The 288,358-nt window shown below is 42.8% G+C and overlaps 6 protein-coding genes and 1 non-coding gene across 16 annotated transcripts; 5 read left to right on the top strand and 2 right to left on the bottom strand.

Annotated features, from left to right (window-relative positions):
- Positions 1-4,316: 4,316 nt before the first annotated feature.
- LMOD3 (leiomodin 3) lies at positions 4,317-19,115 on the top strand. Its single transcript, XM_054033610.1, has 3 exons — positions 4,317-4,743; positions 7,214-8,632; positions 13,806-19,115. The coding sequence occupies exons 1-3, from the start codon at positions 4,453-4,455 to the stop codon at positions 13,830-13,832; spliced, it is 1,737 nt and encodes a 578-aa protein (XP_053889585.1). The 5' UTR covers positions 4,317-4,452; the 3' UTR covers positions 13,833-19,115.
- Positions 18,278-36,147, bottom strand: ARL6IP5 (ADP ribosylation factor like GTPase 6 interacting protein 5). Its single transcript, XM_054033611.1, has 3 exons — positions 35,927-36,147; positions 20,522-20,739; positions 18,278-20,119 (listed from the first exon to the last, which is right to left on the bottom strand). Exons 1-3 carry the CDS (start codon positions 36,100-36,102, stop codon positions 19,947-19,949), a joined length of 567 nt encoding a protein of 188 aa, XP_053889586.1. The 5' UTR covers positions 36,103-36,147; the 3' UTR covers positions 18,278-19,946.
- Positions 36,148-37,999: 1,852 nt separating this feature from the next.
- UBA3 (ubiquitin like modifier activating enzyme 3) lies at positions 38,000-63,701 on the top strand. Of its 2 annotated transcripts, XM_054034896.1 has the most exons (18): positions 38,025-38,083; positions 38,198-38,239; positions 41,918-42,038; positions 43,894-43,974; positions 46,443-46,525; positions 48,224-48,304; positions 50,261-50,304; positions 50,587-50,651; positions 56,932-57,087; positions 57,205-57,307; positions 59,089-59,202; positions 59,483-59,536; positions 60,024-60,060; positions 60,135-60,216; positions 61,472-61,572; positions 61,707-61,770; positions 61,861-61,915; positions 62,851-63,701. In XM_054034896.1, the coding sequence occupies exons 1-18, from the start codon at positions 38,064-38,066 to the stop codon at positions 62,937-62,939; spliced, it is 1,392 nt and encodes a 463-aa protein (XP_053890871.1). In that variant the 5' UTR covers positions 38,025-38,063; the 3' UTR covers positions 62,940-63,701. The 2 variants fall into 2 exon arrangements, with proteins under 2 accessions (XP_053890872.1, XP_053890871.1); XM_054034897.1 differs by lacking the exon at positions 38,198-38,239 and having other exon boundaries at positions 38,000-38,083.
- A 1,331-nt stretch (positions 63,702-65,032) lies between these two features.
- Positions 65,033-96,521, top strand: TMF1 (TATA element modulatory factor 1). Its single transcript, XM_054033508.1, has 17 exons — positions 65,033-65,333; positions 69,747-70,990; positions 72,458-72,561; positions 73,655-73,781; positions 75,133-75,238; positions 77,434-77,576; positions 79,842-80,008; positions 80,215-80,371; positions 81,014-81,106; positions 83,757-83,913; positions 84,897-85,089; positions 86,961-87,030; positions 87,115-87,207; positions 88,616-88,735; positions 89,435-89,581; positions 90,762-90,887; positions 92,713-96,521. The coding sequence occupies exons 1-17, from the start codon at positions 65,192-65,194 to the stop codon at positions 92,854-92,856; spliced, it is 3,333 nt and encodes a 1,110-aa protein (XP_053889483.1). The 5' UTR covers positions 65,033-65,191; the 3' UTR covers positions 92,857-96,521.
- Positions 96,522-100,985: 4,464 nt separating this feature from the next.
- On the top strand, positions 100,986-133,928 carry EOGT (EGF domain specific O-linked N-acetylglucosamine transferase). Of its 8 annotated transcripts, none has more exons than XM_054035284.1 (16): positions 100,986-101,034; positions 104,511-104,735; positions 107,588-107,688; positions 109,075-109,183; positions 109,976-110,070; positions 112,127-112,231; positions 113,809-113,915; positions 115,235-115,338; positions 119,737-119,829; positions 121,076-121,147; positions 121,324-121,410; positions 122,872-122,940; positions 126,190-126,251; positions 127,408-127,527; positions 128,384-128,486; positions 128,861-133,928. In XM_054035284.1, exons 2-16 carry the CDS (start codon positions 104,526-104,528, stop codon positions 129,005-129,007), a joined length of 1,584 nt encoding a protein of 527 aa, XP_053891259.1. In that variant the 5' UTR covers positions 100,986-101,034; positions 104,511-104,525; the 3' UTR covers positions 129,008-133,928. The 8 variants fall into 8 exon arrangements, 6 of the variants coding, with proteins under 6 accessions (XP_053891259.1, XP_053891258.1, XP_053891264.1 ...); XM_054035283.1 differs by lacking the exon at positions 100,986-101,034 and adding an exon at positions 101,224-101,309; XM_054035287.1 differs by lacking the exon at positions 100,986-101,034 and adding an exon at positions 101,924-102,071.
- Positions 133,929-162,211: 28,283 nt separating this feature from the next.
- Positions 162,212-275,757, top strand: TAFA4 (TAFA chemokine like family member 4). 2 transcript variants are annotated; one of them, XM_054035355.1, is made up of 6 exons: positions 162,212-162,519; positions 198,879-199,014; positions 203,593-203,708; positions 257,376-257,531; positions 267,208-267,291; positions 274,101-275,757. In XM_054035355.1, exons 2-6 carry the CDS (start codon positions 198,935-198,937, stop codon positions 274,268-274,270), a joined length of 606 nt encoding a protein of 201 aa, XP_053891330.1. In that variant the 5' UTR covers positions 162,212-162,519; positions 198,879-198,934; the 3' UTR covers positions 274,271-275,757. The 2 variants fall into 2 exon arrangements, with proteins under 2 accessions (XP_053891330.1, XP_053891331.1); XM_054035356.1 differs by having other exon boundaries at positions 267,208-267,332; positions 274,101-274,197.
- On the bottom strand, positions 270,330-270,402 carry TRNAR-UCG (transfer RNA arginine (anticodon UCG)). Its single transcript has one exon. It is a non-coding gene; the product is annotated as a tRNA-Arg (tRNA).
- Positions 275,758-288,358: the final 12,601 nt, after the last annotated feature.

Below are 288,358 nucleotides of genomic sequence, written 5' to 3'. Positions count from 1 at the left end.
GGGGGGGGGGGTGCACAGCGGGTGGCTTTTTTGCTTAGGGCGGCAAAAAAGCCAGAGCCGGCCCTGGCGATCAGCACTGTTGCCTTGCTAAGAAAGCAAGGTCTGGATCATGGGAGAAGGCCATGTTCCCAAGGAGCACACTGCCCAAAGTAGCCCAGGACTGTCCAGCCATTTTTCACCAGTGAAATACAATCACTCACCCGCCTCTTGGAGTGCCCCAGAGAGGCAGGATGGATGGGTGCAGGGGAAGTAGCTGCCTTGCACTCTGCACAAGTTGGGGGCGCGGAGACAGGGACCACGGGGAAGACTGGAGAAGCCAGCAGGGATAAGAGAAGTGGAGGGAGCAGAGGAACTTGTTTGGGGAGTGGCACAGTGGCAGGTCAGTCCGAGCAGGAACTTCTCCATCCGGCCCTTACTTCCTGTTACCCTTTCTGCTCCCATCCCCCAGCCTGCTCCCTTCAGTTCCTCACTCTCCCGGTTTGCGTGTGTCTCCCTTCTGCTCCTCACCCTCCTGCCAGAGTCACAGGGGCAGCCGGCTGGCAGCGGGGGCACTGAGAGCAGAGGAGATGCAGTCTCCCTGCCCTCTGTGTTGCTGCCCTGTGCACAATGGCTGGGAAGAGTATTACAGGAAAAGTCCTCTCCACTCCCCGCATCACATCCCTGCTCTGGGCTGGAGAATCCCAAACGGCTGCAGGAATGTGTGCAGGGAGGGGCAAATGCAGTGAGTGTCAAAACTTGCCCAGTGCCTGGCACTTGGCAGCCTGGCCAGAGATCACTCTGCCAACAGGGTCCAGGACTGAAGTCGAACGTGAGAGCACTCAGTCCGGCTTTAGGACTTGGATTGTTGTTGAGTTTCCAGGAGAACCAGGAACATTGTGAAGTGAGAGAACCCCTAGAATAAAACCATGGGAAAGTTAGGGTATGTCTACACTGGCACTTCGTCGGCAAAACTTTTGTCGTTCAGGGGTGTTAAAAAAACCGCACACCCCGAACGACAAAAGTTTTACCGACGAAAAGCACCAGGTGTGAACAGCGCTTTGTCAGCAGGAGTGCTCTGCTGCTCATGGGGGGTGGAAGTTTTTTGTCGGCAGGAGAGCTCTTTCCTGCCGACAAACAGTAGCTACGCTGTGTGCCTTTTAGCGAGCGGCACATCTGTAGGGGCACAGCTGTGTCGCTAAAAGCCTCATAGTGTAGCCAGAGCCTTAAAGTAGTGCTGTGCCTTGGAGCTTCAACTCTGGAGTCAACTGAAGCTGTTGGGGCTGCCCTGGCCTCCTCTTTACCTCATAAATGAGTAAATGCCACTCATTAAATTTTTTTATTAAAGCTAATGTTAAAAAAAATTATATAATACATAGGTTAAGAAAAGAGTGTCTGTACATCTGGGTATAGTGCTTAGATTATCCCTAAATACAAAGTCAGTTTTTTAAAAGTCATATGATACATAGAGTACATAATCAGCAATAACCCAAATTTAGGTGAATAGATTTAACAATACAGTTTAGATATTAGAATCCGAATACTGGGGTACATCACTCATGAAAAGTTGTGCAGAGAGTTGGTTGTGGAAAGCAAAATATATCAATGAGTGGAGATTGTCCCTCAGTAATTGAGAATTCGGTTGGTTGTCCATTTAGAAAATATAATCCATGAGGAAAGTATTTCAGTTACTTTCCTGACTGCGCTTCTCATCGGCACTCCAGCTCTTCCCTCCTGATACTGCTGATGTCCAGTGATGTGTTCTATGTAGATGTCCCTCGACCACCTGATGGCATCTGACGCCATGAGTTGCCGCATCAGCCGAGTGTAGCGTTGACCAATTCCGCATTCTCTCAGCACGCGCTCGTTACTGGGATCCCATGTGCCCAAGGCTCCGACGATCAGCGCGTGTGTCTGAACCTGGTAACCCTTTGCTCTCAAGGTTTCAGCCAGAGGGGCGTATTTCTCCACCTTTCGAGCTCAGGCATCATGGAAGGCCGGAGTCCTGTTCTCGAAGGGCACTGTGACGTCCACCATGATGATCTTCTTCCGGTCTTCGTCGGTGATGACGATGTCCGGTTGCAGTTGGCTGTCAGTTCCGGAGATGGCAGAGTTAACGGCAACCTTCCCCATGGGTGGCGGGATGGTTCTGGCCAGGGGATCTTGGATGGCGTTGTGTCATAGCTGCCAAGCTCTCGAATGGGGCTTGCAGCTACATAGGACGTGGGGTAGCATATCGTTGGCGTAGCCACACTTCTTGCATCGCTTGTCCCAATTCCCGTGCCAGACAGCTCTTCTACACTCACTAAATGCCAAATTAGTCTAAGTCACACGACTTACTCCCATTGTCTGTCTTACGCTATTGTGTACGTCACTGCCAAATTTATCCCAGAGATTCCCAAGGAGGTTTCACCCACTTATTCCAGGCTGCCAGTGGCCCACCCTAATCATATGATGGAAAAAAATAAAACTTTTCAAGATAGACAGTTAGTTGAAAATAATTCCTAACCAGGTTCCCATGTCCAGAGGCAGAGCTCAGATTCTGACCTGACATATCTTGTGTGAGCACACTGCAGTCCAGAAGGCTGGCAGAGATTCTGATCTAAGATGGTTTGATAGTGAATTGGAAGGAGACAGGAAATGGTGGTAATAATTGAGGATTCCCAGTCATTCACGGATACTTGGTAACAAGGAAATTCAGTGGAATGTTGTTGTTTTCTTTTGGCGCACTATTGCCTAGACGGATGCAAATACAGTACTTATTAGGTCTCAGAAAACTAATTATAGTCATAGATATGCCGCAGATTAGTGCACTGCTTCTTAGCTGTGAACCTCTTGTGAGACAGGTTAACTTCTACCAATATATTGTGTATTACAGACCCAGCTAGCTCCTAACGCATGCACAGTAGGATGTTAAATAGGGTCTTATTTTTGGATCTGTAATCTCAGTGCATTGTAAAATACCTATAATCACAAGTAATGCTCTATATTTAATAAGCAGGAACAGTATACACAAGATACGCTTTCTGGGGGGAAATAAATTGAGAACACTTGTCTACTGGGATACAAACCCAAAAAGACAAAAGTCTCTTTAGCTTTCTTCAACACACAAGGTGTAGGGGAAATCTAAATCAAGACTAAAGCTTCATGATGGTGTTCAGTATATATGGCAAATAGGCCCAACAGTTTGTTTTAAACTTGCACGACATCCCTAGATGTAAACAATAACCACAATATCCCAACATTAGCCGATGGGTGTGAAAATGATATGGTAACCTCAAGGAGAAACACTACTGGTGAATTTCACCCATGACTACACAAGGACTTATGTCCCACTCCTAGGATGAGACCTATTATGTGGTAAAGAGGCCTTATGAATAAAGAATTTACAGAGGTAACATTCACTGCACACCTGGTTCTTTAGATTCAGGTTGTTATTAGCACCTAGGACCCCTTGTCATGGCCCAGGACCCTGGTAGTAGTAATCAGTGCACCTTATTATGATATAGGGACCATGGTCCATCTCATCCAGTTTGCTGTCTCCAGCAGTGGCCTGTACCAGAGTTTCAAAGGAAGTGTACAGAACAAGGCATTTATGGAGTGATCCATCCCTGTCTTCTACTCCTGCCATCTGGTAGTCAGAGGTTCAGTGCTGCCCTAAGCATGGGGTTGACCTTGATGAACCGATCCTCCGTGAAATTATCCAGTTTTTTTTTTAACCCAATTATATTTTTGGCCATCACGATATCCCACGGCAATGAGTTCCACTGGTTAGTTGTGCGTTCTGTGAAAAAATACTTCCTCTCGTTTGTATTAAACTTGCTGCCTATTCATTTCATTGGGACGCTTGATTTTTGTATTGTGTCAAAAGATAAATAATACTTCTCTATTCACTTTCTCCACACTACACGATTTTATAGACTTCTATCATATCCCCTCTTCGTTGTCTCTTTTCTAAACTGAACACCCCTAATCTTTTTAGTTTCTTGTCACATGGGAGCACTTCCATACCTTTGGTTGTCTTTGTTGCCCTTCTCTGAACCTTTTCCAGTTCCAAGAAAACTTGTGTGTTGGTTCTCTGCACAAATGTGAATTTCATCCTGTGTATATATAGCAGATTTATCAATATGATGAGATTTAAAAGTCATCCTCTGAAGGGAATCCTCTAGAAAACTATCATCTTCTCTATTACTGAATGAGAGACATACCGGCTGTACTGAAATGTCAGAAGGGTTTGCACAGCTGACAAGTTGCTGAAAACGGAGCATGGCAGCATCTCCATAAATTCTCTTTATCCAGCCAAGTGCAGCAGCTTAATATAGACTTAGTAAAAGCTTTAGTCCCACTGTCTCTCTCACACACTGAGATCCAGCACTGCCACGGGCCACGACAAAAACATGAATGTGGGGATTTAACAGCGTGTAATACCATTAGTAGCACAGCGTTTTATAAATTATTTTCTGCGGGTTTAAAGAAATGTCTGAATTCAGCCAAAATTCTGACCAGGAAGTCAGAATCGAGGACATTGATGAAGATGAAATCTTAGGAAACTTATCCCCTGAAGAGCTGAGGGAGCTCCAATGTGAAATGGAAGTCATGGCTCCAGATCCAAGAGTCCCAGTTGGAATGATACAGAAAGATCAGACTGAAAAACCTCCAACGGGAAACTTTGACCACAGATCTCTTGTTGATTACCTGTATTGGCAGAAGGCATCAAGACGCATGCTAGAGGATGAGAGAGTTCCCGTCAACCTCTTGCCATCTGAGGTAATAAGCGAGAATCACAACTGTTTATTATGCATCTGCTATAAGACTTATTGTAAGAGTATATTGCCAAAGATCAGGGCCTTCATAACAATAGCTTTGATGCTTTTGTCTTCCTCTCTGTCAGTTCCTTCTACAAATTAAAGCACAGTATAGTGTATGAATTTAAACTCAGTCAAATCTTGTTTCAAAATTCTCTATAACTATAGGATGTAACTTGAAAGATTACCCCAGGGTTTTTATTTTTACTTTTTGCCCTAAATTGTTAACTACATTTTCAAATGTAAGAAAATGACGTTTTTATTTCATCAAAACCTCTGACTGAAAAAACACCATATGAAAGCAAATCACAAAATAGAAGTCAAACTTTTTATTTCTCCATAATATATATAAGAATATATATATTGGCTAGTGTGATTTTCCCTTATAACCTTAATATAATTAGAAGGGCTTAATAAACTCTAAAATTGGATGATAATAATAATAGTAATAATTAATATAACAATGTAACATTGAAAATGTCTGTCTTTTTGACTATGAGTTACAGTCACTAGAGACTATGAGCCCAAACTTCATGGACCAAATACTCAGCAGATGTAAATCAGCCAAGTTAATGGAACTGGGGATCCAGTTGTATGTCTTATGGTGGGCTCTGATTCAAGAGTCCAATCCTATTCAGCAATGCACTTAAGCACATTCCTAAGTCCCATTGACTTAAAGTTAAGCACGTACTTAAATATTTTGCTGAATTGGGGCCATAGTCTTTATGCAGGCCAAACTCCCACTGAATACAAGGGGAGATGTGCCTGCGTAAATACATCTGTATTAGGACCTGTAGGAATTTTAAAGGACTCAAGGGAGAAACAGTGTGCGACTTTTTACCATCAGTCCAACCTTATATAATATGGTTGTATTCTAGTACGTCAGTACTGTATATCCCTGAATTCCAGTAAAATTTGTAGTGTCCCAGTAAGTGTTTACAAAGAAGATAAGTTGTCGCTTGATCGTTGTTGGCCTTTAACAGGTTCATATATAAATGTGCTTCCTTTTATACTTTGGGATGTTGAAAGTTGTTGGGGTTTCTTTAACCTCTATTGTACAAAATATAGATGGGCCTGGATATAGTTTGGATCCAGATTTGAACTATTCCAAAGTTGGGAGTTGTGTGGTTCATTCCCAGTTCTGTGTCAAGTTAAATCCATACAAAAACTCCGAGGGCTTCATTAATACAGCAAACAGATATGATTTATTTATATTTCAGCATCCCCTCCTTTGTCACTTCAGAACTTGACAAATAGCAACCTCCACTGGTACAAAGGAGAAGTGCAGTTAAGTGTTACTGTGGTTCCAATCCTGATCTCAATGGGGCAGGACCACCACCACCATCTGCATCCCTTACTCTTGTACATACAAAGGGCCTGATCCTGCACTCCTTATTTATAGATAAACTCTCACTGGAGTCCATGGGAGTTTTTGCTTGCTAATAGCAAGCTGCAGACAAAGTAAAATGGGTCCTAAGTAGTAAAATCCAGTTCTTACCCATCATGAGGAAGGGACAAGAAAATTAAATTGTACATGAAATAGACCTTCAGGGAAAGTGGCTAACCTTCCTGGCAGGAACAGAGCAGATGCTAATATGATGTCATTACTGATGCTAAAAGCACAGCCCTTGAATCAAGCAGTGTTCAGAAACCACTTTCCCATGGCAGAACACAAAAGCAATTGAACTAATATTCACCTACATCCTCAGTGATGCCCCCTTAATGCTAATGCTCTACACAAAAGCCCAGACTCCTAAGGCTTGAACACTAATACAGGGCCGCCCGGGGGGGCGAGGGGGAGCAAGTAGGGCAATTTGCCCCAGGCCCCTCAGGGGCCCCCACGAGAATATAGCATTCTATAATATCGCAACTTTTTTTTATAGAAGGGGCCCCCAAAATTGCTTTGCCCCAGGCCCCCTGAATCCTCTGGGTGACCTGCACTAAGAGTTCTACCCGTTACTATGATGTTCTCCTCTTTGATCTTCATTAGACTGAGCCACAGAGCCAATAGCTAGAAATGTATCTCCATTTTTTTGCTACATGAAAAACAAAGGTTTCCTAGAAATGCGATAGACAACCCATTGTTATATCAGAGACAATTAGGGCTGATCTACCATTGATGTCAATAGAAAGATTTCTCATGACATCAATAGACTTTAGATCAGGAATGTGAAAGAAGTTATTGGCATTCTTGGAAAGTTTATATGAGAGATTGCTGTATAACAGTATTTAAGTAAGGAATTATTGTTCATTCACATTTATGCCAGAAATACAATGAACATTGTTTCTTTTTTCTAAAAGCATTCTCTTATATATGATGTGAGGAAAAACAGATATGTTAAATCCATTTGCTATATTTTTATTTCAGCGCATAATTAATGTCACAAAACCATTTTAAATTATTTCAGCTATTAGCATTTTGTCTTCTTTAGAGAAACGTTGCAGAGAAGTTTGAAGAAAATGCTGGGGATATGGACAATATTGCTAAGCAAAAAGTGGCAGAAGATACTACAGAAGCAGACCGAAAAGAAACATATTACAAAAACGAACATGTCGAACAGGCCAAGCCTGGTTCAGCTCAACAATCGGGAGAAACAAATGAAGAGAGAAGCTATAAAGAGACAGAAGATGAAGAAGAGGAGGAGGAGGAAGATGATGATGACGAGGAGGAAGATGACGATGATGAAGAGGAGGAGGAGGAAGATGACGAAGAAGAATCAAGAATGAAGAAGCCATATGGAGACAAAAACAGCAACAGTGATCAGGTAACTAAGAAGCCATGTACAAAATCAGGGGAAAATCCAGAAAACCAAGAAAACCATGAGAAGAAAGTATCAAAACTACAAATTCCAAAGAAATTAGCTGTAGATACTAGTTTTATTAAGTTAAGTGCAAGACCTTCAGGAAACCAAACCAATTTAGATGAGAGCTTGCAGAAGGTCCGGAAAAACGATCCAGATGTGAAGGAACTCAACCTGAACAACATTGAAAACATCCCAAAGGAAATGCTGGTGGACTTTGTGAATGCCATGAAAAAAAACAAGCATGTAAAAACATTTAGTTTAGCCAATGTGGGAGCTGATGATAACGTCGCTTTTGCTGTGGCCAACATGTTACGTGAAAACAGGAGCATCACTACTCTAAACATTGATTCAAATTTTATTTCAGGCAAGGGAATCGTTGCTATCATGAGATGTCTGCAGTATAATGAGACGTTAACTGAACTGCGTTTTCACAATCAGAGGAACATGTTGGGCCATCAAGCTGAAATGGAAATTGCCAGGCTTCTGAAAGCCAACCCTAAGCTGCTGAAGATGGGCTATCACTTTGAACTTCCAGGCCCCAGGATGGTTGTTACCAACCTGCTCAGCAGAAATCTTGACAGACAAAGGCAAAAAAGGCAGGATGAGCAAAAACAGCAGCAATTAAAACAGCAGAGAGAGTTAATAGCCATGTTAGAAAATGGACTAGGGTTGCCTCCTGGGATGTGGGAAATGCTAGGGGGACCAATGCCTGATTCAAGGATGTATAGCTCAATACAAGCCCCCAAGCCGCCACCTGTCCCTAAAACTATGCCCATGAGCAGGAAAAATGAACATGCAAGAAAGCCAGCCCCTGAAGAACAGAGCAGTGAGGAACCTGCCTCCTTCAAAATGGTCAAACTCAAGAGAACTCAGCGCAAGCCCACTATACCAGAATACGTGGAACCAGCTGAAAAAACAAGTATCAAAGATGTGATCAAGACTCTTAAACCAGTTCCAAAAAAACGACCACCTCCGCTGGTTGAGATAACCCCAAGAGAAAAGCTCTTAAATGACATTCGTCAGAGTAACGTCGCTTATCTTAAACCGGTAAGTGTTCATGAAACAGAATGGTAGCAACAGGGAAATATTTCCATCTCTGTAATTTAATGCAAATCAAATCTAATAGTCTATTTTAAGGGCTTCCACAAAAGCATCTACAAAAATTGTGGGCCTATTCATTTTCAGGCATAGAAACATGGTTATTGTATGCAAGTTGGCATTTTTGTGAACAGCTTTTGAGCATTAGTTATGTGTTTCTATATGCACAAATGCAGACTTTTGCACAGGCAAATTAATACAACCGCAAAGTTTGCAGGTGCAATTATTAATGCCTGGTGAAGATTTGGCTCCTATGCTTTCTGGGTAGATTCATCATCATTTTAAAATTAAGTACATTTATGTTCTGGAATTTTGATAAAGGGTTTGTTAGTTGCCTCCTGGGCCGTTGTGAGCTGTTAGATTAATTCATACTTTAATTCACACGTTACATCGCAGTAATGACCAACCACAGTTTTACTTCAAATGTGGTCAATATTAAGCCCAACTTACAGTCCTTATATAGGAAAAGCTCCCACTGAGTGTTCTTTGAGCAAGGATGGCAAGACCCACACCATTATCTGCCCATAGAGTGAGATTTCATGCCTAATTTCAGCTCATAACTAGACAAATCATAAGCTCCTCTAAATAGTAGTCAGTGAAATGGTACCACTGACACAAAGTCCTAAAGGGAGATTTCAAACCTCTGTATGCCCACAATCATAAAGGTACAAGAAAAGGATTCAACTCAATAGATAAGCAAAAAAATTAGAAGTGTAAGTGTGTGTGTAAATCTGTTTCTTTTAGGGTGCAAATAGTTGCAGGAATGATTTATTACTAATCCTCCAAACATTATACAGGGTCCTTAACAATTTATGGTCAATCCTATGAGGTTCTGAGCCCCATAATAATACCTATCTAGCACTTTTCATCCATAGATCTCAAAGCCCCTTACAAGGTGAGTATCATTATCCCCATTTCACAGATGGGGAAAGTGAGGCACAGGGAGATGAAGTGACTTGCCCAAAGATTACCCAGCAAACCAGTGGAAAGGCCAGGAACTGAACCTAGGTCTACTTAGTCACCTGTTCAGTGCCCTAGCCTTAACATAAGAACATAATAATGGCCATACTGGGTCAGACGAAAGGTCCATCTAGCCCAGTATCCTATCTTCTGACATGGCCAATACCAGGTGCCCCAAAGGGAATGAACAGAACAGGTAGTCATCAAGTGATCCGTCTCCTGTCGCCCATTCCCAACTTCTGGCAAACAGAGGCTAGGGACACCATCCCTGGCCATCCTGGCTAATAGCTATTGATGGACCTATCCTCCATGAATTTATCTTGTTCTTTTTTGAACCCTGTTATAGTCTTGGCCTTCACAACATCCTCTGGCAAGGAGTTCCACAGGTTGACTGTGCATTGTGTGAAGAAATACTTCCTTTTAAACCTGCTGCCTATTAATTTCATTTGGTGGCCCCTAGTTCTTGTGTTATGAGAAGGAGTAAATAACACTTCCTTATTTACTTTCTCCACACCAGTCATGATTTTATAGCGCTCTCTCATATCCTCCCTTAGTCGTCTCTTTTCCAAGCTGAAAAGTTCCAGTCTTATTAATCTCTCCTCATACAGCAGCCGTTCCATACCCCTAATCATTTTTGTTGCCCTTTTCTGAACCTTTTCCAAGTCCAATATATCGTTTTTGAGATGTGGCGAACACATCTGCATGCAGTATTCAAGATGTGGGCGTACCATGGATTTATATAGAGGCAATATGATATTTTCTATCTTACTATCTATCCCTTTCTTAATGATTCCCAATATTCTGTTAGCTTATTTTGACTGCCGCTGCACCTTGAGTGGATGTTTTCAGAGAACTATCCCCAATGACTCCAAGATCTTTTTCTTGAGTGGTCACAGCTGATTGAGACCCCATCATTTGATATGTATAGTTGAGATTATGTTTTCCAACGTGCATTACTTTGCATTTATCAACACTGAATTTCATCTTCTATTTTGTTGCCCTGTCACCCAGTTTTGAGAGATCCTTCTGTAGCTCTTTGCAGTCTGCCTGGGACTTAACTACCTTGAGTAGTTTTGTATCATCTGCAAATTTTGCCACCTCACTGTTTACCTCTTTTTCCAGATCATTTATGAATACGTTGACTAGAACTGGGCCCAGTACAGACCCCTGCGGGACACCACTATTTACCTCTCTCCATTCTGAAAACTGACCATTTATTCCTAGCCTTAGGCCTGGTCCACACTAACTCCCCACTTCGAACTAAGATAGGCAACTTCAGCTACGTTATTCATGTAGCTGAAGTCGAACTATCTTAGTTCGAACTTACCACGGGTCCAGATGCGGCAGGCAGGCTCCCCCGTCGACTCCGCGTACTCCTCTCGCAGAGCAGGAGTATCGGCGTCGACGGCGAGCACTTCCGGGATTGATCCGGGATCGATTTATCGCGTCTAGACAAGACGCGATAAATAGATCCCAGAAGATCGGTTGCTTACCGCCGGACCCGGCGGTAAGTATAGACGTACTTTAGTCCCCTGCCTTCCCATAACTCCATCTCCAAATGACACAGAGAACGGGCTCAGTAACTTACAAGACGAGACATAAATGAACTCCCATCAATATGATTTGGAGTTACGGAGGCTCAGCATCTCACTCACTGAAGCCTTTAATGCACTCCTGTAGGGAAAGTTCTTAGGGGGCTTTTACCACTCAGAAGATCTCATGAGAGACTGTGCTCTTGTTTTAGTGGGGAGAGGAGTAAATTTGTTTGTTTGTTTTACTGCAACTCTTCCTTACTTTGTTTGAGATTATCATGATATTACAAATGGCGACACTGCCAATGCCCCTTAATCTATGTCTGTATATTCAACCATTTCTAAGGTATATTTCGTGCATATGCCATGACTTTTGAATTGATAATTTGCTAGACAGGCCGAAGTGGCTCCTCCGAGCTGCTTTGGTCTATCTGGTCCAGGACACATTTTTAAAATTGCCCGAGTCCATATCAGATAGAATCAAATGGCCTCTAACGTATTATTTTGGTCTGTAGAGCACATATAATGCCTTCAATAATATCTTAATTAAAAATAACGTTTTTAATAAATAGATAAAACCAAACAAAAAAGACCATGGGCTAAATTCACTTCTGGCATGAGCAAGTGTAACTGGAATGAAATCAATGGAGATATGCCCGTTTACAGCAATGGTGAATTAGGTTTTGCATGTATGAAATGTTAACAGTGAGCATGTATTTAACAAAATAATATATCGGCCCCGGATCTGTGTCTATCACACAGTGGTTCTTAACCTTTACTGCAGCCTGCACCCCTTTGGTTCTCAAAATATGTTCTCGCACCCCTTAAACCTAGATATATTTTGTTTGTATATTACAGTAATCATTAAAAAATGTATAATGTTAATAAATACATAGGTTTGAGGAAACAAAGTAGTTGTACTTACCTGCCTGTGCTTAATTTGTGTTTTCGATTATTTACCTTCTAAAAAAATCTGGCATGTCTCGCACCCCCAGAAAGGGCATCTCGCACCCCCAGGGGGTGCGTGTACCCCACGTTAGGAACCACTGTGTGACTATAGTGACTGGACTTGGTCCTGTTCCCATTTAAGTCAATGGCAAAATTCTTGGCAACAGTAGGAGTAGGATCTGGGTCTGTTATGTATTTTTACAAAATATGGGGCAAAATTATGAAAAGGACTAATGATTTTGGATGCTTCCATTTTTGTGTGTCCAACTTGAAATACTTTAAGGGGGCTGATTTTCAGAAAGTGGTGAGCCCTCAACCTCGGAAAACCAGGCCTCTTTCAGAAGACTCAGATTGGCCACTCAAAATCATGGCCATAGTGTTTAACATTCTGTTCTTCTAGGATCTAATACTGACCCCGTAGTTCTTACGAAAGTGATCAGGCCCATTAAATTCTGTGAAAATCATCATCCACATGGAATTGCTTGTGTGATTAAGGAATAGTCCCATGAGCAAGAGTGTAGAGGATCCAGTCTAAAAAGTAAATTGCCAAAAGGTGCCATTCCAATTTCTCAAGTAATTGACACCTGCTTCATAACTTCCTCTGAATTTTTTTCAATGTATTAATTTTTTTTAAATTACAGGCCATATTTTGGTCCCATTTACATTTGTACAAACTCACGATATTCAGTGGAATTACACAGGCATAACTGAGACAAGAATTTGGCCTGACATATAAAAGAAGATGAGCGGTCTTAAAATGACACCTGCCTGTAAATTCAAAGTTAATGCTGCCACTATGTCCCTAACTCACATCACTGGGGTATTTTTATTATTACTACTACTACTACAGTGGCAAGGATTATTTAAAGACTAATTTAGCTGCAAAGAAAGGCAGTCTTCAGGACTTCTGACCTTTTACATTGGTGTAGAAGTGTTGTATCTTGGATCTGGTCAAGCTGTCTAGAATGGCTCACAATGGATTAGAAGTAAAATATCCGCAGTGGACAGGTTACTGGACTTGCATTCAAGGCACATAGACGCTGCCACTGACTCACTCTGTGATCTTGGCACATCACTTAAACCCTCCCCAGGGTCTCTCTTTCCCCATCTGTCATATGCGGGATAAGAATGCCTCCTCACCTTGTAGAGCACTCTGAGATCTATGGGATCTCTATCTGGGCTAAGTGGTGTTATTGATGGCTACTTGATTTATCAAGCAATAACCAACAGCTCTGTGAATTCTAAGAGACAACAATGTGCCAAGAATTTCTTAACCATTATAGCCACAGAATTTCCTGTTACATTTTCAGTACTTTGATGTTACTGTCTAATTATAGGTTTCAGAGTAGCAGCCGTGTTAGTCTGTATCCGCAAAAAGAAGAACAGGAGTACTTGTGGCACCTTAGAGACTAACAAATTTATTAGAGCATAAGCTTTCGTGGACTACAGCCCACTTCTTCGGATGCATATAGAATGCATAGAACTTCTTCTATATGCATCCGAAGAAGTGGGCTGTAGTCCACGAAAGCTTATGCTCTAATAAATTTGTTAGTCTCTAAGATGCCACAAGTACTCCTGTTCTTCTTTTTGTCTAATTATAATAAGCACACTTATTTTTGAAGAAAAGAGGGCGAAGCCAGTTTTTCCTGCTATTAACATGTCTTCTTCTTGGTCTTGTACAGGTGCCGGTGCCAAAAGAGCTAGAGTGAAACACCAGATTCCCCTGAAGGAAACAACTTGAAATAAAGACTATTCAAGTTTCACTTACAATTGTTTCAAAGGATGCTTTCTTCAGAAGCCAAGTGGTAGATACGAACATGTGGGAACAATGCTTGTAATATGCATCTGTTTATACCATGATGAAAAAGGGTGGAATGGAACAAGTCAATGCTAAAAGGATTTCCATCAGTATCAAGTAACAATGATGCCCCGGTATAATCTCTGTCTGCCAGTTGGATTCTAGTCTCCAGTTTGTCCAGAGGTATTTGCCCAGCAGCTGCAACAACTTAACAGGTTTTACAGATTCAGTCAGTGAACTCTATTGCTTACATGGTACTTTCTGCTGTTAAATTCTCCTTCAACACATAGTGCCCTATTGTGACTTTCCTTCTTTACACACACAACTTTCTTTTTTCCACACTGCTGTATGCCACTGCTTTTTTTATTAAGTACATATGTGATTTCTATCTACACAATTTATATTTTCAGTCCAGAATTATTTTCGTTTTTAGACTGAGGAAACAAACAAACAAAAGAGCAAAAATGCCCTGTCTAGGAGAGAGCACAGTGTGCATTTCTTCCAAAACGAACTGCAGTAGTTCTGAGAACAAAATGGCTGCCATCTCTGCAAACAGGCAGAGTTCTTAGAAACTTAAAGGCACAGTACACAGGGAAAAAAAAAGAAAGTCATAACAGTTTCAAACTTCATACTCCATAGAATGTGTTCTGGCAAGTATTCTATCTGGTTAGCATTTAAAACATGAAGCCATGAGCTGTTTTGGGAGCTGTGCGATCATTATTCCCCTGGCAGATTCTCTCTGTCCTTGCTATAACCCTGAACTGTTTCGCCACCCGCATGCTTCAGACCACACATTGCAGTCACCTTCTGAGAATAGAACTGGACTGTTTCAGATGTCCCTCAATACTACTGATGAACTGGCCAGAGTTGCTGCTACTGAGTATTGTTGGGCCCTTGCCCTTTTCCCTCTGCTTGGGTCTCAAACTGCCTGCCAGTTTGAGGAAGGAACTGAATGTCTCGCTTGTATGGCAATGGCAGTGCAGAGCTCTAGCTGGAGGTAACGGCACTTGCCCATCCTTGCACCAGTTAATGGTTTTGAAATAGTCTGATGGGGAAAAATGCTTTAAAGGTCAAAGTGACAAGCCTTGATTCTGTACCATCCAAACCCAGCCCAAGCACCCACAGAATGTGCCCAGGAAAGGAGAGGTCATTTCTGGTGTTGGGGAAAGTCTCTATCCCAAAGCATGTGAAATCCTCCTCAGTTCCTCTTATCTTTAATTAATCTCTTTTCTGGATGCTTTCCCTTTGCTATCAGGCATGCTGTTGTATTCCCCTACTTCAGTCTGTTCATACCAGTCTATCCCCTCACTCTGCTTGCTTCCTATCTGCCAACTCTCCTTTAGCTCCCCACAAAACTTCACTCCACACAAACCAGCCTCACCAAGTCCATTAATGGCCTACTCTGCCTCTAGTCGCTAAGACACAAGGCTGTGTCTTGCTCTTTTTTCCCTTCTTGGTCTGCCTATTACTGCTGCTCAGTTCCTTCTCTTCCTGTCTGAATGTCCTTGGCCATCCCAATATTCTGACCTCTGCTTTCCGCAGCTCCTTTGGTTGCTCCTCATCCTTCCCTTCTCGCTCAATATGATCACCAAGGCTCTAAAAAATCTTCTGCCAGACAGCTTGCATTCTCTTTGCATTTCTCTTACACGATCCATGCTTCCTTCCCAAATCTCTTTTCTCCCACTCACAGCTTCATATCCTCCTGCTCCCACATAGGGAACAGTTGCCTTCTTCATGCCAATCAACCCTCTCCTTTCAAATCCACCCTTCCACCTTTGTTCACGTCCCCTCCCTGTACCTTAACTGAGCTGCTGTCTGATTCTCTTTGAGGGTGGGGGATATGCATGCAGGCAGGGAACTTGATTTACTGTTTGTAGGGTACTGTATGAATTTACAGCACTCTAAGGAATTTTTTAAACTATGATGCAACCTTGCTTGTGCACATGTTGAGAGGAAAACACAGTTTTACTGTATTTCTCATTTACAGCTGTCAAATGAAGAGATTAACTTAGGTGGGATGTGCCAGTGTTGTTGTCGCTCTCTTTCGCAGAAAAAGGAGCATGGTCAGGCAGAGGTGGGAAGAGCCAAAGCAGCTTTGACCCACTCTTATTCAGCCCTGTTCCCAGAGGCGATAAAGAATTCACCCGAAACTGAGCAGCTTTTCAAGGGTCCGTCTGGAGGGAAGCGTGTGGCCTTGACCATAACTCCTAGTGCTTCGGTATCGTTGCCAGCCAGAGAGGGGGGGAGGGATGGCAGAGCTAGTGCAGTGACCCTATGCCATCAGCTGATCCCTACATGAAGGGAATGCTCCCAGGGCCGGTTAAGCTGATTTTATGGCTGATCGTTCTAGTGAATCAGACCCATAATGTTCATGTAAAATTTTCAGTGTGCCCCTACTGTCTACTCTGTGTAGTAACAAAGAGGGGGAAGCAAATGAGCGATAGGAGCCACTCTGCACTCACACAACCGGGAAGGGTGTCTAAGTGTTTGGAAGAAAATATGGCAACCCCATCCCTTCTCTGAGGGAAGGCAAAGCAAGCAAAAGCCCATCACTACCTTATGTGTAATCATAGGTAGGACCATATGCTAATATGGCACACACAGCACACTCAGGCAGGAACTGGCAGCATAGATGAAAGATGCAGAAGGGAACTATATGGAGAAGAGACTTGAACATGCTATTCTCAGTGGCATCAGCACAACCCTTGCCTATGATTGCAAGACAGTTCAGAGGGGGTGTGGCTAAAGGAAAGGTAGGTGGAGTCTAGGAAAGTGCCACACAAAAATGGTGCCTTCTGGAAAGGCACAAAGGCTGTTCAGAGCCATCAGATCCTACTGTAAGAGAGGAATGTGCAGCAGGAAAAGATCCCATCTCTCACCCCATCAGAAAGAATGCAAAAGCAAACACCAGGAGGCATACAGCACTACCTCCATTCAAGCCCTGCTCCACTGGAGGACTGGTGTGTTTCAGAGTAGAGACTCACTTACCATTAAAGTTTATCCAGATTGGACTGAGCCTCATGGTATGAAGATCATCTATTAGGGCCTTGTAGGTTTTTGTAGTTAGTATGGTCACATCTGGTGTCATGCCAGTCACAGGGTTCAGCTCTGAATGGTGGTTTTGGGTATGTGTATCACATCACCATCCTTTTTCTTCAATGAGTTACATACATTACCACATCTACTACTTGTCTCCTACCTCAACCCTAATGAGATTGAGCTACTTTTTCCACCACTTATACCTCTGCGGACTCATTTTCAATAGGGTTGGAAAAAGGTAACTGAGCCCATCTCCCACACTTTTCTGATAGCCACTTATAGCTCCTGCCAACCATATTTGGGTGGGGCATAGCTTCTTCTAAAAATCCAACAATGCATGCCCCACTCTTGCCTTGTGTCCTCCTTTAAGGGCCCAATGGCTTCTGCCAAGGCCAGAAATAGAATCAAAGTTTGATAAGGGGTTGCTCTAGGCTTTGTGCCCCACCCCCTACAAAACCCAGTAGCAGAGACTAACTGGAATTATTGTTATTGTAAAGGTACAGCCTGTTATCTTGTATAGGAAGGTGTCCCCATTTGCTTCAATTTCCTTTGAGGACATAGCAGTTTACCTCTTTCTCTATTGCAGAAGCTTTTGTTCAGACTACAAAAAACAAAACAAAAACAAACAAACAGAAATCAGGCTCCCCTCCTCCCCCCCGACACAGAGTACTGATTTACTCCCACTTGGTTTGGAGTTTTGCAGAGGGTTTTTTGTTGTTTAGTTGGGAGGTGAAGGCAGGAATCTTCTACTTTAGATGTGGCTTGAAGGAAGAAATTTAGTTTGGTGGGGCTGGATACTGAAAATTATTCACATAAGGTAGCTGTGTTCTGGTAACTGGTCTGTACATGCACTTTGGAGTTTTTGTGCCGTTTGGCACGCTACAAAGCGTGTTTTTTTTTTTTTTTTTTTTGGTCTGTTTTTAAAGTCAGACATCTGAACACTGGAAAATTTGGTTTAACAAACAACAAAAAAACCCAAACCCTACCCCGCCCAGTTTGGTAAGCATACCATTTTTTAAATTAGTTCAAGAGGCAGCCCTCCCATCTCTCCTCCACCCAGAAAACCACTCACCCAAACGGATACAGATATCCAATGACTCACTGTGGCATGTTCCAAATCCATTCCCTTTCTAAAAGGAAAGAAGACCCACAGTGCATTGTGTTGTGCTTTTGTTATATGTAAAGTAGTGACCATAGTTCAAAAACCAAAAAAGTTTGTCACTTAAACTGCATCGTGTTATTGTAGAGTAGTGTGATCTTGATTAAAGCTCACTTTTCTGCATTAGGATTAGTTTAAAAAGAAATAAATGCACTCAGTTTTATCAATTGTTAAAGTTTATTCTTCACAACTCGTTTTTAAAATTCTACAATGGAACCATATATTCATGAAGTCATAGGCTAGTATCTCTTCTGTAAGTGTAGCAAGAACTACTCATCAAAAGCTAAGACAAGGTACTATAATAAAGGAGCAGGGCATTGCTTCTTACCCTGGAATATACACGTAAAGACAAACTTCCAGTAAATACTGATCACTCTGGAACATTTGCATGGAATGAGGTGTTCAGACTCCTAAACAATTCATTTTGAAGAGACACCGTATGTGTGCGCACGCACATGTCTATATACATGAACTCTGAAGAGGTTTTTGGATATCTGCTATACCTGCCATGTAAATCAAGTCAGTTACAGATAAATACTTCATAAAAAGGAGGAGAAATGCAAGATTGCTAGTTACACACTATGTTAATCTGCATACGTTTTTCCATGCATATGATTTAGGTAGCACAGACTGCAGTCAAGCTGAAGTTTACTGAAGAAATTTGTAACAAGAGCTCTTGAAAGTAATTGCTTATATGAATTTGAAAATGGTTCTAAGAATATGCAATTTATTGTTTTTATTTATAAGTCTGAAATCTAGTCTTATTTTCCCTGAACAGAGCCACAAGTGGAATAAGTTAGCAAAAATCTATGTTTTAGCCAGTGTCATCTTTAAACTGGAAGAGAGTCAGAGCACAATTTGGACAATGAGGCAAGTCCTAAAATCTCAAGTGACAGTTCTGGTTTTTAAAACCAGAACTCCAAATAAGAGAGTGTCCTAGCTATTCTTACAGTCCAGTTTTGTTTTTTTAAGCATAAAAAAAAAAAAAAAAAGAAATCAACCACAAAACCCCACACCTTACAAGTGTGAAGTCGTGGCTCTCTTGAAGTCAATGGCAACAAAAAAAAACTTCCATGGACTTCAAGAGAGCCAAGATTTCACAGAGACATTTAAGGCTAATAATAACCTTCAGAGACACATGCGCCTCTCCTATGGAATTCAGTCGAATTTGCATAGGTGTATTGCGGGCAGAACTGGACAAGGGTGCTATATAGTTTACATATGTTGCCCATTTAGACTTTGATCTCCTGCTATAAGAAAATATTACATTTTGTGAACAGACTAGGAGTGTGAGGTGACTTGTGCGCTCTAGTCAATTTATTCTTTCCATTTGCTACTTCAGATAAGATGGCGTGAATATAACCCACTTGAAAAGTGTATTGGCAGAGCATTCAGCCAATCCTGACTGACAGATTTTTGTCTGGTGACAGTGTTAGCCAACCGGTAGAGCACTAAACAGTCCTCCCACCCCATACCATCCCTCTAATGAAGTGCATTATAAATACTTAGACATGACACTGGCTACCAAGAACAGGTTCAGAGACTGCAATTCAGGTTTGTTTCTCCCCCACCTCCCCTGCCAGAAAACAAGTGCTTTAAACCATTACACACATATGCACTAACAGGAAGACATTTTACCATATTATAGAAAGGGGACTCTCTCCTCCCCAGTCTTAGAGGAGTCCTGAATAACTTTGTATACCTTTATCTTGCCATTGTCAATCTGTACAGTACGTGCATCTCACAGACAAATTGAAAGCAAGCTTTGACAAGAGTAAATAGCAACTAAATTCCTGCAACAGATAAGAAAGCCATATTATGTGCCCCTTATTCCTTCACTTTAGCGATGTAATCAGCCAGTTTGTTGATGTTCTCTTCCTGCTGATCAAGGGCATCAAGTACTATGCCCATAGGAGTCTTCTTCAAACCTATTCCTTCCATTTTATTTTCCAGCTTGTTCTTTATGCTCCGAAGCCTCAGAGACGCATGGATAAATATCACTAAGAACAGAAATACATGTTTGTTAACTGACATGCCCCCATTTAATATCTAGCTCTTTAGCGCCCCTCATCTGGCACTTTGAAGGACTCTGTAAATGAGCTGACATCCAAAAGTAGGAAGCTGGAAGTCTAACACATATGTACTGATATGGTCTGCTTAAGAAATCATGTAAGTATATGTCCTACCTCCAATATAGTTTACTGTTCTGAAAAGGAAAACTATAGATTCCTTCAAGTTTCACTTGCTAGCAGCCTTGAAAGTCAGTTGTAGAAGATTTGTTTTGGGACAATTTTTAAAACCTCAAATTTCATATATTAAGTGAAGCCAAACGTTAATTCAGAGTGAATAGACTTGAGCTTTTAGTTCTAGCCATGGGAAGTGGAGAGAAAAGCTATACTTACACAGTAGAGGAAATGTTATCCCAAATATGAACACCATGACACCTCCAAAATAGGATATCAAGAAGTAACTAGACAGCAGGATGGCTACCACAAACGCAGTTGGGTACTGCTTCTTGAACTTGCGAAGGATGTCTTTGTTGTGTGATGCCCACACAAAACCTGTGAACACCAGCACTACTACGGTGCCACCAAGGATCATGTTCAGTGGGCTCAGAAATCTAGGGAGAAAGTGAGGGAAAAGTGTTTGAGCAACATCTTCATTTTAGAACATAGGAGTTACACATTCAATTTGAGTGTCTCACTATTACACGAGTAGGAAGATAGTTGACAAGGCTTATGCTTCAGTGTTTCAAAACCCTTATCAGCCAGCTTCTGACATTCACATGTCGTGCTTTGTTAGCCACAATGTTGTCATGTAGAGACTGTAAGCCACTGGTAAGTGATGCACTGAATTAGCATTGTTCTAGTGTGTATTTACACACACTATTCTCCCCTGCCCTGGTTTTTGGAGGAGTTCAGTACTTATGAAAGCAAGGAACTCACATCTGGTTAAAGAGTCCTGACAGGAATCATCCTCAGCACATCTAAACGCAACCACCCATTTCACTCCTGGGCCTTTCCTGAGCAGCATCTGACAGTCATGCCAGATTGTATGATGGCCTGGTGCTTGCTGGGACTGGTCTTCTCCATTTGTGGCTTAAAATTGGATCTAACCTAGTCTTCAGGAGGTGAGAACGCTAGTGATTTCCCACTGTACTGCCTTGAGCTTCAGATAAGGTTCAGGCCAGGATGTTTCATTTACATTTCCCCCCCCACACTATATTATGCAAAATGGTACTTTAGAATACAAATAGAAATCAAATCTTCAAAGGTTGTAAATGTAAGAGAGAAGAGATGCAAAGATATCACATGAGTCAAAAATCAGGACAGTCTGTATCCCTATGTAGGGCACTCACTTTCATCAGCGTGACAGGTGCAAACTGCAGGTAGAAGGTACTAGGATCTTGGACCGAGTTGATGGACCTATCCTCCATGAGCATTTATACTTTTGGCCTTCACCACATCCCCTGGGAATGAGTTCCACAGGTTGGCTGTGCATTGTGTGAAGAAGAAGTAGTACTTCTTTGTGTTTGTTTTAAGCCCATAGTTAAGGAAAGTTCTGTTTGTATGACCAAGATGATCCTGATTTGCCACTGTCAAAGGGGGTTCATCCCTACTATAGCAATTCCAGTATTTCAGGCTATAGTTCATCTCAGACATAACCAGATGCAACACTAAAGCTAAGTGACCTGCCCACACTTACATCAGCAGTAAATTTGGCTCATCCCCTTGGACAACTGCTGTAGCATATGGTAGCATTTATAATCTGTCCTTAACATCCAACAAAAACGAAGAGCCGTTTCATACACATTATCTAGTTACACTGGCAGCATTTGTAGCCACTCCTCTGACAAAGGGTTCTGTAGGAAAGGGGAAAACTAATCACTTGTTTGAAACAACTCGTTTCCAGTTTCCTCTGTTGGGACAGCTGATCTCCAAGGATGGGACAACTGGATTGAAAATAAAAACCCAAGTTAGCTACCCACCTGCTCCTGTTATTCATGTCTGAGCTCCAGCATGGCACACAGGAACTCTGATAGGGCAGGCCTGTTTGCTGTGTTTGAGTCATTTGTCTTGCAGTCAGCCACAGACTATATTTAGTTTAGAACAGTCTCTTAAGCTTCCAGGCTGGAAAAAGTGACCAGCGTTACTCCAGGTAGAAGTTATTTTAAATTTGTGTTCTGCTGCAGCAGGATTTCTGATCAGACTACACTAGTAATGCTAATATACCTTTCAGAACCACAGTGCTTGAATTTTTTTATTTTAAAGTCTAAATACACTTCCTTTCCCCCTCCACCAGGGGAATTAACCTTGTTAACTTCTATTAAAAAGAGCAGGTCATTTCTCATAGTTCGCCAGTAGCCTGTCACTAGATTTGGGTGCAGAAGGTAGAACCTTGTCCCCAGTTAAACATTTGTAGCAAAGTTGATATATTCCACTTCAACATTCACAGGCTTTTATTTATTTTTCCACTTTAGGAGTTGGGGGTTTGTATAAATCACTTCTGCCCAAACATTAAATGGAAGAATATTTTTCTCCCTATTGACAGGTAGTTCATACCAAATCTCTACTTTAAAAAAACATGTCAAGTTGTATTCTAGGGCGTTTGTACAGTTGAACTCCCTCAGCTGCAGAGGCATAGCTGCAAGTGATCCCACAAGACCGCTTTCCCAAGGAAAGAGTTAATCTGAAGTACATGCTTTCTGAAGTGGGATGAATTGCAAAGAGTACAAAGAAGCAGTGAGTGCAAGTATCAAATGAGATCATTCAGAGCCACATAAAGGCAGATTAGTAGTAACGCTGTCCAAAGCACATGAATATTCATGTTGTGAGCCATGTGGTTCAGATTCCCCAACACTATTGAATTCAATCTGGATGTTCTGTTTTATGCCATTTCCCCCCAATAACATCACTGAAAGCCATTTGCATTATGCAGTACTGCTTCCTGCTCCCAAGTGCTACCACAGGATCATGCTCACAAGAAATAAATGCCACCAGAGAGGAGGAGTCAAACGGTGGCATATTTCACGAAGGCTGCATTCTGCTACCTGACAGCGTAAATCAGACTTGTGGTCACTTTCTAAATATCTGCTATATTTAATGCACCCCCTGATTTAAGCAAGGGTGGAACAAATGATCAGGAAAATCCTAGTTTTCCAGGTAGAATATTTTGCCTCTGAACTTGTGAACAGTTAGGTTTTCACCTTAGTCCAAAATATCAGAGTAAGTGACAGGAGGGTCCTGTTACAGATAGTGTATGCAAACAGAGTGCAGTTGAACTGCAGTTCAACCTAGGTATTGAGTTTTGGAGCATAGGTTTGAGTTCTTTGCAGCATTTATCCAATACCAGTGATTGGTTAATATGTATTCTTTGAGATAACTAGTTATTCTACTTTGGGTTGGGAGGAAGTAAAGTAGATTGTGAACTTCAGAATTGCTTTCCGAAGGGCCAGATTTTTCTCTTTTACAGCATTGTAAATCTGAAGCATCTCCTCTGATGTCAGGGCTAGCTAAGAAAATCATCAGAATCTGTCTCCGGGATGAGCTACACCTGTTTGTCTGTAAATGGCAGCAGCATGCTAGAGGAGTATCACACTCTAACACTCAGCAGCGCATGGGCTGCGCAAGTGAATGATGGGGAGTGAATTAGGGCCCAGTCCAGCAGTTCATTGTTAAGGTAACGAGAGACAGACAGGACAGACACTAGAGCACCAGGTACTGCATGCTTTTGTGCTTGTATCTAAGAATAGGAGTTATATTGACCCACATGCAATCTCTTAAAACTGTGTCCTAGAAGTTCCCCTTCAACAGCACAGTAAGTACTGTTGTGGCCTTGCTTATATCTGAGCACAGTCTGATAGTACTTCCCAGCCCTCATGTTTGAAGCCTAGATTGAAGTCTTTCAAAACTTGCAGAGACTAGATAAGTATCTCCTTACATCTCATCACTTTCTAAATACCTTTCTCCTTCAGAGGTTTATTAGGCATCTCAAACTTAAAACATTTTAAAAGGCATCTAATAGGACAGCAGCACTGTGGCAATGAGTTTTAGGTTGCTCAGACAACTTGAAAAGCAGAAGCTTGGGAAGAAGGCAACAACTGATTTCTCTGTGGGAAACAAGAACTAAGTCAGGAATAATAGTGTCAAAAGGAAGCATAAAGAGCCCAGAACCAACAGCATGCCAAGTGAGATGAAGGAGGAGTGAGCGAGAGGTCTGGGTCCGGCAGAGAAGGGAACAAATCAGTAGGGAAAAGCCAGCCATCTAGAGATGGAATTTCTCTGTAGTTTCATGATTATAGCAAGTACCCCTCTGCCTCCTTTCTGAGACACCATTTGCTTTCATACAAAGGTACAGTAAGACAATGCAAGAAAAAGTCCATTCCCAGATTGGTTAACATTTGTGTTGTCAGGCTGGTAGGCCTGATTGGGTGAAGGGCAAGGAAGGAAGTCAAGCACTATTCCGAGGGAGCACCGTGGGGGCTCTGTCTGCCTCTCAGAACTTGCTGGATTACTATGAAGCATGGCCTTATTGAATCCAGACTAGGGTGACCAGACAGCAAGTGTGAAAAATCGGGATGGGGTGGGGGTAATAGGAGCCTATATAAGAAAAAGACCCAAAAAACAGGACTGTCCCTCTAAAATCGGGACATCTGGTCCCCCTAATCCAGACCTATAAGCGGAAAGTTTGTAGTTACAGTGGTGTTGGAGGAACTGCAAGTACCTGGACAGAAGACACATCTGACCAGTGAGAGGATGTTAAGAGGAGGTACTGAGTTGTTGAAATCTGAATTCTAAGACAGATGGCTTGCAGTTACCATCGCAGGCTTCAGGTTAGGTTTTCCTAAGGCTACACATATAATCCAAGGTCTGTTTATATTTGAGAGACATACCATGCTGCCTCTCATCTTGGTAGCATATTTTCCATAATGGCCTGGTCGAGGGTGTGAATCAACACACAAAAAAGTGAAGGTGATCAGTTGCACGGAGAGGGCATAGCCCAGCTGGCTAGTTTTTCAGCAGCTAAGAATTCAAATAGTCCTTTTGTACGAAGAGCTGGCACTAGGCAAAAGCAGATTAAGCAATTGCTTACCCCCCCCCCCATTAATTAGTATGTGTTGGGGGGCAAAAATATTCCTGCTGACAGCCCCCAATGGGCTAGCACCAGCACGGTTTGTAAATGAAGGGTGGCAGACAGTGCTCCAGTGAGTTCTCTTTTACATGACTCTAGGCAGAGGACAGTTCAAGAGGTGGCACTCTGTCAAGCTATTAAAGTAGGGATGCTTTAAGAACAGAGCTAGATTGAGCCTGTGCTTTATTTAGCAGCTGTCACATCTGTCAGCTTGTTTTGCTTTGCATGTGACCTTACTTCAGGAAAGTCTCTATTAAAACACTGGCAGAACCTTTGTTTCTTATTGTGTAGTCGAGCTTTTTGCTAACTGCCTCGTGACTGACTAGGTTCGCCCTCAACACAATATACTCATTTAGAGGGAATACATATAAAAATATATGCACCCTTTCGCTAGAGGCCCAAGAAAGTTATGCCGGAGTTCCCCCCCCCCACGCCCACATTCCAGTAAATGAGCAGGCATAGTGTTGCTGTACTCACTTATAAGTTATTTCAAGAGAGCACAGATCAAATTCTGCCCTCAGTTACATCTATGCAATCTCACTGAAGCCAGTACAGTTTGCATAGGTTTAACTGATGGCAGAATTTAGTCCTGTACATTTAAGCAAGTGGGATTGCCAGGTGTCCGACTGGAACGCCCGGTCAAAAAGGGACCCTGGCAGCTCGTCCTTAAAAGTCCAGTCGACAGTGCAGCAGGGCTGGCAGGCTCCCTACCTGCCTTGGCTCCATGCGGCTCCCAGAAGCAGTGGCATGTACCCCCTCTGGCAGCTAGGGGTCTCCATGCGCTGCCCCTGCCCCAAGCACCGGCTCTGCAGCTCCCATTGGCAGGAACCACAGCTAATGGGAACTGCAGGGGTGGCACCTGAGGCTGGGGCAGCATGCGGCTGCTTGAGGTAAGTGCTGCCTAGAGCCCCCCCCGTGTAGACCAGCCCTAAGGCATAGAAACCTATTAGGCAAGATTTCATTCTCCTGCCAGAGTGGGAGTCCCCCACTAGGATGCAGGGATGGTCTAAGTCAGGGGTCAGCAACCTTTCAGAAGTGGTGTGTAGAGTCTTCATTTATTCACTCAAATTTAAGGTTTCGAGTGCCAGTAATACATTTTAATGTTTTTAAGAGTCTTTCTACAAGTTTATAATAGATTACATACAACAATAGTTTATGCAAGTAAATAGGGTTTTAAAATGTTTAAGAAGCTTCATTTAAAAATTAAATTAAAATGCAAAGCTCCCCGGACTGGTGGCCAGGACCCGGGCAGTGAGAGTGCCACTGAAAATCAGCTTGCGTGCTGCCTTTGGCATGCGTGCCATAGGTTGCCTACCCCGGTCTAGGTATATTTGGTTCTCCCTCAGCGCACAGGGATGGAAGAAATGACCTCTTGGAGGTCCCTTCCCAGCCCTATATTTCTATGACTCTGATCAGAATAAAACTAACACCGTACAATCTTCATGATAGGACAGATCTATAGTTGAATAGATAAGATATTTTTTGATCTTTGGGGGTGGGGGGAGGGGGAAGTTTTGGTCTGTTTGTACAGCACCTAAAACAATGGGGCCCTGTAGCTCCTGCTGAAATACAAATTAATAACAAAGGCACAAAGGACAGTTAAGCACCCAATTCCTATTGATTTTGGAGCCCTAAATCAGATATTAAATATTTTAGAATAGCTACAAGGCTTCAGTGGGAGAGAGATTCTTATTATGGAGCTATATTGGTGTGTAAGTCCAGCCTTGAAAAAAAAAATCAAGTTACTGTATGCAATGTGTTTTAACACAAAGCAGCACAGCACTGTGATTCATTCCCACTGGCACTTTTATTGTATGCGTAAGCAACTACAATAGCCAAGAAATGTTAGCTTCTAGTTTCTGGATTCACAGTTTTCTACTTAGTCCGAGGGAGGCTCACACATGAAGGATTCCCCCCCATGCAGTGTTGTTGTAGCCATGTTGGTCCCAGGGTTTTTCTTTTTAAAAGTCACACAGGAAGTGTGCACATAATAGGCTGATTACTTAGTGGCCTTTATACTTTGCCATCTGGGACCACTACACACAGTGATAGCTTTTATGGGATGAGATTAGTGTTCAGATGGTATAGTACCATATGAAGGTTCTCTATTAAACTAGGGGGAAGCTATACAGAGGTAATATTGCAATTTTACACAGTGTGCTCAGCATAAGGGATACAATAGATGCAGCTCCTTATCCCAGGCAGAGGTATCCTGTACTCACTTGCGGTTTCAGAGTGGCAGCCGTGTTAGTCTGTATCAGCAAAAACACTGAGGAGTCCTTGTGGCACCTTAGAGACTAACAAATTTATTTGGGCATAAGCTTTCATGGGCTATAACCCACTTCATCAGATGCATGGAGTGAAAAATAAAGTAGGAAGGTATAAATATACAGCACATGAAAAGATGGGAGTTGCCATGGTACCATGAGTTACCACGTGGTAACGAGAGGCCAATTCAATCAGGGGGAATGTGGACCATTCCCAACAGTTGACAAGTTGGAGTGTAAAAAGCAACAGAGTCCTGTGGCACCTTTAAGACTAACAGATGTATTGGAGCATAAGCTCCAATAGAAGGAGTGAATATCAACAGGGGGAAAATTACTTTTTGTAGGGACCCAGCCACTCCCAGTCTTTATTTAGGCCTAATTTGATGGTGTCAAGTTTGCAAATTAATTCCAGTTCTGCAGTTTCTTGTTGAAGTCTGTGTTTGAAGTTTTTTTTTGTTGAAGAATGGCCACTTAAGTCTGTAATTGAGTGTCCAGGGAGATTGAAGTGCTCTCCTACTGGTTTTTGAATGTTACAATTCTTGATGTCTGATTTGTGTCCATTTAGTCTTTTGCGTAGAGACTATCCAGTTTGGCCAATGTACATGGCAGAGGGGCATTGCTGGCACATGACATATATAACATTAGTAGATGTGCAGGTGAACGAGCCCCTTATGGTGTGGCTGATGTGGTTAGTTCCTATGATGGTGTTCTTTGAATAGATATGTGGGCAGAGTTGGCAACAGGGTTTGTTTCAGGGATTGGTTCCTTGGTTAGTGTTTCTGTTGTGTGGTGTGTAGTTGCTGGGGAGTATTTGCTTCAGGTAGTGGGGGTGTCTGTAAGCAAGGACTGGCCTGTCTCCCAAGGTCTGACAGTGAGGGATCGTCCTCTAGGATAGGTTGTAGATCCCTGATGATGTGCTGGAGAAGTTTTAGTAGGAGGCTGTAGGTGAGGGCTAGTGGCATTCTGTTACTTTCTTGTTGGGCCTGTCCTGTAGTAGGTGGCTTCTGGGTACTCTTCTGGCTCTGTCAATTGGTTTCTTCACTTGCCCAGATGGGTATTGTAGTTTTAAGAATGCTTGATAGAGATCCTGTAGGTGTTTGTCTCTGTCAGAGGGATTGGAGCAAATGCCGTTGTATCTTAGGGCTTGGCTTGTATGCCCAAATAAATTTGTTAGTCTCTAAGGTGCCACAAGGACTCCTCACTGTTTTCACTTCAGGTTGGAAATCCACTGAGTTTCCATCTTATTGTCAGATTCAATTTACAACCATAAAAAGAGAAAGAGAGGGTTTTTATGGTTTTACTAGCAATGTGTAAGATATCAGGAATTGCGTAATGCTGATCATGTTGCCCAACGCCATCACCACCACAACTGTCAAACTATTCCAGTATAGAGTGTAGAAATCATACAGCCCAGGGTTACAGACACACCCAGCTTGAATGAGATTAGGTAGGCTACTCTAAAACAGAGTTGACCATGGGGCAAATTGAGCCCTGTTGAGAGTAAGAATCTGGCACACTGCAAGGGACTTTTTGCAGAATCCTGTTACTGCGGCCTTATAAAAGCTCTTGTGCAAGTTAAACCTCATCTTCAGCAGGGTTTTCTAGAAGATGTAGAGCCATGATACAGCACTGGATTGCTGCCCAGTGAACAGTTAAGCATGGAGAATTTAGACAAATGACTAAGTCTATGATTTATCAGCAGAGCTTTCTTTAGTTTTCCCACTCAGTATTTGAATTGAATTGGTGAAGTCAGCCACAATATGTCCCACATTAAAAAGGGCTGCTTTATGTAATGCACACCCGGAAGTATGGACTTTTGTTTTCCCATTAGGACTTGTTCTTTGCTAAAATAAATGAGAGTTTTGCTATTCCATTCAATGGTGGCAGGATCAGCACTCCTAGAATGCAAAGTCTTCACACAGTATGACACATAACTCAGGAGCAAGAAGATCTCAGACTCCAGATGTGCCTTATCCTGGTGTTTTCACTTCAGGAATTATTTCTGAAAACTAAAACATCAGAACAGTTAATGTTATGGATCTGTGCACCATGCCTGCTGGGGTTTTTATTGGCAGATTCAACACATACACACAGCTGGAAGAAGTGGGTAATATTTTTCCCGCCCTCAGTTACAAGTAGATAATCCTTATTCTAGAACAGGGATTCTCAAACTGGGGATTGGGACCCCTCCCGGGGGGTCATAAGGTTATTACATGGGGGGGCCCACAAGCCATCAATCTCCACCCCAAACCCCGCTTTGACTCCAGCATTTATAATGGTGTTAAATATATTTAAAAAAAGTGTTTTTAATTTATAAGGGGGTGGGGGAGGCGAGAGAAACGCATTCAGAGACTTGCTATGTGAAAGGGGTCACCAGTACAAAAGTTTGAGAGCCACTGTTCTAGATTGAGGATTTGAGTATTGTATATCTGGTAAGGAAATGATTGAGGAGGTTCAAGTTGTGGTGGCAACAACAGTTTATAGTAAAAAGAAGAACAGGAGTACTTGTGGCACCTTAGAGACTAACAAATTTATTAGAGCATAAGCTTTCGTGGACTACAGCCCACTTCTTCGGATGCATATAGAATGGAACATATAATGAGGAGATATATATACACACATACAGAGAGCATAAACAGGTGGGAGTTGTCTTACTAACTCTGAGAGGCCAATTAATTAAGAGAAAAAAAAAAAAAAAAACAACTTTTGAAGTGATAATCAAGCTAGCCGAGTACAGACAGTGTGATAAGAAGTGTGAGAGTACTTACAAGGGGAGATAGTCAACGTTTGTAATGGCTCAGCCATTCCCAGTCCTTATTCAAACCGGAGTTAATTGTGTCTAGTTTGCATATCAATTCTAGCTCTGCAGTCTCTCTTTGGAGTCTGTTTTTGAAGTTTTTCTGTTGTAATATAGCCACCCGCAGGTCTGTCACTGAATGACCAGACAGGTTAAAGTGTTCTCCCACTGGTTTTTGAGTATTTTGATTCCTGATGTCAGATTTGTGTCCATTAATTCTTTTGCGTAGAGACTGTCCGGTTTGGCCAATGTACATGGCAGAGGGGCATTGCTGGCACATGATGGCATAGATCACATTGGTAGATGTGCAGGTGAACGAGCCCCTGATGGTATGGCTGATGTGATTAGGTCCTATGATGATGTCACTTGAATAGATATGTGGACAGAGTTGGCATCGGGGTTTGTTACAAGGATAGGTTCCTGGGTTAGTGGTTTTGTTCAGTGATGTGTGGTTGCTGGTGAGTATTTGCTTTCGGTTGGGGGGTTGTCTGTAAGCGAGGACAGGTCTGTCTCCCAAGATCTGTGAGAGTAAAGGATCATCTTTCAGGATAGGTTGTAGATCTCTGATGATGCGCTGGAGAGGTTTTAGTTGGGGGCTGAAGGTGACAGCTAGTGGTGTTCTGTTATTTTCTTTGTTGGGCCTGTCTTGTAGGAGGTGACTTCTGGGTACTCGTCTGGCTCTGTCAATCTGTTTTTTCACTTCAGCAGGTGGGTATTGTAGTTTTAAGAATGCTTGATAGAGATCTTGTAGGTGCTTGTCTCTATCCGAGGGATTGGAGCAAATGCGGTTATATCTTAGAGCTTGGCTGTAGACAATGGATCGTGTGGTGTGTCCTGGATGGAAGCTGGAGGCATGTAGGTAAGTGTAGCGGTCAGTAGGTTTCCGGTATAGGGTGGTATTGATGTGACCATCGCTTATTAGCACAGTAGTGTCCAGGAAATGGACCGCTTGTGTGGATTGATCTAGGCTGAGGTTGATGGTGGGATGGAAACTATTGAAATCATGGTGAAATTCCTCAAGGGCTTCTTTTCCATGGGTCCAGATGATGAAGATGTCATCAATGTAGCGCAAGTAGAGTAGGGGCGTTAGGGGACGAGAGCTAAGGAAGCGTTGTTCTAAGTCAGCCATAAAAATGTTGGCATATTGTGGGGCCATGCGGGTACCCATAGCAGTGCCGCTGACTTGAAGGTATATATTGTCCCCAAATGTGAAATAGTTGTGGGAAAAGAAGCCCTTGAGGAATTTCACCATGATTTCAATAATTTCCATCCCACCATCAACCTCAGCCTAGATCAATCCACACAAGCGGTCCATTTCCTGGACACTACTGTGCTAATAAGCGATGGTCACATCAATACCACCCTATACCGGAAACCTACTGACCGCTACACTTACCTACATGCCTCCAGCTTCCATCCAGGACACACCACACGATCCATTGTCTACAGCCAAGCTCTAAGATATAACCGCATTTGCTCCAATCCCTCGGATAGAGACAAGCACCTACAAGATCTCTATCAAGCATTCTTAAAACTACAATACCCACCTGCTGAAGTGAAAAAACAGATTGACAGAGCCAGACGAGTACCCAGAAGTCACCTCCTACAAGACAGGCCCAACAAAGAAAATAACAGAACACCACTAGCTGTCACCTTCAGCCCCCAACTAAAACCTCTCCAGCGCATCATCAGAGATCTACAACCTATCCTGAAAGATGATCCTTTACTCTCACAGATCTTGGGAGACAGACCTGTCCTCGCTTACAGACAACCCCCCAACCTAAAGCAAATACTCACCAGCAACCACACATCACTGAACAAAACCACTAACCCAGGAACCTATCCTTGTAACAAACCCCGATGCCAACTCTGTCCACATATCTATTCAAGTGACATCATCATAGGACCTAATCACATCAGCCATACCATCAGGGGCTCGTTCACCTGCACATCTACCAATGTGATCTATGCCATCATGTGCCAGCAATGCCCCTCTGCCATGTACATTGGCCAAACCGGACAGTCTCTACGCAAAAGAATTAATGGACACAAATCTGACATCAGGAATCAAAATACTCAAAAACCAGTGGGAGAACACTTTAACCTGTCTGGTCATTCAGTGACAGACCTGCGGGTGGCTATATTACAACAGAAAAACTTCAAAAACAGACTCCAAAGAGAGACTGCAGAGCTAGAATTGATATGCAAACTAGACACAATTAACTCCGGTTTGAATAAGGACTGGGAATGGCTGAGCCATTACAAACGTTGACTATCTCCCCTTGTAAGTACTCTCACACTTCTTATCACACTGTCTGTACTCGGCTAGCTTGATTATCACTTCAAAAGTTGTTTTTTTTTTTTTTTTCTCTTAATTAATTGGCCTCTCAGAGTTAGTAAGACAACTCCCACCTGTTTATGCTCTCTGTATGTGTGTATATATATCTCCTCATTATATGTTCCATTCTATATGCATCCGAAGAAGTGGGCTGTAGTCCACGAAAGCTTATGCTCTAATAAATTTGTTAGTCTCTAAGGTGCCACAAGTACTCCTGTTCTTCTTTTTGCGGATACAGACTAACACGGCTGTTACTCTGAAACAGTTTATAGTGCTTTTGAGATCCTTGGCTGAAAAGTACATTATGACTAATGGGTTATCTGCCTTTCAGAACTGAACATTAGCTAGCAACCTGAGGTAGAGAAGAACTAACCCCTGGCCAAGACACAAAGTTGCACTGATTTACCCAACAGTGAGACATCGCACTAGTCTAAACTAGAACTACTTGTCTATTCTAGACATGTAAGAATGCTGACAGTTAAGGGCAGACTAAAGTGACGTAAGCCAGTGCAACTTGTGTGTTTAAAACAGCACCAAGTAGCCTGCTCAAGGTGACAGAGTTGGGAAAACAACCCAGGAGTCCTGCCTACCAGTTCCATGTTCTAATCACTTGGCCATACAACACCCCTATACTCCCAGTTACCAGCAGCTTTCAAGCTTAGAGCAGGTAGAAGAAAAAGATACTTTATTCCATGCTGCCAGTCCCATAGCTAGTATGCAAAGTAAAAATATCACCCACTTATGAAGACTACTTCACCTCTCGAAGTTCATTGATGCCAATTGAAAAAGCATGTTGTCGACTTTCAGGGGGCTTCAGATTAGGCCATATGTGTTAATGGCCTCAAGAAGTCTGACTGGATGTAGGTTCTTTGCTTTAGAAAGTTTTCATACTGGTTTAATGTTTTAAACGAACTATCTGGCATCTTTACAACATGCTATATAAACAAGATGGTGCCCTGGCTCACAGGCTTAAAGACAGACCTGATTCAGACAAAACACAATTCACTATTTATTTAAGTGCTCTGGATTCAGATAAGTGTTGCTACTTTACCTGCCTGGACATAATTGCAAATGGTTTGGTTGGTAGATTAAGAGGCGCCCACCCCCATTATCACTACTTTCTGCATCTGCTTCTAAAACACCTTAACTCAAATCTTACAGCAATACTCTAGAGCAGTGGTTCCCAAACTTTAACCACCTGTGAACCCCTTTCACTAAAATGTCAAGTCTCATGAACTCACTCCTAAAAATGAATATTTCCATGGATTTTCTCCTTTACTTGAGTATAAATTATAAAAGCAGTGATCTTGGAAATATAAAATTTGTTTTATGACATTTACATTAATTATTATTATTAATCATCGCAGTATTTTTATTACATTATGAAAATGGCAACACTTCCAAGATCTCACTTTCGTAACTTGTATCACTTTGAATAAGCCTGTTATAAGACAAGGCTCCTATGTTTCATCAGAGTATCAGATTTAAGAAGCCAACTCAAAAAGTTCCCCCTACACAAGCATTCAGGTCTTGAGGGGTCCAGGCAAACAACACATATTATAACAAAGCCTAAACTTGTTCTTCATAATAATTTTAAAAATACTAGCTGCCCATTTAATTTTAAAAACAGCAAAAAAGATCCACCTCCCTTTCCATTTCTTATAATGAGTCTTGAAGTTTTAATCTCCTCAGTATGATAGATATGCTTGCTTTGATCTGCTTAGCTCTTGGAAGTCCAGGGGCTCTGGGCTGCTGGCCCTGTGGTGCCTGGAGTCCCCAAGGGCAGCTATATCCACCATTAGGGAATTTTTTCCTGAGAACCCTCTAACATTTCACAAACCCCAGTTTGGGAATCACTGCTCTAGAGGGAGCCACACCAGATCCCCATTAGAAAGGGGTTAAAGTTTTAGTCTCCATACTTTCTCCAGGAGCAGAAGGGCTCTATGGTGCAGTTGTGCTCAGAGAGTACACCAATATCCAAATGAGACCCCATGTGCAAAACAATCCTGCTCTTATCATTGGACTTCCAGCATTGACTGCTTCAGGGACTGATCCTGCTCCCCCTCAACAGACCTGGAGCCCTAGCCTGACCTCAGACGCAATACCATGACTGAACAAAATTGGTCCCCTGCAGTTTATGAAAAAAACACACACAAAACCGATCAATAGCCAACCACGCACCCCTTTCACTTTCTAAATTCCAACTTGCCGGATTCTGCCCTATGGCTGGTAAACCTTTAAGCAGAAAGCACATCACTGCCGAGGAAGTGGTTTTATTTTTAACAAGAAAAGCAGAGTTATGAAGAGAGCAACACATCCAGTTCATAAAGTCAGTGTTGTTTTTTAAGACTGAGCAAGACGTTACATTTTTTGATGGGATGTTCAGCTTTAAACTATGGTTCTCCAAAACAAGCACACACACAAACATATACACACATGCATGCAAACAACAGCCAACAGAGAAAGAGGGAGATTTGCAGGGGGAGGAGCTGTTTTAGGACTCCTACTACACAACTGAGGGTCCTGTGGCACCTTTAAGGCTAACAGACGTATTGGGTGCATAAGCTTTCGTGGGTAAGAACCTCACTTCTTCAGATGCAAGTGAAGAAGTGAGGTTCTTGCATCTGAAGAAGTGAGGTTCTTACCCACGAAAGCTTATGCTCCCAATACTTCTGTTAGTCTTAAAGGTGCCACAGGACCCTCTGTTGCTTTTTACAGATTCAGCCTACCACGGCTACCCCTCTGATACTACACAACTGTGCTTTCAAAAGGAAGCCACACCAGCAAACCTTCCACGGAGTCACACCCTTTTTTTTGGCCAACTATCCCAGATGAAGAGAACCAACTCTTCTGGTTTAAATTCAGAAACCAAGTAATGTTTGCTGCCTCCCTTAAGACAGCGTATGCAGCTGTAGGCCTACCGGATACTAAACAACAACAACTGCTATCACTTGGGCTGCGGCCTGATAACCGGGCGGCCTCCCCCGTACAAGAGCAGAGCTGGAAGCGCTGCGTGGGCGACACATTGACACGGCCATCAATGCCCTGATCCTAAATCCCACTTTATCACCGCGTCTGCGCCACGCCACAGCCCAGGGAAAAGTTGCCTCGCTAGTCTCGGGGACCCTGCAAGCGGCCTGCGGAGCTGAACCCCAGCCCGTGCAAGGTGCAGGAGCCCAAACCCTGAGCGCCCCTCCTGGCAGCGCAGACAGGCCAAGGAGGGGGCGCCCCTTTTGCTACCGACCCCTCCTGCGCAGGAGAGAGGCGGACTCACCCCACGATGGAGATGACCACGGCCGCCAGCAGCAGGTAGTTGGTCTGGTAATAGAGCAGGTTGCTGACCACCCGGTTGTTCCATTTGGACACGTCTTTGAAGTCCGGCCAGGCGAAGCGCTCGAAGCCGGGGAAGAAGTCGTTCCAGGCTCTGCGGGGTGCGAGCTGCACCTCCATCGCTCTCCCCGCCGGCTCCGTGCGCGGCGCCGCGGCGCGTCGGCTGGGCCGGCTTCAAGAGCGCCCGGCAGCGAATCAGCGCGGCTGGCTGGCTCAGCTGTGCGGGGAGCCAAAGCAGCGGCAGGAGGGGTTTATTGTGGTACACAGCGGCTGGGGCAATGGGACCGAGACGCCATGTGGCAAGCCCGCCAGAGCGGTATTTTAAATGCCACATGTTCAACAAGGATTCTTCCCCTCGGGGGTCTTTTTCTTGTTGTTGTTGCAACACTGCCTTTCAACACTGCCTTGCATCTGAAGAAGTGAGGTCCTTACCCACGAAAGCTTATGCTCCCCATACGTCTGTTAGTCTCAAAAAGAAGAACAGGAGTACTTGTGGCACCTTAGAGACTAACAAATTTATTAGAGCATAAGCTTTCGTGGACTACAGCCCACTTCTTCGGATGCATAGCTTATGCTCTAATAAATTTGTCTCTAAGGTGCCACAAGTACTCCTGTTCTTCTTTTTGCGGATACAGACTAACACGGCTGCTACTCTGAAACCTGTTAGTCTCAAAGGTGCCACAGGACCCTCTGTTGCTTTTTACTGCCTTTCAGGTGAATCCCCACGAGCCTGCTGTTCGTATTGGTGAGATTGCAGCGGCTGGGCGGATCTCGTCAGGGGCAGAGAAGCTCAATAGTTTGATAAAATTACATTAATGAGCCTATTGGAGAATTGTGGCAGGCCTTTCACGGCTCATCAAACCCAGGAGAAATCTACAATCCAGTCAGATGATTAAGAGTCTAGGGATTTATTAAAACAACCCTGGACTAAATTGCCCAGGGAGGTTGTGGCATCTCCATCTCTGGAGATATTTAAGAGTAGGTTAGATAAATGTCTATCAGGGATGGTCTAGACAGTATTTGGTCCTGCCATGCGGGCAGGGGACTGGACTCGATGACCTCTCGAGGTCCCTTCCAGTCCTAGAATCTATGAATCTATGAACAAGGAGTCTGGTGGCACTTTAAAGACTAACAGATTTATTTGGGCATAAGCTTTCGTGAGTAAAAACCTCACTTCTTCGGATGCATATAGGGATTTATTGTGTACATTATTGTACTTACTGAAAACGGGGAGGGAGGAGCATTAGTTTAAAAGAATGTCAATTGACATGACATTTTTACAAAGGATCAGATGAATACATATAAAGCAAACGTGGACTCAAATTAGCGTGAAGATGTGAAATGCTTCTTATTTTTCATGAAATATTTTACACCAATGCATTTGATGGTTTATAGCCCATACAGGCCACTGCCACAGGCTTGTTCCCATTGTTCCATAAACTGTAACCATCAACACTGAAATTAACATGCTGTTTTAATGGAAACAACAAGGAGTCCGGTGGCACCTTAAAGACTAACAGATTTATTTGGGCATAAGCGTTCGTGGGTAAAAACCTCACTTCGTGAATTCTAAACTATTCATGTTGCAGAAATGTGCTTGAATTCAAGGTGACTCAGAGCATGATGATGGCTAGTGCCTATACCCTTCACTTTGGCAAGGGGGGATGGTTTTTGGAGGCCTAGGCCCTACTGTTTGGCAATGAAGTGAGACGTGCTGGCACGTTGGCTCTGTGGTGAGCTATAGGGGACTAGACCCTGCACTGTGGCTAGAGGGATGAGTTCTAGGGGGCAGAGTAAGGTTGTGGGGTCCATTCCCTATGTTATTGCTATGGAGATTAGTGCTACACTGTCCTGTATTGGAGCCACGTGTCATGCGCACTCCCTCCCTCCACCCCTCCCTCCAGCACGTAGCCTGTCCGGAGCACGCCGGCTGGGACGCTCTATCCTCCCACCCGCTCTCTATGGCCTTCCCCCGTCCTGGCGCTCTAGCTGAGCTGCGCCCATAGAGGCGCTGCGGTGCCGTTGGCCGGCTTGGCCGGCGGCGGTTTGGCAGCGGAGCATTGTGGGAAGCAGAGGGAAATATGGCGGATGGCGAGGAGCCGTAAGTAGCTGGGTGTGTGGTTCCCCCTCCCCTCGGGGCTCGGTGGGCCCCGGGCTCCCTCCCCCCGGGCTCGGTAGCGCGAGACTGACCCTTCTTTTATTCTCTCTCTTTTAGGGAGAAGAAAAGAAGGAGGATAGAGGAGCTGCTGGCGGATGGGTTAGTGTGGGGCCGGGCTGCGGGGCCTAGTGCGGTGGCGGGGCCTCGGGGCTGGGGGGTAGCGTAGGGCCGGGCTGCTGGGTTAGCGTCAGGCCTGCCTGGGGGGGGCTAGTGCGGGGCCCCCCGGGCGGGGTAGGGCAGCTGCCGGCGGGTGGTTAGTGCGAGGCTGGGGAAAGTGGGGGCTGGAGGAAGTTGGTTTAGTTTGGAAAAGAGAAGACTGAGAGGGGACATGATAGCAGTTTTCAGGTATCTAAAAGGGTGTCATAAGGAGGAGGGAGAAAACTTGTTCACCTTAGCCTCTAAGGATAGAACCAGAAACAATGGGCTTAAACTGCAGCAAGGGAGGTCTAGGTTGGACATTAGGAAAAAGTTCCTAACTGTCAGGGTGGTTAAACACTGGAATAAATTGCCTAGGGAGGTTGTGGAATCTCCGTCTCTGGAGATATTTAAGAGTAGGTTAGATAAATGTCTATTAGGGATGGTCTAGGCAGTATTTGGTCCTGCCATGCGGGCAGGGGACTGGACTCGATGACCTCTCGAGGTCCCTTCCAGTCCTAGAATCTATGAAGTTGCTGTGGGATGAGTTAGTGCGAGGTCAGGTAAGGTGGAGCTGGCGAGTGCGGTACCTGGGGGGCAGGAGGGTTAGTGTGGGGCAGTTACTGGCAGGTGAGTTATTGGAAGGGGTCGGGATCTGGATACTGGGGCTTTGGGAGCCTGCTGGGCCTGGTGTAGTGAACTAGAGTTGTGGGGACTGCAGGCCCAAGTTAGCTTCTGTGGGATGGGCTGGTGTGGGGTTGGGGGAACTGGAGCTGTGGGGTGGGAGGAAGCTGCTGTGGGGTGGGGCAGTGTGAGGCAGGCTGGCAGGAGGTGGAGCTATGAGATGGGTTAGTGTGGGCTCCTGGGTGTTAAGGGACTTGGGAAATGGATTGGAGAAGAGGAATGTCCTGTGGAGAGGGGGCTGGTGCTTGGGGTGCTGGAAGCTTGGCATGAGTATGGCCTGGCAGTGCTGGGAGATGCTATGCTGCTGGGTAGAGGCAGTGGCTGTTTTGGCTGCTGAGAATTAAAGATCCAGGCTACAGAAGAGCTGCCTTTGCTTATTAAAACTCCAGACTCTATGCACCTCCCCTCACTCCCCAGAAAGTAACATGTGGGAACCCTCAAGCTATAGCCTTCCCTCTGCTTGCAACCCTCTCCCTAAAGATCACAAAACAGACCTAGCTACTTAGCCTGGGAGGTATGCTCACAGGCATTGCATGTTTATGTTTGGGATGGGGTCACAGAGGTTCTTGGGCATATTGGATGCATGCTGATGACAGGGCCCCTCAGAAGCATGGAGCTTTGGGAACTGGGAGGGAGAAGGAAAGAGTGTGGGACCTGGGACACCATAAGGACTGTGATACAGTGACAATTAAAATTACATTGAAAACTAAAAATGAGAAATTGAAACAGTTCACTGAAATACACTGTAAGATCCTTAATACAAATTTAAGTACACAGAGCTAATACCATGGTGCTGTAAAAATGAATAAAAAACATCTCACTTCAAACAACAGATTTGGCAGGTCTCCAAAATGTCTAACTCAAAACCAAATCTTACTGCCTACAGTTAACTGTAAATTAAGAAAAATGTAGTCCTCTTTTCCCCACCCCCCAAAAAAAAGTACAGTTGGATAATGGATACATTTACACTCTATGTAAAATGCACAGAAAATCAGTTCTTAATGCCACCAAGCACCGCTCTACGCTTATTTCCAGCAGAACTTTTAAATTACAGTACATAGGATACAGATTATTGTTTGTGGTGCAAATAAAATAAGTTAAAAACATCTATGAGATTTGCATTTCTTTAGTAACCATGCATGCTAAGAACCAGTGTACAACAGGAGGATCCATAGATCTAAGAGTCAGAGAGGGGCGTGTGAATTGTACATATTGCAGAAGAAAGTGAAACAAGTTTCAATTACAAAAGAGATTTTTGTGCTGTAGTACTTTTTATTAAGCCCTTCATAAATTAGTAACTGGTGTAACTTCATAGAATTAGATGATTTCAGCCCACTGTCTAAAAATAGTCAAAATATTGACAGCTTATGAAATATTCAAACAAATCCAGTTTTAGGGTGGTTTTTTTTTTTTTTTAAACACTTTATGTACTACAAGTTTTTGTACCCAAATTATAGAAAGTCTTTTGCAGAGTTATAGCTTAATTTTAAAAAATGCATCAAATAAAATTACAATGGAGTTAACCCTATTTTCCATGTTTTGAATTTTGAAAAAAGGCTATGCAGTGTCTTGCCGCTATAGCTAGGGTTCCCTCTTTTTTGGCAAGTGAGGAGGAGGGAGACAAATAAATCCTAGCAATTACTGAATTAATCTTATATTGCATGAGAAATATAAACTAGAAAACAAACGACATCTAAGGTGCCACAAGTACTCCTGTTCTTTTTACATTTCTTGCATATTCAAAGTTGGGTGTGCATGGTCAAGACTGCAAAACTATTTTTTAATTTACACAGCTCTTGCTAACACTGAACAGTAATTGTAGAGGCTGAGTTGAACTAAATTTTTAAATAGGAAATGTGTTCTTTCAGGGCAAGATTATTTGTTCCGTGTATAGATTAATTTAAAAGAGACAAGTGATCTTAAATTAAAAGCAATATTGAAGTGAGTATGCCGGTTCTGAAGTATTCCAACAAGATATTTTGAGATGTAAAATTAATTTAATTATGAACTACTAAAAGTGACCTGCAAAGGGAGGAAAAATGGGTTATGGTCTTTTTTTACTTTATGATGTAAAAGTATTCCTTAAAGCGTAAAAGAAAATTAAAACACCTCTACCTCGATATAACGCTGTCCTTGGGAGCCAAAAAATCTTACCGCGTTATAGGCGAAACCGCGTTATATCGAACTTGCTTTGATCCTCCACAGTGCGCAGCCCCGCCCCTCCGGAGCACTGCTTTACCACGTTATATCCGAATTCGTGTTGTATCGGGTCACGTTATATCGGGGTAGAGGTGTACAAATAACTTTAAAAATACTTATATTAGAATTTCAGATTGTCTGCCCTGGAATACCCTATGCTTAACTGTCAAATAGGTGCAATGAAAATGGCACCTCGTTAATTGAGAAGAAATTACTTTTAGTCTGACAGTTGGCATTTTTGTTAATGCCTTTTTAAAATGCATGGAAGGAAAACTATTAACACTCCACCCCTGCTAAGAGCTAACAGTGCCTAATATGCCTATCTGACTTATCTAAGAATGACAAAGAAAAGGAATACAGGAATTGACTTTCCTGATATTTGTAAGGAAAAAAACTCCTTCGGGCATTCTTTGTACATCAGACAACAAAAGAGCACACTCACTTTTTCTTTCCAGGTCACCTTTAGCTGATTGTAGGTAATTAGCCAGATTATTTTCAAGTGTCTATTTGTCTTTGACTTTGGTGTGTAGTTAATGGTATTACTCTGTTGTTTCAAAATTACTATCTAGCTGCCACAGTCCTGCAGATGTTTACACATGTGCTTAATCAGAACTGGATTAAAGTTAACAGATGTGGACATGTTTTCAGGATTAGACCATAGTTTGGTTTTCTTTTAGCACAAGTCATGGAAAACAAGCTGTAGAGGTGTGGCATTTTCCTTACTGATTTTTGCAGCTGAATTTACTATGTTCTGTGCAGAATGGCTGTTGATGGTGGGTGTGGGGACACTGGAGACTGGGAAGGTCGCTGGAACCATGTAAAGAAGTTCCTCGAGCGATCTGGACCATTCACACACCCTGATTTCGAGCCAGGCACTCAAGTGAGAAACATTTATTTTAAATAAAAATGTTTGTAGTGTTGTGTTGCAAACTAATGTGAACACATTTATTGGTGTACCATCCAGCAATGCAAGATAACTAAAAATGCATGTGTGTGTTTAAAGTGAATCAATTGAATCGTATGATTTTGGAATAAAGTACCGTGTTATAAATAGACTTCTATATTTTTACACTTCATTATCAGCTACAAGCTTTCTCAGTAATATGTACATAAATTGTATAGTGCATGTGGGCTATTTCCTGAAGTTCCAACTGGAAAATAGTAACTTTCTACTGGTTTTAAATAATTTTGGGTGCAGTAAGGAATTATCTCCCAGATAAACAAGGAATTAAGCTAAACATAAGTAGTCACAGTACAGTAGAACCTCAGAGTTACGAACACCCCGGGAATGAAGGTTGTTTATAACTCTGACATGTTCGTAACTCTGAACAAAATGTTATGGTTCTTTCAAAAGTTTACAACTGAACATTGACTTAATACAGCTTTGAAACTTTAAAATTCAGAAGAAAAAGGCTGCTTTTAGCCATCTTAATTTAAATGAAACAAGCACAGAAACAGTTTCATTACCTTGTCAAATCCTTTTTTAGTTTCCCTTTATTTTTTAGTAGTTTGTTTAACGCAGTACTGTACTGTATTTATGGTTTTTTTGTTTGTTTTGTTTTTTGTCATCTCTGCTGCTGCCTGATTGTGTACTTCCAGTTCCAAATGAGATGTATGGTTCTGGTCAGTTCGTAACTCTGGTGTTCGGAATTCCTGAGGTTCTACTGTATTGGGAAGGGAGGATGTTTTTAATGGGAATGAGCAAAACTCCATAATATTTGAAGGTGGGATAACTATTTGAACTGTTGCTATGAGTTCACGTGTCACACTCATGTCAATTCTGATATGTATAAAGTAGCCTTGGCAATTACAAAAAATTAAAAAGTAAATAGCAAAATAAGTGAGTCCTTTGATTTATTTTGCTTTTTGCCCACTACTTTTTGTTCCCTCCTCTCTGTATCCCTCCTACTTTTTTCTTGATGAACAGTTTCCTAGTTCCTTTTCACCTGATCATTTCTCGTTGTTTTTCCTACATTGATTTTTCACTCTTTAAAAATTCTTATTTCTTACCCTTTTTCTTCCTTTTCCTACTTTCCATTTTTTATTCTGGATTCTTAGCCTGTGCTTTTGTCATCTATATTTTAAATGCACTCTAGCTTTATGTTAAAAAACAAAACAAAAACTTTTCTCTAGGTTTTTTTTTAAGTGGTTTTTTGTTTTTCATTTATTTTTGTTTTTCTCTCTCCTTTTTTCAGTGCATTTCATTTATTGATTCTTGTTTGTTATCAAGAATATTTGTTTTATTCCTTTTTATCTTTAGTGTACTGTTCCATCAGTTTCCAGTTCAAGCTAAATATCTGGTAGAATAGTCCACAGAGAGCAATTATCCAATGCTGCAAGTATTTCACTACTCTTTAGGCCAGCAATATTTTCTGTGTCTGGGTTTACTTTCATTTTGTATTGTGTGGCAGCAAACTTTTCAGTGGGAGAAAGGCACCATAATATCTTCAAATAAATTATTTTGTTTCTGAAAGGGAAGATGGTGGGCACATTGCTTATTTCACAAGCAAAATAAAATAGGAAAAATGAAGGAAATATTGAAATCAGCAGACATCTTTTAATAAAGTTAGTCAAGGTATAAGAATTGTGTGGACCGAACAACTGGTAAAGTCCAAGATCAAAGAAAAGTTTGTTACGTGCTTAGAAGTTGTTGTAATCATACGTTTTGTAATGCAATGAGGAAATCTTAGTTTTCTCCTATTCAACATATTAATATCCTTTTTCATTCTTTACAGCCTCTCGACTTTTTGTTAAACACATGTAAAGTTCTAGTTATTGGAGCAGGAGGATTAGGATGTGAACTCCTGAAAAATCTGGTAATTACTTTGATTTTCCTCTTTTTCTTGGAATCCTACTCCTTTCCTCAGGAGATTATTCATTCAGTTGATTGTTTTTGTTCTCTGTCATCTCATCTTTGTGTGCAAGTGTTTGCAAGATGGTAGCTTACGTGTTGTCCTGCCAGTGTCTTTGTTCTGAAAAGCCTATTTCAGGGATCAGAAGAGGAGCTGTAGTTTCAAGTTAATCTCAAATCAAATTCACTATAGCAAGTGAAATAGTCAACTGATATAAAACACAGTTTAAGTATGTTAAATAAATACTGATGGTTCAATTTAAAATCTAACTTAATTTTCTTTAGACTTTTGGATGAACTTAAAGTGACAACTGAGCATCATCCAGTGAAACAAGATGAACATGCAGCACTCAGATATCCACTGTTAAATTCTCACTTGCTACTGCTGCCTAAGAACACATGCTTTTACTTTAAAAAAATAGATTTTGATTTCTGTTTAATTAGTACTTTGAATACAGCATTATTAGAGTTAATACATATAATATGGTGTTCATTTTTGGATATCAAATAATAAATGTTTCATATGTGTGCGAATATTGAATATTATTCCTATAAGAAATTGGAGGACAGGATTCTTTGTCAGATTCTTCAGATTTTACCTATTCTGCTTGATAGTTGCTCATTTTTGAGAGGCCATGTTGCAGCCAGTATCCTTTCTGGTTTATGGAACTGAACTGAAATCTTCTTGGAACCCATAATTATGGCAGGAGGGTCACTGTTCAGTAACACAAGGCATTTTCTTGCTCTGAGGCAGTGTGCTTGTCTCCATAGCATTTCAATTCTTTTTACTGCAGTTCAGACAAGTCTTCTGTGTGATAGTGTCAGGGCACTATCATTAAACTATTGGATCAGCCCCACAATAATTTTGTAGATATTATTGCGCTTTAATACCATTTGTCATTACTGAGGATGGGCTGGCCTTGCAACAGGATTGGGCAGATACTCAGTGGCAGAGAGATTAAGCCTGCTGAGTTGTCACATAATGTGGTGATTTTGCACTGCTGGTTGTACTTCAGTGTTGACTATAAGTTCTTCATGGTTATTGTCAGCTGTGATTTGAGCACAGACATGGAAAGCCCCCATCTGCATTTATCTTAACTCAGAAATGGTTGTTAACTCCATTGAAATTGTAAATACTTTTCTGCCTGAACATTTTAGAACCATGTAGGTGAGGGATAAAGTAGATTAAGATAGTTCTGCAGAGTTTACTCTTTTGGAAAGTCTGACCTTATTTAAAAGAATTCTGTCCCCTGTGGTTGTGCAGGTACCATTCACACTGTAAATCGGCATATTACCATCTTCCTTGTGCTGCAGTCAGATGGGCTAAAACAAAACAACACTAACTAAGTGTGAATGTCTCCTTCATCTTAATAGTGTTTTAAATTCAAAAAGTTTTTTGACCATTTCTAATGTATTTAACCCAGTTTTTCCAAATACCAGTTTTTGTAGTAAGTATTTTAACCAGAAAATGACTGCACTTAAATTCAAATTTATTACTTACATTAAATGTATGTAATATGCATTATAATGTCCTGTGACTTATCACATAAGCATTACAACATTAATATTTTAGATACTTTCTCATCGTACTCTTCCAAAACCAATTTTAAAGTGAACTGTCCCTAAAGCATGAAGTGTTAGGCTATGTCTACACTAGAGACCTTACAGCGGCCCAGTTGTACTGCTGCAGCTGTAAGGTCTCCCATGTAATGCTCTATGCTGATGGGAGACAGCTCTCCCGTCAGCATCATTAAACCCGAGTGGCAGTAGCTATGTTGGTGCTTCTGTCAGTAAAACTTACATTGGTCAGGGGTAGGTTTTTTCACCCTAGACTGACAAAAGTGCTAGTGTAGACATAGCCAGGGTATTCTGTAGTACTAAGGCTATCTCTGTGACATCTTGCACTTTTTTTATTAGTCTAACACAGGGGTAGGCAACATGTGCTGAAGGCGACATGTAAGTTGATTTTCAGTGGCACTCACACTGCCCGGGTCCTGGCCACCGGTCCATGGGGCTCTGCATTTTAATTTAATTTTAAATGAGTGTTCTTAAACATTTTAAAAACCTTATTTACTTTACATACAACAATAGGTTCGTTATATATTATAAACTTACAGAAAGAGACCTTCTAAAAACATTAAAATGTATGACTGGCACACGAAACCTTAAATTAGAGTGAATAAATGAAGACTCGGCACACCACTTCTGAAAGGTTGCCGACCCCTGGTCTAACACTAGAATTTTTATTGCAGGGAAAAAAGTCAACAGGTTCCATGTTATTTATGGCCATTTGCCAATCTGTGTATGGAGTTGAACACATTTATAGATTCCTTCAGATGCTGGCTTTTTATGAACCCGTTATTACTTGGAATGTTTTATTGACGAGCTATAAATATCTCACTTCCTCTTATAAGCTTTACTTTATTTCCACAGGCATTGTCTGGTTTTAGACAAATCCATGTTATTGACATGGATACTATAGATGTTTCTAATCTGAATAGGCAATTTTTGTTTCGGTAAGTGATATTTTCATAATTTAAATATTCTTAGATTTCTAAGCAAAAGGCATATGTATTAGATTGTGTGTCTGTTTAGTCCAGTAGAATGTCATCAACGTTGCTAACTAACTTTTCATATCAAGGGAATGCTCATTCTTAACTAAACCGGGAGCCCGATTCTGTACTGCCTTGCACCTTTTGTAGTGTCTTGCACCTATGCAAAGTGAATCTAAAATTCTTACTGTTCTGATTTGATAGTGTTTTACAACCAGATTGAACTCAGTTTTCACAGGTTTCAATGGCTACAAAAGATGCAAGACAGTGAGTGGAGATTAGAGTCCCTCATCTCTTAAAATATATTGGTTTATATATGCCAGATGATAATTATTGTAAATATTAGCCTCTATAGCAAACATCTTAATCTTGCCAATTGACAATATTGAATGCTTTCTTAAATACCTTTTTGCAGGCATAGATAAATGTTGAATACTATTTTAAAAAGTATAAAAGTTATTGTTTGGAAGTGTGCCGTCAAGAAAATCCCAACATCCTCTATACATAAAAATAAATTACTAGAACATGTCCTGTAGAAAACAGTCTTGAATTGGTTGAGGGAGAGACTGGAGCACCTAGGTAGGGAAGTCTTCCATCTCTAATTTCTATGAGGAAATCTGGTGGCTTTCCAAGATTAAAAAATAAAATCTAATCAATTATGGCCATAGCTGGCATGGTAGAAAATATAGAAAACGTTAATGAGTATAGTGCCTAGAGACTTGCAGTGAGATTCTCAAATTAATTGTACAATTTGCTGAACAAAGTTCTGGTTGAAATATTGTTGTAGTCTTGATCAATGTCTACAGCAAATTAAATGTAACAAATTAAGTTAGCTTATCTCAGAACCAAGATCTATCCTCGTGTTTTGTCAGTTCTAGAGAGAGAGAGAGAAGCTTTCAAGCTTACACAGATGTCTTCTTCAGGTCAAGAAAATGTACTCAGGCTGCCATAGCTAAATACCAGGTGGAACAGATTGTTTAGCATAAGTAGTGAACACTTCAAGGGACCATTCAAGGTCAAGTGGCCCATTTAAGACCCCTCCAGTCATGGGGGGAAATACATTTTGTTAGTTCTGTCCTCAGTTGCTTTTGGTGGGCGTTGCATATGATGAATTGAGAGTAAACTTTGACCCCAGACTTCTGGTTTAATACCTTCTTAATTTGATTTCAATTTAAAATTTATGTATTGTTAAACAGCATACAAAAAGGAGTTTCCTATTGGTTACAAGTATGGTGCTTTTCTTTTTTTAATTTAACAGAATAAAGCTGTTAACAAGTAATACATAAGTATCAATTAATTCACTGATGCCTAAGGTAATGGAATAAGTATTACTATAGAAGAATTTATACATATTAAAGTATCAGCTTCACAAGTAACACTTTCCTTCCTAATAAAATAAAATATCCACCAGTTTTTCAAATATTTTGTATCAGCAGCTGTTATGAAGATCTTTAAATGTGTTTAGTCTCATATCTGAAGCTTATAAGTAAAAACCATTTAACGAATGACAGGAATACGCCATAATAGTATCTGTTGTTAGATTCTCCTACAGTAACATTTCTCATGTGTAAATCATTTGTAAGACGTGAATTCTCAAAGGTTAATGATTTGCTGTTAGAATAAGAATTTTAAAAGCTCCCCCCCCCCCTTTTTTTTTTGCAGTCCCAAAGATGTTGGACGACCTAAAGCAGAGGTTGCAGCAGAATTTCTAAACAACCGAATTCCTAGTTGTGCTGTTGTACCGTATCCTTTTAGAGAAATAATAGCCATTGAAGTTAATTGTGTTTTTAAGATTGCTGTAGGTGGTCAGGCTATTTAATTTTAAAGAATCTAACTTCACTTCTTTTCATTTGTTCAAAAAGTAACTTACTAATTGGACTGATGGCTTAGGTTCTTTCCCACTGTGGCATTGTCTTGTAGAACAGCAGAAGTGTGCATAGGCACAGAATTAGTTTTTGGTGTATGTATTATGTTCTTCCTTGCAGTACGTAGTAAGAATCTGTGATACATATAAACCTATTCATCAGCTAGAATGAAATATGTTTGAAAAATTTAAAAGGCGCATTACCAGCATGGAACCTCCTGGGCCCACCAGTTATAGAGAGAGAGCCATATGTGTTGTGTTACACCCGCACCTAACTATATCCTTGTGCACTGTGGTCAGGGTGTGTAAAGGGACACACCTCTACCCACCACTCAGTTTCTTCTGATCTAAATAGGCAGCAAGCTGAAACTTGGCAGAATCAATTGTTACTCTCACCGGCCCCCTTTTTGGAAAGCTTAATGTTTTCTCCAATATTTTCATATTCAAGTTAAGGTAGTTGAGTCTTTTCTGTGTTGCCGTGGACCTTTTTAGACTACGGCTGCTCTTGGCACTGTGACCAGCACTGCACCAGCGTTGACTCTTGGACCTAAAGTGATGTCATCTCTAGCATCCAGCCTGTCTCTGTGTGCCACAGTTTTATTCACAGTCTGATTTGTCTTGTACAGATTCTTGTCTCCTCTTTTTATCTATCTTCTTTGGTTTTCAACAGGGAATTCTCCCCTGCTCCCTTTTTCATGTATCCCTTACTGTGGTAGGACTCCCAATTCAACCTCATTGCTGTCTGAGGTCTGCTCCAGGTTCCCTTCCTTTCACAGCTCTCCTATGCACTTAAGCTCAGATCATGCTCCTCATCACCTTGAGGAATATGAGGGTGAAGAGACTAGACAGCACTCTCCAGAGGGGCTACTATTGTCTTCATAGCCGATGATTTTATGGTCCTAATTTCAGTCCAAAAATTTCCAGGAATTGTGAGGCTTCTGATCACTACTTTAATATCAATATGAATAGGGTACTATATAAAGCAGGGGTGGGCAAACTTTTTGGCCCGAGGGCCACATCGGGGTTATGCAACTGTATGGAGGGCCCAGTAGGGAAGGCTGTGCCTCCCCAAACAGCCTCCCCCTCCCACTTCCCGCCCCCTGCCTGCCCCCCTCAGAACTTCCAACCCCCCCCCCCGCTCCTTATCCCCTGACTGTCCCCTCCCGGGACCCCCGCCCCTCCCTGACAGCTCCCCCCCTCCCCCCCAGGACTCCTGCCCCCTATCCAACCGCCCTCTCTTCCTTGTCAGCTGACCACCACCACCACCCCACCCGAGACCACGCGCCCCTAACTGCCCCCCGGGATCCCCCCCGCTCCCTGTCCCCTGACTGCCCTCCCGACCCCTATCCACATCCCTGCCCCCAACAGGCCCCCCGGGACTCTCACTCCCAGCCCTCCCTGTTCCCCATCCCTTGACCGCCCCCCCAGAACCTCCACCCCATCCAACCGCCCCCTCCTCCCTGACTGCCCCCAGGATCCCCCACTCCCTTACCCAACCCGTTCCCCGCCCCCTTACCAGCAGCAGGAGCTTGCAGCCGCGACACCTTGCCAGAACCAGCTGCGCTCCCCATGCTGCCCAGCGGGAGCGGCGGGCCAAAGCATAGCCTGCATGGCTGCCGGGGAGGGGCCGGGGACTAGGCTCCGTGGCCAGGAGCTCAGGGGCCAGGCGGCCGGCCCACGGGCCGTAGTTTGCCCACATCTGATATAAAGTGATAATGATACATCATTAAAAGAGTTTACTGATTTACTGATTTTGTGTTTAACCTATATTTGGTTATAATACTATAAAAGTACTAATTACCATAATATAATTCCTTTACTGCATATACATTCAGACATTTTAAAAAAATTCAGGATATGGATGAAACTTTCTATCGACGTAAGTAGCATGTGCAAATATACAAATTCTCCACTTGTGCTTTGGGAAAGCACCGTAGTTGTTGATGGTTGCCATTTTTTGGTTAAGTCAGTGTTCGCTTTTTATTGTTTGTTTCGAGTGAGCAGAAAATACTATTCACTTAAAGCCAGAACTTTTAAAGTGAAACTTTCTTATAAACTACATAGCATAGCTGAGTTAACTTCATTCCTGTTGTGTGAATAAAAGGTATTGATTATTTAAAGGAAAATACACTGAAATTTTAAATAACATTTTTTCTTCTAGAATTTCATATTATTGTATGTGGTCTGGACTCTATAATTGCAAGAAGATGGATAAATGGCATGCTGGTAAAGACTTTATTTTAATCTTTCTAAAGTTAATCATTATCATTTGAGTATAGATAGCTAAATTTAAATAGCTTTATGCAAAATAGCATTAGTATGGAACAAAGGGTGTTAAAATAGAATTGTGAAACTGGTTAAGATAATTGTAAAGACATGTTTTCCATTATATTTCATATTTGAGTATATTTTCATTTTGATGTATGACGTTAAACCTCTAACTCCTTGTGAATCATGATGAAATGTATACCACTCTATTACATTTTGGGAAAAATGTCAGTTTACATGTAAACTATAAATGGATTTTAATGCCACTGAAGCCAGCTCATCCTTTTTTCTTGAATGGCTTACATGTAACGAGTTCCAGTTCCTGTTGGACAGCTATCTGTATCACAAAACCAACCAGTATAATTGGCACTAGTTTGGCCCATTTTTTGCATTCTGAAAGGCCAAGGGTTAAATAAGCATGGAGACTTAACTCTCTCTTTTCACACCTAGAACTGGTCCCTGTAGGCCAGAGTTGAGATACAGTGACAGGCAGCATGGAGAAGTTTGCCTTGCTGCTGCCTGTGCTAATGTGTTCTGTGAATAAACAGAGTTCTGACTTCCAGGCTGTCAATCCAATGCTTTTAGTGAGCATTACATTCACTTCAAAACAAATAAAAGCAGGATCTAATTTTAAACTGATATAAATAAGGGAATTCAGGTTAAACTGTTTTTCCGTTACTACTCACCAATTTATTCCTTGATGTTGGTGTTTATTCATTGACTCAGTGGGATGAGTTAAAGATAGAGCTGCCTCTATTTCTTTGAATTTTCTTGCTCCTGTGAGTTTTTTATATTTATCTTGTATTACTTTGGATCTTCTTCTTAAATTCTTTCAAAAAACAGCAAAACCTTCTGACACTTTATTTTGGGGACTATGCACTTAATAGTACATGAGTGAGACAACTGTGATTTTTCCAATGGCATTTTAGTGGTACCAGGTAAAAATAATACACTAAGGGCACATCCTGCTCTTTGTAAACATAACTTATCACAGTTGTGTAAAGCAAGCAGGATTTGGTCCCAAAAAAGCTAATTATTTTTTAGTATGGGACTTTCTTGAGTTAAGATAATACTCTGACAGGAGGCAGCAAGGTCTAGTGGACTTGAGCATGGGACTGGGAACCAAGGTTTCCTAAATTTCAGTCCTGCCTCTACAACTGACTTGCTGTGTAACATTTTGATAACTCACTTAATCTCTCCAGGCCTCAGAACAAATTATGGCACTTGGCAAATGTATAAGAGTGTGTCTTCAGCCACACCCCTTAGAATTTAGCAAGCTATCCCAGTACGAGTCTAATAGCACCATCTCCAGTACATTATATGAGTCTTTAACCGCACCATTTCATTGCATGTGTAAATCTGAGATGTTTACACCTGCACTAGTTAATCGGTCCTCCTAACACAATTCCACAGTGCTCTTGCTCATCCTTCAGTGATCTCTCTAGACAAGGACTCCTTGGCATTTGTGTCCCATGCTCAGTGCATACCGTGGCAATCCTACATGAAGTTTTACACCTGTATATAATGTTCTACATTCACCTGCCATAACAAAACATGAACTTTGTAATCATTCACTTCTGTGCAATCACTGTGTTCTTGTGCTAGCTTCTGCATTTGGTTCGGAAATACCTTCAGCAACAGTTGTCTATGATTGTGCAGCTGAGCCAAATGTGTTAGGGCTGTTCTCAATATCTGGAGTGATGAGGGGATCCATTCTGAGCTGATTCTCATTCCAGGGCACTTTTGTTTATGCCACATGTCACAGCATCTGGTCAAGCTTGGAATAAGGCATAATGCAAAGCAGTACTGGGATAAAATTAAGAGCGTGAAAGAGTAGTTCATTTGGATCCAGAACAACACATGAATGTCTATGGAAGGAAGGCAAACCTTTCCCCATCTACAACATGTTAAAACATAGTCTTGGGCCAAGACATTCACTGAGCCTCCCATGTCATTGGACAATAGAGAGGCATCCTGGTGGGGCAGGAGAAGTGAATTGATCAGCAGAAATTGGACTGGCAGGTCATGAACCTGGACTTTATGGATCTGCTGTTGTAGATCCCAGCTAACAGTGTTGGAATAGGGGAAGGAGCAGACTCTCCAGGTAAGGTGTAGTGTTTGTTTATAACTTAACTGTATGCTTGAGTTGAGAGAAATGAGGTCCATATGTTAGTGATTCATTGCTGTTGTGTGGACAGATGCTGCGGCCATTGAGGCTGGAAGTCTTCACTCTTTCCACATCCATGGAGAGTAAGTGAGCAGAGTATTGAGCCCCTCCTATGAGTGCTGTTTGGCCAAAAGATCGATATTTTTCTCCCCTCCCCAAAATGTGATGGCGCATGCTGCCCTTCACAATCCCCTCCCCCACCATCATTCTCGTAGCCAGATCCTGCCTTTCTGTTCTTTCTGCTGGTAGAGAGACAAGTTGGTTGAGGTAATATCTTTTATTGGACCAAGTATTTGGGTTAATAAGATATTACCTCACCTACCTTGTCTCTCTAATATCCTGGGACCAACATGGCTACAACAACTCCATCTTATGTTGTCAGATTGGCGACCTTTAAGCATAGAAATTCCAGTGACCCCATGCTTCCCGTTGAGTGCTGTGCCCCATATAATAGCACTAAAGCAGCATGAAAAAAATATTAAAATGTAAAAGTTTCAAATACCCATTGATGGTATTAAAGCCAAATCCACTTACTGTACTTTGTAGCTAGTAGACATCAGTGACCTGAGTGGATCAGTCGAATCTCTGTCCAATAGGACCAAATCATGTAACTAGTGCTGATAACGTTTATTTTAGCTACAGTCTTTCTCCAATCTCTGGGTGTTAGAGTAGTGAAATGCTTGGTTGTTCACTCCTGTAGCTCAGCAATGAGGTTGTTAGCAAACTAGCCTTTCATGACCCCTCCCTAAACCAGGGTCTCGGCACTGATAACGTGAAAAACTAATCCAAATTGTATTGAGGTAACCTAGGGCCTTTGATTTCAGGATATACAGAACCACAGTATTCACCAGTGTATTTAACAGTAAGTGTGTGTAAGACCTTGTGCTAAACTGAACACCCCCTTATTCTCCTCACAAAAGTGGCAAAAGTTACCTCTATTCTCGCAAAAAGGACACTTATTTCAAATTTTAGTTCTCCCTATTTTAGTGGTGGGCAGCTGCCAGTGAGACAGATTAAGATTAAGAGAAATTAAATATCCCTGTTAACCCTGCTGCTTTTCATTCCTCTCCCCCCCCCACCCCCAAGTTGCTATTAGAAGGGGGAGGAGACAGCATATGTTAGCAGGAACAAAGGAATCTAATGTTAAGATCAGCTCAACAACCTTCATAAGAAGAGATCAAAGATTGATAGCTTCCCTGCGTTACAGAGGGAAGCTTGATTGCTGGAGCCCAAGAAGAGGAGATGACAGAAGAAGTGAGCTTGACAAATTTAGCTGTTTATTGAGAACAGCTTAGAGTGTGGAAATCTGACAGTGTAGGAGCTGAAGGATCAGAGACTACAAAACTATATTGAACATGAAAAGGAAATAAGCTGGCTGGAGATAGCATTCCATGGCAGTGCAGCAGATGATGGGGAATAGGGTGAGCCTTTTTAAAAAATGAATGCCTGACATTCTCAGCCTGACTGTGTCTACCACCAGGCTTGTTCCAGCAGAGACCCCTCTAGCAGTGATGCCTTCATGAGTGTTCCCCTTGCCCTGGAATACCTACTCTTTCTCACTTCCTGGCTTGCCTTCCAACAGGACAGCTGTGACAGCCTAGTCCTCAGCCAATCTCCAGCATCACCGTCTGTAGTTCTATTACCTGCCCACTTCCTTCTTCCCACCCCCTATTTGTTGTTGTGATGTCTGACCTTGGGCACTGTGAAGACACATGATTGTTGTGTTTCCCCTTGCACATGTTCAGTTTTTTATAGTTGAATAAAACTTGTTTTAAAATATATATTGTGTGAGATGATTTTGTTTCATGTACAAGTGATTTAGTGGAGTTGTATCCCCTCTCAAGCTCACCATCAAAAAGTATTGATTAACTGTTACTAGTGTAAGAAGTAAATTGACTGTGATTATAACGATCAGCATTGTCATTCCCATTTGCTTCACTTGCAAAATACTAGCGGAGGGCATCCCTAATATTAGCATGTTGCTTACTGGCAGCGTTTGTGATATCCTTAATCAAAGCATCTGGATCTGGCTGGTGAAATGCCAAATCTGCATCTGCCTGCTCTATCCACTCACTAGTGAACATTTCCCTTTTGCTTTCATAAATGCAAAATAAGTGAGCAGATGACCTTATCAGTAGCAGTGTAATTTCTCTTCAGAAGGTGTCTCCATCTTGCCTTAAGGCTGCAGCCGTTGTGGCTTTGCTGAACCAACTAGTTGAAGTAACACCTGTCACTATGTAGTAATCATGGGGCAGACACAATTACGGTATATGGTTTAGGGCAAAAAGAGTGCATTTTTGTACATTCCAGAGCAGTCTAGAATTCTTGAAAATTAGCTCAATCACGTATTTTGTCAGGCCAGCTTAACGCTGAACAGTATGTTTGTATGATCCACCAGGGCTTGTGTTCCCATGAGGCCAGTAGCTTTTTTCAGTCAATATCTACATTGCTTGAGTGAGCACAGAATGGTGCCATCTACAGCTCTAATGCAGTTAGTGAAAGCTAGCTCAAGAAATAATTTTGGGGGACATTTATGTTGATCACATTCCTCTGTAAAACTGATCTTCTGTGATACACGCCTCCAGCACACAGGCCCCCTTTTGTGGACTTGCCAAATCTCACGTGTCCCAGTGAGCAATGGTTGCCCACAGTTTTCGGCTTCCACAAGGAAAGTGGATTTCTCTTTGAGTGGATTGGAACTTGTGTGTTGTTATGAGTTCTTGTGTGAGAGAGAAACACACACACAAGTCTCCTTCATTAGAGGTGTTCTAGCCGCTGTTCCTCATCGCTGGTTTCTTGCACAACCCTGTTTCACAAGTGATTGGACATGTCATGGTCCAAAAATATTTCTCGGTCAATAAAAGATGGCAGCCACCTGAGCTAGGCATGAATGTGGATGCAATGTCCTGAGAAAGCCAAGCATTCTTGCTCAAATGTCTGAAACTGATTTTGCCACTACGAATACCACTCCTGAAAATGTCCATGTCGTCTGAGAGGATACCGAGTTTACATATGTGATTCTTGCATGTATTTAACGGCTTCAGCAGGATTCTTGAATAGATGCGGACATTGTACTGTTGATGGATGTTTGGCTTGTGAGGAGTTGGAAAATAGGGAGCTGAGCAACAACTAGTCAACTGATAAAATTGAATTATGTGAATTTGCAGTGTGTTCTTCGATGTCTGCAGTATAGACTTCTAAGCAGAGTGTGGTTCCTTGTAAACAAAGGTGACAAAACTGGAACTGTTGTAGGTGAAAGCCTGTTTGTGTCCATAGTTGTAGCCATTTTCTTTATTAAACACCAGTTGCTTAAAAAGGCCTGTGATTCTATGGATCTTGACAGTAACGGCGAGAATTCAGTGTGTGGGCATATTATACTTACTTAATCAAATCAGATTGAATTGTGAACACACACTGAACTCTTTCAGAAACAAACCATACTGGAAATGCTTAGCTGTTATGTTTCATCTTGAAATGGCTCAGTCACCTACCATATGTAAGCGTTCTGTGTCTGTTTCCTCATCTGTACAATAGGGTGATAAGTTATGTACCTACCTCCGCATATGTTTTGGGAGGTTGGGCTGGCTAATGTTTTATTGCGCTTTGCAGATGTAAAGTGCTAAGTATTTAGGCATAATACAGTTTATGGGACTTATAAGGAAGGAATCTTGGTCTGCATATTCCCTTGACGTCTGTACAATATACAGTACATACTGTGAAATATTTATATCTAAGCATAAATAACAGGCTAGTTTGTATTTTGGTCATATATAATGGTGGGTGAATTACTTTTTTTATTATTTTTTTTTATTTCTGCAGGTTTAATAACATTGCTGTTCTACTTGACTGTAGGAACAACATTCCATGAGAAATGAATTTGAGGTTTAAGTCTTGTGTATCTAATAACAAATATGAAAGTGGGAGGATGTATAGATTATTATAATTACAATACCGAATATTTTTTAGCATGCCATGTTGTATTATATCTTTAAGTAATAGATGATTTCAAAGGAACTTTTTGGATCTGGTATAATTTTTTATGCAACTTGTACAAACTTGTAATTTTAACAGATGTCATTTTTAAACTATGAAGATGGCATGTTAGATCCAAGTTCCATCATACCTTTGATAGATGGAGGAACAGAAGGCTTTAAAGGAAATGCTCGTGTGATTATTCCTGGAATGACAGCTTGTATTGAATGCACACTTGAACTTTATCCACCTCAGGTAACTAAAATCATTGATTTTTTTTTTCCTCTGTGTGTTCCATTTCTGCCACTTCTCCATTCTCTCCTGTCCCTTACAGAATATATGTTAAATCATTTTATGATCTTTCCTCATCAGATCAATTTCCCCATGTGTACTATTGCATCTATGCCCAGGCTGCCAGAACATTGTATTGAATATGTCAGGATATTGCAGTGGCCCAAGGAACATCCTTTTGGAGGTAATCAATGCACTGCATTTTATTTTATTTTTTTTTAAATCAATGATCTGATGTGACTTTTAAATAATCAAAACACTTGCTGCAAAGTAAGAGGTGTAAAATCATACTTTAATTCAGTAAACAGTTTGTTTTAATTTTGCACTTTATTTTACCAACAACCACTGGCCAAACTTCACTCTTGGATTAAAATCCTGTGTGTCAGTTTTCAGCCTGAAGCAAATATTTTACATCTGCATTAGAAAGAAAACAATAGACTGATCATGTTGAATAAACAGTTATTGATCTCTTGTTCATCACATGTTGCTTATTCTCTTTTTTACTAATCCACAACTGCCATCAGCAGAAAAAAGAACAGACATGATTGTTAGAAGCCAGTAATGAAACTGTCTATTGCTAATGTAGAAATACACAGATGTATAATTTCGGACTGAATGTCTGTTGTGTGAATGGTTCCATTGAGAAAGGCCCTTTTATTATGCTGAATAATTGATATGTACTGATTCATGTTATGGTAGCTTGTTATGGTTTTCACTGCTTATTACAGTAATAATAAACTTAGTTTGTGACAGTGGTTTACTGACTTTGAATGGTTATTTAGATTATTTTAATGAGTTTAATACTATATCACTGTCAAAGTATCTCATAATTTTTAAAACTGGCTTCTATTTTCCATTCATAATAAACCCTTGAAAGCTTAAATATTTTTTCTGAACTTTTGTTTCCCTTGTGTAGACCTATAACTTTGCTGCTATGTTTGATTATGATTGCTGATATTTGCATACTTCTTGAGGGGAAAAAAAAAGTATTGAGACTTTCAGGGGGTGTGAAGAGAGATGCAAATCTTGCAAAGTCCATGTAATTATTTAAGAAAAAAAGTAGTTCTAATATTTGGTCTAATAATCTTAACATCGCCCTTAAAAATATATGGTCTCAACTCTTAAGAACGTGCAGGGTTTTTTTCCCCCCCAGCAGCAAAACTGTACATTTAAAGTTAGTTATACTTAAAAATTAATATTGGGGAGTATGAAAATGCACACTTAAGGTTAGTTAACATTAACTCTGCCCCTTGGCCGCTATCCCCAAAATAAACAAAAATCAGATAATCTTATCTTCATGTAATGCCCATCATTGAGAAGCAATCTAATGTAACTACCCGACGTTTATTAATAGACTGATTATTATACCTTTTCTCTTGTAAGCTAAATGATAGATATTTCTAGCTTAATAACGTTTTAATCCTGGAAGTTCCCTTTAGGAGTTTAAAAAGGCATTGAGCAAATCTCAAATATTAAACTCTCCAGAACTTGTTCGCTTTGGAGGGATCTTCCTTTTTTTCCCTGGCGGGAATTGGCCATATAGAATGGACTGTATTGGAGAGATTTCTCTCCAGGCCAGTAAATGGATTCCTTATCCTCCCCAGACCAGCTCCCTCTTCCCACATAGGTTTTTTTCCCCTTTCTGTTCACTCCAGCCTTCCCTGTTCTATTCTTCCCCCACCCCACAATATAGTTCCCTGCCCATGACTCCCCTATGCTCCCTGTCATGGCCTCCATGTCATGACCTTGCAGATTCTATAAATTATGCATCAGGGCTCATAAAATGTATGGAAATCAGTTTTAACAACTAAATTGTTTTGCCAACACCATCTCCAAAACCGTGCTAATTCTCACCAAGACTAGTGGATTAAAACAAATATAGAATTTGTAGGCAAAAAAAGTAGATGTTGAAGAGCCATTATAAATTTAGATAAATGTGTCTGTATATCTTTAATTTTCCTGTAGAGAGTGTTCCTTTGGATGGAGATGACCCTGATCATATACAATGGATTTACCAACAATCTTTAGAAAGAGCATCACAGTTCAATATTAAGGGTGTTACATACAGACTTACTCAAGGTAAGAGAGAGCAGTAGTTGGCATTTCGTTGAGTGTGTGTGGACAGTAACCTCTTGCAAATGGCAACAATAAATACCAAGAAAAATACCAAGGTACTTCAACAGCATTTAGATACAACAGTGATAGACGCTATAGAAATGCGCAATATAGGAAAGTGTGTAAAGTGATTTAGGGTATAAAGTGCTGCAGTCAAAACAACCACAAATTTTGGCTAACATAGTCCTTTATATGGGGAAACTATTTTGGAAAAGGCTTAATGCTGTATGTTTTGTCTTTGTAGGGGTTGTTAAGCGGATCATTCCAGCTGTAGCTTCTACAAATGCAGTCATTGCAGGTACAGTAATGCCGAAAGGAAAATCTTTGGCTTTCATTAGAAGGTTCCCAGGCATCTGAGTACAAGTTTCCCTTACTTTGCCCATCCATTTGGGGTAGTGAGCTTTTTCATGAGGTAGCAGTTAAGGACTACAGGGTGAGAGTGGGTAGCGTAGGGGTTTTCTAGTTAGCTAACTTTTCCTTTTATTATCCCATTTTCTCTACATGGCAGCTACACATGATCTTGCATAATTCTGAGTACTTTCTGTGACTTGAGAGGAAGCAAAAGTTTTGGAGGTTGCACTGACACCTCAAAAATGTAGAGATAAAAAGTACAGTGCAGATCTCCAAGACTGTCTCAGATGACTACCAAGTCCACCACATATTAGTGTGTAGTACTACCAGCTAAGTCTCTGAGAAACCTTTCAATCTGTTCAATCAATTTCGATTGTGTGGTTGTGTATATTTTGAGACTGAGAACAAAGCAACTGTTTTTTTTCCTTTTCCAGCTGTATGCGCCACTGAAGTTTTTAAAATAGCAACAAGGTAATTTGTTGTTTTTAATATAAATATTTTCAACAAACTTATTTGTATAAACACTAACACATTTCTCATTGCAGTGCATACATTCCTCTTAATAACTACTTGGTGTTCAATGATGTAGATGGATTATACACATATACATTTGAAGCTGAAAGAAAGGTTAGTCCTGTTACAGAAGAACCTCTTGGGCTGGCTGGGTTGTTTCCTGATTTTTATAGCACCTGTTGCAATAGCCGCTACTTACTTATTTGCTGAACTTAAAATTCAATTCTGGTCCCCACCATGTAGTATCTAAATATCTCCCAAGTTCTGTATAAAAATAGAAGTAACAGTATGTCTGACTTCTTTTCCATGGAGGAGTAGCCTGATGAGTATACAGGATATTTTTGGGGGGAGGGTTGGCCTTGTAGGCAGTGATGTGCTAGATCCACAGAGCAGCTAGACTATTCAGATTTCAAGGGGAATAAATTAAGGTCAGTTGTTGCTGTCTGGGGGTACATCAGATGTCTGGGATATGGCAAGTGTACTAGACAACCCTGGGCACTGTGCTGTTACTGTGGGAAGAAATCTTTCCGTTGGTCCTCCAGATGTTACTGTGCTGGTGCCAAGCAGCCAGGCAACAACTGCATTAGAAAGAGGAGCATTTGATAGTTGGGGTAGGCCTAGGATCCACCTATCACACACCAAATTACCAATGCCCATCATAAAATAAATACAAAATACTGATGCTTTATTTAAGAAATATTTATATCTGTTGGGCCAAAATTTCTCACTGACTGGGGGAAGAAGTTCCACATGCAGGAAGTATTCTCCGCCAGCTATTTGTGTTAGCGTTGTTGCTGCATCCAGTGTTTAAAGTAGCAATCCCTGTCTAGAAAGGTGAGCCAGGTGACTAAATCCCTAACTCTGGCAATTGCTTTTGCTAATATAGCTGGAGGAAAACAGTTGCTGAACCTGGAAAGCAGGATCAAGGAAATATTAACCCTCTGACATCAAGAATCATAATTCACAGAACAAAGTACATAGCCTTAAGGACACAACAGCAACTGTTGGCATTAAGAGGTTAGGACAACATAGTTAATTCAGTAACATACAGGATTAACCCTAAACTTTAAACCAAACAGAATACAGATTGACTGTACCTTTTTATATGTATTGTTGTATGTTAGTGACTAACAACCTGATTCAAAGCCCTTTGAAGTTAATGAAAAGGTTCCCATTGACTTCACAGAGTATTGGATTGGGTACTTAATCTTCACAGAAGTATTAATTTTGCTAGATCCACGCGTTTATAAATTTTGCAAATAATTGTAATAGCGAAGATCTACATTTTACATCATTACTGGTACTGATATAAGTATATTTGAAAAAGTCTATTAGTATAAGCTTTATTACTACACTTTTTTTTTGGTAGGAGAATTGTCCCGCCTGCAGCCAACTCCCTCAAAATATAGAGTTCCCTCCATCAGCAAAACTGCAGGAGGTCTTGGATTATTTGACAAATAATGCTTCATTGTAAGTGTGCAACTATTCTGATTTCTTTGATTAGTTTTTAGAAATTTGAAGTTTGCAGCATGTTAAAATTTGATTTTTCAAACTGCATTTTATCCTGATAGCTCTCATATTTTACTTTCATGTTTTTCATACAGGCAAATGAAATCTCCAGCAATCACAGCAACTGTGTATGGGGGGAATAAAACACTCTATTTACAGGTGATCAGTACCTGCTTGCTTTTGCTTAGTTAACTCATTTTCATTTAAGTTTGGCTTGGTTTAATTTAAAAAAAATGTTTTATTTTACAGACGGTAGCTTCAATTGAAGAACGAACAAGGCCAAATCTTTCTAAGACACTGAAAGGTATTGCCTAATTGAGTCACGCAGAATATCAAGACATACATATAAATCAGAGATATGATTACTCAGTTTTAGTGCTGTTTTGTTTAATGCCTCTGTAGAACATATTGCACATTTTGCAATAATAGGAGCACTTTAAGCAACAAATCTTTAAAATTACATATAAATTAAATAAAATTAGTATCTGATGAAGTCATTTTAAGATATGTGCAAATATGCAGATTGTTGGATTGTCATAAAACGAATGGATTTGATTTATTTGTATCTGGGATTATTATTCCCCATTCCTCTCTCCTAATTGGGATTTTTTTGGAGGAGGAACTGTAAGGATTACCTACTACAGAACAGGATTTTCAATGCAGTTAGCTGTCTGCTTCTATGGAAAGAAAAACTAAATTGCAGAAGACGGAGGAAGTAGAGAATTTTTCTCGGTTACCCCCTCTCCTTACATTCCCTCCACTCTTCCTGTTCTGCTGCTCTTCATTTTCTATTCTCTTCTAATTCACAAATATGGATACTATAAACCTATACGAGGGTAATAACCCACCTCCTCACTCACTAATTCCTGCAGTAGAATATGGTTAACTCCTTTTCATACAGTCAGCCTTGTCGTTAAAATTATTTTGGAGATGAGCACTAACTCCTTTAATAGCATTCATTATTTGGGCAGATGTCATTAGAAAAAAATATTTGAGTCAGCAAAGGATGCTGTGAAACTTACATTTTCCTTGTTGTTGACAAATATCTTCTGCTAGTCATCTTCTTGGTTGAATTAACACTGAGGTTGTTATAGCTAATGAATTACATATAACTGAATTCTGATAGTGTTGTTTAAGCCTTTGTAGAACTGTAACTCAATTTTGTTTTTTGTTTTTTATTAAGCATAGATCTATTGCATACAACTTACTTTTTTTTTTTTTTTTTCCCCCCTATTTCAGAGCTGGGGCTCGTGGATGGTCAGGAACTTGCAGTTGCTGATGTAACTACACCACAGACGATGTTGTTCAAGCTTCATTTTACTACTTAATTTAAGCCTCATTAATCTTCACATACAGTGAGAGAATTCTGCACACCATGTAAAACACGTTGTGCTCTATGTGGATGTTCAGAGTAACCTAAAATGTCCCTTTTAAGTACTAGCCTTGCTGGAAGTTAGATTATCCCAGGTGAATCACTCTTATTTTAGAACTGTCCTTAGAAGCCAATATTTGGTGGATGGTATTTGTATAAATACTCATTAATGTACAGAACTTGATGTATAGTGATAATTTTTTTCGGTTTATGTGTTGATGTTAAAATAATGCCAACACTCCTTCCTACACTTGGACATTTTATGGTGGTCAAAGGAGTTGTTCTCTGCTTGCACTTGAACACCCATATCTACAAAAGAATATCCTTTAAGGAGAACCATGATGATTTTAAATTAAATTTTAGAACCCATATACATTTGCTGAATCTTATATTAAAACCTGTGGGCAGTAGAGTAAAATAAGCATTGTATGTTTCCTCCTTTATTTAATATTCATTTTTATTGACCTGGTAAACAGATATTAAGTATTGCAGAGGGTTAAATCACTTTGTTTACAAAATATGGAAAGACAATGTAATTAAATTAAATGAACATCTGTGCATGAAAACAAAGTATTTTTCATGTTTATATTTGCAGTGAATTAGCGGTTACTATGCACAATAGTTCAGTCAAAAGCCCACTGATGTTCAGGATTGGTGAGTTATGTTTGGTTATCATTGATACTCTCAAGGTATTTATTAATAAAAATATAAAGATAAATTGTTCTGCAGTATGTCAATGGGAATTCGGGACAATATGTGACCATAAGAAAGACAAAAACATAAGATTATGTGGTATCACTTTGTCAGTTAAAAGAGCTGTTTCTGTTACCATAACAGGTACAAAAGGTGAGAGAGTGAGTGTGTCATTTGTGCACAAATTAACTCAAATGGATCTGAAATCTGTTGTTTTATATGATACATACCTCCCTTTCTCTTCTTAAAACATTTTCTCCCATCCCAGCTTTTAGAGATGTATAAGTAGAAAGAATTTGAAGACCATACACACCGAAAACAGTTGACATGGCTGAAATATTTTTAAATATGGCACTTAGATGAAAAAAAATTCATAAATCTTTACCAGTTTTGACAAGGTGTAGTCAAAAGAGAGAAAAAACTATTTTTAGCCATTTGAGCCATAGTAGGTGTCATTCTTAGAACTGACACTTTCTAAAAATTGACACACCTTTCTAAATAAGGAGTAGGCCCAGCTTCCCTGCTTTTATGATTCTTGTAGTGAATAGACAAAGGCTGATTGCCCTCATATTAAAAAATATCCTTTCTGTACTCCTGATCAAAACAATCAAATGTCCCGTCTCAATTTTCCTGGCCCTTTGGAGCTGTATTGCCAATTCCAAGCATTCAAAAATCAGCAGTCAGGCTGCAAAAAACATGCTTTTTTTTTTTTAATTGCCTTTTGGCATTTTGTACCTGTAGCATACACTGGGTTCAGGTATTTCTCTCTCTCTCTCTGTTCCCCTCCACCCCCAAGAATCTGTGCTAGAAATTTGCCCTTTTTAAAAAATGAAAGGGAAAGTAATCACGCCTGTAGGAAGGCGGCTGGAAGAAATACACCTAAGGGTGTATCTTGGGATCCTTACTGCTACCCGACTCTCCTTGCATCTGCAATTGCCCAGTCATTGCATGGGGCCAGGTCCTGGAAGATAGGGTGACCAGACAGCCAGTGTGAAAAATCAGGCCACTTTTTATTTCCCAATGCGGTAGATGGAGGGAGTAAGTGTATCTATAAGGCAAAGCCCATCATAGCGGGCGCTGTTGGTGGTTCGTCCTGCCAGGGACCAAGGCGGCACTGAGCCAAAACTCAGGAGTGGAGAAGTCTCGCGTGAGAGCGAGGCCGCGACCTTGCCGTCCGCCATGACACATACCCAGGCGGAAGTCACGCGAGCTGCGGGAGGTAGGGTTGTGCCGCGGTAACTATGGCGGCGGGGACGGCAAGACTAGCAGTCACATGACCACCCGCAGGCTGACGCGCCGAGTGAGCCTGCGCTGGGTTTATTGACAAGTGTGCGACGTGGAGGCGCGCGACGTGCGGGGCCCTCCCTCGGGCTGGGGGTGGGGGAGGCGGTGGTGCGGGGCCTTACTGCCGTGGCTGCTGCTCCCCGCGCCCTCCCGCGGATCCAGGGGCCCGCGCGCTGCGTTCCCCGCCTGGCCGCGGAGGCCCCGGGCTCCGGGACCGAGCCGGGCGGGGGCATGAGCTGGTTCAACGCCTCCCAGCTCTCGAGCTTCGCCAAGCAGGCGCTGTCGCAGGCCCAGAAATCCATCGACCGGGTGCTGGACATCCAGGCCGAGGAGAGCCCCTGGGCCGAGGCCGTCCTCCCCGACCGCGGCGACGGTAGGTGTGCGAGCGGCCGCGCCCCTCACCGGGGTGTCTGAACTGCGCCCTGGGGCCGCCCCCTGTGCCGCGCCCCTCACCGGGGTGTCTGAACTGCGCCCTGGGGCCGCCCCGCTGTCCCCTGGTCCCCCGCCCCGCTGTGCCGAGCCCCTCACCGGGGTGTCTGAACTGCGCCCTGGGGCCGCCCCGCTGTCCCCTGGTCCCCCGCCCCGCTGTGCCGCGCCCCTCACCGGGGTGTCTGAACTGCGCCCTGGGGCCGCCCCGCTGTCCCCTGGTCCCCCGCCCCGCTGTGCCGCGCCCCTCACCGGGGTGTCTGAACTGCGCCCTGGGGTCCCCCGCTGTCCCCTGGTCCCCCGCTCTGCTGTGCCGAGCCCCTCACCGGGGTGTCTGAACTGCGCCCTGGGGTCCCCCCGCTGTCCCCTGGTCCCCCGCTCTGCTGTGCTGTGCCCCTCACCGGGGTGTCTGAACTGCGCCCTGGGGCCGCCCCGCTGTCCCCTGGTCCCTCGCTGTGCCGAGCCCCTCACCGGGGTGTCTGAACTGCGCCCTGGGGCCGCCCCGCTGTCCCCTGGTCCCTCGCTGTGCCGAGCTCCTCTCTGGGGTGTCTGAACTGCACCCTGGGGTCCCCCCGCTGTCCCCTGGTCCCCCACTGTGCTGTGCCCATCACCGGGGTGTCTGAACCTCGCCCTCGGGTCACCCCCCTGTGCTGTGCCCATCACCGGGGTGTCTGAACTGCGCCCTGGGGCCGCCCCGCTGTCCCCTGGTCCCTCGCTGTGCCGAGCCCCTCACTGGGGTGTCTGAACTGCGCCCTGGGGCTGCCCCGCTGTCCCCTGGTTCCCCCTGGTGCTGTAGGAGACAGAAAATGAGGTGGTCTCTGCTCTGAGGTGCTTGTAGTCTAGGCCAGTGGTTTTCAACCTGTGGTCCGTGGACCCCTGGGGGTCTGCAAACTATGTCTAAGGGGTCTGTCATTACCATAGAACAGTGGTTTTCAATCTTAGACTATGTCTAAGATTTCCAAAAGGTTCTGCACTTCCATTCAAAATTTTTTGGGAATGGGGAAAAAAAAAAGGTTGAAAACCACTGATCTACGCAGCAGCACAGAGGCCGGTGCTGTGTGGAGGCCAGGTTCTGCCCACCAATGTTACACACGTAGTGAGTGATGTTTGAGGATAGAATGTGATCCTCTGGCAGAACCATCTGCTGTCATATTTATTGTAGAGGTGCTGAGGAGGCTGCCTTGAAAACAAGTTTTTTTCTGCCTCTTTCACAACTTATTCTGTATTTTTTAACTTTACAATTATATAGCCCCATTGGAGGTATTCAAAGCTCTTTGCAAACAATTACTTAAGTTTCCTAATATGTTTACCATATTACAGGTGAAGGAAAATGAGGCACAAAGAAGCCTAGCGCTTTCCGCAAGGTGTAAAATGAGGAATTGCTGGAACTGATATTGGTTCTTTTTCCTCTGCTCTAGTTGACGACTGACAGTAATATTCCCAATTTTGAATAATGTTAATATGCTTATGCCTTGAGGATAAACTTTTAATTCATCTACTCAAGAAACTTGTTAATTCATTGTTGCTCAATGAGGATGACAGGTGTGAAGAGAGAAATGTCTAAGTAATATGATTTCTCCACCACTCGTTTGTCTAATTCTGATACAGGCATCTCTGCCTCTACTATCAGTGTCTACTGCATCCATCCCTCTCCAAGTTCATAGAAATTCAGTGCCGTTTCATGCGGAAGTTAATGTACTTTGTGGCAGAATAAACTACTGCAACTTCCTGCTTGCAAATGTTTATTAAACAAATTAGATTGTAGAAAGTTTGCCATAGTCTAAATGATGAGGTGATGTCTGTTATTTATATAAGGCACAGCATTAATACAGAACTTGAAAGAAAACTTGATCTTAAATTATAGTATTGAGTTTCTTTCTAGGCTATACTGCCAAGGTGAAGAAGTCCTGATATGTGATTTTAAAATTAGGTATGCAGGATAAAGAGACTCAGGAAGCTGAAATGATAGCCAATCAATGTCCTTAGTACAAATGTTGTGTATATCTTGAGCATAATATAGCAGTAAAATGGAGATAACAGTGTGTTTACCAGGCAGAGTAAACTTGAATCTCTAATAAAGGACAGTTGGAGAACATTTTCCAGGGTGATAGTGAAGTATAAACAAAGTTTAATATATAAGCGTTTCTAGTAAAAAGCAGTAGCCACCTGTCAGATGGCTTCAGTGTCATATAAGTTAAATATTGGGGGTTTTGTGTGAACAACGGTTATACAAAACTCAATCCCTGCTTCTTTTAGTATTATACCAAATCATATTAAAATGTCAGTTGTATTTAAGTTTTTGTGATAATAATATGAAATTCATAAGGACATCAGTAAAGGTAATTCAGAGGTCATGAGCAAACTGTGTGTGGACCAGATAAAAATACATTTTAGTGATTTCAGCTTATTTTTAAAAATAAGTATATGTATTGTCAAACTGTTGCCAGACTTTCAGATGTGCTGAATCACATGCATTTCACCCGAAAGGCAGTATGAGTTTTTAGTGCTCAGCACTTATGGCAATGAAGCCATTAGTGTCTTACCCAAACTTTAAATATTAATGTTACTAAGTATGATGTAATCAATAATGTACTAGTGCATCAATTGCTATTGCGTGTTATAACTTAGAGATTTGGTATTAGTTTACTAATGCATGCCTTAACGAAATATTTGTTGGGACAAATCTCTTTTTACATAAGTCTGAAATAAGTAGTGAGATATCCAGTGCTTTGACTACATGCGGGAAATATCTTGGAAATTATTCTTGAACCTCAAATGTTTTCTGTTCCATATTGTCCTGTCAGTTACTGCATTTACGACACTACTAAAATTTGACAATGAAATTCTTCACATCCTACCCAACATATACGGACATATACCTATCTCATAGAACTGGAAGGGACCCCGAAAGGTCATTGAGACCAGCCCCTGCCTTCACTAGCAGGACCATGTACTGATTGTGCCCCAGATCCCTAAGTGGCCCCCTCAAGGATTGAACTCACAACCCTGGGTTTAGCAGGCCAATGCTCAAACCACTGAGCTATCCTCCCCCCTACCCAGAGAACAAAACCGTCCAGAGGTTAATATGAGAGATGAGGCTGGGAGGGATGCCACCAAAGTCCAAGGCAAACAGATGCAGTACCCTGTTTGCTGCTGTGGGACAGGACTGAGGAGCAGAGTGAAGCTAACTGGATTATTGTTAGTTTTACTGTTGCTCCACAAGGCTGGGCATAGCAACCGTGGAAAACAAAGGAATGTCTTGGTTTTAGCCTGTTTGAGAAGATTAGGGACAGCCCCCAAGGCACTGAAGTTGTTTGTCAGCTGCCTCAAAAAGTTTGTTCCACTGGTTTGTGTTTGGAAGTTTATTGTCAAGCCATAAAGGCTAGAACCTTTTAGCCTTAATTCTTCAAAAATTGAAAGCTGAGACTGTCTCAGTTGTTAGAATTAGTTTTCCACTTGTCAGTGACAGGTAATTTTTTTAAAACCCTGATAATTGCAATTTGCTCTTTTCTGATCTGCCTAATACTCTGAACTTCAGAGTGTCCAGATCACTGTAACTAGCATACTCTCACTACAGTAAGCCGGTTATATTCCCTGTCCACTGTCCCCTTCACTAGTTTCCTTTCCATCTTGGAAATTGTCCTTTATGATTTTCAAAACTCTGTATGGACCTATTTCACTCTCTCTAGAAACTGGGCATGATGGGGCTGAGCCGTCGGGGACATTGCCTGGGGCAGGCTCCTGGGGACAGGTCATCTCTGATTCCCAGCTCACCGCCTGTGGGGGAGGGATAGCTCAGTGGTTTGAGCATTGGCCTGCTAAACCCAGGGTTGTGAGTTCAGTCCTTGAGGGGGCCACTTGGGGATCTGGGGCAAAATCAGTACTTGGTCCTGCTAGTGAAGGCAGGGGGCTGGACTCGACGACCTTTCAAGGTCCCTTCCAGTTGTTCTAGGAGATGGGATATCTCCATTAATTAATATGCACCTTTTTCAGCTGCTTCTCAGATCTTGGTATAACTCCTCTCTGCCTTCCTATCCCCCACTGACGTTCCACAGTTGCTGGGAAGAAGAAAAGTCATTTTCATCTGTGTTGCTCTACCTTTCTGGAGTTCCTTCTGTACGTTGAATCATTATGGCTCCTTTAAACTTTGACAATTACTTGTAAAATGTAAGGTTGCAATAACAATAAAAGGTACTATGGCTAGCTATATATCTTCTTTCATGCTGTATGTTCAACATCATATAACTTTCTTTTTTAATTTTCTGTATTGTTGCATCTTGCAATGCCAGTACTGCAAAACCGTAACTTTTATATTTTAGATGTTTTTCATATGGATGATTTTCTTTACTTCTTATTTTAGGAACAAATTCCCTTACAAGTGGAGGATGGGATACTTCTACCTGGGGATTAAACTCAAATATAGAACCTCAAAGTCAGCCAATATCCTCACCAACAGCAATCACCAAACCAGTTAGGAGGACAGTGGTGGATGAATCTGAGAATTTCTTCAGTGCCTTTCTCTCTCCACCAGATATTCAGAGTATACAGCAGAATCCAGTGGTGTCTAAACCTCCAACCAAATCACAGCGACCCAAAGAAGAAGTGAAAAGCACTTTAAAGGAATCTCTATGCAGCAATCAGCCAGAAATGCTAGTAGAAACTGAGACAGAAGCAAAAGATTCCTCTGCATCTGTGCTAGTGGACTTGAAAAACCTTGATGTTCCCCAGGAAAATCTAGAAGAAAGTTCTGCACTTGAAACTGATGCTAAGCATGAAGAGAATACAGACAAAGGCACTGATGATAAGGTGGCCACTCTAGATCTCAAAGTACCTGAAGTTGTTGTTAATGTGAAATCTAATGCAGGAAATGATGTATCAGGAAGTGCTCCTGACAGCCCTGCACAATCTCTTACTGCAGAGACAAAGGACATAGGTTTGGAAAGTAAGGAACAAAAAAATGAGGACAGACAAAGCAACACACCTTCACCTCCTATTAGCGCTTTCTCCTCGGGGACATCCACAACTAGTGATATTGAAGTTTTGGACCATGAAAGTGTAATAAGTGAGAGCTCGGTAAGTTCAAGACAAGAGGCTACAGATTCAAAATCCAGTCTTCATCTGATGCAAACTTCCTTTCAGCTCTTATCAACATCTGCCTGTGCTGAGTATAATCGTTTAGATGACTTTCAGAAACTGACTGAGAGTTGCAGCTCCTCTGATGCTTTTGAAAGAATTGACTCATTTAGTGTGCAGTCGTTAGATAGCCGAAGTGTGAGTGAAATCAATTCAGATGATGAATTATCCGGCAGAGGTTGTGCTTCAGCATCTCTCACAGTCAGCCCTTTAACACCAAAGACTGAGATGGTTGACCTCATGAAAAATAAATCTAAAGAAGAATTGAATGAGACACTTGTACACGCAGAGGAAACTGAAATGGAGGAAAGTGGGAGAAGTGCGACCCCTGTTAACTCTGAGCAACCAGATATTCTGGTTGCTGCTGTACAAACAGATGAAGGACAAACTGTCAAAGTGGAGGTTGTGATGCAGCAGCAAGGTGCTGAAAAGTTGCCTAAAGTGAATTGTGAAAAGGAAGAGCTTTGCAAGGTAACTCTAGAATATGTTACGCAAACACACAACATGCATTCTGTGGGCTGAATTCATCCCAGTTGTAAGGGAGTGAAGCTGCATTGATCTTGACCCCTAGTCATTGACTTATACCTGGACCAAATAAGTCCATACTGCATCATTCTGTACTAATGGAAAATTCTTTGATCCTGCAATGTAAGGCTCCATCTGTTCAGAATCTCAGTGAAATCATTAGAGCTCCGCATGGGTGCAAGCATCAGTCTGTGTGGACCTGGCTGCAAGACTGGGGCCTTAATGGGTATGTCTACACCGCAGCTGGGAGCGAGCCTCCCAGCCTAGGTAGACGTTCATGCTAGTGGGGCTTGAGTTGGCGTGCTAAAAACAATAGCATGGACATTGTGGCTTGGGTTCTCAAACCCATCTGTCCCCTAGGCTTGAGAGCCTGAGATACAGTGTCCATACTACTATTTTCAGTGCATTGTCTTGAGGCCTACTAACAAGAATCTGGCTCAGGCTAGGTCTACACTACAGACTTATCAGTATAACTACAGTCATGGGCTGTTACATAATTATGTTTAATTAGATAATTGTATAATTATTGAATAGCGAAGACTTTTTTTGGTTTAGAAACCTGTGATTGTTCATGAAATATAGCAGATTTTTCAGTTATATGCCCTAATTAGATTGTGATACATGTTTGATGCACATACTTTATCTGTTATTGGAGATTGACTTATATTTGTTACATGTAGTTTGTAGACTCCATTTGCATTTTATCATGCCTCTTCTGTGGTAAAGTGCCACAAAACAGTGGAATGAGAAGTATAAAGGAGTTTTTAATCATGCACATTTATTTATTAAAAATCTAGAAAGTAAAGAGCCTTGTTTTTCTTGTTTCTTAACTTCATCTGATAAACTTTTTGAGTCTCTGTTTAGTACTTATGGCCAGTAGTTGTAAACGAAACTTCTGCTCCCTAGTGTAAAAACTTAAAACAGCTGTTACAAATGAAGCATTTTGGAAGCAATTACTCTTGCACTTACATAACATCTTTATCTCTTAAAAACATGAAAAAGATTCAAAATTAAGTTGTCAGATGCCACAATTGTAATCTCTGTCATCTGCAAGTGTATCTGACAAAATAAGCAAATAGGAAGATAGTGGAGACTATGGGCCCTATTTAGCACTCTTTACTCAGACAGAACTACCATTGAACTACTACTGAATTTAATGGGAATTTTAGCTGAGCCAGGAATTCCCTTTGTTAAAAGTTTAGAAAACTAAATAGATTCAAAACATCCAGATTCTGTTTCTGATATAATTAGATGTAAAAGCTTACCATGAGGCTTGCCATTCTTCATTGACTTTAAAATAAAAGTTCCTAAAAGTATCAAAAGAATTCCAACCTCAAAACCCAGCTAAAGAAAAAAAAAATGCTATTTCCATCATTTAACTGTTTTTGATCTTAATGTCTAAAATTTATTCAGATGATTGATTTGTTGACTGAGAAGCTGGAGAAGAGGGAAACACAATTATTAAGTGTTAGTAAAGAGAAGGCAGGCCTGGAAGAAGCTTTCGATAACCTGAAAGAGTAAGTATCAAAATAGCGACAGTTCTGAATGTAAGCGTTCTGCTTATAAGTGCTAAATTGTGACTTATTGCAACAAAAATGGGGGCTACTTAGGTGTGTGATACAGTAAAACAAATATTTTTTATTAGTGTTCAAACAACTGTTTTATTTGTGAAATCAGCCTGCTATTAGTGTGAAGTAGTCATGATTTTTTGTTTGTTTATTAAATAACTTAATAAACAATCAGTTGTCTTTTACACAGTAAAAAGAACGGGAGTACTTGTGGCACCTTAGAGACTAACAAATGTATTTGAGCATAAGCTTTCGTGGGCTACAGCCTACTTCATCGGATGCATGTAGTGGAAAATACAGTAGGAAGATAGATATATATATATACACACACACACACAACATGAAACAATGGGTGTTACTATACACACTATAAGGAGAGTGATCAGTTAAGGTGAGCTTTCCTCAGCAGGAGAGGAAAAAAAACAAAAAAACTGTTTGTAGTGGTAATGAAAATGGCCCATTTCCAGCAATTGACAAGGAGATGTGGGGGAGGGGGGAGAATAAGCATGGGGAAATAGTTTTACTTTGTGTAATGGCCCATCCACTGCGTCTTTGTTCAAGCCTAATTTAATGGTGTCCAATTTGCAAATTAATTCCAATTCAGCAGTCTCTCCTTGGAATCTGTTTTTGAAGTTTTTTTGTTGTAATATTGCGACTTTTAGGTCTGTAATCGAGTGGCCTTGGAGACTGAAGTGTTCTCCAACTGGTTTTTGAATTTTATAATTCTTGACGTCTGATTTGTGTTCATTTATTCTTTTACGTAGAGTTACATAGTGTAACTCTTGTTGTACCGATGCTGTATGTTTACCCATTCATTAGCAGAGCTTGATTAGTGGATAATGTGTTTTAGATGAAATCATTGAAGTGCCAACCTTATTTTACACTATTTAACTAAATCGGTGAAGATCTTCTAAAGACCTGTGTTTCTGATGAGTTTCAATGTTTTGAGTCTTGCTAGTTAAAGTTTATTATAAGAGCTTGTTGAATGCAGTTTGAAATGTCAACATAACCATTGGACTATTCTAAAATGTCTTAAATCTAGTGAAATGTTTAGAGTGAAAGAAGAGAGCAGTAGCATTTCATCTCTTAAAGAGGAGTTTACTCAGCGAATAGCAGATGCTGAAAAGAAGGTCCAGCTAGCATGCAAAGAGAGGGATGCAGCTAAAAAGGTAATCAGCTTCCTAGCTGAATTAGTATTTATAACACTAAATAGTCTCAGCTTCCCTTAGGAGCAAATCATAGAAATTGAGGTTGGGAAAACATGATATTTACAGGAGCCACTGTGAAGTAACTTAGATATCAATAAAAAGAAGAACAGGAGTACTTGTGGCACCTTAGAGACTAACAAATTTATTAGAGCATAAGCTTTCGTGGACTACAGCCCACTTCATCGGATGCATAAGTGGGCTGTAGTCCACGAAAGCTTATGCTCTAATAAATTTGTTAGTCTCTAAGGTGCCACAAGTACTCCTGTTCTTCTTTTTGCGGATACAGACTAACACAGCTGTTACTCTGAAACCTGTTAGATATCAATATAAAGGTTTTGGGTTTTTTGTGTGTGGTGTTTTGGGGGGATGGGCTCCACAAGACCTGATAGAGATGTTTTCATGATTTTATTAAAAAAAAAAAGGGGGGGGGAGGGGTTTGGGATTTAAACATTCACTGTTCAAACACTAAAGCATTTTGCTTAGGGTGGTCTGTTCATAGTCATTCTGCAAAAAGTAAATTAAACAGCATAATTAAAAAATATTCTTAAATTCAGATTTTAAAAAATGCTTTATTATTAAACACAGTTGTTTTGTCAATGCCCCTCTAAATGTGTGTTGGAGCAGTTGGGGTTGTACTTTTTAGGAGGAAGTAGAATCCCACGTTATCTGATATTCACTTGCATGAATTAAATAGTTCTGGGTTTTTTTGCTACATCACAGAGGTTTAAAATGGGATGAGGTAAAGGCAAAAGAAAATTCTGATTGAAAAGAGAAAATGGGGGTATTCATAGATTCCAAGTCCAGAAGGGACCACTGTGATCATCTAGTCTAACCTCCTGCTTAATACAGTCTATAGAATTCCCCCAAAATAATAGGGGTGTTAGTGAACTTAAAAAATATACACTTAAGGCTAGTTATCACCTTCTGCATCTTTGAGTTCACACAATTATTGATTGCCTAGTTCTTAGAATAATTTGTTTTCATTCTTTTAACTGCTGGTTTATTCTAAAATACAAAATCTAAAGCAGTAGTTCTCAATCTGAGATCCACAGACCCCTGGGAGTCTGCAAACTATGTCTAAGTTTTCGAAAGGGGTCTGCACTTCCATTTGCAATTTTTTAGGGGTTTGCAAACAAAAAAAGGTTGAAAACCACTGGTCTAAAGTCTTTTTAGGAATCTGAGAAACTATGCTATATTTGGGGCCATATCTATTTTTCCAGTGGATAAAAGCTCAATGTAACTTAACATATGTATTTTAAAAAAAGGCTAACATTATTTATAAATAGTACTAAGAATATTTCCTCCTTTTTAGGAAGTAAAGAATGTTAAAGAAGAATTGGCAACTAGACTAAATTGTAATGAAACAGCTGAACTATTGAAGGAGAAGGATGAACAAATCAATGAACTAATGCAAGAAGGTAAAGTTGGTAAAAGTGTTATAGTAAAGATATTTTAAAAGTGTCTTCTAATGCATTCTGTCTTATTTTAGATACATGAAAATGTCATGTTATTTCAAATATATTCTACATGTGGAAAATGTTTAAGCTATGAATCTCACTCCTATCCATACTTTTTTAAACATCAAAGTGTGGGTATAGTGAACCCCAAATTTGATGGAAGAACTTAGGAATTTCCATCCCCTGTCTCCACTTTCTGATTTGACAGAGAACTCTGGGTGTAGAAGCCTTGTACAGGTAGATATCGTAAATATTTTGCTCTGTCACAAACAAAATTAGATCAGCAGCACGGGCACATTCATCTACATTAGGAAAATGATGTGTAGCTTGTATATCAGTGAATTTATTTTATGTATCCATAACATGGCGAAACAGTGATAATTCATATCAAAGTGTGGCCTAGCAGATAGAATATAGGACTGCGACTTGGGACTCTTTGCGTTCAAATCCTGGCTGTGTTGACTTTGGGCGTCAAATGACTTGCTTGCATGCCTCAGTTATTAACCTATCTGTTCAATGGGAGTTCCTGCTTACCACATAGAGGGTATATTAATGATTATGAAATACTATTAGGTGTTAAGTATTCGTTCACATGAATTGTATGCTGACTTCTTGTAAAAAAACCAACAACCCACTAAACTAAAAAAATTGTATTTTATAGAGTTAGGGACTAAGGCCTGGTCTACACTACTGAGTTGATGTAAGGCAACTTAACGTCAATCTAACTCTCCAAGGGCAGGTCTTCACTACCCGCTGGATCGGCGGGTAGTGATAGATCTATCGGGGATCAATTTATTGCGTCTAGTGTAGACGGGATAAAATTGATCCCCGATCGCGCTCCCCGTCAACTCCGGAACTCCAGCTCGTGAGAGGCGGAAGCGAAGTCGACGGGGGAGCGGCAGCGGTCAACTCGCCGCCGTCCTTATGGCCAGGTATGTTGACCTAAGATACGCTGACTTCAGCTACGCTATTTGCGTAGCTGAAGTTGCGTATCTTAGGTCGACCCCCCCGCTAGTGTAGACCTGGGCTAAGTGTCTACGCTAAAATGTTGCTCCTGCTGATATAACTCGCCCACTACACCAACTTAACTCCACTTCCACAAGAGGGGTAGAGTCAATGTAGATGTAGTTAGGTCAACACATTGTCAGTGTAGACACTGTTGCTGCCTTTTAGAAGCTGTCCCACCCTGACAGTTAAATCGGTGCAAGTGCTCCTGGTGAGTATGTGCACCGCTGATGGAGGGAGGGTAGTATGGACATGCAAAAGCGATTTAATTACTGTGGTGGCTGTATGTCGTTATAACTTAGGTCAGCATAATTTTGCACTGTAGACATACCTTAAGAGGGAAGTTTTCAGGCATTGTGACATCACTATGCTTGTTCCAATGGGATTGGAGGAATGACGGCTATACATTTAAGATGACCAGAACCCACTGACAATAGAAAATGTTATAAGGCTGCCATGTCAGTAGCAGTGTAAAAATACTATAGGTTGAAGTGATTGGGAGAGAAGAAAATAAGCAGCTTTAGCACTGATTCACTGTTAGCTTAATATTGGAATAATTGATGACTTATGTTGATTCCAGTGTCGTCTTACAGTAGATAATATAGTCTGGCGGCAGTTGCATTAATTATCCTTAATATAGCACAGTGTAAGCATGTAGATACTATGGCAATAGGTGCTATACAGTGCCCTAATGTTTGAAATTAAGCACTATAGAGGAGTCAATGTAAAATCATATTTCTTGGTGATACTGCTACTCCTTAGAGCAGGGGTCTGCAACCTTTCAGAAGTGCTGTGCTGAGTCTTCATTTATTCACTCTAAGGTTTCGTGTGCCAGTAATACATTTTAACATTTTTAGAAAGTCTTTTTCTATAAGTCTATAATATAAATAAACTATTGTTGTATGTGAAGTAAACAAGGTTTTTAAATTATTTAAGAAGCTTCATTTAAAATTAAATTAAAATGCAGAGCCCCCCGGACCGGTGGCCAGGACCCAGGCATGTGAGTGCCACTGAAAATCAGCTCGCGTGCTGCCTTCGGCACCTGTGCCATAGGTTGCCTACTCCTGCCTCGGAGAAAACAAATCTTGCACTACATTGGATGATGGAAGGACATGCTAATATTTAACTTCATACACGTTTTTCTTTTAAAGGAGAAAAGCTTTCAAAACAGCAGCTACACAATTCCAACATCATTAAGAAGTTAAGAATGAAGGAGAAGGAAAATGAAAATACTAATACAAAACAGAGCAAAAAGATTAAGGAGTTAGAAGAGGAGTTGCAGCATTTAAAACAGGTTAGATATATTTACAGTCACATTCTGTAAATCACATTATTCTGATATTGGTTCCTTTAACTCTGACTATACAAGATAGTCTTTTTGAGGGGTTTCATAATAGCTTTTGTTCCTTTGTACTTCATTGTGGTTTGGAGATTGCGGTCCCTCTTCTGATTCTCAGTAGTTTGGGGCATGTGGTTTCTGGATGCTTTCACTCAGTCCATTAACTATTCTTCATCATTTGTTTCTAATTCTGTAGTTCCTCATTGTTTGCACTCTTTCTCCATCTTCCTTTGGGGGTAACTTTATGTAGCTGTAGTTAGGTTTTTTTATACAGTCAATTATGGATATCTTTCTAGAAAAATTTTACTTAAAATAACTATATTTTTTATTAGTGTTTCACTATTGCATTAGTTGAAGTGTTGAAATACCTCAGTGGTTGCAGATGTTGTCCTGAATGAACAATGCCCATCTGAAATACCGGCTTACTAGGGTCAGACTTAGTTTATTTTATTGTGATTTTCTGTGAAAGTTCAGGACACAAATGTCACTTCATGCTTTCAGAGGCTTAATAGCCTCTTGGCTGCCATAACAGTAGCTAGTTTAGCCTTGGTGATCAGATGTGGAATTCCCAGTTTAGCTTTCCAGACCTAGGTTTATGGCACTCCTGTGAAGGGCTCTTTTTAGTATGTCATGTGCGTTACAGACATTATTGATTCTCATACCTTGGAGTGGAGATATATTAGAGCAACCAGAGAAGTTTTGATGATATTATTTTAGTTCTTTGTCGATGTTGCTGTCAAGCATTCCTGCGGTGGCTCAAAAGCATGATTACCAACCTCAGGGCTGACTGTCAGGAAACAGGGCACAAACCCCAAACTGGCTGAGAGCTGTAAACTTAGATTTAATTAACCAAGTATAAAGTGTAAACTCCTCAGGCAGTGTAACAGCCTAATCATGGAGTCACAGACATTCCCCTGGGATACTCTGATCTATCTTGTCACTTAGTCAAGCTTGTCTTAGTGATCGATGGTCCCTTACATCAAGAATTATAAGAATGTTCAGGTAACTCCAAGTCCCAAAGGGCCAGTCACTTACCCCACCTCAGTTGCACCTTAGAGCTCACATCAATCCTTTAATAAACTGTCTAAAGATTTATTAACTAGGAAAAGGAAATAACAGTTATTTACAAGGTTAAAGCAGGTAAACAAATGGTTCGTCTAAAATTTCAAATGGTAATAGAAGCATCTATAATAAGCAAGCTCTGTATGTCCTTTATGGCTAACCCAACCCAAGCACTTAGGATCTTTTGCTTATGCTTAGTAATCCTTGCTCTTCAAAGTCCAAGCAGCATAAAAGATACAGTTCCCCCTTCTTAGGGCTTTTTATTCCTATACTAACGCACTGGTGAGCCAGACTGGTTCCAACTATGTATTTATCAGTGTTCAGCTGAGACCTGGGAGCCTTGGCATGTGCTGGCACCTGGTCTGCCAGTGTCACAGTTGCCACCTAAACAACGGTGGTCGTCATGGGCGGTGGGTGGGGGAGGCTGAGCTCCGCCCCTAGGGCCCTGCTTTGGCAGTGCCACTTGGCTCCAGGGGCTGGGGAGGCTGCAGCGGCACCACCGTGTGCTCTCCCTCCTGGTGCTCCAGGGCTAGGGTGGGCTGCGGGCACTAGCCAGCCTGGGGTGGAGGCTGGTGGTGGGGGAGCTCTGGGTTCTGAGGCGCACGGAAGGGGTGGAGCATCTGGCGGAAGGGGTGGGGCTGGAGGATGGCCTCCCCCAGCCAGAGGTTCACGAGCCGCCCATGGCGGTAGTTTCCTTATCTCAGTAGGTATCCCATACACCTCTCCCTTTTTTCTTCAACTTTAGTTAAAGCTCCTTTCCAGGAATCTTACATTCTAGGCTTTCACTCACCAAAGGTAATTTTAAGACTATTCGGTGGTCTTAGTAAGTCTTATTCAGGCTCTTGATATTTCACTCTCACTAAAACTTACATTAGTGCTCAGCAGGGCTTTCTGTTGGCCCTGAGCTTGATTGCCACAAGTTGCCTATGCCTATGCCTAGAAGTAGATGTCACTATAGTTTTATTGGTCTATGTTTTATTGACTCATAGGTATGCTGTAACCATTCAAGTGCAAAATGTTGTAGTCTTAATTGGAGCTGGCGTTTCACGTTTTAATGGAATTTAACTCAGGAAGACTTTATAAAATGCTCCATCTTAAATTTGGAAGGGGTTTTTCAGTTATTTTGATAGACCTGTAATTTTTTTTTCACTCTAATAGGTTCTTGATGGCAAGGAGGAGGTTGAAAAGCAGCATCGAGAGAACATTAAACAACTGAACAGTGTGGTAGAGCGACAAGAGAAGGATCTCAGCAGACTTCAGGTCGACATGGAAGAGCTTGAAGAACGGAACCGAAGTGTTCAAGCAGCACTTGATAGCTCATACAAGTAAGCAGATACTTGCATGCAAAAATCAAGACATTTACATTTAAAACTCCTGTGTGTGGTGGCTGAGAAATGTTTATAATATGTAGTAAAAAATTACTTGGTAAGTCATCTTGACATGGTATAAACTGTGAGGATCACTGTAGTTTTTCTACTTAATTTGAATTTTATGATATAAAATTCCAGTGCCTTTCATTCTTGGTTTGTAGGGAACTTGCTGATCTTCACAAAGCGAATGCTACAAAGGATAGTGAAGCACAAGAAGCAGCATTAAGTCGTGAAATGAAAGCTAAGGAAGAACTTGGATTAGCTCTGGAGAAGGCCCAAGACGAGGCCCGCCAGCAGCAAGAGGCTTTAGCAATTCAGGTGAGCTTTAAGCATGGGGATTAAAACTTTCTTTTCTAATTTGTGTGTGTACTTTGGGCTAGTGGATGGTGTGCTCTATTGAAGGCTTTGTGCAAGCTGGATGTCAAAATTCTCCTCCATTCTTCCAAAAAAAATAATCTTTTGACAGAAACAGCTTGGAAAAAATACTTAACAAATCTAGCATGACTGTTCTGTAAGCTAGTAAATAGAAAATAGCGTGAACACCAGATAAGTCATAAATTCAATTAAAAATGGATCAAAACATAGGAGGAGAAAAGTCATGTCGCACTAAACCGCTTGTCCAAAGTCATAATTCTAAATGTGTTTATCTTGTCTAAAGTCGTAATTATAATTTTGGTGGTAAGCCATGGTTCATGCTTGTGCCATTCTTATTGTGATGCTAAGTGTTACCTCCTTGAACTGGACACTGTATAACTAGTCAGTGTGTGGGTAAGCTAGTGACACTATTATGCACATGCTGTGTGGGGGTATGCATAGCTGACTTGTAAAACTCATAAATTGGAGGCCCTGTACAACATTCACTGATGCAAGTACGCGTGGCTGTAGCAGTGACAAGTGGAAACTAAAATTCTTCATTAGGAATTATGAAATATAGTAATTGTCTGATTCCTGCTAATACAGGTGGCAGACTTGAGACTGGCACTTCAACGAGCCGAGCAGCAAGCAGCAAGAAAGGAGGACTATTTGCGCCAAGAAATCCATGAACTACAACAGGTACAGTAACAATTGTTTCATTGATATTTCTAGCTGCTTCATGTTTATTTGGTTCAAAATAAAAAAGGCAAGGATTATACTGAGATAGAAAAGGTGGGTGAGACCATATCTTTTATTGGACCAACTTTGGTTGGCAGTGGCGGTGCTAACCCATTGGGGGCCCTAAGAAGGAATGTCTCCCTCCCTCTCCCCACACAATGCATACTAAAAAAAGCAAATAGAGGGCCCCTTTGAGCTGTTCAGGGCCCTAAGCAAGTGCTTAATCTTCTTGTGCCTGTTTTTTGGTGAGAAAGACAAGCTTTCGAGTCACACAGAGCTCTTCTTCAGGTCTGGGAAAGGAACTCCCAATGTCTCAGCAAAATGTACGGTGGAACAAATTGTTTAGCATATGTAGTTAGCATATATTGTAAGGGACCATTCAAGGTAGGGCGGCCCCTTTCCACCTCTGTTGTCATAGGACAAAAAGAGAGGATTAGTGGGTAATAGATTGTTGTAACAAGCCATAAATCCAGTGTCTCTTCTGAACCCCCACTTCTGGCCTTCAAACAACCCCCCCATCCTCTCCAAGCTCCTCATCAGAAGCAAGCGCCCTACAGACCAAGACACAACAACTCAAAGTGGTACCAGACCCTGCCAGACCAACAGATGGAAAACCTGCAGACGTCTCTCCACTGCTACAATGATCAATATCCCCCATAACACACCTTTCAAGATCCATGGATCCTACACATGCCTATCACGAGTGGTATACCTTGTTCAGTGCAGTAAGTGCCCCAATAATAACTATGTGGGTGAAACCAGACCATCACTGCACTCTCAAATAAACTCACAAAGGAAAGTGATACAAGACAAAACTACTTTATCACCTGTGGGATGTACACTTTTCACAAATCGATCACTCTGTATCTGACCTATCAGACCTCATCCCTCGAAGGAAACCCGCACAACACTTTCAAAAGATGAGCCTGGGAGCTTAAATTCTTTACTCTGTGAGACACTAAATGTGAGCCAAGACACTGGATATATGGTTTATTAAAAGAATCTGTAACCCACTAACCCCTCTGTCCTATGGCTGCAGAGGTGTTAACGAGCCACTCTACCTTGAATGGTCCCTTAGGATATGTGCTAACTACATATGCTAAACAAACCATTCCAGCTTACATTTTGTTGTGACCCTGGGAGTGACTTTCCCACAACCTGAAGAAGGGCTCTGTGTGGCTCGAAAACTTGTCTCTCACCAACAGAAATTGATCCAGTAAAAGATATTAATCTCCCTTCAACTTGTGTCTTTAACATCCTGGGACCGATACGGCTACAACTACACTACATACATAGGATTATGCTAAATCGTTTGGGGAGGGACTTCTAAAAGCAGAATACAAAATGCTAAAATGACTTCAAAGTTCATAGGCCACAAGATAGTTGTTTGGGTTGATACTTTTTAGGCCACGTCTAGTGCAGAAGAACATTAGGAACAAATGTTAGGAAAAACCTTTGGTTGTTCTTTGATTTTCAGACAATATATTTCTTTGAAAACCATTATGCCAGCTTTTTAAGCATGATGGGATCTTTTTAGTATGAAGCAAAATTTAGCCATTAAGATTGTGATTATGCTGTAAAACTTCCAGTAAATGGACACTTAAATCCCTTCTTACCTTCCTTGGAAGAGTGGATTACTTCTTCATCCTTTCCTTTTAGGAATAGCCCAGAGCAGGGGTCGGCAACATTCGGCACGCGGCTCGCCAGGGTAAGCACCCTGGCGGGCTGGGCCAGTTTTATTTACCTGCTGATGCGGCAGGTTCGGCCGATCGCGGCCCCCACTGGCCGCGGTTCGCCGTCCCGGGCCAATGGGGGCTGCGAGAAGTGGCGCGGGCAAGCGATGTGCTGGCTGCGGCTTCTCGCCGCCCCCATTGGCCCGGGACGGCGAACCGCGGCCAGTGGGGGCCACGATCGGCCGAACCTGCCGCGTCAGCAGGTAAATAAAACTGGCCCGGCCCGCCAGGGTGCTTACCCTGGCGAGCCGCGTGCCGAACGTTGCTGACCCCTGGCACAGAGATTAGTCTAAATGTGACATCTTCCTGGGGCCTGTGGAGAGAGTATTGCCAAATGAATATGTTAGCATCAGGAGGGAAATGTGGGCTTGATAGCAGATCCTGTTGAGGTGTGAAGTGGTTAGTAGAGGCAAAACTCAAAACTTGAACTTTTGAGCCCCAGAATGGAGTCCTCTTCTTTCTTCTCAAGTAATGGCATTTTTAAAATTGAAACCATAATATGCTGTCAGCTAAGAATTAGGGTCTGCTAGATGAGATTTGTCTTCTGCTTAATACTGGAAACTCCAGTTATATACTAACACAACACTACCATCAGAAAACGGCCCCTTGACAATTAAATCATCTTCTACTGTTTGAATTTAAACACCAGACCTGTTTCCTAATGACTTGTCTAAAAATGTCACTCCAGCTCTTGATGATGTATTATTCTCCTCTAACTTTACTAAAACCAAAAAAAAAAAAAAAAAGTGTAGTTTAAAAAGTAGTTATTGTAGAACATATAAGGATTGCAGTTACATTTTTAGCTGAATTTTGTGGTAAAATTTAAACTGGTCATGCCGTGTTAAGGTTTAATGGCATTTAACTAATTCATAATTCAGAGACTCCAAGAAGCAGAGAATCGGAACCAAGAACTGAGTCAAAGTGTTACATCTGCTACCAGGCCACTTCTTCGGCAGATCGAAAATCTGCAAGCAACACTGGGAGCACAAACCTCCTCCTGGGAAAAGTTAGAGAAGAACCTTTCTGACAGACTTGGTAAGTCTAGCTTGTAGACTTCAATGTACAGTGTGAATGTGGGGGAGACACTAGATGGCGGTAATGTAATGAGAAGGGCATAAACTTGCGTCTAAAGCATAAGATTGTGAGTTGGGAAATCTGGGTTCAAATGTGTATCTGTAATATAGGATGATACTTAGGTGTGTTGCCAGGGTGCTGTGCGGCGTGATTTACTGAATTTGTAAAAGACTTGAGATTGTATGGTGGTAGTGATTTATATACATGAAAAGCACTGTATGTGTATATATAGCATTTTAAAAAGGGAGTGGGCCTGGGAGAGGGGCGGGAATGGAAATGAATCAACATCTTGAATTGTCAGATGTGGTTTTTGGATTCCATGACCTGAGGCTCAGGTAGTATAATTTACTGTGACACTATCCAAGGCTGTAAAACAAATACATTTCAGCTGGGTTGAGGGTTGTAATGAAAAACTATTGCCCCTTGGATGAACAAAATGACAATGGAATAAAATGTCCAAAGCCACAGATAGAGTATATAAATGTTTCCTGGAGCTTACTGTTTCAGTCCTTTAATTGTTTACTCCTTAAGACTAGAATCTCAAATCCTCCTTGCCTGGCATCCTCCCTACCTCCAATTGCATGTTCTTGTTTGAGGGCAGGCATACTGCCACCAACCAGTTCTCAAACAGTGCTGTATCTACTAGTCCTGCTATTATGTGCTTCTGATGGCTAATGCCAAGATGTAATTGCTTACCACATTTTGAATGCTGTTGAAAAGACTACATTTCTCTTGAAGCCTGGAAATCGTACAAGAATAAACCTTTACAATGTTAGATGCAATTCAGATATTTTTCAAAATGTTTGGCAAATTTGCCAACATTTCAGTTAGACACATAAATAATTGTCTTAAGTTATGGATGACGGACTCTTTTGGCATAAAAGCTAATGGTTGGTTTTTTTTTTTTATAATGGATTGTGTATTTACTCTTTCTTGTGAATTAGGTGAATCTCAAGCCCTCCTGGCAGCAGCAGCTGAGAGAGAACGTGCTGCTACAGAAGAACTTCTTTCCAATAAAATCCAAGTGTCTTCCACTGAATCACAGAATAGCCTCTTGAGACAGGAAAACAGTCGCCTTCAGGCTCAGCTAGAAGCAGAGAGAGCCAGACTCAAGAAACTGGAAAATGAAAACAATAGGTGAATTGGGTCAAGTTCTTGGCTTATATGTTTCTTTAGTATGTTCCTTTCATTTCCATAGGAATCTATCAGGTTTTTGTGTTTGAATAGGAAGACTTGCTCATTTGTATTAATTTGATAACTACCATATAAAATACTGATGGGTGTTGCTGGACAAATTTTATGAAGAAAGACAAATACAGAGATACTTTTTGTTTATCTGATACCTACTACTTTCAGGTCACTTCAGCTCTTCTGGGCTGTCCTTGTACCCTTAGGGTTCCTAATGGCACGTCTTATGCATTGAGCCTTAAATCTCTCACCTCACCCATGACCAGTCACTCTCACCTACTTTATTTGCTTTTGACAAGAATATTAGATAATGTTCATGGGTGACAGGTACCATAGGCTTGGGGAGGCTATGCTTCCCAAACAGTCAGATGTGGCTTTGCCTCCAGCCCCCCCTCCCGGCCCTCCTGCTTCCCACGCTCTGCATGTGGAGCTCCAGTCCCCTAGCCAGTACTGGCCATAGCTGGGGCTGCGTTCACGCATGCTGCCCACCCTCCCGGTGCTCTGGGCGTGGGGCCGGTGGCTGCGGTTGGGGGGAGGGGTGCAGAAGGGGCGGGGCTGAGGACTAGCCTCCCCTAGCTGGCAGTTCATGTGCCACTCATGATGATGATCTCTTTGGCCCTACTCTTGTAAGCTGCTTTGTGCAGTTGCAGTCTGTGAGCCTGCATGCTGGCATAAGCGTCCATCTGCACAGAGCAGCTTGCAGGATTGGGACATTAGAAAGCATCCAACATCTTCTTCCAAAAGAAATTAAATCAAATAATTATCAAGTGCTAAGAAGTTGAACTGTGGCAACGACTATTTTCTTAAACAAATTCCCGCTTTTAATAATAGAAAAACAAGAAAACCTGTTCCTTGAAGACTAATGCTTTCTGGTGGCTCCCTGCCACCACCTTCTGAATGTCTGCCCTGATGCATTTCTACCAACATCCAATCCAGGTCTCCCACCTCTGCCTCAGCACAGAAACTATTGTAGAAGCAAACCTGAAGTCAGTAGCAGAAACATTAACTATGAATTACCCTTGTGAAATTCTTCCTCTTAACTATGTCTCTGACAAACTGTGTGTTTGTTTCCTTTTTAATCCCCTGGGTTATTCCTGGGGGGAGGTGTGCTTTCTTGCATTGGGATTCCAGTTCATATCAGGAAATTCCTTTTTCAGCATCCTGGTGGTACATTGGGAGGATCAAAATACGTTGTTGATCTTTCTGTAGACTTCATCCTGTCTAGTCAACTGCAGTTTCTTCTCAGGCAATCTACCAGTCCTAAGAAATTCTGATACCTGGGATAGTTTTGTCTTCCGGGTTTCATTGTGTTAATTTGAGAAGTCATATGCCCACTTCTGTAGTATGCTTACACTATTTTTGTATGAGAAATAGATAAGTTATTGAAAGTTGCTTTAATTTTAATGTAAGAGTTATTGGTTCATGCAATGATAGACCAAGTATCCAGAATATTAAAGCAGCATGAACACAACTAACGACGCTTAAGAAGATATTACATGGAAATATAAGTAGTAGTTCAACAGGGGTTCTTAAGATTAGCAAACATTCAAGTAGCCACATACTGCTTACAAGTCAGTGTGAGGGTATTTTTCTAACACCATAGAGAAATAGTTGTAGTTCTCCATTTGGTAATACAGATCAATTCTGTTCCTGACGCTGCTAGATATTACGCTTAGATATATATTTGTATAGAAAACAAATATTGTGCATTATGTTTTTCTCAGTTTCAGTACTTTATTTTTCTTTGTGTGAACCTTAAATAGAAACATGAAGAGTAGATTGTCTTTAATAAAATTACATTACCTTTCTTTTCAATATAGGTATGAGGTTGAATTAGAAAACCTGAAAGAGGAGTATGTGAAAACTCTTGATGAAGCAAAGAAAGAAAAGGTATTGGTTAATTTGATATTGTATTGCTTCATCATAAAATTCTGAGTTTGCAAGGGATTAAAAATCCACATTTCCTCCTTCTAGACACTGTTAGCTACTCAGTTAGAAATGGAGAAAATGAAAGTTGAACAAGAAAAAAAGAAAGCAATTTTTGTACAAGAAACAGCAAAGGAAAAGGTATTGAAATTTGCTTTAATGTTAATTCATGTATTTTCAAAATCGTATTGGGTCACAGGGTGACCGAGCAAGTCTCGAACGCTAAAATGTCTCATAAACAACAAACAAGAATTACAAGGCTCTAGCATTGTACTACCATGAAACTAAGTATCTGGAACTTCTCCACATCTTTCTTTTCCTGTGAATTCAATGCTGGTGTAAAAGGCACTGTATTGACAGTCCTAAATAATTCCTGTACTTAGCCACAGAATAAATGAAACATGGACAGTGGCAGCATAGGTTGATCCACACTGTTGCACCAGTGTGCCTTTGTCCTTACCTTGAGGGGCATGACATTGTGTCTGGGGACACTGAAAAACTGTTCCCTCTGCTGAGACTACCAGAAAGGTGTTGGTTAATTCCAGTTGTGATGTGTCTGTGTGGTATGGATACTGGTCTATAGGCTCGGACTGCACTTTGTTTAGCATAGGTTACCAAATCCCCATCAGTTGGCAACAGCTTTCAGTCACTACCAGTCAGCAGTTGATATTCTAACACAGCTCTGTCCTCACTGTTAATCTCCTAGTTACTGCAGTTCTGAAATCAAAGTCCTGTTCAAAGCTATTTACTTCAGCCTTATGAAGTCAGCATGTCTTCAGTTGCTGACTCAGAGGAAATCAGCTTATTTAGAAAAACTCATCAGTAACAGAATTTAGCCTCAGAGATCTAGAATTTGGGCATTGTAACACTTTTTAAAACATCTCTTCACTGTCCTTCATCCAGGGAAGAACCTACTTTTTTGTTCAGGGTGTCATTCCTGTGAGGCACATGAGCTCAACAAAACACTTAATTGTCTCTAGTGCTCACATACTTTTGTGGTCTTAGGTCAGCATTATGCAGTGTGGCTACTGAAAGAACACTTCCCTTTGCAGTAGGTAGTAACTTCTGTTTCTGCATACCCAGGAAAGCCTAAGGCAATGGTGGCAAACCTGCGGCCTGTCAGGGTAATCTGCTGGTGGGCCGCCAGACAGTTCGTTTACATTGACCATCTGCAGGCACGGCTGCCCGCAGCTCCCAGTGGCCGTGATTCGCCGTTTCTGGCCAATGGGAGCTGCGGGCTGGTCAATGTAAACAAACTGTCCTGCGGCCCGCCAGCGGATTATCTTGACGGGCCGCAGGTTTCCCACCATTGACTTAGGCTTTTCTAAGGAGTTGAACTTGGGATAGATGTACTAGTGACACTTTTAAATCCACTTCACTGTTTAAACTTCAGTTAATATACGGAAAAAATGAATTTGTGCTCTACATTTGGGAGTGAAAAAAGAGACCCCCTTATATGCGAAAAGGTCTGTTTATCATCGTCCTCTGCCTCAACAATCTTTGTTCCTTGTATTCACTTTCTCTTAACTAGCTGTTGTATTTTTCAAAGGAGCGTAAGTCATTTACCTTACCAGCAATGGAAACTGTTTCGAGTACTCCAACACTGTCACGCTCAAGCTCTATAAGTGGAGTTGATATGGCAGGGCTTCAGGCATCCTTCCTCTCTCAGGTAATGTATCATTTATCAATTGATCAACCATTTTGCTACCTTGTGTGTGTTTGTAATGAATCGTGTTGGTGTCTTCAAATAGTTTTATTGGCATGTTAATTTTATCTAGCTAATAACTGCATTGAAAAAAGTGATTTCAGCTATTCTCATTTCTTGAACATACCTACGAAATGTCTAGGTTTGCATAGCATTTGAAGGAGGGTGCCTGAGAGTACGTTAAAAAAAATGTAGTACAGTAATGTGGAGAATATAAACTTCAAGTGCTATTCATGTAATTCATTCCAAGGTGCTTTATAAAATAAGTGGACACTATATCTAAAGTTGACTTGACTGACTGTTAATCCAGTGATTCTAGTTTTAGTGCACCGCTCACTCATGAGACACTGTCACTGTCTTGATGCAATCTGTGCAAAGGCTGTTGCTTCTGATAATGTATCTGGGAGAATAAAGAGGTCTATGCTAGCCAGATGGAAGTGGTAAAGGTGACATGACAGCAAGCAAATAAGGAGTTATCTTAAACTTTGTTTAGCTATTCAAAATGAGCTTTTGTTTGGAAGGAATACATTTGAAGCATTGAAACGTTTGATTCTAATGATGGCGGTCTTCCTTTGCTGTTCATATTGAATCAGTAGGCTCTTGCTTCTAGTGCTAAAGTCTCTCCGTGTCTGATCTTACAGTTGGTTAACTTTTTATTTGTAGGATGAGCCTCATGATCATTCATTTGGGTCAATGTCTACAAGTGGGAGCAACCTTTATGATGCTGTAAGGATGGGAGCAGGGTCAAGTATAATTGAAAACCTGCAGTCGCAGTTAAAACTGAAGGAAGGAGAGATTTCTCACCTACAGGTACTGTGAGAATCACTTTAAAGTTTATTGTGTGTGTCATAAGTAGAAAGATGAACGTGATTTTACTTTACTGGCTTTGTTTTACAAAGTTTATTTTACTGATAGCTGTGTAGGGTGTGGATGTGCAAACAATGGTTTTGTCTTGCACTGATGTAGGGATACTCCTCCCTACCCATCCCCCGCGCAGTTCTGTTAAAGTCATGATGGGCCATCACAAGAGATGTTTGAGTAGCAGCCGTGTTAGCCTGTATCCGCAAAAAGAACAGGAGTACTTGTGGCACCTTAGAGACTAACAAATTTAAATTTGTTAGTCTCTAAGGTGCCACAAGTACTCCTGTTCTCATCACAAGAGATGTAAGCATTCATTACCTAGGTTTTGGATAAGGTGGATCAAGTAGACTGTACCTGGCTATCTCAACATTGATCAGGGTTCCAGGGAAAGGTGAAGAAAAAGGTGAGGCGTTTGTGTTGAATGCTGTTTCATAGGGTACTTAATTGAAGATGCTTTAAAGGCAGTATATCAAAATTCCTCCCCCATCTATCTCTGTTTACCTGATTTGATTGCTTCTAATTTCTACTGATCTGGGAGTGAAAATCCCCAAGACTTAACTGTAGTTTAAGCGTAAGGAATACTAATGTGAACGTATGTGACATGCAGGTTGGAAAATAAAGAAACCACTTAAACATGTAGTTGTGTGTCATTGTAAACCTGTCTTAAACTTGAATAACGTGTTTTTCCATGTTTAAGGTGTATGCACTCAGTTTAGCAAATTAACCTTGAGCTTCAATTTTTATGTATGAAAGAGCTCTTTAAATTGACACCTTACCCCACAGCAAATACTGTCTTACCTATACTATAGTATTTTCTTACTTTATAAATCTGACATTCACTTGGTACTGTCTATATCAGTGATACTCAGACTGAGGCTTGCAAGCTGCAAGTGGATCTTTAATGTGTCTCCTGTGGCTCTTTGCAGCACTGCCTCTCTTTTGGGTAATGTTGATTGCTATATTGATTCCTGAACCATTGAGGTTTGAGTATCACTGGTCTGTATAATAAATTGACTTCCAAGATCAATCATTCTAATTTTTTTTTTTTTTTTAAATGAAAAACAAAGTTAGTAACTCAATAGGTCACTCTCAGCACAAAGCTCTAACTGTTAAATGCCTGTTACCTTAGCTGGAAATTGGAAACCTTGAAAGAACTCGATCAATAATGGCAGAAGAGCTAGTTAAATTAACAAATCAAAATGATGAATTTGAAGAAAAGGTGAAGGAGATACCAAAACTACGTGCACAGCTAAGGGTAGGTGGCTTTCATTTATATAAATCAGGTGAGAGATTGACAAGTGATTTATGAAAACTCTTTTTACTAAGTTAATCATTCATATATAGATCTGTAACTCTGTAGGTGCCCATAGTGATACTTAATTCAAAATCTCTTTTCCTTAAAGTTGAAAATGTGGTAAGAATCACACAAAGTGTACATTGAATTATTAAAAGTTAGGCAGTGGAAAAATAACTCAGGAATACAATTTGACTTGAAAATTAAGTGCTCTTTTTACAGTAAAACTAATAAATTGTTTCCGAACTTTATAGGATGCAGTTTAGAGACGGATGGATTTTGTCAGCAGGCTTTGCTGTATTGCATGGCAATTATCAGTTACTTCACAAATTGATTTTCAAATTGTTATACTATTAAACATACAGTTCAGTGAGTGTGCATACCTATAAAAGAATCCATGTTCAGAGTCAGGAATTGTGATATGCGGAAATACACAGCCATATTTTCAGAATTATGCCCACTGTCAGGAATACTAAAATATGCCACATCATCAGTGTAACTGCATGTGTAAATGACCACTTCATAGGCATATAGTCACTTGCACATACAGTTGTCATAATTGTATATACAAATTAGGTGTGCATATTTTTGTGCTCGGAGCATTCCGAACATCTGGCCTGGAGCTCATAATTTTTGAATGAATTGGAAGCCTTGAGAGTCAGCATATGGAATACTCCAATTCTTCTGAGTTTAGCAAAACATAACCTATCACAGAAAAAGTTTATGATCCCATCTGATCATGATACTGGTGGAATTAATAAAATAAATATTGCAGATTTTAATCCACTCTTATTACTTAACTTCTTGGGTCTTTTTTTTTTCTCTTTTTTTTTTTAAAAGAGAAATAACACATGCAAATCTTTTGAATTGCAATTATCTCATTCTGGAAAAGTATTCATTCTTTTTTTATATGTGCAGCATGTTAAATTTTCAAACCAGAAAGTTTTTGACGCTGAGCTTCTTCCTACAACAAAATCTAGTGATGGTTTGCTGAATGTTCTCTCCTTGACTCATCTTAAGTTATGAACATTAACAATTGCACAACTTTCAGACTGCTTTGTACTACGCAAAAATGAAGGAAAAATGCTTCTGAAACTGTTTTAAGCTTTCATGTGTACAAGGGCTTGTAAAATCTGGGGTGTGAGAGAGAGAGAGTTAAAATAGAATATTATAATTTAAAGTGACCTGAGTCATGAAGTAGATGCCCTTTCATTAAATGATGATTTGTGGATCTTTCCAGATTATTTTACTTTAAAATTCATATAGAAACTACAGCTGCCAACTGCTGAATGGAATGCTATGAGCAGCCAACCTCTGTGTTTTTAAGCCTTCAGTTATATTTCAAGATCTTAGTGGTCTTCTGTAAAACCCATAGCGGTCTGGGGCCTGTTATCTGATATATCAGGGAAAACTTGCAAAAAGTGCCTATTTTCTATAGAGACTTCGGCATTAAAGCCAGAGTCATTTATGAAAATTTTACCCCCTCACCCTATACCCTACCACAGCAGCTGAAACTGACTTGAAGATTTATGCTATTGCTCTTTGTAGTTAAAAATCCTGCCTTTGGAATTTGCTTCCTTTCACGGTTCCCAAGAGCACACATTTAGCAATATTCAGGACACGATGCAGTATGTGTTCATATGGGGTTAGCATTAGTTTAGTTTTCAGTTTTTTTAATACTTAAAGCACTAAAGGCAATGTGTTAGACAAAGAATGAAAACAGATATGTGGCATTGCTTTTAAACTGGGGAAACGGCCAAATAACCAAAAGCCCATGTTATTCTAGGATTTGGATCAAAGATACAATACTATTCTTCAGATGTATGGTGAGAAAGCAGAAGAGGCCGAAGAACTTCGACTGGATCTTGAAGATGTGAAAAATATGTACAAGACTCAAATAGATGAACTTTTAAAACAAAGACATAACTAATTCCTGCTGAAACTGTAACTTTCCAACAATGACTTTAAACTGTAAAGAGTGGTGTTTATGTAAATGCAGAATTCAAATGCCTTGTAAAAAAATGTACTATAAAAATGGGATTATATTGTAGAGTTCTTATGTGGGGAAAAAAATCATTATGCTTTAACAGTGTCTAGTACTGTTGGCAGTTAAATTATTTGTGCATTATTTAAAATGTGTTTAAATAAAATCATCCTTCTCTTTATTTAAGTTTAACCAAAAGGTGGACCATTATGTACAGACAGTAGCACAGAGATTATTTGACTCATGTAATATTACCTAACCGTACAGCACTGGAAGGTGTAAGGATACTGTAGCATGAGGCTTTATTAGAACAGCCCCTGATAATTTTCAGATTACTGTTTTACACACTTTCATGGGTACAGATCAGAGTTTGTTGGATGATTTTTTTTTAATATCCTGAACATTTTTTCTATAATTTGATAGTACAAATAATATTTTTTTTAACATGACTATAAATAGCAGTGACTTGCTGTGTGAAACTAAAGGGGGTAGATATTTCAGGCTTAGCTTTTTTTAAGTGAAAATTTCTGATTTGTACTTTGGAGATCTTGAACATACAAGAGTAACAATTTCATGTTCGTAGACAAAATTTTATCTTCATATAACATCTTTTATCTTCGCTCCCCAAAGCAAAGGAGATTGACTCAATACTTACTCTTGTTCTTTAACCTGCTGCTCCATCTTGAATACTCCTTGTGCTGCATTCCTGAAGCATAATGGGGCCATTTAGAGACAGTTTTGCCTGTAACTCTAAATGGAACTAACTTCAACTGCAATAAGCAAGACAATTCTTTTGGTTCTTGTAGTTTTGGGTGCTGCTTTTTAACAGTACTATTTAACAAAAAAAAACAACAAAAAAAAACAAAAACAGATATATAAAATTCTCTTGACACAAAATAATTGCTGCTGCTCTTCTGAAGCCATTCTTGGTCTGTCTATCTTTATACATTTTTAAAAGTGGATTCTGATGTAGTATTTTTAAGATAGCCTGCAATGGTTAGAAAAGATTTCCCATTTAGGCAAGGCATTAGCTAGGAATCAGATAACATCCACATAGCTTAGTGTACAAAGAGCTACATTTGGGGTCATGTGTCAGAGGGAACTTCTGAATCAGACCCTTGGGAGTGCTGAGAATTAGCTTGCCTTCTTCCTCTTTGCATTCCAGACAGCAAATAGTTGATTACATCTCAGATTTGTAGCAGTGATGGATACTTATAGTGTGAACTATGCTACATATGAAATTCACTGCTTATCATACCACTGCCTGCAATCTGAGAGATTTCTCTCTCTTCCTGTTAAGTTACAAATGCATTTTAAGTGTCAGAGAATAGTCCTTAATGTGTTACAGCTCAGCATTAGTTGGACTTAATGGGACATCGAGACTTGACTGAGGCTTGGTTTACACTAGAAACTTATTGATTATAACTACGTCGCTTAGGGGTGTGGAAAATCCACACCTCTGAGCAACACAGTTATACTGACCTACCTCCCTGGGAGGGCTTTTCCCGTTGACCTAGCTACTGCCTCTTGGGGAGGTGGATTACCTACGTGACGGGAAAAGCCCTCCTGTTGGCATAGGTCGCGTCTTCACTGAAGTTTTACAGTGGTGCAGCTTTTTAAGTGTAGACAGCCCTTAGGAATCAGCCTCTTCTAGAGAGATACTTCTGTAGTAGGGCTTTCCTTCTCAGGGTCTGCCTGCATTAGGTATTTCTGCATTGATGTAGCTACACACGTATAAAACGACGTTTGCGCTGGTGCAATTTACACTTTCAAATGGATAACACCTCTAGATTGGAAATTTGCACTGCAACAAAAAATCTCCAATGTTAGCAGCAAGGTTTAGAATGACATATTCAGAGGATTCTAATAAAGCAATAGAGAATTGTAAGGACGCTAAAAGTTATAAAGGCCTGCATCTGTTACAGTAACTTTTAAACAATTTAGCTGTTTTGGTAAAATAAAGGAACTTGTATTCTTGTGGGTAGTGAATCCTTATAGTTTGTTTATTTCATCTTGGAAACTAATATAGTTCTTATATTAAAAGACAAACTAAGATTTTGCTTTCTTAAAAATGACATTAAATTGCTGGTAAATACAAAATATAGACTAAAATGTTATCTAGGCTTATTTTGCAGAAGGTGAATCATCTACAGGTTGGTTAAATCATTTTAAATTCTGAGGTGTAAATATTTAAAAATTGAGCCATTTGTAATGGAGCCAATGTTCTAGTAGAGTTAAACTTAGTTTAGGGCAACAATTAAGAATTGTTTTCATATAGCAGTTTCCCATTACAAATGAGACAACACTCCTCTAGTAAAAAGAATGAATAAGTATCTAAAAATGAAGATAAACTAATAGTGATTTATTCTTAGTAGACAAGTCAAGGACTACTCCCGAGAGAGATGCATCTAGCTTGGCATTTTTATTTCACATATGATTGCAGGTGCTTTTCTAAGAGAACATTCCATGCTTAAAATATGAGAGGGTAATTTTCAGTCAAAAGAGCTGATATAGCATCTGCTCTATTCACTAATAACTGCAAGTATTTTTCAGATGTTCTTTTCAGTATTGAAGAGCTTGAATAAATGGGAAAAAGTAGTGTTCGCTCTACACTCACTGTTTCTTCATTGGTTTTAGCTATAAAGTGATATGTCACGTACTTCAGGCCCAGAATTTAAGTTTTACAAAACTTGACAGAGATTTTATAAATACTTAGAATTCAGTGAAAAGATGGCTTTTTGCTTGGATTCAGCCATTCTCCTGCAGTGAAACCATTTACTATAATAGTGCAGTAAAATCAGAAAATGAAACAGTCTAATATACTTTAATCATCGAAGCCTTGTGAAACAAAAAAAGTAAATAACATACATGGTGAAAAGAGAAATTTTCACCACTACATTTTAAAAATTCTTTGTTTTAATCATCTTGCGTGAAACATTGATACAGTTGTTTCTTTAAAACATTTTAATATGCCAGTGTCCCTTAGATGCAATGCTGTTGTTGAGATTGTCTGTCTAAGAGAAATATTTTTTGGGGAAAGGGGATTATAAAAAGATTTTGGAAAGGTCTTACTTCTATTCAAATTAATAGATCAAAATATTACCCAAAGAATAACTATTTTGTCTGTATCTGTTAGTCTCCAGTAATAAATACTATATGAGTGTGAAGAATTACCATTTCAAGACTTGCTCAAAGTAAATTTTTCAAATGGGGCCTGTTCTGTAGCCCACTGAAGACAATGGAAAGACTCCTATTGGCTTCGGATTAGCCCCATGGTTGTATAACAGGGAGAAATTAAGGTTTAGTCCAACACTCATTTACTTTAATGAGCATTGCATTGCATCCTTAATAAACAACCAGAGTAGATGTCCCAAATGCTATCTACCTGTATGTGTGTAATAATTTTTATTTTCACTACAGAAAAGTTAATTTGTCCTGTTATGAGACTGTTTTATGGTTATGTATGTTTTGTAAAGGGCTACAACTATCTTGAATATAAGACAGAAAATGGATTAATATACTATGAAAATTGAATATTTGAATTCTGATTGTAAAATAATGTAAATAACCTGTATAAAAAAAGGGCTGGGTAAAATAAAAATTGAAGCTAATAGTGTGTTCCTAGTTTTTTGTAATGAAGACTGAAAACTAATTGAAGGTAGGTGATTCTTTGCAAATATCAACATGGCAGCCTGCAAAGAAAATATCTTACATAATTTAAATAAGCAGCCCTCAAAAAATGAACATTGAATTGAACCAGGGTTTCTAACACTGGTAGATCTTGCAATTTTTGTTTGTGCACCAATATCTAGGCACAATAGGATGGCTTACCAAATGTAATTCTGAATTTTAATGCTGTTATAGGATTAAGACAATGCAGGATTTGGACTAACTTCCCTTCAGGCTGTAAATGTAAAATATCTATCGAATAGCCTATTAAAATTAATGGGACTTAAATTTGTGCTTAAGTGCTTTGCTGAATAGAGATGGGAAGACAGGTGGTCTTGGGGGAGCTGGATTCAGTTCCCTGCAGTGCCACAGATTTCTCTTGTGACCCTGAACAAATCACATAATGGTTTTGCCTCGGTATCTCATCTGTAAAATGGGGATATTAGCACTTTCCTACCTCGCAGGGGTCTTGCAATGATGTATTAAAAAGATTTGAGGTGCTCAGCTCCTATGGGAATTTTGTTTCCTCTAAACTTATAGAAACTTTTTAATTTTAAGAATAACTGAAATGTACTAACATCAATAAATTGAACTGTGCACCAACACTGGTTGGGTCAGTATTAAATAATGTTACTGTAGGTGACAGTCTTAGGCTAGGTCTACACTACCCATCTGAATTGGTGGGTAGAAATCGATCTCTCGGGGATCGAATTATCGCGTCTCGTCGGGACGCGACAATCGATCCCCGAATCGACGCTCTTACTCCACCAGCGGAGGTGGGAGTAAGCACCGTCGACGGGGAGCCGCGGAGGTAGATTTTGCCGCTGTCCTCACAGCGGGGTAAGTCGGCTCCGATAGGTCGAATTCAGCTACGCTATTTGCGTAGTTGAATTTGCGTATCTTAAATTGACCCCCTCTCCCCCCCCCCCGTAGTGAAGGCCTGCCCTTAGAATGTTAACCGTAGTCCTTTCGTTCCAAAAGTCCCTTTTCTCGCCTTTGTCCTTCCAAACTGAAGGACGGCATCAGAGAGATCCAAAGACTGGCCAATGGCATTTTCAAGCAATAAAATAGCAAGTGATATCATTCTCTCGTCAGCCATTGTCAATCAAAGCTATGTTTTAATTAGCCTGAGCTTTGAAAAGCTGTGCTCACCACTCACTAGTGTGAACGGCAGCGTGAGCAGAATCCCCAGAACTATCCACACATTAGGAAAAGTGTCCTTCAGCTCTGCATTGTGAATGAATGGGAGAACTTGGAGTGGAGAGTGCTTCCCATATTGCAAAATGTAACGGATGTTGTCCAATTCAACATGGAGGTCTTTATCATTGACATCCGAACATTCCCCATGCGTCAGCCTCCGGTGAAGATCCACACAATTGTTAGTGTTTTCCTGTCTGCCGGCAGCTTACTAAGGTCATACAAAAAAACCTAGGTCTTTTCGTGGTGCTTTATTTGTCCAAACCTTTCTTTGATGGACACTTGAACAGTGGCAAGCAAGCAAAAAACCTCTCTCTTGAATTTTTCTTCTCAGCTTCCCATCACTTCATCTCTGCCCTCCTAACCAACTGGTCTCCTCTTCTGATGAATACAAGTTTCCTTGAAGACAGGCTCAACTTCTAAGTTTTCCGCCATTTCTTTGGTAGCAACATTCTATTTTCCCTTTTGTTGCTAACAACAAAAACAGCACCCCAAACCGGGTGCCCCCGAAGCCCAGCACCCCAGGCCGTTGCATGCTCCAAAATCCAGTCCTACCCTGCATTAATTAGAATGGCTTTTGAAAATAAAAAGGCTGCATTTTGGCCACTGAGATGCTGTGCATATTAAAGTTAATGGGAGTTTGCCCTTTGACTAAAGCAGAAGCTGTAGCTAAGGAGGGAAATAAGTTCAAGATTGAAGGAAATAAAACAATGGTGTTTTAAATGGCTATGTTTCCTGTTGGGCCATGATAGGAAGGGCCCTTTTCCGGTACATACTGAAAAGACCACCCTTATCCTAAGTACACTAAGAGGATAGTTCTGTTATAGTTCTTCATTTATGTTCTGCGTTGTACATAGGTAACAGGGAGATAATTGGAAGGTCTGAAATATAAACAGATTTTTAAAAGCATTTAACATTTATATTGCAGTAGCACCTAGCTGTCAAGGAGGTCAGGACCCCAGTGGACTAGATGCTATGCAAACATGGTAAAGAGCTAAAAAAGAAGACATAATGGGTAGATGAGACAAATGAGAAGGTGTATAGTTACTTGACATTTATCAAAAATAACAAAGTAAACCTTAAGCACGGGTGCAGATACCTCCCTTCAAAATGTAGTGATTGCATTAATAAATAAGACACAGTCTGGTACAGAAGCTTATTTATCTCACTTTATTTAAAGGTGCACAAATTTAGTCATGGAACAAAAGTATTCATTAAAGTGCTATTCAATAAATATTTTTAACTCTAGGCTCTCCCCTCTTCCCCCCACCGCCCCCCAAAAAGTTGCTTATGCTCCTATTCTCCAGTGCATCAGTCTGATCATTACAACTGAAAACAAGATCCAAGAGCGGATAAAGTGTACAGAAAAAGCCTGCTTTATGTACTGCACTTTGTATTGGTACAGCTATGCTGGTTAGGATTGTGGATTTATACTGACAGTTATACCTGCACAACTACTAATGTTCAACAGAGGGTCCTGTGGCACCTTTAAGACTAACAGAAGTATTGGGAGCATAAGCTTTTGTGGGTAAGAACCTCACTTCTTCAGATGCAAGTACAAGTGAGGTTCTTACCCACGAAAGCTTATGCTCCCAATACTTCTGTTAGTCTTAAAGGTGCCACAGGACCCTCTGTTGCTTTTTACAGATTCAGACTAACATAGCTACCCCTCTGATACTTAACTACTAACGGGGCTGCAGTTAGAGCAGAGGTGGGCAAACTACGGCCCGCGGGACCGGCCTGCCCCGCCCCTGAGCTCCCGGCCGGGGAGGCTAGTCCTGGTTTCTCCTCCAGTGTCCCCCCGCAGCTGCAGCGCTCTTGCCAGGCAGCGCGGGCGGCTGGCTGGCTTCGGCGGGGCTGCGAGCTCCTGCTGCTCCGGGCAGTATGGTAAGGGGTGGGGTGGGGAGCTGGATAAGGGGCAGGGGGTCCCAGGGAGCAGGGGGTGGTTGGATGGGGTGGAGGTTCGCAGGGGGGGGGCAGTCAGGAGACTGGGAATGGGTGGTTGGTAGGTGTGGGAGTCCAGGGGTGTGGGGGTGGGGGTGTGGATAGGGGTCAGGGCAGTCAGGGGATGGGGAACAGGGGGGAGGGTTGGATAGGGGGTGTGGTCCTGGGGGGCAGTTAGGAGCGGGGGTGTGGATAGGGGTCAGGGCAGTCGGGATGGGGGAGTGGGAATCCTGGGGGAGGCCTGTCTGGGGGTGGGGATGTGGATAGAGGTCAGGGCAGTCGGGACAGGGAGCAGGGGGGGTTGGATACGGGGTGGGGACCTGGGGGGGGGGTGGTCGGGGGACAAGGAGCGGGGGGGGGGGTGGATGGGTCGGGGGTGGGAAGTATGAGGGAGCGGATAGGGGGAGGGGGCCAGGCTGTTTGGGGAGGCACAGCCTTCCCTACCCGGCCCTCCATACAGTTTCGCAATGCCAGTGTGGCTCTCGGGCCAAAAAGTTTGCCCACCCCTGAGTTAGAGTGATATTAAGGTACCTTATTCAAGTACAGTTTATTCCCTTTCTCATAAGTAGTAATAGGCATCCTTCAGTCTCAAGTAGGGTGACCAGATGTCCTGATTTTATAGGGACAGTCCTGATTTTTGGGTCTTTTTCTTATATAGGTTCCTATTACTCCCCACCCCCGTCCCAATTTTTCACATTTGCTATCTGGTCACCCTAGTCTCTAGAGACCATGGGTATGCGTCCTGAGAGGTAAAGAATTTACTCCGTTGATTTTAAGGCAGATGCGAACGAAAGAGACAATCTCTGCCACATCCGTCACATTTGGAGGTGATGTTCCAACCCTTCGGGCTCTGCCTTCTGCCAGCTCTTTTCTCCTCTGTTACACTGGACTGCTTCCTCTCCTAACTCCCCGAACCTTTTTAAAACTCTTGTTTCCAAAGGCTGCTGGCTTGAGAGCGATGTAGAACTGCATGCCCATGGGAGCGTGTGAGTGATTTAATGCTGCAGAGGGTATAGTTAGTGGTCCCATTTAGGGTTTGGACAAGGCCTTGCTAACCGCAACCCAGGCCCAGGGGGTGTCCCAGGACACTCAAGCATCAACATTAACAAGTGAAGTGGCCATGTCCTTCAAAAGCATAAGCCCTGCCCGTGCCTAGTCAATAGAAGGGCGGCCAAGCTGCGGGTGACAGCAGCTGGAGCCCATCTCGGCAGTGTCTCAGACACACACACGCCGCAGGTACAGGATTCGGAGTCACTCCGATTTGCTAGGCGAGACTCGGGCTCCCCGGGAGCGGCCGCCTGGAACGTGCGGCAGGTAAGGCCGCGTCGGGCTTAGCCTCAATCCACGGGGGCCCCGATCCTGCAGGCTGCCCCGCGGGCAGGGCCTGGCTTGGGGGGGATGCCAGGCGGGTAGAGGCCCGGGTGAGGGGCGGCTCCACCTCGGGCCCGTCCGGCCTCCTCGCCGCCCCTCCCCGGGGCTGGTTTCCGGTGAGCGGAGCCGAGCCAGCCGGGCAGGGCTCCGCCCTCCGGTTCCCGAGCGGCGCCGGCTGCGGCAGGGAGCCCAGGGGGAGCGGCACCATCCAGCTCCAGGTGGAGAGCCGGGGGAGGGCTTGGGGGCGTCCCGCTGCCCCGGGGGCTGCTCGGTGCTCCCCCCGGGGGCCTGCTGCTGGGGGGGGAGGCTGCTCGGTACTTCCCCCCCCCGGGGGGGGCCTGCTGCTGGGGGGGGAGGCTGCTCGGTACTCCCCCCCTGGGGCCTGCTGCTGGGGGGGGAGGCTGCTCGGTGCTCCCCCCCTGGGGCCTGCTGCTGGGGAGGGGGGCTGCTCGGTGCTCCCCCCCCCGGGGGCCTGCTGCTGGGGGGGGGCTGCTCGGTACTTCCCCCCCCCGGGGGGGGCCTGCTGCTGGGGGGGGAGGCTGCTCGGTGCTCCCCCCCGGGGGCCTGCTGCTGGGGGGGGAGGCTGCTCGGTACTCCCCCCCTGGGGCCTGCTGCTGGGGGGGGAGGCTGCTCGGTGCTCCCCCCCTGGGGCCTGCTGCTGGGGGGGGAGGCTGCTCGGTGCTCCCCCCCTGGGGCCTGCTGCTGGGGAGGGGGGCTGCTCGGTGCTCCCCCCCCCGGGGGCCTGCTGCTGGGGGGAGCTGCTCGGTGCACCTCCGGGGCTGGTGCCTGCTGGGGGGGGGGGCTGCTCGGTGCTCCCTCCCGGGGACCTGCTGCTGGGGGGAGCTGCTCGGTGCACCTCCGGGGCTGGTGCCTGTTGGCGGGGAGGCTGCTCGGTGCTCCGCCCCGGGGCCTGCTGCTGCTGCAGGGAGCTGCTTGGTGCACCCCTGGGCTGGTACCTGCTGCTGGGGGCAGGCTGCTTGGTGTGTACCCCCCGGAGTTGGTGTCTGCTGGGAGAGGGCTGCTCGGTGTACCCTGGTGCCTGTCTCCCGGGATGGGCGGGAGGCACAAGGTGGCTGATTTGGGGCATTGCTTCACGTCTCTTTCACTGGGTGCTGCCTGTTGCACGGACTGGCTGGGTGCTGCTCTCCCACCTTCGCTCCTCCCCGGCTGCAGGCTGGATGTACGCACAGGCTCTATACCTTCCCCTCCCCGGGCCCCTTACTGGAAGTGTGTGTGTGTGTAAAAGGAACTGGCTCAACTTGGGGGTCTGGCACTTGGTATCTCCCTCTCAGAGATTGGGGAGGATGTTATTGAACTTGTATTGGCTATTGTATATTTGTAGGGTCTCTGCAGAGCATTAACCCCCATAGCTAGTCCCCCCTTCAGAGGCGAAGCTGGAGAATCCTCTTCCATTCTCCCTGTCCCACACTGGCCTGGACCTGCCCTGGTGTCAAAGAAAGGGCTGTAAGTGGCCTTCCAGGTCATTGTTCCTCCAGCTCTAGGGGGAGGAGGGATTAAAGCAGTTTGAGGGTCTAAACCTTGACTCAGTTAAAGCATCAACTAGTGTGACAGGCTACTTGAATTTCCTCCACCTCTGGGTGCCTCTGGGTTTGTGGCGGTTGAGAGGAAGTACTATTTTTGCACACACTAGCTTCCCATTACTTTCCCGGATGTCAAATTTGTCCTAAAGGCAGTCGGGTTCTATGAATGTCTAAGGCACTTGGCACTTTGCAAAACTGCCCATTGGTGCCTTAGCTCAGGACATGTAACCTGTACTCTGTGAAAGGCTCCATGAATTTATATTCCCTAGGCATTTATCTGCCTGAAAGGACTCACTGAGTTTGCATGGAGCCCTGCTACCCACATTTTCCACTTCTGATATCTTGAATTTAGCAACGGGTAACTTCAAAATTCTATTCCTTGTGTCTTGTCTGGTTACAGAGTCCCAAACCCCTCTGTGCTGAAAGACCGGCCTCATTTTTAAGAGCAGCATTTAATTTTGCCTCACAGTTAACTAATGTGCTTGTTACAGAATGTCGCCGTTCAACTGCAAGCAGTTGCAATCTACATTTTGTCATTCATTCGTGAGCATGAGTTCCTGTAATCACAAATTATGATTGTAGGAGCAAATTCCAGGCTCAGAATTGAATGTCCCTCAAAATGTAGTTGTATTGATCCATTGGAGACTTGTAACTATAGAAGAGGGAGCTGTAGTTAGAGAGTTCATCTCCGATGTAGAGAGTAGGGAGCTGGTTTTGTGTTTGAAGATCTCTGAGGAGGAAAAGGGTGCTCGTACTAACGCTGACTGTTGGTTTTCTGAAGACCCTTAGATAACTATGGTAATGAATTCTGTAGGAAAGGCGAAGATTGCCTAACTGAAAGCTTGTCAGCAATAGGAGTACGACTCGGAGAGGCTGGGGAAGGCAATGTTTAAAGCTATAGATTGGGCTGTGTGCACAGTTTGAAGAGCTACAGGTGTATGACTAAAAATGTACTGACAATTCTGCTTATTGAATAGTCTCAAGGTCCGTGATTTTGTATGTGAGATCTTCTATGCAAAATGTATTTAATTCTTCCCTGTAGCCAGAAAATCTAGAGCAGTTCTCCTTGAATAGCTAGGTAAGGGTGACTGCATCATAGGAATATTGCTAATAGCTTTAGTGGTTTACAGATGCATTTATTTTAAGACCAGAAGGGACCATTATATCATCTAGTCTGACCTTCTGTGTAGCATAGGCCACAGGATTTCCTCCAGTTACTCCTGTATTGAGCCTAATAACTTGTTTGTCCATTAAAGTGTATCTTCTAGAAATGCATCCACTCTTGAGCTGAAGACTGGATATATGTATATTACATTGTTATAATATACTCCTTGAAAAAAAACAAACGTGCAGTGTTAATAAAGCATAACCAGACTGATGCATTCAGAAACTTAGATGCCATATTGCGATTGCTTGTAATGTTTCAGAGATTTTATATATTGCCATTCAACTGGCTGATGCATTCCCACTTTGTGCAAGGAAACCATTAGTATTTTCCAACGTCCCTATTCTTTTAAAAGTTTATTTTTTATAATCTCAAAAAATGTAGGCAGTTTTGTAAAACAAGTTCTTCCTACAGTCCAGATACCATATAGTCTATATATAGTTTCCTGATTTGGACACTCAGGATTCCTTGGGACTCGGTGAAAGGCAATACACCCATTTCACATTGAATTTGAGTTGGCAATGCTTAATAACCCCTCGTGACTAATGATTCATTTTTCAGACAATTCAGAGACTGTACGAATTAATCTCAGTGCAAGTTTGCCCTGCCTGGGAAAAAGCTGCATGGTCCAAGACAAAATACTGAAAGTGTATTAATTTGACAGAATATTGACCAATAGATGTTACATTACTGTCTTTCCTTCTTAACTGCAGGACTAGTTGGCTGCCATGCTAATGTTGCTTGCGTTTGGAGTGCTGCTTCAAGAAATCCTAGCTAATGCCCAAGATGAAAATCTTACTGAAATCAAAAACATTCCAGAAGTGCCATTATATAGCTACAAAAGTATCAATGTACCAGAAGAGCATATTCCATACTTTCTGCACAACAATCGGCATATTGCCACAGTCTGTAAGCAGGACTCTCATTGCCCATATAAAGTAGGTATTTCTGTGTTTACTCAAATGTAATTTTGGGGTTGCTTATTCTTAGAATCATAGAAGTTAAAGATGGTAATAAGTTGGTCTATTTGTCAATGTGTTGGTCATCTCTGGGGTTAGAGCTCTTCCTTAAAACTACTAAGCAGTGCTCGTTCTTGACTCCCATACTGTCACAAGAATGGGGAGGGGGGAAGGGATTTGATATATAAAGAGTTTTTTGTTAATTACTGTGATGGTCTGTATTCACCCCTTGCACACTATTATAATAATCTTTGTACAACTATGCCTTGTGAGGTATCATTTGAAAACTCATAACTCGCTGGTCAATATTGTCCTGAGAAAATGTGTGTGGCAACATTGTATGTAAAGTTATAGGATTCCACAGTATGGTGTTACTAAGACCGGTTCCAAATCTGGGAAGCAGCCAAACCAGTTTCTCAGAGACAAAAAGACAAGATGACACCTCAGCCCAGATGTCAGCAAGGTCAAATGAGCCATCACCTGCTTAAGTGGCTATTCATTGGCAGGAAAAGGGACCTGGGCGAGAAATCTACCTCTTAAAAAGAAACAGCTTGGGGTTCCCATCCTCACAGGCGTTGTGTCTCCTGAACTTCAGCTGGAGATGCTTCTCGAAGAAGGGAAAGAACTATGTGAAGGGAGGGCAGATGCCCCAAATCATTCCTCCCTTTCTCTGCCCATGGAATCTGTGACACCTGAAGAACAAAGGAAGCAACATTGGATTGGGGGAGGGATCCTGTCTGAAAGTTCAGCCAGTAGGCCTGCTTTGAATTCATTCTAGTTAGGTATTAGTTGCGTTTTACATTTATTTTCCTTGTAACTAATTCTGACTTTTATGCCTCATTAGTTATGTTCACTTAAAATCTATCCTTTTGTGGTTAATAAACTTGTTTTTATCTAAACCAGTGTGTTTGCATTGAAGTGTTTGGGAAACCTCATTTGGGATAACCAGATTTGTGCATATCGTTTTCTGTTCATAAAATGATGGACTATTTATGAGCTTGTGTTACCCAGGAGAGAGCTGGGCAGTACAAGATGTACGTTTCTGGGGAAAGACTGGGAGTTCGCTAGTGTAGCTCTGCAGTGTAATTCAGGAGTGGCTGGCTTCAGCACTCAGTAAAACTGGGAGTAACTTACAGGCTGTGTGTGAGCAGGAGTGGTAGCTCTCACAGCGATGCAGTATTAAAGGCACTTCAGCTTAGAGAGCAGAGGTGACACAGCTGTTTATCAGTCCAGATTGTACCCTGGGTATGTCACAGTGGCGCAGCAAGCAGGGTGTGTGCATAGCTCATTATTTCAAATGAGGTTTACACTTTAAGCGCTGGTATAGCGATTTTAAGTGAGTCTCAGGTCTGGCTGGGAACAGTCAAAGAAAGTTAGTTTGTTATTTTCTGTTCGCTTATTTCGGGTAATTGAAATAGAAACAATAAAGCATAAAAATGAGCATCACTGAAACAACTGCAAAGCTACAATTAGCCAAATTGGAGGCAGAAGAAAGGGAGCAAGGCAGCGAATACCAGAAATGGCAGGCAGAAATGAGACTGGAAGCTGCCCACAGGCGAGCCATGGAGTTGAGACTACAAGAACCTGAAGCCCATAAAAGAGCCGTGGAGCTAAAAGACAAAGAAGCTGAAGAAGAAGGAGGAGAGGAAATATAATCGGGATCTGATAGAAAAACATGGAAAGATCCCAGAGTTACCGACATCTCTCTCCACTCAAGGAGCCCTCAGCTTGGACAAGTCGTGTCCTGCAGTTGTGTCCTGTGAGACTGCATTGAGGAATACCTTACCACTTTTCAAAAGCTATATGAGGTTCATATATTCCCGAGGACAAGAAAGTCTGATTACAAAACTGTGTGGTAAAGCTTTAAATGTATTTAATGAAATGCCAATTCGGGAAGCTTTGAAATATTTTGAATGTAAGAAAGCCGTTTTACAAACGTTTCAAATTACTCCAGAAGTGTATAGTTTGAAATTTAGAAATCTTAAAAAGAGTGCTGGCATGAATCATAGTGAATATGCTTATAAGATGTGTGACCTCACGACAAAATGGGTAAAAGGGCAGAGGGCTGAGGAGTATGACTAACTGCTTGATCTCTTTGCTCAGGAACATTCCTTGAGTATGAATGAAAGATGTACTGAGTGGCATGTGGGATAAACCTTTAAAATTTGTATTAGAAATGGCCTCTCTGGCTGATCCCTTTTGAGCAAGCCCAGATGTCCAGTGAGCACAAGCCACAGAAGAAGGGGCAGAAACCCAGTGTAAAGGGGGAATCACTTTTTGCCCCTGGGAAAAAGGAGGGTGGTTGGGAGCCTAAGTACTCACCCCCACCCCAAATCGTTCCCCTCCCCTGTCACAATTACCATATAGCCAAAAGAGAAACCGGCTTGTTTACACTGAATAGCACGTTCAGACATGTGAAAGAAGCTCTGTATACTAAATACAGTTATTAGAAAGTTTCTAGACTTGCTACCAGGCTGGTGTAGTCTGCTTGTCACCTCCAAACTTATGTCAGGTGTATTGAAATTTCAAGTGCTAAAGCTTTAATCTTACAAGCACTATATACGTGTCCAACTCATGCATAAAGTCCTATTGAAGTCCATGGAAATAATACTTGTGCATAAAAGTGTGTGTGTGTTTGCAAGACTGGGGCGCAAGATATAAATAGGTAATCTAAACAGTTCCTTGTGATAATTTAGTGTGAGAAAACGTAAAATTGAAAGCTTTTTATGCAAGACTGGTGTTAGCTAACTGTTATTTGGAAGTCAGCTGAAATTTGCTGAAATATAACCTAATAATCCAACAGTTCTCAATGGGGATCTCCTGTGTTACAGAAATACTTGAAGAATCTAAAATCCTGCTGGGGCTATGAGCGATCCTGCAAGCCAGAATTCAGGTTTGGTTACCCGGTGTGTGATTATGTTGAAACGGGATGGTAAGTTTCCATTTTAAATGTATAGAAGTACGGCATGTCCCTAACATACCACACTGATGTTTATTTTGGATATTGAGTTAACTTAGTTGTTTCAAGGTATAGTGCAGTGTTTATTTCTTCATGGAGATGTGCATAACATTGAACTTTTTCAGGAAAAAAAAGTGTTATTTGAAGTACTTCATGTCATGATATTTATGCAGACTGGCTAGTTCAGGGGTCGTCAAGCTTTGGCATGCAGCCCATCACGGTAATCCGCTGGTGGGCCGCAAGACATTTTGTTTACATTGACAGTCCGCAGGCATGCCCCCCCCGCCCGCAGCTCCTAGTGACCAAGGTTCGCCTTTCCCAGCCAACGGGAGCTGCGTAAACAAAACGTCTCGCGGCCCGCCAGTGGATTACCATGATGGGCTGTGTGCCAAAGGTTGCAACCCCTGAGCTAGCTTGTTATCATACAGCCTTAAATTCAAGTACCTTTTTCATAGCTTAAAAAAAGAAAAGAGAACTTGATGTTTTTGTCTGTGTCCAGCTGATATGATTCCTGTTTTGAAACTGAATGGAGATGAAAACAATACACTGGCTGGCTCTTCTCTTCTGGTTTATGTATTAATAACTTCAGCTTGTGAGGGGAGAGAGCCTACTCTATAAGATGGTTGTCAGACTCCTTCCGTGGTTAGGGGAATGGTATTTTCAGTTATGGACCATGTTCTCCACCCAGTCTCTATGATGCACAGTCTAAGGACAAAACCTTCAGTTTTGATATCTGTTGAAATTTGGCCTGAGGACGTTGTTTGTCCTTCTCATAGCCCCAGTGCTGGATCCATACAGCGGGGATCATTTTGCAGGATCTGTGCCGTCATAACTAATATACTTTCCATTTACTTTGTGTCCTTTTTGTGTATCTCTCATTTTTAATGTCCTATTTTTATTCTGTCTAGTCTGAGATTGTCTATTATAGGAATTAAAAACATAAAATAACCTTCCATTAACCACCAAATGCATTGGTTACAAGAGGCATAGATATTGCTTTTTGTAGCTCTGCTTTCATAAATTGATAGACTCAAAGGCCCTGTTGTGATCACCATAACGCAGGCCATAGAAATCCCCCAAAATAATTCCTTGAGCATATCATTTAGAAAAACATCCAATCTTGATTTAAAGATGGTCAGTGATGGAGAATCCACCATGACCTTTGGTAAATTGTGCCAATGGCTAATTACTGTCACCTTATTTCCAGTCTAATTTGACTGGCTAGTTTTGAGATCTCTCAGAAGATGAGGATAAATAAAACTAATTTCTCAGGCATCCTCCTGCCGTTTGAATTAAAGAGCCACTTCAAAAAGCTAAAATGTATTAAATGAAGGTCCTTGAATTTTTTTCATGCATCAGGGCCAATGACATTGAGACAGCTCAGCAGATATTCTGGAAACAAGCTGACTTTGGTTATGTTAAAGAGAGGCTGGATGAAATGAAAACCCACTGCAAGCCTATAGCAAAGGTAGGTGTTTTTATATACTTATAAGATAAACAATGCAGTCTTCATAAGTTTTTAAAAATAATGCCACTACATAACCCCATGGCACACCCACACCTGGAATACTGTGTGCAATTCTGGTCGCCCCAACTCAAAAAGATCTTTTAGAATTGGAAAAAGTACAGAGAAGGGCAATAAAAATGTTAGGGGTATGGAACAGCCTCTGTATGATGAGAGATTAAAAAGACTGAGATTGTTCAGCTTGGAAGAGAGATGACTAAGGCAGGGATAAGATAAAGGTCTATAAAATCATGAATAGGGTGGATACAGTGAATAGGGAAGTGTTATTTACCCCTTTACATAACACAAGAACCAGAGGTCACCTGATGAAATTAATAGGTAGCACATTTAAAACAAAAAAAGGGAAGTAATTCTTCACACAGTGCAGAGTCAACCTGTGGAACTCATTGTCGGGGGATGTTGTGAAGGCCAAAAGTATAACTGGGTTCAAAAAAGAATTAGATAAGTTAATGGAAGATAGGTCCATTAATGGCTATTAGCCAAGAGGGTCAAGGACACATCTCCATGCCGTGGGTGTCCCTAAACCTCTGACTGCCAGAAGTTGAGAGAGGAGGGTAACAAATGCATCACTCGTAATTGCCCTGTTCTGTTCGTTCCCTCTGAATCATCTGGCACCAGCCACTGTTGGAATACAGGATACTGGGCGAGATGGACTACTGGTGTGGCTATTCTTATGTTCTTCTGCTCCTAGTATTATTTTATTTTAATCAATCCCTATTTATTCTTTTTGCACAGGGTGATTCATCTCTGGCCTGCTCACAGTACCTCCAGCATTGTAGAGCGACAAACTTGTACATTGATTTAAGAACCACAAAGCGAAACCATGACAGGTCTGTGAATTGCTTATGTTCCAGCAATACCAGGAAACACCAGGGAAAGTACACTTCAAAATGCATATTTCACAAATCTCCCTCTCTGCAGTTATCTAGTGCATTGGTACCTGGGTTTCAAAACCTATAGAACCAAAGACTAATTGTGCTAGGTTCTTCCCACATTTACACTGGTGCAAACCAGACAGCTTACTGGTGAGACTTGGGACCTGATCCTGCAGAGACTTAAGCATGTGCTTTATGCATGGTGAGTAGTCCCCACTGAAGTCAGTGGGATGACTTGTAAAATAATGCAAGTCTTTGCAGGATCTGGACATTGAATATCAATCACAAGGGTAGATTTCAGGAAGGGAAGTTTTGGAGTGTTGCATTTACCATGTATGGCACCACCACTCATTGAAGTTCTCAAGGGAAGAAACGGTAGGACCACCCACTAGGGTGACCAGACGTATCGGGACCATCCCGATTTTTAGGTGTTTGTCCCACATCCCGACTGATCTCTGGTCAGGACGCAATTTGTCCCGATATTTCGCTCCACCAGCAGTTTTTTGTTTTTTGCTCCGCCGGCGGACACGCGCCCCCCCCCCCCCCCCCACTCCCCCGTGTCCAAATATTTTCTTCCTCTCATCTGGTCACCCTACCACCCACATCTGTTTTTTTCTCTTGGAAGCAATTTGATTTTGGGGAATATGTAGATCTCCTTTTTTAAATAACACATCTGACCATTGGCAAAAGCAATGTAACCAATTAAGCATGTTTAGAGTGCACATAATTTTAAAGGATGCAGTTAACTTAAAATCTAGACAAATTTAAAAAAATGAGTTCAAGATAGTTTGTTGCTACACCTGCCCTGAGCCCCTGTAATATTTCTTGGGTTCACAATCACATTTTCCTATTTAAAAATGTATATATCTTTCTTGCCTCTATTGCTGTATGAAGTGCTTGGTCACACTTACTAGTAAGGCTACATTTATAAATAGTTTTTAAAAGGGTTAATTTATGATTAATATGTATTTTAATAAATCAATAGAATCCGACAGATCACTAGATTGCTTTTAACAGTTCCTTACAGCTCCTACCGGCATGCTTATAACAAGATTACACATGCTACTCATGTCTGTAATATGCTTTTATCATCTGTTAGTCATTTCTTGGTAAACTGTTTAGTGTCACTTCTTTGTGTAATTACAGTAACACTTAATTTCCATCTCCTGTACTGAGCTCCATGTTGGTGCAGCAATCCACCTACATGGCACTCACTACAGAATTGAGGACTAACTGATTGCACAAGAGGAAACTCTAACTGAATAGGCAGTGTCATTACATGCACAAATTAAAGACATTTAAAAAATTGAGAAGAATTTGGGGATCTTTTCTGTTAATCTTAGATGTTACTTGTTATCATAGAAAACATTTCCACTCTGACTTTAAAAAATGACTTTAAAAAAAAGTTACTGATGTCCCTTTAACTAGCACAGACATTTAAACCTAATTAAAAGATGTAATGTTAGTAGTTGGAATATCTCCCTATTGATAATCAAGGTACAGTATTGCTATATTTTTGAATGTTATTTTTAATACTGTGCAATCTGAATTCTTGTAATAGTATGAAATGTATCAATTGGCTCAAAGATATTCTGTGTTGGAAGAATCACCAGTGGTTTTTCTGTAGTCTGTGCTATCACTTCCTGGTAAATTTCAACCCTCTTGTACTATATGAAAATAGATGATAATTTGTATTAAGTGATTTTTGTGAGTGAATATAATGCTCAGAAAGTGAAACGAAGGCCCCAGTTCTGCAAGGTACTTAAGTACGTGCTTAACATTAAGCATGTGTGTAGCCTTATTTAAGTCAGTGGGGCTACTTGTGCCGAAACTTTAGCACATGGTTAAGTACTTTGCTGAATTGACCTAGCACCTGCATTGGCCTGAACTGGCTGCTGGGCAGGCTTACCTGTGTACCTCAATACTGATCTGTCTTGGGCTGGGCTCCTCTTGAACTGCTACGCTGGGGCCAGGTACTTTATGTTAATATGTTTTTATTCCTTTGCATCAGATTCAAGGAAGACTTTCTCCAGAAAGGAGAGATCGGAGGTCATTGTAACTTTGACAGTCAAGCCTTCTTGGCTGAAGGTCAGCGCAAGAGCCCTCTGCAGTCTTGGTATGATTTGGAATTGTAGCGGTGTCCAAGTTAGAGTCGGTTTTTACTCTTCTTTCTCGGTCTGACTTTCTTTGGCACCAACAGTTCTCAGTGAGGCATTTCGTGCTAATGCGTTTCATACTGAGAAATACTGACTCTCGGAAATAAGAAATGAATCCAAATTGAATCCCACACTCAAGTAGGCATAGCAGAACCCGAAGTGGTCATACATTTGCTGCTGCTGTTTTCAACAGTGACATGGGCAAAAGACTGTAAATGTCTCACAGTGTTAAGTTTGAGTAACTATTGATCCAACAGTTAGTTGGAGAAAAGGATATTGTCCCGTCTTGACTCAAAAGCAGCACTGTCATTTTGTTCGGGATCCACTTGAAACAGTCTCTGACACAAACCAAAAATGTGAAAAAGTAATAACGGACTGAGCACGGTGCTGGGAGCCAGAAACCTGGCTTCTGATCTTTGCCTTGCCTTTGCCTAGCTGTGTGTCTGAGTACTGTCACTTAACCTGTCTGCACCTCCGCTATCCCGTCTGTAGAATGAGGCAGTAATGATAATTCTTTGTGTACAGTGGTTTGAGATTTAGGGATGAAAAGCACCATTTCCCGGGTCAGCCAGGTGCTTAAACTTTGAGCATCAGTGCTTTGCTGAATTGGGGCCTACTTGATGTCTGTGCTTTACACTCCTGTACCTGCAAAAGGGAGTTTGTGCTTGAAATTATGGGCTGGGCTCAGGGACTGTTGCAGGGCAGTGTTTTGTGAGGACACTCCATCCTTGAATGAGATAGTGTGGGATACTAAGTACTGCTGTCACATAGGGTTTGTCTGCACTGCAATTAAAAACCTGTGGCTGGCCAAATGGCCACCTTAATTGCGTGGTAGACATACCCACAGTTGCAGGTTAATCTCTAGGGCAGGTGGAACTGGAGGCATCAAGTAGGATCTAAGGATTCAGTTTGCCTCCTTGTCCGCTTCCATTTGTTCTTTCTCTGACCTCACTGGAGTTCCCTTGGGTTCCTCTCTCTGGCCATGTTTAACCTCATTGTCCCCACTGTGATCAGTAATCTCAATGCCATCTGAAACTCTGATCCATTTTCAAAAGATGACTGTCAATATGCAGACTGGTGGTTACCAGCAAAATGAATCCTCCTAATTGGCTTCAGACTTAATCACCCTTGCACCTGCGGGCGTTAATCTCGCCAAAGCATTGCGGTCTGTAGTGAAATGCCTTTTAAATGGAGATCAATAAGTTGGACAGAAATGCATTCAAATTAACTGCACCCTGGAAATATGGATGGAAGGAAAGACTCTTTTCACAGTTCTCTGCTGGGTTGATTTGTAGATCAAAGATGCTGCTTGCTCCTGAGATCAAAGGCAGAATTTTTAACCTTTTGAAGCTAATGACCTAAAACCCTTCAGTTACAATTAAAAATAATTTTCAATTGTCAAACCTTATCAAACTTTGGCAGCATTATTAGATGAAATTTACATGGTGAACTGTCACTAAATTCTGAATGTGTAATAGGTACTTGTATTCAGGCACATTATCTTAAAAACGCATTACATGTCATTGAATAATTTCAGGTTTGCCGAACTCCAGACATATACTCCACTAAGCTTCAGACCCATAGAAGATGGCAAATGTGACATTATTATTGAAAAGCCAACTTACTTCATGAAATTAGATGCAGGTAACAGATATTATTTTTCTGCTTCATACAGTGTGATAATGTAGTGTCCATTTACATTACGTTTTTAGGGTGTGTGTATGAAATTAACTCTGAACGTGTATGTGGTGTTTATAGATCTTTGAAGTAGAATGAGATTATAAGACTTTGTTTTCACTCGCTTTTCATAGTTCAACCAAATCTGTGAGATTGTGACAAAGTGCAAGTTTTGTACTATTAATAGATGCTTAAAACAAACAAAAAACCAGAAAAGTTTCACACCACTTCCATTACACTTTGACTGATGACTATTTTCATATCTCACTTGCACATTATGGGAATAAACATAGTTTATTACTGGCTATGTCACTTCAATAATTGCAGCTTCTGCCTACATAGGTATGTAACGGTTATGGGGTGGTGGGTGGAAGTCATGTACTTCAAGAAAAGAACCCAAGCAAATAACTTTTTATGTAGGTTTGTCACTTTAAAAGTAAAAAGACTTCTTTAAAAGCTATTTTTAAAGACTTTGAACTATGTGAAAATCAGCTGGAAAGTATGTAATATCTTATCTACTTCATTATGGGAGAGCCCTAGTGATTTCTGTCCTGCACCATATCTACTTCATGAGAGGCTTGAAGTATCTTATGAAGGTCTTTCCATCGTGAATATTTTAGCATTTCTTCAATTTATTGATCTTCGCTTTAATGTTCTTCATTTTAGAGATTTAACATTAATAGGGGAGAATACTTAGTCTGGTATTTAGACAAATGGATTAGGCTTTTTAAAAAAAAAAAAAAATAGGAGTGGGTAAAACACTGCTCAAGAGTCTGTTTGAAGCATGCTTTGGAGCAGGTGCTAAATGAATAACATCGCGAGAATAGCATCTTATCCCAAGGTGAAGTTTATGTACCTTTTTTAAAAAGCCTGAAAACATTTTGTTGAAGTCCTAATATTAGTGTTTGCTATGTGCAGCTAGACATTGCAGTACCGTTAATGTGGTAGTGGTTTTAGTATACAACAGGAAATCACAATAGCAAGTGTAACTTCAAAGAAGTTTAATTTCTTATTGCTTTTGGCTGCCCTACCTATTCCTTGGATTTTTCTTAAAATATCTGGTTAATTCATAGTTTTCTCATGTGATTCCATCCCTTCTGAAACTCTGCATCGCTAAGGCGTATAATAAATTCTCAGTCACATAAAGAGTAAAACTAATTTAAAACCCAGACCTTTTCTGTATTTAGTAATTTCCCTGTGAATAATAAACACGAGTGTTTGCAAAAATGGGAATGAATAATGTAGTACCCTGCTTTATAGTAAAGAGCTTTTCTTTCTCCTGCCAGGTGTTAATATGTATCATCACTTCTGTGACTTTGTCAATCTTTATATCACTCAGCATATTAACAATTCATTCAGCACAGATGTCAACATTGTCATGTGGGACACTGTAAGTAGGACTTCCTTTTAAAATCTTTGTAGCAGTTTATATCACGCAATGTATTGTGTTCACCCCATGCTTATCTTCTAACAAAGCAGCAATTCTGCCCTAGAATGAGCCTTTGCTTATTTATTATACAAATCACTTGCTGAGACCTGCTAAATGACACATGTGAGTCTTTGCATCTTTAAAATATGGAGTCCTAGGGCCTGAAAATCCCACCTGTCCTGCAGAGACGTCTTGCCCGGCAGGGTGAATTCCACTAAGTGACACACGCCCTACCTGACTGCAGGAAGGAGTATCAGGCTCCAGCGCTGAAGGACTGTTTTGTTGAAAAACACCTCGTGAGCATGGTGGAATTTTGACCAGGGCCGCCCAGAGGAATCAGGGGGCCTGGGGAAAAGCAATTTCGGGGGAGCGGACATAAAAAAAGGCGCCACCCGCTGCGGCGCTTGTACTCACTGGGCGGTGCTCCGGGTCTTCGGCGGCAGTTCGGCGGCAGGTCCTTCACTTGCTCTGGGTCTTCGGTGGCACTGGAGGACCCGCCGCCGAAGTGCCGCCAAAGACCTGGAGTGCCGCCGGGTGAGTAAAAATCCCAGGGGAGGGATTCTCAGCCAGGGCTCGCGGGGCCCCTGTGGGGCCCGGGGCCTGGGGCAAATTGCCCCACTTGCCCCATCCCCCCCCAGTCCCCTCCCCGGGCGGCCATGATTTTGACCCACCTCTTGTTCATACCAGTAAAACTGAGACGAAGGACTTGTCTTCACTGCAAGAGTTAGCTCAAGTTTCTCCACTGGAGCTAGCCTCGCTCCTGCAAGAGCGACCACGCTGCGAAACACCACTCCAGCTAGGGAGGGCTGAATTAACCCGTCCCTGGATCCTGAGCGCGCACACTTCTGGGCCTGTCTGCTGGCCAATTCAAGAAGATGCTCCCGCACAGCACGGCACAGTGTTTAACCCTGTCCTGGCCAGCACAGCTGTACTAGTGATCTGTTAACCAAACCACATCCAACGCCTGCACAGATGTTGCTTAATTAAGATCCTGTTTTGAAATACTGTCCTTAGTGCTTACCATATAGAATGCTACACTGCTACAGCACTGAGAGAACGGTAATCTTAGTCATGCTGGAATTTTAGTAAGTACTTTGAGTGTTGCCACTGTATTCCAGCTGTATTGCAAAGTGTTTAGTTTCTCATTGTATATAACAAAATCTTTCTAATTATCTCTACCTTTCACCGTCTGATATTATTTCTTCAGATAGATTTCAAAGTAGAATTTCCCCTAAGAACTTTGGGTTAGATTTAGTCTTATGGAATTTGTAGGTATGAGACAGGGAAACACAGCTGCTTGTATTGTTTCCCCCACAAAAGATATGTGCAACCTGTATTTAAAAAACTCCCAAGCAAACACCCTAAATATTGCTGTTTAATGGCTAGCTCATGAACAGTCTTTTTGCAGTCCGTGCTCTTGATCGCCTTCAAATGTGCTACTATGACATTAAAAAATAAATTAATCCCACCTAACTACACTACTTCTAATTGAACATTTTCAGTGGCCCTTGCTGAATTGAAACGGACAATTTGTGTCTGTTAAGCATGGGGAAATTAGTTTATTAACCAGTATTGAGTGATGTAGGACCAGTTTTTTTTAATCACTTGGTTGAAAAATTAGCAATAACATTGCAGTCCAGAAATTCCACCTCTCTAGAACATTGTCTCAAACTAATGCAGGATTTAATTTTTAACAACTATTTTCTGCATTCTCTGTATGTTCTAACTCATCTGAATGTTAACCTTCCTAGAATTGCCAAGTCTCAGCAGGGTATAACTCCTTGCTCTTCAACATGAATCCTCCTGGACAAATCAGACAAAAAAACCTGTTTCTAGGTTCTCTAATATATTAGAAGCCAATACATATAAAATATAAGCATCAGTCTTCCTTCACATGTAGCCTCTGTAAGTTTAATAGGGACATGAAAACATATAATTTGTGGTTTTTCTAAGAGATCAAATATATCAAAGCATCATGATGATTTCCTTTTAAAAACAGCTGGGATACGTTTCCTATTGTTCCTATATTACTAGGGTCTTAACATTTTATTACTTCTTACAAATGCATAACACAAAATAAGTGCAATTTTTTTATGTCCTGGAACAGATCACTTTTGTTGACACCGATTTTATTACTTCTTGCCACCAGATGATGGCACCAAGAAACGTCTTGATTTGCTGAGAGGTGTCTGTGGTTACTAAAAGACAGACTCCAGCTGAGCATTGATTCCCTTTTTTTCTTAACGCAATTAGATATGCATGTACTTTTTGGCTACTGTAGAATTGCTGCACTGTCCTTATTAAACAGAAATGCCATTAGATGTAGGGGAAGCAAAGCAGAAAATGAACAGGAAATACATGGGGCATCTAATCGGGCATCTATCTGCAGACACCCCACCTTCAGCCATATAAAAAAGTACCGTTTATAAATTCCTCTACAATCAGTTCTTTTATGGCGAATAGGCAGCGATAGGAGTAGAGCTTTCAGCTTTGAAGATCAGTGCTTTGCTACTGATCTGGAAGTGCAGTTCTTATAACACAAGCTGCTGGAGAATAATATCGAACCTGAAATTCATTAAAACTTCATTGCAGCAGTGAGGGTGAAAAGCAAAGCTGCAAGCTAATGAAATATGCCATCCTTTAGATTCTGTTACATTTCACTGGCTGCCTGCTCTGTCTTGCAATCTTTATTAGTCTCTTTTAAAACATTGTTTTTATTAAAAATTATTTTCACTTCACATTAAAGACTGACGGACAAAACTGCTGCAACATCCAAAGGAAGTGTACGTGCTGCAAACAGCAGTCTGCTTCCAACTTTCCTGAGGGCATATCTAACTGTAGTCCAGAAGAAAGCACTGATGCCTCTTTTGTTCCATACATGTTCGTGATCTATTAATATCTGAGGAGAGAACGTGTGTGGGGGGCGGGGGAAGGGGAGAAGTGTGGTGATTCTGTGGCAGGGTCACCTGCAGGGATTGAACCGAGAACCTTTAGATCTGACAGTATGAGCCTCTACTGCTTGAGCTAAAGGACAGAGTCTGTTAGGATTACGAAGTTAGACTGACACAGGCCTGTCTACACTGGGGGGGGATCGATCGAAGTTATGCAACTTCAGTTACGTGAATAACGTAGCTGAAGTCAGCGTACTTAGATCTACTCTACAGCTGACGCTCTCCCGTCGACTCCGCCTCTGCCTCTCGCTCTGGTGGAGTACTGGAGTCAACAGGAGAGCATTTGGTGGTTGATTTATCGTGTCTAGACTAGACATGATAAGTTGACCCCCGCTGGATTGAACGCTGCCCGCTGATCCGGCGGGTAGTATAGACAAGCCCACAGTGATTTATGTTGACCTATTTGTGCATGTGTCTACAACTACCTCCCTGAACACCTAGTCTACATTTCAAAGTTAGGTTGATGTAAGTTCTACTCCGCAGTACGCTGTAAAAATTTCCCAAAAGGCATTGCGCTGGACGGTGGTGTATGGCACACTGGGATACCTACTTGTGGTGTACCACACTTTGTAGGGAGCAAGGACTCCTGGTAGGTATGTGCGGCACCAACACAAACAGCTAAGTCTGCATGAGCGGTATACTAACTTCGGTGACCGTAACTTGCATCAAACAAAGTTTGTAGAGTAGATGTGACCTTACTGGCTTAAAGCCAGTAGCATGTTTCCATCTTTATATGGTCCAGCCACTAGAAGCACTCTTACCCATTGTGTTATGAGATACTGCAACAAGTCGTTACGGGTAGTGCTGAATTTCATCACAAATTTGCCTGTTATTTCATTCAGCAAATAAAAGTATTTCCATCAAAGGCACACTGGCTGAATCAAGTAGCCAGTCTGTGTCACTCAAGCAGGTAGGCATGTGCAGAGGGTGTTTCTAGATCCAGGAGCCTGTCCCAAAATCAAGGTGGATCCGGAGCAGACTTACAATAACGCTTTATTTCAAATGCCTGCTCTGCACATACATTGACAAATGGGTTTGTTAATCTCAGCAGCCCCACTTTACGTACCCATCCTCCCCTCTGCTCTGCCACCTCACACCCACTATTAGTTCTTTTGTCTTTGGGGAGAAGAGGGAGTGCTGGACACCTCCCCTGGCTGGCTGGTCTCTCCACCTCTTCAGGTTTGTCTAGCCTAGAATGTATGCCTGTTTTAACATGAGTTGATTCATTGCCAGTTAATCTGAGTTAGCGAACACAGACATTGCAAACTTCTGTGGTTTACTCCAGGCTGTCCTGGTTACTATGGTGATGGGGCCAATATAAGAACCTGAACTAATATATAGAATCCAGATTGTTACATGAGAGCTTTTATTCACTGTGTGTGTATGTGTGTTTTCTCTTTTCTCCTAGAGCTCGTATGGCTATGGTGATTTGTTCAGTGAGACCTGGAAGGCATTTACTGACTATCACATAATACACTTGAAAACATATGACTCTAAAAGGGTATGGAATTGTATATTAAGCTATAGTGCCATGATGAAGTTTCCCAGCCAAACCAGAAGCCAGTATTTCAGAAGAAGGCCTTACCCTGGTTACAAAGCATAGCTAGACTCAAGGTTACCCTACAAATTAAGACCAAGGTTGTAACCCACTTCCCTGAAGTGGTGGCAGCTGTTGTGTAGACAGGGCCATACTTCCGTGGTTCTGTGAGAGGAGATATTTAAAGATTGGGTTTTTTGCTTCAGCAGCACATGTATGCCTGTTTCAAACATTGGAGCACATTATGGAGCTGTGAGCATGTCGTAGCAGGGTTCACACAGTGAGATACTGTGTGGCAAGCTATTGTGCTGTAGATTCACACCCTGGCTTGCCACGCACTAACTTGCCATATAGACAAGCCCTAAGGGTTTTCTTGTCTGAATTCGTTCTGAATCTTGTAGTTTTCATTGGGTTATGTCTCTCATCTGTGTCTTAATATAGCTTTTATGTTTGATATTCATGACCTATTATGATATTCCTTCCCTGCCCCCTTCAACCCCGCCTGCAAGATATGAAGACTGTGGGATATAGTCTACCCTTGATTTTTGTTCTCAAAAATCTAGCTGCCTTCAGTGGGAGTTCATCTTATCCTCTCTTAAATCCCTCCTTTGAAACCTGCCTCTTCCACAATGCCTCTAGATTGCTGCCATCTGCACAGGTAGATGGACACCTGTGATTACTGATCCATGAAACTGCAAATATTCCCTTGTCCACCATCCTACCCTACTCCTTTTTTGTCTTTTTTCACCTGTTGACTCTTGTCAAAACCCCAGATTGAGTTCTCTGGAACAGCAACTGTCTCTGGGGATGTCTAGATTGCAGTCACAAGGTGTGACTGCAGCTCGAGTAGACACACCTGAGCTAGTTTTAATCTAGTTTGCTTAGGTCCCGGAGTAGTGAAACTGCAGCAGCATGCGCTTCCTCCCGGGCTAGCCCGGGGTTCCAGGTTGCTCCAGGTCCGGAGCTATTTAGATTACAGCTAGCTCAGTTATGTCTACTCAAGCTGCAGTCCCACCGTGTGATTGCATTATAGACATACCCTTTGTTCTGTTAGTTTGCAAAGTGCCTAATATAATGATGCTACAATCCTTGATTGGTGCATTTAGTTGCTGCCCCAATAGAAACAATATCTGCAGTGAGCAAGCTTGAAATGTGCCCCTTTAACTGTGTATTCGAGTACAACCATAACTTTAATGATCTTCCCTTACAGGTATGCTTTAAAGAAGCAGTGTTTTCATTATTGCCTCGAATGCGATATGGCTTATTTTACAATACACCACTGGTGAGTCCTTTTTATCCTGTCAATGTGAAAACTAGACATCTATGTTCGGATCAGCATTGAACTTTCTGCAAACAAATGCTGGAAAAACCTAGCTGAGTTATCACAAGTATATAAATTATAATATAAACTGTAAGTGAAGCATCGGATTATAATATAAATTGCCTCTCTGATTTCAGATCTCTGGCTGTCATGGTACAGGATTATTTAGAGCATTTTCCCAGCATGTGTTACACAGATTAAATATCACACAAGAAGGACCCAAGGTATGACTGATACAATCGTGGTATGAAGCTTGCATTTCTTTTCTTTAAGCAATCATAGTTCTTACCCCAGTAAGTAGAAGTAGCTGTGAATGTCTCTCAGAAAACAGTGGCAAATATTACTATTTTTTTTTGGTCCCTCGCACTGATGTTTTGGGTCCACCTTTTGTTTGCCAATCTGTTTCATATAGTTCTTTTAGCAAATATCTGCACGTATTTGTAAACGGCTGCTCCAGAGTCCTGTTCCCACTGGAGAACACCTTAGCACACCTCTTCCCCATTTCAGCCCGTCTGTCCCCAAGGACCTGCATTATGACAAATGTTCTTCCAGGCCAGGAGAGCTGGATGTGGCGCTCCTTCTGGAGTGGCTATCAAGTGCTGTCCTTGAACACCACAAAGCCATGCATGGTGCACTCCCTCTGCAGAGCCACACAGTCCCTGCTGACCTGGGAGCAGAGAAAGGAGCAATCAAATCTGACTTTCTGATCCCTGCATGGTACCATCAGGCTGGCCCTAGGCTTATCAGTTTTAAAACACTTGTTATTTTTTCAGACCATTACAGTGGCTGCATTGATGGATACAGCAGCTTTTGATTTTCTGAAGTATTTGCCGGAGAGTAGCCTGCATGTGATCACTAAGGGATACACTTTCAAAGCACAAGCATTTAGCTGTGCGTCTCCCACTGACATTAATGGAACTCATGCCGCTAAATCTCTGGGCTCCACTTGGAAAATTTACCCCTAAGGGTTCAACTGATTTTAAAAGGTGAGGGCGGGGGAACTGCTACACAGGCAAAATAACTTTTTTCTGCAGGTCTTGTGCACAAATCATCCTCCGTTTCTTTCCTGCTTTCAGATACGCCTGTAATGGCCAGTGCAATAATTCTTTTATACTCAATAAAAGTATACAAGTTTTTAAACCATTCCATTGTTGTTAGGGTCAAGAATTTTGCAAAATACATGACATATTTATGTATTGGAAATCTCAAATTTCGCTCATTTTGGAGGGCGTTATGTTATGTATATCGGCATAACTACGCCGCTCAGGGGTGTGAAAAAATCCACAAAAGCGACGTAGTTACACCGATTTAACCCACTGTGTAGACAGTGCTATGTTGACAGGAGATCTTCTCCCATTGATAGCTACCACCTCTTGGGCATGTGGCTGAACTACGCTCTCCCATTGGTATAGAAGCTCTCCCATTGGTATAGAAGCTCTCCCATTGGTATAGGAGCATCTTCACTACAGCGGCACAGCCCTTTGTCTTTAGCCAAGTTTTCTCTCGGGTATGGAGGCTACTCCTGTATATGACACTTAATTTCTACACAGGCCCGGAGAAGATATTTAATACTCAGGTAATTGTTTCCTTTAAAAATTTCATGGCAGTTTTACTGAGTATTTTTGGTCTCTCAGGCCCTGCAGATGGGTATATAGCATTGCAGTTTCTCTCTTCTGTCTTTTTAGGATGGAAAAATTCATGTCACAATACTTGAACGCAGTACAAACTACCGGAAAATATTGAACCAGAATGAGGTTGGATTATTTTACTTTCTTTTAAAAAAAAAAAAAAAAAAAAACGTTTAATTTTTACCAATCTTGTGTATTGTGCATGATGCGTTAGGATTTTCAGATAAAACCAATATATTATCTAATGGTAAATCTTGAACAGGCTCAGTGGTAACACTACATTAATCTGACAGACATTCTAGCCCGTATCCATTTCTATATCTCTGCTGCGAGCCTTGTAGCTTTTGTGGATTTCCTTATGGAGATTAGTAGAGGACAGCAAGTAGTGCTGACAGATCAGAAGTGCCTGCTTTTTTAAAATAAAAAAAAAAATAAAAATGCTCACAATCGTAGAAAAGTAGGGCTGGAAGAGACCTTGAAACGTCATGTAGTCCAGACCCGCCCCGCACAGAGGCAGGACTAAGTAAGCCTCGATCATCCCAGACAAGTCGTTGTCCAACAGTTCTTAAATCCCTCTGGTGATGGGGATTCCACAAACTCCCTTGGAAGCCTGTTCCAGAGCTTAACTACCCTTATAGTTAGAAATGTTTTCCTAATATCTAACCTAAATCTCCCTTGGTGCAAATTAAGCCCATTATTTCTTGTCCTACCTTTAGTGGACATGGAGAACAATTGATCACAGTCATCTTTAAACAGACCTTAACCTGTTGGAAGACTGTTATCAGGTGCCTCTTCAATCTTTTTCTCAAGAAAAAACATGTCCCCCGCCCCCTTTTTTTTTAATCTTTCCTCATAGATCAGGTTTTCTAAACCTTTGATCATTTTTGTTGCTCTCCTCTGGACTCTGTCCAATTTGTCCACATCTTTCCTAAAGTGTGGTACCCAGAATTGGACACATTGCTCCAGTTGGGGCCTTGCCAGTGCCAAACAGAGTGTGACAGTTACCTCCCATGTCTTACGTACGACACCCCAGAATATTAGCCTTTTTTGCAACTGCATCACGTTGTTGACTAATTCAGTTTGTGATCTTCGATAATGACCAGATCCTTTTCAGTAGTGCTACCACCTAGCCAGTTATTCCCCATTTTGTAGTTGTGCATTTGATTTGTCCTTCCTAAGTAAAAGATTTTTTTGAATTCATCTTGTTGAATTCAGACCAATTCTCCAATTTGTCGTGGTTGTTTTGAATTCTAATCCTGTCCTCCAAAGCACTTGCGACCACTCTCATTTTGGGGTCATCTGCAAATTTTATAAGCATACTCTCCACTCCATTATCCAAGTGATTAAGAAAAATATTGAATGGTACCGGACCCAGAACTGACCCCTGTGGAACCCCACTAGATATGCTCTTCCAATTTGACAGCAAACCATTGATAAGTACTCCTTTGAAAATGGTCTTTCAAGCAGCTTTGCACCGACCTTATAGTAAATTTATCTAGACTTCATTTCCCTAGTTTATTTTGAAAATGTTATGTGGAACTGTGTCAAAGCCTGATTAAAATCAAGATATATCATGTCTAAAGCTTCCCCCTTCAGGTATACCTGTAATGTGATTGTAAAGCTAAATTCTCTTTGGCTGAATGTTATTCTTTAAATTTTCTCTGCGCACCCCACTTAGGTTTTTTTTGTTTTGTTTTTTGGGCAGACCAATGCTGAAAACCAGAAGACTAATGAAATGTTTTATTTTATATGGACAGATCAAACTGCAGGTGCTCCTATCTGAGTATATGTACTTGCACCCTGCATTGCATTTTCAAAAAACATAAGAATGTTTGCAATGACATACTCATATAATAACAATGACAACATGTAGCATTTATATAGCACTTTTTGTTCCTAGTTCTTAAAGTGCTTTATGAAGGTGGATTAAGCATTATTATCCCCATTTTACAGATGGGGAAACTGAGGCGTAGAAATGTTAAGACCACAAGCAAGTCAGTGGCAGAGCCAGGAATAGAACCCAGATCTCCAGATTCCTAGTCCTATGCCCTATCCACTGGACTACATTGTCTCCCTTGTGTTGCCCTATGCAGTGTGCTTTCTTATAATGGACACGCCCCGAGATGAGAGAGGTTAGCATCTTTTCTTGACAATACTATTATAAGGGAAAAAACACTCTTGACCCCTCTCTTTCCTCCATCATCCTGTTTTTTTCAAAAGCAGTAATAATAATGTCCATAAAAGCCCAGAATTGCACCTGTTCTAACCAATGGCAAAATATGTCTACTACATAGCTTGTAAAGCTAGCAGTGTCTTGTGTAACCCATTGACCTTACTGTTCACGTTTCCTGTAATAAGTGTGTGAGCTGTACTTGGTTATAAGTACAGAAAACCTTTGTGACTTTCTCCCGTAGAGACTGAGTAGCTACTAGGCATTGGTGGCAGATGAAGTTTAGAAGGCATCTTTGGTTTCAGGCCTTGAACTAACAAGAGCTGCTGTTACCATCTGCTGGCTGGCAGGGTAGATTTTAATTGCAGTGTGTGGCATTAGGTACCTAAAGCCCTGATTCAGCAAGGTACTAAAGCAAGTGCCTAGCTTTAAGCATGTGAGACGTCGTATTGAGTTCAGTGAGTCTTAACACCTTGCTGAATTGGGGCCTTAATCCCCTTATTGAGCACTGTGGGCCAAATTCGCATGTTAGTTCCTAGCACAAACTGGAAGTAATTATATTGGTGGTAAATAGTCACTCCAGTGTAAAACTGGATTAAGCAAAGACAAGTTGAGGCTCACTGGATTTATACTGGCATGACTGAGCCCAGAATCTGGCTCTGAGAACTAGGAGCTAGATTTTCAAAAGTACCTAAGCATGCAGAGAGGCCCTTGGTGGCGTTTTCCAAAACTCCTAATTAATTTCCCATTGCGTGATGCATCTGTCCTGCCTAGCGGCTTATGGAAATCCCAATAGGTGCCTATCTGCATCTTTTAGGTGCCTAAATCTCCTTTGAAAATCTGTCCCTAAGCGTCCAGTCCTGCCCCCATTCATGACAATGACAAAATAACCATTGGCTTCAGTGATACCGAATCAGGTCTGAAGATAATTAAATCAGATCTTCTGCAGCTTCAGAGACAATATAGTCCATTTAATCTCTCTGCAAGAAGTAAGATACCTAATTGCAGGTAGGAAGATATGAAGGAAGCTCTGTGCTGGTACCTGGGATGATGAGATTGAGGGGGAAAAAAAACTTTATACAGCAGTGGGAGTATGTGCTGTCATCTCCAATATAATTCCTTGTAGGTGTGTGGAGAAGGTAGAAGGCAGCTGGGGAAAGGAAGTAAAACAAGTACCACATTTAATTTTCCTCTTTCCTTCCTAGCTTGTGAATGCTTTGAAAACAGTATCGGCGTTTGAGGTCAAAGTAGTAGATTACAAGTACAAGTACGTATATTGGTAGAAAATCATAATAGTGTCTGGGTTATTGGCTGCACTTGATTATAATCCAGTAACAAATGGGGGAACTGCGGTCTAGCCCTCACCCGCCCACCTACCGAAAGAGTCCTACCTACGTTTAGCTGCTTTTAGAAAATGAAAGAACCATCCATATAAAGAGTAATCCTGTTACTGAGGAATTAGTGTGAACTAGTTAAACTGTCCCCACCCCCTTTCACAATGTGCGTCAAGGTTTGACAGGCCCCAGACTGAACCCACTGTTAAGAATAATAATGATTTTAGGAGATTTCAAAATTTATGTGCCCACTTCTGTGTTTGCTGATGATCACTGCTAGCTGCACATCTCAGGGGACCTGTGAGGCCTGAAGCCAAAGGTCAATTACCTCCACTCCCCTTCAATAGGTTATTTTATAACTTCCTTTATCATGTTTGTTTTTGTAATAATTAGATAGTAACCGGTGTCTGACGTGTTTGTAACGGTGCCTAGAGATTGCAGCCCCATTTGCTAGGCATTGCATAGACACATAATAAGAAACAGTCCCTGCCCCAGAGAGCTGACAGTCTAGATAGACAAAACAGACCTCAGGGGTGAAGTGAATTGCCCAAGATCACTCAGCAGGTCGGTGACCGACCCAAGAGGTGAGCCCATCTCCTGACGCCCAGTCTAATCCCCTGCATGCTAGACCTGTGAGTTGAAGCTCAATATCTGCACCCCCCAGCACGGAGTCGTGCACTTTAATAACATCCATTTTAAAATACTATTTTTTATTTGTTTGACTTGTCTCCTGTATACCTCTTGTTATAAGAAGGTCTAGCCAATAAAATAAATGTCTGAATGTAACAAATAAATGATCAAAGAATCATTATTGGAACATAATTAAGTGTCATAACCTATCTGAAAAAGCTGTAAGTCTGTAACACAGTCTTACTAGAATGAAGTTCTGAAATCTCTGATCTTTGTAATTCCATGCTGAATTAGTTCTGGGCTGAATAATTACAGTTTAGAAGATTGTTTAAAATAGATCAGTGCTTGGAGTGTTCCTTTTTTCAGAATTATCCAAGTTATTTTTGCATTATCTGATGTAGCTTATTCATGCTAAGATGGATGAGCATGCTGGAGACCCAAACATTATGTTATCTGCAGGGACCTTGAATTTTCAGAGCAATTGAAAATCACACATAACTCTGATATATTCATTGGAATGCATGGAGCTGGCCTTACCCATTTACTCTTTCTGCCAGACTGGGCTGTTGTCTTTGAACTGTAAGTCTGTTTTTTCTTTTTTAAGCCTATAACTTCAAATGTTCTTTATGTTCACTCCCTTGTTCATATTTTTAGCATTTATAGCAGCAGCTATAGGGCTGCCTGTGTGCTTCCATTATAAAGGCCCTACTTCAGTTGCTCATAACTTTCATTTGTTTGGGCTGAGACATTTTAGGCCTAGTCTCTTGCTAAGGGTAGTTATCTTTTTGCAGCAAGAGCAAGGTATGTATGTGTAATCTGTTATATGACAGTCTCACCACCTTAGCCTGTGACTTTAACAGAGCTCATAGCTAAGCAGGGAACAGCCTACTCAGTCATCGGATGGGAAAACTCCAAAGAAAGGAGGGATATTAGTTGAATTCTTCCCTATGAGTCAATGCGGGAGCAGTACTGTGGAGTATGTGGGGCATGGTGGTGACCAGGTGAGTCAGTTAGATGAGATGGGAAATGGAAGTCCTAACCCTTAAAGATTCATGAGTAAGGATGTTAGTGCCAGCATCCTGACTTAAATTCCAGCTCAGTTATTTGCATTCTGTCCTACCTACATTTCTCTGGTAGTTCCACTTAAATATATTTTTTGCTGCAAAGTATTGTTTTTTGACACCCTTGCTTTTCAAAACAAACGACAAACAAACTGCATTTTATTAAGAACATTTATTTCCACTGTGGGCAATCCTGTTTTAAAATCAATGGTTATAAGTCACAGTAGAATTTGGCCCATTGCCCATGGTCTTTCGGTTTTATACACTGACAACGAACGTGCACATTGTAAACTTTTTCCATCTTGATAGACTGCAGGGCAGTCGTTGTGGGTAAATATCTGCTATAAAATGACAGTGATGCTGCATGTCCCCAGATACAACTGTGAGGATGAACGCTGCTACCTAGATTTAGCAAGGCTGCGAGGCATCCGTTACATTACCTGGCAAAAAAAGAACAAAGTGTTCCCTCAAGATCAGGTAACGTTTAGTCGTGGGCGGGGGAGGACATAATTATTTCTCATTTTTAATTGTTTAAAGGTAGAATTGTTTTTACTCCTCTCGATTATTGTACATGAAATATAATTTCTGTGCTTTAGCCCAAATTAACTTCCCTACTCTGATTAAGGAGTCATTTTATATTAATAGTTGGGGGAGAAATTAAATTAATTGGCCATTAATTCAAGTTGTCAATAACACTGCTGTTACACAGTTACTTACTTGCACTGTTGTTTTAGGGGAGATCAGTGGATTTGGAGATTATAAATTAAAATGGTGATCACTCAGTTTTCTACTTGTTTTTCAAATGAAAGAAGTGCCTTATTTGCTTGCATAAACCTGTTTCATTTTTCCAGGGACACCACCCAACACTGGGAGAACATCCAAAGTTTACTAACTACTCATTTGATGTGGAAGAATTTATCAACCTTGTGCTTTTGGCTGCCGATCATGTGTCACAACATTCCAAGTGGCCGTTTAGGGTAAAACATGATGAATTCTAGGCCAAATTTCAGGTTTAAAGATGATTTTAAGCAACATTTCATTAAAATGTGTTAAAATAGATAAAAATCCATGCTGGTATAAAACTTACAAACTTCTAGAAGGAAAAAAATCCCCCTATTAAAAACACTCCCATAGCTTTTTACTGTATTTTCATATTCTCTCTTCAGTTCTAAATTTTATTCTAGGAGTCTTTTGTTGATGACTTCTATTTATCAAGATTATTTTTTGCACTAGTTGTTTGCATTGCTAATTCTCACTACTTGACTTTTTTGTATAAAGATTTGTCCATCCATTTCATGTTATATTTGTCTCATGTATGAATTGTCCTCTTGTAGCAAGCTGTGCCCAATTGGAGAGAGGAGAGGTGGGTTGTGTGGGGTGTGGAAGGATTAATACAGAACTATTTCTCAAGTTGGTCATGGTATGAATGACGTATGTATTGAAGTGTAATAAGGGAAACAGTTCTCCCGTCCTTCCTCTAGTCTTTGGTCTTGAAGCTTCTATGCTGCAGTACTGTACGTGCAAATAAAATATCTGGGTTTTTAAGATAAAAACCTAAACCTTCCAAAGTTAGCAATAGTTTGTGTTAATCCTGTGGCTCTCCCGACTCCTCCAAAAATTACAATTATAAAAAGCACCAGCTCTGACAAAGGTCCCTGTTTGGGTTAGGTCAGGTCTTATGTAAGAAATCTTTCTTAATCATATATTGAGGTAGTTCAGATAATTCCAGGTATTTCTAATTTTGTTCACAAACACATCTCTTCTGTGGCAGAAAACTTGATAGTTTAAACAGTATTATATATACTCTCTTTGAGAAGGTTTAAAGGAATTGACTGCTTTTTCTGGCAAAAATGATAGGATGATGTAGGCCTCTCCAACTAAATTGAGATATAACTAAATCATGAAAGGAATATTGTTGTTCTAGGCAATAAAAGCCTGATCCCCAGGGGGACTGACTTCAATAGGATCAGGCCCCGTGAATGGGCGTTTCAAAAGTGCTCTGTTTTGATCTAGCTCAGCTCCCATTAAAGTCAGTCGGAGATTTGCCATTGACTTCAGCGAAGGCAGAGCTAGGCCCGTGCTGAGTATGTTCGAAAATTCCACTCTAAGGGTGAAATCCTGACCCTGTTGAATTCAGAGGGAACCCTCTCATTGACTTCAGTAACGCCAGGATGATGTGTAAAAGACTCGTATAAATATCTGAAGATTGAGTTCAAGAAGACGAAGGGCAGAGTTCCATGTTATATATACTGTGGATTTTTGAGAATGAATTCCATGACATTCCTGCATTATAATGGTACAGTGTCTCAGTTGCCTGAGGCAGAAGATATATTTGTATGCAAAAGCAAGAACGTATTACGTTAAGTGTAAACACTTGAGTGGTATAATTTTAGATATTATTGACTTCCATTCTGTAACAATCATAGTCAATTTCACAGAGTGTAGGCATATTTACTGTCCTGCCTATAATGGTAAAGATAAATTACTGTAAGTATAACTTGCCTATAGATCTCTCATGACCTTAAACAGTGTATAGGAGAGCTAGAGATCTAAACCAGAATGCATTAAGATATTTGGTTCAGTTCTTCGAGCAGGATATTGGGGAACTGACAGATAAAGCTCTTTCACTTTAAAGGAACCGTATAAGCAAAATTGCACTTCTTGACATGAAAAAAATGCCTTTTAAAATACAAATATCTGAGAAAGAGTTCTTGCATTTGTGTGTGTTACCTCATTTTTTTTAAAAAAAGAAAAATGTATAAAAGAAATATAAGCTAGTAAATGTGTACTGAGAATTTAAAATATTGTAAGACTAAGAAAAACATTAACTATGAAATGTGCACAGATATATTTGATAAAGCCATAATTTTATATAAAAAGCACAATGCATTGCAAAACGGAAGAATCACTATTTTGCCTGGGCTTGAGGAGGAGGTATTTCATGTGTCTAGCTGTCTATATAGTGCCTTTTCTTATTGTGACAAAGGCCAGGTGATTTGCTGAGCTCTGCCATGATTGGCGAATTTCAATATCTGGTTGTGTCTATACCTAAGTGTTGAAGGGTTGATTGATTGTATACTAATGTGGTTCTGGGTGAATTAATAAATTGTTGGTTGTCAAGAATAAGCAAGTGTCCTGATTTGAGAAACATTGTTCAAGTTAAAATTGACCTGAAAAGAACCCAGCTTTAAAATTAGTAAGTTAATGTCCTGGACTCAATTAAAAAAAAAAAAAAAAGGGGGGGGGTAATCCTATTAGATTCCATTCTATATTGACTACAGCACTTACCCAGTTGGCAAATTCATAAAAATTGACCCCCTTTCATACTTACATAATTATGCCTAGTTTATTCCTGGATGGTGCATGTGCTTGGATTGACAGGTCCAAGGTCTGACCTTTGATGATTGTCAGAGGACATCCGGGTATACTGCATAAAGCCGTAATCCTGCAAAGGCTTAAGCATATGCTTAACTTTATGCATTTCAAGTAGTGCCTGTGATGTCAATGGGAATACTCTCAGGGTACAGCTACGCGGCAGCTGGAAAGTGTCATTCTAGCTTGGGTGACATGCACCCATTAATTCCACTCAAACAAGCACTGAAAAGACATAGCCATAAAACCCAAAGGAGGGCAAGGTCTCAAGGAGGAAGGAGCGATAAAGAGTTTGAAGGCTGTGGAAAGATCAAAGAGAATGAGAACAGTAAAGACGCCAAGCCTTAGCTAGGAAGAGAGGATGTTTGAGGCCTTGATGAGCATGTTGCTCTGTGGATCCAGGAGTGGGAGGAAAGGAGAAGATGATGCAGACATAAATTGCCCATGCAAGGCGCTATTGTGTCAAGAGTAAAAGGGTGCATGGGTGGATTTCTGAGGATAGGAGAAATTAGATAATGTTTGTGCACAGAGGAAATAGAGCCAGAAGAGAAGGACAAGGTAGGTGCAACTAGGGTGACCAGATGCTAACTGGAAAATATCGGGACCGCCACGGTGGGGGGCACCTTTTTAATTGTTACACTCACCTGTCCGGGTCTTTGGTGGCACTTCAGCGGAGGGTCCTTCAGTCGCTGACGGTCTTCGGTGGCATTTCGGCGGCGGGTAATAAACCTTGCCACCAAAGACAGAAGCACCCGCCGCCGAAGACTGTCAGCGATTGAAGGACCCTCCGCCAAATTGCCGCCAAAGACCCAGACGGGTGAGTGTAAAAGAAAACGCCCGAAACAAAATATTGGGACAAATGGCATCCTGACCGTACTTCAGTCGGGACGCGGGACAAACTCCTAAAAATCAGGACAGTCCCAATTTTATCGGGACATCTGGTCACCGTAGGTGCAACAGAGATCAATCACCAAATGGGGAATGAGGTGAAGGGACTGGAAGTGGACAGTAGGTGGCAGACTTCAAAATTGGTGGTAGAATAAAGAACAGGGGAGAGTGCCCGGACAATGGTCAGAATGGACCTTGTTGCCCTCCCTAAAAAGGTTGCCTACTGTATTTTGGTAGAATGCGTTGACATTTTTCAAATGTTTTGTAGAAAGTCTTTTTTTTTTTTTTGGTGATGAAAATATACACACCTGTTAAATTTCAATTTTCCATGTTTTTGGATTAAACAAAACAAAGTAATAGGTATTGATTTTTTCTCTTCTCCCACCCCTTCTTCCTTTTCTCCTCTTTTCAGTGGCAATCTGGGAGCAGAGTGTGAGGGTGGAGGGAGGAGAGAGGAAAGGGAGGAAGGAAGGGGAGCACAAATGAGACCCCCTCCCCACAAATGAAACTTAATTTTTTTAAAATGAAATGTTCATGAAAAAAATTAAAATACATCTTTTTTTCAAAATTTGTGGTATGAAAATTATTTTGAATTTTCTTCCCCCCAGCTCTATCTTTAGGCAGTAGAATGAATAAGAACTGTTTGAGACCAGAATATTATAGACTGGGGTGGGCAAACTTTTTGGCCTGAGGCCACATCGGCATTGCGAAACTGTATAGAGGGCCTATCCAACTCCCCTTGTCCCCTGGCTGCCCTGACCCCTATCCACACCCCCACCCCTAACTGCCCCCCGGGATCACACGCCCTATCCAACCCCCCCTGCTCCCTGTCCCCTGACCACCACCCCCAAACCTTCGCCCCATCCAACCATCCCCTGCTCCCTGTCCCATGACTGTCCCCCGGGAGCTCCTGCCCATTGTCCAGCCCGGCCCCCTTACCATGCTGCTCAGAGCAGCAGGCGCTCACAGCCCTGCCACCTGGCTGGAGCCGCCCGCGCTGCCCGGCAGGAGCGGTGGGACAGAGCGCTGGTGGCGTAGCGGGGGACAGGGGCTAGCCTCCCTGGTCGGCAGCTCAGGGGTCTGGCAGGACGGGTCCGCGGGCTGTAATTTGCTCACCTCTGTTACAGACAAATGATTTAATGAGTTATGAGGGTAGTGTGAAAAGTCACCTGTTTTTGAAGTTGATATATGTTCTGCCATCATAATATTCCATGATCTTTTGAGTTCAACCTTATATTGCTGTAGAGTGCCAGTGATCCAGTTTTAATATTCTGTGATCTAGTTTTCCATTCGTAGATTCTATTCATTTGATTATGTTGTGTTCAAACTGTTTTAATTTTTGAAACCAAGCATAACTCAAAATAATGAATGTTGTAACATTTTTGCTTTAAGCAAGTAGGTGGGTTTTTCAGAGGTCTGCAGTAATCCTGCTGACCTGCACTCATTATAAATCTATTTTACTTTTGTCCTCAAGCAGACTTTTGATTTCCATATAGTTCCAGAGGAGAGTGCTTGCTTCGGAATGCACTACAGCACTAGATGGCACTAGAACGCTTTCAAATGTCTCGTATGATTGTGGCTTTTTAAATGGAATCTCATTATAAATGCAAAGAATTGGCTCAGAGACGAATACAATAAAGCTACTCCTATAGATGATGATTTTGTTTTCCCCTCTTCTTATTTGTAGGGACAAATTGTCTGAAAAAATAATCTGGACAGTCTTCAGATTTAAGTGTGGGGTTTCTCAGATGCTGTAACATCTGAATTTTTTTCATTTCTTGATGCCTTTATGAAAAAAACTTAGCTGGCAAGTTCATTTTCAATGAACTTGCCAGCATTCCTTTATTTTCTTGTGAAAGGGCATTTCGTACTAAACCATCACTTTTTAGCACTTAACACATTTCCTGTTCGGCTTGGAGGCCTAATTTCCATTTACGCCACAGCATTACCTAGGTTGCATGATCCATTATGTATCATCAGCTACATAATTATCTCTACCACTTAGTTCGGTAGGGGTTGTGCTTGATGAATGTGCACTTGGCGTGGTTGGGTTTAGAAATGAGGGCCGACTGACACTCACAAATCAGAGTGAAAACACTGCAGGACGGAACTCTCGCCAGCGTGGTGGTTTTATTATGAGGCAGTGGTAACTGAGTGGATTCATATTTGAAGAAAGACACTTGGATGGATTTCTGCTCTTTTTCAGAGAAGCTTGGGTATAAATAACCTGCAGGAGGAAGGAAAAGAATTAAAGTAAAATTAACATATGCACCTTGACCCTTTAAGGTGCTGAATACCTCCTGAGAGGTGCGGAATGTTCACAACTCCCACTTATTGTTTATAAAAGTCATTGGAAGCTGAGATCTCTCAGCACTTGGTAAAATTACGCTCAGAACTTTCTTTAGCTGAACGAAATAAAAATAATGAAAGACAAGGGAGTAATTATTTTAATCAAAGGTAAGATGGGCCAAAACAAAAGGTAGGTGGCTTTCATAATACGGTGTAAGTATTGTTAGGAGGTAGATGTTATGGCCAAAACTTTCACAGTTAGGGTGACATCAGGCACCTGCACTGAGATTTCCAAAAACAGCCTATGGGAGTGAGGCATTCAAATCGGAATGAAATTCAAAACCTATTCCCTTGTCAGTAACACAAATGCTACACCTTAGGGATATATGCAGAAAGAATGGAGGGATCACCAATATGCAGAAAGAGCAGTCTGCACTTATAAGTAAAAGACAGGGTACAGTTTATTAAAAAAAAAAAAAAAAAAAAATCCAGCACATTTTGCATAGTATTCATGAAGAAATTTAGAATGATGAGTCAGTCGCTTTTCATCCAATGAGGACAGTAACTTTAATATTGTCCTTTCTTGGCTGCTGTAGTCCAACAGGTATTTGGATACAACACCCTGACTGGAAGGGGATTTATTGCCAGCCCTCCCACTGTCTACTTAGTAGCAACAGGAGGCAGTTCATTTGGGGAGCTACCTAGCTGGTCATTGATTTGGGTTATTTAGTTTGGATGCTGAATGCTGCGGGCCAGAGTTCTTTCCTAAGATGTGCTTGCTCCTTGATTATCATAACCTGCCCCCCAAAAGCTCAGAGCTAAGTGCATTGTTTGCTAATTTATAGGGGGCAAGGAGATCAAACATTGGCTTGTTTGCAGCAGGGAAGGTCATTTTCCCAGGGCACAGTGGCAGCGGTATATTTTTGTGTGTAGGGTACGCTCCTCAAGACACTCTGGGAGTTATTGTTTTCTCCTGGTGATTACAGGAGTTAGATCTGAAAGGGGCGGAACTTGGCATGAAACGGGGAGGCTACCTTGAGCAGATTCTCACCAGGTGTATATCATGATATTTCCACTGATATCCATGGAACTGCACCTACCTATCAAGTGAGGGACTAGCCTTGTTATTAATCCCATTTGTATTTGGGTTTGATTAACATTCATTTGCGGCTTTGCTGGAGGCCTGAGGTGGGGGGGGGTCCCTGTTTTGGGGCCTAAAGATAATTGCAGGATGGATTTAATTATCTGTAATGTTGAAACTTACTAATAAAGATGCAGCCTCCTTTTCCTGCACTGTGCTGCTGCCCACGGATTCATTTCATGGGGCTTATCCGTGAACAGAGAACTACCATCTGTTAGGTGATAAAGGAGCAAGGTGTGTGCATGACAATGATTGTCATTGGACATCATTCATTATTCCATCAAGAATGTAGCGTGTCGGTCAATGAAAAGGCATGTTTATTGAGTTGACTGCTCTGAATTTTTTTTCACCACTTACCATGCCAAAGCCCTGATAATATAATGAAATATGCCTTTTCCCTCTCATTTCATCTTTGTCAAACTGACCGTACATTCTCAGTTTGTCATAATTGAAAGAACTTGAGCAGTGTAAGAAAAATAACAAACAATTACGCCTGTGGAAGGGTCTGAGACAGAGTCAGGACAGATGTTGCTAAATGAAGGTGTCGAAGCCCAGATGAAAACGTTATGTTGAAGAACGTTGGTGAAAGGGTGAATCCCACGCTCACTCAGAGCTGGGGAAAGCGTGTAGTGATTTCACCTCCCTAGCTACCTTTACATGAAGAGTTGTATTCAGCCTCTCATCATTTATTTATCATGGTGTCAAGTTACTCTAAAGTATTCCATCTTCCCTTTCTGCCCTCCAACATATACATCCTTTGATGCATCATAATTCATTATTTAAGAAGCATGGATTCTACTTGACTTTTTAAAGCTATTTTCCCCCCGTAGCTTAATGTTGTTGTTCGATAATTTGCATAATTATGTCAAAAACATTTCAACAGGTGACAAGTGGTGATTGTTAGTAAATCCCTCTTTCTTGAATTCCTCAACCCAGTTCCCGTCCCCCCCACCCCCACATCACCTGATGGTAATGAGGTATCGGCATAGGCTTTTGAGAACTTTTTTAAAAAATGTGAAGGCAGTGGGCCTTGCATGAGGCTACCTCCGGTGCTGAAATATGGTCAGCAGAGCACCTAAATATGTGCTTAACTTTATGTAGGCGTGCAAGTGCTTTGTTGAATAGGGATTGACTTGCGCACATGCTGAATCAGAGCCCAAATGTTCCTCTACAAGAGAAAGGATGGAACGGGTTAGTGGTGAATGCACAAGAGTGGGAATCAGGAGACCTGGGTTCTATATTACTGGCTCTGTTGGAGACTTTCTTGGTCAAAATCAAACCCTGCACCTTTGGTCAAATTAAACCTTTCTGTGCCTTTGTTTCTCAATCTGTGAAATGGGGAAGACTTACCACAGCAGTGGTTTGAAGCAAAATGCATTCATGTTTGTAAAGTGCAGTGGAATCCTCTGATGGAAAGCATTGTCGGAGTACAGAGTAATCTCTGATGTTGTTAATTACTAATTTGGATAATAGCTGTCAACAGAAAAAATTGCCGCTGAAAAATGCATCAGCACATCTTGAGGACTGAGAGCAGTGCCATAATTTGAATTGTGGTGAGTAATCTGTTTGTTCGGTGGGTATAGTGCTTGAATGAATGCCAAATGCGGGCATTTGTTTTGTGTTTTTTCTTGAAGCTTTACATGAAAACTCTGTGGGACGTGTGTGTAACAGGTTATGGTATCTTCAAAGTGGATCTTAATTGTTCACCCTATGTCTTTTTTCTGACGAGAGAACTGCAGAATATTAAAGATTTCATTAAAATACTGCTAAGTAAACCAAGAGTAACACACATGCTCCAAATCTCCTTCCAATGCCCTTGGTTACAATATTGCCTTTGATGATATTCAGCATTTTTAACATTCAATCCTGTGGAAAAAAAAATTGGGAACACTAGACCTTTTAATTCGTGCTTCAAAGAAAACATTTCTGAATGTTATGTAATAAATCAGTCATTACTTACTAAGTAACCTTAATGCTTTCTTTTTGAAATCAAGAATCCAGGAGAGAAATAGGGATTTTAAAACATTGACAGCTTTTTGGGCATTTGATGTAAAGCGTGTTTTATTGATCAGATTTCAAACAGTATTTGATATTAGTGCCATGCAATGACATCAAATCAGAATGTTGTTCTCTCCTTAGAAACAACAGTAGAAAATACAAAATCCCCGTATGTCCCAGAAGCTTGATCTTTCTACAGAAGAGACTTATGGTAGTATTTGAGCATTTCTCGAATTCCACTGACTCAGCTGCCCACCAGACAACATCTTTTCCTTAGTTTTTTTCTGTAATGCAAACATTAGATAATGATTTTCTTTTTTTAGGGCTTTTGTGGATAGCCCCATCTTGATAGACCAGTGTTTACTTGTTCAGGATCTCTTTCTCGCTCTATTATCTAGCAACACATCTACACTGTTTGCATAACCAATATTCTTCACCTTTTCAAATTAGCCAGTTTTTTCCAATACAAAAATCCGCTTTGAAATGTCATAGAGCCATGAAATTTAAGACCAGAAGGGACCAGTAAATCATCTAGTCTGGGACCTGTATATCAGAGGCCATCAACATCACCCAGTGCACTAAACCCAACAACTGAAATGAGACCAGCGTATTACAGCCCATAGGAGACTACACTATTATGTGCCACAGGCAGAGAAGTTGAGGCACCAAGGGGCACCAGTGTCTGAGTCCCCGCCAATGGAAGGGAAATTATTACAGGAGATATATCCAGATAATCCTGCCAAGCAACCCAGACCCACAGGCTGCAGAGGAAGGCAAAAAATCCCTCAGGTCACTGCCAATCTGACCTGCCAAGATTTTGGGATTTCTGTAGGATGGATACGTCCATGGATTTAGCAGCCTCTACCATAAACTCTTGCTTACACTGGAAAATTGATCCTTTGCTGGAAATGCTTTTCAGTAACATTTCCCCCTAAGTCGCTTCCAGTTTGGCTTAAGCAAAAGGCCTTTTCTATGTTAGAAACTGTAGAAATTGTGTTAATTAGCCTAACACTGCATGAAACCTGTATTAGGACTGGTGGTATTTTTTTCTAGAATTTCCCACTGTATACAAGGCTTCAGACTAAAGCACACATCCATTTTAATAGTTTCACAGAAATGTACTGGAGGCTTACCTTAATCCTCTGTTTGGAAACGATATTAAAATTAATTTTGTCTGCTCTGCAGTTCAAGTTTAAAATGTGTTTGATCGTTTTCAGCAATGGTTCATTATTGTAGTGTAGACGAGGTTTAAGCAGCCAGGTGTGAGACCCTCAACACCATCCTCTATGGTATTGATCTACATCTCTTCACACTCTGAGATACAAGAGCACTGCTTTGATTCTCAAGCCTCTTGTGCGTTGCAAATTTCCAACTCGGAAATTAAACCTAAATCTACAAGCTGCTATTCGGTGTGGTATTTCCAGTCTATTGAAATGGCATTTCTAGTGGCTGACATCTCAGCCAGATGGGTTTCAGAACTCGAAGCACTGTCAACAAAAGTCACTTTTGTCTACTCAGAGAAGGCAGGGAAATAAAGGGAGTGCCCCAAGTACCAGAAAGAAAAAGCCAGGCAGAAGAAAAGCATTAAAATTATATCCTATTAGCTTGAGTTTTTTGCAGGACTAATTCTATTTTCACATACCATCTGTGGTGCAGGGGAAAGAAAGCATGTAAGGGTATTATTGTCCATTGGATATGAAACAGCATGCTCAAGTCATGTACAGCACAAGGTCTCTAAGCCCTTCAGGGCATTATAGGTGTCTCTTCACATCTTCATGAAATGTGATAAACTGGATAAACAAGCTGGAGTTGGTCAGATCATTCCCTTGCATTTTTCAACAATGAAAGTTGTCTGCCTGTTCATCTAGCTCTGTTGGGTTCCTTTGAGTTCTCAAGTCTTTACCACTTACTGTTCACCCCCCTTTTCCAGCTCATTAACTAATGTATTAATCATTAGTGCAAATAATGTGGGCCTCTTCCCTCTTAACCCTTTTTCAATGTTGAAAATGGATCATTTATGCCTCACTCTTTGTTTCTGTCTCTTAACCAGTTTCTGATCCACAACAGTACTTTGTCTTCCATACCATGGCTGCTTAGTTGTACCAATGGCCACTTGTGAGGGACTTTGTTGAAGACTTTTTGAAAGTCCACATAATTTATATCTACTACTTCTCCTTAACCACTATTTGGGGATACACTCAAAGAGTTCCAGAGTGGAAGCCACAATTTTCCTTTTACAGAGCCCAATCCTGAGTCGAAGGGTTTTAATTTACTCAATTTTGCCATTAAGGATTTTTTGACTAGCTTCCTCTTTTTTTTTAATTCCCCCTTTCAAAAGTTGTCACCACACTCATTTATAGCCCCATCCCTCCCCCAAAGACATTAAACTTTATTATCTTCTTGACACTATACATTGCTGCCTACTACTACTAATACTTTAATTGCCCAACTGTAGTTATGACTTGAACTGTCTCCCATCATTCTCTCCACTGAGAAAGGGCTGGTTGGGATACTTCAGTTCAGGACTGAATTTCAGTGTTTGGGACTCGAAGGCCTGATGGCAACTCACTAAAGGATGGGACCACCCTGACCTGGATGTGGGCAGTGAGTTTTTCTGTGCATTGGAGTTTACTAAAGTTCTAGCCATTCACTGAAACCATAGTCAGTTATGGGGAGAATTTATTCCCCAACCTCTCCATGGCAGCACAAATGACAGAAAGGCTGAAGATGTAATGACACTCCGAAGAAGTGAGGTTTTTACTCACGAAAGCTTATGCCCAAATAAATCTGTTAGTCTTTAAGGTGCCACCAGACTCTTTGTTGTTTTTGTAGATACAGACTAACACGGCTACCCCCTGATACTTGTAGTAGTATACATTATTTACCAAACAATAGATAGGAAGAATGCCATCTACTGCAGTGTGCTTAACGAATCTATAGCAAATACTTCTATAGTCATGCAAGATCATTTTAAATGAAATTTCTCCCTCTGAGCATTTCTTGAAATATTTCTCAAGAATATTTTGTTTGCCAGGAAACCAATTCCTATCATACTCTGAACATGCTGCTGGATATGGCAGAGAGTGCCTGTTTATATGTATTGTCACTTCGAGGGAGGCGTGTGTAGTTATTTTTTTTAAATAAAACTGCAGTATATTTTGTCTTCGAGACCTTCATTCTTTTGGGCACCCGTGTACTAAGCTTCCAGGTTTTCTGGCATGTGCTGTTTATAGAAGTTCATCAGTTAGTAATGAAAAGGCACGAGGAAGAGAAAATATTCTGTGTTAATTTGTAATAGATACAATGCAAGCTCTTCTCACTTTGCTGACGTCCTACTGTATCAGTTAGTGAGGTTAGACTAAGGGGATTATAAAGGAATTCCTACCATTGGTTTTCCTGGAATAATCTTTATGCAAGGGGCAAAAAGAATAGGGATTAATAAAGCAATTAGGAATCAGATACAACAGGCCGTTCTGTTTGCCTACTGTTTACAGAATCCATTGAAGTGGAGGTGGGGGAAATAAATCTAGACTGAAAAGCAAGGCCCTTTGCCATTTTAAATCGAACATAGTCACTAGCACAAAAAAACCCAAAGATGACTCTGTGGACTTCAGCATTTTGCTGATCATTAAGGGCTTGGTCCTACTCCCACTGAAGGCAATACAAAGACACCTCAGGATCTCAGATTCACCTGCTGATTTAAAAAAAAAAATCTCAAAATTAAGACAACTTAAACGTTGACAGACTTTTTAATGTGTCTCCCCCAGACATGCAGATCGGCTGAGTATGTACATCTCTCCAGTGAGAGTTTTACCTTTTTTACATAGGCAGTATGAGGTGTGGCCCCTCCGTTCTAATCTTCCTTTGGGTGTGCCACAAAGAAAGAGTTTGGCAGGACTTCACTAGCAGAAAGTCTGTTGCCCTGATTGATGTCATGCCTATGAGGAAAGAGTTGGAAGGTTTGCTATGGAAAAAACGGTGTACAAATATTTGTCCTGGGAAATATTTATTTAATATGTATTTGTATCACAGTATTGAGAAGCCTCCATCAGCATCTGGGACACCTCTTTGTGCTGGGCACTGTGCATTCACATAATGAAAAGATGGTCCTGGCCCCAAAGAGCTTACATCCTACAGGCCTATCCTGCAAAGACTTTTGCACATTTTTAACTTTACATGCTCCTTGTGGTTCAATTGACTTCAGTGGGACTACTCCTTTTCCATCAGATTAATCACATACGGTCTTTGCCCTATTGGAGCTGTTAAAGTTCAGGGCAACTGCACCATTATTCCTCCCTCTATAGTCCAGCAAGAGTACCCAGTGTAGGCTCCTGACTCTTCAGCCTTCACTGTCTTGCTTCTTGTCACTGTCATGGTAAAATTTCCCCCCATGGAGGTGCTGTCCATACGTTTGATCAGAAAGTGGGCCCTTAGTCAATTTAAACTCGGGCTATTTATTCAAAAGCCCTTTTCTTTGTATGCTTGTCTCTAGAGAATCCAGTAGATGCAAGTCTCTCCTGGCGGTGACACCTATCTAGGGGTGTTACAATCTGAATGAATTTGCCTAATCACCCCCACTATTCTTAGTTCCTGGAGGGCTGTGGTTCCCCCGCCCCATGGAATTACAGACAATCCCTGGCCCACAAAGATGCATAAATATTTGCATTTTTAATACAATGAGCTTGTAAAATCCTATACTTAAACTTAATTCAGTAAGGTTTAATTTAATTTACTATAGTTCATCCAGGGTATTGTGGGAAATTGTTATATCTGGGGCCTAACTCAATCCTTTATGTAAACAAACTTCCTCCCTCAGAATTGTTAGCTGCCCCAATCTGAATTAGAACTGAAGTGCCACACACCATGCTCCATCCAGGAAACAAAAAAAAAATGAATCTAACACTGGAGAGATACACACACAGCAGTCTGCACATTGCCTTTCATTGCGCATAGGCCCCTCTGCGTGAAGGTGAATTTCACCCAGCGTGCAGCGTGCTGTGGCAGTCATTCAAACAGATCAGCATTATAAGACCAGAGTACTGAATTCTAGTTCTGCTGCACTGACTCTGGTGTTATTCATAAACTGATAACACACAGCAGCAACCCAGATTACACCTAGAAAAGACAGTAACTGCACTAGCTTTTGATTATGCCCACTCTGAGGTGCGTCTGTGCTAGAGGATTTTCAGGTTCTAGGAGGCTGGTATTAACTGATACACATGCAGATGATCACATAAAGAAAACATCTGTTAATAGTCTGTACTAAAAGCATTGTTACTTGGGTTAATTAAAAGATAATGTCAGTGCAATTGAACAATGTGACAGGGTGACTCTCTCCAGCACTAAGATAAATACTAAAAGAAAGCCAAGGGGATTTGTAGAAAATAAATGTGGGAATGGTAGAATACTTGTTTTCCGAAGTAGCAGGAGCCCACTCAGTCACCCTGTCACATGTCATTAATGATATTAATATTCCATATGATGTGCAGCATATCTAACAAGAAAGAGTGAATGTAGCCCTTTCACTAAGCTGGCAGGTTACTCTACATTTAAGTGGAGAAATGGCTCAGAAAAGCACATCACTTTCTGGTTTCCAGAACAGGTAAGTCTATTTGGGGGGCAATATGGACATTTGTAACACAGAGCAGTTTACTGTGCCCTGTAAATGCCATCAGGCTTTTGGTGCTAAGTTTCATGCCCAAAAGAAAGTCATTGGAGTTCCCTAAAAATAAAGATTTACTTGTCCTTTTTCACTGAACCTGATGCCTACAATGCAACACACTCAGCATTTCCATAAGGGGGGAAAAAAAAACTTGGTACAAACATATACCATGTAATTTACAAACATATCATGTATAATAAACAAGAGACCTTTCCTCTGTCTCCATTTAAGTGTGGTGAGGGCAAAAACAGTGAAATAAAGCTCTCTGGAACATAGAAACTAGACAACACAATGGAACAAAATTGTGTGTGAAACTGCCTGAAACTGCTGACTTGGAGTTTCAGTAGCTAGAGAGCCTTAAAGAGAAAATATCTGAGTAGCTGATAAAAGCACCCATTATCTTATGCAGCTTCTGCCCTAGTTCTCAGAGTCCTAGCTCTTCCTACATGGGAAGAGGAAGGGAAAAAAATGGAAGTCTAACTTTGTGCAAGGAAGAGGTTAGCTACACATGCACGAGGGTGGGGGATTATGGACACACATATGCAGGCAGACATACACAACTGAAGGTAGTGAGCCAAATTACTGCATTTACCTCTGGAATGAATTTGGCTCGGTGTGGAAATATTTGGGGGAAAGTATTTGAGTCTCATAAATGTAACAGAATTAGGCATTCTTGACACCAAAGGTAGTCTCTTTTTTATGACCCGGAGGAACAGAGGTGCATTGTATTTCACAGACAGAATGTAGCATCTCTAGTCTCTGAGGGTATGTCTACCCTGCAATAAAACACCCCGGCTGGCCTGGGTCAGCTGACTTGGGCTTGTGGGTCTCAGGCACTGGGGCTGTAAAATTGCAGCGTAGATGTTCTGTCTCGGGCTGGAGCCAGAGCTTGGGGACCCCACAAGGGGGAGGGTTCCAGAGCCCGGGCTCCAGTCCAAGTCCTAATGTCTACACTGCATTTTTATAATCCTGTCACCTGAGTCAGCTGACCCAGGCCCGCCTCAGGTGTCTTGCAGTGTCCACCTACCCTGAAATTTGCAGCGGCCAACTTGTATTTGACCATGTCTGTGGGTCTCCAAGCTAGTGGGCTGCAGAGAGAATAATAGCTGTGTCACAAGCCCTGCTGACTGCGTGGGGCCCAACCTGACAGAGTCTAAGCCTGCATCTCTGTCCTTGGAGCTTTCAATGTACCTTTTAAAACAGGAGGGCTCCTGGTTCTTATTCTCCGGAGACAGTCTAGGACGATGCAGGATTGCAGTCATTCTGGGGTTTGTTCTTTCCTGGCAATAGGACCATGTAACCCTTAGGGTTCTCTCTCGGCTAGAGCTCGTTGAATTTCAGACAGGCCAGCTCAGATGAAAGGCTAGCAAGCACAGCAGCTTGACAAAGAGCTTGCTCCACTCTAGGCAGGACTGTCAGGGGCTGTGGTGGTATCACTGATGCACAGAGAGCTTGTATTTAACAAATTATCCTTATTTACACCCTGTCGCACACAGTAACAGAGCCTGCAGGCCCTGGGCCCACCTTTCAAGATGAAGGATCCCCGTTGCTCTCTGTAGCCACACTTGCTTCCACATCCAATGTTACAGTAGGAGCCATTTCATCACGGCACGAATGTCAGAGTGGCTGCCTCCAAAGCACTGCACACCAAAATGCAAAGCAGGTTAACCTCTGCCACTGCCGTGCCAGGAGGGAGCAGTCCTGCTCTCATGAAGCCATGTGCTAAAGACCCGGTTACTAGATAAACTCACACCCGCAGGGACTGGAACTTTCACTCCCTGGGAGATCCCCTTTCAGTGGTACAGAGCCCTCACCACCTCTGTGTGATAGCCACGTGTGGGGAACATGACACAGTGCTGGTACACGACAGCCATGCGACATTACCCTGTCAGTGAACGTCCGATCAGTAGCAGCAATTGTTTGCTTAACTAGACACAGCTGCAACTTGGGCCGATGCTGTGCCAGCCAGAGCAAGCAACCCAGAGAGAGATTTTTATGTAGGAGAGAGGAAAGAGGTTGCTGAATTGCTATCTGGCCGCTGATGCCCAGAGGGGTCTTAAATGGTTCCCACAGCATAAGAGGTAGGATCCTTAACAGTACAGTACCCAAATGAGGATGCATATTGAGCACACTGCCTATAAATTGAGGCAGGGCAGGTGTTGAGAAGGGCCATTGCTTCAAGACCAGTAACTGGGGCCTTCCTGTCATCTCCACAGCATCCTCCAATTTAGGAGTAACCAGTTGTTCCAATAAGAAGGGGACCGGCATGGGCTGGAATTTTGGATGTGACTAGTGACTTTGGGTGCCAGCTGTTTACACCCTGAATATCTGCATGGGTCAAGGGCAAATGTAATGGGGGTTTCTTGGCATAAATGTACATTTTGCAGTAAATACAATTATTCAATATTGTTGAAAATTGGAAGTTATATCGACCTGTATCAACCTGGAAGGGCTGTGCTTTTAAGCTTCTGAAAAAAGTTCTCTAGTGCTCTGCTAAAATGTTTGTTTCATAGAACCCCCCTATTTGCAACAGCTGTGATAAATGTCTGTTTTAATGAGTGGATCTCCTGATCATTCTCTGCAGTGACTAATATCTTGTTTAGCCCTTTGATATTTTACAACGTGCTCTTTTCACGCTTTTAAGACAGATTTCTGCAGCTGCAGGTATTTTTAAAGACACTATTCCTTTAAAAGGTTGTTTTCAAAAACAGTTGGTGCTGAGGTGTGTGATGAATTTTTAATAGTTAAAAACCTAGCCAGAGAGCAAAGAAATGATTTAATGTTGTAAATAAATCTCTTTGTGGGGTTTAATGTGCAAAAATGGACAACAACAGCTTTAAAAACTTTCCACAAATGCTTAGATCTATACAACAGTACACTCTGTATATGTTATATCCATAGCCAGTAATGGTTTATTGTATCTTTTTAGGTAGTGAAGGAAGATACTAAAACATTTTTTCTTCTAGGACTTTGCATAATAACCATTAGGTTTGGAGCAGCTAGTTTAGATCTTCCAGGGCATGTTTATTGTGGTGGGAGTTCAACTCTTGATCCCGGGTTCTCAGATTGTGGCATGTGGATTACTGATGGGGCCACATACCCCTTCTCGGGAAGCCATTCTGAGACTCACATAGTGGAGGAAGAGATTGGGAATGTCGGGAGGGGAAGTGTGAGTCTCTAGAACACCTTACTTGTACAGAGTTATCCACTGGATTTAACCCTGGAGATCTCTGCCCTGGAGTAAGTGACAGGTTGATACAAACCTGTGGTCACTATGACCAAATTTCCAGATTATAATAGATGTTCTGCTACATTTCTGCTAAACAAACAAACAAACAAACAAAAAACCCTCCTCTTGTTATCAGTGACATCAGCTCATGGCAAAAGGTAGAGGATTCCTTGAGGAAGAGTTAAGAACATAACAACGGCCCTACTGGGTCAGACCAAGGTCCATCTAGCCCAGTGTCCTGTCTTCTGACAGTGGCCAATGCCAGGTGCCCCAGGGGAAGGAACAGAACAGGGAATCATCAAGTGATCCATCCCCAGTTAATTGAAATGAAATTATTTGTGTAATTGATTAGCATACTAGTTTAAAATGAAGAATAAAGATAACTAGTTTTTTTTTTTAAATTAACCAAATGTATTGGGCTACATGTAATTATGGCTCTGTCTATGTTTCCTGTCCATGAGAACCCATATTTCTGATGCTTTGTCAGCACAAGTTTCTTCACTTTCAGAGCATACTGTAAGTCTATATTTCCGGCCAACCCTTCCTTTAGTCTAAGACTCGGTATCTTCTTCAACTTTTCTGAGACGTATTCATTCTTGTTGCTAACTGTGATGAATGCAGATGCCACAATTATAGTGCCATTGTAAATGAATATATAAAACAATATAATGAAAGTGAATAGGAATTGTGCTCCTAAGTTACTTTTGCAAATCCCACTGGTATCTAAAATAAAGTTAAATATGGATTATTATTGTTTGTGTGCAGGAGCGGCACCAGGGTTTTTGCCGCCCTGGGCGGCAGCGCTCCTCCTCTGAGCATTCGGCGGTGGGGGTCCTTCTGCTCCGCGTCTTCGGGGCACTTTGGTGGCGGGTCCCAGAGCGAGTGAAGGACCCGCCGCCGAATTTCCGCCGAAGACCCGGAGCAGAAGGACCCCCCCCCGCCGCCGAATTTCCGCCGAGGACGGCAAAATGCCTCCCCCCAAATCCTGCCGCCCTAGGCGACCGCCTAGGGTCGCTTAGTGGAAGCACTGGCCCTGTATGTGTGTGTGTGAGAGAGAGAGTTTTCAGGAGGAACTAAAGTTTGGGGGACTTAGTTTTTGGATATCCAATCTGAGATACTTTAAAGGGTGATGATTTTCAGAGGGCGGCTGCTCATTCGTTTTTGAAAATCAGGCCCTTTAAAGTGCCTCAGATTGGGATTGGATGCCTAAAAATGGAAGCCTCCAGAATTACTAGTCACTTTTGAAAACATAGGCCATAAAAGTGTTTGTGTGTGTGTCTGTAAGTATATGTAATATATTAACCGGGGGCATGAGGCAACCTTAGCTAAAGGAGTCATCATGTGCTTTTCCTGTAATATAAATATGAATAATTACAGTGACGCTCTGGGGGTCAACTCAGTAAGGGGTTCTGCACCACCTGCCCTGGGTCCCTCCATGTTGTACAGCTTTGGCTCAGAGCCCTGAAACCACAGCAGCACAATGGCCTCACACTGGCTTCCCTCAGCCTGGTTATTCCTGGCAGGGTGACACCAACAGCCCTTCCCGTCCTGAGTCTCCCCCAAACTGTCAGCCCAGCCGTGTCCAGTGCCTCTCACTGGAACCCTCGCCAAGCCTTATCCGTTCGCTGCTCCTTCAGAGAGACAGAACGCAGCACCCGCCTGTTAGTGTGGCTGAGGATTTCGCTCTTCACTTGGAACCGCAGCATTGAGAGGGTTGTGCAATAAAACAAGAGTAAGTGAATTAACAAAGAACAGAGGTTTAAGTGATACCCAGTAGAAGAATTGGGATAGGAACGGTTACTTGCAACCAAAAGGAAAAATACATTTCTAAGTCTAAAAGCTAACTTAACAACCTAGAGGCTTTTGTTCAAAGGAGCTTTCTCACCCCAGTCGTCCTTCCAGCGGGGCTGGCCAGTCCTTAGCCAGGCTCCCACACAGAGCCCAGAGTGCGGGTTGGCCTTGTCTCCTCAGCTGCAGGATGACTAAAAGGTCTTTTGGCTCCTCCGATATTACTCAAAGTCCATGGGCTCTTCCTGAAGAGCCAGGGAGACTTCCAAAGGGGGTGCGGACTGTGTCCCTGGTGTGCTCGCTAAACTGTTGGCTTCTCATCCCCTCTTGACTTGTATGTAAATGGGGCCATAGGTGCCCACTTGTGGGTGCTCCGGGGCTGGAGCACCCATGGGGGGAAAAACAGTGGGTGCTGAGTATCCACCAGCAGCCCCCCCATCAGCCTCCCTCCCCCAGTGCCTCCCACTGGGCCCCACCGATCAGCGCCTCTCCCTCCCTCCCAGTGCCTCCTGCCTGCCGTGATCAGCTTTCGGAGCATGCAGGAGGCTCTGCAGAGTAGGGGGAGAAAGAGAGGAGGCAGTGTGCTCAGGGGAGGGGATGGAATGGGGCGGGAACAGGCGGGGCGGGGATGGGGTGGGAAGAAGTGGGGCGGGGATGGGGCAGGAAGAGGCGGGGCCAGGGGTCGAGCACCCCCCGGCACATCGGAAAGTTGGCACCTGTCAAAGGGGCATCTGTTGTTTTGGTTCCACAGTGTTTAATTTACATTCCCTTCCCTCCTGTCTGATAGGAAGCCTGTTTCTCCCTTTGTTTGGTCCCAGGCTTTCAGGGCTCTGAGCCAAAGTGGCACAGCACCGAGGCCCCCAGGGTTACAGGGCAGGCGGTGACAGAACACCTTATAGGTCTGGGTTGACCCCACAGCACCACAGATCCCTAAAACAAAACTATACCATACTAACAAAAGCAATAGACCTGCTAAAACAGAAGAATCACCAAGAACCAGTTAACTAAATTGATATAACTTTTTCCACCCTCTGCCCTTGCCCATCCCCAAGATAACAAACCCAAATAGTTTGGGGTCCTGCCCTGCTTATGGAAGGCGCTGTGTCCATCCCTGTGGTATCCATGTTATGAAAATCTAGACAGAAATATAAAATACCACAGATGCATGCTCTGGTTTATGTGGAAGCATAATCTCAGCTCTTGACAGAGAAGATCTGAAATAGGTCCACCCTTGTTGACCTTATTTGCCACGGGACATAGATTAGCAGATGGTCCCATGGATAGACTGCTGCTATATTATTTCATTTGGAGTTTCTATAAATATCCCTAGTTAATTTATGCAAATGTCTTCTCTTCTTTTAACCTCCTTTAACATGTCAATATCTTCCTGGCAATCAGGTATCCAGAACTTAATGCAATGTACAAGGTGTGGTTGCACCAGGGCCAAATTAAGGCATATTCATTATAGGATTTTGAGCCTCGGGTCCTGCATCATGTGAGTACATCACAATCTCAGCTCTCATTGAAGGAAAAAAAAGTAATTCTCTAGCCCTCGTGACTGAAAAGAAAGGCTGGAGAACAGGACCGGAGTGCAAACTGAAGCCAGGATGTTTGCCTGAGTCTGCAAACAACCTGAAACAATAGCTATGAGAAGCGTGAACTGTACATGCATCTGGATGGGATCTTAAAGCCAGGGCTCCACCAGCAAAGGACGCTGTGTGTGAGAAGAGGAAAAAACTGCAGCGGGCCTACTCACCTTTCCAAGCAGATATACTGAGCACGCCCTGTATGTGTGTGTATGGGTGGGGGGACTGGGGGGGGGCTGTGGCAACTCCTGGGATGGACATGAGACCCCACGCTGCTGCCCTTGTTTTACTGATAGAGAGTGACCCCTGCTATCACCATTCCTAGTGAGAGGCACGTTCACACAGGAAGTGGGGTCATGGATTCTGGTGTGTTTAAAGCCCTGGATTGCCTTAATCCAGCTGTAGGTTGCAGCAATATTCTACAGAAACCTCCTGGCTCTGTGATGTGTGATCGTTTTATCTGCTGCAGACCCAAACTGCATCGGCCTTTTCTGTTCAGTGTCCTATTGCAAACTTGTGTCAAATTTGCTGTCCACTGTCACCTCCAAGCCAGTGACACTCTTTTCCAGGTCTGTCCCTCCTGTTGAATATCTGTGTCTCAGATGATATCTCCCATGGGTGGGTTAACTTCCGTTACTTGTGGCTATATCTCACCTTCTTTTCTATGTGTTTTTTTAAACCCTTTCTGCATTTTTGCTGTCTAGTTGATTCTGTATAGTTGGGTGTGGTCACCTCCTAGCTCTTCCGTTTCCATTCCAGTCAGATGTTTGGGCAGTCCTTTGCGAGGCCCTGATGGCTGCTCCTCTTTGTTCCTTGCGTTTGTTTTTTTCAGAGGAATTGCTGCCTATTGCACCATAACTACATAATAATCATTGGGATTTCTGAGACTTCTGCTATACTGGTGGATTTCAGTCCTGCCTTTTATTACCACTGCTGCTTTGTGCATGTGTCACCTAACCCACTGACCTCTCCCTGGGGCTGGGACCTGCAGCACCAACGTTCCAATTCGACAAGGTATTTAGGCGTGTGTCTAATTCAATGGAGTCAATGGAACAACACGCATGCGTAAGTAACTTGCTGAATTAGGCTCTAGGGCTATAAGCATCAGCTTCCACTGATTGAGCTAATGGAGTAACTCCATTAGTTGGCAGATTTAGTAGGCTCTTATCCTCTAACTGCAACCAGACAAAATGAGGACAAAGACTCAGGGTCTTCTTGTGTGGGATTCATTGATGCCAAGGCCAGAAGGGACCACTGTGATCATCTCGTCTGACCTCCTGTATAACATGGGCCATAGAATGCTCCTAGTTCAGATCTTTTAGAAAAACATCCAATCTTAATTTAAAAATTGTCAGTGATGGAGACTCCACCACAACCCTTTGTAAATAGTTCCAATAGTTAATTACCCTCACTGTTAAAAATGTACCTCTTATTTCCAGTCTGAATTTGTCTAGCTTCAGCATCCAGCCATTGGATCGTGTTACACCTATGTGCTAGATTGAAGAGCACATTATTAAATATTTGTTCCGCATGTAGATACTTATACTGTAGACTGTAATCAAGTCACCCCTTGACTTTCTCTTTGTTGAGCTAAATTGAGTGAGCTCTTTGAGTCTATCACTATACAATGTGATCACTTTCGTGGATCTTCTCTGAACACTCTCCAATTTATCAACATCCTTCCTGCATCTTGGGCACCAAAGCTGGACACAATATTCCAGCTTCAGTCACAGCAGTGCCAAATATAGAGGTAAAATAATCTCTCTACTCCTACTCACGATTCCCTTGTTTATGCATCCCAGGATCTCATTAGCTCTTTCGGTCACAGCGTCACATTGGGAGCTCATGAGTCAGCTGACTATCCACCATGACCCCCAAATATTTTTCAGTCACTGCTTCCTGGGATAGAGTCCCCCATCCTGTAAGTATGGCTGACGTTGTTTGTTCCCAAATGTATGCATTTACAATTAGCCTCATTGAAAACATATTGTTTGCTTGCACCCCGTTTACCAAGAGGTACACGTGAGATTCCTATTTCTTTCAGTGCATGCAACACTCCAGATTTCCTAATTAGGGCTCCAGATTTCCTAATTTCCCAGATTCTTTGCCTTCTTGGCATTAGTACCAGGGTGTTGCAGCTGTCTGTGAAATCATTCCTTCTCATAGGAGCTCATGTCCCGTTACTAAACTTCCCCGAGTCTTTCATTGTTCCACTATCTGCGGGAAAGCCAGGATGGCTTCTGTGGTAGAAGCATCTACTTTTTGGACTATAGATTTAGCTTCTATGTCATTTAGGAGCTTCTTGGAATCATGTTTGGCTGTAGCTGTTACCCAACCGTCCAGTAGCAGATTCTTATTGACATTTCGCTTTTTGCTTTTCATGCCTCGTGTTTCGTACCCAAATAATTTTTTCCATTTTCCCCATCACTGCTCTTGAAGCAAGCACATCCATCAGTATGTGATAGTTGTCATTACAAATAGGTTAAGTTCAGGGAATCTTTAAGTCCAGTTTTCCCCTTGCAATCCAGTAGAAGATTCAGGAAGGAGAAAATAATTAGTTAAAGCATTTGATAAACGGATTTGGCTGGATATTTGAATATGGGGGAGAATTTCAGGTTTATTTATATTGGGGTAGCACCCAGAGGCCCTAATTAAATATCTGGGTCCCATTGTGCTAGGCACCTGTACGCATGTAGACGATAAATAATAAAGACTTGCAGAGTGATCGTTTTTGAATCGTTACGTATCCTATCACTGGATCAGAAGCACATACTGAAAGACTAAGGTCCAGATTCTTCTTTCAGCTACTCTGAAATAAATCTGAATGAACGGCACTCACTTCCGTGGAGTTGCTCTGGATTTACAGGCGTGTAACAGAGCAGACGTCAGCCCCTGCTCGCTGTCATTATGCCTTTCCATCCCGAAAGGAAGATTGTTTCCAATCTTACTTAAACTAAGCAGCTTTAATCATTCAGTTTGGACAGCACCAAAACTGGTGTGTGTGTGGGGAGAAACAAACACCACAGACACGAGAATCCTATAATCTTTGGTTTAGTTGTAATGAAATTTTCCAGAATGAGGAGGAAACAGATGGATTCTGATTAATGTCTTGCTGAGAAAATTAAGTATAGGCCTCAGCATCCAATGTTGACATGAGTGGGGTGCACGAATGTCACTCACGCAGCCAGAGTACAGAAAATATCACCATTAGACTGTATTTCATTTGCCTGTTAGATACTGAACTCCCAAGTGCAAAAGGATACTAAGCATTGCATTTAGTCATGAATTAAATATACAGACATATGTAATCCTTTCCAGCGTGCCAGGTTGCTTATCAAAATTGAACTTGATGAACTGAATGAAAGCTGTATTGCTGCCATCTTTTCTTCTCATTTGAGAGTCATTATTTACTGGTAGACAGAATAGTAAGATAAGACGCTCCTCCTAGAGAGAATATTCATCTGTCTCGCTATAGAGTTTGAGTCAGGAAAAGTAACACCGCTTACGCGGATCTGTCAAACGGTGGGACATTAACTTGTAGGGCTATATTTTGATCTCACATCTTTGTAAATCAGAAGATAACTCCACAGTGCTTCATTGGAGTTATTCTGTGGTTTCACTCATACAATCTAACCCAGGGGTTCTCAAACTTCATTGTACTGCGAACCCCTTCTGACAACAAAAATTACTGCACGACCCCAGGACGGGGGACCAAAGCCTGAACTCACCCAAGCCCCATCGCTCTGGGTGCGGGGGCCAAAGCCCGAGACCCACGGGCTTCAGTCCCAGCAGCAGGGCCTGTAACCTGGGCTGAAGCCCTCGGACTTGGGCTTTGGCCTTGGATCCCAGCAAATTTAATGCCAACCTTGGCGACCCCATTAAAATGGGGTTGCGACCCACTTTAGGGTCCCGACCCACAGTTTGAGAACTGCTGATCTAACCTATATAACAGAGGTAGGCAGCCTATGGCACGCGTGCCAAAGGTGGCATGCGAGCTGATTTTCAGTGGCACTCACACTGCCTGGGTCCTGGCCACCGGTCTGGGGGGCTCTGCATTTTAATTTAATTTTAAATGAAGCTTCTTAAACGTTTTAAAAACCTTCTTTACTTTACATACAACAATAGTTTAGTTATCTATTATAGACTTATAGAAAGAGACCTTCTAAAAACGTTAAAATGTATGACTGGCACGTGAAACCTTAAATTAGAGTGAATAAATGAAGACTCGGCACACCACTTCTGAAAGGTTGCCAACCCCTGCTATATAATTATATGTTTAAGAAAATGTAATTCATTCACCAATTGTTAGGATATGGTTGAAGCCAGATGGATATAAGAGGCCACAGTTGCTTGCCTTACTTCTATGAGTAGTCCCACTGAAGTCGGGGGACCATACAATGTTATTAAAGTGAGGGAGACCTGATCCATGTTGAGGAAAGATGTTAATTATGACTGACTTACACTGTTTTAGTTAACTGCCCTTGACTGCTCAAAAGGATGTCACTTGCATAGCTCCCAGTGCATTTCATCACAGAACTTGATGACAGAACATAGAAAGTAGGGGACTCAGATTTTTTCTGTGCTTGGATATTTCCCCCCCGCCCCATTGGAAAATCAATAACGTTAGATTATAGATGGGTGTTTCCTGAGCTTTTGAAAGCTCCCCTACAGGAAAATGAAACTCAAGGGACCCCTGCTTCAGCCCCACTGCGTGTTGTTAAATGTCTGCTCCTCAGATGTATACGTGTCGCCACTTTCCTTTTGCAGGATGCTGCTGTAGATCAAGATTTTTTGAAAAGATTCACATTTTGTTGCAAGTGAAATAGGTCTTTTATTTTTAGAAGTGAAACTAATTCTAGATGCTAATTTCTGGAAGTAGCATAAGGGCTGTCTTACAGTTGAGGAAAATTTAAAAATCCAGGTTTCCTGCCATCTTAAAGTCACTGAAGTCGTGTCTTTTAACATAGAGTGTTTTGAAAATCGCAGATGCACTGAATCTTGAGAATGGCCCTGAAATGACATTACTAAATGGAGCCCATCTTTTAAAGTCATAACTTTTATTTTAAGTGAGTCGTGCAGCTTGGGAAAACCTGACCCTGAGGTTCTTGGGGTTTTGATTGTTTGACCCGGTTTTGCCCTGTGCTGACATACAGTCTATTCTTTGTCTGTCAGATGCAGAGGAACTTTTCTCAACTTTCATGCTCAGTAGAGTTTTTGTGGCCATAACTGTGGAAGATTCCAAATAAGATGGAGATTGATTTTCAGAAAGTTGAGGTTTGATACACAATCGCATGCGGGGTTTGCACACGCAATTAACAAAACGGTGCGTATGCACAGGTATTCATACCCATTTCTGTCTGAAGCTGCCATTATTATGTGCCCAAAGATGGTACACTGCTTGTGCAAATGCAAACTTTCTGAGTAGCACCATTCTCACTAATGATCTTGGCCTGTTCTCACTTCCTCTGTTGTTTCATAGTGCTTGAATGATGATTGATTGGGGATCCAATGCTAGACACTCTTATGCAAACAGCTTCCTGTCTTACATCCTCCTTTGACTTTGTTGCTAGTGATGAGAGGGCATGCTGCCTCTTTATTGTGTCACCTATAGTGGCATCGCTGGAGTGGCTGATGGCCTCTTTGTGGACTACACGTTGTTATTATTATTATTTGTTGCACCTACAGTGTGCTAGGCACACCCACACAGGTTCGGTTTTGGCCCTCCAAACAAAGTCAGAATATCTGTCTTTTCCTTAGAGAGACAAGGTGGGGGAGGTAATATCTTTTATTGGACCAGCTTCCATTGGTAAGAGAGACAAGCTTTTGAGCCACACAGAGCTCTTCTTCATATCTTTCCCTTATTTATTTTAATCTATACTGGCAACCTACATCAGTCCCCAAGCTCCAGTTTTGCACTAACTTAGGGCCTGATTCAACTCTCACTGATTTGTGCAGCTTGATTCATGTCACTTACCATTAATCTTCCTCATATTCTTTCTCCCTTCCCCCGCCAAAGAATATGCCTCTCTTTGCAATGACAACCTAATCCATTCTTGCTACCTAACAGCCCTTTGCCTCTTTAGATAGTGTTTGCTGTCAAAGCTTTTACTTGAGGCTCTTTCACTCTGTACCAAGTGCAGGTGCTACCCTGCTGTCTTCTTCCTTTGTTTTCTCTCTGTGCACCACTTAAATCCCACTCAAGCCCTATTCTGAGGATTTAAAAGGTGCATTGGCTTTGCTGCTGGACCTCTGACAAGGGAGGATTTCGTCCTACTAACAGAATAGCCATCTCCTACCACAGGCTACACGATGCTTTTCCGATTCCATTACTGCATTGCCTCAAGACCTCAGATGCTCCTGGCCCTGCCCCACCAGGATAAGATACTTTATTAATGACCTGATTTACGCCATTGCTAGACACAGCTTTCTTGCGCTTACGGTCCTTCATTTGCAGTTTTTACAGATTTTTTTTTCCCCACTGAAAAATGCCTGGATTTTACAAAAACTATGATTTTTATTGATTTTTTTACCAGAATTTTGGAGCACTCAAGTACAAGAAAATACTGATTATGTTAACAAAATGCAATACATTACAGTAGGTAGATGTGGTTATGTTCATCTATAGTCCAAATGTAAATGGGACGCTTTCTGTTAAAGTAAGGCAGTGTAGTGGAAGATACACACACACACACACACACACACGTGTGCATGAACTGTTCATTAACAGTTCATGAAATAAACCACAGCATTACATTGCTTTTACTCTCAGTGTACTTACTTTTCTCTATTTGTTGATTTTTTTCTGTCCTCCTGTCCCCTAATATTAACCCCAACATGTACCTAGAAAACAGTGAAGTAAATTTTTTGCACTGATTTTCATCATTTTTAAAATTTTAGTAACCAACACTGCTACACTCCCAGGAAATGTTAAAGAAAATAAAAAACTGAATATGAAGGACCTTGTGGATATGTGAAGTAATGCAAACTCAAAAAAAAAAAGGAAGGTCCTGCTCACAACACCAACACATAGGCCTGGGGAAAGATGTAAAGGAAGAAGATACTGAGCTGTAGGAAGAGGTGAAACCAAGTAGAGAGACCAGGGATTGGTCCTGCTTTGAGCAGGGGGTTGGACTAGATGCCCTCCTGAGGTCCCTTCCAACCTTGATCTTCTCTGATTCTATGAGGTGGATTTGTGATGAGGCTGACATTATGGGTGTGGAGCTTCTAATTAATTAATTTGTAAAGTGATAGTTCAATGGACTGTTCAACAACTGCAGAAATGGGTCATGACTAAAAATAGTTTAGTAAACCAGTTCAAGGAAATCAGTTTAGTAAATAGGTTAGTAAATCAGTTAAACTGAGAATACACTCAGTCAAGTGTAGCCATTTTCAAGTTACAGAATGATGAAAATTGGACGTGAGCGTCGGGTTGCTTTTGTCTCGTTATGTAAGCGTCACACCTGAAAGACCCAATTAGCACCACTTCCCATGTACAAGCAAGCCAGTTTAGATATTAAAATGGGGTATAATGATGAATGAAAGCGTGGGACGTGTCTTGGTTATCCTAGGTTCATAAACTATAATTGAATTATTTTTGTAAGCCTATTTTAAGACCTTTGATTTCTGGCTTCTGTTTTTAATTAATCAGCCTGCTCTTGCCCTTGTGCGTTATTATGCTGTTCATTAGCATTCCCTGAGACTACAGAAGTTTGACTTCTGAATAAAGTAGTGTACAAAAGAGAAGGGAGGCTTTTTATCTAACCACTTAATAATTTAAATGGAACTCTTCTTTAATCATTGTTTAACTGCACAATAGCTGTTTATTTAAAACGGGCATCAGCTAATTTTGCAAGCAGAAATAGAAAAAAATGGTTAAACATGTTTAGAAATAATGAGCCTTTTAATTATTCAAATCATCAAAAGACTTAAAACGTATCCAGGATTTACTCTGGCTCATCTTGGCGAGACAGTCACAGAGTCCGGTGAGGTGTCAAAAGGTACAAGCCTACTTCTGTTGGAGGGAAGCAGTGGACCCTGGTAACTGCAAAGCTAAAAGATGATCGGCAGTGTAAATATTGTTGGCATGGCCTCCAGCTGTGAGGAGTGGGGTCTGTGAAAGGAAGAGGTGGTTTGATCACAGGACTGGGGACCAGGACTACTGAGTTCTAATCCTTTCCTATAGGTTTACTATCTTGTTCACATTGGGCAAATCATGTAGGGCTAAAGCCAGCAGGGGGAGAGTGCATGATTTAAATGGTGCAGGATTAAGACCTTAATCCCTTTGCTGGGTTTTTCATCTGTAAAATGGGAATTATAATTCCCCTCGCAGGGATGTTTCGAAGTTTCAGTTAGATGGTATTTGAAAAGTGCTCTCAATTCACTAAAAATGGGGAGCATCTGTTCAGCATTTGTACGTTGAAAACGCTTTACAGCCATTACCTAATTTGTCTGAACAGCACCCCTATGAGATGGGTATTAATATTCCCATTGTATAGATGAGGAAACTGAGTTGGGGTGAGAGATTTGTTCAAAGACAGAGACTTCGTCAGAGCTGGGGTGAGTTCTCAGGCCTGTCTCATGCTCAAAGCGCCTCCCACACAAATGCCGCGTATAACCTAGTACTCTAGTACTTTGCATAGGGTAGATAGGTCTGAAGCAGTGCAAATTTATGCAGGGTGAAGTAGCAATGAGATGAAGACTAAGTAGTAAATGGCACACAGCCTAGCTGTAAATAAATGAAATTGTAGCTCTGAGCAGTCATCAATTGTCCATATGGCTGCTTCACACTCAGAGTGAAATTCAGCACAAGGCCTACATGGGCTGTAAGCAGTGCATGGGTGTGTGCTGTTCCTCTGGGTAAGGGTGAATTTCACCTTAAGAGGATAGTAGGGACACCACAATAGCACCTCTGCAGCCAAGAGAGGAAAAGAAAAACAGACTGACTGAGCCTAAATTTTAAAAAATGATTAGTGATTTTGAGTGCCACCATTTTTGAGTCACCAATGTAAAATACCTTTCAAAAAGGCCTGATTTTCAGAAGGTGGGTGGTCAGCACTTCTAAAAAGCTACCTCCAGGTTGGCACCCAAAAATTGTTACAACCAAAAACATTTGAATATTTAGGCTTGTCAGTTTATATCGAGTGCACCAATCACCATAGTACCTGTGTAAGAGTATTGGATCGGTGTGTGTGTATGTGTGTGTTTAAAAAGTAACTTGCAGTTAGGTGGAAAGTGAGGTTGCACTGACCAAACCATAAATGGCACTTCAATGTTTTCTGTTGGAAAAGCAGGAAAAAAGTTTAAACAGAAGATGTACATTCTTTCTCTATAAAATAATTCACCTAGAACACAGTCATAACACAACAAATGCTCTTACCACTCCCCAGTCCGGATAGTTGGAATTGTGCACTGATGTGCAACCCCATTACAATAATGATTATTTGTCAAATGCTGCCAATGCACTGTATGAGCCAGAGGAGAAGATGTGGTCCCAACCCTGAAGAGCTGACAACTGAAGCAGGAGGACAACCCAAACCACACAGATAGAACCTTCCTCTGGTTCTATCTCAAATCTTTTAAAATATGTATAATGGGCGAATAAGGGCATTTTTCTTGATGTTATTGTCTGAAGGATTCACAAAAATTTGGAGGCAGGTTTAAAGAAAAAGAGTGTGGGAGCACTAAGCTAAGCATGGAGGAAGAAATGAAATCTGACACTAAGGGCTTTATCTTCCTCCAATTTAAGTCACCATTAAAACTACTATTGATTCCCTCTCCTTCCTAGGGGTAGGATTGGGCCATAAGGGAGAGGGGAGGCATGGGATCTATTGGTGGAACTGGATTTTGTGGGCCCCTCTCTCTCATTCTCGAATTATCTAAATGGGTTGCGTTTGCCACTGTAAATTTAAAAATACAACAGATTGCGCTAGAGAAGGTACAGTGATTTTTAAGGTCTTACATACAGTAATGCTGGAAAAGTTAGGCAAAGGTCAATTTGAAGGACCATACCTGGTTGAAATCCACAATACGAATAACCTTTTCAGCTTTGCTCAGAACACCTGAGGTGGTCCATTCAGTTTATCCACTATCTCTTTAAAAAAAGAGGTGGTCCATTCAGTTTATCCACTTCTTCGGATGCTGTAGTCCACGAAAGCTTATGCTCTAATAAATTTGTTAGTCTCTAAGGTGCCACAAGTACTCCTGTTCTTTTTTTTGCGGATACAGACTAACACGGCTGCTACTCTGAAACCTGTCACTATCTCTTTGCATTACATGTTGATGATGGGTGGTACTGCAATAACACTTAAAGGCCCCAGCCAAGATCGGGTGCCATTGTACTATGCACAATACACTCACACAGTAGGAGACAAATCCTCCCTAAAGAATCTGGAGTCTAAATAGAGAAGGCAGTCAAAGGAGGAGAGAGGAAAGTGAGCAGTGGAGTTGCCCACGGTCACCCAGTAGGTCAGTGACCCCTGCATCCAGCCACTAGAAAACTGCCAGTAAAACATCATTTTTCACTAAATGTCACTGAATTTTAATTCCTAAATTTGACAGTCCATTTTCTTATGGATGCAGTATATTACTGACCAGACCTGTGACCAGAAGAAGGTTGGCAGGTCAAGCCTCTGGCATGCTATCATGCCTGCCAAGTTGCCGATGTTTTCAAAAGAAGATGCTGACCGGATTTGCAGACCAACCCTTTGCTTGGGAATTGGCTTTGTCCTCTTCCCCCAGCTAGGGCACGCCTAGCTCTCTGATCCTAGCAGTGGCTCTGCTAGACAGCTAAAAGCTTGGGCTAAGTGGGAAAGCAGCGTGTGCCGTGCAACCTGGGAAAAACATCGAGATCTTGCACTGCAAACAACTTGTGTTCCCTCACTTGCAGGGCTCTGGGGATGCAGCATGCATAGAATAGGGCACTTCCCAGAAACAAAAGGCATCTCCACTTTTACTGTGCGCTATCTCGTGATGGCAGGGGCAAGAGGAACTGGGAACCTTATGGAGCAGAAAGAGGGGGAAAGAAAGAGAATGGGGTGCAGTAGGAAGATGCTAAAGGAAGAACAACAAGTACTGTGCTTCCTCCCGCCCTCTGAAGAGATTGCAGGGAGAGGGACCTAAATTCTGTTTAAAGGAAGGGTTAGTGTATTTGGGAAGGTTGCTTGGAGCCTTTGTGGGCTCAGCTGAGCAGCCATCTTCCAGGATGATAATCTGAGCTCTGAGTCTTCGGAGTTTCCACATCTCTGGCTGACCCGGGAACTGTTTGCCAGACTGAAAGTGGAGACTTCTGTGCTGAGGGGCATTTGCACTAGGGCATCCCTCTTTATGTTCCAGGGGCCACGTAATGGAGAATGGGACTGCGGACACGGTTCTACTGTGGGGTGAGGGAAACAAATACAGTAACTAGCTGGAGTGGACCACATCCACCCTGACTAAATTGGCCTTCAACATTGGTTCTCCACTTGTAAGGTAACTCCCTTCTCTTCATGTGCCAATATCTATTTATGCCCGGATCTGTAATTTTCACTCCAGGCATCTGAAGAAGTAGTTTTTTTACCCACGAAAGCTTATGCCCAAATAAACCTGGTGGTCTTTAAGGTGCCACCAGACTCCTCCTTGTTTTTGTGGCTACAGACTAACACGGCTACCCCCTCTGATACTTAGTGGGTAAGGAACATTAACTGGAAGGCGGATAGTTCTGTACATAAACAAGGGGATGGGAGGGGGGAGAAAATGATTTCTGGGGTCTCCTCCCCGCGAATGTGGGTTCCTGGGTCTCTGTCCACGTAGGAGATCAAGGGGTTTGCAAGCGCTCCCAGGTAGCTCCTTAGCTCCGGCGGCTTATGCTTTCCGCGCAGACGGCCCTGGCCCAAGGCTGGCAGCATCCGCAGCGTTGGTTACCCCCAAGCCCGCCCAGTATTTGCACGGGATGGGGGACAGCTCACCTATGAAATCTCCCTCCCCCAGCCCCGTTATGAAGGCTCGGAAACCTTCCCCTGCTGGGTTTGATGTGGCCATCGCGGGGTTCCGGCGGGGCCGCCCGGAAAGCACGGGGAGGGGCGGGCAGACCTGGGGGCCGGCCGGCTGTCCGTCCCCCGTCCCGCCCCCGCAGCAGGGACTCGCCCCCAGCGCGGGGGAGGGAGCGGGGCTGGCCAATCAGGGCCGGCTGCCATGGGCAGGGGGGTGGCTTTCTGGGCCACTCTAGTTTCAAACCAGAGCTGCAGCCTCCCCGGCTGAGTCTGCCCTCGCCGCGCTGGGGCTCGCCCCGGAGTCGGACGCGGCTGCCCGCGGGGGGAGTCCCGGGGTGGGGGGCGACCCGCCCCACCGACCCGGCTGCTTCGGAACTTCCTCCCTCCCCGGCTCCGGCCGGCGCGCTCTGCCCGGGCCATGGGCGACGAGCCTGGGTAAGTGAGGGGGCGCCGGGACCCGCCGGCTGCAGGTGCGCCCCGGAGCCGGGTGCAGGGCTATGGCGAGCGCCCGGCTGCCCGTGGCGCACGGCTGAAGACGTGTCGGGAGAGGACCGGGTCCGTCCGTCGCTGGAGCAGACAGACCGGCTCCAGGTGAGACCAGGGGCCGGGGCTGGGTCTCCCAACTTTCGGGGAAGAGGGGGCGGGCGGCTGCCAGCCCTGGGTCCCCCCTTTGGTTCCTTGGGGGGCCGGGGACCCCTAAATCCGGGGAAGGGGCTTGTTCCGAAAGGACCCGGGAGCACTTGTCTCCCGGGGCGGCGGCGGGGCTGGGGGCACTGGGCTGCTCGGTGCCGGCTCCCCGCTTCTCGGGGGGCCCCGGGGTGTGTGTGTGAGCGGCCCCATCACCCTCCCTCCGGGGAGAGCCCTTGCGAGCGGCTGCCCTGGAGGGCGAGCTGGGTGAGTCCGAGCCCGGAGCCCGGGCTAGTGGCAGCCGGGCGAGCTGGAGGCGGCGATGGCTGGTGCTCTGCCCGGACGCGGTCTGGCGAAGAGGCTGCCCACGGCCGGAGGTGGGCTCTGCCCCAGGACCTCCCTGTGGCGGGCTGCTGATGCGGCTAACGGGGCAGCAGCGGCGGCCGGGGGGAGCTGGTGCCGAACGGATCGGGGTTGCTGGGGGAGGGCGGAGATGTGCCTGGTCTGTGGGATACAGGAGGAGGGTCCCCTCCTTCCTCCTCCAGCCTGTTGACCCCCTGCAGCCGGGCCCGCCGAGGAAGCGCTCCTGAGGTCCCGCTTGAATCACGGCGGGGAGCTCATCCATAAAGCGTGACATTTATCCGGGAGATAAGTGCTTCGGCCTCCGGGTCCTGGGACAGCCGCGATCCGCCCTCCTCTTGGCCCGGAGCGCAGCGCCGGTTCGCCGGGCTCTCCTCGCTTGTCTGCTCCGCCTGTTTTCTTCCTCGCCTCTTCCTCCGAGCGCTCAAGATGCCAGGCAGGGAAGCCCTGGAAGGGGCTAAACAAAGTTTCGCTCCCATCCGCCTACCGAGTTCAAGGTGGTTACCCTTCCTCTTGCGGCTCTGCTATTGCCCGTCTCCGGAGTCCTCTTCCCCCCATTCCCGCTCCGCGGGTGAACAGGGCTAGTGTGGGTCGGTAGCTTTGGGTTTACTTTGGATCACTTGTGTTTGAAGGGCTGCAGACCTTGAGCCTTCCCACAAATGAGCGTCCGCCGCTTCTAACCGCAGCTGGATTTGGTTCGCCGGAGTTATTGCTCTGATTCTGGGAGACTCCCCGAGTGCCAGACTGAAATGTTCCCTCTCCTGTCCTGAATGTGTCCGCGTCTGTCCGCTGCGCTCCGCTTGGGTCAGCCGTGCCCAACACTGGGTGTGCATACGCAACACTGTTTAAAATACTCCAAATCAGAAGGTTCATAGGATGTTTTTATATCGCCAATTTAAATGATAGTTTGACTCTTTCCCACTGATTACTCAGCGGTACAAAGCAAATAACTCCTGACAGCATACTCCCCGTGTGCCGCTGAGAATCCTCCAAGGGGTAGGCTTAATCATCGCCTTACAACCTGAGCACAGATGTGTTTCGGAATTGCTTTGACATCTATGCTTTTCTGGCACGGTGTTTCATAGCATGCACTTAGTGCATATTTGCATGTTCTGTAATTAGAATTGCTGTGTAGATTTAAAGGGAGCAATAGGAATTTGCACTTTGTTAATAACACTTTTATACTAAACGATTAGCGAAGTGCAACATTTATTCTTCAAACAGGTAATGATACAGTTTAATCCATGAAGTGACTTCAATTCATGAATGCCGTTATCAGAATCATTATGGATAAATAATGACTTATCTGTTCCCAAAGTGACCAGCTGGCTATGTGCAAACTGCCTTTCATATGTGCATCAATTCACCAATCAGGACCTCCATTACTTCAAGGTAGACCTAGTATTTTACAATGCTTTTTTAAGTACATCTGCCTTCAGCTTTGACTTGTCTTGCCCCCCCCCTAAGAAAGTACCAGCATGTCAATTTACATTACTAAGAGAGTATCAATATTTGATGTACATAACGTATTTTCATGGCTGTTCTACTTGTGAAAATGTCACAAGCAATCAGGGAAGCTTATTTTTGCAGATGTCACGGTTACATTTTTGTTCCTGAGAAATGGATTTGACTTCATTTTGCCAAACATTATGGTTCCTGAAATAGTTTTTATTTCCTGGACCAATTGTTGTCTTACCACTGGCAACCTCTTAACATTTTCAAATGGGACCTTTTGAACACACACACACTTTATTTTAGCTAGGGATATTACAATCCCCATTCCTCTCAATGAAGCAGGCATTCTTTGCTGACCCCATTCCACTTCGAAAATAAAAACTGAAGATAACCATTTTAAAGCACCCGATCTCTTTCACTCTCTTTCAACAAGTAGCTTTATTCTCTGTTGCAGTGATTTACTAGCACTTACACTGATGATACTTGCTATGTAGATGATTGGGATAATGTGCATGATGTTAAAACTGCAGTCACTGGGGTATGACCTCACCAACAGCCAATCAGGTGACTGCTTTGGACACACATTGACCAAAACTGTATTCTAAAACTGATCTAGTGATTCTGCATTGCTTCTGATGAATAGGGCAAGGGTTGACAGAATGGACTGATACTTAACAAGTTTGGATTGCCTTTCTCCTGCCCCCAAAAGAAGTTGAAAAATACCCACTTTTCAAAGACTTCTGGTTAAGAGATGGGTTGAATGTTGTTACCTTAGTTTTCAGTAAACCAGACATTAGTACAGTGTGCTACTGCCCGATTATTTTTAAAAAACAACAACCTGATGAGTTCTCAATCCAGACCTTGCATTGTCATCTGAACAATCCTGTTTCTAAACATCCTATATTTGCAGGCACTAAATACCATTAGTGCTTTGGATGTGATCCTACTGCAACCTTGTGAGTAGCCAGGAAGGGTTGCAGATCTGGGCCCTATGTTTTTACTACCTTGCTACATCCCAATTAAAAAAACCAATAGCTTTCGGTAGCTTTTGCAGTATTGGGCCAATATTACTGAATCTGACCCAACTTTTGCAATGTACATAATATCTATGTACAGTCTGTTCTCCTCCACTTCATGACACTCACTTGAACGTTATTGTTGTATGAACATTTTGGGCCTGATCCAATGAAGAGATTTTGATTGACTTCAGTGGAAGTTGAATCAAACCCACTTGTGGATATACCAAAAATGGTATATATGCTTGTAACTGGTGTACATTCCTCTGCTATTTTTTCACATTTCCTAGAATTCACACTTTTGAGCCTATTTAAAAATATTTTGTGCACCAAGTTCAATCACTGGTGTGTTTCATTTATATTGTTTCCTTGCAGTTATTAAATAATATATATTATCACTGCAATTTGTATATGTAGGAAGTATTAAATTTCAGTGAACCGCATGAAGTATTCCCACACTGCCCCTGATGTTCCCCAGGAGTGTGTGTTGTTCTCATGCCTCGGCTACCCATTAGACGTGACAGGATACATTTAATGAATTACCTTTAAATTAGAAGGCAGTAAACAACTCATTATTTGATTAGAGGAATATTAAAATTAGAAGAACGTTACAGTCTTTTGATATCCTGTGGCACGTTTTTTACTAGCTAGGAAGTGACCTGGGTTACTGCAGAGAGGGGAAGTCTCTAGAGAATTGTAATGATTTTCATCTATGTGAAATCTAATTTTTGTAACGTTTTTTGTTGTTGATGCTATTGCAGAGTTTCTGCTTTCCAGTTTTAAATTAATACAATTTGTTATTTTGAGTGAATTTAGTGCTTGTAAAGGGTGTTGGGTGGACAGCCTTGAAGGTTGAAATCCCCTAATTAGAGAACAAGAACCGCTTCGGCAGTGCTAAAGCAAGCGTGATAATGGGCTTCAGTCCTTTTTGAGGGGTCCTCAGCCTTCTAGAAATGAGATAGTAGCTCTGTCCCTAGCCCCATTTAATCTTTGGCCTCTATTCAGGCTTCCCACCAGTGGTCACTGTGGTTTATGTGATGTGCATAACTGCCTGCTGAGGGCATGATCCAAAACTCATTGAAAAGACTCCATTGATATCAATGAGCTATGGAAGAAGCCCTAAGAATGTCATTTCAGTTCACATACATCACCAAACAGGTATCGCATGGTAGTGATTTCCCGCAGCCGCTGACGTGGGTTGGATTTGAACTGGTGATCAGTAGTAGTGAAAGTGTGTATGCTGTCTTCCTTGATTCCCCTCTCCCAATCATTTTTATTTAGCTAGGGCCAACTCCTGCAGTCCTCACGCAGTCAGAACTCCCATTTTGCCAGAGTAAAGACTGAAGCTCTCAGGATGGTTGTGCCTGAGTAAGAAGGACAGGATCAGTCCGACACTGCTTCTGATTTAAAAACGTGTGTGTGCAGGTAAACAATATCGAGGTGTTTGGCTGATGGTGGTTAACGACAGTAAACAATTTTCAGGTTCTCCTTGAAGAAAGGTCCCTATAAAATCTTGAAAGTGCTCCACACTTGGAACTCCCTTTGACATTAATGGGTGTTCTTCCTGCTGTAAAGCCAGTCCAGGATCAGGTACTTCATTTACAACAACGCTTAATTTTATTTTATTTTTCCGTAAGAGGAGTGTATAGCTAATAACACCTGGATGCTGCAAAGCAAACATTTCATCCTTCTCCTGCAGTGTACGTGTCCGTGCCTAAGCCATTGTATTAAAGAAATTTCCAGGAGCAAGGAATGCTAGAATCTCATACGTTCACAGAGCCAGCTAGCATCCCTGCGTTGGCCGGATGGTGCTTTCAGCTGTAATGCATGCTGAGCGCTTGCAAACAAGGGGAATTTACTTTGGGGTTGTGCCACTGTAAGCAGAGTGTCTGTGCTGCTCTAAAGAATCCCAGGAAAGCCAATAGGAACCAGCAGGTTATTGCAGATTTCCACAAGCCACATCACTGGAACGGAACACTTTTTAAGTGATTGCTTTCGAGCTCCTTTATGACATGGCCCCGATTCTTCTCTTGCTAGGACTTACTCTGTTGGAGTCAATGGAATTATGCCAGTGAAGAGCCCAAATACAGGAAAGTAGAACCAAATTTCATGGTGGTGCTACTAATTTTTGTAAAATGTAATAGTAATTGAAACACAACGGAAGGGAGAGCTTTGACAATAGAATCTTCATGGTCAGGTCTTTCTTCTTGTAGAATATTCTCCTCAACAAAGTGTCCACACAAAGAACGTCTCTCTTTCTTGTTTGAAATAACATCTCCTGTGTTCTGGGAGACTACGAGCAATGATAAATAAAGCAAGCAACAGTATTTATAAATCATGCAGTACTGCAGGTAACAGAGTTTGGTTAATATACTTTGTTTATATATATTAAAAAAAACGGTTTGGGGTTTGCTGCCTTTGTTTTCTGAACCACCACCCGCAGTATATGTTTAATTATGTTGTTAAAGTCTTCTGATAAGAGGTGTGTGTCTTCAGTTGGGCTAAGCCTGGCCATTCTAATTGTGGGAAAAACTTACACCTGGTAAAGGTAGGTTGGGACACTGACAATTTGGTTCTTAAAGTGACAATAAGCAATTTTTCCGCGCTGTATCAAGAAAAAAGAAAACACAATTCTGGTTGTCAGAGCAAGCCCTAGGCTTGGATAAAGTAACTAACAGAAGATCTTTTAACAATTTTTAAAAGAATTGCAAACCTCTGGCTCGTGTTTGTACAGTCCAGGATATCAGAATCTATGCTTGCATTTTACAAACTATGCATCGCATTCTCTTTGGACACAGATTTCAAGGGTTATTAATTATGTAAGTGCGGAGAATTTGGCCCTTTGTTCAGTAGTTTTAGTAAGAGAGAGGGCCAAATATAGACCTCTTGGAAGCAGACCGAATGGCACTGAATGTTTAATAATTCTTTGCAAAATTAAGTTTTGTTTTTTTGTACTGAGATGCCTTTCAATGGCAAACATTGCAATGCATAGAAAATTGTGATAGCTTGAAAATATGATATAGCAATTAAACAGCAGGATTCTGTTCTTCCATGGGTGTGCAAGAGACATGGGTGTATTAGGAATTAAAACCTTAGCATAAGTTATTGATGGGTGAATGGAATCCCATATTGTTTGCTCTATTATCCAGCTTCACACTGTGGAGGTTGCTGTATTTTAGGGTCAGGGTATGTATGACTGGTTGGGTCTAGTTACCTTAGGATATCTGTGGTGTTCCCATTAGTCAATGAAAAGTTTGTGTGTTTCTGGTAGTTTGATCAATGAATAGAAGTACATTGCAGATGTATTTATGTAGTGAAGTGCAGAAGTTTTCATTCCGAAGGAAGGATTTATCTTGTTACAGTAGTGAATTTAGGATGCTAAGCTGTAATATTTTCCTGTTTCTAGAATGTTATATTGCATTGAGATGAAATCAGGGTGATAAAATAAATGTTTTCTTTTTTAATTTAAATCACTATAACATGATAATAACATTGGAGACAGCAAGTTTCCAACTCCAGAAAAGAACATCATTTATTATTTTTCCTGGTAAAATTCATTCAACCTGCTGAGATTAACTATAATTTTTGTAAAATAAAAGAAACTTAGTTTGGATCTTCAGCATCAATAATCCTTGAGGAACCAAGCCATGACATAGTAGATCCATCCTAGTAAAATTAGTTTTTGGGTCTCCCTAATCCCCCCTGCTTCCAAAAAAAAGATCCTAGAGCACATTTAGTGGGTACTCCACAAACCCTTTCCATTCACCCCCCTCTCCTGCTCCCAGCCATTGGGAATGATGAGTTCTGAAAAAAATCTTTGTGGACCTGGCTACTTTCTGCTGTTGCCCTGTACCCCCCAGACACTCAGGCTGGTGGGGGAAATTGGCTGAGCTGTTCCCCCAGGTTCCTACGACTGCTGCTCCAGTGGACTGTCTCCGATTAGCACAGGGGTTCTGAAGTTCCTTCTGCTCTCTTCTAATGAACCGAAAAAGTGGGGTGCTTGGCTTTGCTGGTCTCCATGTGCAGCTAACTGCATACCTTGCCCCTGTTGCTGGAGGCTCCACTAGCTGCTCGTTAGAGGAGCTGTGGTTTAACAACAGGCAAACGGCTGCTGTTTCTGGTTTTGAAGTGGTCCATAAAACTGCTTAGGAGGTCTTTGTGGCTGGCAGGGTCTCCCTGTGAATCTGAGCTCTGTGGCCACAGCCACCCTGGCCTCTTTTCATAGCTGAGTAGGGAGGAGGTGGGTTACTAGGCTGCATGGTGGGATAGATGAGGTTTAACTCAGAGTTGTTGTTGCTGGGCCTGACTCTTTTGCCTTTAGTCCTGTGCCGTAGTGCCTTACTCCCAGGAGTAGTCGCACTGATTTCAGTGGAACTACGCATGGAGGAAGGAGCCAAGCAGCATGAACACAGGTGTATAGGACCCATGAGAATTATCTGCTGCGCTTGCATTAACAGAATATGGGCTGTTCGATATGTTAATTTTTGTACCAAATATTGTCTGCTTAATGCCTGTGAAGCACCTAGAGTCTGATTGATGCAATAAATTTTAAACAAAACATAGGTACAAGCCCATTTGTATATAAAAGTACTTGGGCAATTGAATCTGAAAATGATTTCATAACTTGTTGGAAGATGAAAGAATTGCTGTAAGGGGGTTCAACAAATGGATTCAGTTAGTTAAGCAACGTTTCTGAAACTTCAGGTGAACATGCATTATTCTGAGGAATGGGATGAGCGAGCATTTGAAACTTGCATGGCTGAAGCTGAAATGTATTTCCAATGGGTTACTAGGAAAATATTTACCAATTGCAGGGTTTGCTTGATTTTGGGCAAAAAGGGAAAGAAATGGGAAAAACTGAGTTTTAATCTAACAGTGGCTTTTAGTCTGGTGCTGGATGATTTATTAGTTTTTGTTTAGTTTTAAATGTTTTAGCATAAATGAGGAGGCATTAACATAATCCGAATATCTTCACAAACACATACCTTTAAAAATCTGCAGTGAGTCTGCTATTTAGGAGAGTTTTATCTGAGAAGGAATCTCCCACAATTTCTAGAACTACCTGACACAGATAAATGCAGGGAGTGATGGTTTATTTTATGGAAGGATTAATGGAATGCTCCATCAGAGGAATGGATCCCAAATAAATGGCATTCAGCATATCCTCGTAAATTAAAAGCACTTCTACCAAAAAATCTACTTTCGTCTTCTGGTGCATGTTGTTAATAGTTCAGGACATTCATTTATTTAGATTTAACAATAAAAAGACCATACAGAAGCTTTGAGCACCCCAAAAATAATTAAACTTACCATAACAATGATAACTACCCAGCAACGTTAAATGCTAATATAGACGTATATTAACTCAGCCTGCCTGCAGCATTAAATAATTCAATGGAGATAATTTACCTCAGAGAGCCAATAAATAAATTAACTCCCTGCCCCCCACCAACCTGGAAAAATCCCCAGAACATCCCTTTATGTCCATCCTGTGCAGAAGCATACCGTTCTACTGCCCCACCCCCAACCAAAACCCTGACAAATAACATCAAAGTTATTAGTCAAAATGTGAGAGCTTATTGCAAATGTAGGGGAAATATTCCTTCCAATGACTTGTTACACGAGTTTCAGTTCTTAACAATTTTGCATGGGCTCCAAGCCAACCAATAATGCGTCCAGAAATGTCCAAATTACTGCATGTGATACTCTAAATCCGCTTTTGAGCCCCATTTCATTTGCACTATTCCATTCCCCCATGCATGTATATAGAGAAACAAACCAGTTAAAAGGGCTATACAATTGTTTAGGCTTTAAATAGTTAAATTAAGGTATAATCCTGCATCCCCTAGGTACAGTATCCAGTACTCTCACAGACTTTAGCAGCAGTTGTTATGTATGCATAAGGACAAAAGAATTCTGACCCTGCTTCTGTCTACAGAACCCTGCAACCAGAATTGGATTCTGCAATGGGACTTACTCGCATGAGTAAAGGTGAAATGATCAGGCCCATAATTGCTTCATTTTAAGAAGTTGTATCTAAATTTGAGCATTTCTCAGATAATGTTAATATACTTCAAAAACTACAGATCACATTTGTTCTCTAGTCACAATCTATTCTCCAGCTTTCTGTTTGTTATTTTGTTGGGAGGATTAAGGGGACCAGCATTTAACCAGTCTCTTTGCAAAAGGCCATGAAAGCCAGAGAAAAATCAATGTTTTTAGCACTGGTAGGCTTTTGCAGTGTGGAAGTTGAACATATTTCTCATTGAATTGGACTTTCAGGAATGAATAAGCTATTAATGTTAAATCTTAGGACTGTAGCAGATGATGGCAGCTATATGTAATAATTTTGTAGCTATTTGTATTTAGAATATATATAATTTCATTTTGCTGCAAAATTGATTGATTGTTACCAATTTGATTCTCCTCTTTGCTAAAAACACCATACTAAATAAACCAGTTTGTAATGTTGGTGTAAGTACATTTTTATATACAAATAACATGTTCTGTTACAGTTATCGTGTACTGCAGTCTTTTGTTTAAAATCTCCCCCCCCTCCCGCACAAAGGGTTAAAGTAAAAGATGTAATAAAAGTTATACTTTGAATACTTTACTAAAATTGCTGTTTGGTTATGAACAGTAAGGTTTAAGAATAAGATTATAAAATGGGTTTTTGAATGGATCTTTCTGTATTTCTAATTGGAGTGCTATCCGTAAAACTGCACCCTCCATATAATACATATGCAATTTTGTTTTTAAATGTCAAACCAATTTTTGCTGCTACTTTTTTTTTAAAAGCACAAGAAAATAATTCTGTTTTAAGTTCCCCTTAAATATGACCAAAATGATAATTATATTATTAAGGAGAAGGGCCAGACGAGCTGGAGGATATACATTAGTCACATTCGTTTCATAATTAGATGTTGATTTAGATATTGAGAGTAAGGACACGTTCTAGTCATTTTATAGAATTAACAATTGATCAGCTTGTTAGGTCCGAGTCCTTCATTACAGCATGTTTATTCATTATTGTCATTACAAAGTGGAAGTAGCGGAGATCATGATGATTAGCAGTGCAAAATCTAAAAGCACTGAAATCTGTTTAATATTAAACTTTTGCACAGATACACCCTTTTGAGTAATGTATTGAGTCCTGCATGTCACAAATAAACACGACTTAACTTAAAAACAGCTTTGTCAATTTGCAGTTCATTTACATTTTTCAGAAACTCAGGCCTATGTGTTTTCACAATATCAATGAATCAGGCTGGCAATCTTTCCAAATTATATTAGGTTATGTCTTGCTCTGTGTAAATATACATCGATATATACTTACAACTGATACACTTAAATATGCTGGCATAGGCGAATGCCGAGATGGCATTCCAGCAAATATATTCATGATTGTTTGCTTGTTACTAAATGTATCATTTCTTCTAAATCATCAGTGACTTAAGCTTGGGCAAACTTCAGAACAAAAATACACAAAGAGGCTTCTCCTGGTATATTTGATTAATATATTGAAGAAGATAGTTATTTTAAAAATGTATTACACAGTAGAACTGAACACAAAGGGAAACCATTTTACAAATCTGAAAGTTAAGGTCACCCTGAGAAGAAAAGGACACTTACGGTGACTAGAAAAACTCTGCTTCCTGAAGAAATTGAGATTCAAAGTTTACTCTTTCTCACAGTTTCTTTTACAAAGCTTTGGGATCCCAAGTGTAAAAGCAGAGTCTGTTTTGATGTGCAAATATTTCAAACTATATAGTACATGGAAAATAAGATTCTAGCTTCCAGCCAATGCTATAGATTAGATTTAGTCTCTTAATTTGTCTCAGTGTATCGAGCTTTAATGATGGATTTTATAATACAATATCACACTTTTTTTTTAATAAAAAATTGTAAACATTTAATTTAAAACTTTTTTTAACCAATACTTCCCCCCCATCTCTTCTTTACCTTTCCCAGATAATCCTTCTTGTTCTAAAAATCCATCCTATATTTTCGTCATACACATCATGGAGCAAATAATGCATAATTCACACTTCTTCTGACATCTGTTCAACAGCATTTTATTAGGGCTTGTTAATAACACTAATTAATTATTTTCTCTCTGACTCTTATCTTAGCTAATATTGCTAACCTGTTTGAGCTGTAGCAAATCAGGACACCATTGATATATATATATATATTTTAAGAACTGAATAATGGTAGATCTAGACTCTTATTTTTTTTAATTAAGTCACTTATCTTCATCTACATATCAATGGAAAGTACTAAGATGTATTAGCTGTTTTTATTTTTGTTATGTATGTAAACCTGCTATAACATAACCCAGAGTAGCATATGAAATATTTCTGATTTCTTCTTTAATTTTAAGCACAACTTTATAGTGTTTTCTGTGAAATATTCTTTTGTGTACTAGAGGTGTTTAATTTGCTGCTTGTTCTGCTGTTTGCAGTAGTATGGCATGTCCTTGCTTATACAGTAGTTTAACTTAGGGTGTAATTAATATTTGAGTTTGGACTTAAAGCCTGATCCTGCAGAAACACTACAGTGCTTCTTACTGAGAGTAACAATATCTTGCTCTTATTTAGTGTTTTTCATCAGCAGATCTCAAAGTGGTTCAGTCTTTAATGTATGTATCCTCACAATACCTCTGTGAAATAGGAAAGTGTTAGCCTCTCTGTGCCTCAGTTGTAAAATGTCAAATAAGGTTAAGTGAATTGCCCAAGGCCACATAAGAAAACTGTGGCAGAGAAAGGAATTGAACTCAGTTCTAGGCTAGCGCCTTAACCACTGGACCATCCTTCCTCTTGTAGTCCCTTTCTAGTCAATGGGACTGCTCACTGTTGTAAACACTATATAGGTTTGATCCTGTGCACGCTGAAGTCGGTGATAAAACTCCATTGACTTTCATGGTGCAAGTATAGTCCCTAAGCCTGGTTCTGTTTGTAGGACTGGGTCCATAGCCATTATGTTACGGATGGTATTTCACTGTCTATAAGCTCATATTCTGCTCTTAGGTAAAATATACTATGAATGTTAATGGTGGGGAAATTACAGGGCCAAATTCTGCTGTGTTACACTTGTGGAATCCCATTGACTTCAACCCATGTACCCGAGAATCCATCCTCATTTGTTTTAGTAAATAAAAATATGAACAGCTGAAAAATTTAGGAGATTTTCTATGTGAAATCTCAAAAGCCATTTAAAATATATAATTTTGCAAGATCAACATTAAAAAAAAAAAAAAAGAGACGGAATCCTGCACTCCTTATTTAAGCATAATTCCCATTATCTCTGGGAATGTTACCTGGGTAAGGAATGAATGAGAACATGGGGTTGTATTTCCTATGTGCAACTGTATGCAAAACCAACCAACCAACCTTCCACATCAATGAGACTGGATTATATAGTACTGAACTGCTGCAATATTTTTAAATATGGGAATCTCGAATTTGAAACCACTGGCATTTTTTAGGTTTGTTTACCTGATGTAAATTCCTTCCTACTATATGAATTATTGTATGTCCATTTGTTGTGAAATGGAGGGGTATAACTATTCAGTAGGGCCCTGTTTTAGAGCCCATTGAAATCATGGTAAAATTCGGAGGGGAGGAGATTTGTAGGCTGACGGGACAAATCATTTTTAGCTGGTCAAAATGTTTTTCAATTTTGGATGGGGAAAAAGTGCCAATTGTGTGTTTGTTTTTTTGTTTTTTAAATGGAAGTTTGCGTGAAAGCTGTTTACCATTGTCTGACCAGCTCTGCCAATTATACCCGACACGCTACCATGCTAAGGTCTCCGTCTTGCAGCTGACGTCATACAGCCTTTGTATCCGTGCAGAGTCCCACTTTTGTGAATGGGGCTCTGTTTGGGTGCAGGGATCCACCAGTGCTAGCTCTCATTGTGTCAGAGCGGCCATATAATCTCAGGTATCCTGTGAAATCATCTGCTGTCTGTGGCCTTTGTTTCAGCAACGTCCGTCACTAGAAAGGACCACTGCCCTAGTGAACGATAGCTGATCTGAGCTGTGTTTCTTTGACAGCACTATGGATGAGGATAAGGGTATATTGCTCAATGTATTTTTCATCTCACTTATGTGGCAGCCATAGAACTTGACTCTGTGGATGCCCTAATGGGAAGAATCCCATATACGGTACAATGCCTTGAACGAGAGAGCATGCTTAAACTGATCTCGTCCTTAAGTTTATCAAGAAACTCCCAGGTCATGGTGGTTTTCAAGGATGAAGATCCTATTACCGAGAATAGGATGTAGCTATATATGAAGATTGGGACTAGAGCAGTTTAACTCCTTCTGCTTCAGGTTTGTGGGTCACTGCCTCCCTTGTAGCATTGTCCAAAAGCAGTGTTGCAATTCAGTGGTTTTCATCCTCTCCAGACAACTCTATTGCTTTTCTAGAATGAGACCTCCGCTGGCTCCCACTGCTGCTTATCCAGTTGTGCTTGGAATTGTGCTTTGGCTTCTCCCGAAACCAGTCTCCCAGCTGCCATGTTTGCAACTCAAGCCCAGCCAACTGGAAGTGGGGGCATCTCAAGGCCAGGCACAGAGGGTCATAAATTACAATAGCAAAGGGACCCTAGAGTACCTCAGGCTTTTTTGTGAACGGTAAAGTGCTAGCACTGGTTTGCCTAGCAGTGGTAATAAGTTTAGGGCCACTGGAGCTATTGGCTGATGGTGGGAAGGATTTGACCCTTGATAACTTTACACTTTTTCAGGAAGTTGAAAAAAATGGTCTCAGCAGATGAGATGGAATATCTCTTCCTTTTCTAGGAAAATATCTGCAGGAGAGGGTCTGGGCTGCAGAGAACTATGGGAGGATCCCTTTTTAGTGTTTTCCTAGGGTGCATGGCTTGTTCTTCCCGCACCTTATAGGTGGTCATGTCATCAGGATTTCCTTTCCCTCCATTAAAACCCAGGACCATCTTTTAAGGTGATTCCTCCAGGATGGAGGAGCTGTGAAGCTCCAGTTGATGGTAAATCTCTGCCAGTTTTTCTGTTGGTCTTGTGTAGGAGCAAACAGTCCACAACCTCCTAAATCCCCCTATCCCAGAAGAACATCCCCATATCCTATGGAGTTGGAGGCAATGCACCTCAATTACTCTCTGTGGGGTGGGGAGAGAACCCTCTCCACAAGTATTACTGGCTAGCTATCTAAGGCTAGGTCTACACTACCCGCCTGAATCGGCGGGTAGAAATCGACCTCTCGGATCGATTTATCGCGTCCCGTTGGGACGCGACAATCGATCCCCAAATCGACGCTCTTACTCCACCAGCGGAGGTGGGAATAAGCGCCGTCGACAGGAAGCCGCAGAGGTCGATTTTGCCGCCATCCTCACAGCGGGGTAAGTCGGCCGCGATACGTCGAATTCAGCTACGCTATTCACGTAGCTGAATTTGCGTATCTTAAATCGACTGCCCCCTGTAGTGTAGATGTAGCCTAAGTGTAACAGAACGAGTGTCGGCTCAGACTCCGCTTTGATTTTTCTCACTTTTATTGGTCCATCTCAGAACTTTAATTTTTGATTATTTACTCATTTCATCCACACAAATATTATGTTTAAACACCAGCCACGTTATGGATTTTGCTACATTCGAAATAACAAAATGGGAGCTGGTGTTCCTAGCTCAGAAGAGGAAAACTGCCAGAATCAAAGAGGTAAATAAGAGCTGATGAAAATTAATTGCAAACCTGTCAAGTCTGGTCTGTCTTATTGTACTATTATTAAATGGTGTTCAGAAGATCTTATTAGTAAAAAAAATAAATAAAAATAAAACACTTGCTGAATTGTGAGTATTCAGCAAGCAACAGGCTGGGACTTGTATTTCCTTCAGATGTTCCCACTTTGATCTTCACTTTCAATTTTTCATATTGTTTTGGGGCCTTTATTGTATTGGGAGAAGAGGCCCCAGATCTTTGTAAGCTTCATGCTGACAGGTTTCCATTGAATACTCTCCTGAGTGGTCGAGTTACTTGTGACTGTGTAGAGGTGCCGAGGGGCTGTGGTCCTCAAAACATATGGAGCCCACGGATCTATGGGGAAAAGAAGCTTCAGTCTAAGGGATCCCAAGATCTCTACACTATGTCAAGACCCCATCCCAAGGTGACTCCCCTAGAACAGGGGGTTTCAACCTTTTTCTTTCTGAGGCGCTCTAGACCTACTATAAAAATCTCCCAGCCCATCTGTGCCACAACATCTGGTTTTCTGCATATAAAATCCAGGGCTGGCATTAAGGGGTAGCAAGCAGGGCTATTGCCCAGGGCCCCAAACCACCGGGGGCACCTAGAAGCTAAGTTTCTCAGGCTTCTGCTTCTGCTTCAGCTCCACGTGGCAGGGCTCTGGGCTTCAGCGCCGTGCTGTGGGGCTTCGGTTTTTTTCTGCCCTGGGCCCCAGCGAGTCTAACGCTGGTCCTGTTTGGCGGCCCCCCTGAAACCTGCTTGAGAACCACTGCCCTAGAAGATGTGCTGCCATTAGCTGCCCTGACAGGACTGTGTCAAACTCCCTGAATGGAGAGAAGACTGCATGGAGCAGAAGTTGCTATTTTTCCTAGTAGTACTGTATTCACTTTCACTGGATATTCCCTTCCCGAGCCAGAGACTTTTCATAATCTTCAAGATTAGCTGTGGGGACCTTGGAGGATCAAAAGAATATTAACTATTCATGAGACGCTGCTATTCAAAGGTATTAAGTTGATCAGTTCTATTGCCAATGGAGAAATAATCAGGAAGATCATTATGTATTTGAAAGGCAAAATTAAACAACGCAAAAGTCTGGGTTAGGAAAATGAACCTATTTGTTGTGAGTAACCAAAATAAGCCAAGATCATAAACCACATCCATATCTCCCAATGTGAACGGCATCTTCTGACTTATAGATGCTAGCAAATATTTCATACTTGCATATGCAGGTCCTCAAAATGGTAGAATATGGACAGGAGTTACAGCTGACTTTTCAAAGAGGCACCAACATATCTGGCTTATATTCTAACCCTCCTCTCTCTCCACAAACCTCTTTTCATATAATAGGATTCAATATTGAGATAATGCAGCTCTATTTGACACAAGCAGAATCCGTCTGTTCTCAGGGTCATCTGATACTGTGTACTTTTGATTAGCAAAGTGTGAAGGAGCTGGCGCGCACACAGTGTTTATGAACTGAAAATGTTTGCCCTATTATAAACATCACAGTCCTCTGCTGAACCTCTTTCAGTGAGCTTGAGGTAGCATCTCCCTTTGATTCATGCCATTGGTGCATCACATTGTCAGACCATGGCCTTAGGGAGGGGGTTGATTTTTTTTTCAGAAGGCTTAAAAGAACAGCCCTTGCAGTAATGTGGAAAAAGAGACTTTGTACGTCCAGAGAGAGGAAAATGGAAGCTTTGTTCTGCTGTATACAGTGACTTACAGAGGTCTGTTGACTTTATTTGAGACTAACCTTCTAGTGAAGAAAAGGCAACAAGAAACAAGGGCAAACAATAGAAAGCAAGTTGCATCGGCATAGCATACAACCCCCATTGGAAGGGATAGGGAGGGAGTGGAATAGAGTTTGACAACTGTCAGGGTGCTTAGTTGTATGGGTGGCAAGCGAGACTCTTTCGCTAAGGAGTGGGAGATGGTGTGGATTGAGAGTTATGGGAAACCTACTGGTTACCATGTGAACTCATGCCAACAGCATATCGGAGGAGGCTGACCACAGTTCTGAACTAAACCCTTCCCCTCCATTTTTGAATGCAGTGACATGCTCTGCTGAGTGAAGATTTCATTATCTGCAGGCTGTCTTCTTGCTAATCTTGGCCAAGAAGCATGTCAGTTGTAAGGGGATGCTTTCATTTGGAGAGGGGGGGGGGGGGAAGAATCTAATGAACTATTTTCCTCATTGCTTTTTGCATCAATATTGCTATTTTGCATTTAATTAGTATCCACTAGTAAACTAAAGGACCTTAACACATTCCTGCTGTGGTCCCTGAGACGTGGTGCATTTCTAATAAGAGCATGTTTTCATTAAATAGTCCCGTTACATTTCTTGCTAATGGCCCATTCTCCATTTGTATGTCTGCTCTGCATATTACCATGCTATGGAAGTACGGCACGCTATAAACCTAGAATTTGAATCCGTGACAAACTCAAAATGCCTTTTAAAAAAAATGTCTCTCATGGAACGTGTACAGTGAAGGAAATTCAGATGGGAGCAGTTAAAGCGAGAGGGTTTCACTTTTGTGTTCCAGCTCATCAATCATTAAAGAGACACTGGCAGGTCAAATGGGCCTAAAACTGATTGATTTACAAGAAGAATCATTTTTTTGAAAGAGTCTAAATTAATCTCCAATGCCAATTAAAAACAAAACAAACATCCATACGTTAGGGTCCTAACTAGGGAGTGATTAATTAACTCAAACCCACACCTGTCCGATCATCTAGTCCGACCAGTTTTTCACAGAACATTAAATTTCTATTTGAGCCCAGTAACATGTGTTTGAGTAACACATGCCTTCCAGGAGGGCATCTTTTTGGGTTTGGAGAAAGGTTTTGTTGGTGTCCCTAGCCTCTGTTTGCCAGAAGCTGGGAATGGGCAACAGAGGGTGGATCACTTGATGGTTACCTATTCTGTTCATTCCCTCTGGAGCACCTGACATTGGCTGCTGTCAGACAGGTCTACTGGGCTAGATGGACCTTTGGTCTGACCCGTTATGGCCATTCTTATGAGAACCTCCACATCACAATCTCAGCTAGACACACAGCCTTTCCCTGTGACCTCCTGTCAAAAGCGGTGCATTGGCTGGTCTGCACCTCTATAGGACCTGGGCTGCCCAGAGGCCAATTACCTATTAGAGATTTGTTCCAGGATGCTGCTGCCTCTTTGGGGAGCTGTGGATAGTGCAGTTACCAGATCTCATTTGCTTATAGATGAACTTCAGGGATATCCAGTGTATGGGGCTGGATAGGTGTCAGAGCAGGGTGGCAGTGGATAAGGAATGGGGTGGAGGATTTTCACAGGATGACTGGCAGGGGGACCAGGTGGGAGAAGGGTGTCCCATTGGGTAAACTCAGAAGGCTTGCGTACTTAGGGAACCTTGCAGGTTTTGTGCCCATCACAAATTCTAATGTGAACAATTTGTGCTGCTCTATGTACCTGGCTTAGCACATGCGTGCTGGTTCCCTTGAGTTAGAATGCACAGTTAACCCATCAAGCGATGTCAAATGATAGCATGGGATTAGGCAGGCTTCTGAAAGAAGAGAGGTTTCAGAGTAGCAGCCGTGTTAGTCTGTATCCGCAAAAAGAAGAACAGGAGTACTTGTGGCACCTTAGAGACTAACAAATTTATTAGAGCATAAGCTTTCGTGGACTACAGCCCACTTCTTCGTAAAGAAGAGGGTTGGTGAACGCTTAGATTAAGATTAGGGATGTGAATGGCTCCAGCGGTTTGTTTTAAATTGACTGATAGCTGATAGCCCAGGCAATCGCTATCAGCCCAAGCTCTTTGGAAATATTTGTTGTTAATCAGTGCTCCTTAGTGCAGCTCCCTTGGAAAGGGCTCCGGAAACGCAGTCCCAATTAGAGAAATTTGTACTCGCTTTACTAGCTCCTTCATCATGGGCACTACTGCAAACAAACAAGCATAGGGCTGGGAGAGCGAGATCCTGCTGGTGCAGTGCTCATTCCGGAGGCTGAGGCGGGAGGAGCGTGCTCCTGGAAATCGGAGGTGAAGTGAGCGCCCCAAAGGCCTGTGGCGGGGTAGCAGAGTCACTCTGGATTACAGGCCTGAGGCAGTGCTCTCATTGCACTGGCAGGTGGAGGGGGACTTGCACAAGCTGCTCGTTAACAGAGCCAGGCGTCTGGGCCCCACAAAAGAGAATCGCTCCGCTTTTAGTTAAAAAACAAAACAAAAACCAAAAGGTAAATTTCTATCTTTTTCTCTTGTGAAGAGAGAAACCCACGCAGCTCGATTGCTAGAGCTGAAAGGAACAAGAAGCTGGGTTCTGCTGCTCTAGCTGGAGGCTGGGCATTGGGGCCGAAAGCTGCATCTTTTTCCCCCCACTGCCTCAACACACGCTTGCGTACTCAGGATTTTCACTGTACTGTGGCTGTCCACATGGGGCGTTATTGCGCGGCAAGCTGGTTATGCCCCGGCTTGTCCTGCAGTAACTTGCTGTGTAGCCCAGGCATTAATATAAAGGATCACTCTCTCTCCCCTGTTCGAACTGTTTGTTTGCAGGAGTTCCCATGGTGAAGGAACGAAAAAAGTAAGTTGCCAGCGCTCATGATCTTTTCATGAGCCTCACCATTCTATTGTTTGTCCTAAAGCCCCACCTCCTGGAGGCATGTGGTTGGATGAGAATCTCAAATTTAATTACAACAGCAAAAAGTAAGTTTTTAGTCCTCCTGATGGTGGAGACAAGCTTGAAAACATGACCCAAATGCAGCCTCAAAACCAGAAAGCCAACAAACAGAGCCCACAATCACATTTTTAAAAGAAGTCATGATTTTTTTTTTTTTAAGGCAGGCTCATGATTTTTGAGGGTCTTGACTCATGGTTTTTTGAATGCTTAGGGTTGGCAATACTATGTATACTAAAGAATCCTCTCGCTGACTCTCCACCCCATCCTTGGGCTAATCCTGTGCATAGTTGTGCTCATGAAATTAGCTCTGGGGTGTATACGTTTGTGGGGGAGCTTACCCAGGTTCACTCAAAACTATTAGGCTTGGCTTGGATTAAAATTTTAGCCCTCTCTGAGCCTGGGACGCATCTGACTGCCACTCACTCAGGGTCTGGTTTCACTCTGACGGCAGTAATGGGAGCTGGTTCGGACCCTCAGTCATCTGCTACACCAGGGCTGCACCCACCACGGCTGCAGCTACAGTCGCTGCTGCAAGGAGAAAGCTGCTTTTGCCTCCCCTGTCGTCTTAGGATCACATGGGGAATGTGCCTGTGACAGAGGGCTGAGGCCTGACCGGTGGGGTTGGCTCTCGGATGGCTGTAGCCTCAGTTAGTTTCCCCAGTGACGGCTGACTGAGCAATTAGCTAATCGGAAGGAGAGGCTAGGGAGGTAAGGAACTAACAAACGCTCAGCTGGCTAACCTGATAAAAGCCAGGAAGGCAGTGTTAGAAAGGAGGGAGGACAGGGCTAGCTAAGCCCAGTGTGCCCAAGGCAGGGAGCTCTCTTCCTCCTACAGTCCTTGGTGAAGAGGGACTCAAAGAAGTAGGGTTTAAAAACTGGGCTGTCGCACTGTACTGGTGTTGGTGGAAGGTTCTGGAAGAAAATACAGACTGAATACTAAAGAAGGTGGGTCTGAGCTGTTTCTGGGGCATCAGAAGATGGGGATAGAGTATGGCCCCGTCACAGTGCTACATAGTCCCTGTAAACTTCCTCCTTCAGCGGGTGCTCTGGCATCATCCGAGCGCAGGAGAAATGGAGGTGGTGCCAATTTGCTACAGCACTGAGTGGGAGTCCTGTAGTGGCCACAGCCAGCCTCCCCATGCCAGTGCCTGCCCGCCCGCCCATCCCCAGCAAAGGGCTAGAAAAGACTGTACGGGGAGCAAGCCTGGAAACCCTCCTCACCACTGGTCCTTCACCAGCTAGTTGAGGCCCCAAGGCTGGCTAGGGACAACCACCCACAGTCAGAGGCTACTTGCCTTCCCCAGAATAGGTGACTGTTCACCTGCTGACTGCCGCCGTCTCCGGGGGCTTGGTTCCCAGCCATCCCACTGATGGCAGGGCACCCACCATGAGGAACAGCTGCGAGGTAGGTGAGCTACATAGAGCAGCCTCCACAGGGTTCCAACAAGAGGAAAGTTGGGGAGATGGAGGGGAGGGATAGAAGGATCGAGGGGTTTGCATAGAGGAGTAAGAAGGGGAGGGAGATTTTTATTGGGGAGGAAACGGTATGGAATTTGCAGGACTCCTTGGGGTGGAGGGGGTGTCTCCTAAGACATGTCCTGAATCTCACTAGTGGAGGTGGAAAATGGCAATGCTTTTGGCAGGGCAGTGTTGGTGGCTGGCTTGAGGGGATATCCTTAAATCCATCACTCACCTTTCCAGTCATGCTGCCATACACCCTCCTCCATACACCCTATCTGACTTGTCAGCAGCCTGTCGCTCGCCACTAGGAAACCTGATGAGGCTTCCAGGGACAGAACAGTATGGCATGAACATGGTGCAACGATGGCCTTGTACAATGTTAATTGAAGTGGGCACTGAGTCAAGTCCAGTATTCATCCTGAACACGCAATCTCTGCATTATATCAGCTGTTCACAGTCGCAGTTTGCCCACCCCTCCTTCAGGATTAAAGACAAATCACCTTTTTAAGGTAAGCCAGTGGTTTTGAAAGCACCTGTATAATGTTGGACATTATTATCCGGTGTGATGCTGGTAATCCATAAATAAGTAAAGATCTGTGAGAACCTCTGTCTGGGTGTATTTTCAGCCTTTTAACTAGGAAAAAGATTGGACAGGATTGGGATAATTTTTTAAATGCAATTATTTATTGATCTCACTTTGACTCATCCCACTAGCAGGAATGCCCTGCTAACCTATTAGCAGTATTTTGCTTTCAGTCAGTGATTATTGAACAATGAGGAGGGGTGTTTAACAAAACCCTTTTCAGGAATAGTTGTTGAACTGCAGGATCTGTAGAGGGAGGGAAACCTGCATTTTCCCCATTTCACAAGGAACAGTTTTTCAAAAAGTGTATTCACTCATCAGAATAATTTTATGGACATGCTCCCTTAGGTTAAGTGAGCAGTTTCTTTTAGGCCTGGCAGCAGAATGCTTTCCCATTTGGGGGCACTACTGTTCCCCCAAAAGAACCATTGTAAAGGATTTCTACACCGACTGCTATTAGGATGCTGAGGGTTGAAGGTATAGCCATTTGACCCCAGGCTTCTCTGACTTCTGCATATTACATTTCTCATTATTATTTAATGTTTGTTTTTTACCGCCAAAGCTATACATGGTGCTTTATGCGAAAATAAAGGAAATACGGCTTGGTTTCTAGGGATGAACTTTCAGCTAGTCCCAAACTGATCTCATTTCAATATCTGCTGTGCACAGAGATGGGGCTGAGTATCCGTTTTGGAGCAGGTCCTGCATTCCTTACGTGAAATGTACTCTGGCAAAACTTCCACTGAAGCCAGGGCAGCAAATAGGGTCCTTCATGCATGCAGATCATGTGGTTGGGTGCCCAGCTGCCCTAGTTGGATGTACTAATTAGCTCAACTGTCATTTTTGCTGGCAGGTGCATGTGCAGGAACAGGTATGCTGAAAATGTCCTGGATTGCTACAGGTGATTGGTAGTGGTGCGTTAGGTGATGCAGTGGCGCTGGACCAATGAGATGTTCAGCTGCTGGCCATGTGCGTGATAACGTGGCTGCCAGAATTGTGTCTCCAGCCTGTAACGACACTTCTGGAAGTTCAGTGCGGCATTTCTGAAATGCTTTTCATTACATTTTTGTAACCATTAGCTAATGAGTCCCAGGTGGCATGATCACCCCTGCGCAGCGGAGAGACTCCGTCAGTCCGACTCTGTTGCTCAGAATGGGCGCATGCGTTCGGTGCGGCATGTGCATCTGAACCTTGCGGAAAGTTTTAAGAACTTGGGACCGAAGGAGAGACTGCGGCCCAGGTTTTCTGCTGAACTGAGACTCCACTTGGGGCTACTGAGTGAGGGAGGCCATCAGGCTCAGCCCCGGTCCTGGCCCCGATGTCTGATACAGCAGCCTGTGGGAGGGCCATGCCTGTGGCAAGCACCTCCCTGCCCCGGACACTCTCCTCCCCAGAAGTGGGGCTGGTTTTGGGGATCGCATAGGAGTAGGTGTGTTGGCAATGTGACATCAGAGAGCTTCCTTCCCTCAAGGGAATTTTCAACTGGCCAGATCTGGCCACCAGAGAAGCATTAAAAGAGGCCCAAATACACCCAAATCATGCCCCTCTCTCTGTAACACAGACTTGTTGTACAGTGGCCGTTCACCCAGCCTCTACATTCCAGTTCCATTCCTCTACGTACCCTTGCTGGGGTTTCATAGGGCCATCTTTCCCCTCCTCTTGGCTTTAGGATTGAGTGCTTGCCCTTCAGCTTATTCGTAAACAGTGACCATCCACCTCTTGTTTGTGATGGGCATTGCTGGGAGGAAGCCACTGGAAGACCTTCACTTCTTGAGCCATGGTTTGTCCTAGCAGCCCCCATGCACCCGCCGAGGAGGGCTGCATGCAGCTTCCCCTGCAGCCCATCAGCTCTGCCTTGCATGTCTAGCCGCAGAGCAAGGCAGGGGCAATCTCACTGGCATCGCTTCCAAACAATGGATATGAACCGGCTCGTTCTTTTAAACCTGAGTGATGGCTGCAAAAGCTGCTGACTCTGGGCTATGTCATGCCTGCTAGGCAGAGCCCAGAGTAGGGGTAAAGGGGAGCACCAGGAGGCATTCTGTCTGAGGAAAGCAGAGCTCCTGTTTAACGTGCAGAGGGAGCATTCCCATAGGTGCTGGAACTTGGGGTGTGTGTGTGGGGGGCTTCCGCACCCCCTGGCTTGAAGCAGTTTCCATCATATACAGGGTTTACAGTTTGGTTCAATGGCTCTTAGCACCCCCCACTATACAAATTGTTCCAGCGCCTCTGAGCACACCTGCATTTCCTTATGCACCAGTCCTGCCATGGGTTCAGTGTGGAGTGGGATGGGCCCTGCCTCCTTTCTGCCCTCTCTAGGTGTAGGAGCGGAGCAGTGCCTGTGCTTCTTTGAACGCAGGGACTGCGTTTCTGCACGGCCCTTTTGTGGGCCCTCTAACTGGGGAGTGGGGAAGGGTTTCTGAGCCCTTTCCTACTCTGTAATGGCCAGGTCTCGTGACAGATCTCCTGGGGAAGCTGTGGGCTGTATTTATACTTTAATGGCATGCTTCACTTTTCATTACCCTTAGAGTTCGTGTTAATCCTGCTGACTCAGCGTAATTACAGTCTGATTCCCTGGATCCCTCCTGGGATTTCCTGTGGGATAATGTATTCTTGGCTTAGACTCGGCACCAGTCTGCAGGGAAACGCGCCTCCCGCTGGATCACCCGTGTCACCTCCTGCGGCACCTACGTTTTCCTGTAACGCCTCCTACCCAAGCCTGCTCGGCTCATTTGATTGGATGGGAGCACAGCCCAGGAGCGTGAGGCTGCAGAAATAGCTTTGCTTGGCTCTCTGCAGTGAAAAAAATCTCCCTGATAGATGTCAATGAAAGACTTGAAACCTTGGACTCTGTTGAGAGAGTCTCTGCCTTTGGTGTTTTGAGTAGGGAAGCTCTGATTTCTGGCTCTGTAACCTTCCCAATGGAACGGTGCTATCAATGTTTACCTCTCAGGTAGGATGACGATGACTAATAAATAACACTATATGAATTAGGAGCCCTATTCTGACTCCCATCCTCACCTTGAATTGCCCTTTATTGTATGAGTCCTGCTGTTGATCTTCATGGGATGACTCATGGAGTAAAGGCTATTCCACAAGATCTGAGGTGGTAGAATCAGACCTTACGTTTTTCCTACCTGGCTTGAGAAATTTGGCTGATTGTGGATCTTTGCAGGGAAAAGAGGGAAGGAATCCTCTTCCTCTGGGCTGCAGAGTGGCTCCTCCAGGTCTAATGTGGTCATGCTGCAAGGGATGGTGGCTGATGCATTTATACAGTGGTAGCCCTCAAGCCCCAACCTTTACCTGCTCCAGTGCCTTGCATGACCACACACAGTTAGCACCCATGGAGCAAGGGAATACAGGGCATATGTGTGCCTAGCACAGACCTTCTCCCTACCCTCCAAATCCTGCTCTGCTCTCTGCACTATTGGACACCTGAGAAGGATTTCTCCCCACGCAAATCCATGAGTCTATAATATTTTTGACAGGCTGTAACTGCTGATTGATGACTTGCTGAGTAACTGGGCAGTCAATCTAATATCCATATTGGTTTGCCTAAATCCATGATTTATAAGCTGGAAGAGGTAGGGTTTTGACCTTACGGACAATGATGTGGTGTTCAGAGTTTGTTTAGGGATTATACTTCAGTTTGAAGGCCTTCTGTTGCATCCATCCTACAGGGAGACTAAGCCTTTGGAGCGAACAATAGTCATTTCTTAATGATGCGTGCACAGAAAACCCGTACTTGCTCAGCTTTTGCTAGGCCAGTTCCAACATCCACGCAACTTTTGAGTCCCAGCCTCACTCGTTAGCCCCTGATTCTGTCTCTGCATTCCACTTCTGCAGTTTTAAAGCAACGAGAACAGCGCCATTTTCCCCAAAGGGCAGCACAGATATTACCTGATCCTTACAGTGCTGCTGTGACGTTGGTGAGTATTCTTATCCCCAATTTTCAGTGGGGGAGCCTTTGGCAGAGGGTGAAAACAACATTTTCATCTTTGGGGCCTTCCATTTGTGGGTGCTCAACTTGAGACTGCATGGACCTGATTTCTAGTGGAACTGAGCATCCCACAACTCCCACTGGTTTAAACTGCAGTGCATCAGGCCAGTGCTTAGGAAAATCAGGCCCAAAATGACAAGACTGGGGCCAGAATTTTCAGAAGTAGCACAAGTGACTTGACCAAGGCTATGCCATGAGGCATCTGTAGAGATGGGATTAAAAATTCAGTGTCTGAGGCTCACATTCAGTCCCCTTGGCTTCCTTGCCCCTAGTGACATTCATAGCACAGAAACAACCCCTACTAAGAGCCCTGTTGCGTTATTTACCCACTGGCTCATGTTGGGGGTGGAGTGGACTTGCACCAACCATAGGGGCCGCTAAGTGGCACAATCCAATCCCGATTGGCCTGATATATTGCAGGACTCTCATAATGGTGTGGCCTGTTTCCTTGAGCGCCCCTACGCTGTGTGTGTGTGTGTGTGTGTGTGTGTGTGTGTGTGTGTGTGTGTAGCTGGGAGCTGTGATTGTGAGTGGCCCCTGTGTGGGGCGTGCCAGATGGCAAAGACTTTTCACCCTTCTCTCCATTCCACAAGGACCATACTGGTCATAAGTGCTTTCTAATATATGCAACACTCATAAAATGAGCTGATCCAGTCACTCGGTTAACTTGGGTTAAATACACGATCCTGGCTTGTTAGGAGCCATTTTGGTCTGTCCTGTTGTAATCCAGATAGATTGGAATAGCTCTGTCTCATTTTTTTCCTGCTAGACTTGTGCAGTAATGTGACTCTTTAAAAATCCTTAGGAAACTTTCTCTGAATGCATTTCCAGGTGCTTAGCAACTCCTTTGCCTTGGGGTGGGGAAGAGAGAAGTCATCCCTGTGCCCTTTGCTCCTTCTCTTAACCCCTCTGTGGGCCTGTGTAGCGCCGTTCCAGCTGACACGTACACAGAATCCCTTTCACCCGTGTTGGAATTGCTCCTTCATCTTCCAGAAGGAGTCCACATTGAATGACACAAAGCAGCCTCCTATCTCCCAGGGCTGTAGCATGCCCAGCCCTGTACTAATTTGTTTTGTCTCCACAAAAGCAATTAGAATACTCCATAGACTCCTGCTCCCATTGTTGCTTCACTGGGTGTAGTACCTTATTGCATCACTCGTCCCATCCATTTGCACAGAACTGGCTGAGGAGTAAAGTCCTACTCCGCGTGAGTAAGGGTGACATCAGGAGCTGGCCACGCATCTGCTTTGAGTACAGGTCTTTGATTGTTATAAAACTCTTGAGTGGGAGGGTCTATAGGGTAAATGCTAGCAGACCTTTTTCTGTAGCCGTGCTAATGGTACCAGGAGTTGTTTAACTGTATTAGCTGTTGCCTTGCCTGCCCTTGGGGGCATCTTTTTGTCTTCAGAGTCTGATGCGGTATTGGTCTATACTCGGGGGGAAAAAAGGACACACCGAGGCACCCCAGGTGCAAGGTATTTACTCTGTATTCTGTGCACACCGTGTCAATGCTCCTGCCCTGCTCTGTACACCTGCCAGGATTGCGGCCTGGAGAAAATGGGGCAAAAAGGGGATTGATTAGAGCTAAGCATCCTTGTGATCAATTTTGGTTCCCCAACATGAATTCACGGAGACCATTTTCCACCTAACAACTAACTTGCTGTGTTGCAGAACTAACTACAGACGCGTATCGGAGGCAGGGGGTAGTGACTAGGAGGGGATTAAGGCTGCTCGGGTGTCTATCACCCACTCCCCCTTCCCTAAACTTGAGAGAGTCTTTCTGAGAGAGAACATCAGATGTCAACGAAGACAAGAGCAGGTGTCTCCACACAAGCACATGTATAAGATAGCGCAGCAGTTCCCAAACTGTGGGTCGCAACCCTGTTTTAATGGGGTTGCCAGGACTGGCATTAGACTTGCCGGGGCCCAGGGCCAAAGTCGGGGCCCAGGGCCAAAGCCCAAGCCCAAATCCCACCGTCTGGGCTTCAGTTTCAGTCCCCAAGGGCTTCAGCCCTGGGTGACGGGGGTCAGATTACAGCCCTCCGCCCCCCTTTGGCTTCGGCCCCCCTGCCCGGCACAGCAGGGCAGACCGGCTCAGGCTTCAGTCCCCCCTCCTGGGGTTGTGTAGTAATTTTTGTTGTCTGACGGGGGTTGCAGTGCAATGAAGTTCTGTGTGAACAGCCCAGATGCCACAGGGATGGACACCTCAGGCCTATATATAGATAATCCCATATTCTGTGTGTAGTATGCACTGATGGGCTGGATGGCTTTATTTTATTTAGGTCTCGTCAGTATTGTCTTGTTTCTTTCCCCCAGTCGTCGTCAAACGAGGCTTTGAAATATTCCAGTGGAAAGGGCTGACTAGCTGTGACAGGTTGAAAGGCTGCCAGCAGAGAGTGGAATGTGTCGTCATAAAAAAGCACTTTGAGAGGGTTTGTTTTGCTTGGACGTTTTAAAAATTGCTGGTAAAGCCTGTTGTGTGCCGGCAGAAGTCTGAAAGGTGCTGGGAACTGTGTGCAATCTCTCTGTGTAACTGAATTTTAGGCCGCGTGCCTAGTTTTTGTTTGGTTTTGTTTTGCTGTTAATGCTAACATTTGTAGCTTATATTACCTGACTTTCCTGTAGTCTGAAGAGCTTTCTTACTTTAGTCAGATGTAAGCTAGGCAGTTGGAAGTGATCAGGCCTGACTTTCCTCTCCTGTACTCCGTGTAAGTAAGGAGTAGTTGTACTGAAGTCAATAGTTACCTGGTGTAAAATGAGGAGAAAATCAGGCCCATTGTATGAAGGGTACGGCATTCTTTTGTCCTCTTGCACACACAATCTTGAAATTCTCTCAGTATTTATTAAGGGCACAACCCTGCCAGCCTCACTCGTGTGGGGTAGTGTTTTATTACACAGGATTATTCATGTAGTAAGGTACTACTCAGTGAGAGTCCGATTAAGGGCCACATTCTGCCAAAGAGCTTGCTTTATACAGTGATGGTGTATTGGGGGAATGTCTTGGAGTTCAACTAAGGAGACGTTACCCGAAGCAGAGTCATTTCCGTTTTCCTTTAAAGAATATTAAAACACCATCTGCAAAGGACTTAGGGGTCATGGTAGCAAACCAATTCAACATGAGCTCCTAGAGCGATGCTGTAGATAAAAGGACTAGCGCAATCGTTGGACGGAGGAGATGGGGAATATCACGTAGGGCAAGGGAGGTGGTATTACTGCCATATATGGCATTAGTGACACACTTACTGGAATGCTGTGTCCAGTTCTGGAGACCGCCTTTCAAAAAGGATGTTGGAAAGGTTACAGAAAAGAGGTATAAGATGATTCACGGCCTGGAAAACCTGCCTGACAGGGAGAGACTAAAGTTTGTGAAAAAGAAGGTTAAGCAGTGACCCGTCTGTAAGTACTGACATGGGGTTGGGGGCGGGGGGAAGTGGGAGGAAAGATTTCTGGTAGGGGAGAGCTCTTTAGTCTTTCAGAACAGGACATAATGAGATCCACTGGGTGGAAGTTGAGGCTGGACAAATTGAGTCTAGAAAAGGTGCAAATTTTTCATAGTGAAGTTTAATTAACCACAGGAACGACTTATCGAAGGATGTGGTGAATTCTCCCTCACTTCAAGTCTTTAAATCAATAATTATAGACTACCTAGCTCTTCTCTATGGGCGTTGTATGGTTGTCTTTCTAAATGCTGTGCTCTAGCTCTAACAGAAGTTACAGGCCTGATGCAGGAATCCCCAGGTGAGGCTGGATGTTCTGCAGGAGGTCAGACTAGACGGCACCTTCTGGCCTTAAAAGTCTATGAAATGTGGTTGGGATGGCTACAGGGGGCTAGATTGTGTCACAAGAACATGGCCCCTAGGAAAGGGTGGCATGTTGTTTTGCCACTCCAGGAGTATAACAAGGAAAGAATTGTGGCTCATGGAGCCATAGTCCCCTGCCTGTTTCACCCTCCTTCCTGGGTGGAAGGTAGTAACAGGGCTGGAGTTAGGGCCAGGCAACCCAGGTGACTGCTTGGTGGCGCCGGGCTTGGGATGCTCTTTTTGTTGTTAGCGACAAACGAGAAAAGAGAAATTTTGAAGTAAAATGTTTCTGGTATTCTGTATGTGGGTTCATTTTTCACTAACCTCCTAGAATGTCCTGGCCCTTTCTAGAAACTCGTGAAACCTTCCAGACTTTCTTAAAATTAAAAAGCTTCTATAAGCTTAGAGGAAACAATTTTTTTTATTTGCTTACATATGTCCTGCATAAATACAGACTTACAGATCCTAGCATGCAAATGTATCGTCTTATATGACTGGGATAAATCATGCATGCAAATTGTTCAACATCATGAACTAGGCTACAAATGCAATAAAAAATAAGGTATTAAAAAGTTTAACAAATGGAGGGCAGGGGCACCGAAGACGCTCCTGGCCTGCGGCGCCATTTGGTCTAGGGCCGGCTCAGGGTAGTAAGTACTTCTCTAGTCACCTATATTAGCTGAAAATCATGAACCCTTTGCCATGCCCGGCCTCAGCTCTGCCTACCCTCTCTTCACCCGCTCCCCAGGCTCCTGCTATGAGGGGCAGGGAGTAGGAGGTGCACAGCTCCTGCATAGCCAAGTCCAGGAGGATAAGAGACGGGTCTTGATCCCTGTACTGCCACTGCACAAGTATGCAGGCCAAGGTCTTGGGCAGAGTCTTCAGAGACCGCCAGCTATGCAAGAAGGCCTGCAGTTAGGCGGGTCATTTGTCCAGTTCTCCTTTTGGATGGCTTGTCCTCTGTCCAGTACTGAAACAAAATGTAATGTGCCGCTCCACCCCTGCCGGTGTGACCTTGCAGTACCATGCACGCGAGGACACTGGTGGTGGTGGGGCATACCATTCCTCGGAATATGTGACTGGCCTCCCTTCCGTTCAGGACTGAAGTGGATCTTACTTGTGGCAGAGAAACAGTGCTGACAAGATTTGTTTGGTGTGGGGGGCAGGATGGTGGAGGATGACTGGAGGAGTCTGACACCAGCACATTAATATGATTAATGACAAAACTTAATTTGCACGGACGGCTCATTCGAACACAAAGGAGAACTCTCAAATGAGAGGCTTTGCAGCAAGCAGGAGACATTGAGGGGATTTCTCCAAGGGAGAGTCTGGTTCTGAGTTAGAACAATAAGGAGTGAGGTTTCAGAAGGTGCAGTTGCTGTGTATTCTATAGATGAGTTAATGAGATTTTTCTAGTAATGTCGAAAGTTGGAACAGTTTAATATTGCGTTGCTAAATTATGTATACACAATCCAGGGCGCTGCCTTAATTCGCGTCAGCCTGGGACAACTTAATTTTTGCTATAAAATTGCAACGAATTCCATTTAGGCCGTTTCTGATATCTTAAAACACAACTGTAATTACAGAGAATGGAAGAGTCAAGTGGCTTTGCTGGCACGGCATTCTTTGGGAAATATGTTTCTAGCCCACTAGGGGGCACCCATGTCACACTAAAGGAAGGCTGAACATTGTGAAGTATCTGCAAGGTATTTTCAGACTCTGTTTTTTAACCTGCTTTTATCCTTTTAGTCTGAACTTCGCTCCAGGATGGTTTGAAAGAGAAGTGATCGTATTATCTGTTGCCTTAAAAAAAACTTTGTTTACTACATGTTAAAAGGAAATAACGTCTATGTGGATGGCATTAAACAATTGCAGACATGTCTGACCAAATGATCTTAAATACAGCGGGAGAGAAGAATAGACTGCACCTACCTTTGTATGAGTTTTGATGTATTTCAGAAATACATGCTATATGTTGGTTTATTTCTGTTCATAGCAAAACGTTGTCAGTCACGCTGTTTCATAGACATATCGCTTATGTATGAGGACCTCGCGCCCTCCCCCATGCAAGATGCTGCATTCCCTCAGTTCCCATTGACTCCACAAGGAGGCGCTCTGCACCATTCATGATCAACTATTAAATACCTGGCTCTTATATAGATGCTTTTCATCAGTAGATCGCAAAGGGCTTTACGAAGGAGGACAGTGTCCTTATCCACATTTTACAGATGGGGAAGCGGAGGCACAAAGTGGTGAAATGACTTGTCTGAGGTCACCCAGCAGGTTAATAGCAGAGCTTGGACTAGAACGCAGGTTTGGGACTCCTAGGGCAGTGTGTTAGCCACTAGACAACGTTGCCTGTCATAAGTAAGGCTTGCTGCATTTAAAATCAGTTCACTGAATCAGGTGGATTTAACTGGTAGAAACATTTCCTGAAGAATAAATTAGGTTTGGGATCATTTCAAGCATTGCATCTTTGACACTCTCTGTTTAGATTACATGAAGAATTAGAGATGAGGGACAAAGTCCAATTAAATAACCTGGACTAATTAAAACACACACACACACACACACACTTTTCTCCAGTAAAGATAATTAGGCCTTTGGAGATTAATAGCTAAATATCCACTACTGGTCAGATTTGTTTAGCTCTAGAAATAGGTGGTCTCTCTTTAGGACAATTTGGACATTTTATTTTAGCACTTCTAATGTCATGTCAGATGTTTTCCAGTCAAACCTTAGCGATGGTTTTGAAATGTATGGTCAGTAAAATGTGGATCTTAATTCCCCCCCCCCACTAACAAATTGCTTGTGTTGATAGCTCTTCCCCCCCTCTTCCCCCCCCCCGCTTCATAAACTAAAATGTAATGGTTCCAAATGGTTAAATAAAGACTTTCAGTAGCTTTTAAGGAGTTTCTCAGCTCTCATGCTGACAAATTTCCTTGTACAATATATGGCATGTGAATTTATTTCATTTACGCAAATTATTTTACATAAGAAGAGCCTCTTAAGAGATGGGCCATCTGTCTCTCTCTTCTCCCCCTCCCTTTTTTTTTTTTTTTTAAAAATTGAGGACATATTGGGTACATTTCAAATTAAGGTCCTATTTATAAATTCTTGGACATGCTTATATTCTTTTAATAGCTCATTATAAAGAATGTTATAAAATGCACTGGTAATAACCTTTTCACAGATGTTAAAACTAGCTATAAAAAGATATTTTATAACATGCAACTATTGGCAGGAAAAGAAGCCCACTATAAAATATTATATACGTTTGTTTAGTTATCTGCCCCCCATCACCATTAGTGTCTGAGCACCTCACAATCTTTGAATGTATTTCTCCATACGACCTCCCACCGTGAAGTAGGGCAGGTGTTTTGCAGTTAGGGAATTGAGGCACAGAGAGGCTAAGTGACTTGCCAGAGTCTGTAGTGGAGCTGGGATTTGATCCATCTTCCAAGTCCTAGAGTAGCACCCTACCCACAAAAGCCTATCTTATTCAGCCTTTGCTCATGCTGGTAAGCTTTTGCTCATGTGAACAGTCCCATTGACTTCAGTGGAACTACTCATGTAAGTAAGTGCTCACCAACATGAATAATGGTTGCGTAATCTGTTTCAATGTCATTGTAAATGGAAGCTTAATATAAGAATTAGATAAGTTCATGGAGGATAGGTCCATCAAAGGCTATGAGCCAAGATGGTAAAGGATACAAACCCATGCTCTGGTGTCCCTAAGCCTCTGACCGCCAAATGCTGGGAATGGGCAACAGGGGATGGATCACTTGATGATTGCCCCGTTCTGTTCATTCCCTCTGAAGCATCTGGCATTGACCATGGTCAGAAGACAGGATACTGGGCTAGGTGGACCTTAGGTCTGACCCGGTATGGCCTTTCTTGTGTTCTTATTTAAGTAGTTATTAACATGACAATAACATACATGGAAGTAAAAACCTTAAGTTCTGTGAAACAACATTTAAATTGCTGTCAATATGCATCTAAGAAAAAAGGTTGCTTGTTGAATTCTTGATTTAGTTAATTGATGTCTGGAATACTTATTCTGTACAGAGAACAACAAATCACCTTGATTTTACTGGGTAGGCTAAAAAAGAATGAATTGTTAGACACCTGTTGTCTTGTACCATGTTGTTCAGGACAGTGAGGTGTCATTGGGGTCTGTAGTACCATTACAGAGCAGGAGGAGACAGAGATTAAATGGACTTCTCATTTTCCATGTAACATGAGAGAGCTTTACAGTTTCCATATTAAGTTAGGTTTTGAAATTGGGTTAATGAATAAGGGCATCATCTTGCATTACTTATGCGTCTGAAAACCCCATTGAAAGGGTGCCCAGGGATGGCAGAATTGGGGTCCCTAAAGAGCCCTTCAGAGTTACTGCAAACCCTTACTTATGCAAGTATCAGGGTCCCTGTTATTATGGGGCCAATCCTGCAAATTGCAGAGTGCCACCTACTAGTATTGAGCCCCCACAATGCTCGTGGGCCAGTTACTGCGAAGCACATCTCCAGTGAAGTAAAGGGTCTGGCCCATAGAGGCCAGTTGCCGTTAAGCAGCTCGCTATCTTCCAAGATCAGGCTCGGAACCTGTAACTGACCAATGAGAGTATCATTACCTGCCCCTGGCGCTGGGGACTGGCTGCATGAGAAATCCAGACTTCCCCAGGAGAGAGCTTCACTCGGAAGGTCAGGAGTGATTGTATTGTTTGTGCAATCTGTAAACAAGTAATTGTTCTGCTACTGAAAGTATTGCCACACCCGCTGGGTGATGCAAGAACCAGCATTAAAATCTGCCCAGGGGAACATTACTTATATGGAAAACAGGCACAGAACCCAGTTTCAGGACTAAAATCTTGGAATTTCTTTTAACCTAATCAGGTGAGATTTATTTTTTCCTATTCTTTCTCTTATTGACATGAAGCAGCTAGTCTCAGCCCCCTGATTGGATTGTGTTAATCCCGTCCCCACAAACAACCCCATTCTTTCAAGAAGTTTTGCATCCAGATAGCATGGGGAAGCCTTGAATTATGCTAGTGGCAGTGTCATCGTTCTTTCTCTATCTAGTGACTGCAAATTGGAATAACCCATACTTTGTTTTTCTTTAATCAGTAAAGTAAACACAGAGCAATACAATTTGTATTTGCTTCTAGACAAACCTTCAGGATATTATAAAATAAAGATAGTAAATTTGAGTAGGAAACAGGTATGACCTAAAAACCAAGTAGTATTGTGTTGTATTGTTTTCTGAAAGGGCAATGTAAAAATATATCTGTCTAATTTGAAATGGACAAACATGTATTGGACACAAAACATGTCAGTCATTCTCTGTCGTATTTAAAAAAAATCCCTGAATCTTTTTAAATAAAACTTTGAGATAAGTTTATTTTTTTCTTCACTCGTATTTATAGAAGAAATTATTAATAAAGACAATAGATCTTTGTCTTCAGATGTCACTCTACTAAAAACTGTTTTCGAATAGAGTTGCTGCATTGTATGGATGCAGGCACATGCTAATACTCTCCATGCTGGTCAAACAAGGGAGAGGAAGAAAGTGATTAATTTGTAGCTTGTTATCCTGATATTACTTTAAGTCCAACGATTTCTGTTTTTTCTGACTGCAGACTGAACAGCAAAGGATAAGCATTGCAAACCATGGGCTTTCCTGCTCTGAGCATCAGCCACTGAAAGACACCTACTAAGGCACATGCTTTAATGACCCCAGAGATGCTATGCCCTCCAAAGGAAGGGTGTAATTTTGTATTTCTTAAAAGCAAATTCCTAATTGTTCCCATTGCGTAGCAAAATAAGAAAAGTGGTGGTAGAAAATAAGAAAAGGTCATTTTGATCACTCAGTAGGCAAAGAGCACATTATTATGGGCACTGACAAATTACACACTGTGTCATATTTCTGATAGTGGAAGGTCAAGTTGAGCCCGGGGTAGGAGAGAGAACCAATATAAACAATAAAAGCAAAGGGACTTGAATTTTTATGAGATGAAATTTTCAGCTCATTATTTTATGGAACACATGTCAATAAAGCTATTAGAGTTTCTCTGCCGAACAATTTCTTGAAAATGCAACTTCTGGAAAAACACACATTTATCAGCACGAGATCTGGTGACTGTCAGCAACTAGTCCCAATAGCGAATAATGTGCTCCATTGTCAAAATGCAGCCGTATGCGATCCTGCGGAACCTCTGTTCTTTAGATCCAGGGTGACGCTACTAATGTTGCAGTTAATTCAAACTGGGAATGTGCAAGGTTGTCATAATTGCAACTTGGTTTCAGTAAATGGGGGGGTGCTTACTCCCCAGCCATCTCCTACCACTCCCCACCCTGAAACTGAACTGGGGTGGGGGTGTGGATGTGTGATGCTGTCTCTGAACAGCTGGGATTTGGCCAGATGGGGAAATACTGTAGTTCTTATGGTATTTCTGTTTCAACTGGACACCAAATGCACCAGGAAATTTTCTAAGAAAGCCTTTTTAATGAGATTTCCAGCCCAATTCTGCAGGCACCAGAGGTTTGAGTAATTCCTGAAATGCATCTGAACGTGTGGGGCTCCAATAGCCCAGGGAGAATTCCCCCTGTGCTGGGGAAGTCTTCTCTGCATCCTGCACCGGTCCCACCCACATCATAAGTGGGAGAAGCGGGCATGACAATGGGTGGGTGGGGAGGTGGCCCAGCAGAATGGAGCTCTGTTATGCAGCTCTATCTTGCACTGGGGCCAGGTGGCTGAGGAACAGGGAGAGAACAAATGGCTTTCTGCAATGCTTAGGTGGGACGGCGAATCTGCCCCTTCGTGTTTACCTGATGGAATAAGAGACTGAAGTCAAAGGGCCTGATCCAAACCTTATTGGCAGGACAGGAAGCAGACAATGTTTCAGGTGATCATGGGATCATAATGCCATTCCTAGGTCCCAGTGGGGTGTGGAGCCATTCCCAATCCCTAGAACTTGCTTGGTGGCTGGGCAGCCTTATGGATATAAGTCACTACGTATATGATCAAATACTGTATTCACTGCATTTATTATTTTTGAATGGAATGATCTCTGCATAGAGTTAATCCAATGATCTTTCAAAACTGCCTTGTGATGTTTTCTCTGTATACTTGAAAACAGTTTAACTAGCTCTCCAATACTTTGCTGCCTTTTGACACTCATTGCACTGTAGATGGCACTGTAAAGCAATGATTTTGTTGACAGAAATCTATTAAACATCACCATTCCAAACTCTAATTGCTGTCTAATCTGGTTTCCTCTGCAGGTCCCCAGAGTGAAGGAAAATTTCTGAAATGCAGAAATGCTTGTTTGTAGCTGCAAATGGGAATTTGGAATAACTGTGAAAATCGCACTGAAATAATTGTGTTTGACTGGAACAAAATTCTTGCAAAGTCCCCAAGGTAAGACAACTTTTTATCTTTAGAATTGGCAATGAAGATTTGCCGTTCTGGTTAGCAGTAATGCCCATTTAAATCTGTCTGAGGGAACAGGCGAATGAATGTATGCAAATGTAACATTTTTGAGAAAGTTATCCCGCTGACATCACCTGCTCACCTCCTATTACATAGTGTCCATCTAACTTCAGTTTTTTTTCTTTTAAAAGAAAAAAATTGCTATCTTTATACTAGTGAGTTGTAGACAACACCTTAGTCATTTTCTTCTTCATGCAAAGGTTGTAGTGCTTTAACTACACAGGTATAGTTAAATTGGTACAACACCCCCAGTGTCAATGCATTTATACCAGTCTAAAGGTGCTTTCTATTGGTACAGCTGTTTCTATAGGATAATTGGAATAAGCTATACTGGAATAAGGTGTCTTTTATACCAGTATAATTGCATCCATAGTACGGGTTGTACCAGTACAACTATATTAGTAAATAACCAACTCCCTAAAGAAAATAGTTATATTGGCACAAAAACTATGTGTAGGCCAGGCCTTAGAGAATGAGTTTGTCTAATATTGGTCGAGAGGGCCATGAACTGAAATCCTGGATTCACTCCTCTGACCTTTGCAGGGGTTCCATATTCACACCTACAACCCAGGCTCCTCTCTCTAGATCAGTACATTTAAGAACGGTTGCCTTTTTTAGAGGGTAATTGCATGGCACCACGGGAAGCATACTGCTCTTCCCTGCACTGCCGAAAATGTGGCAGGTTGCTGGGGCCAGATTTTCAGCAGAGTCCAGCACTCCTAATTGGAGCCAGCTTTTTAAAAGAGCTCAACTTCTATTTAAGCACCTAAATAAGGGCTAGGTTTTCAAAAGTGCTCATCACCCATCAGCTTCCATTGAGAACAATGGAGAATCGGCCTCCTCCCTCAGTGAGAACAGTGGTAGCTGCTGGACCCAGAACTCTTTAGAACATTATTTAGCTGTCCAAATGAGGTATTAAACACTTTCAAAAATCTGCCTCCTTGTGCCTGATTTTCAGAGGTTGGAGGCTCCCCTTAACTTCGCCTGGAATTGTGGGTGCCCAGCAGTTCTGAAAATCAGGCTCCAAATGTTTCAATTCTAAGGGTCTAACTCTGCTTTCAATTCCACTGCTGTGTATCTGAAGGAACACCACTGGCTTCAGTAGTGTTCCTTCAGATTTACACCAGGGAAACTGAGGTCTGAATTGGGTTCGCGGCAAATAGTTTGGTCTGTTTCCAACACTTACGCTCAGAACAATTGAGCGATGTTGATGACCAGAATAACCGCCTAGATCCAAGCTGTATTTTTTGTGTGCATTACTAAACTCTGTGTTAATCATGGGCTCCAGAGCGTGCATTCAGGGGCATGTGAAGCAAGGGAAGTATTAAGGTGAAATTCTGCTCTCGGTTAGGCCGTGATTCCCCTTCGATGACTATGGGGATAAATGAGAGAAGGATCTGGCCCATAGTCATCTTGGCAGAGGTAAGCAGATTCCAAAGCCTAGCTGGGTAGGTTGGTGGTTGAGGGGTTTTTTTTTTTTTCCTGATTGCCATAGACTTCAACCAGGATCAGGCCCTAGCCGAAACCATTGCTAATCCCCCTTACAATAGATTTAATGGAGTTGCTGGATTCGGACTGGTTTCAGTGAGAGGTGACTCAAGCCCAAACTGAAATGGAGCTGCTCCAAGTTAACAACTGGCCCAGTCCTGAAATGAGTTCCACATGTGGAGTACTTCCAGGGCATGGCCCACAGCGAGCCTCCATTTTGCGTGTCTGATCCTCATTTACTCCATTGTAGCAGTGTAAAAGGGCCTTAGTGTCAATGGGAGTCAGGCCCTTTGTGGTTTTCCCCCTTCATAGTTTTGTTTGCACAGGGTAACCACACGCTGGCTGCTAGAGGCAGGTAGTTGCTTATGATAGGCAGACATCTCCTTTCCTTTCAAGAAGATTTTAAAATCTTGTCTGGCTGCTTTAAGTACTGTGACAAAGTTCCTCCTCTATCTTGGTGGTGGGTCCTGCACTTATTGGCGGATTTTCTTGCCTCAGAGATTCACCATGTGGGTTGGGGAACAGCCCAGAGACCTTCCCCTCTGGAAGAACCCACAGTCCAGGTCAATTGGGAGGTTTGGGGGGAACCCAGGCCCGCCCTCTACTCCGGGTTCCAGCCCAGGGCCCTGTGAACTGCAGCTGTCTATAGTGCCTCCTGTAACAGCTGCATGACAGCTACAACTCCCTGGGCTACTTCCCCATGGCCTGCTCCAAACACCTTCCTTATTCTCACCACAGGACCTTCCTCCTGGTGTTTGATAACACTTGTGCTCCTCAGTCCTCCAGCAGCACACCCTCTCACTCTCAGCTCCTTGCGCCTCTTGCTCCCAGCTCCTCACACTCCCACCACAAACTGAAGTGAGCGCCTTTTTAAAACCCAGGTGCCCTGATTAGCCTGCCTTAATTGATTCTAGCAGCTTCTTCTTAATTGGCTCCAGGTGTCCTAATTAGCCTGCCTGCCTTAACTGGTTCTAGCAGGTTCCTGATTACTCTAGTGCAGCCCCTGCTCTGGTCACTCAGGGAACAGAAAAGTACTCATCCAGTGACCAGTATATTTGCCCTCTACCAGACTCCTGTACCCCACTGGTCTGGGTCTGTCACAGTACAACATCATTTTCTTAAATCAATAGCCACCATTTACTTTTTAAATAGTCACCATACAACAAAGACGCTGCAAGGACCCTTGAACATGCACCCATGTGGCTGTTTTCTTCACCAATGTATTTTTTTCCTCAATCATAAGATAATGGGTGTTGCTAAAATATATTTACAACAGGCTCTTAGCCTGATAGTTTGTGATATTACAAAGTGCTCCTGTGAGCTGTTTGGGCAGTACCAATATTGCCACTAATGAACAAGCGGAGAAGGAAAGCACTTTATAATGCACGAAAGGAAAAAGAGGCAAGCCGTTCTAAATGAGAAAACATCTGGTTTTTGATGGTGTGTATATCTTTTAAATGTTTAAAATCAAATGGAAATGCTTCCCGAAGCCGTTACGGTAGAGGTGAACATTTTGGGAGGTCTCCTCTTTATATTTTTTGTAAACGTTCAGAATGTTCACCCACTTGCACGATCTGATTAGCCTAACAGTTTGAGGTACTTTATAATCAAACAAGCAAGCGCCCTTGCAATTGCATCAGGAAAGCTGATCTGAAATCTGCCAAAAAAAAAAGAGTACACCTCTACCCCGATATAACACGACCTGATATAACATGACTTCGGATATAACGCGGTAAAGCAGGGCTCTGGGGGGGGGCGGGGCTGTGCACTCCGGCGGATCAAAGCAAGTTTGATATAACGCAGTTTCACCTATAACGCAGTAAGATTTTTTTGGCTCCTGAGGACAGCGTTATATCGGGGTAGAGGTGTACCATATAGTTTTGTTTTGTTCATTTTTTTGAGAGTGGTGTTTTGGTATCAATAAGAATGCTCAAGGTAGACTTTTCCAAATCCCAGCATGCTGGTTAACTGAAGATCAGGAGTCGCTGCTATGAAAACAGCATTTAGTTCAATTTATGCACATCCATAAACTATTTTTAATTAGTTTGAGACATTCTCGCATACAGCATTTGCTGAAAAGATGGAATCTAAGGGTACAAGTGCAAAGCGCACTCTTGGGTACTTTGTATAAATAATACATCATCATAATTCAATTTAAGAAAATGATCACATTACCTTTCCACATGATGAATGCAACTGGGGAAGCCATGGCAGAGCAATGAAAGCCGGGAAGACCTGAGCTCTAACGCTGCCTTCCACTGGGCCTGATTCTGCCACCCTTACATGGTAATGTTTCTTACTCCTCGAATAGTCCCATTGATTTCCATGGAATGAGTTGCTACTCAGCATGAAGGAGAATACGGGAATCTGCCCGTTATATTGCAGCAGTGCTGAGAGGAGCAGTTCCCCAACACCTTGACGTGGTAGGCAATGCTCGCAAAGCAGATTGTGGCCAGATTTCCACCCGGGCTCAGCCCCCAGCAGCCCCCATTATGCTCAGTGGGAGCTGTTGTATGTCGAGCCATTGTACAAACCCAGCTACTTCACTTAGGTGTCTAAATAGGAGCTGAGCTTTGTTTTGAAAATCCGTCCTGAAAATTATTAGAGGGATTTTCCTGTTCTGTTTCTGAATCTGAGCTGGGTCCAGTTTAAGACCCTCACCTGCTCCAAGTGACATTCAGTCTGTCTATATTTAAATCGAACGTTGCTTTGAGTATGTGAACGTGCAAGGTTCTTACTCTTAAACCACAGATTTCCAGAACCTAATGAAGTCACATAAGAACATGCACTGCGATGGTGATTGACCCCCCCCCCCCAATGCTTCTAATTACGAAACACACTTGGCAAGGAATTGATCCCAACCCAAGTGTGAATTTGATTTTTGTCAGTATTACCTGGTAATAAACCATTTCAGTCACTCGTCAGCGTCTTTTCAGCTTTCCTCTTCCCAGCAGCATTTTTACACGGGTCCCTAGTTATATTGTTCTTTCACTCAGTTGCTTTCTTTTCTGCCTACAGGATGAGATTCTGTGCCAAATCAATGCTTCTATCTCACTGGCTCTTTCTGGTCTATGTGTTAATGGCGTGCTGTAAATTGTTGTCCGCTTCTAGCCACCATCCCCGAGGGCACACAGGTAGGAGCTTTTAAACTCATTACATGCCACTGAGACCAATTAATAACACTTGCAGAATGTTAGAGTCCACTTTTTAGCCATGGATAATTGATGAAGCTGTTGACAATGTGTTATAATCAGTGCGAAAGGTTAAAATAACAGCAAAAAAGAGTTGTAATTTTATGTGGTGCCGTTCACAAGGCAGTTTTGGAGCAACTTCACAGCTGCTAAGATTTTTGGGACTTGTTCTTATCATTCTCCTTTTCTTTTTTAAATCTTAAAGAGTTATTCATATTGTTTCTGTTCTGAAGTATAGCTTCAACTTCCTCCTGTTAATGTAAGCCCTTATCAATGGAAAGATTCCCATTGGATCAGGCCCATAGTGCTACCTGAGTCAGTCCTTCCATTAAATTATCCATACCCTTCTTGTTAAATTAATCCTTACTGGATATTATCCATTTCCCTAGCATGGATATTGAGGCAAACAGTGAAAAGATATGATTGAATCCAAAGAGGAAGTTGTTTTCTTGCAATGTTAGATGGTAGCACTCTTCTCTCTCTAGATGAGAACCTCAAGTCTGGCTCAAGTCTGATGCCCAGACTTGGGCTCAGACCCAGTGCTAACTCTGCTGTTCAGTACTAGAAAGCGGAGCTTCATTTGTTAGAGTTTCCATCTTTCAGGTGAAACAATACGTTGATGTTCTTCCTAGCCTCCTCCCGTGACTTGTCCAGGTGGAAGCTAAAGGATCCCTGTGGTCTTGCCAAATCCCCTTCTCTATTTAAAAGAAGTTCCAGCAACCAGGGTCCTATATGAACTCCATACAGCTGCTGTATTTGTCTACATGCTCATGCTAATCAGCATTGTTGCATCTTGAAGAGTTGCCCAAAGCACTAACTTGGATTTGTACTATAAATAACTAACATTCAGCCGCCACCCAGTTATCACTTGGGGTTCTCCAACATTGTGAATCCTCTTTATCAGGCTGCTATGTGTTACCTGGCACTGTGTTTGCAACTTGAAAACATTGAGCGCACTGATTGATTCATGAGCTATTGCAATTTAACCTTTCTGTTGCACAGAAAAGGTCTCGGGCTCACTTTGATGCCTTGAGTAGTAGGATTTATGGGAAATTAAACAGCAAAGAAACGGTAAACATTAGTTATTTTAGGACAGATATTTGCTGGGGAAAACTGACATAGCTCCAGTCACGTCAGTAGGAATGAACTGATTTATACTGGCTGGGGCCTACTATGTATAGTTTGATGTAAATCTGATCTGAAATGGAAGTGATGGCTTGGTAGTACATGTGCTGGAAGAGCTTGGTTGTTGCTGCTTGCACCAACTGATAGATGACATTCTAATTAGGTAAGATACACTGTAAAACATTCTGTACATGGCTAAAAAGTTTCAGCACTACTCCAGTCAATTGAACACCAGAGGATGATCTAGTGCTACCCTTGTCTCCCAGATAGCCCTTTTGCTCCTCTGTGGAAATGACTCGAGTCACACATTACAGGGGAAAGATTGGTTACAGACAATTGCACGTTGACCGAGGGAGGATTGGATGCAGACAATTGAGTGTGGCCGTTCCTGAAAACGGTCATTCCTGAGCAGTGGGTTCCTGATCCGACACCACCGTTGAATTTTCTTTCTTGAATGCAACAAAATTAGCAGTCGGAAAACATGCTTCTATAGATGTTGTCATTCAACCAAGAATTCAATCACAGCCTTGTAAAAATTAGTTTTTTTTCATGCCTTTTAAACTGCACTTTACATACAATCCCAAGGGAAATACCTGTGACAGGAAGAGAACATCTATTATGTGTATGCATGATGGGTGTTTATGAAACAGTACAAATGATGGTATTCTTTTCACTTTACATGTCAGAATACTTAATTGCATATTCTGAGTTGACAAAATTTTTTTCTCTGTATCAAGCAGCTATTGTAGAGTATAAACAACCTACTTGAAAATTACATAAATCTGCTTTAGTGGATCACTCTTGGGTAGGTCCAAGACGCATACAACTAAGAGACTCTTAAACTTTTGCTTCTTATGATAAATTAGGCCAAAATCTGTGGTGTGTACTCAGGCAGAGCTCCCTTTCAACTGGAATTTGACCTTTGTTTTATATAAGGCTGTATATTTAAGCGATTAAACTTATCTCTTAGTACAGAATTAATGACCCAGTTCTTGGGTGGCGATCTAGGAAAACATCTGCTGTCACTAGGTTGCTTTCAAAGTGGCTGGGAGAAGGTGTTAACCCTGGAGGCACTCAAAGGGCATAAGAACGAATTCAAGCTTTCATCTCAATGCAGAAATCTTCCTTCTTCCCTTAGTCAAACAGCTGCAGTGTGTCGTTGACATGGGGAGGTAAGAAATATGTCTCACTACAGTGACATTACAATGGAAATCTGAGCCAAAGTTAAAACGGCACTGTTTTGCTTACTAACTGAACACCATCAGTGTTCTGTGTTCAAGTTCCTGTATACCAGGAATGATCGATAAGAGACTCACAGATTAGACCTTCCTTCCCAACATTCTGCTCCCAAAGAGCTGTTCTTTAGTTTCAGCAACTTCTGAGGAGTTTGTACCTTCTCCCTCCAGCCCCAAAACAGCACCAGTGTTTTTTCAAAATGATAGTGTAAGAGGAACCTTTTGCCAGTAGGTAGTAATGTTCACAGAATCACTTTAACAATACACCTCTACCCCAATATAACACAAATTCAGATGTAACGCGGTAGAGCAGTGCTCCGGGGGGGCGGGGCTGTGCACTCCGGTGGAATCAAAGCAAGTTCGATATAACACGGTTTCACCTATAACGCGGTAAGATTTTTTTTGGCTCCCGAGGACAGCGGTCTATCGAGGTAGAGGTGTAATTTCACTTTAACAGGAGTGGACAGAGCTTGGTCTTGGTAGCCTCCAGAAGGAGAGGTTGCACACGTTCTGAGAAATGCTTATGCCCACTGAACAGGTAGCAATACAGCATGTTCATAGTATCCCCTAGGGCATAGCTTTTCAAAAGAGACTAGTGGTTTTGGGTGCCCAGTTTGAAACACCTTAAAAGGGCCTGATTTTCAGAAAGTGCTGAGCATCCACCCCTGAAAATCAGGCCCCTCAAGGTGTCTCAAGTCCCCAAAGCATTGATCACTTGTGAAAATGTAGATCCAAATACCAGTATTACTGAGGAAGTTGATTAACCCCTAATGCCAGGGGCTGGTAGGATTCAAGCTGGAAAACCCTGATAGTTTTTTTTCTCTTTTAAGACCCTGATGCAAGGAAAGACTCCCATTGACCTCACTGGTGTTGGTCTGGGCCATAAAGACTACGAAGTTCGACAGCTGTCTCACCAACACACAACGTGCAGGCGTGCCTCTGTCCGTAAGAAGCCAGCAATCAGCAGAATGCTGTCAAAGTAGAGGTGCCCTGAAACATCTTGTCTGAGAAAAAGGATCTAGGCACTACAGTAATACAAAGACTAGAAAAGTCGAGGCTTAATCTTTGCACCCTCCTTCTGTACTGCCCCACTGCTCTGTCTCCCTTTGTTTTGCAAAACATCCTTCGCTACTGGAAGGCGGCAACACAGAACAGACCGTCAAGATACAATGCATTAAAACTAGAGATCCTAAGATCCTGATCTTGACCCCAACGTAGAGGTTTGGGCTCGTTTGTAATTTAAAATAGTGTAAGCCGTTTGACATACATTTCGAAAACATGCTTTAAAACCGTGGTAAATAAGCACTGAACAGGAAGAAATATTCCTATACTGTGCTGGAATGGGGTGAGGCCACTTTTAGTATAACAAAGGTATCGTTCCCGTCTTTGTTTAGCAGTCATAGATGACAAGTTAGAATGTGTGGAATAAATACTTTCTCAGGTAACGGCCAACTTGTAGGCAAGATTTGCAGGGCAATTATTTCTTTATTTTTGTGGGTGTGCTGCCTCTGCCACAAGCCAACTGAGTAGCTTTGGCTTTCTTCACGCTATGCCTTATTCCTTTGCTACGATAGCTACCTGAAATGCTCCCAACCTGGGTCTGCTTGCAAGTGGTTGGATACTGTGACTAAATAATACTTGGCTTGTTCTTCCCCAGCCAAATGCATGTATTTAATACCAGTTTAGAATCTCTTGGGTTGTGAATGCCAGAGAGAAGGGTTCATAGTTTGAGCCACTTGTTAGGAGCAGGGCTACCTGCCACTGCTGCTTCTGCAAAGCTGTTTTGTAATTTGTTGCAATAATCAATTTGTAAGCACCTAGAGGATAATAGGGTTCTAAGGAATAGCCAACATGGATTTGTCAAGAAGAGGACCCAGTGGACCTAGACCATCTCTGAACTACATACTTTTTCAGAGTAGCAGCCGTGTTAGTCTGTATCCGCAAAAAGAACAGGAGTACTTGTGGCACCTTAGAGACTAACAAATTTATTTGAGCATTAGCTTTCGTGGGCTACGGCCCACTTCATCAGATGCATAGAATGGAACATCTAGTAAGGGTGTGTGTGTGTGTGTGTGTGTGTGTGTGTGTGTGTATATGTATATATACACATACAGAGAACATGAAAAGGTGGAAGTAGCCATACCAACTCTAAGAGGCTAATCAATTGAGATGAGCTATTATCAGCAGGAGGGGAAAAAAACAAAACTTTTTTGTTGTGATAATCATTTTCAGACACCTCATTCTAATTTGTCAGCTATGTCCATGTACCCACCCCATAAAAGGGGGAAGGGCTGCGGTCCTGCTTCCATCTCTTTCTCCCCCCCGCACACCTACTCCCACCCCCCAAAAACTGGATTTTTGGAATGACCGGTGACTGGATACTGGTTTGGTTACAGAATGTGAAGGTTTTGTCTAGAGATGGATCAGGATCAGACCCACAGATCTGGGCAAGGGGGACGTGTGACTTTGAATCTGGATCCAAATTTTGCAAAGGGCCCTATTTTCATAATACACCAAACCAAATCCTTGCTATTTAGAACAGGGTGAAAATCTGACTGAATCTTGCTGCTTTGCCCCAGCTCCAATATTGAGTTTGAATTTGCTCAGCTCTTCGTGATTTTAAACCAGAACTTGACTGTTAGCCTTGATGCCTTGCTACCACTGCATAGATGCAATACAACACAGGGAAAGGCAGTGGTTGGTAGAGATAAGTTAGTGCCTTGCTGGATCCCTGGTCAATGACCTACTGGGGTGCTTGGGGCCTCCTGGTCCTTGCCACCACACAAAGGGATGGTCAGAATCACAGGCATCAACTTTTTTCTGCACCAGTGGGTGCTTGCGCCCCTGGCCCCGCCCTGCCCCGACTCCATCCCTGCCCCAAAGTCCCCGCCCTAACTCCGCCCTTCCCTGCCCCTATTGGACCCCTCCCCAAATCCCTGCCCCGGCCCTGCCTCCTCCCCCAAGCGCGCTGCATTCCTCCTCCTCTTCCCAGGCTTGGCGCGCAAAATAGGTGTTTTGTGGTGCAAGCGCTGGGAGGGAGGGGGGAGAAGCAGGATGCAGCGGCACACTCGGGGAGGAGGCAGAGGTGAGCTGTGGCAGGGTGGGGAGCTGCCGGTGGGTGCAGAGCACTCACCAATTTTTCCTCGTGGGTGCTCCAGGAGTTGGTGCCTACGGTCAGAATGACTTCTGTGCCTTAGATGGAGTTCACTCCCTCTAAGAGTCTGCTCTTGAGTACACAGGGTACAACGTATAGGGTTTAGTACAGGCCAAGTACAGCAATAATGGCTGCTCGTCACTGGCCCTTCGGCTATGGAAGCGTGGGACGTGCATGGCGCTGCAGGTTGCGGAGTGGGCTCAAGAGTGGAAAGCCGTGGCTCAGAATGATGATGTGGAGGAAAACCCTCCTATATTGTCAGTTCCATCCCTCTTCACTTGGTGACATCCCCTCAGAGGGCAATGGAAAAACCCGGGCTTTGAAGCCCGCAACCGTCTCTAGCGACTCCTTAAAGCAGAGCCCTGCTCTGTACGGTTTACAAAGGAACCACGATTTATAGTGAATGCAAGAGCCAGCTTTCATTTGCAAACTCTGATGGGGCAGGATTGCACCCATATTGATGATCATTTTCCGGGTTTCCACCAGTGTTCTACTTTGCGTTCTTTAAGCGATGCTTGAATAGGGAAGACAGATATCTGTACCGGCTCAGTTTGTATACAAACAATCTTAATGAATAATACAGGAGTGCATTTGACACCAAAAACAAAGCCTCTCCCTGCTGCTGCTCTCCCTCCTTGCTTGCTGGGCTTAGGGAAAGAAGTGTCTTCTTCAAACGTGCTTACCCCCTTCTTGCAGTGCTTTCCTGGGAGATATTAGCTCCGCCTAGCAGTGGGACCATCAAATTAAGTCCATCGTCCACCATCCGGGAAAATCTCCTGTCATTCACTGTGTGCAAGTGTTGTATGTGTATGGGCAGGGAGTGAAGAGCTACCGTTGATGGACTGGCAGACTGTCTGCAGCACCAGAAGAGAATGTCTGGGTAATCCGATCTTTAACAAATCCTTCTTCTGTTCCACAAACCAAAGCTGAAGAAAGTCATCAGCCTGGCAAAAGCTAATGAAATACACTGGCAAAGTATGTACTGTCCCCCTCTCTAGTGGTTAGTCGAGTACAGGATAACTACCTACTACAGCTGACAGCCTAACTGCTGTGAGGAGTTAATGGGTGTGTGTGGTGGTGGGGAAATATTACATAAGTAAAGTGGGGTACGGTATTGGGAATCTGATCAGAAGCAGGGGCAAGAGTAGTGTAGCAGCACAGTAAGAGTCTGAAAGAGTGAAGTGTGTGTGTGTGTGTGTGTGTGTGTGTGTCAGGGACTGGATGTTGTTGGGGTGGATTAGGGAGCCTAGTGGCAGCCTGCAGAACAAATGAAATCTTTGTAACCAGAAGGGCAAAAAGCAGAGAATTGTTCCTTAAGCACAAAACTGCAATTTGTGTTTCAGTGCATATGTCTAACAGTGTTTACTCTGCTGAGATTCCTTCTCGTTCCTATGAACTTGGAATGTCATTGTCACTAAAACTGAAATTCAAATTTATCTTCCTAGTAAGATCAGTGAGGGACGTTCTTCTCTCTTGATCACGTTTTTGTTTCAGGCTTTCTTGCTGCAGACTCAAGACAACAGTTCAGCGCAGCCACAGCTTTTCACAGCCACGAGGACTGTCAACAATCCTGCTCCCATTGAAGTCAGTGGCAAAACTCTCATTTGACTTCACTGGCGCCTGGACTTCACCCTGTGTGTTTGTTTGAACAACACCTTAGATTCCAAAAAATGCAGCCATGCAATGCATGCCACCAACAATGCAGCTTTCCGGCAAGAACCCTACTGCTGTGGTTCTCCCCATGACATTTTCATGTACGTGGATGGTCGTCATTCCAAGCTGGAGGTGCTTTAGTCAAAATGTACTTGCCAGCAGCTTTTCAGTTCCACTAGAGGGCCCTGCAATGCTAAAAACGAGCTCCGATAATACCTAATAGCAGACAGGCAGGAGGCTCTGTCTAATGATCTAAGTCATAACTGTGCATTTTACTAATTAGAATTGTGAGCCCTTTGTATTTCCATGGGTCAGACATGGTTAGTGCACAATATGCTTTAGCCCTTTGTTCCACTTAGCTCCTTCTATGTCCTAATGTTTTATTCAGTGTTTGTGTTTTATTACACTGCTACCAAATATAAATGTAGCCACAATGTAAAGTCCTGTCTCTCCAAGTACTAAGGTGCGAAAGGCAACTCCATTTAACAATAGGATCCCTTTACAAAGACAGAGTTCTCTGTAGGAAATTTTTTTATGAGCAGAAATAGGAGGAAAAAACAGTGTTCCTATTTTCTGTAGTGTTTATTCGTTTTAAATAACAATAGGCGCTTAGTACACGTAGGATAGATTTTGACAAAGACTTCACTTTGGATGCGTGGGTATGCTACCACTAGGGAGTAATTCAACATTAATTTGGTCTTTTATAATGTGAAATATAGCCTCTGCTGTAGTTTTCCACAAATGTGCACTTTTGCCTTGTGGAATGTGAACGTATGTGAATAGATTTGTGTATTGTAGGGAGCCAGAAAAAATTACAGATTAACTGATTAATGCGTAACTTTCGCATATCGTGTTTCAGGATCCGGGGAAAAAAACAACCCGTTCTTTCTCAAAGGAAGGTAGGCTTTCTGAATGATTGAATCTCATTTAACATACAAATGGCCACTACAGTGTATCAATCTGTGTAGCGCGAGGCTGAAATCATGCTCTTTACCACAATATCAAGGTGACCTTATTCTAAAGCCATTGGGAAAAGCTTGTGAAAATACCGACTTATTTTATTCATTTTACATTGACAGCGTCATTTTTTATAAGCGAGCTATCTGCAGTAAAGGATACAGCCTCACATCTCATTGACCAAAGTCCTAACCAAGCAGGGTTTTTTTTTCCTCTTTGCCTGATCTATTTTTTTATAACTGTTTGAGCTTTTTTTTTTTTTTTTTTTTTTTTAAAAAGAAAAAGCTGTAAAAGAGCAGGCTCATGCAAATCTGAAGGGGATGGAAGCAGTTTCTTCTGTTGCACTAGAAGGCTGGTGTGGCTGGAGCCTGGACCTGTTTGATAAGTCAAAATCTTCAGCCAGAATGGAAAGTTCTGAATGAACTGAGCATGGTAGCAATGGAACATGAGGGGGAGCAAGTTTTACTTCATGGATGGTGGCTGGCACCCGTGACACCCTTGTGAGGTGTGCCGCCGGAGTCACCCAGTCATTAATGTGCCCAGTATTTCTAGTGAAGACAGTACTGGGGAAGAAGGAAGGTTTGAGGGCCTTGGACTGGAACTCAGACGATTCCGATTTGATTCCTGACTCTGCTACAGGTTTCCCGGGTGACCTGTTGCTTTAATTTAGTTTTGGCCCAAAAGGTCAAAAGTTTTAACATGACCCTGCCCCTGTCCAGCATTAAACCATTTTAAACAAGGTTCAGGGTTTGATATACAGGGACCTCAGGGCTGCTTAGTACCATAGCAAAAATACCATTAAAAATCATTTAAACCTTTTATTAAAGATACAGAAAAGATGGAAAAAGCATTGTTGCATTTCAAATGTAAAGTAGGAATTTAGGCTCTTGTTTAAACCACATCCTAGGTTTCCTTTCCCTCTAACTGGAGAGAGGTTTTGTAAGGAAAAATGGCTTGTTTGACAGTCTTTGAGATGGTAATACCTGTCCTTTCTGGGGAGAGGAAGTGAGTTGGGATGAGCTGGAGCTCGTATTGTTAAAGTCTGATTCTGTTTCCTGGAAGATAAAACAAGACACACACACAAAAAGGGAAAGAAAAGAAGCAGTGAAGATGGAAGCTACATTTTCTATCTCTGGTGTTGAGTCTCACCTGCAACTTCGCTGCTGGAAAACCACAGGCACTGCACAGGGTCTCATCAGCCACTCCGAGACCTGGCAAACTTGTACCAGCATTGGGTTGTTTGGGGCATTGCTTTTAGTGGCCTCTCTGGTCACTGACTCAGAAGTGTTGCAAAATATACAGTCTTGGGCAGCTAAGCCAGTCTCTGATTAGATTAGGGTTACCATATTTTGTGCCTCCTAATGGAGGACACTCCCGGGGGCCCCGGCCCCGCCCCCAACCCCGCCCACGCCCCCGCCCCAACTCCGCCCCCTCCCAAAGTCTCCGCCCCCTCCCCTGCTTGAAGCCTGAAGCAGGTAAGGGGGAGTGTGGGGGGGAGGAGGCGCGGCCCAGGCTGGCCCCCGGCGGCTCCAGCCGGGGTCGGCTCGGGCCCTGGCCGACCACCCCCGGCTCCCAGCCTCCCGGGCCGGCTCCCGGCTCCCGGCTCCCAGCCCCGCGGCCCGGCTCCCGGCTCCCCGACCCCGGCCCGGCGGCTCCCGGCTCCCCGACCCCGGCCCGGCGGCTCCCGGCTCCCCGCCCCGCGGGCCCGGCCCGGCTCCCAGCCCCGCGGGCCGGCTCCCGGCTCCCCGACCCCGGCCCGGCTCCCAGCTCCCCAGCCCGGCTCCCCGACCGCGGGCCGGCTCCCGGCTTCCAGCGCCGCGGGCCGGCTCCCGGCTCCCCGACCCTGGCCCGGCTCCCAGCCCCGTGGGCTGGCTCCCGGCTCCCAGCCCCACGGGCCTGGCCCGGCACCATGCCCCCGGCCCCGCACAAAGAGGCCCCGGCCGAGCCTCCCGATTTTCCCGGACATGCCCGGCTTTTGGGGATTTCCCCCCGGACGGGGATTTGAGCCCCCAAAAGCCGGACATGTCCGGGAAAATCCGGACGTATGGTAACCCTAGATTAGATTGAAGGCCAAAGGAGAAGGATAGGAAAGAGAAGAAATAAGATGGAGAAGGAAAAGGAGACACACACACACACACACACACACACACACACACACTTTTCCCTAGGAATAGAGAGTTAAAGAAACCCTTACGGCATCCCAGTTTCTGTTTCTCTGCCCCCTCTCTCCCCAGAGCCCAGGGACCCAGAGGGAGAAACAGCCTGATGCTTGGTACCAGGCTTGCATGGAGTTTCCTGTGCCTCACCCTCTCCTCCCCTCGGGGCATACTGGGAACTGCAGCTGCCAGGAACCCTCTAGCTCCCTCTCCTTCCCCCTCCCCCCAGTAGTGTCTTCTATGCGTGAGCTGGGCTCTGCTGGATCCAGTGGCCCCTAGTGGCAGCTAGAAGTAGTGTAGCCCATTTCTGTGGGGGAAAGGAAATCCTGTGCGCATGTTAATTTCTGCAAAATTGTGCAGTGGCGAAAATTCCCACAGGAGTATACATTCTGCTCTGCCTGAGGGGACAGAGCCTGCCCCACTCCTACCTCCTCAGAAACACCCCAAAGCTCTGCCCCTCCACGCTGAGCATGCCGCAATAGCAAGCGAGAGAGACAGTGTGTCACTCGCTCTAACACACGACTGCCCATCTTCTCCCCCCCCCCTGCGGTGATTTACCTTTCTACCAGCTGCTCTGGGTGTCCAAGCCGACCTGCCTGCGCTGCCAGGTAGGGATACGTGACTGCTCTTACTTCTGACGGGGAAGCAAAAGGAAGCTGCAATTTTTCTGCGGGGAAGCAAAGAAATCTGCAGGGGACATGAATTCTGCGCACGTGCAGTGATGCAGAATTCCCCCAGGAGTAACTGTAACATCATTGAGCCTTTGTCATTCTGATCCCAGCACCTCAGGAGACGACGGGGGTGGTACTCATGTTAGGGAAACTCACTTCTTCTCTTCTTTTAGTCAGCAATGGTGGAATAGCGCATCCCCTCATTATTTTGTCCACCAATTAGACCTAATTTCCAACACAACAATGTTGGTTAATTGATTTTTGGTTCCTCGCTTTGTTTGCCAGACTGGATCTTAACCCAGTCCTTGAGTTATATCAGGTGTCTTTGTTTGGACTAATTTAGTTTTTCGGACTCCCTTTTCCATCTCCTCCCATCAACATTAATTGTTATTGGTTATTGTGACATGTTATGAACTTTCATTCACTTTTTACAGTGGCGCGCACAGTGAGGGTAAATTTGTAGGCTCAATTATCACAAGTCATTTAACCTCTCTGGGTGAAATACTGGCCCTGTTGAAGTCAATGGGAGTTTTGCAATTCTTCCAAGCCTCAGTTCTCAATCTTTTCCTTGAAAGTCAGGTCCCTTTCATCCCACTGTGTCGTGTCTGTTTAGATTGTAAGCTGGTCATGGCAGCAGGGCCTGTGTCTGCCTATGTGTCTGTACTGTGTCTGGCAAAGTGGATCGGTGAGGTTGGTTGGAGTCTGTAGGTGCATTTGGAATGCAGATGATGATGATAATAGTAAAGGGTATAATATTCCGAACTTAACTGGAACTACAAGAAACACAACTGGAGATTCAGCTGATTTTTGCCTTTCTGCCGAGTGTTTTGGAAATTATTGTACTTGTAAAAAGTCGGATGAAGGAAACCATCTAGATTAATGATTAACAGGTCAAGACTTTCAGCCTGTGCTTAGGCTAAGCTGTCCCTGATGTAAGGGAAGTTTTGACTGAGTAAAAACTGCAGCTGGAGCTCGTGAAGTTTTTCCCCCGGAGTGCTTAGGGAATGTTCAATGTTTTAAATCAGACGGCTAGGGGGAGGAGGGAAGGAAGGAGGAGGAGAGTCTTGTAGCTATAGAACACGAGCATCCCTTTAATACCAAGCAATTGACTAGTGCACTCAGGGTGCAATTGTGTGGTACCCACCACTCTTGGCACAGCACAAGCAGGGGCGGGGGGCTAAGGTGGCTTTAAACTCTCTGTGCCCTGCTGATTCTGGACTAGTGCTGCTGCCGATGCAACTCAGGGAGCCTTGGTGCAGCCCATCCCCAGCTGCTTACGGGCACCAGAGCTTTCCAGAATCTCTGGAACACCATGTGCTGTGGCCCTTCCTCCTTCCACCCCCAGCCCCACCACCCGGTACCCCCCTTTAGCTGGACTTGTGAAAGCTCCTGCATAGGGCCACTGCACCCAGGGCATGTTCCCCTGAGCTTTTTCAGCCCCTTTATGCTGGTGCAGCAGAGTGCAGGGTCCATGATTTATAGAGCTTAAGGCCAGAATGGACCATTGGATCATCTACTATGATCTCCTGCTCTTTACGTTTCACCCAGTTACCCCTGTATTGAGCCCAATAGTTTGGTGTGAGGGCAAAATCCCTCCCTCCCTGTTTTTAAGAAATCCTTGTGTGTGAAATCCTGACTACATAAAGGATTCCTTCAGCGTTTTTATTTGGCAAGCGCCCGAACCCCCGAACTGCATGCATGCTAGTTTCAAGAGTGGAACTGGCGCAGAAGAGCATCAAATGGGTTCCTGCAGCACTTTTCCTTCTCTCGCCAGATGACAACTTTGGCCACAAAAGGCCGAGGGGTGGGAGGAATGAAAGAAAAAAGGCTTGTGGAGGTGAATCCTATAAAACTCCCATGGGGACAGAGTCAAGCCCCTGCTGAGCACTTGTGAAAATCCCACCCAAAATGATTAAACCAAAGTTAGTCGGGGGGGGGGGGGGGGGGCGAAGAGGGTGGTTTGTGTGGAGCCTAGAACGATCAGGGAAAAGGAGCCGAAGAGCCTTTCACCTCTGTTTAACCAGTTTGAATTCCACCTGGTGGTGCTCAGTACTGGCCATCGGAACAGTGTTTGGGAGCCTGCGTCTGATGAACTCCGTACGTTCGGTCCAGTTCCCAGTGGACAAGCATTCACCTCTCTTGCATCACCAGTGCTAAGGGCCCAATTCGGCAGCTTCGTAGCTAGTCTCTACTCAGTCCTTGGCTTCTCGGTGGAAAGGAGCGTGAACCTGTAGAGCTGATCTCTTCAGGGCTGAGCACGTTATGGGGTGAGGAGAGAAGTTTTGTATTGCCAGTGCCCGTGTTGCAGTTCTTCTGCGGATAGAAGACGTCACACTCCAGAGCTGTCTGTCTGACACCTCTCACTGAAGTTCGTACAACCCAGAATATTTGGGACAATACCATGCAGCAGGAAAAGTTAGATTTTACAATACAACCTTTATTGATGAGGAGACCAGTCATTGTTATGGAACTTGTAGCAGAGGTGCTGCCTTTCTAATATGTCAGGGGGTGCTCGATCCCTGCCCTGCCTCTTCCCACCCCCGTTGCACCCCACCCCATTCCATCCCCTCCCCTGAGTGTGCCCCCACCCTCGCTTCTCCCCCTCCCTCCTGCATGCCACGGAACAGCTGATCGCGGTGGGAGGGAGGTGCTTGGGGGAGGGGGAGGAGCTGATGGGCGGGGCTGCCATTTTTAACAGAGTCGGTGCCTAGGACTCATAGTGCAGTGCTCTGCAAATCACTGCTGTGTGGAAGGATGGAAATCGCTCTAGGGCCTGATTCAGGTACCCAAACTCATGCTGAGTAGCACTTACATGAGTAACCCACCGGATGTCGAATAAGGACCTTAGAATGAACTTCAGTTTCAAGTGGCACTTAAGTGTTGCATAGGCCTTGTGTGGCACAGGGATGAATTTCCCCCTTAACAAATACCAGCCTATAGTCTGATCCAAAATCCATGGAAATCAATAGGAGTCTTTCCATTGACTTCAGTGGGCTTGGATCAGGCTCTTTGCGACTGTCTGAATACTTCTAGCCCTGACATCTGTTTCTGTAAACCAGAGAATAGCTACTTTATAGCGGGTGAAGCTGTCAACAGATTTCCTTGGCATTTTGCTTTTGGTCAAAGAGCCTCTCCCAAGTGCTGCTTTTAGAAGTGAAATGCAGCTGTCCGCTTTTTAGTTTACTGCAGTAATCTTGCATTCTTTCAGAAAAGTGACAACCCCTGGAGGACAGTGGATTCTAAATGGAGAGATTAAGCATGTCTTGTTGGGTTCAGCAGGGTAATCTCTTCTCATCAGACTGGAAATGATATCCATCAGCACAAGAATGGATGCCACGCTCAACATTCATTATTTTCCTGGATAGCAATCTTTAACAGTACTTGCTAGAATAAAAAAAAATTATGAGCAGGCAACTCCAGGATCAACATTTCTATTATCTGGTATCTGACCCGCCTTCCTTTGGGGATTTCCACTTTCATTTTCCTGCAGGGGCATCATCCACATATCAGTGGATCCAAATGATGTCCATTACTGTCATGGTTATGTTAGAATTTTAAGAGATAATTGTTTGAGAAGTAGGGGGAAGAGTTTCTTGAGTTTTTATGTATCTCTTGCATTATTTCATCAGCATCTCTCCCCATAATCCTAAAGGCTATCTTCTCAAAGGGCACCAGGAGACCCCATAAGGGCCATGGAAATACATATCCTGCTTTTATTTTTTGCTCTGAGTGATGACGCAAATCACTAGTATATTCAGTAGGTCACAGGTAAGGCTTCTGGTATGGAATGGCACAATCCTTGTCGTAAGGAATTTTCATTATGTATTTGTATTTGATTTTGTCTCCTGTTATGTTTGCTTGAAGTCCTGCTTGGCAAAAATCAACTTATTTAAAAGACTTAACGTAATCTTTTGCGCATGAGGATGATCAGCTAACAGCCCGGACTCAAACCCTGCACTGTGTAAACTCCCATACGCCATCTCCTCCACCTACACCCTTGCTAATGTAGTCTCGCGCGTCTCAAGAGACGCTCTGTGGTGAGTTTCTGACGTGCTCAAAGGTTGGACAATGGTGAGACTGGGAACCCCATTTTATGTTGTGCACTGAAGTGACAGGCCTAGTGCATCTCTTAGATTCCGTATGTTTCTGCAGCCTAAATTTACCCCCCCCTCCCATGACTCAAGTCCCTTTTTTCAGAAGAATATTGGCTCAGCTATGCCTAGCTTTGCACAGGATGTAGAGAGCACAATGAGCCTTCTTCATGCCTCCTGCCCCTGGGCAGTGGCTGGAAGCAGCATAAAGAGTTAAACACGAGGACTCCGGCTCCAACGTTAGCCTCCCCAGAAAGAGCCCAGCGACGTCCCTGCCCCCCTTACCGCCAGGTGTTGCTGAAGAGCCAGAAATCGAGTCCTGCGAGCTCGTGTCAGACCGTGGCAGATACAGCAATTGAACCTACTGCAGGACGCCTTTGAAGGAGCAAAGACCTTGCCTCTCGTAAATCAGCCCCTGCTTTGTACACCCATTCCCCACTGTTTTACAATGTCACACACACAGTGTCATTGGAAGGTGTTGTGGCTTTCTTTGTTCCCTTGAAAGATGTCCTCTGCAAAGTCCAGTTGGTACAGTAGACACTGTCTGAAAACACGGGAGTGTTTGGACCCATGTGATTACAGTTCACATGAACAGTAACTTTGGGAACATTCTGATTTGTGCTTTTTTTTTTTTTTTTTAAATGACAGAGTAAATGTCACCAATGGAGGTGATGAGTTTCCTTCAAAGACTTGACATTTTTGAAGTGTTGGAGCCCTCTTCAGATGAGTTGCACCAGATATCCTCACTGGCATTTGTTGTCCTTTTCAGATACCTTTCTCCCTCCTCCCCCTCCAAAAAAAAACCAAAACCCCCAAAACAAAACAGTTCTTTTGAGAATGAAAGCAATAAAAAGGCAGAGAGTAATTTGGCATAGTGCAACTGACATCACATTGCTCCAGTGATTTACACCAGCTGAGGATCTGGCCCAAAGTGTGTGTACATCGATATGGATGTATCTTTCTATTGCTAATTCATCTAGCTGTAACAAAAGGATTCAAATTATTCAGAGTTTCTCATCCCAACTTTTGTGGCTGTACAGAGCAGGGCTGCTGGCTCCAGAGTCTGTTCTGTTTGGAGTTCGTGTTGCTAGAATTCTGAAAATTCACGTTGCCCGGAGTGATTTTTCCTTTCAATTTTTTTACAACATTTCTAAGACTCTGTTGCTTAAAAAACAATATCTTGATTGCGCTGGAAGTTTCCTTTTTAGAGATTTCCCCAGCTTGGCTGTATGTCAGGATGAGCTGTCTGAGTTTGGGAGTGCCCTCTCTCTTGGAGATGTTAATAACTTCCTTGCATTGTGCTCACCTCTTTGATTTTTATCATTTCATGGAACTGGGCAAAGGAGAGGGAGAAATTACTGTCATTTTTTTCCAGTCTGCCCCCATGCTATGTTTCTGTGTCTGAACTACAGAAGAAAGTATTTGTGTGGTATTTCTGTTGGTAATACCATGACAGGGGTGTGTGTGTGGGTTTTTTTTGTTCGTTATTTCCATTGGAAATGCAAAAAAATGCCACCAAAGGCAGACATTCTGTTGAAACAGTGTGAAAATGCTGGCATCAGCAAAATGCAGTTTACTCCGTGTGATGCCTCAGTCCCCAAACGAGGAGCCAAGATAATTAGTCTGCAACATACGAATAACTCTGCTGTGCTGATGTCAAGAAACCTCCTTTTTATCTGACTGAATTGCATGGTAGTTTGTGCCAGACTAAACAGAGATATGCAGTTTACTATGAAAGTGTGCCCCCCCTCCAGTGGGAAGAATCTACCTAAATAGTGGAACAGTGACTATAGGTGGGACAAAAACCAGAAGCATTTATCCAACTCCTACAAAATGTGGGGATTTGGATTAGCTGGGACCTGGATCAGAACCGAACCTGGTTTTGGTTTTGCAAAACCACTCCAATTTTTGTCCATTTCTAGCAGTGACCATATTAGGCAGCATAAAGTACTTCATAGACTGAAACATGGGCTTCTTGACACATTTTCGAAGTTTCAAAACAGTGTTCTGAATGGAAGAAAATAAAATGCAACGCACACATGCACCCACCGTTGGAGGATGAGCTCCCAGGACAACATTTAGCCATGAATGCCTAACGTAAAGCACCATTTTTAGGCTCCTAATAAATGGGTTGACATTCAGAGGTGCTGAGCACTCAGTGGCTCCCAATGGACTAGATGCAGGTGCTCAGTACCTTTTTGAGAATCAGACCACTTATTTCAGTGCCTAGGGATGGTACTGCCTAAATCCTCAGTTCTAGAGAGAAACATTTGGGGTGGCATATTCACCTTGGCCCCAATCATGCAAAATGCTCAGTATTTCTTGTTTACATTGTGATAGCTCCTCGGAGCTCTAGTCATGGACCGGGATCCCATTTTGTTAGGTGCCGTTCAAACTCAGAAACAAAAAGTTGTCCTTACTCCAAAGAGCTTACAATCTAAGGATGTGTGTGCAGTGCAGACATCTGCTGGCATAGCTACATTGGTCCAGGCTGTGAAGAGGTATGATCCCTGATTAACACAGCTGTGCTGGCAAAAGCCCCCAGTGCAGTTATAGCAACTTTTGCCAGTATAGTTTGTTTCAGTTGGGGGTGGTTGAATAAGCTTATACTGGTAGAAGTGGTAGGAGCACTTTTCTGATAATGCCATACTGGTAAAATGTTCCTGTTTTAAACATGATCTGAGTAAACACTTGTGTTGTATCAACCAGGCAAGGTACTAACAAACTTCAACAGGACTTTATTTTTAAAGTGGAAACCTCTTTACCAAGCTGCTGCTGCACCCTCTGCAACTCTCTCTCTGCCTCCTCAACTCCTCCCCCCTCCTTCCTGTTTCCAGTCCTTTCAGGCTCCCAACAGCCAGTGCTCCCAGTTCTAATAATCACAAGCAACATCTAAACACCACAGCTTGTCCATGGGGTAACTTTACTCATGGGAACAGATCCATTGAACTACAAAGACTACTCCTAATAATGAACAAAGACTACTCATAATAATGCCTACCTACTTACTTTTCATCTGTAGATCTTAAAGTGCTTCACAAAGGAGGTATTTATCCTTAGTGCTTAGATGAGAAAACTGAGAGACACTCAGGTGAGTAAAATTATCCATGTGCACGTTAAGTATTTGCAAGTTCAAGGCCTAAGAGATAAGCAAATTGGATTAGGTGCAGAACTGTGCCCGAGGTTATTTTTAGTTTGCCTTGTCTCGGACTTTGCAGCTTAGCTCGTGTTTATGCGACGTGCATAGACTGATTGCTTAAATAACATCACCAAACTAGTTTTTGATAGCTCCAGTGCACTTTCTTGGCTAGCTGCTCCAAAGCTATGCAAAATTCCAGGCTGACAAATGATTGGTAAGCGCCGACTGAAATTATTTTCAATATTTCCTAGGCCTCAGTCCATTAGCTAAGTTGGCCAAAAGGCCACGAACACAAATGGCATTCCTGAAATATTATCAGCATTTTGCAGTGAATGCTAACTACTTTACGTTTACAGTCGATTACATTTTGCTCACTGTATTTTATTATGGAATGTGACAGGGGGACTCTGAGACAGAGTTTTGTGACATAGTAAATAGTATTAGCAAGGTTATTTTATGCCCGATCAAGGTAAAACTGAGAGCTTGTCTATACTTATGCTTTGGTTCGGCGGCAGGCAATCAAACTTCTGGGTTCGATTTATCGCGTCTTGTCTGGACGCGATAAATCGAACCCAGAAGTGCTCGCCGTCAACTTGGTAATCCTGCTCGGCGAGAGGAGTACGCGGAGTCGACGGGGGAGCCTGCCTGCCGCGTCTGGACCACGGTAAGTTCGAACTAAGGTACGTTGACTTCAGCTACGTTATTCACGTAGTTGAAGTTGCGTACCTTAGTTCGAATTGGGGGGTTAGTGTAGACCAGGCCTGAGTTGTGAAATGATGAAATCAAGCAGGGAACAGACAATGGGGTGGGGGAGGAGAAAAACAACATGTTTTTGGTGCTGCTCTAGCAGATGGTTGTAATAAGAAAGCGGACATCACTAATTGCCCTGATAATACCATCTTCATTGAGGGCCAGACTGTGGTTTGCCCAGGATGGGAGTGTGTGGGAGGTGAAGGAAGCAAAGTTCCTCCGCTTCTCTTGCACTTCCGTTGCAGGGATGGGCACAGCTGCTGAGATTCTACTCCCATGGGTAGAATTCACCTCATGCAGAGGGCCTCTACAAGGCCATCCGTCACTTAAGCCACATTCACAATAGTACTGAAAGGGTGCTTGTGCTGGCCCCCTGCACAGGGGGGATTTCACCCTCATGGCTGTCGGCACTGCTCATTACTGCCTATAGCAGAGCAAGCCAGCTCCAGAAGAACAGGGCAGAGGTGGGGCCGTGATCCAGACTGCCCACCATACCGGCCAGCAGAAATGTTGGTTAGTGCCCACTGTACCCCCTCAGGTGCGACACCGTGGCCAAAAGGGCTAATGCGATCCTTGGATGAATAACCAACCAGAAGAATCTCAAGTGGAAACAGAGGTAATTTTACCTCTGTCTTTTGTATCTGTGGTGCGACTGCTGCTGGAATGCGGTGTTCAGTTCTGGTGTCCTCAACTCAAGATGAGTGTTGATAAATTGGTGAGGGTTCAGAGAAGAGCCATGAGAATGATTGGAAAACATGCCTTAGAGTGATAGACTCAAGAATCTATTTAGCTTAACAAAGAGAAGGTTAAGGGATGACTTGGTCACCGTCTATAAGTACCTGCATGGGGAGCAAATATTTGATAATGGGCTTTTCAATCTAGCAGAGAAAACAAGATCCAATGGCTGGAAGTTGAAGCCAGACAAAATCAGAATGGAGATAAGGCGTAAGTTTTCAACAGAGAGGGCAATTAATGATTGGACCAATTTACCAAGGGGCATGATGGATTCTCCGTTACTGGCCATTTTAAAATCAAGATTGGATGTTTTTCTAAAAGATCTGCGCTGGGAATTATTGTGAGGGTGTCCTATGGCCTGTGTCATATAGGAGGTCAGAGTAGAAAATCACAATGGTCCTTTGTGGCCTTGGCATCTATTAATCTCTGAAAAGTGAGCATACTGCCTCCCAGAGCACCTGCAGGGGCAGTGCAGTTCTCCACTGCTCCTAATGCAGGGGTCAGTGCCTTAAAATTGGGTCTGGAAGCAGAGTCGGGTTCAATAAGATTCTGGTTCAGATGCTCTGAAAAATCCAATAATCTGCTTTTAGCTGGGGAATGAGAGGCAAGTTTACAGGAGAAGGTATTTTCTGTCCATGCCAGTAGATATTGTAGAGGCCAAAAGGTATAAAAGCAAAGAAGTGCACAGATCTAATCCTGCTGCTGCTGGTGCATTTATCATAGAGTTTTGTGTGTCACGAGATGAGTTCTGGGCTGGAACTCGCATGTATCTATTCATTGCAAATCTTATTTCAGAGCATTCTGTTGTAATGTGTTTCTTAAATATCAGACTGTCACTTCTCTCCGCCCTTTGGGGTTTTTTTTCTCCTCTGTATCTGATTAAAAATTGATAAGTAATAAACTTAAAAAAAAAAAATTGTCAGCGGTGCTGTAACATGCTGTAAATAAAGTGTAAAGGAAAAAAATGGATGAAAATGAAAGACAAGGGGATATGACACACACCGGGATAAACACTGAACCATGAGAGGAGTATTGGTGTATAAAGAATGTCATCCAGTACCAAAGAGCTCTCTTGTGCTCTGAGAGCTACTTGGTTTTTTTTGCATAAATCTGATGACATAAACTATCCACTCTGTGAAAGAGAGATAATGTCAAGCTGATTGATAAAGTGAGCAGGACATGACAGTCCGCAAGGAGGAAGAAAAGCAAAAAATCATTTTCAGTGGAGACAGGGTCTCATGATGTTGTTTAGCGCTTGATAAGCGGATTGAGGATCAGAAATCGGATTTAAATTACTGGGTGATGAAATGAGATGGAGATAAATAGGTCTGCTCTAGTGATTACATCCCCCCTTGACTAGAATCAGAGATTAAATAATATATTGCACTTCTTCAGTTAATTCCATTTTCCTGTTTTCAAACAAGTGTTGGAATCCAAAACAATTTTAAGCACTAACCCACTGCAAATGTGCCAAGGCAAAGATTATTTTTCATGTTACACACTGTAGCAATCTTGTCTGTATAATGTTTAGATGCATTTATTAATTACCAGGGCTTTGCTATTACAGAGCCATCTTGTTAACGTTTATTTCTGAGAGGTTTTTTTATAAACCACAGCTTCAGTAGTAAAATCCAAGACATTTGTTTACTGACAATAAATTGAAAAGCTCTTCAGAAATATAAACTAACTCGACCGTAGTGCTGTAAGAATTAAGCACGATCTTGGGCACAATTTTCTGCTTGGTCCAAGCGACACTGAACACAGGACTGGTGGGGTAAAGGCAGCTATAGACCACACTTCCAGATCCCTGTCCAGTGGCTGACCACAGGTCTAGTTTGGTTTCCTGCAGCCTCGGGGCTGCTCTAAATTATGCTTAGCTGCCCATGAGCCCAGGGGAATATTCTAGAAGCTAGGAGTTGCTGGAGAGTAGAGTCACTCTGGCTGTGTTTCCACATCTCGGGGAATGCCCCCTATACCAAGAGCTTCAAGGGGAGGGAAGCATAGAATCACTGTGCTGGCTTTACATTGCTTGGGACTTGTCCTTAAGCAGGAGGAAATCCGGTGTGACCAGATAAGCTGGCTTTATAGCCCCTTTGCACCATGGTGAGTGGAAGGTTGTTCCTGGGCTGAAAGCCCAACTCCTCACCCTCACGTGCTCATTGGAAAGTTAAGAGGTCAGCAGATATTTGGGATCCACCACCAAGAGAATCTTGATTGCTGGCTATTGTTTGGGAAAGTTCCGACCATGACAAGAACAAATGGAGCCGTAAATGTCCCAAGACGTGGTTCACTGGATGCAATGATAATTTTAAATCTGTTGTATTTCCATAACACATTTTATGAAAGTATACAAAGCATAGGGCTGGGAGAATAACACGCAGATGCAGCAGTGTTTTACTGGCAAAACCATGCTGATAAGGTTTGACAGATTCATCCTCATGTTCTAGCCTCAACAAGACCCCCGTCATCCCACACTTTCATATGATTTGCTGCAGGGATTCCCACATGTTGATGACTTGTTGTAAAGGCCCATTAACATCAGGAATTTACCTTTTTCATAGATTGTTCTCTGGCAACTCGTCTTGGGTTTAAATTATCACGGCCCCTGTTTCATTATTCACCAGTAATGCTGTGGATGATGAAAATGTAAAGCTGTCATTTATCAATTCAGAGGCCTTCAGTTACCTACCATGGGGTGTTAAGTAGAGAACAGAGAATCAAGTTTAGTATTTTATTCAGCTTTGTTGTATTTCAGAGCCATGGAGCTTCCAAGTATTCCGACAAGGCAGAGACAGGAATTTAGGACCAGATTTGCAAAGGTATTTAGGCACCTGAAAATGCAGATAGGCACCTAGTGGTATTTAGACATTTAAAAAATCCTAAGTACCTAAAGGTGCCTAAATAGTGTTGTAAAACTGGCCCTTAGTGCTCAGAATCTGATATTTTCACTTCTTGAATTTAGGTGCTTTACAAAGATATGGTACTTAGGACAGAGGCTTTTCATTCTCCTCTTCAGGGGAAAAATTATATATCCCATATTTCTTACGGGTTTTTTGGGACGCCTTGCACCTCTTAATGTAGAAAACCGTCTTTTCTTCCACTTCATCTTTTAAATTCTATCCATCTACTTAGGCCAGAAAGGATCATTACTATGTTATAGGCTGAGCTCCTGTATAATACAGGTCATAGGACTTTGCCCAGCATTTCCTGCTTTGAGCCCCAATATCTTATCACAGCTGAAAAACACACAGGATTAAAATGGAAAGAATCAGCAGAGCGACTCTCACAGGCAAAGTACTTCTTCCATCATAGCACAATAACGGTAGACAAGCGCAATTGTCTCTCATTAGGATTCTTTAGGACCTGATTTGTTTTTTATTCCTCTGAAAGTGACAGCTTTACTGAGCATTGATGGCAAGATACACAATAATCTTCAGCAAAGCATATGACAAGAACCCACATCCCATACCTTATAGTGGTCAGCCATCTTTACTCAACTGATTTAAAAAAAAAATCATCTTCACCACTAGGAGGCAGTACGGGAATATAGCAACATGTTATTTTCAGCTTCTTGGCTGGATAACATATAGAGCTGTCCAATTTAGAACATATCTCCCCAATTTTAAGGGGATTTTGTTCCTATTTAATCTTCTATACTTTGTCACTCTGCATCCATGAGACACAACAACTATTTAATTTCCTCTGTTGCATCTGAAGAAGAAAAAAATCCTGTATTGGTTGTTAAAAGACCCAGGTGGCTGAGTAAATACATAGTACATTAGAGATGCACCAGGGTGAATTTCATGGGTCATACTGCAGAAGTGAACAGTCCAGACCACTGAACATTCAGGTCAGAATTTTACCTGGAAAGATAACTGGCACCGAATATGAACATTTCCCTTCTGGTTTTTATTAGGCTCTATCAAAAGCAATTAAAATATGCAGGAATTTACTTCCAGATAGCTCAGACAAATAATTTAATTTATTATTGTTTAAAAATGATCTTAGTTGGTTTTGTAAATATATTTGCCCTTCAAAAGTCCCATTGTTGTTTAGAGCAGCTTCAGCATGTATGTGGTGATTTAAAAAAGCAATCTACATTACTAAAAATTTGTAACAAAATTTTGTGTTGCATTGCACATTTGCAGCATAAAATGTGTCATAGCTAAACATCAAGGTTTTATGCTGTAATTTTGTGCATACACTCCTTCCAGAGTGTTAGCATTTAAATGGTGGCCAGCTAGTCTCTGAAGTTAACAATCCATTAGAATGAAAGTATGGGAAGCTGACATCAGTGTTGGTGTTGTATTTTCAGTCTATTTGTTTGAACAATCCTTGCAGCAGGAGGGGAGAGATTCATGTAGTAAAGGAGGGGAGGGATTCATGTAGTAAAGGTGCTCTCTGCAATAGCTGTGGTCAATTTCAATTCATGTAGGGTTACCATACGTCCGGATTTTCCCGGACATGTCCGGCTTTTTGGGCTCCAAATCCCCGTCCGGGGGGAAAGCCCAAAAAGCTGGACATGTCCGGGAAAATCGGGGGGGCTGGGGGCTCGGGGCTTGGGGGCTCCGGCGGGGCCGGGCTGGGGGCTCGGGGGCTCCGGCGGGGCCAGGCCGGGAGGCCGGGGGCCGGGGACCGGCGGTGCGGTGTCGGGGGCCTGGGGGGCCGGGCCGGGGACCGCAGTGCTGGGCGGGCTGGGGGTGGTCGGCCGGAGGCACCCCAGGGCCGGGGCCAGCCTGGGCCGTGCCTCCTCCCCCCACACTCCCCCTTACCTGCTTCAGGCTTCCCACGAATCAAATGTTCGCGGGAAGCAGGGGATGGGGCGGAGACTTTGGGGAGGGGGCGGAGTTGGGGCGGGGGCGGGGCTGGGGGCTGGGAGCGGGCCCGTGGAGTGTCCTCCTTTGGGAGGCACAAAATATGGTAACCCTAAATTCATGTTCATATGAATATCATACTTTCTATCTCTGAAGTTGGTTCCTAGATTAAGAAGTGGCATCTGAAAATGCCAGTAAAGGGTCCAGTTGATAGAGTATATAGGTAGCGCTGTATATTTCCAAGCAGGGAATACAAATTTGAATCACATGTCCCCCCCCCCCACAGGCAGCAGGGCCTCCATGCTGTGGAGCAGGGAATGGAGAGTTAACTATAGGTTTCAGAGTGGTAGGTTTCTACAGTAGCTCTAGAAGGATAGTTAGGAATCCCAGCCAGAGGGTACCTGAGGGGTGATCAGGGGTGAGCAAACTTTTTGGCCTGAGGGCCACATCGGGGTTCCGAAACTGTATGGAGGGCTGGGTAGGGAAGGCTGTGCCCCCCCCAAACAGCCTGGCATCCACTCCCTGACTGCCCCCCTCAGAACCCCTGACCCATCCAACCCCCCCTTACTCCTTGTCCCCTGCCTGCTCCCTCCCGGGACCCCCCGCCCCTAACCACCCCCTGGGACCTCACCCCCTATCCAACCCCACCGTCCCCTGACTGCCCCGACCCCTATCCACCCCCTCGCCCCCTGACAGGTCCCCTGGGACTCCCATGCCTATCCAACTGCCCCCTGCTCCTTGTCCCCTGCCTGCCCCCTCCCGGGACCCCCCGCCCCTAACCACCCCCTGGGACCTCACCCCCTATCCAACCTCACCGTCCCGACCCCTATCCATCCCCTCGCCCCCTGACAGGTCCCCTGGGACTCCCATGCCTATCCAACTGCCCCCTGCTCCTTGTCCCCCGACTGCCCCCTGGAACCCCCTGCCCCTTATCTAACCACCCCGCTCCCCACCCCCTTACCATGCCGCTCAGAGCACCAGGACTGGCAGCCGCGCCGCCCGGCCGGAACCAGCCATGCCACTGCGCAGTCTAGAGCACTGGGACAGGCCGGCGGCTCTCACCTCCGTGCTGCCTGGCAGGAGCTCGCAGCCCTGCCTCCCAGAGCGCTGGTGGCACGGCGAGTTGAGGCTGTGGGGGAAGGGGGGACAGTAGAGGAGGGGCCGGGGGCTAGCCTCCCCGGCCGGGAGCTCAAGGTCCCGCGGGCCGGATGTGGCCTGTGGCCCGCAGTTTGCCCACCTCTGGTATAGATAGTGAAGTGAGGGGATGTTATGAGTTTCCTCCTTTAGGCCTGTACAACATACAGGTTTGACCTTGTATTTGGCCCTTAATTTCATGCCAAAACACATTCTTTGCAACTATCTCCAAACCTGCTTGGAGAGATGGAGATAAAAACCTTTGTGAAATTTATTGGTGTGTGTGTGGTAGCCGCGTACATTGGCTACATAAATTATCCTGTACTGCTCTATGGAAATCGCGGCTGTCGGGCTTATAAAATTGTCAGAGCTGTTTGGGTCCTCTGGTTAGTTTAAAAACCCAAAGGTAAAAATCTCTTTGAAGGAGGATTTCTAGGAATAAAGAGATCTCTTAATTAGGGTTAATGGTGTCAGCCAGCTAAGGTAACTGGTTATCCGTATTAATCTAGCCCTGAGATTGACCCTGTGGGAATGGTGCTGCGGAATGCCCCAGGTAGCTGATGAGAATGAAAGCACACGTTTTAAGGTCCATGGAGAGGACAGTTGGAGTCTATTTTGCTCACAGGTACACATGTGCATGTGCTTAAAACTTGGGAGTTTTAAGGGCACAACATAGTTGTCTACTGGGATTCCCCTGGTACATTCGCTAGAAGAGGATGCAGTCGCACATCTAAAGAGATGATTACTGTAGTTGAAATAGTTATGTGAATGGGTTGCTATTAAGTAGGCTTCCTATGTTGGGGTCATATGCTATGCAACAGGAATGGTTGGAGCTTGAGAAGGACACTCTTTAGGTTGCTGTCATAAAAGAGCTGTTTGCTCCTAGTGCCTGGTTGACATGTTCCATTACAGTTCATTCTGATGTAGGACGATATTTCTTTTCAGGCGATCTAATGGCTAGAACAATCTGACGAATTCAGGAGGGACCTTGAGTGTTTGCACGTCAGACCAAATGGGTCTGTTGCAGAGCAAAACTGAGAGCAGGGGCCTGCCATTTGTGGGAGGAGGGGAGGGATCAGTATTTGGGCAAGCAAAAGTTTAAGGCCATTTTCCAAAAAATGTGAAGAATCCATTTTCAAAACCCATAAATTATAAACTCTTTTTCGGAGTGTTACCCAAGCTAGATGAGATGGGGCGTATTTAACACCAGGAAGGTTGGTTTCCTTTTGGGGACACCGGCACAGGTTTAGGACTCAGACTGGCAATGGAAAGCTAGTTGAAGCAACTATGACTGCTCTAACAAATTTATTAGAGCATGAGCTTTCGTGGACTACAGCCCACTTCTTCGGTATGCATCCGAAGAAGTGGGCTGTAGTCCACGAAAGCTTATGCTCTAATAAATTTGTTAGTCTCTAAGGTGCCACAAGTACTCCTGTTCTTTTTACGGATACAGACTAACATGGCTGCTACTCTGAAATATGATTGCTCTGTAATTTAAGCAATGTGAGGGGGTAGCAAGCAGGGGCCGCCCTCCACACAGGGCCCGCAAAGCTATGTTGCCCAGGCTTTGGCTTCAGCCCAGGGTGGTGAGACTCAGGGCCCCGGGCATCAGCCTCGTGTGGTGGGGTTTCTTTCAGCCCTGCACCCCAGCAAGTCTAATGCCAGCCCTGCTTGGGGGCCCTGCCTGAAAGCTGCTCGCGGTCCCCCAAGGGGCCCCAGAGCCCTGGTTGAGAACCACTGATTTAGATGCTTCTGAGATCCCACTTGTCTAAATCTGCCCCCTGTTAGCTGTTTTGATTATATTAGTAATGCCACTTTTCATTCCAAAATGACAGGGAAACACTGATGGCAACTTGCCTATCGCATCTTGTTCATCATGTTCAGTGCCAAAGCTATAAAGTGTATTTAACAGTATACCATAAATAATTTCAAGATGGTAATACAGTAACATTGGAAAACAAGTATTTAGTTAGCCAAATCAGATGACTGCAATGCAATACTGCTAGAGAGGAGATGCACTTTCATATCTCAGTCTCACTTTTGAATCCCAGCAGGCAGAAAGGAAACGTCTACCCTTGAAACCTGACGGAGGCTAATTTGAGAAGTCTTATAGCTTTCTTTATGTAACAGTTCTAAGCATTCTTGCCCCTAGTGACCTAATTATGTCACCTGCATGCTGCACAACTTCATACTTAAAGCAAGGCTGCCACAAGGCATTTGAGCTTTGTAATGAAATTCCCCATAAATTGGATTTTGTCTTTTTGCTTCACTATGAGCTGCTGACTTCAACAGTTTACCAAAGGTTGGAAGCGCCACTGTTTTCATTTTGTTTGGTTTGTTCCTTCTGAAAGGCCAAGGATGTGATGATAAAACTCGTAAGTCTTTTTAATCGTTACCATGTAATTAGAGCTCAGAGAAGCTGGAAAAAGATGTCATGTGAAGAAGCTCTTTTCCTTTAAAAAGCTCTCAGAACATGTAAGTGAGCCTTGAGAGGGCTTTAGGGGGAAAACAATCGTGGAAGTTAGGGAGGGAAGGAAAAATACCCAACAAAATTAAGGCTTACGTGTGCTATTTTTATTTAGGACTGGGAAGAAAAAAATCTCTGGCACCACTCGGACTCATTCGCAGATAAAAACAATTGAATACTAATTATTTTGAAAACGCCATGTCAAAGCAAGAAAGAGACTGACTCTGTAGCCCAGTGGTTAGGGCCCTGATATGGGAGATCCAGGTTCAAGTCCCCATGTCCTAAGCACTGCACTGGTGGCTATTCTGGGGTGGGCGTGTCCCTCATATTTACTCTAGAAACATTTCAATAAATTCTTGGTTTCATCTCCGTGTGGGACAAGAAAAACATTTCTCACCAAGCTCTAATATTGGCAGCTTTCTCCCTTTGGTTCTCTCCTACTAATCTCACGATCTCCGAGGCTTTAAGCATTTTAAGACAATCCTATGAGTGCTTACACCCCTGGTTTTATTTCATACCTTAGTCAACAGCTAACTTCAGCTTTAGGTGCAAATAGCTCTGTTTTTTCAAATGAGGTTAGTTATCTTTAGGGGGTTGGGTTTTACATTTTTTTTTCATATGAAACGTAGTGCTTCTGAAAGCCCCTGAGTGACCGCCCTGGAGAATGAAGGCTCTGTGGAGTTAGAGTGAAGGTTTTCCCACAATGCCCTGATGATGTATCTTAATTCTAAGCTGGTGGGCTGCCTCTAGCAGTGAGTTGGCAGTGTGATCTCCATGCCCATTCTACCCTTGGCCTCTCGGTATTCACTCTCTTTGTGTCCATTGCACCTGGAAACTGGATTGAGATTGATTTCACAAAGGGCCAGCAGATCCATTAGATATTCATTTTTGATTGCTACTGACCTGGGCCCCATTTGAGTCCGGTGAAAGGTTCTAGGTTCCATTGCCAGTTCCTGGAGCCATCCAATCTCCTGCTGTCTGGTTTTCAAGTTGTAAAAAGAATCCACAACACACCCCTAACACATTGCATCTTAGAGAAGCTGAAATAAACAGAATTAAAGTTTCACACCAGCTGAGGCTCTGGCCCTAAATCAGCAGCGCTCCTGTGGCTGAGAATATGGCCCATAGTATTTTGAAGGAATGCACAAAGGTGCATCGATCCAGATTGATTTATTGGTCTTTCATCTGTCATGAGAAATTCTTAGTTCCTGTGAAAGTCATGTGTGAAATCTCCATTACTTGTTATGTTGTGAACAAATAGTTATTGCACCAAATGTTCTACAGCACGAAAGCACCCGACTATAAGGTCTTGTTTTGCCAACTGAACCCCTAAGGGTAGTCAACATTTGGAGCAGGGGGGTTGATTCCCAGCTCAAAGGGACATACTCGCGCTAGCTCTCATTGAGCCAGCATGCTAAAAATAGTGGTGTAACTGCAGTAGCACGGGTAGCAACAAGTGGTGGGCAGGGGTAGCTGCCCTGAGTACAAACCTGTCCGGACCCCGGGCGTACTTATGTGGGTGGCTAGCCCAAGCCCTGCTTGGACGACGCTACTATTTTTAGCATGCTAGCTCAATGAGAAGTAGTGCAAGTACGTCTCCTCACGCCCCCAGCTCCAAGTCACAGGACTGCATAGGAAACAGTGGGATTGCCACTCTGATATGTTTGCCCTTAGTTTTTAAATCAACAGCTGTTTGTGGACTAAGTAGAAGATTGCAGAACTTAAAATGAAAATCCTGGCTGTTTCTCCCAAATATTCAGTTGGGCCAGAGGTACGCTGTACTTCTCCTTGGCCTACGCCAGCATTTGTGTGGCTTGAGTTTTGTTCCGCATCTACAGAGCAGCAGGCCAGTGGAACTCAACGGAAGCATTGGTTTTTGCAGAGAGCTGCTTCACCATGCCTGCAGGCTGTATAGTATGACAAATGAAAAAGAATGCAAGGTGGTTGCGGTATCACTGAACAAGATTTCATTAACTATCAGTTAAAATGAATATCAAACCCTTCCTTCTCAGTTGAAGACTCAGCAGTTGGTATAATATTGTTAAGGAAGAAAGATGTTCAGGTGGACGCACTGGGCTCAGCTGGCATTATCTGAAACTATGATTAATATAATTGATATTTCAGGAGGGATTTTAGGTTATGCTGCTAGATTTCTTTCCTCCCCTTGTGGGTCTAGTTCTGCGACGATTCTTTTCTTTTTTCTTTTCTTTTCTTTTCTTTTCTTTTCTTTTCTTTTCTTTCTTTCTTGTTGTTTAATATTTTGGATGTCATCCTTTCCAGCCATACTGTAGGTGGACTTAGGAATGTTTTCCCTTTTAATTTGGTGCTTTGCTTTGAGTCCTGTGTGTTTTATTAACTGGGTTTATTTTTGCACTAGTTTTGGGGGTGGCAACTACAGGCTTCATTAACGGAAGTCACGTGTCCCGCCATCCTAACCAGAGGAAGACGCTGAAGACAAAAAGGAAGGATAGACTGGCTTAGTAGCAGAGAATGGCTAAGGGCCCGCACTAATGATTTGTCACCTCATAGGTGGACAAAAGGGGAAAATCACGTTTTGAAGATGAAGGCCCAGATCCAGGGAAGCAGTTAAGCACACACTTAACTCATATGTTTGAGGATCTGGGACTGAGTGATCACTGAGCATGACAATTACCTGCTTAAAGTTAAGCATGTGCTTAAGTGCTTTCCCGGGTCAAGCCGGTACCTTGTGTAGTCATTTACATTAATGCAGAGTGGGTGTAAACACTACCATTAGGATGTTAGCAAACTGCTGTACATTCTTATTCAGTATCTCTCCCTTGTAACTCTATGGTATGATGCAGTATGCAGATAGCTGAGTAAGAGGAGGCCTTAGTTTTCAGCATGAACAAGTCCACTGGGTCATATTAACCTCCTTCAGTCTCTGTGTTAAATAATTAAAATAAACGAGGTAGTGTTTAACTATATGTATTTAGAGGGTTACTGGAGGAGCTTGTTAGTTCAATACCCTAACATATTGTCTTAAACCTTTCTGAGCTCCAGGATGCCTTATTAAATATTTAGTGAATATTGCTGAAAAAGTCAAGATTTGCCTCTCTGTTTTTGGCAATTGATATTCTCAAATGGCTTTTGTTATCTCTTAAAATACTGGCCACATATAAATAAGTAGCTTTCCAAATTTGTCAATACCTGCCATAAGGGAAGGCAGTCCAATAGTTTTCATTTTGTTACCCTAGATCTTGATAGTACAGCAAGAACTAGTACTCACAGAAAGCTTTCTGTTAGCCAGTCTTTATCCCTGAGTTACTGTAAAAACCTCGCCGATACCTTTTTTTAAGTGATTGATTTGACAGCAATTCCTTCAGATAGAAGCAAAATACGTGTCAGTTGCTGACCATGGTTTGAAGCTGTCGATATCTTTCTGCTCGTTTCCAAAGCAGTCAGAATGAAATTAGCTAATTGAACTGTAATTATATGTATTCGCTGTTGAATGGTAGTTATAGGTGACAAGCGCTTAGTGCTTGTGAACTAAATATGTGCATCAAATAATTCAGAATGCTACATTTTTAAAAGTTACCCTGCACTAGTGACATCACTGGAAGTTTTACCACTGACTTCAGAGAGCTTAGACTCGGCCCTGAGAGGTGAAGTTCTTCTTGCGAGGGAAGAGGGGAAGATTTTTTCTTTATACTAAACAGAGTTGTTTAAGTTTTGCTGGGCACAAGGTAACTTAATGGATTAAAATTGCAGCAGTGATCTTGTGTCTTGATTGCAGTGAATTATGGGCAAGGCAAAGATCTCTAGGAAAGGATTTTGTAGTTTCTGATGAGCATACTGGATAGTAAACAACAAAATAAATTATCATACTGAGCCCAATGGCGTATGACAATTGCTTGTCTCTGCTCAGTGCTGGTGAAGGGGCAAGGCAGGACATAAACCGAATTGTATCTGGTCTCCTGGCTTCTTACCAGGTGAAGTTAAGCAATATCTCTTCTGCCAGTTACTGGAAAATACTCATTTTTTCTGGTACTGGTGCCTCATCATTCCAGAGCCTCAAACTGAAGTTGAGATGCATTTCCTTTGTTTGGCTTCTCTGTCGAGAAGTCGGTTAGGGCAAGGGGAATGTATCTTGTGGAGCTGTACAGAGAACCTTCTGAGCAAAGATATTTTCTGTTTCTAATGTTAAGCTAATTGATTGTCTACGTCCCTTGAAAATAAACAAGCCAATAGTCCGCCCCTCCTCAAATGCTTTAAATTACCCTTTGTATGCTCTTAAGTAAGGTGCTGGACTGCTAGCCTGTTGAATCTGTGACCTAGGTTATATTCATTCTAGTATATTGCCATGTATCCTTCTTCTGGACCTTACCTGTTCTTCAAGCTGTGAATCATGATTGGTCACAACATCATGGTTGCTACTATTATCAAGGAAGAACAAGGCAATCCTGTAAAAGAAGACAGTCCCACTTTTGACAAGATAATTCAAGGGCAGATATGTTCTGGTGTTTCACCAAAGTGCCTTCATGCTTTACATGGTTTAGATGAACAGTTATATCTCTTTAAAAAAACGAGTACTTGTGGCACCTTAGAGACTAACCAATTTTTTTTTTTTTTTTGCTTTTGGGCTGAATTGCGGCTTTGACTTGACAGACACTTCAAAAGTTTATTTAAAGAAAAGACCTACCTCTGGTTGAAACAGTCAAGCATGTTTAAAAAATTATCAATTTCAGTCTCCTTTACCTAATTTCCATATCTTTTCTAGCTCTCTATTACAAAGCGTTCCTGATGAGAAATTTCAATGATTTTAAATAATTAAAAAAAAACCCCAACTCATGCTTTACAGATGCTGTGTACTTTTTAATTGCAGAATACAAAAAGTCTTCCTGCAGGGGATAAATGACACTATTTTTTCTAGTACATTGAAAGTAGCTGTCAAATCCTGCTGAATAGCGACTCTGATTCAGTGACTTGTAGTTAGCAACATTTAATGAATATATATTGCGGACTGCGGTGGCTCCCAGTAGGAGGGTTGCTGGGTTTTTTCTTTTTGACCCACTTTGTTGTTTGTTTTATGTATTCCTTCAGTTTTGTGAAATACCCCATTGGTGTCCCTTCCATAAATTAAAACAACAACAAAAAATCACAACATGAACATAAAGAAAAGGCTCCCTATAAATAAATCCACCTCAGCCCAGACCCTCCTCGGCCACCTTCGAGAAGAGCGGGGAGGGAGGGGAGATAGACTTTGTAGCTGCCCAGAAGGTTAAGAAATCTGGACTAAGGCCGGGAGGAAATTCCAAAACCGGGTTCAGAAAAGAGCTACAAGAATGATTCAAGGTCTGGAAAACCTGCCTTGTCGTAAGAGACTAAAGAAGCTCAATTTAGTTTATCCAAGTGAACGTTAAGAGGTGGCTTGATCATGGTCTACAAGTACTTACATGGGTAAGGTATTTCTGTTGCTAGAAGCCTCACTAATCTAGCAGAAAAAGGCCTAATGAGATCCAGTGGTTGGAAGCTGCGGCTGGACAAACTTAGATTAGAAAGAAGGCTCATTTGCTCAACCGTGAGGGTAACTGACCATTGGAATAACTTGCCAAGGGGCTGTGGGTGGATTCTCCATCTCTTGAAGTCTTTAAATCAAGACTGGTTGCCTTTCTAAAATACCTGGCGGAGCTGAAATAGATGTTATGGGCTTGATGCAAAAATTATTGGGTGTGGTTCTCTTATGCAGGAGGTCAGACTAGATGATTCTATTGGCCCCTTCTGGCCTGAAATTCTAGGAATCTAGGAACCAAGGACCCTTTTCGGAGAATACTCCTCCCAGAGCTTCCTCTTGTTTGTACAGAGGACGCTCCCGCACAAGTGCCTCTGCTGATCTCAGGCTGCGCAGTATATCACAGGGAGAGAAATGCCTCTTGGGTAACCAGGTTCCAAACCATGTAAGGATGTATTGGTTAAACTCAGCGTCTTGAGTTCCACCTGGAAGCGTGTGGGAAGCCGGTGCCGATTACCGAGGGTTTAACGTGCTCCCAATGTGTAACTCCTGAGTAAGCGGCTGTCGCATAGCCCCATGTAGAGCTCATTCGGGTAATCTGATCTTGAGGTGACAAAGGAGTGGATGCTTGTGGCAAGGTTCACGTTAGAGAGAGAGGCCCACACTCGTCTTGCCGGACACAAATGGAAAAAGTGTTTTTTGCTGTGGGAACTAGCTGGGCATCTACAAGCAGCCCAGGATCTAACCTCCCTTCCCCCCAAAATAGTGGGGCACTGATAGGAGTTCAAATGGCTCCCCCCAGGCCACCGACGTTCTCTGTGGGGAATGCTGGAATCCAGCGAGGAAATGCGATTGAATCTCACTGAATCATTGCACTGGATGGGGCTTCTTATCTCTGCCCTGGAAATAAAGGAGATGGGAGTGGCTGAACTAGAGAAGTCTCTGCAGGGAAACCCCAGGAACAGCCAAGCTTAGGAAGAAAGCTTAGCCTGAGATTTTCAAGGTTGGTATTTGAGCTAACAAATATCTAAACCCCACGGAGGAGGTTAAGTGTGCACTAAATACTGTGCCCGATCCGCAGGTCCTTGATTTCAGGGCCAGTTCAGAAGCCAGGCCTATGGGCTGCTCTAAATTACATTGGCTAGCCATGGCCCCAAAAGGGGCTGTCTGCCAGCTGGGGACCACCAGAGCAGACTGTCATCTCGCCATACCTCATGTGCTGCATGGTGCATGAAGTACACCACAGTAGCCAGTAACACGGGCTTAGTTGGGGACTTGTCTGTTTTCTGCTCCCTTGCACCATCCATCAGTGCAAAGGGAGGATCTGGCCCAGTAGATGTAGGTCCCCCAATGAGTGGATTACTTAGTGGATTATCATTGTCATTGCGTTTAGCGACAATGCCATTTTTTATGTTCTCACTCCTCGAATGTATTAGCATTAAAACTGACAAGCAGGGGTGCAATGGATGAAGCTACAATGATTCTGTATAGCTGACCATAGATCAGATATCCCAGGACAAGATTTTGTAACTGCTGGGGACAGGTTCGGATTCTGACCCATTCTCGGGGAGGTAATAATTTTAATTCTTCTTAGTGTAAACAAAATAATTGAAGTGAAGTACATAGGCCAACTTCATTTTTATAGGCCATGCCCAAAGGCCCAATTCTCTAAGGTGCTGACGATCTTAAACCTACGCTTTAAGCCAACGGGAGCTATGTGTATGTTCAGCACTTCACCAATTGAGCCCTACGTGAATCAATATGTAGCCTTTTTAAACTGAGCCTGTTGTGTCATTTCAGGTGGTTGAGCTTAAACATAGATTGTTATTTTCTAGATTCTCAAAATACAGTATGTTTGGGACACTTTCTATGGGGTGAAAAAACTGCTTAGAAATCAAGCATTTCTGTGCTACTGTTGTGAAATGCAGCTGTCTTGTGAGTGCTTTTCAATGAAGGCCACTGCCAGCCTGTACATATTTATGATAACCCCCAGCCACCGACTGATCTGCCACTGATCTCAGAATGAAGAAAAACGTTCATCATAAACAGAGCCTCATCACAGCAAAGGATTCTCAGCATTACATATCCTGCACTGTATTTTATTGTTTTAAATCCAATGATTGGTTTGTATCTGTGTCAGAATCTTTCACCCTGTTCTCTCTCAATTCCCCCCCTCCCTCCCCAGGGAGAGGAACCACAAAGAGGGAAATTTTACTTTGACTTCTGTGTTGTAATATTTATGCTTTTAGAAGCAAGAACACGGAAACCTACGTCAAAATTTTCTTCCACTTTATATCCACTACAAATGAGTGGGCTAACAATATGTCGGCGGGAAGTTTTGAGGCCATATATCCTATGTAAGATGACAAATCAGATAAAAAGCTTTTGCAAAGCCATTACGTTGTCAGCAGTTTTATGCTGAATGTTTTGCCAGTTGCCTAATAGCAATTGAGGTTCTTATTTAATAAGCTATTAGATATTTTTTACACAGTGATATTAAAGTGCTGGGATTCTTTTAAAATACAGTTTGGCATTCTAGATATGTGTTATTTCCTTGAAGTCTCTATTTACATGTCTTAAATAATATTGGGCCATAAGTGCCATTAATTTGGTCACAGTGGAGAGTACTGCTTAAAAATCGATGGTACAATATCTCTCACTGTGTGTCAATTCCATTATTTAATCTCCAGTGACTGGTAGTGTGTATGCCAAAAATTAAACTGATTTCCCCCAACAGCAAGTCTTCTAATTTCCTGCGCTCAGAGGAGCGTTTATATAATCACAAATGCAGTCGCAAGGGGACTGGATGGCTTAGGGCATTAGTAATGAGAGACAGAGCCTTTCACCTCAAGGTCACTGTTTGGAGGGACTGAGAGTGCCTTCTGACAGGTGTCAAGTATCAGAGGGGTAGCCGTGTTAGTCTGAATCTGTAAAAAGCAACAGAGGGTCCTGTGGCACCTTTGAGACTAACAGAAGTACTGGGAGCATATGCTCCCAGTACTTCTGTTAGTCTCAAAGGTGCCACAGGACCCTCTGTTGCTTCTGACAGGTGGTTAGTGTGAAATGAGGAAGTTCTCAGTACTGTTAGTGAATAGATAGCCCCATTGGAAAAGTCACCATCACAGGGGCTTTCTTTTTGGCAGTCTCTTCAGGGAGAGACTGGGAACTACCCTCTGACCTGTACAGGACACAGTGCTTCTGCTGCTCATAATTTTGGCAAGCAGCAGTGTGAAATTAACAAGATTGTGGACCGTTTCACTGCTGCTGTTCAGAACCTTGAGGGCAGCCGGCGGAAGTGTCCAGAATCGGAGTTACTTTTCTGTGGCTGCTGCTGCTACCACTGCTTGGAAAGGCGATGCCTGGCGGTAGGGGAAGGAAGTGACGCTATTCATGGGGGAAGGTCCATTAAGTAGAGGCTGCTAGAGGCACAGAGTGGTGGAAGCGCCCCACCACTCCGGAGCAGCGTGAAGGCTCTGGAGAAGGAAGGGGTTAAATGGATGCCGGAGGAGGAATGGTACTCTTGGGGAAGCCTCCCCTCTAAACACCACCTTGCCCACTCGAGATGCCAAAACAAGCCTCATTCAGAGCAGTGTGTGTAGAGCTTCACAATATGAACCTCCATCTTTCTTGCAGATTTTGATCGGCAATGAAATAGTTAACAAAGTTGACCCTGATTGCAGCTGCTGTCATGATTCAGCAGCAATTAAACTGCACTTCATGCAGGTCTCCAGCACCTGCAAACCTGATGTCTTGCAGAGACCCCTTGCGTTCTGCCCTCTATTACACCGCGGCACATCTGTCGGGAACAGGGCCTTTTGCTCGCTTCCCACGTCAATCCTGCTTCAGCAGTGAAAATGAAGGACTCCATATCCCATGATCATTACCCCCTCATCTACTCTATCCTTAGGTGCATTGAACTGGATAAGGTACCAGAGGGGCCTAGTACATTCTTAAGATGCCTATGGATCTAAGAACTTGGTTATAATTAGTATCACTTGGCTTGCAAATCAGGCGATACCCAGTTTAAGATCAGGAAGAAGTGTCCCAGCCACGTTAACAAGGACTTGATATTTCTTAATGAGACACAAGCAACAGGGATTAAAACAAAAGGAAAACAAAACTGGAGCAGTTTAGCTCATCTTTTGAGATTATGACCAAAGGGAACATTTCGAGAGCTGCTTTTTTTTTTTTTGGCCATGTGCACAAATTACAATGGAAAATGACCGTTCTAATTAGAGGAACATCTTTGTCGAAAGATAGTGGAACTAATGACCACTGAACGAGGTCACCGTTAATCTTATTCAAAAAGGGGAGATGGCAGGGCATGGTGGTTAAAATCAATGGCTCTTGGGGGAGTGTGAGCAGCACTGCAGAAGTTAATGGTGTGCCCTCTCATGCTACCTGTAGCTGCTACGTTCTCCTTGAAAGCGGCTGTCGGATGTGCAACTGCTTTAGAAGTGACATCTGCTTCTCTCCCTTAGTTGTTTCCCTCACATCTGCAACGACGGTGACAAAGCACATGCTCCTCTTCGTTCGCCCTCATTGCTCTGACCTTTCCTGTGGGCTCATTTTTTATGCTTTGCCTCCTTAATGACTATTCTAATTCATGTCTGCACTTGCTGATAGTCTCATTAGGGTTCGGGGAACGTTCGCCTAGTGAGGAAGCCCATTGTTTCCTTGGAAAATAAAAGTTCTTCAGAGCTGAGAAGCTTACCGGTGTGCTTTGGAAATGCCATTTCTTGCAATTTTTCTGCCTCTGCCCCCGTATGCCGAGTGTTTCCTGCTTAGAAGGAGCCGGCTGTGTTTTCTTCAGCAGGCCATTCCCTGTTTTTCACACTCCCCCCCAGAAAACTCCCGTACTCCATTGCATTTCAATGGAGACCAAAATCTGGATATTCAAAAATTTAGTCTGAAACACTGCACCTGTAGCTGCTATTGCTGTGGTAACAACTGACCTGCTGGCTACTGTTGTACTGTTATTGCTTCCTGTTACAAATGTAGGTAGAAGTAATCACAGCTGTTTGGCTTCTGAAATGAATTTGGCTGCTTCAGCTCAGTTCACAGCGAGTGGATTTCCACATTATGAGGGGAAAATATCCCTCCTCAATATCACAATTTGCAATTGTTGTCCGCCTTGGCGGTGCTTTCAATGAAGAGAATAAGGGTTGAATAGCCAGTGAAATGCCATACTGGCTTTCCCCAGAAGTGCTCTCTCCAGCACAGGCATAAGGCACAGGGTAGGGAAGCTTTCCACAGTCTGCTCCTGTTGCATGGATTATGGAGGTGCCCCGGTGACTATGTAGTTAGGGTGGGATCCACAAAGGGAGGTTAGCATTGCAGTGCTGAGTGTCTATTGCTGAGGCTCCTAGAAAATCACAGGAACAATTTTGCGATCCCCAAGGCTGTGTTAGGTGTCCAGGCGCCCTGTGCAATGAATAGGGAGAAGGGGGGGGGGGACAGGCAGCTAAGGATGCGATCCACAACAGCTAGCTTAGGTGGGCAGCCACCTAGCATCCTAGCCCATGGGAGATGCTGCCCAGAGGAGTGTGTGCTAAGCCCCGCCTTTCTCTCAGAGATAGGCGCCTCTGTCAGCTTAGTGATCCACAAATGAGAACCTGCTGCCTCATGTCAGGAGGTTTCAGAGCCTAAGCTGGCTTTTGAGAGAGGGAACTAGGCACCTGCCTTACTTCACACAAAAGAGGAGGGCAAGGAGAAGGTCTTACTTCTAGCCCAGTGGGTAGAGCACTCATCTGTGATGTGGGAAACCCTGGTTCAATTCCCCCTTCTCTGCTGGAGGGGGAGACAGGATTTGAAGAGGGTTCTACTGCTCTCAGGAAAGTTCTCTGACCTCTCAACTATAGGATATTCTGATGTGGGGCACCCTTAGTCTCTCCTGTTGAAGCTGTTGCACTCTGGATAAATAATGAAAGGGTTGTTGGAATAGGGGGACTGGACTTGGGGTCGCCTATCTCCTAGGTGGGCATCCTAAGCACTGGTCATTCACGTTCTCTCTTTCTCTGGTCCAATGACCGTTGTAGTATTTATGCACAGTGGAATAGTCACTGGGCCAGAGAGCAAGTGCGCATGTGAATAACTCATTGTTGGACATGGTCTGTTTCGATTAGGAGGTTGAACTTGAAGGCCCCGATGCTGAGGTCTGACTGAAGTGTTCTTGGTGCAGGACCTGAGAGTTAGAGAGCTCAGATGGCTTAGAATTTTGACCTATCAACGTTCCGGCAAAGTCTCTTGTGTTCCGAGTGGGATCTATAAGTAACTACTGACATCTGACCACAACAATTACACACGCGCGCGCACACACATGCATATATGTAATTTTAAATGGTGCCTTCTTCATAGAAAGTTGTATTAACCCGTCATATTATCAGCCTGTGGAAAATATCTGATACATAAATATAGCTTCAAGAAATATGAGAAAACAATCAAATCAATGTGCAGTGTCGTTAGTGACGGCAGGTTTTTGCAGTGGAAAATAAAAATGCAGTTATTGGTCTAATCCATGCAGAACTCTGGTTAACAGGGAATAATAAGGGGAATCTGGCGTTTTTCTGTGACCAGGAAAAGACGCCAGAAAATAAAGGAAAGGCAACTGTCAGGCAGCAATCGGGGCCCAACCCTGTCTTCCAATACCACCTGCAATGTCTGCCAACAAGCCTGTTACTCAAGGATTGGACCCCTCAGTCACCAAAGGACCCATGAAAAATAAAACCTGTGAAGGATCTTCCTCGACCTCGAGGGATCGCCAACAAATAAGGGGAATATAGAGCCATTCATTATTTGTATTACAATAGTACCTATATTTTGAATTGTTTTAAGGGTCATTTCTAATACATAAGTTTGGACATGTGCTGACAGGCTGACTATTGGCCTAACCTTTGTTTGGCCTGGATGTTGTTGTGTTTATAAGTTGCTATGTGGAATGAGGGTGATGTTTTAAAAACAGGGTGTGTTTAGCATCTCTAAATGTTCTGCCTGAAGTAACTGGGGGATGGGGGGAAGGCAAGTGGAAAAGGACTGGACATTTTCAAAAAGTCCTTCTGCAGAGAAACTGGTCAAAATGACCTGGCCAAACTTGCACAAATATGCGTAATCGATAGTGGTAAACCAATCAGAAAAGAGAATAACAGCATGAAAATAGCGTGGACAGCAAAAACAGAAAGTTGACTCATGCATATTGTATGAGTTACATAAGATACTTAATATTCATGATATTCAATGGTGATTGGAAGAGGAACTAATAACTATGTAATTTGGATGTCTATAAATATGAGAAAGAGATTGTAAGGGCTGTTGGAACATCCTAGAATAAATCTATCACAACCTGTGTGCTCTGCAGGAGAATGGTCAATTTCTTTTTTCAGTACGTCTGTCATTTCTTACTTTAATAGTAATTATAATCTCCAGGAATGCTCTTGCTTAAAATAAAGGTTGGACTTAATAAACCTGAGTGTGCACCTCTCTCACCCAACACAGAGGCTCCAACTGAGATCAGGGCGCGCGCACACACACACACACACACACACACACACACACACACACACACACATTAAACCTAGATCTCCTGAGTCCAGTGCCTGGCAGGGCCGGCTCCAGGGTTTTGGCCGCCCCAAGCAGCCACACATACACACACAGAAAAAAAAAAAGCCGCGATCGCGATCTGCAGTGGCAATTCGGCGGGAGGTCCTTCGCTCCTAGCAGGAGTGAGGAACCGTCCGCCGAATTGCCGCCGAATAGCTGGACCTGCCGCCCCTGTCCGGAGTGGCCGCCCCAAGCACCAGCTTGCCAAGCTGGTGCCTGGAGCTTGCCCTGGTGCCTGGGCTACAACATCGTTCTTCCTCTTTTGAGCAACCTCTCAGACTTTGGGCTGAAACTGAATGGAAGCATTGAAATTTTCAAGAATTACACCTTTATTTAAAGAACAGGAGGTTGAGAGCTCCTTGAAGGATTATTTTTATATGGCTCTCTCTGTTTCACAGTTGCAGAGTGGCATAAAATAGTATGTAAATGTAGTGGGGGGAGGGGTTAAAAATAAAAAGCGGCAATAAAAAATGCCTATTTCTTTCTTCAGTGTGCTTGAAATTTCACTCGTGCTTTGCACTAAAAAAATGTAATTGTTAAAATATCCCAAGTCCAAATAGTTGTATAACCAAAATGAAAGCACTGGTAGATGATAAAACCTTTTAAAATGTTCTCATGCCCCTCAGAATTAAAAATGTGTTTGCGCTGTTTAGTTTCATGACCTATTATTGCTTAACTGGCAATTGAATCTTAAACTTAGACTATTCCAATACCCTGTTTGTCTATTTCATCAAAATACACCCACGACAACCATGACAGCCATATAAAGGTCGTTGTAAAACGAGGCAAACTCTGAACATCATTAAGCAACAATGATCAAGGCATAGGGTCTTTCCCAGAGATTAATGACCAGCTGAGAATTAGTTGATGGCCCACTGCCCAGTACGTTAGCCAATCTGATTTCTTGTAACATCTCCAGTCACCTTATACTTTAATATGTGCCTGTCATTTTAAAATGTCATTTCACATTTCCCTGCCAAATGTATCCTTTTCATTCACAGTAACCTCCACCGACTCTTGTTTTTCCAGGAACTAGTTCTGTTAGTGGCATCACATATTGTCACATGATTTGTAATGAACACAAACCAATTAACAGCGAGAGGGAATTACTGTTGAAGCTGTTCTTTCAAAATAAGAATAAAAGGAGAAACAGGAAAAGAAAAACCTTTATACAACCCCACCTTTTAAAGACAAACATCGCTCTTAGATCTTTCATGAGCAGAATCTCAAATGATGGCTAAATAGTGAGTAATTATTTATCTACTTTTCTGTAGCGGATCTCCCAGTTAATAGGACTGTGTCTGAATTTGGTAAACTGATATTATTTAATAGGTGAAATACGCCCTTGTGTAAAGGACCAGCACAGGGTCTTTGCACTGCTTAAGTCCCATTTAAATACTATTTTGAGTCCTTAAGGAGGATTTAATTAGCTCATATTCCTTGTGCTGGCTCTCTGAGTTTCACCACTTGTATTTGGAGGCTATAGGGCTGATTTTCATTTAAAATTAAGGAAATGTTTCTTTCTAAACATGTTCTGTTTTCTAGCACATGACACTTACTTAATCTACAGGTAGTTAAAGCAATAACTTCTGAGCTAAAAATTGCTGTTTCACATTCTCCAAGCTCACCTCATTCATGTCACCTGGAGGACGATACAGTTTGAATTAACTAGATTAATTGTTGAATGCAATTAGGCCCAAACTGGGTATTGGGTATCCCAAGTGATGGGGTGTCCAAAAGGCTTGTTCCTCAAAATGTGTTTGGTTAAAAGAACTTCAGTTCCTTTTTGAGTTGCAGAGAGCCATGTCTTTCACAAAGGAAATAACCGGTGTGCAAGAGACACGTGATTATGAATAACGTAATGCTCAGCTATTATATATATGATCTGACCTGGAAATGGATGAGCCGTTATGTATAGAAATAAATTATGAATACTACATCAAAAAGGGGGCAAGCTTGCATAATATATATATGTAAGCATATTTTAAAAGAATTCTCTACTGTATCTTTGAATGATACAAAATTCCCAGGACACTCGGAGACCATTACAAGAACAAAATAAAAGTCAAGGATGCTCTGAGGCTGACCGGTGGGATGGGTGAGCCTACAACAGAAAAATACGGGAAATCTATTTGATGATGGAAAAGAGCAAATGTATTTCTAAGCCTTTCCATCTGCCTCACTGCAGTTCTATGTTTGATTTCAATGATGTTACACTGGCATAAACGTGGAGTAATTTGGTAGTGAACTGGACCCAAGGAACAGGATCTGTGCTTTTATATGAAGGGACTGCTTTCCTGCTCTGGTAGGATATTGTTTGTATCTGTACATTAGCAGCCTCGCCCACTTAATTATATTAATATTGTCATCCTAGCATTTGTTTTCACTAACTGGTGAATTAAGGGATTATAGACCGGATCCATCATCTGACAAAGACATGCATCCGACGAAGTGGGCATTCACCCACGAAAGCTTATGCTCCAATACATCTGTTAGCCTTAAAGGTGCCACAGGACTCTCTGTTGCTTTTTACAGATACAGACTAACACGGCTACTCCTCTGATAGGGATCCATCATGGTACTTAAGCACTGAATCCAATGAGACTACTCATGTACTTAAAGTTAGGCCTCTGTTTAAGTCACTGATTAAATCAGGACCTATGTACTGTGTTCTGTGTATAGTACGTAGCCACTTTCATCAAAGTGGGTGCCTTACCCCAGGAGCTGAAAAGCCCTCCAGGGAGCTAGTCACATTCCCTCTCCCCTTCACTCATGATAAAAGTGTGAAAGAAGGGGCAAATAACAGGAAGAGGACTGTCTATATATATGCTAGTGAGAGTGAATGTTAATGGGACAGGGGGGAATATTCATGCAGTGTGTAGAGAAGAATACTGCTTATTTGCTACAAGAAAGGCTGGAAAATGCAATCTTTCCCCTGCATTCTTTCAGAACATGTTCACAGAACTGAACAGAATTGGATTATGATGTCAAGCTCCAGACAAGAAACAATTAGCACCCGTGCACTCTGAGGTGCAAGACACTTTATGATCTTAGATTCCATTGATACAAATGACACACATTTGGGCCAGACTGATTACCGATACCTCGGTGAGGGAAATCCGTATTCATGAACTTTAGCTCAGCACCAAAGCATGCAGAGGTGGTTCATCTTCTAATTCTTCATTTGCTTCCAGGTCACTCTCCAACCACTGTCCTTTTTTGTGCAGCAACTTTTTTTTTCCCATTTGCAACACCTACTTCTGTCACAGCTGTTTTGATTTATCGACCACTCAGATTTAATACTCTGTTCCTTGGTGAAATCTTGGAGCTCATGTCTGATCTAAGGTCACCTACACTACTTATTCTAGGGGACTTTAATCTCCATATGGATGTGCCCTCTGACACCAGCCAAAGAACTCACTGTACTACATGATTCACTCCAGCTTTGTCAGCACGGCCACTTGCCTGCACATCTGAGAGGTTGTGCTTTGATTTGGTTAACTTTCTGGGTCTCTCGTTATGAGGGTGTGCGAGCGCACACCTGGCTTTCCAATAAATTTCTAGATTTATTGTACCCTTAGGATGCCACACAAATAAGTTGCTTGTTTGAAGGGGCTCGTTGCCTCAACTCATCACTTCCAGCCCAAAATGAACGTTCATTCTCCAGCTGGAATTTTGCAATGCTGGCTTGTTGTTCTTTGCATGTGCTTGTATCATTTACCCTGCATGATCCGGGAGTGAAAATGTATTTGAGGGAATGAAGGCTTTAACATTTTGTGTCTCATTCACGTTGTGGTTTGGGTTAAATCTTGGTGTTATGGGCTGCTGCCTTTCATTCAGGATAAATGTAATGAACTGGCTGAAACAATAATAGTTGCATATAAAACCCAGGCACATGGAAGGCTTGAGAAGAACTGAACTAGGGGGCCCAGGGGGTTTCAAATGCAGGGGTTCGGTGTGGTGGAGATGTTTCTGTGTGAGAGAAGAGGCAGTGGAAGTCATAGCGTTTAAGGCCAGAAGGGACTACCAGATCATCTATCTGGCCACCAAACACCACCGAGCACCTGCACTCTAAACCCAACAACCCAAAGTATTACAGCCTACAGGAAACTGAATTTGTGCCCCAGATAGAGAATAGAGACTGAGTGGCCAGAAAGCTAAGCAGACAGTAACAGGAGCAGTGGGTAATGTGGGCCTGAGAGAAGGCTAAGAGAGGAAGGTTTGGGACATGGGGAGCTGGCTGGAAAGGCAGGTATGGAGCAGTGAGCAAAGGAAGTTTCTCCTGCTATTTGATTTCTACTGTGTTCAGGGAAGCTAGACTTTATACACAATTCTTGTAAGCAAATAAGACTGCATCAAAGAAAATACCTGGTTCTATCATCAATTTCTCTTCATAGTGGAAACTACCTGCGTGACCCCAAACTTTTGACTAGCAACTCAAGGCAAAAGGGTTAACAACAGGAATGCTTTGGGACTCAGAAGTCCTTAGGCATTGAAATCAGTTTTATAAATTAGGAGTGCACCACAGCTTTGTACTGTAGACAATTTTAGGGCACCAATAATTGTGGTAGACTAGCTGGGCAGCAGGTATGTATTTAAGGAGCACAAGAACAAGGAATAACAGACTTAGCTCCTTGCTGTCTGGAATGGCCACTAGTGCCTAGTAGACATTTTTTGCACCAGGTCGTCTTTTGCTCATTGTGTCCAGGTCATTGTTAAAAGGTCCATCTTACATATTTACCCTGAAAGCAACTGGACTTGGGCTCATTCTGATCTCTTGTGGCAGGGTAGTCGAGAGTCCTCCTTTGAGAATAGCATCCTGAGAATTTCACACTGGCTCTCATCAACTTCGTAGCCCTGACAAGTGAAACTGGACACGGTTAGGCTGTAGATGCAGAGGCGATCGTTAATAGAGACCCTCTGCTTTAGTCCTTTTACAGATTGGTCACAACCCAGCCTGCGGACCTCCCATTGGCTTCTCGCACAGTCACTCAGGCTAAACTCATCACCCTGCTCCCGGGGGGCATTGAGTGTCCAGAACTGCGGTGCCCTGCTCTTTTTGTGTATGCCAGCCACATGCTGGCCTTCCTACCACCCTGTGCTGCTGCGCCCATGTTCCGGCCAGATCCCAGGCCCAGGTCCCCCTCCTGACCTGCCCCCCACGTGCTTCCCTGACCATAGCACCCTGGGTGGTTGCCTAGGTTGCCCATCCCTACGACTGGTCCTGACGGCTAATTCAGTAAATACTCTGGGTGCAATGCTTTCTGCCCATCCTCTGGGAGGGAATAGGGATTTGGTGGACTGCCTTGGTGCCCAGTTTCTGTGGGAATGGAAACTAGGGTCGCAAAGGGTTTCACACCTTGTCTTCTCTGCCAGGGAAGAATGCCCTCCTCCCTGAATGGAGATGGCCAAAGAAACTCCCTGAGGAGAACCTTGCTCTTGATCTGTTACCAGCAGAATGTATCCCTTCTTGGTGATTTTCCCCGTTGGCATGCCAGGATGTAACTAAGGGCAGAATTTGGATTGCAGCTCTTGGCTATCTGCTCTTAACAGGGGAACAACTGTGAGTGCGGAGCATTTCTATAAGAGAGCCCATAGGGGCTTTGCTCTTCAGAGTCTGAGTCTCTAGAGATCACCTTCCTCTACCCTTCTTTGCAGTTCCCTCTGTAATGGCTTTCCTGATGTCTTCTGGCACAGAGTTCACTTCCTATGATCTTCACTCTTTAAAATTTTTTTAATCCCCCCTTCTCTATTGTGTTGGCTTCCTGAGAGTGCATTGATTGCAAGATATTTTAAGGCTGTTCATGAGCGGTTCTGTCCTTATGCTCTAAGCTGTGTGCCTTAAAAGCATGACAGGAAGGTTTGTTATTCAATGCAAGATGGAAATTAAAATGTGCAGAAACGTGGAATCCCCGTTCTTAAGTTCCTCCTTCATGGGGTTCTCTGCCTTTGGGCGGGTGCAATAGGTTTCAATAGATCTAGGCAGAAGAATAGTCTGTCTGAGTTGGTGTTAGTTTTGTGGGTTTTGTTAACTCTAAAAGCCGCACCACAAGCTAAAGACTCAGTGCTCCAGGCTGCTGAGCTCTGAGGAGCGGGGTGTGGAAAGCCAGCAAGCTAACACTGAGTACTCAGCATTCGCTCAGCGCCTGTTCACAGACATTTCCTTACAGGTAGGAGAAATGTGCCTGGTGCTCAGCAATCAGAGTAAATACCTTTAGAGATGTGCATTGATGAGCAAAAGTAGGCATGACTATGAGGATGGAGAAAATCCATTACAAGGGCAGTACAGTGAGTGCAGATGATGCACATGGCAGACATCTTCTGGCTTTTCAGTAACTTCCACTGCAAAATGGGAGTAGTGGCTTTACCCCCAACGAACTTAAGAGCTGCATTAAGAAGAGAAGGGGCAATCAAGAAGGTCTTTTATTCCACTGGAAAAGAGTAGCTCTCTCAAAGCTGAGCACCCTACCTTTTACCAAGAGACAATTCGAGGATGTCTTTCCTAACCTTCTTGAGCAGTCTGGAAGTGTGAAAAATTGTATAGTAATGTAGCTGTGATGCTGGCCGACGAGGTGCCAGCTTATACCGAAGCCCCAGGTCAATGTGCTTGTGTATTAGTATAGATCAAAGTAATGGTTAAATGTATAAAAGTGTATTTGGTGTTTAAACTTCATGAAAACGAATAGGTTGTTACTTGCATTGTTTTCGCTTATCTGTATCGTGTTATAATGTCATAGCAAGTATTTACATTGTGCGTACCCTTGTAACTAAATAACCCACCCAATGCGGAAGAAGCCTTGTGGAATGCAAATTAAGAACTTTAACAGAAGAGTGCTAATTTGAAAGCAAGTGATCATTATGTGTGATGATCGGCAGTCAAAGGCTCTAAATACAATCCTCACTCACTGTCATCAAAGGAAAAGCCCACGTAGGTAGTGACACTGTCAGTTTGTTTTCTGTGAGAAGAGGCTATAAGACTGGATTCAAAGAAAGATCCTTTATCTCTGGACTAGTATCAGAGGGGTAGCCGTGTTAGTCTGGATCTGTAAAAAGCGACAAAGAGTCCTGTGGCACCTTATAGACTAACAGACGTATTGGAGCATAAGCTTTTGTGGGTGAATACCCACTTCGTCAGACGCATCTCTGGTCTGTTTGGTTCTAACAGGGCAGAATAACTGAACGAGAAGATGGAGATCCCCAGAATTATTCTGGGTAGCCCTGAGAGACTTTTGGGAAACTGGCAGATTATTACATCTCTGCTACCCTTTGGAATTATAGAGTGTGACACACCAGTATATATATTTTGCCTGCTTTAACTTCTCAATAACTCTCATTTCATTTTCTTAGCTAATAAACCTTTAGTTAGTTTATTATAGAATTGGCTACCAGTGTTGTCTTTTGTATAAGATCTGGAGTACCGATTGATCTGGGGTAAGTGACTGGTCTCTTAGGACTGGGAACACCCTGATGTGATGTGATTTTTGGCTTAAGTGAGCTTTTATCATAAAGTCCAGTTTGTCTGGGTGGCAAGAGCGTCTAAGGGGGACTGTCTGTGACTCCGTGGTAAGACTGGTATAATGATCCAGGAGTTCACATTTGGTACTGGTTGGGTGAAATCTAATTGTAGAACACACCATCAGTTTGGGGGTGTCTGCCCTGTTTTCTGACGGTCTGCCCTGAGGTAGGCACTCACAGTTGTGAGCTACTCCAGACAGTGTGACCGTAGCTACCAAGCCAAGGTACAAAATTCAGTTTTGCTTTCTGCCAGTGTCCTGTTGTCACTGAGCGCCAGCATGGCTTAAACCAGGGATAGGCAACCTATAGCATGCGCGCCAAAGGCGGCACACGAGATGATTTTCAGTGGCACTCTCACTGCCCGGGTCCTGGCCACCGGTCCGGGGGGGCTCTGCATTTTAATTTAATTTTCAGTGAAGCTTCTTAAATATTTTAAAAAACTTTATTTACTTTACATACAATAGTTTAGTTATATAGTATAGACTTCTAGAAAGAGACCTTCTAAAAACGATAAGATGTATGACTGGCACGCCAAACCTTAAATCCGAGTGAATAAATGAAGACTCGGCACACCGCTTCTGAAAGGTTGCCGACCCCTGGTCTAAACCCTGCACTTTGTTGACATGGTGTCATGGCTGCAAATTCCACACGCATACTCATTTCAAAACAGGTCTTATTTTTTAGGCTGCATGCCTAAGGCTGAATCCTGCTAGTCTTAATTAGATGAATAGTCCCATTGATTTAACAGGATTACTCATGTAAAACAGGCAGGATTTGGCCTTTAAAATGTATGTTCATTCAGCTACACATTTATTGTTGGATATATTCAATCTGTACGATATACAAATCGGTGAGGATTTGGATCTCTCAGCATAACAGGTTAGTATCTTTTCTTAGTCATGAATTGCTGGACACCAGATGCTAAGAGTTGATGTTTCATATATAGTGTATCACAGATTCAAATATGTACATTTATGTAATGTGTTTGTACCAATTCTTGACTTTTTCCTCACTCCCTTTTAAGGTATCATCTTTTGGGGCCCAATCTAGGCCCTAATCTTGCTCAATTAAAGACATTAGGAATCTTGTCATTGACTTCAATGAGCGTAGGATCAATTTCTTAGTACCTATAGAACAGAAGACTAGAAGGGACAGGGCAGGTGCAAGGATGTTTTACACCCTAGGTGAAACTTCCACCTTGTGCCGCCCCCCTCCCCGAGCCCTGTGGCAGCTCTCCATCCCCCCCCGCCCTAAGGCACCCCCCCCCCGCGGCAGCTCCCCTCCGCCCTGAGGTGTCCCCCCCCCGCAGCAGCTCCCCCCTCCACCCTGAGGCGCCCCTCCCGCTGCATCTCCCCCCCGCCCGGGGAGCCATGTGGCAGCTCCCCGCCCCAGCTCACCTCTACTCCGCCTCCTCCCCGAGCATGCCGTCGCCGCTCCACTTCTCCCGCCTCCCAGGCTTGCGGCGCCAATCAGCTGTTTAGTGCCGCAAGCCTGGGAGGGAGAGAAGCAGAGCGGGGTGGGCGTGCTCAGGGGAGGAGGCAGAGCAGAGGTGAGCTGGGGCGGGGAGTTCCCCTGCGTGCCCCCCCTACTTGCTGCAGGTGGCCCTCCCCGCGCCCCCCCTGCCCCAGCTCCCTCCGCCTAAATGCCAATGACGACCAGGGCAGCCGAAGATCCGGCTGCCGCCGTCGCCCCCGAAGGACCCGAGATGCCGTCCCCCAAATTCTAGCACCCCTATCGGTTGCACCAGCCCTGGGAAGGGACCACCTCAGTTATTGAATCCAGTCTGCTGCTACTGCAGGCAATGGGAGTTTTTACATTGATTTTATTGGGCATTGGCTCAGGCCCTTTGTTTGATTCTATTTAACAATAAATAAATAAAAGCTCTTTAAACTAAAAACAAGTGTTTATAAAATCTTGCAGATCTTCAGGCTTCTGTTTATTGTGGCTAAAAATTACCGCACAGAGAAATGGTGTAGACCAATCATTTGGAATAAAGTGCACGGCCAGTTTCATTTTTTATTATATATACTGACTTGCTGAACATCAACTGTCCTAGAAGCTGGGATTTTATTTATTATTATTTATTATATGACTATTAGGGACTTGCGTGAAAATACACAGCCTGCCAATAAATCTAATGTGATAACTATAAGAGAGAGATTTTTATGCTGTGTTCAACATTTTTCATTCTATAAAATGCTTTATGTATTTTACTACTGTCGCATATTTTGCTTAAAACAATTGTATGTGTGTGCGCGTTTGCCCCCCTCTGGAAAAAATTATATATATATTTTACACTTTGAGAGCTCAAATGGAAGAGTACATTTCCTTTTTTGTATTATAGATATCTAGTTTTCTGTCCATTAAGATTGTTGTACATACCAATTTGACAGCAGAGATCAGACACATCTCCAGCTGGGTTTGAAATACTTGTGAAAGCAACACACACACACACACACAAAAGGGACACTGGTAAGCCAATCTAATTAAAAAAAAAAACAGTTTAATTTTTTTATACTCTCCATGTGTGAAAAACCTACTCAGAAGCTTAATTATAATATTCCCAGCTCCGCTGATTTTTGGTGGCTTTCTGTTTAGCAAACTCTGTGCTAGATCCTGTTCATTTTACACACGCAATGGAGAAATTCCATTGACTTCAATGGGATGTGTTTGTGTGAGTGAGCAGAGCAGGATTTAGCCCACTGATATTTGCTGGTGCATGTTTATAGAGAATGCATGTCTGCTTTGTGCACTGCTGTCTTCATGCGTTAACTAGAGAGGGTCAAAACTGCAAAGTTCGGTTATAGGTTCACTTTCCCTAAATGTAGCAGTGTTCAGATCAGTGATTTTGGTTCAGTTGATATTAGAAATAAGGGAGAGGCACTAAAGGGTGGGGGAGGAATAGCTCAGTGGTTTGAACGTTGGCCTGCTAAACCCAGGGTTGTGAGTTCAATCCTTGAGGCGGCCACTTGGGGATCTGGGGCAAAATTGGTACTTGGTCCTGCTAGTGAAAGCAGGGGGCTGGACTCAATGACCTTTCAAGGTCCCTTCCAGTTCTAGGAGATGGGATATCTCCATTAATTATATAATTATTATAAGGCCTGATTCTGATCTGATCACTCACTTTGACTATTCCCTTAGGGGTAGTCCTGTTAAAGTCAGTGCCTATGTGTCTCTCCTACACAGTCCCCAATAAGGGGTGATTCATGGGTAGGATGGTTGTGGCCAGAACCATGCTGTAGGGTAGAGCAGTCCCTGGAGATGCTGTCCCTATGCCTCCTAACAAGCACAGCACAGATTCCTGGCACTTCATCTTTTATGCAGTTCACTGAATGGCAACATCTTATATGACAAGTTCCTTGGAGCAGCCTTGTGGTGTAGTTAAAATGCACCAGAGCATATTTTTCCCATTGTGGACATTGTTTTTTTTTTTTAATTTGCTGGCACGTCATGATCACTTAATAATCAAACATATTGTCACTGAGTACTAGTGGACAATGGGGAGGGAATTTCTTGGCAGTTAATTGGGGAGCTAATTCATCTTGGCCCAGCTGGTCATTAGCTGCTAGGAAATGTCCATGCTTCAGTTCATTACTGCTACTGACTTGTGTGCCTGCTTTCCCCCGTCACAGTCCTGAGCTTTTCTGTGAGTAGGAGAACAGAACAATTCTCCAGGGCTTGTCGTCGTAAAGTTCTCAGCTTTTTTGATGTATCTGATGTACTATTTTGTACAGTATTCTTCTACTTTTCACTTTCTTTTTATTTAACCAGGCCTTTGATAGTATGCACCCGGTGTACCTTGCATTCTTTTCAGACAAAGCCCCAGAACTGCTTTGATGGCAAATACTTTATGATTCTCTGCCTCATCTTTGTGTCTAGCTAACTCATTAAAAAAATCTTTTATATAGCATTGGTAATGGACAGGGTGCTTTACAAACATAGATAAGACCCATCCAATGCCTTGAAGACCCTGTAATCTAAATAAGACAAGACAAACACAAGCGAGGCACTTGTCAACAGCTCAGGAGATTAAGAGTGTGGAGGTAATTAATGATGAGAAGGGGAGAGGGATTGTTTAAATAAAATAAATATATGGAGCTATACCCATCTCATAGAGCTGGAAGGTCATCAAGTTGAGTCCAGTCCCTTGCCTTCACTAGCAGGACCACATATTGATTTTTACCCCAGATCCCTAAGTGGGCCCCCTCAAGGATTGAACTTACAATGCTGGGTTTAGAAGGCCAATGCTCAAACCGCTGAGCTAGCCCTCCCCCCAGTGGTGGTACTGGGGAGGGGTTGGAAGTCGGGGAGAGAGGGTGCTTGGCAGATAGGGAGAAGGAAATCCTTCCATGCATAGTGAGGGACTTGACAGGAGGCATGAAGATGAGTGTGTGTGGGGGGGGAAGAGATGAAGGGGAGAGTAAAAATGAGAGGAAATGGAGGATGTGTAGGGAGAAAGGAGAGCAAGGCAACATTATCTAGAGCTTCACAGATGAAGGCAACGAGCTTGAATCTGATGTGATAAGAGACAGGAAGCCAGTGGAAGTATTTAAGCAGGAGAGTGACGTTTAGATGTATTTGTAGATCTCTCTGTCTATATCATCCACCTGTCTAGTCTATCTAGTAAACTTGTCATTCTCTTTATGCATTTATAAGGGCTGGCAAATTGATGGAGGGAGACAGATAGAAAAAACCAAGCACTGTTATGATGAACTAATCTGAATTAAATATAACATGTGAAGTGCAAGTCATGTGCCTGGTCCTGCAGGGGGCGCTTGGTGCCTTCCCCTCCGAGGGCTCCAGTGAGAATCGAAGTGGCTCAGCGTCTTGCAGAACTGTGCGCACTCTCACCACAGTAAACTGCTACATTTCCCCTGCGTTGATTCCCTTTTGGCACCATGACAGTAATACCCCTCCCCCTCAACACTTCTACCTCTCTGATTATTAGGCCACCACCAAGTCAAGCAAGGGACGTGTGAAGTCGTCGCAGTGCATCGTTGCTGCAATAAGAACCGAATTGAAGAACGGTCGCAAACAGTCAAGTGCTCTTGCTTCCCGGGGCAGGTGGCTGGAACAACAAGGGCACAGCCCTCTTGCGTTGAAGGTAAGCAATCTCCCACTCACTCCTACTGCCCTTTGGCTCTCTGAGACGTTTAGTCTCCTTGATTGTTTGACTTCCTGCTGTCTAGAAAGCATAATCCTTCCTTTTGTTAATTTTGGAAACATCTCTGTTCGTTGATGATAATGAGCGTGCATAAATCTTGGTGTAATTAATCCCTTTAATATATGTTCTTGTTCATTTCATGTCTGTGCCAATAAAACTTCTTAGTTTTTCCATATTAAAAATTGTACTTTAAACTAGCCTCAAAACTACACAAGCCAAGACATTGTGAGTTTAATCATTAACCCATCCAGTTGCCTCTAGATATAGCAGCATGGCCATGGAATCATTGGGACATAAAGAAACCACTGACTGGTCATTGATCCAGTACTTCGTAGCCATGGGCAAGCAGATTAGTACTGAGACATCTGGTTTGTGTGAACTCTCCTCTAGGCTGGCATAATCCAGCACCCTATAATGATAGTGAGCTTCCGCACTGGACCCCCATGTGTCTCCTCTGTCCTACATCCATTCAGCTTTGTGTGCATTCTAACCCAAATGAGATGGCATGTGAAGAATCCCAAGGGAGTTGATTATGTACCATTGAATTGGTGCCACAAACAATAGGTGGCACTGTTATGATGTTCTGATAAATGCAAAAGCATAGTACAAACTGATCTAGTCCATCACCCTTGCCTTCGGGTTAGTTTGAAGAGCTTTACAACCCATAGGCACAAGGCACAGTTTAAAGATCGATTTGCAGTCTTCAGTTTGTTGGCACTGGTAAATAACGCTTTTTATAACACTTGACTGATATAAATTAAAAAGTTATAAACTAAGAAATTTTCTCTTGACTTGAGATCTTATAATGCAGCCAGATCTTATAATGAATTTGTGTAGCTGAAATATCTACCCCCAAAGACTCAAATCTCTCTAAATATTTCATTGTTTGTCTCCGAACACATATGCTGCTTCTGGCCATGGGATGTTTTTATGTTAGGAAATGGCTAATATAAGTCTTCATTAGCTTATTTGTCAGTAAGAATTAAAAGGATCTTTACATATAAAAGTCTGTGAAATTTACATTTAAATTGAAATAAAGCAGAAAATTTTTAGTAGCTTACTGCTAATTAATATTGACACAGAAATCACTGCCCTACATTTTTGTTAATCCACAAGTAAGATACTTATCTTCTGTTTTCATTGCTTTTCTCACAAAATGATCACCTTTAAAAGTTAAATATAAAATACCCTCGGTTTCTCTGACTTTCTATAATGTTTCACTGTAGAAAAAATCCTACAAATAAATGTAACTGTCTGATTTTAGTACTTACTTTACCTATTTATATGTTTTCTATTTCTGAGACCCTGTTATTTTATTTAGGAATTAGATTTGGCTTGATGTCTGAAATATCTTGTAATGCAGGGGTACAATTCAACCTTAATTTTTCAGTTTACTGAATAATTTTTCCTGTAGAATCATATGCAGTACCTGTACCTTTTATGTAACATACCATGCCACAGTTTTACTGTTCTTTATGGTGGATAATAAAGTCTAGACATTTATTAAAATATACTTTAGTATTAGAAAGGTAACACTCTATGCTTTCACGACAGAATGAAGTGCATGGTGCAGTGAAAGTCTAATTTATTTTGTCAAAGCAAACACTTGCTGAAACAATTTAATGGCTTCTTTTCCTTCAAGTGTGCTTGAGATTAAATAAGACAAAACATTTAGAATGCAAGATTTTTAGTTATAAAAGCAGAAGCTCTTGATTTTATTCCCCTTAGGGTGATGTTTTAATATACTTTATGTATTTCCGTAAGCATTTAGATCTGGACTCAATGACATTTTATTCCTCTGCTGTTGCACAGAACCCATAACTATCTGTTCACAGGCTCAAAATTGGATTTTTCACTATATACACAGACTTCTGTAAGCCTCAACAGTGCAAAAGTCAGAAAGAGATAATATTCAACATGGCCTGACTTGTATAACTAATTCTTTTAAATATAATGAAAGAGATTCATTATTCTTTTCCCAGAGATTTTACCAAGGTCAAGAAGATTTAATTGGACCACATTCCGCACATTCGTAACATGAGAGTTAAAGGTCTTGTTGAAAGCGCAGTATTACTGGTTACATTCTAACTGAAACAAAGTGTACTTTAGAGCGCTTATTTTGAGTGGCTTTTTAAGGTATCTTCTTTTAAGCTTAGCTAATATTATTTGTATTCAGGTAGCACACTTCCCTTTGTGTCAAGCATTCCGCATACACCGTGTAATAATAATACTGAAAAGACAGTCCTTGCCCCCAAATTCTTTACAATCTGTACAGCCATAGTAGGAGAAAAGTGAAATACAAAAGACTTTACACACAATTTCACAATGGGATCCTGGTCCAGGACTAGGTCTCCGTATTATGCCAGAACATGGAACCCTTGTTCAACTTGGTGAATACTTACCCACATGATTAGTCCTATTGAGTTCAGTGGCGCTACTCACATCAGTTCATATACCATTACGTAAACAAGGGTGATACAAATGATATTAGTTCAGGAAGAATTATGATGCCAGAATGGAAAAATCATTAAGGAAGAATAGGCAGCCCTTGGTAAAAATACCTTTAATAATAATAATAATCCCTCTCTCTTATCTAGCACTTTTCGTCTATAGATCTCAAAGTACTTTACAAAGGAGGTCAGCATCATTATCCCCATTTTACAGATGGGGATGCCGAGACCCAGGAGGTGAAGTGATTTGTCCAGGGTCACCCAGCAAAACAGTGTCAGAGCCAGGAATAGAACCCAGTTCTCCTGAGTCCCAGTCTATACTTAGCAGTCTTTGTAATGGACATAATTTCACACAGACTGCCCTAGGGCCAGGTACCTCAGGCTTCCAGACTCTGTTGCTTTGGTGAAGGTCTGCAATGTGTATCCCAGGGTTTCTATTTCTGTGGTGTTGGGATTTCTCTCAGGTTCCTAAGAACTCAACTCGACTCCGGACTCATCATCAAGTTTCATTGTTGGCATACAATCAAACTACACAGAGCTGATTAGACTCACGGGTAGGGGTGGGTACAGGGCATACCACAAATCCAAAGAGTACAAATATTGGTTACTTTATATACAAATGAAACCCCATACTGACACGTGTCTTCCATTCTACATCATATAGTGAACTTTATGATTGGCCAGGTTATTTTCAGGATCAATTCCTGTACCTATCATTCCTCGTTCACATGCCACACGTACACAGCCTGTTTTGTTAGTTCCCTCCTTGTATTTTGTTAGTTTCCACCTTGTGTGCTTATCTTCCTTCTATGTATTTGTAGCCATTGCTTCTGACACAATTATTTCTTGCCCCTGTTTTTACATAGCTTCTCTCTTTCCCTGTCCTTGGCTACTGGGGCCCACTCCTACCAAGTAAGGCCTACACATGGCGCTGGGACAGTCCTGCCATGCCAGGGCTTGTGGGGTTTCCAGGTTGCCAGCTGTGGAACCAGGACCCTGGAGGTCGTGAAGTGTGTTTCCAGGGTCTGTGGTTGCAGGCCAGTCTTGCCATGTGGACTGCCCTAGGATGGGAACCGCAGGGCTTCCAGACTACTTGGCCAGTTGCTACCAATTTCTGAGCTGACCTGGGAGTCTGGAATCCCTGAGTCTTTGGCCACAGACCCAAGGCAGCTGCTGGCTGAAATTAACATTCTTGTCAGTTGCACAGCTGGTAGCAGCAATGAGACTTTAAGGGGTAAGGCTAGCTTAGTGGGGGGATAGCTCAGTGGTTTGAGCATTGGCTTGCTAAACCCAGGGTTGTGAGTTCAATACTTGAGGGGGACATTTAGGGGTCTGGGGATTGGTCCTGCAGGGGGTTGGACTAGATGATCTCCTGAAGTCCCCTCCAACCCTGATATTCTATGATTCTTGACTTTTCAGCAAATTGGGAAATTTTCCTGGGTGGAATTTTGTTTGTTTGTTTGGTCTTTCTCATGTTTCATTAACTTGTTTCTTGACTCAGCTCCCATTGAAGTAAATGGTGCCTTTTCATTGACTTCAGTGAGATATGGATTGGGCCCTACGTGACCTTTGCTGCTAAGTACTGTGTGTTATGGCTTTTGGTGTAAGTAGGCCATGAAATAGGTATTTTAAAAAATAATCATTATGGCATTTAGAGTAGAATCATAGCTCAGCTCGGTAATTTGGATTTTAAAATAGCTTGGACAGATGTTAAAGAATATTCCAGAAGGTCGAATTAAAACAGCAGTCTTATTACAGCAATACTGTGTGTTAAAATAGAGCACAATGTAGTGAATTAATGGGTCAGACTTCAAAATACTTTCAAACAAACATGGTGACATGTAGGGCCAAATTTTCAGTGAGGCCTCAGGTTTGTGCTAATTTATAATGGGCATGCGTGCCTGTAAAGATGGGGTTATGTGGTCAGGTGAGTGCCCATGCGCATTTTGTGTAGACCTGGAGACTGCATGGGCACTCTAGAAAATAATATCACTGCAGAGTTAGGCATGGAAACTTGGTACTTCACTGGTCAATGAGTGTGGCAGTCACCCTATCTGCATAAATATAGAAATGAGGTTGTGTGTGGGACACACACTGGGAGTGAGAATGCCACAATGCAGCCTATCCACTGCAACTACCCAAACCCATAGGCCAGAAGAGTGTCCACTGCTGCTCAGCAAACCCTCTGTAGTGCATTAGGACCTCAGGACATACATTGTCATAGATGCTTTGGCTCTCTACTCAGCTCAGCTCTAGCTACCCATGTGCATTGGCCTGGCTTTGGCAAGCACAGAACCCCTTTTTACAGAGCCCAGGGCATGCAGAGGTCCATACATGGTCACTCCATCCATACCCCCACCCTGGGAATCAGGGGATACAGAGTGCCATAATGAAGCTATGCCAACTTGCACCTGCTGGGGATCTGCCCCTAACTGTTATGTAGAAATTAAAATTAGCCAAACAAATCTGGCGAGGTGAGGAATTCTACCAATGTTGGACTAATTGGAAAACACCTTCATCTGGAATATGCCTGGAGAGGCGAAAGTTGGTCAGAAGATTGTTGGCAGCTAACCACGTGCTACAGAAAGGAATGCAACATTAATTAAAAGCATTGGACTGAAAGCCTTAAGTGCCTTGAATGTAAGAAATCGAGCCTTAAATTGAATCCTCATTCATTTTACCCAATCTCATTTGTAAAATGAATCTAGTAATATTTTCTGTGTTGTGAGGCTTAATTAGTATTTGTAAAGTGCTTTGCACTTCTACAGTCTTTCACCCAGGGAACTTAAAATATTGGTTGTAGCAGAAGTCAAAATAGCTCTCTAAAATGAAAAGTGGAAAGGTGAAAAGCAATAGAGCAGGATTTTCCATTGCATTTTCCCGCCAAGCACAAAAAAGTCCACCGGTATTCCCTGGCAGAAGTACTCTTAAAATAGGGTGCAGGGGCAAAAGGTATTTTCCTTAAAATAAGGCATTGGGTCTGTATATTTTTATTCCATGTTCATGATAGCCCACTCATTACATTTTTTCTCACTAAGGTCATTCCACTTTGAGTGCAGCAAACAAGGAACCATCTATGTGTGTGCGCATATTGTATATACAGAGGTAGATATTTTAGTACTGAACGCTATTGACTAGATTTTTGTTTTTGTTTTTTGCAAGTCTTGAACAAAAAAAAGCAAGACTATTTCTTTCTCTCCCCTCAATCCCCTCTCCCCCCAAGCCTCATTTCCCTGGGGTTCTTTGAGCCTCCGAAGACAGGCCAACCACATGCTTTGAGAAACACTACTGTAGATAAATTAAGCTGCCAAGCTCAGAACAGAGCGCAGAATATGAAAGGAAGATTTTTTAATAATCAGTGAGTAAAAAAAAATAAGAGAGCCTGCATAACTGCTTAGCGTTGCAGCTGTAAGATGTGATCAGAGCCATAGAAAATTTGGTTTAGTAAAGGTCAACTCCTTGTGCTATGAACAAGCGGTAAACACTTAAATTCAAAGTGATCATTATGACATTTAGTTTTCTCCCGTTTCCTCTGTAGAAATAAACATCCTTGAGTAAGTACCTAAAGCTAGGCTGACAGCCACTACCAAGAGGATAAAGCATTAATAATTCTTGTCTGTGGTGAAGCTACCTTTCCTAAGTGTGTTAAACGTATCTCTAAGTAAATCATCACAAGCCAAACTATCCCCCACCCAGGGCAATATACTATTTACTAGTAATGGAATCTACTATTGCTTCCCTGCGGAGCTGTGTCAGCAGAAGATTTATTCCAGCTAGGGCAGTCCACAGTCGGTTGGTAGATGTCACGCCAAAGTAGTCTTCTATTCCCTCAAGATGTTGGTAGAATATGAGATTGGTATACTCAGAGAGGCGGTGATCAGTTGTTCTCTATGTCCGCTAATGGTAGGACAAGGCATGAGGTAGGTAGCATAATCTGCAGCAAAGGACATTTAGGTTAGATATTAGGAAAAACTTTCTATCTGTAAGAATAGTTAAGCTATGGAATAGGATTCCAAGGGTGGTTGTGGAATCCCCATCATTGGAAGTTTTTAAGAACCGGTGAGACAAACCCGCGTCGGGGATGGTCTATTCTAAGTATATTAGGTCTTGCCTCCGCACAGGGGGCTGGACTAGATGACCTCTCAAGGTCCTTCCCAGCCCTACATATCTATGATTCTATTTGAAAAAATAGTTACTGAAACCTCTCCAAGAACTCTTCAAATTGATAAGGGGAGGAGATATTTTAAATCACTCCATGATTCAAACAGTGATAGGGACAGCAAAAGTTTAGTAACTATTTCTATGAAGAAGAGTTTAGTCTAAAATCCAGCCCGAGAACTTTCCTAGTATAGGAATACAGGAAGCATTTTTCAAATGATCAAATGTGCCCAGAGAGCTAAGAAATACGGCACTACAAAATAGACATTATGGACACAAGAGAATCCTGGCATAAATTGACATAAGAACTGGTGCTATACTATAGCAAAGAATTGGTGGTTTGCTACATCAAATAGAACAAAATATATTGAGTATATCAAGAAAGGGTTTCACTTGTTCTGAAGAACGGTATCAACACAGAGCAGAAACCAGCCAATGAAAGAAAAGAAATTGGAATATCAGTGAAAAAGAATCACAACTAGAAAAGAGCTGAAGTTGAAATATTCAGGCCATTTAAGAGCTTGCAGGTCCAATGCCTGATTTACTCTTTGGTGCTTTTAGTTAGTGGCTGTGCTGGCTTTTGATGGAATAGGGTGCTTCTGGAAATAATGGGCCTCATTCACTGTCCTATTTATTCCGATTTTACACCATTTGAAATCAGCGGAGGTACTCGGACATAAAAGTCTAATAGTGAATCAGGTCCTATATTGCAGGGTTATTCAACTGGCACTGGAGATTCATTCTTGAAGTATTTCTTTGAAAGGGATATTCAATCAGGTGTTGGAAATGGGCTGAGAGGAGGATGTAGGTTGAGAACACAAATTGCCTCACATTTAGTGATGCCCTCTGTGGGTTAGTCTACAAACATATCATGACCAATTAATTATAATGGTTGCTCTCCGTACAAAAAAGAAGCTGGATGGAACAATGAAAGAAAAGAAATAATTGCATGTATACATGGAGACGGGGATGTTAATAGAGAGAATCTGTGCTCAGTTAATGAAAGAACTTTGTAATTAGAAATACGTGCTTACCTAAATACACGTAGCATGCAAAACAAATCAGAATTTTGGCAAATAGCAAAGATATAAAACAAACTGATCAGGTGGTAATAAGCTCAGAATGGAAATGATCTCTAAAGTGCAATGACGCACAATTAAGTTTCATTCAAATTAGTCAATCAATAATCCATCAGCTGGAGTAGAAGCAAATGCTTGGTGACAAGAACCATGTATTCATTTATAACTCCGGTAGGTTGAATGGAGAGTGTCTGAAGTCAAACTGTTATTCCAAAAAGGTATTTTTCAGGCCATAGATGCCTCTAAATACCATCTAGACTGAGAAGATACCCTGGAAAATAAGTAATTGAATCAGCATTTCAGCACCTGAATCTTCCAATGTCAGCTTGCTGTTAGTTAATCTAGTTTGAAGGCTGCAGTAGTAGGAAAGTACCTTTTGAACTAATGAAAAATTGTTTATCTTTACATAAAGTAAGCTGTTATTTTTGTGCATCACTTTAGAACAAGGCACCTTGTTAAGTATGAAGTTCAGTATTTTGAGCACATAGTAAAAAAGTGCAAAGGAACTAAATCAACATTTGTAGCCATATTTTATTTTGCTCTCCACTTTAGATTATGTAAAATTGCAGACCCCTATCTTCCAAATTGTTTTCTGTGATTTGATTAATCGCACCCCCAGTACTAATGTTAAATCAGGAATGCATTGGAAAAGTTTGTAACATTTTGTGGCAAAATATATCTGTTGTTGTCTGCATTAGTCAGAAGTTACGGCTGCTTTTGTAAAACTGAAAAGCATAGTCGGAGTGTCTGATAGAACTCCTGTAGCTCAAAGGTCTGAGCCATTATATTTTCTTACCTGCTGACAGAACCACTTCCAGCCTAGCACAGACATCCAGGTTAAACATTTACTATCCTGCACTCAGCAGATCCACTCCATTTGAGGGTAACTTTTCATAGCAAGCTGGTGTGATGGTCTCATTAGCTGCTGCTGTTCTTATTGATTGATTGTATTACACTGATGTGAGCATCATCTGCTTGTGACATTTACCCTCTACCTTGTCACTAGGTTTTTGGACCTATCAGCTGTGGCTGGGTTCAGGGCTCCCTTGGAAATCCATTTCATTAACAGTTCAGACCAGATTGGTGTGGTCATAAGGAAGTAATTGCCAGAATTCTTCCCGGTCCCTGCACGTCCTGCTTGGCATGATAGTTCTTTGAGCCATGCCCGTCCCTACATTGCTTTCCAGTCCATCACAATGAGAAAGAGATGGTACCGCTTCATGCTCCAACCTCCTCCTGACCATGTCAGCTGCAGGGTACAAGGACTGAAGCCTAGCTATGATCCCTACTGCCAGTCTGACACCTGTTTATCTAGCTAAGGTAGTCTATCACCATGATATCTAAGCATCCATCTCCATACCAGCATCCTGGAACCAATATCCTGCCGATCCGGAGACACAGATGCAGCAGTCATGGACAAGTAGTGCTTGGCTACACATTGCAGTAATGCTCAGCAGTGGGGTGTGACTTCTAATGCACACCAATGCTGTGCACTAACTGGCCTGTGTAGACCCTGATGGTGTGTGCAAAAATGTCCGTAGTGCCTGCTAACATAATACTAGATTTGGTGCACATTAGAATTCACCCCACTAGTGTGCATTACTGCACTGTGTAGACAAGCTTGTAAGTATTAACATACATAGGCAAGAAGCCAGAGCAACTTAAACGTTCACTGAATAGCATAAATAATTCAACTCAGTGAATTCAATGGGACTGTGGTACTCGTGTGAGTAATGGTTTTAGAATCAGGTCTTTGCAGACTGGTTAATCATGGTGAATATATTTTCCGCCTAATGGATAAATGCTAGATTAAATATAAAACGAACAGGACAGTATAATTTTTAAACAAATAAATGGCTCACACATAATTTTCCTGCAGCTGAAACCATCAACTTAATAGAAAACACTGTATTCTGTTTCTGTTTCTAGCCTCCATTGTCATCCAGAAGTGGTGGTGTCACATGAACCCTTGTCTGGATGGAGAGGATTGTAAAGTGCTACCGGACTATTCAGGTTGGTCTTGCAGCAGTGGAAATAAAGTCAAAACCACAAAGGCAAGTATAGAGAGCGTGTATGTTTAAAAGCTATGCAGTGTTGTTGTAGCCATGTTGGTCCCAGGATATTAGAGAGACAAGTAGGTGAGGTGATATCTTGTATTGAACCAGGTGAGAGAGACAAGCTTCCGAGCTTACACAGAGCTCTGATCTGTGTCACCTCGAACCGTGTGTCTCTCACCAATAGAAGTGGGTTCAATAAAAGATATTACCTCACCCACCTTGTCTCTCTAGATTTAAAGGTGACAGTCTAGTGACAACAAAAGCTCATTTCCATTGACCCTGCTCTGCTGGTGTTAGCATCAATCTCACCATCTTAAACGTTTTTTTTTTTTTAAACAGTCGTGTGTGATTGCTCCCGGTGAAGACACTGCTGGATCGAAGCTGAGGAGTGACTACTCCTCTCTCCAGTACCTAGCTTGATTAAATTAGTTGGGTGCTACAGTGATCTGGTGGAGAGCAGAGTTAGGGCCTGCACATCTCTAGCACCTCTCTCATTTCTCAACGGGAGAAGGGCTAGGATCCTCATAGTGGGTTATCATGTGGCTAGCTCTGCCTCAAACGCCAGTCTTCCCAGAGAGCTGAGTTTTGCACCGCATGGGGGTTAGCATCTCCTGCACCGTCTCCCCAAAATCCTGCCCTCTCATCCCTTTTCAGCAGGACGTCACCAGTGCCCTACGGCAGGAGCAGGATTTTCCCCTTCCAGCAGGGCTTGGCCTGTCCCAAGGACAGATTGCCGAGCATGCCTTATTGTGCCTGTCAGCATAGAGGGTCATTGCCACAGGCAAATATTCAGTCAGGCAAGTCCACTAAATTCATTTTGGGCTCAACACTTCAGCCTTTCATCAGCCTGTTTGTGTGAGGAAGGACAGCTCACTTGTATTGATAACAGGATAATGACCTTGATTTGCAAAATGACAATGCAAGGCCAAGATTTTCACAAGTGACTGACTAAAGTTTGGTTCCTGACTCTGGGGTGAGAGACCAAAACAAGTGACCTGACTTTCAAAGGTGTGGAGAATCTGCACAGATTTCTGATAGGAGCCATAAAGCTCTCTGCACCATTGAAGGTCTGCCCACTGACTTAGGAGCGTAATTATGGGCTTACCTTTAGCTACCCGTTTTTTAATGTCTTGGCCAAGGTCTTCATTATGAAGCCCAGATTCATAACTAATGACCACTGAATATGAGGCAAATATCTCATCCCTCTGACTATTTAACAAGCTAAAATTAATTCAAGGAGCTAAGATTTGGCAACTCATAGTGGCCTGTGTGTCTAAATACATCGTGAAAATAGCAGGCAACAACCTGTAAAGATAAATGGTTAGCCTTTGACCCCTCCCCACACCGCTTCAAACTGAGAATGGATTCAGCTGTTTGCTATGAATTAATAAGCAAATGTTGCTGCCAGATTCCATTTGATAATGACTGTTTCACACAGTAGTGAAAGGATATAATTCATTCTATATTAGATCAGAAAAAATTAAATGTATCGGGCAATTGTTATGTGATACTGTGAGTAGTTATTATCTGGGGGTTAACAACCCAGATCCCATGATGATGGGCTAACTAAATACCCAAGCAGAGAGATACAATTCATAGTCTGAAAAACACTGCTGCTGTTTTCAAGGTTAGAACAATGGTCACAAATTAATATTTGTGTAATGCTCTAGCCGTGGCTAAATCATGCCATACCTCTGCCTCCTGGAGCTTATAGTCTCTGCTCCTGATCTTGCAATTGACAGTCCACCTGTACAGTGCTTTGTCAATTGCAGGATTGGGGGGGATGGGTCCATTCCTGTGAGTTGCTAAGCACAACTGCAAACTGCTGATTATCTTCCACCTGTGTTAAAGTCAGTAGCAGTGGAGTGCCCTCACGGGATCAGGCACTAAGTCAGACCTGGAATGAGGACAGATGACTTCAAACAAAGGAGTGAGTTGGAGAAAGTAGAAATTATATATAGGAAGTAATAGAGCTACTCCCATTGACATGAGTGGGGAATCTAGCGCTATGTATCTAGAAAAAGGCAAGTTAAAATCATTTTTAAAAATTAGATATACTCAATGGCTTTAACAGTGAACAAAGGAAAGGGTTAAAAGGCCAAACTAGGAACATTGCTAGGATTAATAACATCAGGGCTGGTGCTGCAAGCACTTTAATGCATTTGGTTTCCTTTGCTCCCTTCGATTTGCGTGGGACTGACCACGCATCTGAGTGAAACTGCTCATGTTTGTGAGTGTTTGAAGGGCCTGGCCCATAAACAATGAACAGAGACTGCAGTAGCTTGGGGTAAATGCAGCAGCTGCCATTTATATTATTATCCCCAAAATAAAACCCCCTGCAATCAGCAAACCAGAGAATAGGCTAATGCATTGTGATGGCCATGGGGATGTTTTCAGAAAGGCAGAGTGGGGCAAATCGTTCTGCCTTCCGTTAGACCTGTGTGAATTCCTAGACCTACCCAAACCCATTGGGGTCCAGCTGAGGATAGAGTTTATCCCTGAAAAAGCTCGTGTAGTTCCGTGAAACCCCTCCTTTCCTTTGCTGGGGCGTTGAGTACGTTCCGCACTGTGGCAGACCACTTTGGAGGGACATTTAAGGGAAAGGGCATGCAAATAACAGGTGCACGTCACTTGCTCCACTATATTTTAAATATGAGAAATGTTCATTGTAAAATGCAGTGAGGGAAAAAATTGTTTTCTTAAATGGGCAAATGTCTGAATTCATACATTGGCAAATAGCTATAGATAGAAACTGGAATTATTGCTCTGACTATGCTGTGTGCATGCTTTTCCCTTTCATAGAATATCAGGGTTGGAAGGGACCTTAGGAGGTTATCTAGTCCAACCCCCTGCTTAAAGCAGGACTAATCCCCAAACAGATTTTTGCCCCAGATCCCTAAATGGCCCCCTCAAGGATTGAACTCATAACCCTGGGTTTAGTAGGCCAATGCTCAAACCACTGAGCCATCCCTCCCCCCAAACATATGATCAGCATGACCCAGATGGGACTCGAACCCACAATCCCCAGCGCCGAAGGCTGATGCCTTATCCGTTAGGCCACTGGGTCACCCTTTGAAATTTATCCCCGGCCCCCACCTTTTGGATGGTAAACTCTTCGGGACAAGGCCTGCTTTTCTATAGGTGTATGTCTAGCATCCAGCACAATGGGGTCCCTAATTCTGACTCAGGACTTTGGGCACTGCTTTAATATAAATACAAAGATGAACAATAACAAGTATTATGTTTCAGTGACACCTAAGCTTGGGATCCTCTTGAACCAGTGATCGGCAGCACTTCCTTCTGGGCGCAAGCCAATAGCTTCTTCAAAAGGAAGGCCACCCAATCAGCTGCCCAGCAACACACATTTCTTAGTATGAACTCTGTGATAGAGCATTGCTTCTTTGTTTGTATTTTGTTTAATGTATTTTGCATGCAGACAAGTTACTACTTACGCTCTTCCTTCCTATGATTTGCTGGCCCATCCAGGCCTTTCTGTATTTATCTGTGGTTCTGCATCCCTTTATCAGTAAGTAAACCTGTGAGGTGTACTTTGTGAGGTGGGACTATAAATGTAACAGTGCTAGATCCCCAGTAGTAGTGACATTTCATTTAGCACTGCAAGAAGACAAAATCTCATAATACTGTTCCCCAAGTCATCATGATACTATCACTAGTTTTTAGGATTCTGCCACTTGAGAATAATTCTCAGATAATAAAACTTTATTAATCCAACCAAGACTGACTGGAAAGGTATAAAATATTTTATGTCCTTTATTAATCTTATGCATATATAGTAAATTCATCTGTATAACTGCTTCCAGCTATTGTGTAGAGCTGTTACAAAAAATTATGAAGTCTGGCACTGCAGTTTCTAAATAACTGTGTACAGTAGAAGATTTTACAGTAAAATAAACAGGTTAATTTTATAATTATTACTGTCCTGTGGGAGAAGAATTATGTATGTTGTAATCAGAGATCAGGATTTTTTTAAAAATGAGTTAAGTAGAATTGACAAAAACAGCATCTCCATGGACAAAAATCTTGATTTCTCCGTTAGGTGAGTGGTACTGAAACTGGACGCTAGTTGATGGAAGAACATAGAACTAGCCATATCTGATTAGACCAGTGGTCTGGGTGATCCAGTCACAGTAGCTGGTTGAATGCTTCCCAGGGAAAAGTACAAGAAACCTATAGATAGTTCTAGAATGACCTGCCCAAAGGGGAAGTTTCTTCAAAATGCCCACAATTTAGTGGTTGGCTTATGTCTCAAGTCGTGAAGGTTTAAATCCATTCCAAATTTAAAAAAAAAAAAAACAGGGATGATTTTATCTATTTACATGTTTGATTCCTTTTTGAAGCCTATAAAATATTGGCCTCAATGATAATTGGTGGCAGGGAGTTCCACAGGCTAATTATGCATTGCAGAAAGAAAGTTCCTTTGATCACTTTTTACGTTGACTTTCAATTTCATCAAAACACTAGCCAGACATGCAGTCTGAGACACTCATATATTTACTGTGTATTTATAGACGTAGTTACAATGACTAATCAGGGACAGTGAAACAAGTAAATGCTCCCTTCTTGGAGTAATTGTCTTGTGAAGCCAAATAAAAATGAATGGAATACTTTCTGCACATGTTTATATTTAACAAGGAAAGCAGACCAACAGAGCATTTTAGTCGTGGTTAGAAACTAGATTTTTGATGTGCTGAATTGCTGACCAGCTATCAATTGAAAAATTGCTGGGAAACTTAACAGTGAGTGCTTTAATATACACGTGTTAAACTACAAGCACTGCAGGTAAAGACAGAAGCACTTGCCTGGGCAGAAGTAGCATTCTCAAGCAGGGCTTCATCTCCTCTGAACTCAGGCATCCCGTTTGCCCCCACTGTCCATCATCTCAGTGTCATGCATGAGTCTGAGGATTCCTTCAACTCCTGTGTCTGCAAATCTGCCCATCTCCCCCTCTGAAAACACTGTCTGCGTTTGCCACTGCCTCAGCTCCAACTCCTCTGACCTCCTCAATGCCTCCATCTTCTAGTCTGGACTATTTCAACTCCTTTCTCCAGGGCCTTCTCAAGTTGCCACTCTCCAGCCCTGGAGAAAGCTGCTGCCCATCTTCTGACACAGATATAGGAGCATGCCCACATTGACTCAGAGACTCATAGAAACGTAGGACTGGAAGGGATCTTGACAGGTCATCTAGTCCAGTCCCCTGCACTGAGGCAGGGCTAAATATTGTCTAGACCATCCCTGACAGGGGTTTGTCTAACATGTTCTTAAAAACCTTCAATGATGGAGATTCCACAACCTCCCTCGGCAATTTGTTCCAGTGCTTAACTATCCTTACAATTAGGAAGCTTTTCCTAGTGTCCAACCTAAATCGCCCTTGCTGCAATTTAAGCTCATTACTTCTTGCCCTATCCTCTGTGGTTAAGGAGAACGATTTATCACCCTCCTCTTATGTACTTGAAGACTGTTCTCATGTCCCCCCTCAGTCTTTTCTTCTCCAGACTAAACTCATTTTTTTCAATCTTTCCTCATTTTTTAATAATTTTTGATGCCTCCTCTGGACTTTTTCCAATTTGTCCACATCTTTCTCAAAGAGTGCTGCCCAGAACTGGACACAATGCTCCAGTGGAGGCCTTATTAGTGCTGAGGAGAGCGGAAGAATTACTTCTCGTGTCTTGCTCACAACATTCCTGCTAATACATCCCAGAATGATGTTTGCTTTTTTTGCAGCAGTATTACATTGTTGTCTCATATTTAGTTTGTGATCTGCTATAACCCCCAGATCCTTTTCTGCAGTACTCCTTGCTAGACAGTCATTTCTCATTTTGTATTTGCGCAATTGATTATTCCTTCCTAAGTGTCAGACTTTGCATTTGCCTTGATTGAATTTCATCCTGTTTATTTCTGACCATTTCTTCAGTTTGTCAAGATAATTTTAAAATCTAATCCCGTCCTCCAAAGCGCTTGCAACCTCATCCAGCTGATATCATCTGCAAACATTATAAGTGTATCTCTCTATGCCATTATCCAAATTATTTATGAAGATATTGAATCCTTAAACTTGACCAGTTTCCATTGCCCACGTCCAGAATCCAGTTCAAAATTACCCTCCTTATTTATGAAACTGCACGTAGACTTGCTCCACTGGCCTTACGCTTTACACACATAGCACCAGCTGCCTCTCTGAGCCCTTACACACGATCACTTTGGTGGTGCAAGTGCCTTCAGCTCCTCAGCTCATGCGTTCCGGAGCCACCTTCCTGAATCTCTCTGCGTCATTGACTCTCCATCCGTTTTCCACATTTATCTGAAAATACAACTTTTCTCCTTGCCTAAACCACGAGGTTGGCTCTAGCTGTTCTTTCAGTTTTTAACTGTGCCGCATGTTGTCTGGCTCTGTAAAGCATTCTGGGATATCATTTTAAAGAAAGGTGCTATTCAAGATAATGCCGTGGGGGGAGGTTTTCAAAGACACAAATGGCAAGCAGGCATCTTATTCTCAGGAAAAGGGAATTAGGAATCTAACTGTAAATATGTGCTTTTGTAAATCTTTCCTTCTATTACCAAATAGCATTGTACTTTATACTAGTTTATATGGCTTCTGTTGATATGCAATACATAGATATGCTGAATGTAATTTAATCATTTAACATGTGTTCATCTAAACAATTCCTTTGCAGGAACAAAACAGTTTTATCACCATTGCTCTGATAGTTTCTGTGTGTGTAACTCTCTCTCTCTCTCCTTTTGTAGGTAACCCGGTAGCAAAGGATAAACCTATGTGTCATTGCTGGAACAATGGGATTTGCAGCTGTGTGGCTTGTCTGTTTTACATAGTCCTGTTTTTTTCTGAGAATACTGTAGACTTTACACTTCAAACTTACAAAATTAGTGAGAAAGAAGGACAATACTTCTCTTTTTGACTATGGTGGCACTTCTTGATACAGGATTTTCCCATGCAGAACTATACACTTTTAATAAAAAAAAAAGAATTATGAGTCTACTGAAAATACACCTTGGATTCTCCAGGATCCTATACCTGCAAGCAATTCATAGAAACAGAGACCTGTGCTTCTGAAGCACATCAACTATAAGACTTTATTTACGGCACTGAAGGCTGTGAAATCATTTAAATGATTTTAGATCTTTCAAGTAGCTTGGGGAAAAATGGTTACATTAGAAAGAACTGGCATAAATTCATTAGACGGTACCATCTATCATGCAGTACAATGGACCAATGTAAAGCTGGTCTAAAAGCTAAATGAACCTAAGGGATAATGGTAATAAACCATGTCTCAATGCATTTTCAGCTGTGATTTAGTAAATATTGATACTGTATGAAGGTGAAAAAATGACTCTCGTAAATCAGTAGCATTTAGTGTATGCCATACTTTTTTACAAGCTGTGCAATTATATTTATTTCCTTAGATAGTTCCAGGTATTTTAAATTTTACATTCATAAGTGGCAGTGAGGGAATGTGGGGAAGAGACTAAATCTGAAAGTAGATATAGATTTTATTGTCCTAAATAAATCCGTTCTCTAAGGGAATAACAAAGTATAAATATTCCTTGCCTCTTTGATTCCAGATATGGAAGAGAATTTAGCCATTAGCTAGAAATATTTATTCAGATGCTTCAAAACAAGAGAGGAAACTAGAACTGCATAAGGAAAGCTTACTGGAAGAAGGGTAATTTGTTTAGATTTTCATAGCGTTGGCTGTATTCTAATAGGTAACTTACTTAAAATTCATAAGTCCTAGATAAAAAAAGGATCTTCACTTTCAATTAGTTCTAGTTTATAATGATTATAATAATTAAGTGTCCAGTTCCTTGACAGACTAAATTTTCAAGCTGATACTCTTTGTGACACATAATTGTTTCGTATTATTTTAGATGTATCTCATTCTGTTTTTCTTACTTGCCTGACTGTTACACTTTTTATTTTGTCATCAGACTTCATAAATAGAACTGTAAAAGGAAATGCAGTTGCAGCCAGTCATTTCATGGTTACATCATTTTATGGCTTAAGATGCATTGGAATAGAATTAAATGCAATGATGCAGACAGATCTCATGCAGATTAACTGCTAACCCAGCTATTGAATACATTGTTATGCTTTATGTAAATATTACAGTAATAACATACAACTGGTTTTTTATATATCCAGAAATGCCAAAAAATGGAGACTGTTGCACTAATTTAGTTCGCTGTGCACAAGCTTTCTAGCTTATGGGGAAAATATCATCAACAATGTGAAGCTGTTTAGTTTCTTTTGTTGCAGTGAGTATAAATATTGATCCAGTCTTACTCCCATTGAAATCAATGTCAAAACTCCCTTTTGATTCCCGTGGGAGGAAGAGCAGGCCCTATATTTTGATTTTGATTTCTCACTTTTAATTATGTACTTTGATCACCGCTGGGACCATGGTGGCTATTGTATTTGTTAATAAGTAAATGAGAATTTTTCTGCTACATGTTTTGAAAGCTGCATAGTTATTCCACCTAACAGCCTTTGCCCCTCTAATGGACTCAACATTTTGATTTTTTTTTCATTGTAATTTAAGACAAAATGTAAAGAATCGCCTGAAGGATTTAAACTATTTGGATGCACTCATGCTCAGTGATATAGTTTTAAGTGAAGACTGTTGTTACTTTATGTCCTGGTAGCCTAGGCTTAATTATTATTTATCTATTGTGGTAGGCACTGAACATAGAATAAAACACTGTCCCTAGTCGAGAGCGTTTAGAATCTAAATAGACCAGGCAGACAAAGGCTGGTAGAAAGAAGCGGTTGTTGTCCCCATTCCACAATGGAATTTAGGCTGAATCTCCACTATGCCTGATTTGGAGCAGAGACTTAAACGCAGGTTTCCCACCTCCCAGGAACTTGCACTAGCTCTCGGGCTACTGGCTAGTCAAGGATGGGTCTCAGCTTGCTGGCTTCTGTGAATCCCTCTCTTAGGCGCCTCGCTTTCCCCATGCATTGTACAGGGAGCCTGGGCAGCTGTGAATTCATTGGGCAGCAAGGCGGCTGAAGTATGTCTATACTGTGCACTCCTGCCGGCGGCGTGTTGAGTATGTGCACTGCACGCCCACACAGCATGGGTATAAATAGCCGTGTAGATGCTGAGGCACTGCGTAAGTGAGTAAAGACGTGCCTGAAGTCTGTGGGTATATATCTCACGTAGCACTCTACAAGCCCAAGCAATGCCTTCCCCCCGTCTACACCACTGTTTTTAGCAGTGTAGCGTCCTGCTACTTTCTGGCTCCAGGAGCCTTTCCCTGCTGTCTCCCCCTTGCCAGGGCCTTTCACTGACAGGTGTAGCTGCACACGGCTGTGTGGACACAGCCTGCTTTCAACTGTGGCGTGTAGCTACACGTACACTACATGCCGCTGCCAGTGGTGTGCAGTGCAGACGTAGCCAAAGAATCAGGCACTGCAATGCTGATGCCTAACATCAGTTATGGATCTAGCCCAAAGTGACTTGCCCAAGATCTCACACGACCAGTCTGTAGCAGAGCTGAGAATGGAACTCAGGCATTCCGTGTCCCAGTAACCACAAGGCCATTTGCCTTCTCCATGGATGGAATAAAGGCAAGACAGTACCTTACATATCTAGACTCAGACGTACTGAAGATACCTTTTCAGAGTCACTAAAGAGGAAGAAAACAATGACATAAATTCAGTAACACAGGTTATGCAATGTACAGCTTGCCTTCCTAGAACATCCTCCTATGATAGTGATTTTATATTTATAAAACAGCTTTCTTCTCAAAGGATCTCAGGTTGATATACACTCTTTCTGGATTCATTGCACATACTGTAATCTATCTAGCTTTAGGTATGGTGCTGCCCCTTCTTCTAACACCAGTGTCCTGTTTCCGACATCAGCATCACCCCTCTGCTGAGTGGTAGAATTCTAGGGCCTTACAAATCAGCTTCCTAGTGGAGGAGAAATCTATAGTGCAGAGTCTGGGTATGTTCTAAATGTAACTTGCTTTATTTACCTATATACACCGATCCTGGAACAGAGATGGTCACAGACATCATGCAGGCAATCTTCTCTTCCAGAAACCCCAATGCTTGGCTCCTAGGAAGCTACTCTCTCCTGAGAATTGTCTCCAAATATAGAGAATAATGGAGAGAGAAAACTCTCTGGTATCTGCTGCTGCATCTCTCAAAAGGACCACAGCATATAAAAAACATACAATAATACAGCATTTCTTCAAAGACTAAAACCTTGCTCACACATTAAGAAAAATATGTGTAAATCTGTAAGACTATATGTAATAGTACCATCTGGTGACTCTCACTATAATAATAGGAATCACTTCAGTCACTAATGGAGAAACAGGAACTTCTCCACAAAACTTTTAAACTGTTCGATAGCGCACATCAACCCTACGGAACCATTTAGGACTTGAAGTGAGGAATATTCTAGCCAGCAGAAATTATATGGAGCTTTTGGGTAGGCACAATACAGTTGCTTAAACTGGAATTAAGAGAGACATTGGTATTAGCATATGTATTCTTGCAAAATCCATAATGGTATAATTAATGTCCACAAACCAAACAGCTCATCTGAAAGACAGTACCTGCAGCAGCATCCTCAAGCACCAGGCAGTGACATTGATTCTGGGTTGACTCAGAGAAAAGAGTGCTTATCTAATTCTTTTCAGAGTAGCAGCCGTGTTAGTCTGTATCCGCAAAAAGAACAGGAGTACTTGTGGCACCTTAGAGACTAACAAATTTATTAGAGCATAAGCTTTCGTGGACTATTTTTATCTAATTCTTGTAGCCCTTGACTTCGAGTATGTCTACACTGCATTGTAAACCCAGGTCTGTAGGATCTGGGCTTGTGGACTTAGTCATTCCAAGCTCATGCATCCACCCTGCATTGTAAACCTCGGTTTACAATTGCTGGACCCCGGTCTCACAGCCATGCATGTCCATGCTACACTGTGCAGACTTTCTGACTTGAGTCTGCAGCTTGACCTGTGTCCACACTGCACAATGACAGGGGTTGGACCTGAGTCGCAGTGGTACTCTGCTCCACCTCCCGTAGCAGGGTCCTAGGGTCTGGGTCTGACATGAGTCAAACTGATTTATGGGGGGACAGAAGGGGAGCTTGGGCTCAAACGTGCATCAGAGCCTGGGCTTAAGGTAAGTCTACACTGCAATAGAAAAAGTAGCATTGAGTCGCAGAGCTCGAGTCAGCTGTCTGAGGCTCATGGAGCTCGGGCTGCAGGGCTGTAAAATTGCAGTGTAGATGTTTGGGCTTGGGGCCTGGAGCCTGGGCTCTGAGATCATCCCCCTCTTGTGGAGCCTCAAAGTCCGGGCTGAGTCAGCTAACCAGGGCCAGTGGTGGCTGTGCTGCCGATCTTTTCTTGCAGTGTAGACATATCCCAAGAGGTCTCTTGTCCAAGTAGAGACCCAGACCTACTCTGCCTAACATTGGAGATTTGACTACAGTACTTCTCATTGCATGGAAGCAAGGTGGCTGAGATCTACAATCCATTCCTGATGCTTGCAGTATATATTGAGTTCCACTTGATCTGTATTCAGAGTAGCATCCGTGTTAGTCTGTATCCGCAAAAAGAACAGGAGTACTTGTGGCACCTTAGAGACTAACAAATTTATTAGTCACCTTAGAGACTAACAAATTTATTAGAGCATAAGCTTTCGTGGACTACAGCCCACTTCTGTAGTCCACGAAAGCTTATGCTCTAATAAATTTGTTAGTCTCTAAGGTGCCACAAGTACTCCTGTTCTTTTGATCTGTATTAACATTTTAGCTGAGGGATCAGGATCCCATTACAATATTGGGGCTTTTGGGCATTGCCATAATATAAGTAAGAATAAAAGGTAGGATGCCCAAAGTGCCTAAGGGCATGTCTATGCTGTGATTAAAAAAAACCCCACTGCACCGAGTCTCTGTCCCCAGGTCAGTTGATTGGGCTTGTGGGGCTCGGGCTTGCATGGCTAGGAATAGCCGTGTAGACATTTAGGCTTAGGCTGGAGCCCGGACTCTGAGACCCTGCAAGGGAGGAGGGTCTCCGAGCCTAAATGTCTACACTGCAATGTCTACACTCGCCGTCCGATCCCTATGAGTCCGAGTCAGGGGCAATGCCACGGCCCGTTTATTGCAGTGTAGACCTACCCTAAGTGACTTAGGAGCACATGTACCACTGATTTTCAATGGAACTTGGGCTCCTCAGGGTATGTCTACACTGCAAAAAAAAGGGGTGTTCTTAAATCATGTTAACTAACCCGTGTTACCTGAGGCTAAAATAGCAGGGAAGCACAGCAACTTGGCTTTTAAACTTGGATGAGCAGCGTGAGTTAAAACCTGTAGGGGAACCTGCCTGACTGAGTTAAAGGCCTGCTAATGAACCCAAATTAGTTAACCCAACCCCCCCCTTTTATTTGCAGTGAAGAGACACACTTGGCCACTCGTGCACTTTTGAAAGTCCCACCCAACATTTTTAAATGGTCTTTTACAAGCTAGTCCCCTTCGTCCAGTTCCGTCAATGTAGGTGTCAGCTCCCACTTTTACTCATCTGGAGGGAAATTCACATAGGTAATGGTTTAGAATAACAGCCTCATTAACGTGCAAGAGACGTTTTGCATTTTATAAAGCCCTATGGCTCTATTATTGCTATGAAGACAAAGTCACCCACAAGAAGAAATTAATTACTGTTAGAACACTTCAGGGGCTGTTCTACCTCAATGCGTGTGTGTGTGTAACTCCCGTTAATGCTAATGGAAATTCTGTGCACTTGGAAGTTCAGTAATGTAATCACATGATTACAGCGCGTGACACAAAATGATATTCAATGAAATCTCGCCAGAGAAATCACTATGGGCTACATTGAGCTTCTAGGCCCAGCCCTAGGCAAGTGTCAGTGTTAGAGAATGCCAGGAAGGAATTGTGTTCCTGCAGAGAAGTCAGGTATTACATCTTTTTATTGGGTGCAGGTTACTTCCCAGTTCACATTGACTCAGTGGCATAGTGGGAGTGGATGTGTGTGTGTGTGTGGGAGGGGTGACAAGGCTCTGGCCTCTCCATCCGTTACCACCCCCTTCCAGCCCATCTGCTCAGTGGGTGGAGGAGGGAGGATTGGGCATGCTCTCCCTGCATGGCTGAAGCTTGCTCAGCCATATACCTGCACAATCCTATAGGTGTGTGTTTTTATGATAAAACACATTTAACTAATACACTGCCTGATGAGTGGTTGTAACGCAGGGGCCTCTAAGGCTCCGACACCAGCACTGCAACTTCTTCATTCGGCTCAGGGTGAAAAGGAAAAAGCGTTTAACTCTCATCAAGGGGAATATCCTAGAACTTTCTACTCCCCATCTCAGAAATGCTGGAAGGAAGGTGTTGGGGCCATTTTAACAGTGGAACAACAAGGCATGTGGCTCCCCATCTCATGGGAGATTTGTTTCATTATAGACTTTGGCCAAACCATGCTCACGCTTGCAGTCGTGACTCTGTTGACATGACCGAGGTGGCACAAGTTACTAGAAGGCAGAATGTGACCAACTGACAATGACAGGGACCGACTATCCCCTTTGTGCTTTGATCTATGAAGTGGGGGAAGGATCACTGGTCCCCCACCCCCTTCTCTTATTGGCTGCACAGAAGACACCATGTGTGTTCTCTGCAGTTGCTGGTAGAGGGAGGAACATAAGAACAGCTGTACTGGGTCAGACCAAAGGTCCATCTAGCCCAGTATCCTGTCTACCAACAGTGGCCAATGCCAGGTGCCTCAGAGGGAGTGAACCTAACAAGCAATGATCAAATGATCTCTCTCCTGCCATCCGTCTCCACCCTTTGACAAACAGAGGCTAGGGACACCATTCCTTACCCATCCTGGCTAAATAGCCATTAATGGACTTAACCTCCATGAATTTATCCAGTTCTCCTTTAAATGCTGTTATAGTTCTAGCCTTCACAACCTCCTCAGGCAAGGAGTTCCACAAGTTGACTGCGCTGCGTGAAGAAGAACTTCCTTTTATTTGTTTTAAACCTGATGCCCACTAACTTCATCTGGTGGCCTCTAGTTCTTGTATTATGGGAATAAGTAAATAACTTTTCCTTATTCACTTTCTCCACACCACTCATGATTTTATATACCTTTATCATATCCCCCCTTAGTCTCCTCTTTTCCAAGCTGAAAAGTGAGTCTCCATGCTGAACCAGCTGGGAATTTCCTTACAGAAATGTTCTCTGAAGGGTTTGGCCAAGCATGGATAAGGAACTGAGAGGAGCATGGCAGATGGGTGGGAGGTAGGGGCAGAGGAGGTGTAAGGAGGTGTTGGTGGAATGATTCAGCCTCAAGAAACTACATGGCCTCGGGAGCACAGTTCTTTCTGCCTTACTTTGTCCTGGGTGTCCTCTGCCTGAGCTCATGATGTAGCCCATAGTAATTATCCAGTGGGATGTTCTTTTGATAGTCTATCCAGCTATAGTGATCCCATAGAGTAACTGGGTCCCTGAGACTCTGGTGATCTGCAGAGCGGCATAACTAGAGCGATAATCATCGTTCATTGTCCAGGGGCAACTAAACGACCCATATGAACATCACTGAGAGAGAGAGAGTGCTGAAGCGCTTTGCAACAAGTGGAAAGTCATCCAAACTGTAAGATGTGAAAATTAGGAACATAATTCCCATATACATAATATATCCTCTCTCCAGCTGCATATCTATGCATCCCAATCCATACCTCCAATGAATTTCCAGTTTAGGAAACCAGTGGTTTTTTTTTTTTTTTTTAATTGCTACATTTTACAACAAACATTTCTCTTCTCTAAAATTCACTAGAGCCACTGATTTGCAAGTAAAACAGACTGCTGTTTGCTTACTCTTTAAATTGTGTCCCTCAAAGTAATCTACTGCAGGGGTAAAATCAATGTAAAATGCATTACTGTAAGTCCCAGCAAAGTAAAGTACGAACTTTGTGAAATAACCTTAACATTCACAGGGCTACCCTCCACCCTCAGTTAGACTTGCACAAACCCTTCAGAGTCTATGAGTTCACACAGGTTGACATGAAGGCAGAATGATTTGTCATACTGAATCTTTATGAAGACATCTCAGACAGTGGAATGCATTAGCGGGTCCATTAGCAACATTGTACACAAGCTTCATGGGCAGGTTTACAGGAATATGGCACTTCTGTTCTATTTAGGGCCCCATCCAAAGCCCGCTAGGTCACTGGTAGTCTTCCCATTGCTTTCAATAGGTTTTGGATCAGGCCCTGTAGGCTGCAGAGCACAAGTGTCTACTAGCAACAGGTTAACAATGAACTGATGTTTTGTTTGCAAGGCCTGTTGCCCATTTGTAATACTTGAAAAAGAATGTACTGTCCAAAAGATGGAACTGTTATAACACAAGTGGCGGAGAGGTGCAAATATGGAATTCAGGTCACGTTAAGAACTTCAAATAGGACTTGAGAAAATTATGTGTATTTACCTTATAAAATTCAGTGGGAAAAAAATTACTTTCCTATAAGGTTTTTGTATTTATGTGTATATATATTGGTATATATTTGGAAAATGGTAACATTGTGGTTATTCTTTTACAGTAGTCAAATGTAAATCATTGCAAAGGAGATGCAAATTCTTGCAATGTTGCCTTGCAAGATTTTTTTTTAGTAAGTTTAAATAAAGCAAAACAGAATTTAGTGTATCCCTCAAAACATGAATGGCCTACCTGATAATAGCAAATGCGCACCTGATCTCTTGACATACAAAGCGAAGATGACAGATGCACTGTCAAAATACAGATCTATCAAATTCATCATGTAAATCTACCCAGAGCTGCGTTCCAATAGCAATCTAAGGGGAAACAAACATTTTAACTTACAGAGTAACCTTGTAAACAGGAACTTTTTACAAAAGACCGGGATTAACAATTTATGAATTGTAACAGGATCATGCAGAAAAGGCTACTTAGCATTGATTTTTGGCTGTGAATGACAACAAAGCCAGTCTCTCTGTTCCCATGATACAGTGCACTGTTCTAATGTCTGGTTGTATAAAGATTCATAGGCTATTTGCATGAAGTCATGTCAGATACCGCATCTTTCATGTTATTCATTTCATGCTTGCTGTCTCCTCACAAAAAGCGTTAGATTTTCTTATTAACACTCTGGCTCTGATTCCATGAAAGGGAACAATCTCCGAATCACGTTAGCACACAGAATTTTGCAGTGAGGAATGGCTCTGTAATTAGGCTTGCATCGAGTTTTGTAGTTAAATCAGGGATTACATCTCTTTTCTTATGGATGAATAATTTAGTATATCCTCCCTAGATTTATAGCACTTACCCTTTGTGAAGAGAAGGAACTTTGTGAGAAGTAAACTTGTTAATTAGATTATAAATAACGGTTATCACATGGGAACCTTAAGAAAAGTCTTTAGTGAGTCTCGTAGAGTTTTGGGTTCTTCTAGCAGCAACCAACAACTCTTAATTTTTCTGATTTAAAAATGAAAGCCCTTTTGACGCTAGCATCATCTGAGGCAGAGGCTACCTTTTAAATTTCTTCATGAGATAATGTTTTGATCTATTGATATTGTTTATCATGCCCCTTTCTGTCAACACTGCACTGTATGTCCTCCAATACATTTGATCTCAGATGGAGGCCTCAAGATCTCAGCTTTCATTTAACACAAACCAAAGATGTTTCTAGCCTTCATGGCGGTGAAGAAAACTCTGTAAATGTGAATAGACTGGAACAAGTGCAAGGCAAAAGCATTTTATGGGCCCAGTGGACTAAGGGAGGCCCCCAGCCTCAATCACACTTCTCCCAATGGCCCCACATCCCTGATCACCCCCTTCTCCCAACCGCTCACGGTATAGTCTACCCCCTCCTCAGCATACCAGGGACAGAACAGGGGTGTGTGTGGGGGAGGGGTGAGTGCAGATGTTTGGGGGCAGAGGGAGTGAAGTGGAATCTGTAGAAACATACAATAGTTCACTGACGGGCTGATGAGATTTCTTAACACTGGAGTGGTAGCCCCTTGGCCCGTGGCTTAGGGGACAGGCATGGCCACATGCGAAACATCACCCCCCACAACTGCGTGTCTGCGTAGGTGAGTCCAGGACGTAACGGGCTCAGAGTCTGGACTGCATTCTCCCTCTTGGTATGCTGCCTCGTGGCGTGATTCAGCAACGTCGGCTGGGCAGCGGAGGGAGGCTGCACTGTTGCCAGGGGCAGCTCCAGGCACCAGCGCACCAAGCACGTGCCTGGGGTGGCAAGCCGCAGGGGGTGGCCTGCCAGTCACTGTGAGGGCGGTAGTCAGTCTGCCTTCGGCGGCATGCCTGCAGGAGGTCCGCCGGTCCCTCAGTTTCGGTGGCAATTTGGCAGCGGTACGCCAAAGGCGCGGGACTGGCGGACCTCCCGCAGGCATGCCGCCGAATCCGCGTTACCAGCGGACCTCCCGCAGGCATGCTGCCGAAAGCCACCTGACTGCCGTGCTTGGGGCGGCAAAATACATAGAGCCGCCCCTGACTGTTGCTGCCCATTCTGTGAATGAGGAACTTTGTTGTCGAGTGCTGTCAGACAACCTGCTGGAGCCTAAATTCACTGTAAGTAAGAGGAATGGAGCGTTTCAACACATCTCCAAGTCTAAGGCCTCTTTCAGAGCCTCTGACGTGGCTTTAGTTAACAGCTCTGAGGGGGCCATTACAATCCATCAAGTCAATCCAGGGCCTGCTCTTCTTCTAGAGGGATGTCCATTTGTGGATCTGTGGCTTAATGGACTGATGGCTAGTTTACCAATGCTGCAGTTCATTTAATTACTGCAGGTGCATTGATGGAATAGACCCTCTGGCCTCATTCCAAGCCACTAATGTCCACTGCATTAAGAATATTTCAAGGCAGTTAAGTTCCCGGGTCATTGATCTGATGTTCCACAGATATTTGGAATAAAGTCCTGTCATACAAACTCTGCAATTGAGTCAAGCCAAATTATCCATGCTCTTCAACCATCTTTTCCCTGGGCAGGCTTGAACTTGAAGAACTTCTTTGGAGACTCCAGAGGTTTTTATGGAGCGATGCCAATCATGACACACAAAGCCTTGCTCAGCCCGCCTAAGACGTTCTTTCTGATGGATGAGTAGCTCGTCAAATCTCACCTGGGCATTGCTAGACCAAATGCCTTCCTCTTTTAAACAAAATGCCTTCCCCCTCCTCCCCTACCCTGTCACAGTGCATGGGCTTCTGACTAGATTGTCGGCTACAGTACATAGGCATGACTGCGTTTGGAATCCACATCTGCTATAAGGATGCTTTTTTTAAATGAAAATTTCTCTTTATGTTTTTGTCCCAAATAGCCAATTTTTCTGGTCTACAGTACAGGGTAACTGCTTGTTACATTTCATTTTAAAAAATTCGGTGAGGGAGTATAGCTCCAGAAAACCATCCATTCTATTTTTAAAGTAACCATAGGTTCTAAAACTGGCCAAATACCAAGTTTTTATGAAGCTGTTGACTATTTTCAAATCCCCCCTAGTCTGAGGTTTGTAATGTCATTTCAGAAAGCAGCTAATTTGAACCCAATGTTCATTTCATAGCTCCTAGTCCCCACCTAGCAACTACCATCCCCTCACAGGACCAATGCCACTATCTAGCCAAAGAGATGTCGGTTTCTAATCAAAGAAACGGAACAGAGAGTTTCATCCACCAGGGTGTCTCACCTGAGAAAAATGCTGGATTTTTTCCTAGGGGTAGCCACAGCCCTGTGCTTAAGGCTGAGATTGAGATTAAGTTGTATGGTTTGTTTGTATAGTTAAAATTACAACCCTCTGAAAATTGCAACGTGATTACATAAATGGAAGCAGACCCTTAAATATGGCCAATGATGTATTAATAATGCCGCAATTATATTTTATATTGGATGATCTCAGACTGCTTTATAAAGATTAATTAACACCCCACGAGGCAGGGAATTATTATTATCCTAATTTTACAGGTGGAGAAACTGAACGACAGATGTTTGCCCCAGGTCACAAAAGAGTCCACAGCAACAACCACCAGATCTCTTGAGTCCGAATCCTGGGCTTTAACCACACACTTTCTTGTTGCCTTAATGCTTACCAAATGTAAACTCTGCATGAATGATCACGCGTATAGGGTTTCAATTAGTGTTTACAAGCAACTGGATTCTTTGTTTTATTGTTCATGACAGCCAAGGAATTTAAAAGCCTCTCGAATGCTACTATGGCAGAGTGAGGATCAATGGATAGAAACTCCTAAATTTTACAAATAATGCAGTTTGCTATTCAAACGTATTGAAAAGAATGCACAGTGGAGAAAACCATTCAGAAGAGTGCTTGATTCTTAGAAACAGTTGTTGAGGCATTATATCGGATAAAATATCAGTGTAAGGTTTGCCCGCTGTTTGGCTGCTGAATTCGTATCTGAGATAGATGTGACGTAGGTATCCTGAAAGTACAATATACGTGAGGCTGTTAAGTCACTGGTATTGCTCTAATGTGTCCATTTCTCGGATCGTCACATCAAGTCAGTATGTCACTAACAGGATTTTAGTTTTTGAACCTGCAAAGATTTTTGATATTTTGCCCTGCAATGTGAATAGTGCCATATAATTTATGATATTGCTCTCCAATGAATAGTCCTATTCCATCATCTGAGGGTCTGATTTGTGTCAGTGGTCATGGGGTGCTTAATGGATAGATTAGCCCTAACCAACTAGCCCAGGAGTAGAATGTAGGTCACACGGAGGAGTTGTGAATGCTCCTTCCAATCTGCTACTGGCCCTAAACCGTTGATGGCTTGGCCACCTGGCGGATGCACTGGGATAAGGGGCAGAGACAAGTTTCCCCCACATGCAGCCCTCATTTGCAGGCAGGGAAGTACTGAATGTACAAGCCCTGTTCTCCCCAAAATGCCTGCAGTGGAGAAAGCAGACCATGCTGGGCAGGATCTTAACACCCCCTGCAGCCACACACAGCCACAATCTGTCCCTAAATTTGCTGGATATTCTGGTGTAGGATTAGAAGGCTGTTCACGGAAGGTTACTACACATTTCAGACATGTTCAGCTGCTAGGAACCTTTGTTCCCATCTCTTTACTAAATAGTCAAGGGGGGAATGTGTTAAATTTGCAAAATGTATTAAATTAGGAAACCTTCCCCTCCTAAACATATACAGCCCATTGAACTGGAAAGGCCAGGGTGTGCTTTCGTTCACTTCATCATTTTTGCAACACAAGGTTGAGTCTCTTCTTTGGCTCTGCAGATCATTTTGCAAATCTTACTATGTCCTTGAACATCCATTACTGTCACATATATATGGGGGGGAGGGATAGCTCAGTGGTTTGAGCATTGGCCTGCTAAACCCAGGGTTGTGAGTTCAATCCTTGAGGGGGCCAATTAGGGATCTGGGGCAAAATCAGTACTTGGTCCTGCTAGTGAAGGCAGGGGGCTGGACTTGATGACCTTTCAAGGTCCCTTCCAGTTCTAGGAGATAGGATATCTCCATTAATTTATTTATTTATTATTTATTTATATCAGCCACATGTGAATTTAATCACCCTTATGAGATCGTGCCATGGGTCATGTCACAGGAGTTATTTCCATTGGAAATAATTACCCTCAGCTGCAATATAATGTGGTGATAGAATTATTTAAAAGCCAGATAGCAGCCCCATCTGCACTTGTCACTACTCTATGTATTTCTAGTATGTCTTCCTCTTCTATTAGCATACCATGGCATGGGTGCAATGAATATTCTTGTACACATTGGCACCTATGAGTTACAAACTAACATGAGATTTATTCAGAAGGAGTGAGTTAACATTCCCAAAGGTGTGTATGTCTGCCACATGCATGAATTGTCTTTGGGTCTAACCTCACAACCCTTACATTGAGAACACCCCAAAAATAGTCCCATTAACTCTTCTTTTGAAGAATGAGGCTATATATGAAAGTCTGCCAATAACTTCCATACTGTGAATCGTGAGTTCTCTACCCTTCAAA

Source organism: Malaclemys terrapin, chromosome 7, assembly GCF_027887155.1.
Source record: "Malaclemys terrapin pileata isolate rMalTer1 chromosome 7, rMalTer1.hap1, whole genome shotgun sequence".
Lineage (NCBI taxonomy): Eukaryota > Metazoa > Chordata > Testudines > Emydidae > Malaclemys > Malaclemys terrapin.
This window is presented reverse-complemented; position numbering and strand designations above follow the sequence as displayed.

Coding starts and splice junctions, on each gene's coding strand:
- TMF1 (XM_054033508.1), top strand. CDS start 65,192: ATGAGCTGGTTCAACGCCTCCCAGCTCTCGAGCTTCGCCAAGCAGGCG. Junction 83,914..84,896: donor GAACCTTTCTGACAGACTTG/GTAAGTCTAGCT, acceptor CTTGTGAATTAG/GTGAATCTCAAGCCCTCCTG. Junction 89,582..90,761: donor GAGAGATTTCTCACCTACAG/GTACTGTGAGAA, acceptor CTGTTACCTTAG/CTGGAAATTGGAAACCTTGA.
- LMOD3 (XM_054033610.1), top strand. CDS start 4,453: ATGTCTGAATTCAGCCAAAATTCTGACCAGGAAGTCAGAATCGAGGAC. Junction 4,744..7,213: donor TCAACCTCTTGCCATCTGAG/GTAATAAGCGAG, acceptor TGTCTTCTTTAG/AGAAACGTTGCAGAGAAGTT. Junction 8,633..13,805: donor ACGTCGCTTATCTTAAACCG/GTAAGTGTTCAT, acceptor GGTCTTGTACAG/GTGCCGGTGCCAAAAGAGCT.
- ARL6IP5 (XM_054033611.1), bottom strand. CDS start 36,102: ATGGAGGTGCAGCTCGCACCCCGCAGAGCCTGGAACGACTTCTTCCCC. Junction 20,740..35,926: donor GTGGTCATCTCCATCGTGGG/GTGAGTCCGCCT, acceptor CTTTCTCCCTAG/ATTTCTGAGCCCACTGAACA. Junction 20,120..20,521: donor GATAACATTTCCTCTACTGT/GTAAGTATAGCT, acceptor TTCTGTTCTTAG/TGATATTTATCCATGCGTCT.
- UBA3 (XM_054034896.1), top strand. CDS start 38,064: ATGGCGGATGGCGAGGAGCC. Junction 50,305..50,586: donor GGATGAAACTTTCTATCGAC/GTAAGTAGCATG, acceptor TTTTTCTTCTAG/AATTTCATATTATTGTATGT. Junction 60,061..60,134: donor GTTTTTAAAATAGCAACAAG/GTAATTTGTTGT, acceptor TTCTCATTGCAG/TGCATACATTCCTCTTAATA.
- EOGT (XM_054035284.1), top strand. CDS start 104,526: ATGCTAATGTTGCTTGCGTTTGGAGTGCTGCTTCAAGAAATCCTAGCT. Junction 121,411..122,871: donor TCACACAAGAAGGACCCAAG/GTATGACTGATA, acceptor CTGTCTTTTTAG/GATGGAAAAATTCATGTCAC. Junction 122,941..126,189: donor AAATATTGAACCAGAATGAG/GTTGGATTATTT, acceptor TTTCCTTCCTAG/CTTGTGAATGCTTTGAAAAC.
- TAFA4 (XM_054035355.1), top strand. CDS start 198,935: ATGGGAATTTGGAATAACTGTGAAAATCGCACTGAAATAATTGTGTTT. Junction 199,015..203,592: donor ATTCTTGCAAAGTCCCCAAG/GTAAGACAACTT, acceptor TTCTGCCTACAG/GATGAGATTCTGTGCCAAAT. Junction 257,532..267,207: donor ACAGCCCTCTTGCGTTGAAG/GTAAGCAATCTC, acceptor TTCTGTTTCTAG/CCTCCATTGTCATCCAGAAG.